The sequence below is a fragment of the Plectropomus leopardus genome, chromosome 5 (assembly GCF_026936395.1).
Source record: "Plectropomus leopardus strain MGB_pleo_1.0 chromosome 5, ASM2693639v1, whole genome shotgun sequence".
NCBI lineage: Eukaryota > Metazoa > Chordata > Actinopteri > Perciformes > Serranidae > Plectropomus > Plectropomus leopardus.
In genome coordinates, this window is record NC_142180.1 from 27,219,218 (window position 1) to 27,429,017 (window position 209,800).

At 40.5% G+C, this 209,800-nt stretch overlaps 3 protein-coding genes across 4 annotated transcripts; all 3 read left to right on the forward strand.

The window, feature by feature from the left end:
* Positions 1-32,576: 32,576 nt before the first annotated feature.
* ssbp4 (single stranded DNA binding protein 4) lies at positions 32,577-144,704 on the forward strand. Of its 2 annotated transcripts, none has more exons than XM_042481907.2 (17): positions 32,577-32,755; positions 43,967-44,039; positions 50,600-50,661; positions 62,004-62,088; positions 113,756-113,845; positions 129,051-129,134; positions 133,166-133,292; positions 133,447-133,514; positions 134,682-134,746; positions 136,081-136,126; positions 136,229-136,264; positions 136,404-136,458; positions 139,304-139,374; positions 139,520-139,598; positions 140,022-140,050; positions 140,136-140,237; positions 141,800-144,704. In XM_042481907.2, exons 1-17 carry the CDS (start codon positions 32,700-32,702, stop codon positions 141,878-141,880), a joined length of 1,209 nt encoding a protein of 402 aa, XP_042337841.1. In that variant the 5' UTR covers positions 32,577-32,699; the 3' UTR covers positions 141,881-144,704. The 2 variants fall into 2 exon arrangements, with proteins under 2 accessions (XP_042337841.1, XP_042337848.1); XM_042481914.2 differs by having other exon boundaries at positions 32,578-32,755; positions 141,607-144,704.
* A 925-nt stretch (positions 144,705-145,629) lies between these two features.
* fkbp8 (FKBP prolyl isomerase 8) lies at positions 145,630-154,600 on the forward strand. Its single transcript, XM_042484084.2, has 9 exons — positions 145,630-145,785; positions 146,316-146,586; positions 147,862-148,031; positions 148,136-148,224; positions 148,495-148,715; positions 149,085-149,257; positions 149,339-149,416; positions 152,644-152,784; positions 153,053-154,600. The coding sequence occupies exons 2-9, from the start codon at positions 146,325-146,327 to the stop codon at positions 153,137-153,139; spliced, it is 1,221 nt and encodes a 406-aa protein (XP_042340018.2). The 5' UTR covers positions 145,630-145,785; positions 146,316-146,324; the 3' UTR covers positions 153,140-154,600.
* Positions 154,601-156,340: 1,740 nt separating this feature from the next.
* On the forward strand, positions 156,341-201,957 carry ell (elongation factor RNA polymerase II). The gene is made up of 12 exons (XM_042481924.2): positions 156,341-156,563; positions 172,557-172,601; positions 181,770-181,891; positions 183,919-184,082; positions 186,450-186,700; positions 186,784-186,908; positions 191,961-192,042; positions 195,573-196,194; positions 196,619-196,685; positions 198,824-198,995; positions 199,100-199,144; positions 199,241-201,957. The coding sequence occupies exons 1-12, from the start codon at positions 156,429-156,431 to the stop codon at positions 199,343-199,345; spliced, it is 1,935 nt and encodes a 644-aa protein (XP_042337858.1). The 5' UTR covers positions 156,341-156,428; the 3' UTR covers positions 199,346-201,957.
* Positions 201,958-209,800: the final 7,843 nt, after the last annotated feature.

A 209,800-nucleotide genomic window follows, 5' to 3' on the forward strand; every position in this document is an offset into this window, starting at 1 on the left:
AGTTTCCCAGTGGTGTTTGAGCCACTGATCGTGGGTTTTTTTACTGACCCTTCATGGCATTTTTCAGCCATGATTGAGCCACAGATCCCAGGTGTTTTTACCAAACCTTCACTGTGTTTCTTGGAAGTGTGAGCCACCAGTTCGGGTGTTTTTACCGACCCTTTACGGCATTTGAGCCACAGATGACGCGTGTTTTCATTGACCCTTAGCAGCATTAGCCAACAGTTTTTGTCAGCCTAACCCAGGTGTTTTCCTTGGTCCTGTCTCTGTTTTTCCAGCGATTTTTGTGCCACTAAATGCAGACAAAAGCAAACATATTTTCCGAACCATGGACAAGTGATATATATTGCCTAAATCCAACCACAAATTCACCATGGCATTGTTGACAAATGTATATGTGGTTCACAGAAACGTACAATACGAACATTTTTTTCTGGAAATTGGGTTGTCTAACCTCAGTGAGAGTGTATTTTTGGAGAAACGGGACTTCAGAGCAATGAGCATTTGTTTTTGGAATAACGGACTGTCAGAAAATTTGACTTTCGGTCCAATGGGACATTATTCTTACTAATGGGGCTTTAGGATTTTGCGTCATTAGAGCAATGGGCAGTCCCGACAAACAGACAGAGTATAAATGCAGCTTTACCTCCAGCCTCTTTGGGATATTTAAAAAAAAATCTATCTCTTGCAAGTCCCCTAACTTTATGTCAATACAACACAATACACTCAGCTGGAGTACTTGTCCACATTAGTTCTCAGAAAACACAGTTCTAAAAGTAGGATCTGAAGTTTTTTTTTTTAAGAAAATTTGTTCTCATATTGTAGCTCTGAACAATGTTTGCAATTACATTTTTGAAAACATTTATGTGCGAATGTTGCTCTTTCCCTTTATCCATTCATTTCTTCACATGATTAAACCTATTCAGAGCTGTAGAGCTCTGAATCCAATCTGCACAAGTGACATCAATCTAACACAAATTAATGAGACTGTGTTAGTTTATTTTCCAACATAACATAAGCACTACAAACTAATCCTAAAAAATGACTCCAATCAGAATACATTTGTAATTCCAGGCTCACATGTTATTCAGAATGATCCTGCTGAGTTTCACTGTGCAAGAAAGAGAGATAAAACCACAGGAATAAAACCATACAGTGCAGCTTAAGCTCAGATAAGACAGGTCAACTAATCTATATCTGGGCCAAAGGACAGCATGTATCCTATCAACACTCCTCAGAGAATATTTGATATCTTCATATTGTCATAATATCCAAATTCTGTATGTTTTTAGCACTAGAATGAGAAATATAGAGAAGTATGTACTCAATATGCAGCGTATATAACATATTATCATGAGCATATGTGGAATTTCACAATTTAGACCATCTGCTCAAAAACATATTGCATCATGCATATTGGCTTCACTGGCATGTAGTTTACTGCTGGGACAAATGTATTTGGGAATTTTGTAAAGCCGAAAGTCTGCTTCAGGAACGGATCTTGAATGATTTATTGGCCATAAAATTCATTGATCGCAGCTTTTCAGAAACACGTAATCTAACTCAGAGTTGCAAACTAACAGGGACGCTGCCGGGCGCGTTTGTGGCCAAATATTCTGTAATCTGTTGTGGTAATTTAATTAGTCAAGAAAGAATGTGATTAATCAAATCAATTAGATTGCACTATGAAACATAAATCATGTTTCCCTCGTCTCATTATCGACCTCGGGGTGGACGTGTGAGTGTGTGTTTGTGTCCATGCAAATAGTTGTGTGTGTCTCAATGTGGCAACGTGTCCAAGTGTGACAGTGAGAAAATGTGGGTCTATCCTTCAGCAGCAACCATTTTATCTACAGAGGGTATCCGCCTGTGTGTGTGTGTGTGTGTGTGTGTGTGTGTGTCTCTGAGTGTGTTGGCGTGTGCAGCTAGTGTACACTAGAGAGTAGCTGGAGAGGAGAAAGAGAGGGATAAGCATTTGCAGGCTGCAATTATGGGTAATTTTCCAACAGCAGCAAAATTAAAGCCCCCCAAAACAAAACAAAGAGGGCAAATTTACTCCCTGGACGAGTCTGTCACTGATACACACAACACAGGGAGAGAGAGAGTGTGTGTGTGTGTGTGTGTGTGTGTGTGTGTGTGTGTGTGTGTTAGAGAGGAGGGACAGACAGAGAAATGACTGTTATACATACAAAGCTTCAGGCAGCATCTATAATACAAATATTGACAAGTGATGTTCGTCATGTTGTTGAGTCAGTGTGGTTGACTCGGGCAGCTTCCTCATCTCTCTCCTTTGGGCCCTGACCAGGAGGAGTCCTACTTGGTTGCTATGGCATCACATTAATCTGACCACACACGTCCTTTTTGTACTCATGGTTGTATGTTGACTGCATTAAACCTGGAGTGTGTTTCTAGCTGTAACAGGGCGAAGCGTAATGTGAACGTTGTGCTGGATGTTTATTTTTTCTCAGTTTTATTAATATTGCCTTTATTCTCCACATGCATTTCTGACAAATCTACCTGAAATGGAAGGACTCTTTTTTTTGCATGTATGTCTGTCTTTCTCAACAACTTGACATCCGATCAACTTCACACTTGTGTTTTGCTGAGGACCTGAGGAAGTGCAGTTCCTAGTGCGAGCTCTTGAGATCTACATATCTCCACCAGGTGTAAGCCTGGAGGGGATTTAGTTGTGTGTGTGCGCCTGTGTTTGTGAGTGTGTGTCTGCAACTAGTTTTGCAAACTACTGGACAAATCAGCCTCATATTTTGTGTACACGTGTACGACTGTATGCTCCAGGACCTCTCGCAGTTGCTGAGATTGACAATGGTCGAAAAAACAGTTTTATTGACTGTACACTGGATTGTAAAACAATCTTTTTTTGTCTGTTTTATTTACGTTTATTGTTATTTTTTGTCTGTAGCTCACAGACAGACTTAATACCATTCAAAGTCCAGTTATTGATGATATGGATCAAAGATTTTTGACTGCGTTTTAGACAATAAAAATATATCTTCATAATTACTTCATATCCATGTATGAAATAATGTGCCTGTTGGCAGGAGAGATTGATCTGCTCCTTGCAATGCGCTGCAGCGTCGTCAAAAACAGATGAGGTGTGTATTTGTAATAGTTTTGTGGGTTCTTCTACAACTGGTTATGGTGTGTCTGCTGGAATCACAAGAGCTGTCTTGAGAGGCCGCGATCCGCTCAGGGGCCGCGGCCACCTGATGAAGATCTTCTGAGTGCACTTTTCTCATTAGTAGTGCATTGTGTTCACTGTTGGAAGGTTTGCCTTCAGGACAGGACAAAAATTGTGGTTTGTGGTTAAAATGAATAGATTTCTGGCAGAGAGTGCAAACGCTTGTATTGAAATTTTCATTTTATTTTATTCCGATGTAATTATATGTTGTTCAGAATATGAATATATTTAATTGATCACGAATGGTTTTAAATTAATATTATTAAATCCACCCCTCATACAAAATTTAGTTGATCAGATCAGAGTTTGTGGGCCGTAAAACCAAAACACATAAAAAGAGTCGGGTGAACATTCTCTGTGGGTTTGTCACCACCAGCAACGCTTTTTACTTTGTCATTTGATCCACTGCTAATATGGATGAGTAATTGGACGCTTATCTGTGTTTTTTTAGGTTGTCAGCAGTATGAGTATTTGTCTAATGAAGACAGTAAAACACAGTCAAATTTGAGTTTTGGGTGCAAACAATACACTTAAGTAAATATTTTGTCTTCCAAATGTAGATTAATTCAGTCTCAAGTTCTCACAAGCCAGCTCTGAGAAAGAGGAGCGGTACAGAGTGAAGTCGGGTAGGTGTGACTCATCCTGTTCGGAGAATCACCAGAGCTGAAATTATAAGCTGGTATGCATATCAATGAGAACTGAGCTACCATGACAACTCCCAATGATCTGAATATTTCTCACAACATGTATACCTTTTTACTCATTTATTTTTTACACTTTGTTTGCGGGAAGCACATCAGCATTTTACACAAGCTGTGGATATGTAGCGGTGTGAAATGTTCGTATTCTCACAGCAGTGGTTTTTGGTGAAACATCCCTTTAATGCTCTGTGTGCCTCCCAGAGAGAGGTGATACCAGAGAGCAGCCACGGTGCAGAATAGGGGTTAATTAACTAAACCTCACAGTGTCACCGCACATCTCCTTCCCTCTCCTCTCCTTTCCTTTCTGTTCTCTCCTCTCCTCTCGTGCCCGGGGCCACTTTTATAGTTGATGTTGTTTCCAATGACACCAGAACGACCATCATTAAAAGCCAGCCAGCATATAGCCCTTAGCACAGTAATCCCATCAAAAGGAAACAGGGTAACAACCTCTGTCTAATCCTTCATTAGCCTAGCTCCTCCCCTCACATCCTAACCCCCCTCGACCAAAGCATCAGTAATTAGCTTAGCACTAACGAGTCGCCAGAGGTAGCAATAGTTCATTTCAGCTGCTACAACTCATGTTAAAGTTCAAAAACATGCATGTCTATTACTCAGTATCACATACACCCCAGCCAGTCCCAGGAATGACAACTGTAACAGATTACCTTTTCAATTTCAGAAATAATTTTAGCACTAAAACATAATTTTTCCTCTGTAATGAATCCATCTAATCAAATCAGGCTGAATTATTATTACTGTTTGTTCCACAGGATCCTGTAGAACCTGTAGGTGGAAAACAATAATATGGTTGCCTGGGTCGAAACATTTGAATCCCCCCAGTCTGCCAAGTTCAACTTGACTGATTCATCTGGCATCGTGACATGACATAGCAGCTTCTTTGTTAACCCTTTGGAACCTGGATTGACATCAGTTTTCTTGTGCTGCTCTCAGATGCCTTTCACATGCTTTCTGACCATCTGAAGACTGAGAAAATTGGTGCGATTTCTCTCGAAAATATGGTCAACAAAAAGGGAATGACCATTGCAAGAAATGTATAATAAAAACATAAAATAAATACAATTACTGGCCAACTTCTGGCAAACATTGGCTGGTTATTAGTAATATGCAAATTTTCAGCTCTATGGGATGGATTGCTTTGAAATTTGGTCCAGACATTCACGGTGACCAGCGGATGAATCCTTGTTACTTTAGTGAACTTTTCCTCTAGTGCCATCCTCGGGCCAAACGAGGTCAATTATCACTCTCACTATGATGAATTTATGATCCATAAAGGTTTTATGTTTGTAAACCTCATGCTGAGAAAGGCGATAGAAAAATCTGTGACATCATCACAAGGTGAAGTTTACAATTACAAAAACTTTATCCTCCACAAATGTGAAAATTTGCCTTCAGTTTCACCATAATATACTAATAGACATGCCCTAAAAACATAAAACATAAGGTAAACATGACAGCAATACAGTCCATGTAAAAAAGTATAGAAATAGGTCTTAGTGATACAGATATAATTTACAATAATTAAATAATGTAGAATTATCCTGCTGTGTTTATATGAGAACTGGCAACTTGGTGTCAGGAATCCAAAACTAACAATTCATGCATATTTCTACCTCACAAACTCTTATTTAAGTCGAACGCCCCACACTGACTCATGCATGTAAAGTTGATCCACAGTGAAGAACAGTCACCTGTTGCATCTTTGCAGATTGATAGGGGAGAATAATTAACGATTCTTTTTTTGGCTATGAGTTAAATTTCTGCGTTCACTTTATTCTGAATAAGAGCTAGTACCTGCAGTAATTAATTCTAGCTATGAGTACAAAATGTCATCATTATTACAGATATCATCAGTTCAGCAAACACGGAAGCCTGATGTGTTGATATAGAAGCCGTGTGCTCACACACTGGGAGAACACACTGTTCAGTTTGTCCCCAGCTACACAGTCCACTGTCTCTCACACACACAGACACACACACACACACCAAAACAAAGACAATGACACACACAGTGGCGCCATGAAGAACAGGTTGGACGTGTGTGCGTCCCGAGTTGTGGCAAATGTATGTTAACTTCAGTGCGCACTTGATGAGAATGACTTCAGTGTTTTTTGTGAAAAACTGACAGGCTTATATTTAAGTGTTAGTCACAAAGTGCTTGTGTGTGTCTGTGTCTGTGTACACTGAGCCAAGAGTGTGCATAAGCAGAAATGCAGGTTTAGTGATGCATCACAATTAACAAACAGTCATAGAAAAATGACTTCAACAAATGAGTTCAAGTAAAGGAGAAACCAGTGGAGCCAACAGTTTTAATGACAGAAGTTCATGACACAGACAAATAATAATGCTCTTTGCATGCACATGTATAGTTATGAGGTTCAGTACAATATTACTGGACCATCTCATTGAAAAACATGACTTGATTTAGTATGTGCATATTCCCCCAAATGTTCCAAAACTACAAATCTATTTATTGCATGAATACTTATTGAATGTTAATGAGTTAAAATGTATCCCCTGAATGATGAAAACTGGGGAATAGTTTCTATAATAATATTAGAACTGATAACAGAAACTACACTTGCTTGTCAAATATTCTTTTAAAGTTTAAAACAGCCGAAAAAGTCTGGCTCCTGAAGTATGACATGTATTTGTTTGTATTTATGATTGAAAGGTCATAAGTGTAAATGTGACGCATGAAAATGTATGTGGGAAAACCTTTGCCAGTATCACTAAATTGAAAGCAATATAGTTGAACTGTAATTTGTGGTAAGTGGTAATTGTGGTGTTTTTTTTAACTGTCCATAGAATGGCTGCTTTGATGTCTGTTCCCTTGTTTTTCTTTTTTTAAATTTAAGTTTGAATCACTGTAACTGGCTCTTTTTCTTCAGCCCTGTTAACCCTGACCTAAAATACATCTTGTGGCCGCAAATAATGAGTGGACAGAACAAAATACAGATTGCATCCAAAAGAAACATAATTTTTTTTTAATGACCACTTTTTTGAAAACAAAGGTGGCGACATAATATCTGTCATAATTACAGATTTTGTCTTTTAAACTGCAAATCACCAAAACGATGCTTAGTGGGTAAAACCAAGGAGGTATCCAAAAAAGCAGTGGTGTCTAGAGTAGCCTGCTGAAAATCTATACTCGAGTAAAAGTACAATTACGCCAAGAAAAAATAACTCAAGTAAAAAACTACCACTTTAATTAAATTACTTAAAGTTGCTTTCTGTGCAGGTAAGTGCAAAATAATGAAAAACTACGCTTAAAAAAAGAGGTATTTGAGATCCCCGTTACCGGCACATATACCATACATAACATGTAACAATAAAAATAACTCATGAAAATAAATGAATTAGAATAATAAAAATAATAATGTTGATACAACATTTTTTTTTCCATGAAGTGGGCCTAGAGGTGGTTGGCTATTCAAACTACTGAGGACAGCCTATTCAACTGAGATAAGAACAATGTCCCACTGTCTCCATCTTTTCCCTCTCTTCCTTATCATAACATCAAAGATTAACATTTACAACAAAAATTAACATAGTTAATGTTAGCTAGCTTACTTTCACGATTATGTATGTGCAATTTACTTTAATGCTCTTGCAAAGTTTAGATGAAAAGTTTTTAAAAGCAGAGCAAGCTGTTTTATAGGAGGAAAAGTATGCACTTAATTATTTAAGTGCTGTCTTTTTTGGATTTTGACATAAAAAATGTGGTCAGGGATTGTTGCTGGAAGCTGCGTCTTGTTCTAGGTTTTGCTCCGTCATCGGCATCAGCAGTAAACGTACCACTGACCCCCCAGTAGAGCAGACTAGTTGTAATCAAGGTATAAATGACAAATTTAATGAGGTAAAAAGTCGATTTTTAACTCAAAAATGTATTCAAGTAAAGTGTAGAAGTACAGTTTAAGAAAAAAGATAATGAAAAGTACTCATGCCCTCAAAAAGAAGAAAAAAAATTACTCATACGCTACTACTACCCATCCCTGCCAAATAGTAATAGTCGTTTGTAGAGACTTGTGTAACAATTTAACGTTCTGTCTTAACACTAAACTTGAAACTGGGCTTGTTAAAAACCTGTCTGATGGGTTGAGTTGGTCATGACTCACAGGCTGTGTTGTAATATTTTTTTGTGTCCTGGCACTATTTTTGCTAGACAAACATATTCTTATTTAATTTCGTGTGAATGCATCCACAGCTGAACTAAAGGACTACATATTCAGCTTGGCAGAACAGTGTGCATATAGATGAAACAAGCCTCAAAACATTTGATTTGCCTATGCATTATTCAGAAAAATATTTTAAAATCAAACTGGAAACACCAAATAGCCACCGCAGTGCTCTTATCTGATGATCTCTGTTTTGCAGCATTCAGTGTCCCCGCAGATAAAATCACATGTGAGCAGGGAGGCAAAATCTCATCAGAATTGGTCACTGGAGACACATTTGAGATGCACTCTGCAGGCCATCTGAAATGGATCTGGACACAATCGAGATACATCTGGATACACGCTATTAGGTCTGAACAGGGTTTTTGTTCAGTCATGGTGGTTATCAATGTTTATGTTAAATTCAGTGTGTCTCTGTTGGTGTTGCCACAAACAAACAGACATACCCCCCTGATTTAGCACGAGAAGCACATATTTTAAAAGCTTTAAACCTGTCTACTGTGTCACATCAACTGCTGGAAGAACATAAAAAAAAACCTTTAAGAAGAAAAGTTGATAAACTATAACACAGTAAAAATGTAGACAGAGAATTTAGGTAGACAAAGTGAGAAACGACAAAAAAATATAGGACCCTGGCCAGATTTAAATAAGGGACGCTGCAGTATATGTGGTGCATATCTCAGCCTCTAGGCCACTGTGACATCTCCAAAACACATTTGAGATAAGATAAATGTATTGGCAGAATTTTTCTTCATGAAAGGTTCCCATCCTTAATTCATTGTTTGCTTTACTTCAATACCAAAGTCTTACAATTCGTTTTCTCAGATGGAAAATTTATGTTATTGTGATGTGATGTTTATTGAATACACAGGACGTATTTTACAATATTGGATAACAGCTGTATTATAACAAACTTCATACAATTACAAATAACTTAATTTGCCTTTTATAAAATAATTTAAAATCCTGCTGTTTTTGAGTCTAGTATTAAAATATGAATAAATTTGTAAAATCTAAAACTAACATGAATTATTTGCACTTGTAGGGGGTTCTCCACAGTCCAGTTCTTTAATTATTGAGGTGCTCTTGGGTTCTTAAAATGCAGGATATGGAGAGATAAATCAGCAGATATTTCAACTTTTGCAGAGAATGTTTTTTTTAAATTGACATGTTGAAATATTATTTTGTCATATGTCTTTTCTTATATTCATTCGTTTTGAAAATAAGTACATTTACAGTTATTTGAAGAGCAGTTTTCTGATGTAGTTTTCAGCCCAGTTAACAGAATTAAATGTTGTGTTGTGCATTTCTGCAAACAATGGATATGTTACATTTGTATATTTCATAAGTTTAGCGTAGTTCAGATTACATGTATGAGATATGTTTCTGGTTAGAGGGAGAAAAGGATGGTGGATAACGTGACATTAACGTGACATTTCCAGTCAGTAGCAACAACAGCAGGGTTTTTTTTTTAATAGAGAGTTCCGGACATCTTCAGATGCATTTGTAGTGACCAAAGCAGATATTTTTTGACAGCTTGGGACATTTCCAGCCATGTTTGTAGCAACAGAAGCAGGTATTTTTTGACAACAGTTTGGGACATTTCCAGCTGCATTGGTTGCGATGGAAGTGGGTATTTTTTTTAATGAGAGTTTGGTATATATCCAGCCAAGGCTGTAGCGATAAAAGCAGGTATTTTTCAATGAGACATTTCCTGCCGTGTTTGTAACAACAAAAGTGACTACTATTTAATAAGAGTCCAGGAGATTTCAAGCCATTTTTGTGGAGACAAACATGGGTATTTAAAGCCAGAACATGATATTTTCTTAATTCTTTGTGACTAAACCTAACCACACAGTAAACCCTGCATTGTCACAGCATATACATGGAAAAAAAAGTTAAATGTAAAAAAAAACGTAGCTTCAACTATCCGCTAAATATGTAATGCATAAATGTAACATATTTGTGTTTTTCAGAAACGTGCATTGAAAACATTCATCTGAAGATTGGGACCTTAAATGTGATTCTTTGTCTTTGCTGAGTTTTGAATTCAAGACACATGTAGGACAATTGGCTAGAAGACACTACAAAGCTCATTTTAGTGTTGGCTTTTGATTGGAAAAAGGTCACGTGTGGAAAATGTCTTTTCTTCATGGATTTCAGCTTTCTGTTTGTAAAGGATTTGGTGCTCTAAACATGATGTCACCTCTAACGGTTTACCGTCACCTTGGCAGCTTGGTTAAACCCAACCTTTTACCCTGCAGGCGTTCACACTATGATTTACTACTTTGGTAGCATACAGTAGGAGGATCACATCCCTATATACTGATAAATCTCTCTATCCTGTCTTACTCTCCCTTTCTGTCTCTTTCACTCCGTCAGGCTGAACCCAGCTGATCTGTTCAATCACCCAGGAGCGCTGAGGCACGACCCTGTAAAAAGGTGATTCACTCCATTTCAGACCTCCATACCCCATTTGTCCTACTCCTCTCATCCCGTCTTCTCTCTGTTTATAGTTCTCCTCGGTCACCCATTGTTGACCTAACACTGCCGTGTGACATCAAAAGAAAAACCTTGAAAACTATTTTTCTATTCTGCATGAATAGTGTAGTTTATATTCTCAAGCTTTCTGCAACATAAGAGAAAAACATGCACAGACACTCCCATATTCATTTTTCCAAGTAAACACTTCTGTTATGCAACTGTCACTTATTAAACTAGTTTATACTGGTTTGGTTTCTGTGAGACTTTTCTGTAACTTTTGTGACATTTTGAATATTTTGACAGTTTGAAAAGCTGTAGAGTGCTAACAGGCTCACTGTGTCTGCTACCAGTGTCTTGTTTGCAACCAGTGACTGACATTACGTTACTGATGTGGACCCAGATCCCGGCACTTTCCAAACTTTTGTACATGTCATTATTGCACATGAAGATTTTGACAGCCACATGTATAAAGTGGCTGATAGGTGAGCCAGAACAAGCCAGGAAAGAAAAGCTGATAAGTGGGACGATATTATCTCCGCCCCTCAGTTGACCAAATTGAGCTCATGATTTGGACAAAAAGAAATTGAAAAACATTGTCTTTGTCCAAAAATATGGTAAACAATCACCCTGTGTTCCCTATTGTTTCAGCCGCTGACCCGTGAAGGCTGAGAAGTGACTGATGTCTGATTGTATTGTGTTGTGGCCCCTCATCTCCATTTAGTGTGGCCAGGAAATGTAGGGGAACTGGGCAATTATTTCTGATTTATCTACTTGGACAAATCCTGGCATATTGGGCAGGGCTCCGGAGTCTAGTTAAGGTTTGTGTCCTCATTATCGATACTCTCCATACTCTTGGATTACTTCGAGCTTTGCCAAGACGTCCAGTTCATTCTTGGGGTCTATAGTGCATGACTGATTTTAAGAAGCATGATTTTCAGTCATGCAAATAAGTTCATGGGTGAGTAAGTCATTAAAGGAGGAGAAGCTGGCCTGATTTTGTCTAAGAATTAAACATAATTGCCCACCGTAGATCTGGAATGATGATGAAATCAATCTGTGGACTCATGTGTTTGTGGGTGTACAGGAGGGCAGAGGAGGCGTAAAAGCCTCAATATTGTCTGAAGTTCTTTAAATGTATGGAAAAATGTTTCATGATGTGCGTTTATTGTTAAAAATGTTTACAATATTGTTTAAAAAAAAGGTATTAGGTGTTAAATTGACTGGTGACGAAAGAAATGATGTAAATGTTATTGGGTCAGGCAGCCAGGTAATAACATTACCTCTGTTATTCAAACAGCTGCTTGAAACCAAGTTACTAAGTCATCTGTGCAAAATAACCCGACATTACAAATCAAGAATACATAAAATCATGGCAAAAAAAACCAAGAAAAACAAACTTACATCCACATTAGCCACTTTGGACTGCAGGTGCATGTTTAACAAGCAGAAACAGCAGGAGAGCTCATTTAGCCTCACTAACTTGAGATTGGGTTGTTGACTTGTTACATGTGAGGCTCCACCAATGCTTTACTGTTGCAAAACTTACTCAGATGCCAAAAGACTTCTTATACAATGTTAAACTACCAGTTTACATGATTCAAAAATCCAGTTCCTTGTGTCTGTTACTGTGCTCTGACATAGCTGAAGCTGTAGCAGTTGGTGCATCTTCAGGCTACTTTTTATCATAGCTTTATATACAATAAATGCACCATATTTGTATACCACTGTACACTGTAATTATGTTGTCAGTGCACTGTTGTAGCTGTCAGTAGGAAAAACTCCCCCAAAAAAACCCTGTAACTGGGGAAAAAAATGCAAGAAACCTCAGGAAGAGTGGCTGAGGAGGGATCCGTTTCAGGACGCACAGACGTGCCATAGATGTCGTAATTAACAATTGAATTACAAATAACAATTAAATTACAATTAAATTTCTACAGACAATTACAAGATTTACAACTACTGACAAACTTCTCTCCCAAGAACTTATTTATTTACTAATGAACACCCGATTTTGTGTTGTTTTTTTTTTTAGTGTCAAACGGTGGTCTGCAGCTTGGCAGCCGTCTTTCCTCAGTATCATGGCATTGACCTTCTCCTCCACTTCCTGATGACAAGGTCAGCTAATATGTATGATATATGATATATCAGAACTACATTGCTTTAAAACTGTTGATGTTATGCATACATTGCCAACATTTTTTTCTGGTGACTGGGCTGCACCTTGGGCGTCCCCTGGGGTTTGGAAGTTCACACATTGACCATACATGTGTCTGTTTTCGTGCTCACTCAATGTATATGTACAGCAGCTCAACAGAGCTTGGTCTTGATACTAAATATCCATCCATCCATCCATCCATCCATCCATCCATCCATTCATTCATTAATTCTTCTGCTTATCTGGGGCAGGGTCGTAGGGGCAGTAGGTGGAGCAGAGCATTCCAGATGATGCTAAATATACAAACTGTATATACATTATACAGTATTTATTTAATGATAGTTTGTTAAGGGACACTAAATAAAAGCACAATTAATGGTGTTAAGTTATGCACATGGGACAATAATCTCCCACCTGAACCCCTTGACTCGTATTAACTATTCCCCATGCTTCACTTTCAATCTATTATAAACCATCAGATCATCTTCCTCCTACTCCATCCTGCTACTCTCCTGCTCAATCCATCCCCCACCCCAACAGTTAATTGACACTGCTCGACACATAGAGCATGTGTCATATTCTTGCACATGGAGTAGCTCATTCAGTTAATTTCCAGGCAGGCAGCTAGTCATCCAGCCAGCCAGTGAGGCGGGTAGCCAGGGAGGAAGCATTCTTCAGGAGCGGGCCATATTGTCTCAGCCAATGACTGGCGTACGTATCTTGTAGCAACGACTGCACCTCCCTCATAGCCAATACTGTGGCTCGGATACGCCTTTTTGTTCCAACCAAATCCTCATTAGTCATGCCAAACTGACACACACATACACAAACACTGATCCAAACCCCTCCAACATCCCACCTCTGGTGATTCAGTCACTATAGAACAATGACATGATTACTATGGGACAAGAAGAAAACCAGGCCCCTATAGAGTTTGTGCTGAGAGGTGTAAGTTAGTGACACCATCAGTCACACCAATGCAGTTTAAGTTTATAATGTCTGATAAAAAAAATTTACATTTTATAAAACTTTTAAACAACAAAATAAAATAGAACATCGTCTACATATAGTGATTTTATTTTATTTTAGTCCATTTTATTTCTTTGGCCATGTTTCACTGTTACAAATTACATGGAGTCACATGTATTGAAATAACCCTGTCACACCCTCCGAGAATTTCTGTGTAGCACTCTGTGTGACCTCTAATCTACTGTTAAAAGTTACTCTTGAATTCATTGTAAAGATGGCAGCTGATGTACAAAATGAACTTTTGTTCTGCTCCTGTGTGACACAGAATAATTCGTCTTTAAAATTCCACCCACCTTTAACCCCCATTTTATTACTCTTTGTTGACACAAATGAGATTTTACCAACTTAATAACTTTTTAACGCGCGTGCCCGTGCCCTCAGGACACCCTTTTAGAATGCTGCGTTTTAATCTTTACCTAAACCTAAGGTAAGTAAGTAAGTATATAACTTTATGTACACAAGTATACAACGTCATTCACGGGTCACTAATTTTTAAGATATTATATGAACTGTTTTAAAAGAATATTGTCCAAGTAGTCTTCCGATAATGGCTTTTTAGGCTCCTGATTGGCTGACGCTTTCTTCTTCTTGCATGTTTGGCCAACATAGCTTTGGGGTTATATCATCGCCTGTTGGTTTTGCGTGCTCTTGTAAAACTTTAGTTGTGTTTTTGCAATTTCATTTGGACAGACATTTCTTTAAAACAATGCTTTTATGGACTGTTTGTTGTATACCTTTGTACCATCAGGACCATACCTGAGTGTCGTCAAGTGTGCATGGATGCCAACATTACTGAAGATTAAATGTTAGAAAAGTACAGAACCTAATATACAAAATAATCACACATAATAACATATATGTTAAAGATTCAGAACCAAAGCAGTAACACAAACATCTCTGTCATACTGATCAGTCCTTTGAACCAGATGGTGGCAGTTATACAAAATGCTGTTTGCCAACCAAAAAATAAAGAAAGAAAAAGAAGAAATTTTACCAATTTCATATTGTTTTGCCATTTTGGACTGCAGAGCGAGCTCTTAAAAAAACCTACTCTTTGGAGTATCTTAGACAAAGATCAGATCCTGTGTGACATGTAAACAGTTTTCAGTTTTGTCATCGTAATGGGATGCGTCAACAGAACTGCTTGTCAGATGGTGTAATATCTCTATATTTATTGTGTCTTCTGCTCTCTGTGACGGCTGGCTTTTCACCCCATCTTTCAGTGTGGCTGTTCACATCAGGCATAAACACTTCTGCCTTTTGACGTGGTTGAGTGACATGTCTTTTTTAACATACATCGACCCTTAATGTGGACATGGTCTTAGCAGCTTCAGTGCACCTAATGGGGCTCCATGTAGATGCTTGCCTTGGTGGCATAATAAGCTGTCACATAAAAGCAAGTCTATAAAAATGGGTTTTTAAGAGGTAATTTAAAAGGTGAGACTGATGTGCTGGCAAGTTCTTCTGGTAGTTCACTCCAAAGTCTCAGGGTACTGTGGTGGCTACCTTTACTTTTTGGAGGGCCCTGCCTGATGATCTTAGGTAACCCTTTCTCCAAGAAATGATGTATGTTGTAAGTATGTATGTTATTGTATGTTGCAAAAAAAATAAATAAATAATTGATTTAAATGATAAAATAATTAAAAATAAGTAAAATGGGACAAATACATAATCTGAAAATTGGCTGGATGGGATTATTAGATATGATCAAAAATGAGGGTAAAATGTCCAGAAAACTATATTTATAATTATCTTATTTATAGATTCAAAATTATGCAACATTTTTTCAATTTTATTTAACTTTTGTAGCACTTTCTTGAGGTCATTTTCTTTTTTCTGTTATTTTCTTTAACTTATTTAATTTTTGGGCCATTTCCTGTTAAGTTCTTCATTGCCCTCTTCCCATGTTTTTGAAAGAAATGAAGCTACGTTGCTCAGGTTTCAAAGGGTTAATGATAATATGAAAGGTAATAAAAACATAATGCTTTAGTCAGGACGGATACTGTATTGAAAGATTGCCTATTTTGGCAGAAAAATGTAAAATGTAAATGCAACTTTTAGGAGGCAGGGCCGTCCGAGGCTGTGCCCAAGCTAAGGTGAATGGTCGCCCCGAGCCACAATTTAAGAACTTGAAATCTTTCAATCTTGTTGACGGTAGAAAGATATGAGATTATCTTAAATTGGTGTAGAAAAGCAATAATTGGTCCTTCGTTTCTGTTGCGTTGTTTTATTTTGAGGGTGTAGTTCGCAGTGAAAGAAAAACTGAAAATCGGTCCGTTGACGTGATACTTCAGACAGTGAATGATTCATATCAATAGGTTCAACCTTGTGGAGCGCACTATTTATAAACAAGTGTTGCAGTCCTCTGACTCACCAATGCCTCTAGTTAAAGTCTTTTTAAGAGATCCTATGCCAACAATGACCACAGAGTCCAGTGTGCTGCTTAATCATCAGTGTTGGAGGAGCTGCAAGGTGCCATGACACACAGTAATACCCAGACACTAGAACACAAGCAGAGGCAAAAACAAAAAATCTGAATCTGTTATATTTAAGTCTGGAATCTGCGTCACGGCGGCGGGGGCTGTTTACAGAGGCCGAAAGTATCTGTTTGTGTGTGCGAATTCGTAAATGTGCAAATATGTGTGTTCTTTTGAGCCACCATTTTTTCCCCATGAAATAAATATGCACAGCACATCTACTGTTTGTACTTAGGCAAAATAGATGGCATTGCTGGTGAGCAAAACATCTATCATTTCTGCCTCTGATTAATAGTTGTCCTGGGGATGGCTGCTCTGCAAAGAGAGAGAGAGAGAGAGAGATGGAGGAAGAGATGAAGTGCAGGATGAGAAGGAGAGGGAGGAGAGAGAGAAAAAGCAGAAAACAGCAGTGGAGAAAGAATGAGAGGAGAGGGGGAGAGACAAACTCCTGCTCAGGGGTCTGAAACAGTTAAACAGAAAACTGAGCTGAGAGATTTCTGAACGTCTCCTGTTGTGTTGCAATTGTGTGTTTAAAAGGGTTTATGAATAAAGCCTGTCAAGAGAGGATGCTGTCATTATGGGTGAATCACAAACCGCAAAGAATTATGTTGTTTGGAGGTTTTCTTTTTCCCCTTCTATTTCTCTTAAAACATCAATATTGTATGTTATTAGTTGAGCCTTGAATCATATCATGTATCATATATTAATCTGTTGCTATAGTTACTAAAGTGTTATGGTGGTGATCATGCTTACTGAGGATTGAGCATCATTATTAAAACAGACATGCAACCCTGAAAACGGAAAGTGTTTGCCACAGGTTTCTCATACAATTATGAGTTTTATAAATGCATTGTTATGCTCTCCAAACTAAACATCAAAATGGTTTGTCATTGCCGTCCAAAACAACAAATATAAGCATGTTGGCAGGACAGCATCGTTTGACCATTACATAAATGATTCATATGGCCGTTGTCCGACCTGCCAAGACCACCTTGGTTAAGGTTTGGTTATGTTTTTCGAACATAAAGTACTCAGTGGAGGTCATTTTTGTCATGTTTAAAACAAGAACTACTTGGCTAAGGTTAGGGAAAGATCACGCTCATGTTAAAAAGTAAACAAGGTTAGCTGTCAGAAGGAGACGAGATAGAGGCAAACTTTTTGTCTTGAGTTAAAATCAGAGGCTTCGCTGACTCATCCAACCACCTCCTGAACAGGTTTTTGCTGTGCTGAAACAATGTCATGCTCTTTTACCTTTTTAGAAACAACAGTCATTGTTTGCATGGCCTTCTAGAAACTTTCAACTGAAAACAAGTTCTGAGAAACAAAATGCATGCCAGTATCTTTTATATTCACATAATGAGGACATGTTCACAAATTCTTTTTCACTCCCAACTCGTTGGTCAGTGGCTCTAAGCTTCAGACTATGACACTCTAGGAATCCCTCTATCCTCAGTTTTTGACGTGTCTGTTTCTGCTTGTTACAGGCAAACGGTGTCTTCAAAATAAACTTCTGGTTAAGTTTAGGTAACAAAACTACTTAATTAGGTTTTAGAGAGATAATGGTTTGGGTTAAAATGCGACCCAGTCTCATTCTCAACTCATCAAAAATGAATGCTTGGTCTGTGGCCCTCGGTATCAGACACTAATGCACCGTGGCAGCCTTCAACATCAGTATGAGAGGCACCAGGCAGTGGGATTTTTCGACACTCCAGCAAATTCTGTAGTATGAAGAGCGAGAAAGTCTGCATAGGGTGGGTGGGAAGAGAGGTTGATGGATCAAACATCTCCGGAGTGTGCTTTTTGTGTCCCATGTGAAAAAGAAGTCAACTAAGTGATTTAAATAACAATGTAATGTGCTAGCGTAGTATACTATGCTTATAACTTAAGCCCCGTGACTTATGTCCAGGATATTACACTATGTTGGTGAAAAATGTACTTATTTTTAGTCAAACCACGATTTATTTATTTATTTATTTTGTCTACGCCTAATCTTATGCTTTTGTTGCCGAAACCCCAAGAGCTAAACCTAAAAACAAAGTGTTTTACCAATATTTAGTTATTTTGAAAGAGACTGTATACATTTAAGAAGCAGGAACTCTACACTTTCTTTTAAACCAGACATTTATCTTGAAAAGGCCCGATCTATGAAACAAGCGTAATACATAGCGCAACACATATTGACATGTAGGGCCACTGATCAAGCATCAGCATTCATCAAAATGGCACTGTGTTGTAAAAAGATGTTGACTTTTGGTTTCAAATGGGACACAAACAGTGGTCTCCTGGGTAAGGGTCCTGTGTTTGTTTGATCCATCTATGCAGTCCAACCTCCTTCATGTGTTGACTTTTGTGCTCTTTATACAACATTATTGTCACAGATTGGTTACTTATGTGTCTCTGCAGCTTCAAACTAAACTCATGTCTGACCAGAACACAGTATCAACGTCGTGAGTAGCAGATCCTAGACTGGGAAAAAAAAGTTGCCATTTTACAAACTCCACTTTAGAAATTACTTTTCCCTTTTATCCATTCTTCTTTTTACATATTTTAACTATATTGGTTTAACCTCAAATTTACCTTTTACTCCCCGTGGTGTCATTTATTTATTAGTTTTGATGGTGTCTGTCATGTATGATCATGTCCACTGGAGTGTGAGCCTCATCATGTAAATTGTTTGTCATGCAATCCTAAAAATGGAAATTGTTGGCTTCAGGGTTGCACACACACATTCAGTGATGTCCATCTACCATGCACGTGTGTGTGTCTGTGTGTGTGTTAGAGTGCCATCTGCTCTGGTGTTGAGACGGTTAAAGGCAAACAAAGGACACAATGCAAATAATGTAAATAGCCTGTCTCGATGACACAAGTCACTGTTATCTGCCGTTTGTGTGCCTGTGTGCGTGCGTGTGTGTGTGTGTGTATTTGAAATATGGGTGTATGCTAATAAGAAGGCACATGGATATGTAGGTCACGTCAACCTATTTTCTGCAAGGCTTACACCCCCTTCCATGTAACCTAAACACAAGTACAGAAGAACACACTCAAGCACACATGCAAAACACACACACACACACACACACACACACACACACACACACACACACACACACACACACAGAAATACAGTCACTGCAAAACTCATAATACCTCTGTACTTCTTAAAACATCCGTTTTTAGTTTGAGCCACTTTGAGTGAAGCTGAGGTAGAAGGAAAAAGGGGGAGGGATGTTACATTCCTCACACACACACACACACACACACACACACACACACACACACACACACACACACACACACACTTAAAACATACACACACTCACCAGGATGCTTTTCTCATATAACCCAAAAAGTCCCGGTGAGCATCTTGCCGAGCCTCCACCCCAGTGTGGAGCCTGCGGTGGCATTCCCCAGGCATCCCATGGTGTTGGCTCGGTTTTGATTTTACTCTTCACAGTTGTGCACACTGAGACAAAAGCTTCAGTGTGCCGTCCCCGCCGCCTTCTTATAGACTTCAAGATTTTTATTTTTTTTTTACAGTGCAATTTAAAGCAGGAGCAGGGTTCATGCAGGAGACAAGCTCCCATGGGTCTATCTTTCGAGATGTTTAAGTGCACAGAAAAGGGAGAAGAGAACCAAACAATACCTCCATCCTACTCTCCTGACAACACAGGCAGCTCTAAATTCATCATCCCACTGTGGCTATTTTGGGAGCTTAAAAAAATTAGGCAAACTTCATACAGAAGTGTCTCCTGATCTTCTTCTCTGTGTTTGTCTCCCTCCCTCCCACCATCTCTATCTGCCAGTCGGCTGGTGTAGGTGTTGAGAACGTTAAGAATGGCTGTTTACTTTCTGTGTGGTATTATTCATATCATTGAGCCCTCTGCCGCCCCCACCCTCCTCTGTACACTGACAGGATCACAATCCAGCCTTCCCGCCCACCCCTACACCCCCAGCACGACACACCTCCAGCTATCATGTCAGCCGCTGTCCCCCCAGTGACCTCGTCTTTGCATCACACGCAGTTTAGCCAAGTTAGTCAAATGTACAAGCATCTGACAAGTCCGCTGGAACAAAACACAGCTGACAACACATTAGTCGCACTCCATTGTCTCCATCAAACCCGTCACTGCTTTTTTTGTAAATACCAATCGTACCACTTGGTGCTCCCGTATTGCTGTAATTGATTTGTGGTGTTTCATTTTCAGAGGTTCAGACTAAAAAGATCACACGTTTGGAAAAAAAACAACCTTGCAAGCAGGAGACAGTGTTGACTCAGGGCGATGACTCTGAGATAAAGTGAAATACTTAATGGCTGTAAAAGTTGCAGGTTTCATTTTCTTTCCTGTGTGATGGGTAGTTTCATCACCGAAGGCTTGTGTTGTGAAGCTCGGGGAGTGAATGATGTTCATAATGGCACCAGTTCTCTCTTGTAAGGCACAGAGGAGCAGACAACCGTCTATCCCTGACTCCCTGGTGTGACAACCCCCATTACCCGTCTGCTTAAACCCCATCCCCCTGCAACACATACACACACACACACACACATACACACATGCACATAGGGCCTCAGGGCAGTGGGAGGTCACAGTGCTCCGTGCCGCCTGGCAGTGGTGTACGGGGGCGCGTGGGAGACATGCAGCAGAGACACACTGTGATGCAGAAATGTATGCACGTGCTAGTGTGGGCACGCATGCTGGCAAGCGTGCTCATGTGCATGTTTTGGAACGGAGAATTAAAAAATGTGACAGAGCGGGAGTGGGGGAGAGAAATGAGGGGTGGTATTGGAGGGAGAGACGTTGCTAAATGGAGAGTGGGGATGGTGGAAGTGGGGGAGGAGGAGTGACTTGGCACTGCATGTTTTTTGCGGGTTCCACCGAGGCGTGTTTTTGGCGTGGTGGCTGCCTTCACGCTGATGATGCAATTTCACCGCCTGCCTGCCAGTCGCAGGCGGCACATGTTCCTCTGCCATTGCCGGGGCCGGTCCTTATCAGAGTGTGACTGCGGTTCGCCATGGCCCTCCGGGTCCAGCTTAGGGGATCGGGGTACCGCAAAGCCTGTTACAAAAACAGCTAGCTGCCACTCTCACTTCTCACCCACTCCGGGCTGACTGTAGCCAGTCGTCTTCCTCAGCACTGTCATGGTAATTTGACTCTACGTCGGAGGAAGGCAAAGCCAATATATTGTGGTGTTTGGGAGGCAGAGGATGGCGGGGTGGGGCATGGTGGATAATGGATAATGGAAGGAGAGAGTGAGCAGGCATAGGATGTAACCACATGTTTCAGTGTCGGGCTGGGCCTAGCTGTTTGTGGTTCCCATCTAAAACTAAGCAGGAAGCCACACTGGAAAAATCCAGAGCAATTCTTCCTCACAGTTATCACCCAGAAATAAAGGGGATCTGCTGGTGGAGACATTACAGCCATGTTTGTCTCTGTATTGTATCAGCTGTGCCAGTCACAAAGGAAATTCCCCTGGAGAAAGCAATACCAATACTTTCTCTGCGGTGGCCCATCTGTGGTCTTTCACTCTCTAACATAAAAAAGTTTTACTCAGACAATCCTCCCATCCTCTCCTCCTTCCTCTCTACGCCATCCCTTCCTCTCCCATGTCTGTTGAGTATGACCGGATCACAGCTGTGCAGTATGGTCATCAACATGACTCTCTCTTCTGTGAGGATAGGGACCCTCACTCACACGTAGAAAAATGTGTTGCCTTCCTGTGTGTGCGTGCGCATACATGGGCAGGCGTGTGTTCATGCATGTGTGTGTTTATGCTGCGGTGGGGCTGTGCCACTTCCCACAGAAAGAAAACACATGAGAACATTACCACCGCCTCTCTCTCTCTTTCTCTCTCTTTCTGCCACCGCACTTCTCCCCATTCTCTCTCGCCCCCTCCCCTCTCCTCTTCTTCTTCTTCTTAAAGGTACAGGGACAAAGTGATCGTGAAGAGAATAAAAGTGGAGGAGGAAGACACAGTTATCAAAACGCATACTGTTCTCTGCACCTCATCAGACCATGTTAAAGTTTTTTTTTAAGCATTTTAACCACCACCAGCATACCACACAGTCATGTTCTGTATGTGGACATAATTTGTTGTATGTCAAGGCCCACACACACACTGTGGGATAACAGTGGTCTTGAAGGTTCATTGCATGTCACACTCTGGGAAATGGGTCTATAAATTGTTGGTCGCAATCTGTGTTGGACTGAATTTTGAGGCGTGTCAGATTTGCAAGTACAGACACGTCATCAACTCATGTAACCATTTTGTACCATTACATTCATGTTTTGGTCCTTATTTCAACTCAAAATTGGTGCCTATACTGTTATGTTGGACAGTGTATTCTGCAATATTTTGTGTCATATTCTTGGTTTGTTGAAGTTTGTTGTAGCAGTTGTCCGTCTGTCAGAATATGGTCATGTCTTGGCCATGTCATCTGTCTTTAAAGTTGGTAGTCAGTGGCCTCTTAGTACGTCTTAGGACCAATATTTTAGAATGAAGACCAAAGATTTTATCGTGTCGCTCATTGTGAACTTTTGTCTGTGACAGCCTAAATTCATACAGTGGATATAGAGCCTTAAAGCTGTTTTCATACAGATATAAAATGTTTGTGATTAAACACAGAAGCTGGTTCATTTTAATGAACTGATACTGCAGGAGTGCCAACACAGATGATTGCAGCAAACAAACAAACAAACAAAAAAACAAAAACAACTCAGGGCACTCTGGCAAAAAGAAGTTGAACCCGAGACTATGTTTTGCAGCTGCCAATCATGTAGTCAAACCCCCTTTTTATAGCATATAGGACACTTGAATAAACATCAGAGTGATAAGTACAACCTAAAATGACAGAAATCATCATGTATTTCACATGCATGCTTTTAGTTTTTTAGTTTTTCCCAGAGCCGAGTTGTCATTTCTTCGAGTCGGCAGCAGGGGTAGTAACAGAGCCAAATCAATATCAGAGTAAAGAATACGAGCTAGCGATTACTGTTCACGCCCCTCTTAGTTCCTTTGCTTTTGGAAAGCTGGCATGATGTCTAAAATCACACACTACAGCTGGCGTTATGTCACCATTTTTTGAATCTGTGAAAAAAAAGCAAAACCGACCTAATTTAGTGTCTTAGTTCCGGCAGTGTTGCAGGATTTCTGTGTAAAAAGGGCTTGTGTGTACGACAAAAACAGAGATTTTGCAACACAATGATGTAAGGCCAACTTTTATGGGTTGAGGGCTCAAAAATAAGAAGACAACTAACTGTTTTCTCTCACTTATTTAAAATGTCGACATGGACGATGGCTGTTTTTGCTGAGCTGTATCTAAGTCGACTCCGTCTTTGTCAGACAACATCACAAATATAAAATGATTTGTTCAGCCAGGCTGTCCATTTTGTTGTTTGATGACAAAAAAAAAGGAGATTTAGCTGTTTTTATGTTTGATTGTGGAGAGAGGTCTCTAAAATGTCACATAAATGTTATGTGTGTTATGGTGTATGAAAAGGCTTTAAACTTATGGAAGTGTGCCTAAAACTGCACTTTGCTGATCATATTTCATCATCTCACTAGTACCTGAAACACCATGACCCCTCAACACAGCCCCTTTTGTTTTTTGATGTAATGTTTTCAATCTGAACACCTGGTTAAGGCCTCATCTCGCTATGATTCAAAGTTGGATTGATGGTAAGACGGCTTTAGCAGCTGGTAATTCTAAAGTAACGGCATACATAAGTTAAAAAGAAAAGAGGGAAAATGTAACACAGATTCCTTTCACCCATTAAGGCCTTTGTATGTCAACTGCAATATGTGGAATAGTGTTTTTAAAGTTTGCAATGACTTTGAACATTTTTACGAGGCAGCCCTGAAAGAAAGATATAGGAGATGGATTTTATTATTATTGCTTTCATGTGTGTCTGCAACCTGTATCTGCAGCGGAGGCGCACAAAAGCAACGAGTGCCAAAGCTTTCTTTCTTTCTTTGTCTCTAATTATGGGAGCGCTGAAGAGCACAGTCTTTCTTCATCACAGCAGAGGCCTGCAGTAGCCGCTGGGTGTCAGATGGATGAAGCGAAGGGTGGGGGGGGTGGGAGGGTCGGGAGGGTGTTTGGGAATGGCACAGACGAACTTGGTGACCAAGTGGAATGACGCAAATCAAAACAGACATACAGACAGGAAGGCAGGCAGACAGACATAACAGCTGGTAGGTAGGCAGACAGACAGAATAGCAGACAGACAGACAGACAGACAGACATAATAACAGGCAGACAGGTTCATATTTGGGATAACAGTGTGCTCAGAGTTATGTAAGCAGGGGCTTACAGCTTCAAATGTATCAGCAGCAGTAGATGTTTATCAAGGCTGTGTTGTGCAGATGGATTTTTTATTTACTGTTGTGTACGATTTCCTACATGCTCAGTGTTTTATTTGGTCTTTGCTGAGATGTGTAGTTTTTGCAATTAAAGAGTAAATACCTTGAGCTGAGCATTATTCAGACCTAGCAACAAAACAAAACCTGTTTGTTTGTGGAAGCATGAGACCCTGGTTTCAATTCAGTGACCGAATGGCAGCCAAGAATATGTTTATGTTTAACAACGGCTGAAAGATCTATTGATTAATGTCGTGCAGCCGTTTCCTGCGTTACATCCACACTTACATGTGAGACAGGATTGGCATCAATGATTTTGTGTGCCATGTTATTGTTCTGATGGCCCAAAACTCTGAAGCTCCATTAGTCTGACAAATGTCCCATTGGACCAAAAGTCCATTGGTGTGACAACCCGTTATCCCCAAAACAAACATCCATTGCTCTTGTTTGCATCCTGTTTCTTTGAAAATACACTGTCCCTGCAGTTAGGTGCAGTTTCCCAGCAGCTTTTGAGCCACTGATCCTAAAGTTTTTACCTTTCATGATGTTTCCTTGCAGGAAGTTCGCAAGCACTGTTCGTACATTTTTCAATGACAAGTAATGCACCAAAATTTGTTCATATCCTATGTAATCATGAGGCAGTAATCTGTAATCCACAGATTTGGAAAGGCTGTGATTTGCGTGACCAGTGCAGTGACAAGGGTAAAGAATACAGAGGGAACTGGCCCTATAAGGTTGAAGGTTGGCATGGGTGGAATTGACCTGTGTTTGAAAGCGTGTAAACTGTGAGTTATTTTAAGGTACGTCATCACCATTTTTCTAACCACAGTAACTTTGCTTTCTTTACATTCGTAACTTTACACTTTTAATGTAATTTGTGGTGCACTAACGTTGTATGGGCTGCTGGAGAAATGGGATTTCCGTCCAATGGGACATTTTTCGGACTAATGGTACTTCGTAATTTTGGCTTTCACAACAGTGGGTAGTCCAACCAGGGGTTGACGATATATCAATCATACTTGATGTATCACTGCTTGTTCCATGTGGTATGTATAAAATGACTTAATCGTGAACACCAAGTATAAATTGACACGTCATTTTTTAAGCCACCAGTATGAGACACGCTCACCATTTTGGCTTCTGGCCTGAGACCAGCCATCTGCTTCAAAATAAAATAAAAGCACCAGTGGTTCTTCTATGATTTAATTGCACCAAGACTTAATTCAAGTTTATTATAACAGTACTTTAGAAATATAAACTTTATAATGACAGTATTTAATGAAACTATACCTTAAGCCAGTATACTTTTGTAAACTTTATTGTAACTGTAGTTTACTTGATAGTTTTCTATTTCCTATGGTAGCTTAGACATTTCAAAATATTGAGAAATTTTTTGCCTAGCCCTATCTGCCACTCTTTGTTACATGTAAAGACATGAACTTTCTCCAGCCTGTTGACCCAATCAGTGACAAAGAGGGTAAGGTAGTATTTAAGTTGAATCCAGTTCTCTGTTATGCACGTAAAAGTACCATTTTTGTTCTATAAGTCAAGATGTCGAGGAGGATGAGAGGAAAAATGGACTGAGAATGAAAGAGAAGAGAGGAGGCGGATCAAGGGGCCACTGCGAGTTGAGGCTGACTCATACGGATTGTAGGGCGGAGGTTTCACTGCTGTCTTGTGTTTGGTTGTTTTGGGGTTGTGTGTTTCTCTTTTTACTGGCCCTGGAGAAACTCCTACACACACACACACACACACACACACACACACACACACACAAACGTAACCTACACACAAATACAGACTCTGGGGATTCCTCCTGAGGCAGGTGCCGAGAATTGGGCTGAGAAAGGCATCCATTCGCTCTGCGCTGAATTATTCAACCTGTGATTAATTATAATTTGGCCTCACAAAGGCAGGGGCTGGGGGAATTCCTCTGTTGGTCTGGACTGCGACTTATTGTGTTTTTCCTTCCCGTGTAGGCCGATGTTGTCGGGGCGGAGCAGAGACCCGGACCTGGATGCCTGCACGTCGAACCTGGACCCTCACTGCTGGAGCTGTTGCATAACATGAAAGTCTTTAATGGGTAAGGACTGCACTCTACAGACTGGAGGAGAGCAGCAAGAGTTTAGCACACATTTCAGGGTAAAGAGATGTGGCCAGAGATGGCTTAGTGGTTCTTGGCTTTGTAGCTACATTGCTTGCATGAGTGAAAGAAAGGCCACCCAAAAGAGAAAAAGACAGAGAGAGAAGCAGGAAAAAAACAGCACTAGCTTACCGCTTGGTTATTCCAAAAAATTGTTATGGGTTGCCAATATGTGGACACATTATATTTTCCCCTATATTTCTCATATTAATTCCCCTGTTACCCTGACCCAGTGTAAATTAATACCAGTGAAATATATGTTTCTGCAAGGCGCGGTCGGTATTACTTGAAATTGTTTTACTGTTATGACTAATATTAACGTCAAACATGCATTACTTAATCAGATGGATAAACCGTTTCTATATCACACCTCAAACATATGGCATAAGCCAGTCTGAAAAAGTATCATCTTTTTAGTCGTTCAAACAATTTATCTATGTTGTTCCCATGTTTTTGAATTATTACATTTGAGCACATTTGGTCTTTGTAAGGCAAGTAAATATGCCCCCCAAAAAGCACCACATGACGTCAAAAGGTTAATGACAATAAAATATTGTGAGCTTTTCAAAAATGTGCAGCCACCTCCTTGACTATGTTTTCTAACTAAACATGAAACGGTATAAAAATGCATCTTTCTAATGTTTTTCACATCATATAGGTTTTTGATCCTGACCACTAAGAAGTCAAAATTAGAAGTTATTATTAGTATTAGAAGTTATTAATTGAACAATTAAACTAAATTAAAAGGACAAATGATTTAACACAGTCCAATGTTATCAAACTACTCATCCGGTTATTAAATGTTTTTCCAAAGTTTATAAAAAATAACCCTAATGATGTCAACAGTAATCTCATCATAAGATAGCTTGAGACTGAGGGTACAACAATGATGTGTTTTGTTTTAAAATGCATAACTACTGGGACATTTACACCTATATTATACCTCTTTACCACCAAAATTAGCGTGTGCATGCAGATTTTCCAAACATGGGTAAACCGGCAAATTTTAGGCAATCGATTGCATTACCACTGCCAGTGAACTCACCGCTGCATCACACGATTCTGCCTTTCTGACAGCTTTTGTGTGTGTGTGTGTGTGTGTGTGTGCGTGTGTGTGTGCGTGCGTGTGCGTGCGTGCCTGTGCGTGTGTGTCTGTGTGTGTTGAAAGCTGGTGTGTCCATGCAACGTCACAAACAGGCTAGAGAGCAGGTAAACAGTAGCATCAGGGACAGAGGTCACTTTTCAGTGTATTTTTCTCTTTCTATTTCTCTTACTTATTCAGTCTCTCTTTCAAATTCGGCACACTCTACTTCAGCATTTTGGAACTTCTAAAATTGAGACCTTTAAAAATGCTGCTGACCCTGTTTTAGCTTGAAAACTCTGGAGTTGCGTTATAGTGTGGAAGCAGAATCGAGACTTTTGGAAACAAAAACGCTCCCTGACTGGGTTTTATCAGTCACAGTTTATCAAATCATAACATTATAGGTAGTTCTACAAACCTTTTGTGATTTTATAATTCCCTTCACCATGGCCTCTACTAATATGTTGCTGTGTTTGCTTTGTAACACCTCGTAATCTGTTTTTTTTCACCACCTTGACCACCTCATTCTCAAGTGTTACTTTCAGTAACAGTTGCACCTCGTCACCAGTCCAAGCAGATAAATATCTGCTCTTACGTTTTGCCATTTCCATAGTGCCTCCTGAAGCTAAGCAACCACCTTGAAAGTAGACAATCTGCTTTCTGTTTATGTCGGCTCATGCATGCCCAGTATATATGAATGGTCATGTAATGTGCGTTTATAGACATTAGCATGGACTGAGATTACTTCTAAATGGTGCTTAAATGATCATCTATTGCAAGATTATTTTCTTTTAAAAACAAAAATTAAATGATACCATGTAGTTGCATTATGCGAAATGTAGGACCAGGTGTTTTTGAAACACTAAAGGACTAAATTAAGACTTTTTTGGCCTCTGCTGCTTTGATTTTCATCATTCTTTTTTAAAATCTGTCTCTTGTGAGCTTCCTTACTTTATGCAAGTGCATTACAACATTTCTGGAGTGCCCCTTTAATTACAAATATAAAACACAAGATAATTGATTGCATAATTATTACCCTCTTTAACCTCCCTGTATTCTTCCTGTCTGGTTCTCGCCTTGTGTCTCTCTCTTGTAGCCAGCACAGTATCATACACTGATCTCTGTGAGCAGTAAACTAGCCTGATAAGGGAGCATGCTATATGATATTAAAAGTTAAAGATCACCATTACGCTCTGCCCTAAGGCCTGGTTGACAAATACTGAACCATAAACGTGCCTCACTTTGAGGATCTAGTAGCTAATCATAGATGCTATTATACAGAGCTGGTCACATTCAGTGATAGGGAGCAACCAGTGTGCCACCTCCCTACAGCTGCTTTGTAATTGGAGTCGGAGGTGTAAGAGTGCCAGGGAAAGTGGGTTGCCCTTGGATCATTGGGGTGTCAGAGTTAGAATGAATAATAATAACCAATCCCCTTTTAGCTAACAATCAGCTAAAGATCTCATCAGGATTGTGGCCCTGTGCGAGACGTGAAATGTACAGTTGAAGCTTTGACTGTGGGGCGATCGCTGTCTGTGCAGGGCGGTGAGTATGACTTGGCACTGGAGACTGCTGCTTAAGCCTCCCTTGTGCTAACCAAGAACGCCCTTGGTTAACTCATCGCTTCTGGATCTGCATCCAAACTGTTCATTTTTTATTTTTAATAATTTCAAAAACAAAAGATCATGTGTCCTTTGCTGCTTAGAAAGCAGATTCAGTGAAGTAAACCTCAGAGCTGTGCGTGTGGTGGGTTGTACTCTGACCAGACTACAATAACGTTTATCCCTCAGTTTGAGTCTAATAATTGTGAATAGAAAGGTGCATAAACAGCGACCTCAGTCAGTTATTATCATCAGGCAAACACCCACCAACGTAAATAAAAATCAATAAGGGTTCCCGACAACCACCTTATTTTTATAAAAGGCCAAATGCTTATACCGGTTTGACAGCACTCGCACAAGTGATGCATATTGTAAACATTTCTCAAGTGCCTGCTCCTTTTACATTGAATGTGGGTCAAGAGTTGGTGAGAAAATGTTTTCCTGTGAACCATGACCTGTACAGATGACCCACATCAAGGTCAGGGTCTGAGCCACGTGTGTAAAATGGGCAGCCTGATGAAGAGGTTTGAAAGGGGCAGTGAGTAGAAAACTACCTGACATTTGTCACACCCCCATCTATCCTGAGGATAGAGCTTGAGGGAGGGATATCACGGGTCATCAGGTTTGTGGTGAAAGGGTCCCAAATAGATTATCCTTGTGTAGGTGAGTGTGTGGTTGTTCTGGTCAGTATACTATATACTACTGAATCCAGTGGTATGAGAAATGTTACTAAGTACTCCTGCATTTTAAAGCGAATAAAGACAAGTGTTTTGATTTAACCTACCATGATGAAGTAAATGTTGATTGCACAATTTAATAGCAATGTAAATTGACACCATCTGTGTTTAGATTGGTTTACTATAAGCCTTGCCTTCAGTGTGCATTTCTGTCTGCCACTGGGTACAATCTCCTGGGAAAATAAAGTCTCAAATTTACGGCACAAAGGAGGTGTGTCAACCACTGTGCAACCCAGTAACTGTTGGTAGCATTGTTAGGCTCGTTATTCAAAAAACTGTAATTTTTTATTCATTACTCTTTTAAAAGTAATATTTTTACTTCACGTTTTACTCACTGTAAAAAGTAATTTGTTATACGCCACATGTCATTATGTTTAGGCAACAGCAGCCCATTGCAACCAACGCTGCAACATCAACAAATGCACTTCCTAGCCTGGATGGTTAGGATTAGAGGAAGGAGCCACATGGGTAAGTGTGGCATTTCGTGCGCACGCTATATGTTCCATCCAGTCATGCCCTTGAATGTACGAATTCAGATGAATAAAAAAAAATAGATAAAAATAGCTAACATAAAGCTAACTCATTGTCAGATGATAGCAGATGTGCTCAGAGATCGCATTTTACCCAATGCGTTCCACCTCTCCACACAGACTGTTAGGCCCATCTGCTGCTCAATCTTGATTGGTTAATACTAACCAGACTACAAACAGAAACCAGAACACTTCCAATACCCATTCTTTTTTTTTTACCTTGACCTACAGACTCTGCATACATATGCAGAAATAGTTTATAGAGATGAGCCTTTCGGCAACTTAAGATTTAGCGGAGCATTAAATTTAAAGTTAACCATTCAGCTGTCAGAAGTTAGCTGATCTGCTGCACTCCGCTAAGCTCACCTGCCCTGAGTATCTAGTATGAAGTTGTGCTGATCATTCACTGACTATCCAAGTAACTTTATACACAGCAGTTGAACCATTTTGGCATCATGTGTCCCTGAGCATCACTCTTCATAGGAGTGAACGGGTCCCAAGTTCAACCATAGACTGTATATAAAGATAGACAACATAACAGTTTCCCCAAAGTGTAACATTTTAATCTTGATCGCCCCCTGGTGTCTGTCTGCAGTATAGGTCATAAAGCCTGCCCCTCCATGTTAGTGTATTGGACATAGGCCAAACTATAAACTCAAAGTACACGCCTAATAAATTTTTCCTGAAGATGTTTTTTGTCACTTAAGGTAGTTAAGACTCCCTGTTGTTTTATTCACGTGTTTGTTTTTATGATTAATTTGGTTTCAATGAGATATTAAATGATACAATCAGGGGACATTCAACCATGATTGACAATGGTGTGCACCAATCCATGCACTCGCATTCAATGGAGCTATTGGCTATTGGTCGGACGGGTGTTTTGGTGGGAACTCCCCCACCGCGGATATCGTTACTGGAGACTCCGGCTCCGAATGACTTAACTAATGCAATATGGCAGCGCCCATACCCCGGATATTTTAGCCTTACTTTAGCAAAGTAGGGTTCAGTGGGGGTAAGTCGTCCATCTTTACATACAGTCTATGCATTCAACATTCAGTTTTCTTATCAATCAATGGTTGTCACTGGATGTAAATTGTGATAAGCACAATCATCCTACCATAACTCTCGGGATACTGAATTGAAAAAAAACCCAGACTGCAAAAATTCTTGTATGGTCAAATTAATGTGAATGTCACAGGGCAAAAATTGCATAATTTCCAGTCTTTAAGACACCACCTGCCACTGAATTGACACTGAATGTTTCCTGTGGACATATTGTACCAAGAAATAATGATTTGCTTATTGACATGGTAACATTTAATGAGCTCATAAGGTGCAGTAATTATTTTTGCAATGATGTCAAAACAATACTTGTTGCAAAAAAAAAAAAAAGAACAAAAAAGGATGGTAAATAATACCTTCCATAGCTGTGTGTGCAAACATGTTAAAAATGAGTCCTCATTGGTGAGAGTCAGAGTCCCAACATCAAATTGGAGTCGAAGTCCTGGAATGTCATTTTTGGGGGAAAAACATAACGACTACTGCCAGCCTCCCAAAATGAGCTGGCTGTAGTCCTTAAGCGCGGAGCCTATACCCGGCATGCCTTTCCCCATCTTCCCCCCTTTCTCTCCTCATGTTTCTGAGGTCAGTAAACAAGAAGTGTGTGTTTCCCTTTAAGGAGCCCCCACCGTTTGCACAGCGGAGGGAGGAGGAGCAGGCCTGCGGAACAGCGGCTGAGGAGGGAAAAAAAAAAATCCAACAGAGGACGGTTTCAAGTCCCCCCAATAGAAACTGTGCCTGATTTGTGGCCAATGTTGGAGATGTAAAAAAAAAAAAAAAAAAGAAGGGAAAGGGGGGGAGGGAGAGGAGAGAGAAGGAGGAGGGAGGCGGAGGGGGAGGAGAAGGGGGGGAGGAAAAACACTAAAGGGGTAGCTATGGAGATGGAGCGTTTTCCTGGCTGCTTTCTTTGACAGGTGTTGAGTGGGGCAAAAGTCTTAAAACAGAATCCAGCATGTACGCCAAAGGTAAAGGAGCTGTCGTCCCTTCCGATAGCCAAGCGAGAGAAAAGTAAGTGAATTATGCGCTATATGTAAGACTTTACCTGCTTATCATGCAGGCGAGGGGGGCAGAGGAGGGGAGTCCAACTTTCTAAACTAGCTACTGTTATTTAAAAGGAGTGTACCGGACTAAAGTGCGCTCCTCTGCGCGCCCCCCCTCCCCTCCGACCACCTTAGAGGTGCGTCTCTTAAACTTTTTAAAAATTATTGTACCTCTTGTTTGCACTTTTTTTGCACGCTATATTAATTAATATTCTCTGTTCGTGCAAAGCTAATTCCTCATGTGCAACCTTTTTTTTTTAATTTTATTTTGGAGAGCAGCAATGTATTTTTATGTTATGATTCATAACGCACGCTTCTGCAAGTACAAGTAGCGCGTTTTCATTCCGGGTGAAACATGTTTCTGTGGGGTGGATGTGCTCGTCCCTGTGCGGACACACCGCTCGGTTCTTGTTAAACTTTCCGAGATGAAGCTGCTGCATGCTCGACTTATTTTAGAAATAGAAACGCGCAGCTTACTGGGGCTGTTAGCTGTGTTTTGTTTTTTTTTATGCGTAAAGCCGGGCGCAAGCAAACCTGGCGATGAAAGGGAAAAGTTTTGTCCCATTCAGCAGTCATACAGCGGTGGTAAACTTTTTAGCATCCGCTCACACGAAGGAGAGTCATGCTGCCACGATCATTTAGCTGTTAATATCAAAGAAGCAGACTTAAATTACAAGAACAGTTGATGAATGTTACACCGCGTGTAATTCTGCAGGGTTTTTGTGGCTGGAAATATTGCAAAAAAAAAAAAAAAAATCACTTTTTCGTGTTAGTAAAACGTGCAATTTCATCATCCGTTCGTTGCATTTTGTGTTAAATGTTCTTTTTTTGTCACATAAAAATCACACGAGTAAAAGTTAATGGATTTGTGCTTTTATATGAACGATAAAAAGCAGATATAACTTTAAAATGTCCCTAGCTCTACTCCTAATGCCTGTTCTTTATTTCGAGAATATTTCTGCATGTAGCCATTCAAAGCTCTCTTTGCATCCCAGCATTGTAAATCGGTGCAGTCTTTTATCAACATTAGCTTTTTTTTAAGCACTAAAAAAGTGTGAGGTTATAGAGGAGTGAGCAGGGATCCCTGCTGAGATGCAATTGTAATCTAAAAACACTGTCAGGTCCTGAGAGGCTGTGCTGTTCCACAGCACCTCATACATCTGTAATAGAAACAAAATTTCTTTAGAGACTCTCTTGCATTTTTTGATGCATTGCCGTGTCACATTCAATTGATTAAGCTTTCTAGAGATGTGGCTCGCTTATGTGCTTAGTGTAAGCTTCCTCGAATACGACTTTGTACCACTTCTGGTGCCACGAGCGTTTAATTTCACTCTGAATTCACATCAGATTATTGGAAAATTGAGCAGCTCCGTGTGTGTTTGTGTCTGCGTTGAGGTGGAGGAGTGAATCCTAAATGAAAACAGTCCCATGTGGTTTGACGAACAGCAGGCAGAGTGACCTTTGAACCAGCATATGATGCTTTAATATTGCATATGAACCATCAGCAGACGTTAGGCTGCTTCCACACCTGTTTGTGTGCCTTGGCTTAGTTACTTTATTTACAATACATCAGAGGCAATTTGTGATTTTAGATGCTGTGTTTTTGAGACAGTTTTTAGTTGCACTTGCTTGTTCAGGGAGTGTGGATTATGTTCCATGTGTTATTGGGAGTGAAATCAGTGCAGAGGCAGCATGTATTTCAAATGATAGTGTAGGAGGAGGATTAATAATTTAACTCATAAGAAATACAAGTCTTTTGGGGGCTTGAAAATGATGAATGCTTCTGTGTTAAGGCTGCTTGTGAACACACTCGAATTTGCCTTTTTTTAGTTTGTTTATTTGCATTTATTTCATTTAACAGAAACCCCACAGTAAATATCGTATCCTTTAATGCTGTGTGTATATTTAGTTTAGCGCCTTTGTGTGTGTGTATGTGTGTGTGTGTATGTGTCCTGCTCGTCACAGGCCTATAGGTATTGTCCAGACATAATGGATGACGCTTGCCCTCTCCCCTCACCTGTCTTGTCACCCTAACCTGCCCCGCAGGGCCAACACATGTTTCCTTGTAAATGTGGAGCTCACAACAGCTGCCTCAATGCATCACTGAATTAGCTCATATTCATATTTACATATTCATATGGCTCTTTGCATATGCAGATACTGAAAAGAGGGCGCCCCGGATGGACTTCCGATTAAAGCAGACTCACTCATACAGTGTGACAGAGTATTACAGCTGCAGTGCCGGCTTACAGGATTGATTATCGAGCCATGTCGTTAAAGAAACTATAAATTGGTGAGGTTGCAATCAGTTTTGGTCAGCTGGTATGTTCAAAATATAAGGGAATATTAAAAATAGTGACATTTCTGTACATCAGCTCTAATTATATTGATTAGTGCTCTTTGTGTTTCACAGAATATTTTTATTCCAGTAATGTGTAAATGTGCGCTGGTTTATGCTGAGTATGGTTTTGATTTAGACTGAGTTGCGCCATATTGCAGTGAGATTAGACACACAAACTTGTTGAAGGAAAAGTAGTGAGTGAGTCGAGACTGGAGAAAAGTGTATTTTGTCTAGAGCAGTGTTGTATATAGTTCAAAGCAATGAGACAATATGAGGTTTTGGGAAGGACAGGTGATTTAGACCATCTGGTGCCACAAGGTAGAAGTTGCAGAGCAGAATATAGCTCCTGTAAAGACTTCACTGCTGCAAGTTATTTGGGGAATGACGTGTCAGTAAATTTACACATGGGTACACAGTATTTCACACAAATTTTATTCCTGTACGCTGTTTGATTTTGTTAGCAACCTGGCGTTATTAAGAGTGATGACCAGCTGCTGAAGCTTTTCGTGGGAATTAACCTCACCCTGGAAGTTTTGGAACAGCCAAAAGTATCTTTACAGTATTTTTGTCACGGTTCTCATGGTCATTAAATTCCTGGCAAAGTTATGAAATTAGACAAACTGTTTTCCAGGCATGGAAATGGTTTGGATTTATCAGAATGTTTAGGGAAAGTTTTGAATGTACTTTGCTTTGGCAATTTTTTAAAAATATTTTGATAAAAATGCCAAAACATGTTACTCAAAATGCATTCCTTGTATGAGGATACTAATTTTCAATCTTTTGCTGCGCTGTATGACCGTTGAAACTAAATAGACCAGACTGTCATTGCATCGCCGCCAAGGCCGCGCCCCCTTTTGTAGTAAAGAAATGCTCTGTCACATAAGGAGAGAAACTTCTCTTACACTGAGATTTTAAGCACACGAGAAGCAGAATATTCACTGTCAGTGTGATAAATCACAGAGTGATGCTGGTGAAAGTAACTGCTTAGAACAGCCAATGTTAGCTTGAGTGGGAAACAAGCATTTGTTGAACAAAAGATTAATGCAAATTTGTGAAAATTATAATCCAAACAGTCCAAATCCCACTGGCATCTGTAGGATCTCGGCTGTATTGCTCATATAGGATTAAGTCGTGGAAATGGGGTAAAGTATTAGGGAAAAGTTATGGGAAAGTTTTGATGATTAATTTGTAAAAATGTGTCTGATTTTTACACCAAAGTGTCTTTTGACTCCAAAAAAAGAGTGAGCCTTTAAAAAAAAGTTAGGGCAGCGATGATAAAGGCCTGTCACTTACTGTATGTGCTGCAATGCTGTCTGTGTTGCAGGTTCTCCAGTGTTTTTATCAGCGTCTGGTGTTGCAATTGTACCTTATTGTCTCTGGTAATGATGATTGGTTGATTTCAGCTCAGAGTTGTTCGCATGTTATGTGCAGTCTGCAACCTTCATAAGATATAAAGATATAAAGTAAATTGTGCTCCAAAGCACAACATATTCTTCTGTGTTTATAGTACTGAATGCTTCAGTTAACAGCCACCTGAACAGCATACAGTAGTTCTCAGGTTTGGTAAACAAAATGTTTCAATATACAAGCTCAAGTGTGCATTTAAGTGTGTTTGCGACACTGCACAAAGCTGTGTGTGTTTCTATTTCCTTCAAAGCCTTGAAACCAAGGCTCGAATCCAACCTGTTTGTTCAAAAAACGCAACATAAAACAGTCACATGTGTCTTTCACACTTATGTGGATTCCTCCACACAACCGGTACCTCGCCATACAAGGTGCCATCCAGCCGCCTGGTTTCGCTGTCTTGAGATCACAGGTAGCAGGCACGAGGGGAAAGTGAAGTGTTTTCTTTGCACATCCTTGAGAAACATTATTGTGATCAGACATTTTGTAAAAAGAGAACATGCAACTAACAATAATAAAGGGAAAGGGAGAACCAGTGCCCTTGTGACCAAAGAAATTAATTACTCTCCACTTGTTTTTTTTTCTCCCTGCGTTTTATTTAATTTAATTTGAACAGGGGTAATACAGCAGCTTCAATATTAATGTCACCTTATTATTTAGTAACTGGAACCCCTTTGAAATATGCACTGATGAATCCGACTTCCTAATTAAAGGTGCCATTCACAAAAATATTTAATAGGTTGATCAAACATCTCTTTTTTTTTTTACTCACATTCTTAGTTCCCAAAATAATTCAGCTCCCCGCGTTTGTTTTCTAATCCTCTGTGTTTGTTTACAGACATTTTTGTGCGATTTTAAGTGTCGCTGGATTTGTTTGGGAAAAGAACTTCAAGAACTTCAAGTTAATCAGTTTGTTTTGAGCGCGGCGTTCTTTACATCCTCCGCTCCTCCTCTGGCTCCTCCCTCGTATTTACATGCAGTTTAATGGGGATCTTCAGGTCTGAATGCATGGTTTTGATTCTACACAGATGGCTCTGCCATCTGCATTTTAGCCTTTTGAAAGAAGCATAAAGAGCTACGCACCAACATAGGCAGAAACATTGCACTAAAAGTAAAGAAACCCTTGATTTACCCTCGGCACCCTTTGGCTGACTGCTTTCATTCAGATATGTCAACAGTCAATTAATGCTGCCTTTCGTCAGCTGCTTTGGGTGCATCCGCACAAATTTGTTAGTTTTCTCACTTGAAATAAAGGAGACAGTATAAATATTGAGGCTACGTGACTGAAGTTGTTAATCAGTCTGGCAACAGAGCGCACAGAAGAGAAGTGTGTATGTCTTTAATCAGCATATAAAGAAAAGCATCTGCCTGACAGACAACAGGTACAAAAGACCTCGCGTGTTCATGAGAATGGAATCTGTTTAATATAGAAAACAAAGGATTGGATTATTGTTTGTTATTGCTGGTAGTTATTATATTATTGTCCTCATTAACTGCAGTGGGAGGAGGCTTTGGTGATGACAGGACTACGTCAGCTGTGCCAATATAATCTTTAATAGCAAATTATTATAAATCTCTCTGACAACTAAAAATGAACAAGTTATCAGTCAATTTAGCTCTGAGGTTAGAGGATATTTACAGGTGAGTCTGTCAGGTAAACGTCACAGAGTCAAGCTCACAGCTGGTAGAAAGTGTGAGGACTAAATGTTTTTGTGTGTGTGTGATGTGTGTGTGTGTGTGTGTGTTTGTGCATGTGTGACAGAGTGTGGATTAACCCATGGCTAAAGCCATGCGTGTTTACACGCGTATTGACACTGATTTGTTTTGACAAAGGAACTGCCATAACAAAGCTAAGCAAATATAAACAGTGTGTGCACTGGGAATAAGCTTTAGTGAAACAGCTTCACAGTATCACAGGTGTCTCAAACAGGCATCCAATCTCTCATTCACCTTCAAGCGAAACACCACGTTCACACCTGTTCACCACCACAGCGTCAGATCTATACCGTTTTTATATGATGTCTATAAATATTTAATATTTAGGAAATAATATTTTGTGTTTTTATGCGGTTACGCTTTTGTGTTACATTCAGTGCGCTACCAAATACATAAATTATGCATGCTATACGTGTTTATTCTTTTGTGATAGATAATATATGAAAGCAGATGCAGTAGCGAGGGCTGCTGAAGGCTCCTCTATCACTTCCTCCGTTCATACCTTACCTCACCCTGCCCCTGCCCTCGCCGCTGAATTATTGAAACGAAGACATGAAAGTTAATTTGCTAACTGTCTGTGCTTTAGCTGGCTAAACTCAGCCGAGACGCCCTTGTCTCTGGAGGCGAGTGAGGGAAAGGGAAGGCTGGATGGGGCAGCCCGGGGCTAAATGTCAGGTGTGTTTCCTGGGGACGAGGCAGTGGCAGAGATCTCCTTGATGTGCGGACGTGGAGCAAAGTAATAGTCAGGAAGCACGAGGTTAGGAAGGAAGATTCACCAAGTTGCTACATGGTAGAAAAACTGTTGCAAACAACATGACTGAAGAGGGTGAGCAACAGATGCACCATTTGGCTTTGTGTCTCTTTTAACGTTTAAGTCACACGGCAGCTTTTTATCTTGAGCCTTGACATTTAGTTAGCAGTCAAAGCACAGGTCAAATATTCTTCCTCCCACTCAGACAGATCTCCTTCTCATCATGTAATTTGCATCAACACTCTTTAACATTAAATTTCATCCGTGGACAATTGAGGAAGAAGGGAGCGAAATGTTTTGCTGAGGAAATTCGAGACATGGAGTGGACTGCATGGTTGTGGTTTTGTCTTGTAAGCATCTCATCTTTTATTCCTGAGTGACATGTGTAACTAGTGCAGGGTTCACAGGGAAGGAATTCAGGTTTACAGTATCCACAGAGGAAGAAAGTTGAAGCCCTGACCTTCAGTTTCCCTCTGACGCAGCGCTCCTGTACTGTAAACCCTCCCATGTCTCCTTTATCTACCTGGCCTTCCTCAGGCTTTGCTCCATCAGCGCGCAAAAAAGTCTCCTCCTCAGCCGAGTTACACTTACTGCTTCTGACAGAGTAACAAAAGGTGTCCCCTGAAGCCTGGATTGAATGAGTATTTTTAAATAATGCATTGCAGCCGGGGCAGGTGCCCATCACTAGGGCAAAGAGCCCCTCAGATCACACTGGGCTCTGCCATGAAAATTTCATTGCATTGCCGCATTGCTCATGGGAATCTGTGTTCGATCCTGTACAGTGCGGACGGTTGTTATAGGAGCTGACGCCTGCCGCTGGGTATTTCACACTGCAAAGAGGGCCTCGTTTTTACATTTCACACCAGCAAACTTCACCCAGAACCTGGGACACTTAAACATCCCCTGAACTGTTTAGACGGATAAAGCAAAAACAAACATGGACAATTATGTCAGAATCACAGTGAATGACCAAAAAAACACAAAACAAAAAAGGCAAACCTGATATTCCAGCACGCTCTCATCCCAAGTAGTTACGTATTGCCTTTTTTTTCAGTAGACTGCTGCGTCTACGTATTACGCTCTAGGTATCCTCCCACTCCTGCTGTTGACATTCTGGGATGCCGCAACCAACAGATGTCAACAAAAGCACTTGGCAACCACCGTCAGGATGTCAACAAAAACACATGCTCAGGATTAGACTACAAAGGCACAAAGGCACAAAGGCTCGATATCTGACATCAAAATCACTGATGAAAAGGCGGTATGTGATACTTTGGAATGAGAGCGGGCTGGATATTCAAGTACTGTTGCAACCATACTCAATAGCGTGATTTTTCAATCACTTTTCAAAATCGGATTTTTGACTACTCCACTTAGTTTCAGTTTGTTTTACTCATTGAAAAAATAACTCAAAACAGTGTCCTCTGACCGCCCAGTTGCAAATCAGCAGATGAGAGAAAGGTGGACCTGTGCACACACATGTGGATTCTTTACCTCTACTCTTTGCCTGGATTTTGTCTCTTTGCCTTACATTATTGCCAGAGGTCTGTGGGAGCATAAACGTAGTATAAAGGAGAACTGGATACCACGTTCAAAGACGGCTGCCCATTCGTTCTTATAAAAGTTATTTACTGGGCGTATATGCCCTAAAAGCTTCCAGGTTTCCTCAAGGTCCTGTGTTTTTGGCCCACAGAACATGCACACTTGAGTCACTACACCAAAATTGATTTACAGGCCAATGCCATGGTTCTCCTGAGAATAAATGATTACAAACTCTCATGTTAAAAAAAGAAACTTTTATTTATAGTTAATATTCTCCCAAAAAGCACACTAAAACATCAGTGCTCTTTATTTTCTAACTTAAAAGTATCGGGTATGTATAAAGAAAACTAAATGTGATATTAAGTAGGGTAACTGTTATTTTCTAGATTAACGTGAGTGTTTAAACTGACAGTGAACTAAATTCACTTTTTTTAATTTTCTTTTCTCATTTTCAGACGACACGTAATTAAACATGATAGACTTGTTCCCAAACACAACACTGATCAGTTTCACTTAACAATACCGGGACAGTCACTCCATTTGAGATCAATATTAAACATTTACAACAAGCAGTTTGCTCCCTCCTGTGACTCACACGTCTCACAGTCCTCCGCACATGTAAACTGTGACCGGGCCTTCAGTTGTGACGCCTCTGACCACCCCTCCATGTCCACCCCTCCATGTCCACCCCCCTCCATGTCCACCCCCCTCCATGTCCACCCTTCCATGTCCACCCAACACATCCGCACTCTAATGAAAACTCTGTCCAGCTATAAATCCAGTGTGTTTACACTACGTTTCTGAACTGGGTGTTGATACAGTTGTATCTGATGTAAGAGTGAGAAATACAAAAGATGATAGCATCTAGAGTCTTGCTAGTTGAAACTGGTTTGGACCAGCTGTAGCAGATAATTTTCTTTAAGCAGATGGTTGTCAAGACATTGCAGTGAAATTCTGTGATATCTTTGAGATGATGAATCAGGTTGCTCAACTCTGGACTGGCTCATTATTGATTCATCCAGTATCACCCAGCATCAACCCAAACATCATAACTCTGTGTCTGCTCCGGACACGATGCATGTGATCAGCATAAAAACAGTCGCGCGGCAGTTCCCCTCGGCTCCATGTCACACCTGGAGACAATTGCTTGCAGATGATTGCAGGTTGTTATGTCGGTTCAGACTTCTCCACTGTCGTGAAAATATTGAGTTGTTTCTTTGTGCTGGTGAGTTGCAAAGGCCTCTTTGTCCTGAAACTGTCAGACTGAGAGGTCCACGTGTGTGTTTTTGCAGGTTCATGTGTAGTCCAATGGGCAAAATACTGGATAGCTGAGATGTTCCCGGTGATTTGTTGCAGAAACAGAAGAAGATTGTTGATATTAAGTAGCTCTTCGGTTGAGTTTTGAGTCTGGTCCAGCTGCTGTCTTCTTCATCCCTTCTGGTCTCTCAGAAGAGCTTTAGCAGAGTAAACAAGGCAAAGTCAGTGACAAGTAACAAGGATGATGAGTCAGCTGAGCAATGATCTGGTCCCCCCCCCCCAAAATCACACTCTGTGATATGGAGACGGTTTGATTTTTGGTGGATCTGATTCAAAACAGGCCACAGAAACTTCATACAGTAACTAGCTGGGCTCTCCATGAGTTATTTTTTTTTCCTGAGCATCAGTTTTGACTTGCGGGATGGATAATTGATCTGAAAATTTGTTCAGAGCTGATCAGATCGATGAATCAGAGGAGCTGCTGCCGCTGCGAGTAAAGGCAGAGTTTTAGACCCAACAGAAAGAACAGTTAAGTTTTTAACGTAGCTGTATGGCACCTGGTGCGGCGGTATGTACCGTCAGCCGATAACACAGCCAGACAAAACCTGTCACCGCCGTATGATGCGCCAGTGGACGGTGTAAGGTTGAAACGCTGCCGCTGAAGACTTAATACAACCTGGAAGGTCCCTGTGGGGCGGGCAGGTTGGGGAGTGGATGGATCCAGTTTACCACAGACTTTCACCTGGGAGCCCGCTGTTTGCTTCCTAGATGAATGTAGAGCCAAACCTTGATTATTTTCCTTAACCTAACCACCTGCTTTTGCCTAATCCTAACAATGTGCTTTTGTTGATGTCCGTAGTTGCAGCATTCTGGAAAGTAAATAGACACAGAAGGACACCTAGAGCAAAACATGTAGATACCAATGTCCACTGACAAAAGCCACAATATGTGACGCCTTGGGATGAGAACGTGTTGGTTTATAATGTATGCCTGCAAAAGAGCTTGTCGCATCTTCCCGCCACCAGCAGCTCTCTTAAAGTCTATTTTTGACTTTAATCTGTCCATTTTTTTCTTTTTTATCTGGAGCATCCACTCCAGAAAGTTCTTGGACGCTTCTTAGGATTTTCCACCATAGCTTTGGTCAAACTTCTAGCTGCTGCTCGGTTGCTGGTCTCCCCTACTTTCCTTTTATTTCATTAAATCTTTATTTGAAACTGTCAACACTGAGAGTTTTAAAAGAAAACATTAAAATCACGCACATCCAGATAAAGCATTGAGAAAACAAAAGAAAAAGCAATGCACAACATAAAATAGACGACGAAAACAACTTAAACGTAAAATAAATACAAAAATCTAACCCTTATTTCACAGCTGGGTAACGTGAAATGCATCACAGGAAAGTTACCACAGAAACCAGACACTAAACTCTGGTGTACTGAGAAATGCAGGGAGTTTTCCCTGGTGGCAGAAGTTTTATCAGCATTGTATGAATTTGTGTGGCATGGGCTTGAATATAACAGGCGTTCATTTAAATATAAAAATTCTGCACTCCAGCTCTAACACATTATATTTTGTTTGTTTAATTCAGACAAAAAATGCGTATCCGATATGCATCAGTTGGGCCTATGTATCTGATGCATAGATTGGCATCGACATGTGTGTGACACCTTAAAATAACAGGAATCCAACAAGCAGCGTGGTGCCATCTGAGCGTCCAACTTCAGCCGCATCTGAGGATATTTTTCGTCTCCTCTGAGCGTGTTTCTCTCAGCGTCTTGTTTCAGCCTCTGTGCCTCAACAGCAGAGTTCCTAAAACCACAGGGATATGGCTGAGTGCCACAGAGGCTCTTTAGCTCGGAGCTGCAGAGCTTTACATCACACATTTACAACCCCTCCACAGTGTATATGATCTCCACGCTGTGAAATCTTGTTTATCCGAGCTCCATCTAAAACGACACAGTGATGATTTTCTGCCAATTGTGCACATTTGTTGGATGTACGTTGATGATGGGCTGCTTGGAATTAAACCAGTGTGACACAGACCAGGATGAAGAGATAGCATGACCTTGTTTTTAAATTTTATGAAGTAATCCTTTGAGCGAGTCCTGTTTTGAGGATGGTAAAAGATCCTGGACACTAATTTCTTTCCCTTTTTCTCTGTTTTCCAGGTTAGCTTTATATGTGTACGAGTATTTGCTGCATGTCGGCGCACAGAAATCAGCACAGACCTTCCTGTCAGAGGTAAGACGTTCTTTCAGTTTCCTGTTTCTAAAGCGTGAGTGTGGTTCCCCCTCTATTGTATACCAGGAAAGGAATTCACATTTAAAGCTTTAAGCAGCTGTTGAGTACTGAAAGCGGCTCTGTGGACACCGAAAACTGTGGCAATAATAATACATTAATGAGCCAAGACTTTTTTTTTTTTTTTACAGCTGCTGAACAACAGCAGTGTTCCTTTGAGTGTTTATTAATTTGGGACAATGTAAACATGGCATTGGTTGGGCTACTTAATATGATTACCCGCCCTTTATTATTAGCTCTAATTTGTAATCATAAACATTGTATAATTAGAGCAGTTTGACACATTGTGGGCATGTGTTTTTGCTCGCTTTTCTGCTATGACATTTAAAAGGATAGATTTTTGGAAGTGGGGTTTTATGAGGTACATATACATAAACAGTATGTGACATACAAAAGATGTCACTCAGCACACCCCTATTTTGGTGAAGCAACAAAACTTTATTTCCCACCAAAAAAAGTCAGAATTATTTTAAAGTGTATGCTTCATTTTGAGTATTTTCACTGCTTTACCGTAATGTCAGACAGTGATTTCCAACATGAAAATGAAGCAGGTATGTGACTCTTTTCAGAGCCAGACTCCAGTCAGAGAAACAGTGGTTTAACTCTTTGAAACATGTGCAAATTATTTTGATTTCTCTCCAAAATATGGGGAAAAGGCAACAAGCAACTTGACAAGACATGGTCCAATAATTAGCAAGGGAAAAAATCCTGAAAATCAGTCAAAAACTAACAAGAAAATATCCTAAACAAAGTGCTGAAAATGAAAGAAAAGATATAAACTACTGTATATATTTTATCATATTTTTTTCTGCAACATGATTTTAAATTTTAAATTATTATAATCGTAAATTTAGTTTTTTTCTGACTATTTTTTCTGACAATTTTCTGATAATCATTCCCACTTTTATAAAACTAATTGTTAGGTCATTTTCCTGTCACCCTAATAATTTCTTGCAATGTGTGGGACATTTCAAGTTGGTCATTGCCTTTTTTTCCCCATGTTTTAAAAAAATTAAAACCAATTTGCTCAGGTTTCAAAGGGTCCGATGGCTTTTGAAAGGCGCCTGTACGCAGCTCAAGAAAACTAATGTTGGTTAAAATTGCTGAACACAGGAGCTGCTGGTCTACTGCTGCCTCAATCTGTAATTTTGTTTGTGTTATTGAGTGACTTTGGTTTTTTAAAGTGTTAGTATGGATTCACCAAAGTCACGTATTATCACAAACAAACAAACTTATCAAGGTAGCGATAGACCAGCAGCTCCTGTTTTCAGCGAGCCAAAACTACTGTTTTTCTCAATGGAGAGTTTACAGCTGAAGCCTTTAAGTGCTTCCTCTTCAAAATGCACTGTCTAACACTAAGATAAAGCAATGAAAATAATCTCAATATAGCATACACTTAAGTTGATATTGATTTCTTTTTTAGATGTTACTTTTTTTTAGGTGGCTAAAATTTATTGTGTTGCTGGCCCCCCCATCTACAGCACTACATTGCTTAGTTTTCATGTCGGACTCAGTCTGCTTTTCCAAACTGAGGACGTGCCAACTGACTTCTTCTGTATGTAATCCACTAACTATTGAAAAGCACCTCATACAACAGGACGTAAATAAAATACAAACTACTACTTTAAGAAGCAAAGCCAGCTCCTGCAAAGTTGAATCGAGTGCACCTTTAATATTTGAAACCATTCCAGACGTAACCGTGTGTCTCAGGTCGACCGGACTTATTAGTCTCATATTAGGCCCCTGAACTGTTGAAGAGGTAAGGTCTCTAATGTGTTGCATCCTCTTCCTTAATGGACATCCTTCCTGCTAATGGTCCCACGTCCAGGCGGTCTCTTGTACAACACCTCTCCTGCCCTGCTGGCTTTATTCAGCTCCACTTAATACACTCCCCAACACTGAGAGGCCTTTACTGGCAAGCAAAGGCAGCTCTATATCATTCAACTTTAATACTGACAGCGTTTATCTGTCATTTCATCAGGTGAGCTCAGTGTAGAGTCACTGTGTAGAGATACTGTTGCACCTGCATAAACTCACACATGCACGCTGCACAACCAGAAGGGAGAGAGGAGCGAGCAACAAGCAGCTCAGCTGCTCATCTGTCAGAGGGATAGCAACAGGCTCTGATGACGTGAGAGAGTTGATTTTTAAGTTGAAATGTGCTTTTATATCAATGTAATGAAAATCAGTGTGTGATGGAAATACACCCCCTGAGGGAACATACTAATTTTAGCTCCTTTACCGGCAAAATTCAATGACGAGGCACTAAAAAATACCGTCCGTCTCCGTGAAAGCTCGAAGCCCAAGCGCTTAGACAATGTTCAGAATTTAGTTGGCACAGTTTTAGAGTAAGATTTTAAAACTCTTTGCTGCTTTTTCTATTTTCTAACTTGTTTTCTGGTGTGTTTGTGGCATTGAATGTAACAAACCAGAAAAAAACAACAGAAAAAGACTCTTGTTTACCTGTAGTCTACTGGCAATGGGAAAACAGTCTATTTCATATTTTAATGGGTTTTCCCACATTAAAAAAACATCACATATACACCTTAATTTTGGTGTCAAGAGGTATTTTCTGAGATGATTGATATAACTCTTATGTCTTTGTTATAAGTATGAAGCTACCACTAGCAGCCATTTAGCTTAGCTTAGCATGAAGACTGGGAACAAGGGAAGACAGCTAGCCTGGCTCCGGAAAAAAAACACATCAAACACATTGTGAAGTGTAAAAACAAAACGTTGTGGTTTTGCAGTGATGATGGTCTTGACTATTTGCGTCTGGCAGCCAGTGCAGAATCCAAAAACCCTTTATTCCTTTAATATGCTAAGCTAAAGATAACTGGCTACTGCAGGCAATGAGCTTTGCCTGGGGGTTGCTTTTGTAGAATGACAGGAGGCCAGGGGCCTGTTAATAAACAAACATTAATAATATGTATTAGATCAAATTAATAAAAGAGGCAACTCCATACACAGCAGTCGTAAACAGGTCAGGTGTACGAAGGGTCTTTTCTAGGTTTTGGGGAACATTGGGGGCTTAGGGATCATCCCCTTGCACTTGGGGGAAAAAAAAGACAGAGAGAGAGAGATGTGTTCTCTGGCACTTTGTTGACATTCAAAGTCGAAAAAGTGAATACATTTATTGTTATTGTAAATGAGATAAAGGTCGGCAGGCCACCAGGTATTGTTGGCCACCCTAAGGTGGTAAGTTGAGTATCACTCCGCTACTAGCTTCATTTTTACTGTGCCGGCATGGCAGCGGCATAAATTTTCTCATCTAACTCTCAGCGAAAAAGCACAAGTGTTTCCTAAAATGTCAAACTATTACTTTAATGGGCTGCACCTTCAGAGTTGATGTTGATCGAGCTTCCTTGAGGTTCGTCTGCGACTGCTTTCAACCACAACCATTTATTTTATGTCTGTAAACTGAAAAGAACTGTCACTACCAATATCAGATGATAATACCCTCATTTATATTCTTAAAAAATGTTATATCTCCTCCAGTTGTCTTGAAATGTTTTTTGAAAAAACAGAGAAAAATATGTCAAGAAGAGCATATCCTGAAGTCACTGACTGGGATGTGGCTGTATCAATCAGCCGCAATCAGACAGAAATGAGTTGCTTTAGCTTATAGTGTGCAGGCTGGCTGGCAGCGGGGCAGCCGGGGCTGCCGGAGGACGGTCCAGCTGCCAACAACCACCATCGGAGGCCTAAAATATGAAGCAGAGTTGGGGGAGAAGCACGGGGAGATCAAGTGGTCGGGCTGCAGAGAGCCTCGCTCATTCCAGAGCCCTTGTGGGTGAATCTTCTTCCAGAGATTGAGTGTTATTGGTTAGCTGCTGGAAAGGGGTGAAGTTCTGGGTCGCAGGCAACCGGAGGCACACACAGACCCACACACACATTTAAACGGCCTCAAACTGGAATTAAAACAACATCGACACAGACACGGATTAAACCAACATACACGCAGGCGCACACAAACAGTCCATGTCCACGAGGCATGCATGCAAAGACTGCTAAGTCAATTTGACGCCAGTTGTCTCGAATGTTGCGCCTGCAACAGTGTATTGCTTAATGATTTTGTTTATTTCAAGCACAGCATTTGTGTTTAGTTGTCTTATATGGTCAGAGACTGTGTATTTGGATTAGACTGACAGTAATGGGTACATTTCCCAGCAAACACAGCGGCTCGACCTCTCACCTCTCCCCCTTCTGGAGCAATAGGCTTTAAGTGTTAAGGGATTTCTCACGAGTATTTGAAGGAGAGCTGCAAACAGACATGATTTGTTTTACTCATCTATATCGCTCAATGTTCAATCACCATGTTAGCACTCAGTTCAGTGTTCTCCAGATGTTTCTTGAAGCACACAGAAAGTCATCCACTCTGCTTGCTTTGATTTTTGCCTGTGATCCTTTCTTTTTGTTGATCATTTGCCTTTTTTCGTCTCTTCCTCTCTGTGATCCTCCTCTTAAACCTCCTCAATATTTAGTGCCTCCTTGTTCTCCCTTATTGCACTGCCACTTAAGAAAATCTCCACTGTTTTGATAACACAAATAAATTGCTGCAAATAAATAAAATACAATTTAATTGAGAGATACGTTCAAGAACACACATAAGGGGTGTAAAAGATGCACTGCAAATAGATGCGTAGACAGATTTATTGCTTAATTAGGGGCCACTTCTAACTGCAAAACTATATCAAAACATCAGTTAACATACGGACAACTTGTGCAGTACAATCCAAGTCTCATTTATCCACTTGAATGTTGAATGTAAAATCAAGAAATTTATGTCTTCAACTATTTCTAAAAACAGATGCATTTTTTGTGTAATCCTTTCTATTTAAATCTGAAGCAAAAGGGAAATTCATCTATGTGCTCTGCAGACTCCAATACTAAGGTTGTATAAAAAAAATGCACGTTTAGGAAGTACTGAAAACACAGCTGGATAAATGAGACTTGGATTATACTGAACGAGTTGTGCAGATATTTTGATTTTTATATTTGATATATTCGCTGTTTTCCATGGAGGAATGCAAGAAAAAAAAGTTCCCTTCTTGAATTCGAGGTAACACAGTATAGATACACAAATGGTTACTTTGTGGGTGAAGTAATTATTTAAGTTGAAAAGTGATGCAAGTGATGATTTGTTTCATCATCAATAGATTTGGCATTTAATCTTGATTGAACAATCTATCAGTTTTGTCTCTAAAATACCAAAAAATAGTAAGTAATTGTATTAGTCTAAAACAAAAAGAGATGCACTTTACCTACACAAATGACAAAGAAAAGCATCAAATTCTCACATTTCAGGAGCAGAAGCTATTTATTTCCAGTTGATCAACTAATAGATTAAATTTAAAGTGCGTTTCTTCTCTTTTTCTTCTGCTTGTTTTGACAAATTGGTGAATGTGTTTATCTGTTTGCTTTTTTTCATTATTTACTGTAACTTTTTTTTCTAAATCCGATGTATGTGTTGTTTAAAGTGTGAAGATGTTTTCTTTCCAATGCCTTGAGATCTCTCGACCTCAACACCTATGTACCCCACTGCCTCTTTTTCACAAGCAAACACACACACACACACACACACGCACACACACACACACACACACACACACACAGACAGAGAAAAACACACAGAATTGTTTCAATAGATAAGGGACTTTTATCCTCTCAGGTATACTGACAACACACACACACACACACACACACACACACACACACACACACACACACACACCTGCTGATCTAATGAGAGCACTATCACCTGGACTCTGCTGCCTCAATTAGCCTCTGTTCCTCTTCAGCGAGGAGTGCACACACATAAACACACACACACACACACACACACACACACACAGACACACACTCTCATATTTATAGTATACACACAATACACTTCTGTCCCCAAGAGGACTTTGCCACTCTATGCTCTCCTGCACAGTGCAGCAATCAGCTCTTTAGCAGCATTAAATCAACAGGCCCAACCCACATATGGCACATCACATCACTATAAACTGCACTGGGGAAATCTATAGAATAGACACTTCAATAGAAATCCAAAGCATGGATCTAATTTTCCATTTGGATATATAGAAAACAAAGACATATCTTGCTGCTGTCTGCTCACACTTGGGTGAATTGTGTATGTATGACTATGTGAACGTGTGTTTGTGTGTGCGGAGTCATGTCAGTGGGAATGTGTGAAGCAGGCAGCGGGTCCGCTATCGCCCACCGGATCTTATCTCGGTGTCCAGATACAGGCAGGAGCTCTGCTGGTTTGTGAGGGCAGTGGAGAGGGCCGCTGCTTCAAGACAGTCACACTTTCTTATCCACAAACGCTGCGCCGCACTGCACTTCACCGCACTGGCCTATTTTTCTGTCCGGCTATCGCTCTGTCTGTCTAAAGTTGGGAGGACAGTTGAGCGAAATGATTACATTATGCATAAAACATGCAGCGATGTCTAATCTTTCATTTCCCTCCTCTGTCTTCTCCCCTCTGTTCTCAGATCCGATGGGAGAAGAACATCACACTTGGGGAACCTCCTGGATTTTTACACTCATGGTGGTGGTATGTATAGGTTGCTCCTCTTGCTTTTTCTGTCTCTTGACCACACGCACACACGTTATTTCAACAGCTCGCATTCATAGAGCAGAAGTACTCTTGATGGTCTGAAAGAATTTGCAGGGGTGGAGAGGGACAGTAATTGCAGGGAATGCTAAGTGCATCATCTCACACATGTTTAAGTGCTGTTATCTTGGCGTCCCTCTGATTGACAAGTGAGCTAACTTGCTTTGCTGTGTTATTTAAGCGGAACTGTTTTGGGGTTTTTTTGTTTTTGTTAAACCTCACATCATTGTGTGCACTGTTCAGTCAATATCAAAACCAGAGACTAAGTCTGACACTTTTGACCCCTCCTCAAACAAAATGCGGACAACTGCAACCCCCCATCGCCCAAAATTTTGTGGGTGAGTATAATGTAGTATAATGCAGCCATGGATAATGCTGCAGTGAATTCAATTTGATACATTTTGAGCCACGATGTCTTTGTCCATATTTGTGGAAAAACTGAAACATTGCATAGATGTAAGTGTGCATAAATCTTTTTTTTTACCGGTTTGTATTTGTCAATGTTTTGACAACTCAGCACCATTAAAAGTATGCTGAGAAGCTATTAGTCGCCCCTGTTTGCATTGTACTAGTGGATGAGTTACTTCGACGCTGAAGCAGACTTAAAAACGTGATGATTCTAAGGCAAGTTCTGGAGTAATAAGGCATGTCTTTCTTCTGTGATCTGTAAGCAGATTTATGAACATTAGATTGCTGTTGACATCAGAGACAATGATGTCTTCAGAAAGTGTAAGTTGCACTGGATCTACAAACATGCAAATCATGTCTGTTGTCAGATTTGACTGAGTTATGAGTGCCATTTTTGAGGAGTTTTGTAATTCAATTTTTAAAGCAATTTCACTGTTGTAGACACATTTGCAATGTTGGAATAAAATTGTGAGAGTTCTAGTGCAACTTGTGCGTGCTCACATAATCTCAATCATGTGATGTAAGGTGGTCATAAAACTCAGTCCGAGTTGTCTCAAGTCGGTCTTTTTCTTGTCTTGGCATTCCGACAAAGTCAGCCATGGTTAACGTTATTTTAAGATTTTAGTCTTTGCTTGTGTGAAGTTCAGTGACGTGAACATTGTCAACAACCTGCACTCTCTCCTCCAGCAACAAACAAGAAGCAGAAAACCAGAGCTGCATTCAGTCCCCATAAAACATAGCCAAACATTGTTTAAACAGAAACGGTGGTGCATTTAACACCCCGTTGTGTTATGCAGACTTACTGCCTTTTAATATGGCAGGCTGATTCTGATTCAGTTCAGAGGGGCTTTATTGGCGTGGGAAACATACATGTACAGTGCCAAAGCAAGTGTGAAATAAAAATAAAAAGTGTATGTATAATTAGTAAGATCTACCAGAATTTGGTTTATATGTAAGCTGCTGCTGATTGGGTTACACCTCTGACACACCCATCAAAGGAGAACCTACCTAGGAACCTAGAAAAACCTACATCAAAACCTGTTGTATATCGTTTCAAAGAAACATGTCGTTCAGCAAAGCGATGCACAGGGTTTGGAGATTGAAGAAACAGAAAATACGAAAGGGGATGCAGAAAGAAGAAGATCGTGTATAAGTCTTGGTTCTGTTGTACTGTGTAAGAGGAGAAACTGGTGGTGTTGTGGAGTGAAAAAGAGTCTGTGGGTAATTTGGTGTGTGTTTTATCCACCAGTTAGCACTTATTTTAGTTGGAAATCTTTGTGAAATGGTTCCTCCTTTGATTCCCACGGTCACCTTCCACTAATGTAGCGCAACTAACCAACAGAGGATGGTATCGAGTTGAGACAGCAAAATTCAAACTTTGTTTATCTTCATAGATTATACCGATGCAAAATTGATAAGAGTCAACCATTTTACAGTCAACATATGATGCCATTTAACCCGTGTTTCTAGAGTTATGTGTTTTTGCGGACATGTAAGTTGTTAAAATGTCATATTTCTTAAAGAGAGTTTGGCTTAATATTTTCCCCCATGAACAGGATCTCAAAAGGAATCTAGTTGTAGTCTTGCAAATAGTGATCTTGCAAGATCCCCAGTCTTTGCAAAATCTCACGGCGTGCGTCTTCAATCTTATATTGTCTTTTGATGTGAGAGGATGTCAGACTTAAGTCTTTAAAAATCCTTTCAAAGTCTTGTAGTGTATGGTCGACAATATTTGCTGCTGCTGCAACTGCTAACCGTCTTGGTGAGCGGGTCAAATCAACAGGCCAATATGATAAGTTCCCTTTCTTTTAGAGCAACAGCATGTTCACCTCCTTTTCACCCCATGCATATCTTTGACTCACATCTGTCCTGTCGCGCTAGTTTGAAAACCTTTTATCCCAATGCTCCATTTAACAGAAGACGGCTCTGACGTGGGTTGTTCGTCTTTCCTCTCTGCGTCTTTAAACAAATCTGTCAGATCCCTTAATGCTAGAAAAAATACAGGACAGTGTTTTCTATCTGGCTGGGAGAACAGGGTCAGTGGGCTTAGGGCCTGACATACACTTTTTTTTCCATGTTTGAATTACAATGAATGGGAACACCCAAACGTAGGATTCCCCCTCTTTCCAAATGACAGTCCCAAGAGCTTGAACTTAAAGGCAAAGAAGAGAGCAAACAGGCAGCGAGGAGGAAGCTGGAAAGGATGCAGACAAAGAATCAAGCAGGCAAACAGGCAGGGAGGTTGAATCCTCGGCAAGGCAGCACGAGAGGCGAGGAGAGCCAGGATAAGAGGTTTGACAGGGCCCGCTTTGTTTGTCATTCATGCTATCCTGCTCATCCCCAAAGCCCCCCGGCCAGCCCTGTGTAATAAACCCGGACATGCGGCTTCATTCATTCATCCTCTCTGGCCCCAGTGTGTGTTGTAATTGTGCAGCCTGTTGACACGGTTCATAATGGTCCTTAAAGAGCCTGGCTTCTCTCAACCTGACAGCTCTCAATTGGACAGCTACCAGTAATACTGACAGAGTGACATACACAAACATACAGCGCAGCGCAAGTTTGCTCTCGCCTCTGCCTGAACCAATAAGAGGGCTCGGGGAGACTGGCCCAGTGTGTGTGTGAGAGTGGGAAACAGAGAGCGCTCGCAGTGTGTGTTCTGACTGTATTGATATATTTCAGCAGCGTGTGGGAGATGACCTAGTGTGTGTGTGTGTGTGTGTGTGTGTGTGTGTGTGTGTGTGTGTGTGTGTGTGTCTGTGTGTGTGTGTGTGTGTGTGCGCGCGCCAGAGCGCAGTTGGAGAGCAGGCTGATGATTAGCCGGGCTGAGCGGGGCAAGGCCCCGGTGTAGTCTGACCTAGCTGAGGGGCGTCTGTCTGGGCAGCACGTGGACACGGAGACTCGCCGGAGTTGGGGTCTGGGGGTCGGCTGCCGGGGGAGGAGGGGAGGCGGAGTCCCCTGTCCACCCCTACGCCACCCAGCAACCCCCCCCCACACCCCTCCAACCTCCAAAACAAAAGCTCCAGATGGTAGGAAAGCCACCAACCTCCCTCATCCCTCACCCTTCGCTCCCCCTCCCTCAACCTTTGTCTGGAGGCCTGTCCCTTTGTTTGCGGAAGAGAGACCCCCGAACGGATTAACTCTTTGCATTCCAGCCTCTTTTGTGTTAAACAGCCAAATCTAAGACCCCGACCCGCCGCCACCCGGCCCCGCCCCGTCGTCCCCTCCTCAGCACCTCGCTGGGGTTTTCTTCCCTCCTGTGTCTGCTTCTGTGGGCTGTTTCCTGTAGGATGGCGTTGGTGGGGAGCTTCAGAATGAGACCAAGTCTGTAAGAGGGGGAGGTGGGGGAGGAGGAGGGAGCCTGGCGGTGGGGGTCACTCATCCACATCTGTTGTTATGGGTGGAAGGATAAAGAAAAGGCTCAGCGAGGGCTGCAGGTGTTGATTGTGTCATTAGCTCCCTCTCTATTGGCTGCCGCTAGTTGTCTCCTCCTTATCCCAAAAATCGATTGCTTTAACCAGTTTTCACTAGATGGCCGCTGAATCCTCCATGCACCCCCCAGCCCCCCACCCCCCTCACACACACACTCACGCACACAAAAAACACGCACATAAAAAAACATGGCACAACAACAGTATGTAGAGATATCCTCTGTGTGATTGCCTCTAGCTGGAATTCTCGTTTGTGAGGGGCAGAAAAAACAGCGAGCGTACAGCCGTCCTCTGCTGCTAAATGTCTGGACTGCGATTTATAAACACACACTCTTCTCCACCTATTTCTCCTCTACTATCCTCTCCATAATGTATCCTCACAGCTTAGCGCTCAGGACGTAAATTGGAGCAGCTGAGTTCGAAAAGCCATCAGCCTTCTAGCAGCAGTTCTGTGCCAGAGATGGACCATCGCTGGCAGTTGCATCTAAATAAAATCCAATAGTAACACCAATACAGTCAATTCAGCTAATTTAAAAGGAGTTGTACGGAGTTTATTGTATCAGGATTCACTTGTTTAACAAACTGCTACGATTATGCAACATAACAAAAGACTAATTCAGGCTGGTGGAGGTAACCAAAGAATAATGCATCAGTGGTTTTAAGTTAGAGTAAGGGGAAGTTTTTCTTTTCTTAATGTTCCTCCAACATTGCAGCATATTCTTTCAATCAAGATATATCATATCCTGAAATAAGAAATATTATGCTAACTTTATCCAGCATTTACAAAACTACTGAAAGAGGTTCCCTTATAGAAAAATTAGATTTGGTCACACCATCCCTAAAATCAGCAGAATATAAGACCAAAAATCAAATAATAATTATAAATGATAATAACACCCACTAAAATCTGACTTTTGTTTTTAGTGGCAAAGGTTACGGCACAATGCTATTGTTTTAAATTAGTCGTCACCAAGTTTGAGAGAGAGACTGAACAAGAAACGGATATAAAAAAGAAGTAACCACAACCACTTTTTCACTGAATTTACTAATTAAATAGTTTACTAACCCTGTTTACTGGTGAGCGTGTGACATCAAACTTGATACATCAGAAAAGTGTACAGAAGGGCATACTTGTCTACTGGCAGTAGAAAAGGTGCCATCTTTTGACAGCCTAAAAATGTCATATTGGTCTGAAAGCCCATTTCTTTGACAGTCTGTTATCCCAAAAACAAACGTTAATTGCTCCAAAGTCCTGTTTCTACCAAAACACACTCCCTGCAGTTTCCCAATGGCATTTTCAGTCACAGATCCCAGGTGTAGTAACATAACAGCATAACCAAGTAGTTTTAGTGCCTAAACCTAACCACACAAGACCGAAGCATTGTAGACAGATGTAGCGTATCTGTGGTTTACAGAAATATACATTACGGGGCTGATCACACTGAGTAGCATTGCACCAGATGCAACTGCGACTCCATGCCTTGAGGGGAAAAGTTGAAAATATTTTAAGTTTAATGCATGCCCAAAAACCACCAGAAAAAACATGTTGCGCAGCAGCAGCAGCAGCAAGAGAGGAGGGCCCGACAGGCGCGCCGTACCATACGGAAACAATAGTTTTGCTGGCGACACTTCTCTAGCGACACATCTCGGTGTGATCACTAAGTGTGTAATTTTTGAGAAACGGGACTTCAGAGAGATGGGCTTTCGGTCCAGTTAAACTTTTTTTGGATGTGTACAGTTTTGGAATTTTTGGCCATCAGAATAATTGGCAGTCTTCATTGGAAAGGAGTCTATCGCCTTTTTTAGTTGGCTTCCCACGCTTAAAAAAAACAGCATATATGTGTTGATTTGGTGGGATTTTGGGTGTATTTGACAAGTGAGTGATTGCAAAGCATGTTGACAGTACTGAATCCATAAGAGAAGAAGCTATAATGGTAATGCATCTCTCCATGGTGTTCTATTTTAATTCAGCTTCCCAAAAGAGATGCTGCAATTTACAATCACTTATGAATTGAAAGGCTTTTCTGTTACCGACTGAGAGTGCACCTGTGTGATCAGACATTGTGTCTTTGGCTTTCTTGAAGTTTTCTTAAGTTTCCACTTTGTACCTGGATGCAGGAATATCTTCCAACTGTATGTGTAACAACACACAACTTAATTTTATAGTTGGTTCCTCTTAAGCTGTCAGTCTGTAGTATTTATTAGCCACACAGTCCAAAGGGAGTGTTCCTGATTTACATGGCCCAGTGATGTTGTTGTTTTCTCCTGCCTGCTGAATGCATTGTTGCTACCTGGAGAATAGCTGGTACTTGAGTCAAGGTAATAAAGACAACTGGAAGGGTTGTGTTTCTCCGCCTCCGCTCTGTGATTGCAGCATTTTGCCCAATTAAGAAGAAGCCTGCTCTGATAAGAGGAGGAGACGGCACGGTCGACTCTCTGTAACTTTGTTTTTTTAACTTTCTGGTTCTTTCACTCGTGCTCTGTCTGCCTCCTTATCTCCATCTGCCTCCATCTCTGTCTTAATTTCTATGTATATTTCCGTCTCCTCTGACTCACTGACTGACTGGCTGAAGACGCACACAGGATTATCATGTAGACCTGCCACCAGCAGCCTGTGTGTCTGTCTTTCTGTGTCTTTGTTTACACTTCTTATTATAATGGAAAAGCACATTGTAACCACTGGCTTTGTCAGACCACAGTTAATTGCAAATAATTATCGTGATGGCATTTAATTTTAGTAATTGTCTTCTTCTGGACGGCTGGTCGCTAATCCCTTCCTCCTCTGTTCTGGATACAAAGTGTATTTGTATGTATGTGTGTGTGTGTGTGTGTGTGTGTGTGTGTGTGTGGTGACAGTACCAGCTTGTGTTTTTTTAGCCTTGTTTCTCATTTGAATGACTAAAAAAAAGAGTTTGCATGACCCCAAGCTGCAATTTAAATCTCTCCTGTGACTCTTCAAAGTAAGAGCAGTTTAAGTTTTCCTTTATACTGAGTTGTGTGGCTCAAATACCATCAGTTACTACCCATAATGCCATAAAGAGCTTCCCATGATGAGATGATTAGATTGAAATGATTAGATAATTGGATAGAAAATTTACTATTACAAGGGTGTGCAGAGTACAAGATTTCTTGCAGATTGCTGGTGCTAATTAGTCGCGAATGTTGACTTCCCAGATAATTTCTAAAGATTAGTGTCTCTGAAAGGGAAGCGACAACAACCATGACACAGACTTTTTTCTCTAAATGTGGGTGGGATTGTCAAATCAGAGCTAACAATGGTCCCATCTAGTCTTTGCCTGGATTCACTCCCAGTGATATATGAGATGGGACAGTTGATGGGAATGGTTTTTTTCCCTCAGTCCACCTTAAAATCTGCCTTTCATCAGTAAAATATTAGAAGAATTCTGCTTGCTTATCTGTCACCCATACTTACTTAAAGGAACAGTGTGTCAGATTTAGGGGGGATGTTGTGGCATCTAATGGTGAGGACTGCAGATTGAAACCAGCCAAAACCTCCCCTGGTGAGAATTGTTCACTGTTCAGGAGGTTTTTACTGGGAGCTGAATTAACTACAGAGGTCGCTTCCTCTTCAAATCAAATGAATTAGGTGATTAAAACCAGTAAAAACACTGAACAAAGCAGTTTCACGCTACAAATCAGTGTTACTGTAAAGCTGCGTGGTACGTTGCAGACGGTCGCCTTATTTCTGATCAAGACGTTCAGGAGGTTTTTACTGTGAGAGTGCCTCAAGAGACGTTTTTCTCAAGGCCAACGTGGAAGTTAACGTCCCCCGATTCCCTCATCAAAAAGCCAATGGGATTTTACCATTTGATTTTGGATTATTGCAGAAAATAAGCTCTGTGGTTTATGAAACGTACACAGTTTGTCCAGTAAGATGCAAGAATCTTCACAAAGATGCAAGAATCTTTACAAATAAACCCAATTTTTATAATTTCTTTTAAAGTCTAAATGCAATCTAAAGAAGTACAAAGTTAAAATTAGGCTATAAATGAGCTACACCATGATCACATGACTTATCATCCCTACCACAATGAGGCTGTAAAGCCTCGTTCGGTATGATAAAATTCTGCAGTCTCATTAAGCCACTTGTTAGCTACTGACTTTTTTAGGAAACATTAAAGCTTCAAAATCAATTGTTTTACTTATTATGTTTTGCAAATGCTATTATGTTGGAGGACAAGACCTGAAAGTCTCCCCAGCTTGTGTTAACCACAGACCTTATTTCAGGCATCTAACCAAAAACCCACTGACTGAACTTTCGTTACTGGAGCACTCTGTTATGCACGGAGGTTTCCTCCTCTCCAAAACAAACAGATCTGGTGATTGAAACCGGTAAAAACACTGGATGAAGCAGTTTCAGATTATAAATCAGTGTTTTTTCAGTGCTGTCGGGCATGTTGGAGATGAGCCACCAGCCCATCAGCTGCTAACGTGTGCTCACCGTTCTCCTCTGATAACTTAACATCCTGACATTCAAAAGGTTTTTACCAGGAGCTGAATTATCCGCAGAGGTCTCTTCCTCTCCAAAACAAAAGTATCGATCTTGTTCTGAGGGCCTGCTAACTAGAGCCAGCATTTAGTTTGTCCATTCTGGGCTTCTGTACAAACATGGTGGTTAAGCATGGCGGACTCCCCGGACAATGACCTGCTCCCTCTGTAGATCTAAGCAGCTTATTTTGAGGTAGCAAAAATACAGGTGTTCAGCTGATTATACATTAAAGAAAGTATACTTATTTTATTATATTCCATTTCTGCCAATATATCCCCCATAAATCCTACACACTGGACCTTTAATGGCTCTGCTGTAACTCTACAGAGGAATCCATCCTGTGTCGAAACACCTAAAATAATATCAGAATAATGAAAGTCTCTGTTCCTACGTTTAGTCTCATCCACCGGCGATCCTGCTTCAGATTATGCAGAGACACAGAGAATGAGATTTCCCAGACAGAAGCAGGTCAGCTGTTCAAATCGCAATATATTTCAGACTTCACAGGCCGCGAGATGTTAGATCACCTTTCCCCCCCTGCCGCTGTACCTGGTTGTGTCTTTTCGGGTAACAAACTGTAACCTTCGTTCCATTTCATTTCCCTGAGAGCTGATTGGATTTGCGATGGTTGAGCCTTTTTCACCGCGGCTGGCGGCGGACGGAGCAGCAATCTCTTTAACACCAGCGGATAGATATGATAATATACACACGCTTTATTGTCGAGTGACAGAAGGGCAACACAACACGCACATGCCATATGTGTTCGCCGCAGTCTTACCACAGTCCCTCTCTGTTCCTTCAGCGCCCTCCTTGTCTAGAGGGGACCCCAGCGCTCACCGAACGCCTCAGGGCGCTGACTCTGCCTTTTAATCTTTAAATACTTTATTAACACATTTCTATTGTAGTTTGTGTGCTTTGAGAGGTTTATATTGTGTGATAAAGGGTTGAAATGTGTCATTTTTTTATTTTTAGGACACCTATTGTTGCACGTTTGTTTTCTTGATGCCCTCAGAAAATCAGAACGTAAGAGTAAGTGTAGCTGAGAGATAACCATACTTAGGAGACAATAACACTAAACCATGAGAATCAAACATCTTGCTCAATAATAAAAACGACCAACATGTGTCGGGGTGCTCGTGAGCGATTCTCTTGACAGTTATGGGCAATCAGCTAATATTTTCTGCTCCATTTCGCAGTCTGTCATATCATGTGTCACGGCTGTCCCTAACATCAGCACAAAGAATGCATCTAACACTTTATTTGCACCTTTAAATGACAGCAAGAATGAGTTCAGCAGTTCTTTTTCTTTATCTTTTCCCTTTTTTTTTTAATACGCTGTCCATGAAATCAATATCTTGAAGAAGGAGAAGTCCTTAATGTGGACTGGCTTAGCAGGTACTTAATTTCAGTGGAGTAATTAAGGGCCCATTTGGAGTGGGACCTGGTGGCCCCTGCTGCCCTGGAGGAGTGGGATTGGTCTAATTAACTAATATGAGTACGGCTGATTGGGCAGTAAGTAACATAATCACAGCTGATTGGTCAATAACTTGCAGGTCGCCAGGGCTGAGAGGAGCATTTGGTGACCTGTCCTTCCCGGATAAAAGCTCTCTGGAGCTGAGCTGCTGTTGTGAAGGCTGCAGAGGGTTCCTGTTTATACGTGGCATTATTATAGGGCTCAGTATTTAGTCTGCAGTGCTGATTATTGAAAACTGTCAAGTGGAGTTAAAATGCCTGGTTGATTAATCAATAAAATGATCTTCAGCAACACAAAGTAATTTTTTGAAGACAAAGTTCACCCCGAAATCAAAAATACATATTTTTTTCCTCTTACCTGTGGTGCTATTTATCAGTATAGATTGTTTTGGTATGAGTTGCTGAGTTTTGGAGATATCGTTACTCAAGATAATCCACAGACCTTTTGAGCAGTTTCATGTAGGAACTACTTTCTTTCTACAGAACTACATTCGCCAACTGTATCACTGCACAGAAGGAAGTGTGTATCGACTCACGGATGAGCGGCTTGTGACAATGTGAGACGTAAACATTAATGGCGTCCTCTTCGGCTGTAACGCTAAATAGTTCTGTGGTGCTCGGTGAGCGAGCGGTTGATGCAAACTTGCTTTTGCACAGTGATGCAGATAGTGGGTGTAGTTTGGTACAGAGGAAATAGTTCCTACATAAAAGTGCTCGCAACAAGGTGTGTGGTTTATCTTGAGTAACCGCGTCCTGATTTCTGGAAAGAGACAATGCTGTTGAGTTTTTCAAATGTATTTTCTAAAAATGTAGCGGTTCCATCTTCATCTCAATCTCAAATGTGAATCTGTGCTGATTTTCTTCTTCCTCTATGATAAAACAAGCATTTTAAATATGTAAACTTGGGTTTTGGAAAATTGTGGACATTTTTTAGCAAACAGGTAATTGAGAAAATGAAAAAAATTCAATTTTCAAGCCCTAAAAGTCATCATCAAATGCTTTGCAGGCCTTGTTTAAATTTTGTGATCAGATATTTCCTGATTAATATTGTGTCATTGCCAATGAAATAGTACTATATTTGGTAAAAAAAAAAAAAAAAATCTGATTCCCACACATTAATCTTATGATATTATCAGTTATTTATTGTATGCATATATCAGACTTACTCTCTGCTCTCAACAGACTGTCTTCCAAACAAAAAAACAAAAGAAAAATGTGTAAATGCCATTTTACAAATAGTATAGATATATACATTTTATTTCATACATGTGTGTTATTCATGCCAGTATTTAAACACTTCAATCCCTAGTTCTACTTTGTGAAGCAGATTTGTTGTCAGTCCACATCAACCGCTTTCACTCAAAACACAAACTTGTCAAACACACAAACCAGGAACAAAATATGTGTCTAGAACCCACTGTGAAGTGTCTAACTGCTGTCGCTCTCTTGTCCTGTGTGCACAGTGTATTCTGGGATCTGTACTGCGCTGCCCCGGACCGGAGGGAGACATGTGAACATTCCAGCGAGGCCAAGGCTTTCCATGACTATGTGAGTGAACTTAACCAACCCTCCAGCTGTGTACGAGGGAGCATAAATATGCATGCGTCCACCCCTTGCTTATGAGCGCATACAATCACATGCAGAGTTTGCATCAGAGAGAAGCGACTCTTCTGTCTGTGATAAAGCTGCTGGTTCTTGTTTTGACATGTCTGGTGTGTCTGCTGCAGCCTCTCCTCTGGATGGGACAGACTCTGAGCCAGACGTCTGAAGTAGCATGCTTTTAAAAAATGCAGCACCTATGAACACCACTTCTATATTTTATGGGAAAGCCCTTAGACTTCCATCTTTGAATTTTTAAAGTCTGAGGGCTTGATGCCGTACTGCCACATTTCACATGGTCAGCCTCTGGTTTGAGATCTGTTTTCTGATGCTGTAGCTCAGCTGCTGGCCGCACTTCCTCAAACGCTGACCCCTGACCCCTCAGGTCTCAGCGAAACTGTTGGCTCGGGGTGAAAGGTCGCGGAGCTGCCTGTCTATTTATTGGTCCACTCAAGGCTGCAGCAAAGGTCAAAGCACATAAAGCAGCTGGCTGATCACACAAACACATTAACGCAGACACTCACAAACAATACATATACACATAGGACACATTTAGAGCTGGACAGGCTTTGCTAGTTGTGGCTGCAGGGGCAATGAAAGGTCAGGGTCCACAGTCCTCTTGACCCTCTCATCTTCTGAAGAGCTGGAGGAGTCGATCAGTAACCTATCGAACACGTGCATGCACACAAGAGCTGGTTGATGTGTGAGCGGATAGACGACAATTGACGGCCTTTGTTGATGCAGCCCTCGTTATTGCAAATGACCATTTTGGGCCTTGAGTGTGTTCCTTTTTGTCCGCACTATATTGAATATTTGGATGATGTTGCCTGAGACGTATTTGAATAAGGATTACACAGGCGTTCAGATGTTGACTGGACAGACTGCTTCAACCACTAGATTATCGTTCCACCTGGGCAGCAGTGAAACCTGAAATGGATTAGCGGTGCTATTCTCACCACACGCATTTCATTCGGGCTGTTTTAGCCCACAGCCAGTCACCCATTCAGCTGAACTCTCTTATGAGGTTTGACAGAAAAAGTGTGAGCGCTTGTCAGCTGAACAGATTACATTTGTTGTGCATGTACTACGCATGTGTGCGCGGGCTCTAGTCTCGGCTCCTGTGTGTGTGTGCATGTGTTGGACCACCATAAGATTAATTACATGGTTAATTAAACCTAGTAGTTAATTAAATCTGACAACTGTGTCTAATTAATCTAAATGCAATATAATTTCCTACACCTTTCTCCGGAGGTAGGCCAGCTGGATACCTGCATGTCAGCTATTTAACGGCTCCGGTTTGACAGGCCGGGTCAATATATGGCTGAACATCAAGCTTCAAATTCTGCTGCCGTGAAAAGGCACATTTTAAAAGTGTTTTTGTCTCTGGCTGCATGAATCAGTCAGCTGGGAGTCAGGATCACTAATGCTGCTGTATATTTGATCGCAGGGGGAGTAAACAAAAGTGAACTGTAGAGTTGGAATTGATCTGTTGGAGTAAAGGTGGATGCTAAGAGCTTGTTTTTCACAGAAAACTTTGTTATAGTTCATGGATTTAGGCAGTGTGGTTTGACCTTTGACCTGCCTCAAGTTCAGGAGGTCAGTGTGTGTAGGCTGTAGGATGTGTTTGTGATAATATCAGATAAAAACATAATCGGTGTAAGAATCAGTTGTTAGCCTTTGACTCTTTAAAGGGATACTTCCCTGATTTTTAGCCAGCTTTTATAGCAATGTGGTGGTAAATGAACCGTGGTAAACTTACCAAAACTTCCCTGCTCATCTCTCAGTGGATTTCCACCGGCTCTCGGGCTGTTACTCAACCTGCAGGTTGTACTTAGGCATTTTCATATCCCGGCCACAACGGACACAAAAAGTGTAGCGGATTGAGGGAGAGCCACCCCTCTTTCTCTTTCCCTCTCTCTCTTTCTTATACTCAGAACAAATTCAAATCTGACTGTAAAACTCACCAGTGCTAAACAAATATAGACCAAGATTCTGGTACTGTTCTTCCTGTTTCTTACCTAAAATGCCTTCAGAAACATGTTTTAGTGCACTGTTTGGCTGAAATACGAGAATCTGTGAACAGAAAGTGGGCACCATACTGTTTCCTGTATTGTAAAAATGGCAGCTGAAAAACCTGAGATCAAAAGAAAAAAAGCAGTGTTTTCAGAATATGAACTAACATTGTTACTGCGTTGCCTATTCGTTGCCTAAAATGCATTCAGTAACGTATTTTAGCGCACTGTTTGGCTGTAATTTAAGATTGTTTGTTACCAGTCGGCCGCCACATTGTTTCCTGTTTCAAAATGGCCAAACTCGTAGTACATCACCAAACAGGAGTGTTTATTAGTTCAGTGCAGCACAGTGAATTCTGGTAGTTATATATTTTCTACTTACTGAGCAAAAGTATATACCACAGCCTCTTTCCTCTGTTTTCTCAGGTCATGTAGCACCGATTTTAAAAGGACAGACCACCTTTCCAGCAGTGAGCTCTGAGATACAGCTGTAGTTATAATCTTCTGAAATATTCTACATGTTGTGTTTTACATCTTTTTTACGCATCACACCAAAATTCGGATTCATGTATTTGCACTCTTTGGAAAATTTGGGCTTTTGAGGGGAATTTAAAACAAAGTTATGCATCTCTTAGCAGTGTTTGGCTGCACAGCATGAGTTGGTAATGACTGACCCAGGGGGGGCCGCTGCTTTGTAGTGATGGTATTTTATAATAAACGAATACTATAATTGTATTTTTTAACTTTAATTTGGTTCATTGTAAATGCAGGAACTTTTTTTTTTTACCCCAAAGTGACAGTGAACATTAAAGTTTATGCTCTGAGGGTGTGGCAAAGGCTCTGACACCAGCAGGTGTGTGTGAGCGCACAGGCTTTTGTGACTGTTACAGAGTGTGTGTGTCTTATTGTGTTTGCGTGACAGAAAGGGAAAGAGAGTGTCAGGGTCGGAGCGTGTGAATCCCCAGGGTGACGAGGGGTCTGTCTGTCTCTGATTAACTCTGGCTCCTTGGTCCCCGCAGACCGACGGCCTGATCAAGTCTCTATCACGGCCCCTTGCTGATAACGGCTCCCTCATTCCCCCTAGTCCCCCCGGATCACAGAGTGAAAAACAACACGGCTCCCAGGAGTCGCACGCGCTCCGCTCCGTGTGTCGTTGAGCAGGAGTAGCGAAAGAGGAATGTGCGCAAGATAAAGCAGGATTGGTTTGTTTTTATTAATGTTTTATTTTATTTTTTATAATTTATGGTCTTCTCTGCTGGCTTGTTGTGGATAACAATGAGAAAATATCAGCGACGAGCTATAAAACTGATATTTAGAAACACACATTGCTTATTTGTTTCCTGGAACTAATGTGGTTGCCAGGCAACATTTAGCCAGTGTACAGTCTTAGTTACAGATTTGGTTTGGCTCAGCTCAGTTTGGCTCAATTTGGCCCCGGTTTGAAGGCACCTCTTACTCAGCCATGTCCTACTGGCCCCTGTTGCGAGCGATGATGTAGACTTTGTGGACTCTCCAGTTTGGGAAAGATAATGGAATATAATGTGCTAATCCTCAGATCTGGGGACTGGTTGACAGCTAATCCAGGGGAATGTGGTGGGATTGGAGCCCTGGCCACACTCCCAGAACTGGAGGCCCTCTGACTGGCTGGATCGCTTGTTGGCTTCACCCCTGGATGGTGAATCTGCTATCATAGCCACTCGAACTCACACGTAAACACTCGCACATGCAGGCACGCTCACATGCAAAAGAATGCACACACTCAAAGTAAGCGAGCTGATAGTGTATCATAAAGGGCCGGAACAGCCTGAAGTCTTGTACCTCTGTAAAGTAATTTAAGTGGTCTCTCTTGTCGTCTTAATTGTCGGAGTTTTGTTTCTGTCTTTCCTCTTCACGTTGCCGTTTAATCATGTTTATTTCCTAAAAGAGATCCGCACATCTATAGTCCTCTTTTCTGCTGGAATTTGGATGTTCCTCAAAAGAGCACTTTGCTGAGGAAACGTGTTTGATTATAAGAACATGGCACGTCTTTAGTAACTCAATATGAATGATTAAAGGACGGCAGCTTTGTGATGAAGAAAGCATACATATTGACGAGCGAGGAGGCACGCTTGTTCACGCACACACATTCTTGCTCACATTAAAGCAGGCAGAAGAATGAGTCTCTGTTTTCCCGCTCACACACACACACACACACACACACACACACACACACACATGCGATCACAGACAAACAGTCTTTCAGGAAGTGATACACTCAGCCTTGTTGTTGCAGACATTTTGCTTCACCCCAGCCAGAGGTTGCAACCCCGAACATCTGCGATTCATGCCAATCCGGGTTCACCGCCTGCGGAGTGTCACAGATTTAGTGCCACAAGTGCGTCATTCACGTCGCAGTGCTTCACTGACTCCACTCAGCTCGCCGCTTGTTGACGAGAACTGTCATGATGGTTGAGATGGAAGAGTCAAACAAGGGCATCTAAACATCTTCTATTAAGCACCAAAAATAGATCGCGTGAGGAAAAGCTTGTGTAAATACATCTGTGAATTTGATCTGGCATGATGTTCTGCAAATTAATCATAATTATTTATTATTCTTTAAACCTATTTTTGTTTTTTTTGACAAGAACAGAACAAGGATGACTGACAGGGTCATCACAGGGTGAAATGCTTGACATCATGTAAAACAGAGAATGAAAGGAGGCAGAGTTACAGTGCAGCATCAGCGTCTGTGGGTCCTTTATGTCCATGATTGTCCTTTAATATCTAAAGGGTCCTAATGATCCATGACTATATATCATGACCATGATTCATGAAAGGAGAGGGGACTTTTAAGGAGAAGGTGGTCTTCCACTTATTTATTAGCCATTAGCCAAGTCCATTCTGTTGGTCACAGTACTGAAGACTTCTCCGAACAAAATAAATACATACAGATCATTTAAGCCTTTGATTCAGGCCAAAATGACAAATATTCAGTGGTTTCAACTTCTGAATGTGAGGATTTAGGGTTCGTTTCTGTCTTTTATCATTAGAATTTGAAAATATCTAGATTTGAGGCTATTTTTTTAGTCAAAATTCTCTTTTCAAATATTTGTAGACTGCATGATTAATCAGTTTAGGACAGCAACTAACAGTTATTTTCATCGTCGATCAATCATTTTGGATGGGGCTGTCCTCTGAAAGTCTAAGATTGAAATCATCAGCGGGAGCCCCCTTAGCCAACTTTGATTTTTTAAGTCACGTAGTTGCATTTTTTGTTGTTGTTTTTCTGTTTTTTTTGGTCAGTCAGTGTGCTTTCTACTTCTCAGTGAGCGTGCGTCACTTGCATGCTGCTTTCTGGTACAGGAAGCTGCAGACACAGACCCAGGGTGAGTCTGAACAGGACAGAGGAGCTGCCTTGTTATGTTTTTTTGGGAAGATCAGTGAATATCAACATTATCTTCTTCCTTCTGCTTAGAAATGGTGGATTAACAGCTCACTGAAACTTAACACAATACAGTCTCAGACTTTTGTCTGTCTACTTTTGAACCCCCTAAACATCCTGTCAAACAGTATCCAAACTCTCAAACTCAAATATTCGTATTGAGCCAAATTTCATTCCACTGTTAAAACTACAAATTGTCGTGATAAAGGTAAACATGCCCATTACAATATTCCCAAACACTGAGGTGACATCTATAAATGTCGTATTTTGGCCAAAGATAGGAGTTTGCTGTCATACAGCTCACAGACGGAGTAAATCCCCAAATCTGAGAATCAGGAAAAAGGAAATGTTTGTCATGTTTGCCTGAAAAATGACTTAAATTATCAAAATATTCTGTCAGTCGACTAATCCATTAAACAACTAATTGTTTCAGCTCTAAGTCAATTAATCTAAATTTAAATACATGATGAAAATAAGTGTAAGTTGAAGCCTTTAATCTGATCCCAGCGTGCAGTGTGCAGACAGTAGATAGACGGAGGTGCACTGTTGGCTGTTGCCTGGGGATTCTTTGAGAGGGTTAAACATTTGTTAGGCTGGACCACAGTAACAGGTGGCACAAGGGGAGGAGCTGCACTCTGTAAACAACCGTTGATGGCCAAGCCTTTGTCTGGACTCTGTGTGTGATTTCGTGTGTGCTTTCCATCTCTTCAACTCCCTGTGTTGCCGTACCAGGTGCTCACTCGCCTAATTTTGACACCACACGTCTGCTGAAGCCTTCCTTCCCTTTCATAGCTGTCTTTGTCTCTGTCCTTTTCTTTTTTCTTTCGAAAGACAGAATTTACTCATCCTGCACCGTTTTTCCTGCTTCAATTCCTCTCAGGTCTTTTTCACTGCCAACACCCCCCCCCCTCTTTACCATCCTCGACCCCCCTGTCGCTCTTTCTTTCCTTTCCTCTCTGTTCCACGCTCTCTTTCTTATCCTCCCCCTCTCTCCTTTTGCCTCCCTCCCTCCCGCCGCCCTCCCCCTCTCTCAGAGGAGATTGATTGGGTAATCTGGCTGGGTGCCAGTAGTGCCCGCTTTCTTGCTCGGGGGAAGGAGAGAAGCGGAGGCGACATGACGACATGCAGGAATAATAATAACATCCATAATATAGGCAGAGTAGGTATGGATGGAGGGATGAGGAAGGGAGAGCAGAGGAATGGAGTCGGCATTGGCACTGCGATGTCTTCTTTATACAAATTCTCCTGGATGTTTTAAATATAGCCTACACACATGCCACAACATTGTGTCTCCATTTCTGTCCGTCTCTATCTGTCTTGCCATCTCTCAGACCCCCCCTCCCTCCTTCCTCCTCACCTCCTCCGTTTGCGCCTGTGTCGTCTTTTAATATCAAACAGTGCGTGGAGTGCAGGCTGCAGGCAGACGGGCGTTGAGCGAGAGGACGCTGTCTTTGTGTGCCGTTGTTTACCGTTGTTACCGTCTAAATGAAAAAGGCCAGTTGGCTCCTCTGTCTGTGTATACCTTTCCCTATCTGAGGGAAGCAACAAAGCCTGAAAGTGCTGCCCTCAAGCTGTGTGTGTGTTCGGCTGGAGGTCTGGAAGTGACAGAAGCACAAGATCAAATATTGTTTATGATTCCCTTCCTCGCAGGTTCATTCTGGGCAAGCTTAAAATGTGCTGCGGTTTAGCATTTGATCTTGACTCCGCAAGCATGAGCTCCTGGATCTGTGTTTGACAGAGACAGACACGGAGACAGGCAGATGGAGACAACAAACCGGGGGGACAGAGAGACAAGCAGCGACAGAGGGGAGGAGAGACGGGGAGCAAGAGGGAGTTGAAGAAGAAGGGAGGGAGATGTATCAGCGTGCAGGAAGAAAGAGGTGTCTGAAGACACTGGGGACTCTTTTTGAAGTCTGCATTTTTTATAGTTTATCTGAGTTTTGGTACAAGCTACGCCGTGCATATTGCCAGCCAGAGCAGCGTAAACGCCATGAATCCGCCCGAGCAAAGTTATTGTAGAAGCCAAACCCTGCAGCGTTTACTTTCCCTCCCTGCATGCAGATTTCCAACCCAGTCCCATTTAATTTCCCTAACCCAGTTACCCATGAATGCCCTCTTAGTTGCAACATCATCATCCATAAAATTTAAACGCATGCTTTAAATGAATACTACATTCTGGGAAATAGTGAAAACTCCTTGGGGCATTTGTTTATCTCTCCCAGTGAAACTCGGGTGAATGCTGCCAATTCTGTTTCAGTTTAGTCATTTTCAGGAAATAGATTATGGTTCAATAATTAAAAAAAGCAACATTCATCACTTGTTTGCCTTGACTGAAACCGGTTTACTGTGGAGAATTGAAGTGAGCAATTTGTCAGGGGGTTGGAAGTTCGAGGGCGACCTTCTTTGCCGGAGGTGTTTCCGTCTGTGGCGTCTTGTCTGCGGTGTTTTCTCCCACCAGGCCTGCGTCTCCTGCTCACACACACTCACTCTCACCATCTTTGAAGTTCACCGACACTAGTGACTCCTAAACCACATCCACTTACAGTATCCATTTATCCATTGTGTAAAGAGACCCTGTCCTGCACAAAATGGCATAAATTACTGCAATTATGAGGCTTCTGCTTAGCTTGAACTTTCCTTTGGCAACCTGCACTGACTGTGTGTGTTTTCATAACTTTGTGTCCGAAGTGTGCAAAGAAAGAGCAGAAAAACATGCGGCAACTTTTGTGAGAATTTTACTGTTTCACTAAGTAAATTTCAAAGACTGTTGGTTTTCAAAGTGATGCAACGCTGCTCGTCGCCAGCCGACTTTTCCAGCTGCGTAGCTCCCTGTTCTCTTCCCAGAGCGAAGCTTGGAGTAGCACTCCATTACTGCCGTTCCTCATTACGTCTAAAACACTGACGATGGTTACGAGGATTGTCAGGCGGGTCCCAGGGAGTGAAACCTATCTTTAAACACACACTCCTGTTGGTTAACTCTGGGAGTTGAGAAGCCATTTTCCACTTTTACGCCAGGTCCCCAAAATTAAATCAACTCACACTGGAGCTGCTGCTGTTGTGGACATAATATGAAAAAAGTTTGATTTTTAAGTCAAGCTTGATTGCTTGCTGTTGAACAGGTCCGGGAGCACACATTAACTGTCCGCTGAGGAATTTGGTGTTTGGCAAACTGTACAAGTGGAGGAAATGAAGAGCTGGGATGTTCTGTAAAAGCGTGTGAGGACACTTTAAAGGCTGAGAGATTATGGATTTAACTGGAGTCACGATGTTTGAGATCACGATTCTCACTCATGATTGTTAGACAGAAAAAATCACTGCATGTATGTATGGATGCAGCACGTTTTATATTTGTATATGTATGTGTGTATAGCAATCCAGAAATGTGAGATAGACACAGTATATTAAAAACGCTTTGTTGAATTATGATTCTTTCAAAAACAGACAACGAGATACGAAAAAAGAAGCGACCCCAAAACTAGCAAGGCATTTGTTAAAAACTACAACAAACTTGCCTGAAAATTATTGGGAAAAAAAGGAAAAAATAGAAAAAACAAGGAAGTTAAGTGAAAAAAGTGCCTAAAATGATTCTTAATGAACTGTAACATTATTTAAAAAATGTATGTTTGATAATTATAAATATTTGTTTTGTTTTATTCCCTGTAATTTTTTCTCAAACTTTGTATTTTTTTTTTTATAGTTTTATAAACATACTAATTTCCTGCAATTTGTGGAACATTTCTCAAAAAGTTACTAATTTCCCCCAGTGTTATCAAAAGAAATATCATCAATTTGCCCAGGGTTTAAAGGTTTAAATACTTGTCTTGTGTCTTAAAGTAGCACAAGAAAAGTCGCTCCAGGTTACAAGGGGTTAAACTGTAAAAGTGTGTGGTCAAGAAAAAGATATTTAAATGTGGGGGGTTGTTGTTGCAGGATAGTTTGTGCTCGAGTCTTTGTAGATGTCAGAGCTTCCTCTCACAGCAGTTTGTGGGGAAACTTTCAGTGGTTGTATAAATTTTAGATGCCGCTGCCGCCACAAAAAAACCCAACAAAACACCAATGTGTGCTTTTGACTGTTGGGGTCGACTAAAAATGACCCCTTTTTGATTCCAACCTTTAGTTTGTTTCCTCATCACCGTCTCTTACATTGGCTTGATGGCCTGTTTCCTCACTGACCAAACATTCATGTCATATGTCAAAGCAAACATCAAGTGAGTTTGCAGCTTTTACTCCCCCTCGCTCCCCTCTGCTTGATTATTCAACATGTTGCATGCTTGTATTCACATGTTACAGCACCACTTGTCCCGTCAGGTTTTTGAACGACTTAAAATGCAAATGCAGTCGATTTAAATTGCTTTGAGAAGTTGATAAATGTTGCATTAATAAGTAACTTCAGCTTCACTTCATCCCTCAAGTCGGAGCCGCTTTTCTGTTCAGCACTCTGGAGTCTGAGTTTCATCCTTTTAAACACTCTGACAATCTTTTTTCTAAAAGTCTGTCACTCCTTTTTCTTTTCTTCCTCACGTCTTTGTCCACTCTGTACAGTCTCTCTCCTTCTCACACACACTCTGTACTGCCCTCTCTCCTTTGCCTCTGCCTCTCTTTGTGGCAGTGGGAAGGCTTGTAGCTGGCAAACGACGCAGCCTGGCACAGTGTGTCCCTGGCACAGCGTGTGTGTGTGCGTGTGTCTGTGTGTGTGTGAGTGTGTGTCTGCTGTCTGCTGCACAGCTCTGCCCGTCCACCAGTCTCAAGTACCAGCTGGGCACCCAAACTCACAACCAAAATAAACTGGCCGCTCTATCAATGAGCCCATGGGTTGAAGCGCGTGTGCAGAAGTGTGTTTGCTTGTGTGTGTGTGTGTGTGTGTGTGTGTGTGTGTGTGTGTGTGTGTGTGTGGTGCTGATCGGACACCCTGCTTATTAAGTCTCATTGAACCGAGTGGTGAAACAAACACAGTCCTTCCTCAGATGAATGCCCGAGATGTTCGCCTGTCTCAACTTTGCATTACACTGAGGCCCTCCCTGCTAGGATTAAAGACTAAAACAATTACAAAGCCTTATTTGCAATTCAAATTCTCCTAAATGCAGACTTAATCCTCATTTTCCAAAGGCAGCAATACTGAGAGGCAGAATAAATGTGTGAGAGAGATCCAGTTCAAGCCTCTGTCGGGGTTTCTGTTGCTAAAATAACACTTATAAGTTATAGGAGGGGAGGGGGGTAATGAATGTGCTTTGAGCTGGTTGAGTTATATTTGGAGAACAGTTTGTTTCTGTTAAAAGCCTGTCTTTGTAATGACGGGATAAATGCACCGAATCAGCAGGGGAGTCGCTGATTTTCTCACCGCTTGTGCACAGAGACGCTCTCACGTCCTGGCAAATATTTGCATTTTGTTTTATTTGCATGCGTGTGTGTTTTTACATATTCACATGCATTGAGGTGTGCAAGATGGCGGGGGCCACGGCGAGCGTGCTTTACTGCTGCCCTGGGTATATTTACAGACAGTGACTTTAATGCAGTGTAATGATTATTTTTATTCCAGGTACTTCGGCAGCCCGTTCACTCTGAGTGGAATGACTCCCTATTGGCCCACTGATTACCTCTGTGGCTGCTGCCACACCTGGCTCCTTCAGCTCTCCTCTCTCTCCACGGTTTCACCCTCAGAACCTTCCCCTTTTTATTACACGACCCTCATCTGTTCCCCGTCTCATCATACCTTTACCCATCGTCTAACTTCAATAGGGAGCTACACCTTCATTGTCTTTTGTCTCTCTCAGCTACAACAACTTTATCACCTCCTTCTTCCCTCGATCATTACACCTTTACTTTTCCACCTCTCTGTCTTCCTGCTAACTGTATCTACTTCTGCACCTTTGTAGCATCTCATTTGCTCTCTTACACCTAAAAGCATGAAAACGTGCTCTTACATGCTGGAGTTGTCTGCATAGATGCCGGCCAATATACTTCCCTGTACTTTAGAGTTCCCTTTCTATTTTTTATTAGATGGTCAAATATCAAACCAAAATGCACGTGAACGTATTAGACTTTAAATCAATAACAAATATTTAACATCAGAGTGTGTTGGCTGGTTGGTTTTATGATGCAGACTGTTTGATAGATCCATATGACTGTATCTGGGGTTCTTGGATTTGACTTGTTCTTTTGCAAACTTCTGCTACACATCCCCTGAGAACCTGTTGGTGGAGTGTCTTTTGCTCATTTTCAGCCCAACTTACCTCTGTCCTACTAAACGCATACTCCTCCTTTCTGCTTTACACCCTCTGTATCTGTAGAGATGGGAAATCGAAAACTGGTTCTAGTAGAGAGCCAGTTTGTGATCCATCAGGATCATATGCCACAAAGATTTTATAAATTATTGTCAATTATTATTGATGAAAGCATGTTTTCAGCTGCACATTGCAAAACAATGAAGCCAAATTCAACCAAGTATTAAAAAAACAATGAATAAAACTAATATTCAGGCTGTAATATTACTCCAAATTAAAACCCAGATTTATATATACGTTTGCACTGCTGGAAACTTGCAACAAGAGGTAGTCAGATGACAACAGTGCTGCTTGTAAAGTTTGTGAAATTATGATTTCAAGTGAGAATAGAAACACCAGCAGTATGCTGACACATCGTTCTTCACAACGTGGGCTTAAATTCCAAGTATGTGGTGTATTTGATATTCTTTGAAAAGGGACCACTGCTTCTCATCTGAGCAGCATGTCTGTTACTGAGGGGTAAATACCTTATGATATAATAACATGAGCACCACGCAGGCATGCTTAATATTTATTCTCTCATTTCATTTATTTAAGAAGATAACATACAGTGGTGCTCAACCTTGCACATTAAGCATCCTGTGCAAGCTTCCCTGACGCCCCCACCCCTGCAAAAACACCCCATATCATTATCATTTTATTCATTCATTTATTTATTTATTTTTGCAAAAAAATGGTTTGATTTCATACAAAAATATAGAAAAAAAGGCAATAAGTAACTTAACAAGAAATGACCCAGAAATTAGCAAGAAATTATTTAAAAAATTACATGGAAATTACCTGGAACAGCCCAAAAAAGAAAAGAACAAAAAAAGAGAAATTACCTGAAAAAAGTGATAGAAAAATTATTATTATTATTAACAATAATAATATGTAACCTAATTCTGAATATTTATTATATTTATAACAATCAAACAATTAAAAATGTAGTTTTCCTGATACAACTACTGACAATTTTCCAATTTTTCGCTCTTTTTTAAATCTAATTTTCTCGCCACTTTTCACAATATTTTTTAGCAATTTGTGGGACATTTCATGCCAAGTTGCTGATTGCTTTTTTTTTTTTGCAATGTTTTCGAAAGAAACCAATTTGCACACATTTCAAAGGTTTTGCTGCGTTTGAAAGGCATCTGAACACAGCACAAGAAAACTTTCGAAGGGTTAACTATCGAACAAGAATAATAAACATCAAAGAATAAAAGAACACAGGATGTGCAAGTTTGCACATTTAAACCTTTTCTTTTTCTTGCTCAGTGTCCTGGGATGCCTTTTGCCGTTTCATTTTCTCTTACTCTAATGCTCTCTATACACACTCTCCACTCCGCCGTACCCATCAGTGCTCGAGTATGTTCTGACTGCGACGATCACTCACTGCTGAACGCATTAAGGTGAACTGATAGTAAGCTCTCAGGTCATACTGTGTTCAGAGTCTGAGATCATAAAACAGTTGCACTGATGCTGTTCAGTCTACGTTTTGTCCACATGTAAAATTGATCAGGAATCAATAAGGGAACTGATAAAGAATCAGACGGATAAGCAGAATCGCTGAAGGCATGAGTATCAATAAGTTCTTATCACTTCCCCTCCCTGTCTGTCCATCATCAGGCTTTTGTCTTCTTTGTTAAAAAAGTGACCATCAGAAACAAAAGTACATTTAAATGGATCCTGATATGTTTTCTTTCTCTTCCTCCTGGTCTGAATATTTTAAGTCAACATTGTTTTTATTTTATTCCAGGAGAGACTCTTCCTCTCCTGCTTTCCATTTGACAAAATCTTTTTCAAGGCTCTCACTTTAAGTGTGGTTGTACTACTGCGTTCTTCACCTCAGTCCCCCTGTTATTAACCCTCACGCTTTTTCCTTTTTATCTTCCACTCATTCTCACTTAAGAGAAAAGCAGCTATAGACAGCTTCTAATTGTTGATAGAAGTCTGTGCTCACTACATTGAGTACAGATTGAAAGTTTGATATTTTTATACTTAATTAAGACTTGTGCGCCTGTCATTTATAGTAACCTTGTGAAGCCATCTCGACCCCGCTGGCTAATGACAACCTTGAAGTTATTTGGAATACATATTGAAACTCTGCAACCAATATTAACAGAGAGTTTGTCATTAAAACAGATTTTGGAAAGAAAATGTGAAGATTTTTGCCTGCCCATGTGCTTTTTAGTAGAGTTTATCTTTTGCACAGTGCAGTAGAGCTATAAATAGGTGTTTATATATTAGTGTTGGTGTGTGTGCGTGTGTATATTTGATGGATGTGTTTCCCCTGAGCGAGCTGCAGCTATTAGCCTGCCTTGAGGTCAGAGGCCGTCCCCGCTGCCGTGAAGGGTTAATTCTTCAGAGAGGGACAGAAAATCCAAAAATCCACATCATGTACTTAGTAACAACTGCAACGTGTGAACTTCCAACCTCGACTCTGCCGTCTGTACGTAAGCCTTCAGATCAGTTATTTATATCTCTCATGATTAAGTTCAGTGGATAAATAGGGCAGCACATCTGCTTCGTTATTGACTGAATGTTTGGCCTTGTTCAGCGTGTTCATGTATGCAGCGAAAAAAAAGAAAAACATAAAATCAAGGACCAAAAGTTGCACATTCTGTACGTGTGTTATTCCTCTTTTGTGTTCTGCCTGTGCCGTCTGATCTGTTTTTTATCACATCAGATCTTTTCTGTAAAAAGTGACATTTGGAATAGAGAGATCCACAACACTGCACCGCACTGCACTGTGCTGCTCTGTGAAAAGGTCAGCTTTCACTGAAGGAGTGTGCGACCAGCCGACGCTCTGCGAGTGTGAAAGAGTGAAAGAGCTCTGCGAGAGAGAGGGGGGGGGGGGTCTTCTGAGCACTTAGATGGTTGGATGGACTATAGATTCCTACTTTGTGTTGACTTTTCTTCCTCTATGTGCTGTTCTGAACTGAGCTGCTCTCTTCTGTGCTCAACTGTTCTGCTGGATGCTGTAATCTCTTCAGTGCATGGCCAGATTACTGTCTGCTCCATATTGTCTGGTGGCGGTCTGCAGGATGGAGAGATGGCAGGAGCAGGGGAGAGAGGGAGGGATGGAGGAGGCTCCGCTCTGATCTGCTGCTACATAAGGAAGATTACCTTTTTATTAATGTATCCATCTGGACGTTTGCTATATTTAGTTGTTTGTCCGGACTGTTTGCAGTTCAGACCATACTGTATAAACCGTACCAGATTTCAATCAAGCCTGAGATTACACATATGTGTTATTTCTCAAGAGCTGTCAACCAAATGACTAAATCACAATGTAGCATAATTATGATTAGATTGTATTAAAATATGTGTGGAATTCCCTTTGTGACTAATACCTGCGCTATTTACCCAGAACATTATTATTTTTTTTAACAGAATAATTTTCAGTAAAGAAAAAAATGAAGAAATTTGAGTATTCATGCCCCCACTCCACCACCACCTCCACCCCCACCCTTCCACGCGTCTTCCTCTCCATCTCTTTCTGTCTCCTGTGCACTCCGTGCAGAAATGATTTCCATTCCTGCTGAATTAATGAGGTTCTGCTGAACTGAGAAAAGGCAAGGGGAGTGTGTGTGTACACACACACACACACACACACACACACACACAGACACACAGGCACGCACACAACCACAGACGCAGGCAGGGAGACACACATACACAGTCACACACACATACACGTTCTCACAGGCACACATCTACTATAGCCATATTTAAGTCCGTGTTCACACTCACACATGCACACAGTGATTCGCTGAAGCATGGCCACTTTCTGCCGTTTCAAAGCACAAACAGTATTTTGTTTTTTAAGTAGAATTTCAGGAAATGTAGACGAAGATAAGGAGTCGGACGGCAACCACAAATGAATCTGAGGCCACACAACATGCAACTAGTATAATTTCTTTCTTCTTTTTTTGTAATTCTGTTTTTATTGGTTTATAATGACAAAATGAACATACATTTTTTTTAAAAAACCTTGCAAACATAAAAATAGATAAATAAATGAAATAAGGATAAAAGATAAGTAAATGAATAGTTACATTCTTCAAATTATTGGCCCTGACACACCAAGCCAACGGTCGGCTGCTGGTTGACGGGTCATTGGTGAGCATCTGTTGCACTTAGTTTTTGTGGCGTGTCCCGCACCAGTTAGCCAGCTTTTTTTCGGCTGATTCAGCATGCTGAATTGCTGTCACAAAGCCAGGAGCCAATTGGGAAATTAAATCACTCTGATAGGGTAAGGGTTCACCTTAGCAGACAAGAAGAAACAGCTAAAGTCAAGCAGGCGTGAGAGTAACACAAACTGCATTAAAATGATGTTTTTAGCCACTGAGCACTTTAATAGAAACAATTTGTAGTTGTTTTTGTTGTTTGTTGGTTCACCGTAAATATAATTTGTTCTTTCAACATCGTGCTGTGTAGTTAATGTGCTAACTGGCTAATTGGCTTCTTGAGTCTGTCCTGTTAATCTTCCCAGTTTTCCTTTTTGAAAGACTTTTGCAGATTATGGCTGTCTGTTGGTATAGAGAGAACATACAGTATGTGCTAGTTAGCCATCGCTGTAACCTTTGTGATGTGTTCAAGTGCAACTTTTTTGATACGGGCGATGTGAGGCAACTGTCATTTGTCCCTGCTAGTTCTTTAATGATGGTTTGGTGTGTCTGGGTGTCAAGATATTGGATCAAAATATTCCTACATCGACAAAAGGGGACTGATATGTGTTTCTAACAAAGTCAGTTCTAACATTTGAGACAAAGACTATCCATTTTGTCCAGTTTTCAATAAATTTATCTTTATCAATCTCTCACTCAATATCTCAAACTCACATATGTCAATTGATTAATAAACATGAAGTATTTCTTTTTTCATCCATTTCTTGGATAGGGTTTTCTTACAGGTAGGGCTGGGCGATATGGCTTCAAAACAATATCACAATGTTTTTAGGCTATATCACGATACACAATATATATTTCGATATTTTGAAAAGAGGTGTAGACTACTGAAATACAAAATTATTATATGAACTAAAGTTTCAATAAAGGTAAACAAGTTTTTTTTAGAATGAGGTTCAGTAAATTACTTTTATTATACATTTATATTAATTATTCTTATAATTAAATAAATCAAAGCAGAACCCAGGCTTTTAATTTGAAGGCCCGGCTGTTTTTGCTGTGATTTTGTCGTTCAACATGCTAGATGTTAGCAGAAATTTAGACTATTACTGTTGCGCCTTTAAACCTGAGGTTTTATTTCACAAAATAAACTCACAGCTCTCCAGTTCATGTATTACAAAGACTTGCAAGTCAGGTGTATCTGTGAGACGTGAAGAGCCATGAGACGGAGGGAGAGAACCAAAACGTTGAAGTCTCATATCGGTTGCTTTAGAAAAATGACATAAGAATCTATAAGTAGTCGTTTTATGTATTTCCATGAAACAAGCTGCAGTACATCCAATATATCCGATATATCATCCGCCCCCTACTTACAGATCACCAACAGCAGTCTGCACAGATATTTGTCGTTCTTTCTCCATTTAGGTTTCTTCAGTCTAATCAAGTACATCAGCTCAAAACTAACAGTGATTTTGATGTAAAGACAGTTTCCAGAATGCCATGAATTTTAGGATCTACAGACAGAGACCCCCCAAGATATATGGAAATAATTTTCGTCTTGTCCCCGCAAGATTGCCAGCAGTCTCAGCTGGTTTATTTTCAAGTGGTGGTTTTTGTGCACGCAACACACACACACGAACATAACACATATACACACACAAACATGCAGCCTCATGAGTAGGGCCCCATAGCAGGGCCCAGTCACCATGGTAACACACTACTGTGTGTATTAAACACTAGAGTGATTTGAGACTGTTGGAGGTTGTTAAACACCCCCAACCCCGTCCTCTCTCACACACATTTACACACACATAAACGTCACTCCACATCTGTCTCCGCTCGGTCTGAAGTCAATCTTTAGAAGAATCCACTTTGCCTCCGATACTCGTCATTAACTAATGATCACAACACACTCAGGTGATCAGTCAAACAGAATCAAAGCTCTCTCGCCAACCAAAGGCCCGACGAGCTGACGGTTGGCCCTAAGTCTGTTTTGTGCATTGTAAACACAAACAGTAGAAACACACGCGAAGGAGCAACGCAGTCAAAAGGATGTAATTGCGGTGCAAGCGGCTGTTGTGATGTGCCAGCTTGTGCACCACTTGAAAGCTCCATCAAGGATTGGCTGAACAAAGAGGAGCAGAAAGTACCGGCTTATTCTGCTGAGGTGCTTCCTCGTTGAGCTGATTTTTTTTTTTTTTCCCCAAAGTGAGTTTTCAGGTGTGCAGGTTTCATGTGGAGAAGCATGAACACAGAGGCACACAGGCCACATCTGGCCACATGTGAAGCTAGAGACAAGAGAGTCTTCGATAACACTGACGGTATGCAAACCGAGCTTTCTTTGCTTTTGTTTTTCCGGTCTTTCTTGCTTGCTTTCTTCATTAAATGCACATGATCATGCACATTCAGGCGCGCACACCAAAAATGCAACCTCTCTCCTTCTCCCCGCTCTCTGCTGTCTCAGTGTTTTTCTTTCCCATTTATCATCACTGAAGCAAAGGAACCGATTCCAATTTCATGTGTTTTCATTCCACTCCTCTATTTGCTTATTTCTTCATCCCCCTGTCTCTATTTTGATCTCAGGCAACCAGTCAGCAGTCAATAATCTGTTAAATAGCATTGATCGCCACCATTTAGTTTCCTGGCCAGCTACTTAGGTTGTAAAGCTGATCAATGGCTTTGAATGGGAACCACCTAGATAGCGGATTGACTGCTGGGACGCGCACTGCAATCATATCATTTGTCTTCATTTGCTGTTCAATTATTTGTTGTAATGGCTGCTGTCAAAAACAGCCCCATGCTGGCTCACAATGGCACACGGAGCCCTAAAACTGTAGAGTGCACATTGTGCCGGCGTGCCCGACTCGCTCTGCACACCTTGACTCTGAGCCCCCCCACGCTGCTTCTCTCTCTGCCACTGCTGCAGAGGAAAGACATTATATAGTAAACAGCACGAGAGCAGCAGTATCACATGTCGAAAGCAGTATAGCAGTGTGTTTCTGTGCGTGTGTGTGTGTGTGCGTGTGCGCGCGCACACGTGTGTGCGTGTTGGCGGGATGATTATGAGTGTGTGTGATTTGTGAGTGCATGCAGATGGTACTCATGCCTGGACGTGTGGATGAAGTCTGACCCAGACTGGACTTCCTCTGCCCGAGAGCCCCTTCCTGAAATCATCAATCACTTCTTGTAGGACGCGGGCATGGCTGCACGCGACCACGTGTGTGTGTGTGTGTGTGTGTGTGTGTGTGTGTGTGTGTGTGTGTGTGTGTGTGTGTGTGTGTGTGTGTGTGTGTGTGTGTGTGTGTGTGTGTGTGTGTGTGTGTGTGTGTGTGTGTGTGTGTACATTTTTGTGTGTTGGACTGTGGGGCTTTTGGCTTGCTTTGAGTTTTAACTAAGGTTGTAGCATCTTCTAAATGTATTAAATATTAAGACTTATTATTTGCTGAAGAAATCTGGGAACGTTTGAGTGTTTATTTTTGTGAGAAAATACAAACATGTTGAAATTGCTGATTGTTGGTCAAACACTGTTTTATTTCAACCATTTCTCTTGTCATTGTGATGAACTTTGGTGCAAATTCAAAGGCATTTATACATATTTCCTCAATCCAGAAGCATTTTTTGTGTGACAGTGCCAAATGTCCACATTTACAGTCAGGGAACTTGCTGTACATGATGTTGATAAGTTTCCGCTTTGATTTAACATTTGCTAAAGGCATTTAAACAAAGTTTTGTGTTAAAGTTTGTTATATTACAAATTTCGACAGATATTTTCATTTTTATTGGAAATCGGTTATCGTTTAATGCCCCCCCCCCTTCCAAGGCTGAAACATAAACTGCTGCTGCCACAAACGATATTCATGATTATCCCGATAATGGAAATTCACCACAATCAATCATGTTTTTTTATTGTAATTTGCAATTAAATCATATATAGTTCCATCTCAACATTAAATTTCAACATTAAAGATGCCCCCCTGCAGATGTTTGTCTGTAGTTATATTACAGGCAGGACCTGGTCAGGCTTTTCTACTTTTGGGGGTTTTATTGTACCGCTACAGTATAGACACCCCACTCTCATTCAGATCTCTCCACTCTTCCTCATCTGGCACCAACTTTCTTTCTTCCTACTGTAACTCCCTCTTTAAATCTCTCCGACTCTTTTCTTCTCCCCCCTCTACCTCCCCTGGTTTTATTGCAGTAGGAGTGTCCCCCTCCCCCTGCTTGTTTGAAGTGGCCTGCTCATATATCACAGCCTTCCCTCGCAGGATATCCTCCCTCTTCCTGCCTCTCCCTCTCCTTCTCTCTTTCTCCCTAATTCCCTCCCTCTCCCATCACCCCTCTCCCTGTCAGCTGGGGAGGTGGAGGAGGGCGATACCTGTTAACTCTATTTCTTTTCCACACTTTAACACTCTTCCCATATACCCAGCGGACATGCTCCCACACACACACACACACACACACACACACACACACACACACACACACACGGATGATAATGTTAGATGTCTGCGTTGTACGAACACAGAGGAGCTCAGCTTCACGATTCAGGGTTCATTTGAAAGTTTCATTACTGGAATAGTTTTTTTAGACAACAGAGGTGATAATGATAGTTGTATGGATTTACATTACCTGAACTCAAGTGTAACATGTATCACTTTTTATAGAAATAGTTTATTTATTTATTTTTAATTTTATTAAAAAAATACTATTTGGTTAATTGGAGCTTGAGGCTTTATTTGGGGTTGAGAAAATTTCAGATTTACTGTTTTTTAAGTTTAAGTTTAATTTCACATGTCCTAAAGGACACACTATAAGATAATATTTCAGTAAGTGATTGATTTGATTATATTTTGTTTAAGATATTACACTGTAAAATCTGACAAGTTGATCTTATTCACATTGAAAACTGATTGCCTTGAAAAAAAAAATCTAATCATAATTTATGTTTACTTATATCTAATTGTTAAGTTTACTCAAAATTTGGCTGCATTTACTTAATTGTGTTGAGTTGTTGCAACTAAATAAATTGCAAGTGAAATTACCTTGTTCTTTCTAAGTGTCAAGTTAGTCTGACTTAACTTGATCAAGATAAAGCAGATTTTGCTTTATTGTTAAAGAAAATACAAATACAATTGTCTGTTATGCAGCCAGCAGAATACACTTAACAAAAAGTTAACAGAAATTTTGGAAAACATTTTAATTACATTTTTCGAGGCAGTCGGTTTCCTAGATTTCTAAAGTAAAATAAACTTGTCAGATTTTAAAGTGGATTAGTTGTGAGTTGTGTTGATTCTTTTGCTGACTGACGCCAGGACTCGACTTTGATTCAATGTGGAATTTTGCATTTATACAGAAGTGAAGATTTGCGAGATTCAGAGCATTTAAATGCACTTTGGCTGTAACCGGAGGGCGGCAATATTCTGATTACTGAAACTGTCATGTACACAAATTGACTTGTTTGTCTTATTTGCATTAAGGTCATGATTGCAGTATAACTTGATTAACAGGACTGAGATGCTCATCATAGGCTCAAATTACTTGTGGTATGTGTCTGTTTGCTTTTGTGACTTTGATTACAGAAACACACCACAATGTTCACAGTTTGAACCACTTCAAAGTGGTCTGGAATAGAGCATTGTGTCTTTTTGTTTTGGAGCGACAGTGAACTGACTTTTATGTGAATAACCATCTCAAATATTAGCAGTTTCATGATAGTAAAAAATATAAACACTTACGTAACTATCCATTTTAAACGTGAGTAAACCTGCTTGATTTCTTTCAAAGACATGAGAAGAAGAAATAAGAAAATTCCCCAAAATTAGTAAAAGTTACAAGAAAATTACTGTGAAATAAGCCAAAAAAGGGAAAGGAAAAAAACAAAAACACACAAAGGAAATTACCTGGAAAAAAGTGCTAAAACTGTAACAATATTATGTATTTTGTAACTTGAATGAATAATTCTAATAATCATAAATATAATTTCTGGACAAAATTTCTCCTTTTTTGTGATAATTTCCTAAAAAAGAAAGAAACAAAAGATGAAGAAATACTAAATGTAACGTCTAATATAGTATTTATAGTATGTTTCTGCTACACCCAAAAAGTTTGTCAAGATGTGTAGGCACCACACTGCAAGTTTGGCATTGCTTGACCATCAATTTGGAAAGAGTCTGTTATTGGTGAGATCAATTTGAACAATATTACAGCGTTATATTTATGCATGAATGAGCCATGCAAGCACCAATCCCGCCTGCTTCATTTGGGAGTCATGAATGACAACACACATCATTTTTTACCAACCCAGAAGCAAAACGACAGTGTTTGCATCAAACATTTCTGCAAACCACAAATACGTTAGATTTGCATGTTTCATAAGTAATATAAGAAATACATTTGTTAACTTTTGTCATGGAAACGGTGGATGGGGTGTCACATAGGCAAGCTTGTGGCCACTGTTTGAAACTAACACCACGGTTGTTTTTTGGCAACCCTGCCTGGGTGTTGTGGCACACTGAAACATTTCATTGTTGGGATTTATGGCACCAAGACTGGGTGATTTTTACCAACACGTTGCGGCATTTCTCCGTGGTATTTGAGCCACTCAACCTGGGTGTTTTAAACAGACCCGTCCCTGCTTTTCCAGCGGCTTTTGTGCCACCAAACATAGATGTTTTAAGACAAAACCTGAACTTTTACAAACCACAACCAAGTGATGTCTGAACTGAGCCACACTTTCACCACAGCAATGCAAAGTTTGGGGCTGCACCTGACTTAATATGAGTATTTGATGATTCATTTGGTTTTCCATACAAAGTTTTTAAACTTTGAACAGGGCTCCGCAGGACATTCAGTGTGACAGCAGCATTAATGTCACATAGTGAACAAGCTAAAGGCGCGAACGACGGATCGCAAACATGCAACAGTTTTTTTTTTGACACTACAAATCAACAAAAACCAGAGGCTGTATCCTATTCACAACTTCTTCACCTTACAGCGCATCTCGCTCTCCCTCTGTGCCGCTGCCTGCGTGTTCGCAGCTTCAAAGAGTAGCTCAAAATCAAGAGCACTCACTCTGCCGCAAAATCTGGTACCAGAACGTCCCCAGAAGTACACTGCACACGAAAAAAACAACTGCTAGCCTCCGACTTTTAAGGAACAGTCGTAGCAAAGTTTCAATATATCAGCTGTAAAATAATGTACAAATGTAATGTATTCATGGTTTACAAAAATACAAATACAGTCTGAACATTTTTTTTCTGGCGTTTCCTTTCACATGCAACAGGAGTGGCTTCATCCACGACATTATCAGCCACATTGGCCACTCATTCAGTCATTTGTCCTTCATGTTTGATCACTCCGACACTGCTGATGAGATTTGAACAAAATGTGAGAGGAAGGCACATTTCACCACAGATCTCCAGCATTTTTGTTACCAAATTAGTTGCCTCAAGGGAGGGGGGGCGCAACAATTCCAGGTCAGAACGAGATGACGGGAAGGATTCAGTGCTGATTGGCCATGGAGGGGGGACTCATTTCCTACAAATTTCATACAAAGCAAATTTCATCATTACATGAATATGAGGGCGTACTTCAACATAGTTTCCTGTTTGGATCGTTTTATTCGCCACAGAAGCTGTGCCACCAGGATTACCCCACTGTCCTTCATCGCTCCCTCTCGTAACACAGTTTATTTGACTCTTATTCGTCCTTAATATCTTTCCTTTATGAGATTCATTATTCACTTCCTCCTTTTCATACTCCTTTAATTCAGCCCTGTGCTGCTTCTCTCTCTCTATGCTTTTCTCCCTTTCTCCGGCTTTTTTTTCTCCTCCACTCCTTGTTTTTCTCTCTCCGTGCCCTTGTTGTCATTTAGCTACTTCCCCCCAGCTCTGCCCTCCCCCCTCCATCCTCCTCTCTTTTCTCTCTCTCCCCTCCCTCTGTCTCTCTTCCTTTTTATATCTTACATTTTCTCTCCCCATCTCGCTCTCTCTCCATCCTCCTGCCCTTTTGCTCCTCCACCCACCCCTCCTCTCTTCCTCTCCATCCCTCCATCCTTCCCTCTCTCTCTCTCTCTTTCTCTCTCTTCGGCTGAGGACAAGGAGGTGAAAGCCAAGCGGATTACAGTGGCAGTTTAATCTGGCTGACCCACCAAGGGATTGCTCTCTACTTTGCTGTGAGGCTGCAGGGCTGGAGGGCAGCGGGACTGGGTGGGTGGGTGGGTGCAGCGAGGGAGGGGAGCAGGGGAGAGAAGGGAGACCAGGTTGTAGGGGGTTGGGGTTCTGTGGGAGCAGAAAAAGGAGGGAAGGGAAGAGGGAGGAGGATGGGAGCGCCTGAATTTAGGAGATTTTTTCCTGTTTGTCTCGGGTCGAGCAGAAACGCTCTCCAGGACAGGACTGTTTGTACACACACACACAGGAACACGTGTGTGTGCGTGTGTGTGTGTGTGTGTGTGTGTGTGTGTGTGTGTATGTGTATGTGTGTGACTGCGTGGTGCCAGAGGTGGGGGGAAGGGCTTTGGTTGTTATTAAGAGATGGAATATTAATGCTACTTTGCCTCTAATTTCTTTCCATCTGTCATCAAGTTGTCCTCTGTGCGTGTGCCTGTCTTAGTCTATGAATAGATACTCTTCAGATATTAACAGACAATTAGTCTGTTCTGTGTTTCAAAGGCAAAATACAAAAATGTCCTTGGTTTGATTTCCCTTTTTCTTTAGTCTGAAAACATCAAAATCTCATTTTACTCCGTCTTGTCAAAGTCATTCAAACTCACGCAGCTTTCATCCGCAGTTAACGCCCCAGACTGAGGCCTCGCCAAATTTATCAGTTCAACGAGCGCCGCACCAGATTCTGTCTTAGTCGGCTGCAGGTCATTTGTGTTTTTTGTTTTTTTATTGCTATTTTTAATCTCTTGAAATTTGAACATGAAGAGCGAGGATAATGTGGCGATTAACAGTAGGGGTGGTTTCAGTTGTGGGGAGGGGTGCATCAAGTCAGAGGTTCTTCTGCTGAAAACAAAAAAAATCTAAAAATATTTGCTGTTTTCTATGTTATTAATTGACAAAGATGTAGCACAAAGCACATCATTAGTGAATTGGTTGTTGAGCTTTTCAAATTAATGGTAGTCAAGTAAAAGAAACAGAAACGTGAATTGCACTTCAAAACATGCTTAGTGTCAAATACAGATCTTAAACCTAATGATAATGTAATATAATAAAGCACTTAATGTTTGACTGATGGTCGATTCTACCAACTTTTTGGAGAATATTAATTTTACATGGGGGGGATAAGTGATTATGACTTATGACTGTCAACAGAGAACCTCTCAGGCTGCAGGAACAACCTCCACCAATCAGGATAGGACAGTTTACCTTCCATGGCCCCTGGATTTTCGTGATATCACAATATCACATGCAAATTCACCTAGTCAGACTTCGGGTAATATGTTTGTGTGGTTTGGACCATCAGCATCCGATGAAGCTACTGCCATTTACTGCCATGGTATCGGCGTTATTGACAACAACAATAGCTGGGTTCCTGTAAACATGTAGGCCAAATTTTAAGATTTTTTCAGAAATCTACAAAATAAAAACCAAATTTATGTGTTTGCCATCCTGTTTGTCCATAATTGTGTTTAAATGGCAATTAAAATTGACTCCAACAAAATAGTTCCTTACATGGAAATCTGCCATCTTGTGATTTAGGTACTGGGAGATGGTTCGTTGAGATAAGCAGTAGGTGGTGCTTATTTTCCAGTCAGGTGCCATTAAACAACTGCAGAAGAAGAGCGCCAGTCAAGCATCAAACAAAGAAAAACAATGGATGCATATGTAAGAGAGTGCGCAATGGACAATAGAAATGAAGAGTTTAAAACTAGTATTAATATTACATTACAGCATTTGCTCTTAGAAGAGTTTGGTGTGCATATAAGTGTCTTAAAAGCCTCTGTAGAGCTTGCAGTGACCTATGCAATGACTTCCTCCTCCAAGAGATTTTTTAAGTATAGGAGCTTCCACTCAGGTTTCATTTATGTATTGCACAACTTGATAATGCATATTAAAAGATCTGGATTGAAACGCACCTACACGTGGCGTATAAAGAGGTTAGCGTAGATTCTGCGATAGTATCAGTTATATCAGAGTGTTTCTCCACTGAATAAAAAGCAAAAAACCGCGCTGGTTTTGGCTTATGTGATTGGTTAAAGTTAGCCTGTAACAGCCAGATGGTTCATTCAATCAGCTGCCAAGTATTTTTTGAAAGTGCTACTTTTTAAAAACAGTTGCCAATGACGTCTTCTCAGATAGTTCTGTGTAACAAACCTGGGAGATCAGGTTATACAGCAGTAGCCTTACAGACAAAACCAGGGGTAAAAAAAAGCCTGCAAATTGCTTGCTTCTGTTCATACACCTTAATTATTGTGAGCCTAAAGATAGAGGTGAGTAAGGTAAGCATATCAACATTTTTCATCGACCTGTCTCTTCTCATCTTAAAAAACAAGAGTTTAAGACGAAAACAGGATTTTGAATCGTGCAAGACATTTATTCCACCAATGGAAATTCATCTCTTGAATCTCGCCAGGTGGACGTGATCACACGCTGCTGAATGAATCCATTTTTGAGGCACTTTGCCAAATTAAAAGTAAATAACCTCTATGCCATTATTTCATTTTGCCATTAACAGGGCAGTTGTGCAAAAAAAAATCTATAATTTCAGATGGCCTCGACACTTTCCTCTCATATAGCTCTTTACTCCAATAGAAGCTAATTTTGTGGCAGTAATTCATTGACTGTGAGCAAAATGTTATGCTCCAGTCAAGAGCTTCGGCCTTGAACAAACAACATGTTAATCGTCGTCAGAACACAGTGTGAACTCAGTTTCGACATAAAGTGCCTTCACCTGTGCATCAAGTGTCAGAGGCGCAGAAATGTCCACTCTTAAAGAAAGTTGGGCGCTGGCCTTGAGTTTGAATAACTGAAGCGAGTCAGGCGATGTTGTGCTTGTTTTAATGTCCTAAATGCCTTGTTGTACAGTGCTGAACGCAGCGCGGGGTGTCTGAGGCAGGCTGTGTCTGCGTCTCTGTTTGCCTCATATCAGCCTTCCTTTCATCAGTCCACCCCCGCTGTGCCGTTTCGACGGAGGGGTCCAGTCGGCGAGTCGGATTAGCTTCCAACTGGTGCTTGTCCAGATTCTGATTCTGAAGGGGGGCTTAACCAACCTCGCCGTGGAAAAAGACGAGACGAAAAGGAACAGGAGGGAGGGAGGAGAGGAGAAGAGGCTCCTGAGGGGTTGACGCTCCTCTTCACTTGTTTACCTTGCAATTAACGTGCTGGATTGTCCTGTGAAAAGGAAGAAAAAGTCAAGTGTGTGGACTGTGGAGCAATAGGCCACCACTGATACAGATACAGGAGCTGACGGGGTTCAATATTCGGCAGGGAGGGCCCGTGGGTGCCGCTCAACACCTGCTCTGCTGGGATAGTTTTGTTTCTACGCGCACACACTGTACAGCATTAAAATGTGTAAAAGCAAAAAAAAACCCCATACTGCGAGAGTCATGGTCAGGGCACAGACGATGGCAACGACCAATCAGCAACAGATGCCCCCTGGAGATAAATGATCTGATCCGTGTGTGTGTGTGTGTGTGTGTGTGTGTGTGTGTGTGTGTGTGTGTGTGTGTGTGTGTGTGGGGCACGGTGGTTAACACAGGCCCCCCCGAGCTGCTGTCATCGTCGCGCCACCCTGCAACATGGCTGCCTGGGGACCTTATTTTAGGCCACACCAGGTGCAAGTGTTTTGGGCTGGTTACATGATCTTGGATGAATGTGTGTGTGTGTGTTTGTGTGTGTGTGTGTGTGTGTGTGTGTTTGTGCTGAGTGTGTGCATATAAAGAGCTGTGATTGTACGCAGGGTCAGGCTTGTGTGTGTGTGTGTCTGCGTGCTGAAGTCCAGGAAAGGTCACAGATTAGGTGGAGGTGCCAGGAATAGGGGTGTGAGATGCCTGGGTGTCTACAGGGCCATGTGAGGCGCGCACACACACACACACACACACACACACACACACACACGCATGCGAGGCCTTCAAACCCAAAGACAGAACAAAAGCTGGTCAAAGTGGGGCAGTTTTCTCTCCCTCCCTCCACAATCTCGTCCTCCTCCTCCTCCTCCTCCTCCTCTCTGTCCCTCACGTCGATCCCCAGCACTGTTCTCCTCCCTCCTCCCCTCCCCCCTCATTTTTGCTCTCCTCTCTTCTCCTCTCCTTTCCTCTCCTCTCTCACGTAAACACGATGCTGCTTTCTGGATCTGGGATGCCTGAGGGACAGAGCACAGACAGGAGCCCCGTCACCATGACAACAGCTTCTCTGAGCTGCCTGACACCCAGACGCCATTGGCTGAGGGCTGCTGGGGGAGGGGGAAGTGGAGAGAGCGAGAGAAAGAAGAGTGAGACAGAGAGAGAGAGAGAAGCGGGAGTAAGTTAAGCAAGGGGTAGAAAGAGAAAAGGGAGTGTAGAGGGGGGTGGTGGTGTAGAAAAGGAGATAACGGAGGCAAACGACCCCATTTCTCCTCATGGGGCTGCGCGGCCTGTTCGTGTGCAGGTTTGACATAAAGAGGGGGAGAAAGCAGAGGAAGAGGTGGGGAGGAGCAGGAGGCCAGTGTGTGTGTGTGTGTGTGTGTGTGTGTGTGTGTGTGTGTGTGTGTGTGTGTGTGTGTGTGTGTGTGTGTGTGTGTGTGTGTGTGTGTGTGTGTGTGTGTGTGTGTGTGTGTGTGAGTGATCTTCTCATGGTCATATAATCAAACCGCTGGTCCAGGTTTGTGTGTAAATGTGTGCAGGAGTGTGCGCCTTGTGTGCATAAATGCTGTGTATGTTTATGAGTCACTAGGCAGGTTTCCATTAAAGATTTGAGCTAAATGAAGCAAATTTTTTCCGAAATTTTGATAAAATACAATTGCGAGATGACAGTGTTTCCACTGAGTGATGTTATGTGACTTCTCCTCTCACGATAACGTTCCAAGAAGCATGGCGATGGATGTTCAAAACATTAGCAGGTTTATTTCTATTGCAGCCACCGCAGTAGCTGTCTTTATTTCCAATCGAAGGCGATGTAGGCGTGTTATGTGAGCGATAATGGAAATGCAAGCCCTTTATAAGTGGTCCACGTATAAGGGATTTCTAAGGGGTGGGGGGGGCAGTCCACGATTTCACAGAGGAATTGTGGATTCAAAACCTCGGATGGTCTGCTCAACTTTGAACACCTCTGGTAGCGCCTGCTGCATCATGCCTGAAGGAGTCAGTTCCTACTGACAAGAGCATCGGCATATCACCATGTGACATACAAAAGCGAAAGAAGTATTTTCATTGCAGTGGAAATGTGGCTTTTTCGAATCGCCTCAAATACCACCTTATGCGAGTGTAAAAACTTTTTTGCGAGAAATAGGACTTTTTTCTAAATTGACGTGTTTCCATTAGGTGTGTGTTACTGTCTAACCTCACAGTTCACATTAGTGTTTTCTGAAGAGCGAGCTCATGTATAAAAATGGCTTGTAAACTGGAGACCGTATCACACAAAACACCTTCCCTCACGATGTTGAACTGTAGCAGAAGTTTGGGTTTTGCAGGTTCTGGGTCACAAAATAAGTGTTGAATGGGGTCTATCATATTAGCATTGAATAGATGGGGAAAAGTTGTTTTTTTGTCATTTTACTCATTCAAAAAGCACATCAAAAGAAGATGAATGCGGCATTCATGTGCTGCTCTGATGGTCCAGTTTTTACAATTTGGGAGGACAGTCTTCAGACGTTTTGTGGTTTGAGGTTTTAAGTTGTAATATGGAAACAATGGATGCTACAAAGATGAATTTTATTTTATTAAACAGGTTGATACAGGCTCTCAGCAGGTCCTTAAAAAGTCTTAAAATCTAGTTTCTAGATAATTGGCTGTGAAAGTCATTATATAGTCTTAAATTAGAATTTTAAGACAGAGGCGTAAATTTTTAAGTGTTTTCATTGATCACTCAGCTCTTGTTTTATGCCAAATATATGTAAAAAAAAAAATCTGTGGCAGAGTATAAAGTCAGTAATTCCTGGCTTTTCTTCTTCTTTAAAACCAGGTTAATCTGTTTCAAATTTTTGATGACTCATCCTGCAATCAGGGACGTTTACAAAAGTTCAATCAATTGAGACTTTAGGCAACTAGCTAGCCACGCCACGATGTGTTTGGATATCAGTGGGTATCCAAACGTTGTTTTCATTCCCAAAACAATGTCTGATTCGTTCATGTCTCCCTCATCATCATCCCCCTGTGACTCTGTGTCCCCCTAAACTCTAAGTCTGCCTATTTTTTAGTGGTCCAATCAAATACCAAGGACTGTACGACCAACTGTATGATTTGTACATTGCTAAAATATACCTTTCCAGCAGGAAATACCTAACAGTGCAGACACTAAAGACGCTCTAACTTCTGTTTTACTGCACGAGACTTTAACTTTCATTGAAGACCTCACATGGCGTCGGCTCACTTACCCAAATAAACCAAATGATAGAAAACAACGATAGAAACACAGAATGAAGATACAATGTTTTTCTTAAGAGGCTCTCAAGCTAACTTAACCATTATTAGACCTTATTAATTAATAATGAAATCTAATCTGCCGCTTAGCTCAAATTTGCATCGATAAGACACACATCAGCCAGCAATGTTTTTTCATTCCTCGCTGGAGCGACTTGATGGTGAAAGCATCAGTTTCAGAAGCCTCGGTTCCGACTGAGAGCGAGCGGGCCGCTGATGTGGCTTAAATATTTTCCAGTGTTTGCATTACTGTACCTGCAGAAAGGCTGCGAAATGCAATGCGCTGTGTTTATGTGTAGCTTGGCAGCCTGCCGGCACTGCTCGGAGGGGAAACGGCAAATGAAAAGTGTGTGTGTGTGTTTTGGAGCACAGAGAGAGGGGATGGTGTGTGTGCAAGCTTGTGTGTGTGTGTGTGTGTGTGTGTGTGTGTGTGTGTGTGTGTGTGTGTGTGTGTGTACTGGGTCTTCCTGCCGTTCTGTGATCACTGGCATATTTAGACTAATCATTGAAGAGGGGGAGCATGTGTCTCCATGAATATGATCTTGGGTGCTGCATGCTGTTTGTGTATGTGTGTGTGACTGTGTGTGTGTGCAACCGCAACTCACACAGGGGGCATAAATGTCTCAGGCTGTGCTCGCACACGTGTTGGTGTATCCATTTGCAGGAGAAAGAGTTTTACTCTCTCACACACACACACACACACACACACACACTCACACGTGCTGAGAGAGGGAGAGGGATGAATTGAAGAGAAAAAGGGGAGAGCGAGAGGAGGTTGTTTCTAAATCAGAACCAGAAGTTGAGACAGAGTGACGGAGCAGAGGCTCAGATAGGGGGGTCGTTGTGTTTGTGTGTATCCGGAGTGTGTATGTGTGTATTATAGCGCCGCACAGCCCGGTCTGGTCTGGTCTGTCTGTCTTTTGGGGATGTGGAGGTGAGGAGGTGGGGAAAGAAGGGAATCTGACTTGGGTGGAGCATTCAGTGTGTGAGAAGAGAGAAAATACCCCTCCTCCTCCTCCTCCTCCTCCTGCAAACAGGAGTGAACAGTAAGCATGTTTTACCTCCGCTATTAATCCTGACTGGAGACCTGGACCAAACAAAAAGAACAGAAGCATCTTTTTACTTGAAATCTCTCCATTTTCTTTGTCTCTTCTTTCTGCTTCTCTTTTATTCGCTCTGTTTCCCTCCTTCTTGTTCGCTTCTCTCTGCTGCTATCTCTCCCAGCCTTTATCTTCATGTCTCAGTGTGTGTGTGTGTGTGTGTGCGTGTGTGCGTGCGCGTGTCGTCCCCTCTCTGGTTCTCTCTCTGTGCGTGCCAGTGCTGTGCTATGCTGGCTGAGACTATGCTGGGGATATTTCTGTCAGCCTCTATTTATTTATTGATGGCGATGCTGGTGAGAGTTCGCCTGCCTACATGCGTGCTTGTGTTAAGAGAAAGTGAGGTGCTCTCTGGAAATCTCTCTCTCTCCCTCTCCTCCTTACCCTGACTCCTCCAGAGTAAATATTTGTCGACCTCCGTCCTAATGACAGTGCGGGGCCGACCCAGGAAGTGTTGGCTCTTTGACCTCCTGATAGCTGGACCGGAACTAGCTGCTCTGCGCTCTCTGTCTTGTCTCGTGCGGAGGATGAAAGGCCGGTGTCACTGAGACAGAAGTTTAAATCATCCCTGAAAGAGCACCTCCCCGACGCCGCTGTCTCTGACAACATGCTACGGCAAGCCGCGAGCCTCGCTGCCTGGCAACCAAAATAGTTCCTGGAAGCAAGAATGCAAATAGAGCACATTAATGTCAGATCTCATTGTACGTCCGGCCCCGCTGAACTCTGGGAGCCTGTCGACTGGTGGTCCAGAGGTCAGAAGGTCCCTCCAAGGCCGTTTATCTCCCAGTGTGTCCTCCAGGGACAGACAGGGTGTGGAGCTAGTGGAGGTGGGATAACAGTTAGGGAGGGAGGAAGCAAGCAGGTATGGTTGTGAAGTTGCCGTCTCACCGATGTTTTCTTATACTAATGCCGTATTTGGGGAATGTCAGCAGAATGGCAAGATCACATTGTTACAACCATGTGTCAAAGTCCCGTTCAAATTGTGTTTTCCATAACGTTACCCTCCGTGGTTAAAGCCCCAGCCACGCTGCATGCGTGAGCAGCGTGTGAGGGCAACCTTGTGGAACAGCCTGCTGCTGTAACTACTGTATTTCTACAAAAAGTTTCACAAAAAAAATGAACTGAAGGAATTCTGTCGACGGAAACGTTATAAGAGAGCTTTTATTTTTAAACGGAAACAGGGAAGGTTAAGTACTTTGTATTTCTTCATGTCTGTGACAGAGAAAGACATCGAAACTGAAGTAAAAGGTGGTATAATGTCAATGTGATTATCAAAAAAACATTTTTACTGTCTTATTTTTGCTGAAAACTACCTGCATCACACTGAAAAAATCTGCAAGACTGTTTCTTTAGATGTTACGCAGTAGAGCAGCAACTGAGTGGCGCTTGAGCTGCGCTGCTCACGCCAGCAATGTGGCTGCTCTAATCTGTTCGCACAGGCGCAGAAATAGAAAAGAACAAGTTCTGCGATGCACAAGTACTGCTAAAGGGAGAGTTTTAGACAGAATGAATACAGGTGTCCAGACACAGACAGTATAAAGAAAAATAAGGAGCTTTTTGAACATAAAAGCATGTAAACATGTTCCATTAGAAACCATAAATACAAGTACGAACATGAAAAAATTGCATAAACGGTCCCCTTTAAGGAGAAACATTATTCTAAGATGGGACACCTATTTTCTAGCAGCACAGTCCCACCAGATGAAGTAAAAAATAACCAAAATTATCTATTTTTGACACAACACATACAGTATTTGCATTGGTTCATGTACAAGTTAAACCAGGTAGCTCAATTCTAATTAGCTGACTCAACTGTATTAGTATTGGATTTTATTTCCAATTACTTTGCCTCTAGTTCGGTAATCTCAGCAAATCTCTTCGCCAAGTGGGAGATATCGCAGCTGTCAGGAAGCCTCCATATCTTCGACTCGTAATTACAGGGAGGCAGGGCAGCTCACCTGAAAAAGCACGGACAGAACAGCCCATACTAGTTATGATACCAGATAAATACACTTTGAAGAAACAAATCATGAACATTTAGGTAGAAAAAAAACACTGGTGCTATTTAAAACAGCAAAGGTTGCTTAGAAATTTGATTAGGAGACGAGATGCATCAGGATCTGGGTGGTTTACCACCTCTCTGAAGTATTTCCTGGGGGAAACCCCTGAACTAGGAGGCTGACGTAAATGTTTTCTTCCCACACGGCTGCTCATATTTACGGTTTGTAAAACGTGACATGAACGCGGCTTAAACTCACACTTGAAACGCGAGTACTGACTGAACTGAAAGTGCTCAAAGGTGAACTAATAGCAGTAATAGTCAGCTCTTTTTCCCCCCTTGTCTCTGTCGCGCTCTCTCTCCTCAGTAACCCCCCTTATCCCATTTTCTCCTTATCAGTTCCCTACGACGGTGCCAGCACTCCCTTTCTCTTTCACCTCCTCCTTATTTGGCCACTCTTTCTTCTCGTTTTCTACTTTCTTTCCTCTTTTCTGACCTCTTTTCTTACATCGTTCTCCTTTTCTTTCTGCCTTTTCCCCCTCTGTGTTTCCCTCTTTCCTCTACGTGCCCCAGGGCCTTCAGAGTTTCAGCAAGTCCCACAGACCGTCCATTGTCTTGGGAATGCAGTTTGCTGTCTCCCCTCACCTCCTTGTCCTCCTCCTCCCTCTGTCTGGCAGGAGACAGAGTTAGGTAGTGTTTGGCTCCTGGGTCCTCAAGGCCACTGGGTTTACTGTCTCATCCTGACTAACCCCAGGACCTGGTCCAGGACAGCTGATCAGGCTGAACTTGGCTTTATTCCTGGTGGAAATCTGAACAGTGTTTAGAGAAGACAGATGATGTTTGACATGTCTGTTTGAGTGTTGTCACAAGTCTGGAGATGCGATTCACGATCGGCTTCATACTCTGGGTTGTTTGATTGAGCCGTTAAAGAGCTGGATTTATAATTAACCCTTTAAGAGGAGACATCAGAGTGTGTTGTTTGCATGATTCTGTTTAAATAGATTTAAAATAAGAACCATTTTGACTAGAGCATTCATCTTTTTTGCATCAGAAAGCAGAGGTTTCAGTCTTCGCAGTCATAACATCATTACCATACGTTATCTTACCTTAAGTACTGGGAAAATGAAGTATTTTGCCAGAATTAAGCTTGAATTTCCTTGTGAATTTCCCTGTAATGGCTGTGGGAGATTGTTGTTTGTATAACCCTGTATATGTCCATTTAAAATAGAAACTATAATAGCAAGAACATTAACTATTTTTTCTGCAGAAGGCTATGGCTTCTTTTTTCCATTTCATCACATTTTACTCTTATAATCATGTCATTACACGATACACTATACTTTGGTGCAAAATGTGCAGTGGTGCCAAAAGAATAAACAATGACTCCAACTCAGTGCCTTTGCACTCTGCTAATAAAAATTAACAAAAAATAAATATACATTTAAAAAAAATAATGCACGTAGTCCAGGTAACTAATGGAGTGTTAAAAATATTTATTTTATGTTTTGATGTTGAAAAAATGTTTTTTTATCAATATATGTTTTGGGTTTTTTTTTTGGACATGTATAACCTTTTAGCTCATATTATACAGATTTTACTGATATGAAGCATTTGAAGATACTAGATAAATAACAATAAGTAGGCACAGACCATTTCTGTTGCAGAGTTCAAAGGGTTCAGTGAATAGAAATGTTTGTTTTGCATTTTTGTAAAACAGTAATTATTTTTGACTCAAAGTTGAGCTTTTTAAAAAGGACATAAAGACCCTCAGACATTTTAAAGGTTAGGGTAGACCATAAAATGAAAAATCAAAAGTTGCACAGATGTGTCACAGCTGCTAAACATTCTCATTGAAGGTTATTAGCTTAACTGACAGCTTGATTCTCCTGAAGTGTGTGTGAGTAATTCTTACAATGGACACGTGATTATGACGGCAGAGATGACGCACAGCGACACACACAAGGTTACCAATCACTGCCGGTGTAAAAGCTTCATGTGGATTTCTATATTTATCAAAATATTTGAATCTGTCGTCTGTGAGGTGGAGGCGGGCTGCATGGTGGATACCAAATGGAAATTTTGTGTGTGTGTGTGCGCTTGTGTGTGTGTGCTTCTGTGTGTGTGTGTGTGTTTGTGTGTCTCATACACCCAACCCCCCAATGTCTGGCACTCCGGAGGACTGCTCCTATGGGAATGCCTCTTCCTGCCTGGTCCAGCACACACACACACACACACACACACACACACACACACACACACACACACACACACACACACAGATGTATACTCTAAAATAGAATTGGGGTGAGTGGACCAGACTGGCGTGAGACGGTTTAAAACGTCTGGTCTGTTTCTGTCGGTTGCTAAACATAAGTGTCGGACACTGAGTTTGAGAGTTGTCCCGAATGTCGAACGTGCAGGCATGTATCTATTGTTACATTAGAGCGGAATAAAATTAAGCTGCAAGTGGACTTTTTTCTGTGTTTACTCAGCTCATTTTTACTATTAGCACATAATGCAGGATAATATATGGTAATTCCTTAACAGTTTTGCGCTTAAACTCTCCAGCTTTGAGGTCCGCTGTGTTGCTTTAGGCACTATGGAATGTGTACAGCCTGACTGTAACTCCCTCGCTGGCTGCGCTCAGTATACGGCACCACTTCCCTCTCCTTTTCATCTCGCACCTTCTCAGCTCTGCAGAAATAAAATCCAGTTGTGTGAGCATAACATGAGAAAGAGAGAGGGAGAGAGAGAAAGAAGAAGTGAGCAGGAGAATATGAAAGAATGCCAAAGAATAAGGAGGAGGTAGATATTGCTAACAAGGTTGCCAGAGACTCTTTTCATTTTTAATAGTCCCGTAGGAGGTCTGGCTGATAAAGTGTTATCTTATATTATTAAATCTTGGCAAAGTTTGAGCTGCAACTGATTCCAACAGTAACAAGTGTGAAAGTGATTCTGTAGGTTAGATAAACTGCAGTGAAATTAGGATATTTAGGCCTGTCAACATACATGTGTGTGTTACAAATTGTTCTATAGAGGACATCTTTTGGGAATACTTTGAAGCTTTTATTTTCAGTGTTAAGTTAAAGGTTTAATATGCAAGAATTGTAGGTTACTGTTTGTAAACAATAGGAAAGTAAACGCCATGCCAGACTCACTCTTGTTCCCTATATTTGCATTTTTTTCTACGCAGCATTCGCAATTTTTGGACTTCCTCTTGGATTTGTGCTGCTTATGGTCTAACACCCAGTCGCTACCTTTTAAAAGGTCCTGACCTCACCTGAGTGCTGTGCTAAAAAACGCCATGAAGACAGCAAAATAGGAAGAAAATAAGAAAATACAGACAGATGATGGAGTCTCTAGAGATAAATACACCACCACACACTTGTAGCTGGTGATAAATGATGACTGTAAACATACATGCGTACTGCAGATTTTTTATAGACTACATCTTTAGGAGTAAGTTACTTTGAAGCTTTAACATTTCAGTAGTAATTTGAAGGTATACTATGCAGTAATTGCAGGTTACTGTAGCTGTTTGTAAACATAAAGGTGAAAGTGAAAGCCAGCCCCTGATTCACTCTCGGTTAGTTTATTTGGTTTTTTTCGGTGCTGTGTCTGCAATTTTCATATCTTCATCTCCTGACACTGACAGTGTGGCACCTGGTGTCGACCTCACCTGCGAGCTGTGCCCAGGAACGTCCCGAACAAAGCAAAATTGGAAAGAAATAAGAAAATAAAGGCAGAAGAAGTAGAGTTTCTGCTGATAAATACACTGCCTCACACTAATACTGCACTGATCAATTATAAAGAGGGATTACTTCTATATGAGTCTATACATTGTTTGTTTATTGTTTGTTTTTTGAGAAAAATCATTCATAGTATACCTTTATTCTATATAAGTATGTAAGAGTTTGTAGGTTTTCATTTTGCAAGTTCAACCTGCAACTCCTGTAAGCTTTTTGCACTTATTCAACAACAATTTTTTTTTTTTTTTAAATTTCAAGGTGCTCTGGAGAAGAATAGTTGATTGAATTGGTACTTGGTTGGTAGTCTGACCGAACCAACCCGAAGCATTGGTATTTGATGAGCTGGCAATGAGACTCAACAGTCATCAGTCATCATCTTTTTCAAGAGTTACATAAAGTACTTTTTACACAAGAGAAAAATACAAAACAAGTTGGAACGATGTACAAAGATGAAGGACTTCAGCAACAATGGTTTAAATGGAGCTACAACATAAACAAATGCAAAAAGAAACAATAGAGGTACCATTATAGTAAAACTCAAAAGAGAAAGGGGATTTTTAAATTAAAAGACAACAAAAACAGAGGAACAATCAGGTAAACAAAGGAGGAGCGCAAAAGAACAAAATGTAAGACATTAAAAGAGCAAGGACTGAGATATAGATATAGATTTAGATATAGACATTTTGTTTTAGCTTTGCTGTTTAATTTTACCAAATTTTTTAGCAACTTGTTGTAGTTGGCAAAGAGCACAGTGTAAGAAGGAGAACATCCTTTCCACTTACACGTATGAGTGTGATATTTACCCCAATATCATGAAAAAAGATTAAGATTATTAACAACTTTTGAGGGTTCCTCTCTTCATACATACGTAAGGCCAAAGATAGATAGAGACATGAGCATGGGACATCACCCTACATGGTCAGCGTCTTAGCGTGGGGTCAGGGCGAAAGCTGCGTCGGTGTTCACATTACAAAAAAATCTACCAGGAAAATGTATACTTGCACATATGTAATTGGCCAAGTCAGCATTTTTCTGATTGACGTAGTGCTGCGGTTGTATCCTACGTTATTGTTGTTTCATGCCCCTTTCTCACAGTTTCTGTCTTCAAGTTTTTAGAGAAATTTCCCCTAATATGTGGAGCTATTGAGACAATAGCAAATATAAAACCACACAGAATATAAAAAGTAGAACACTCATTAATCATCAGCGGTATCTGCAATCCAGTGTAAACAGTCTGTAGGATGTAGAAACATGAATGAAGATGAACCTACAGCGAATTCGTATTTGCACATATATGTGAATGTCATTTGGTATTGCTCGCTAAATGTTATTGTGTGTAGAGCACATCCAGACACACAGCACGTGTGCTTGTGTGAGACTGTGCACATGCACAGTATGTGTTACTTTACTGCTCATATTCATCATCAGTCTGAGATGTTCGTGCATTCCTGGAGTCTTTTTTCAGTGATGAATTGTTTATGATTTACATACCTTTCCTGGTACCAACTTTTCCTCAAGTTATACGCTACAAACCTTAAGACAGTGACAGTTGATTTTCTGCTGTGGTTTTTTTCTTTTTTTCTCACATGTAGGTGGAAAGAGTGGAAAAGTGACAATGAAAGCGGTGACAGAGGTTGAGGTTTTTGTAGCTGAAAATAGTGAGAATCTCGCCTGGTTGGCAACATGCGGTTTGTCTTTTGGCTGCTGGTCTACGGAGGCTGATCAGATGATATCTGTGCTTCTTCTTTTATAATTGATTTCTCTTTGTATGATGTTGGTGTAAAAGGACAGCTGATGAAAGACAGGTACTGACACGAGAATCTGCCACTTGCTGTGGATGTTTTACACCGAGGAATATTAATTTCTATTTGTTACAGAAGAAGAAACAATAAAATAGAGGCAGAGATGCCTCATCCGGTGCAGCTTTGTGTCAAAAGTGTGTTAGCGTTCACCTGTGAAGTGGCCTTTCAGGGGATGATCTACCAGCTCCGTCCTGATCTGCAGCCCTCTCTGACCTGCAGAGCTGAGCGGTAACTGAAGCCCCGCTGGATACACACAACTCGTCTAGACCAGCGTGACACCAGCCTGTTATTTCAGAGGACAGGAGATAGATAAAGCGCGATAAAATCATTTTCCCTAACGCTCTCAGACTACCGCTTACACACCTTTTCATTTTTCTACTGTATTCTTCACATTAGGTTTTCTCTCCAAGCTCCAAGCATTCTATTATTCCCTAATTAGCAGCATTAATAATCTTCAATTAGGCATATAGCTTTGAGTGCATAAAGTCTGCCTCTTTCATGCAAAGCGTGTGTGTTTGTGTGTGTGCGCGTGTGGACGAGCGTCATCGTGACACCCTGTCCTCTGGTTCTCTGGTGGCTTTCCACCCAACACCAACTGCCTAATGAGGGAGTGAAAGGCCACGGGCAGAGGAGGCGGGGGCTCCATATCAGTGTGTGTATGTGCGCTTGTGTGTGTGTGTGTGTGTGTGTGTGTGTGTGTGTGTGTGTGTGTGTGTGTGTGTAATTAAAGAGCAGTGCCAGCAGGGGGGACCTGTGTTAGAAGGGGTCACCAGAGCGAGCAGCAGGCCATCGCCAACCTTTGGTCATTAACTACCGACACCGCCAATAAAGGCTTCTGGGTGTGTGTGTGTGTGCGTGTGCGTGTGCGTGTGCGTGTGTCAGGAGGCCAGCAACTAAATTACTTTACATCAATAAGTGTTTCACTCAGTTTATGCATTTTTGTGTCACTTTTGTTTAGCTAATACTTTAGCTCCAAGTAGGATTGAGTTGAACCTTTCCTGCTGACGCCTCTCTAATTTCAACAGTCTCGTTATTGTAGAAGAGCTGCAGCTAAAGATTACTTTAGTAACTGATACATTTTTAGATTAGATTAAAGGGCTAGGTCCGTAAACTTTCAGAAAATGGTAAGAAGTTTCCTGAAGCAACGTTTTTAAATTGCTTTGTTTTGCACTGTAGTCTGAAAAATTAAAAAAATATATATATTTCATTTAAAATGATGGAAAACAGATTTTAGAAGCTGCAATCAGAGAATGTTAAGCATTTTTTTCTTGACAAATGACTTCAATGATTAATCGATTGACCGCTGCAACTGAAGATTATTTTCATTACCATCATTTTCTTAATTAATCAATTAAATGTTTTCTCAAAAAGTTGTCAGAAAATAGTGAAACAAGCCTAGAATAATTTCCCCAGAGTTCAAGGAAACTTCTTCATATAGTTTATTTTATCCAACCAACAGTCCAAAAACCTAAAGTTGTTCAGTTTATTATCATGTATGGCAAAGAAAAGCGTCAACTTCTCACATGAAACCAAGAAATGTTTGTCTTTTTTTGCTTTAAAAAATGAAAATAGTTGCCAATTAATTATCTGCGATTTAGTAATCGACTGATTGTTGCTGCTCTAAAATGATTATCAGAATAGTTCAAGTAAATAATTGCTTCAGTACTGCACTGAACAAACAGTGATATATCAAAGAGGCATGTGGAAAAACTTCAACCTTGTGTCCGCCAAGCAGTCTGATTCAGTTCAGCCTGTTACGCATTAGAGCGATCATTTTTATGTTCCCATTGTCAGAAGTTGTGGATGGTACTAATAGAACCATCTCATTCCTTCCCGTGTTTCATCAGCCCGCTGTTGAGGTGCCTAGCACACTTATCCGACACAGAAAGGAGCTAGAAACACAGCAGTCCATTGATTTTTCAAGAGATTCAATCGTCACTGTTGCTCATCTCTTTGTTCTGAAAATGTCGGCGTGCAACCCCGTTCTGTGGAAGATCAGCGAGGTGCATATATTTCTCTGCATTGCCTGTGAAGAGGAGATACAACAATGAGGATGATAGTTGAAGAAGAGTTTTGGTTTAGTATAACTTGGTTCTTATTTTGGTAGTATTATCCATCATTTCTTTTGGTCATTATGTTGATGGTTGTAGTTGGTGATCTCTGGAAAAATAGAAACTCTGTTACAGCGGGGCATAAAATGGTTGGTCATGTGATCAGAGAGGTTGTAAACAAGCCAACAGGTCCAAGTACAGTAGGCCAAAGTTGAAACAATGAGTTGTTTTTTTTAAAACTATGAGGTGTGTTTATTAGATTCGTTATATCTTTTCTTTTAGATATTTGTTGGTTTCTTTTAATTATGTGTTATCATCTTACTGCTCATGTTTTTTTGCCTCATGAGGTCTCAGCAGTGTTCAGTGTCATGATTTCAAATGGGAGTGACAACTAAAACTATTACAAGAAGTCATATAATAAAGAAAATCTGGTTTTAATAACCAGAATTTTCCTTTAACCAAAGTGAAACTTGACTTTGAATCATTCTAAAATAATTTTGCTTTGTTTTGGTTTTTCTTCATTTATTTTGGGTTATTTTGTCTGTCATATGGTATGGATCCCTTCCTTCAGTCTGTCAGCTGCCACCCGGCCCGCAGAGAGTCACCACATCAATATCACGTTTACAGGAGGCAGAATTGTCTGTTTCTGCATTTGTTTGTTTCATCACAGAGACGTTTTTTTTTTTTTATTCCAGGTGTCTGTTTGCACGTATGTGTGCACAAACATGTGTGTGTTTATGCTGTTTGCACTCCAGCATGTGTTGTCTTTCCTGTCAGGTAATATGTGTGAATTGCCATAGGTTGATTGGTTAGCCTGAGAGGCAGCAGCGGGAGTTAAGGCAGGTGCTCCAGGGCAGCAGGGGGAGAGCCGAGGCGACGTCCCCCAGCCGCAGCGCCTTCCCTCTGGGCTTCCAGCTCCGAGCGGTGCCTGGGTAGCTGGGAGGCAGCTCCAGGCTCCTGGGGCCCTTATGCTGGGAGGAGAAGCTCGGGAGACAGAGGCGGTGTGAGGAGGAGGAGGAGGATTATGTGTATGTTTGTTTGTGTTTGTGTGTGTTCTGTTGGGGGATCCCAAGCAGATTTGTTTACCGGTAATTAATTCACCTGATTGACATAACAGCTGCCGGAGCTATGGGAAGTCAACGGCATATGTGTGTGTGTGTGTGTGTGTGTGTGTGTGTGTGTGTGTGTGTGTGTGTGTGTGTGTAATATATGCAGTATGCTCCCATGCATATTAGTGGCTATGTGTGTGTGTGTGTGCATATTTGGCTGCATACCTGTTGTGTGTGTGTGTGTGTGTGTGTGTGTGTGCGTGTACGCACGTGTAAGCACACGCGCCTCCTGCAGTGGAGGGCATTTCTACGTTGCAGGGCTGGGAGTCGGGTTCCTGGCAGAGCAGCTCTCCGTCTTCCATCGATTAGACCCGTCTGTCGGCCAGCAGCAGCCCTGCTTACACACTCTTGCCTCCTCGCTAATCTTTATAGAGTTGACTTCAGTGACAGAGTTATTGGAGCACTTGAAGCTGAGGGGAGAGGAGGAGAAGGAGGGCTGTGACAGAAGGACAAATGAGAGAGTTGGGAGGAGTGGGTGATGGTGATGACAGTTAGGAGCGGTGTGGAGAAGGATCCTTGGATTTGGTTCAGGAGATGCATGAGATGAAACCAGCCGTTTGTCTGCAAATCAGTCTGCAAGATGCATGGACACACAATTGAGTGTTTATCGTGAGCATATCTAAACGTACACATCCCTGTTTATGCCTGCAGTTTTAACTGTCTTTTATTTCTGATAATGCCTCTTTCTTTGCATCAAGGACACGTTCTTTACAGAAACAGCTTCAATCTGTCTGCTTTTTAAGCAGCGTAGACTGTAGCAGGTATAAACAGGAGAATGAAAGAGCCCTTATGTGAATAATGTACGCTCATCGAAGAGTTAGACTGGACAGCGTGTGTGTGTGCGGGGGGGTCGCTGAGAACTGGTCAGTCAATCCAGAGCAGGTCGGGCTGAGCACTTGGGATCTGAGGCTTGTTCCGCACACATTCACAGACACACTCACACGCGCACTAACAGGTCGGTATCAGTGTTGTTGTGGCCAGCAGGTAGCAGTGTGTTGGCCCGCTTGTCTGGACCCAGATAACAGCAGATCCATTACCCCCTGGAAGCCGAGGTCTGATCACCGGACAGATAGAGGCGCTCACTCACTGTCTGTGGGCCATCCAGCCAGCCAGCCTCCACTGAGGAGCTAAAGAGGAGCACAACCAGGAGCAAAAGACTCCTTCTGTTAGAGGAAATGATCAAATACAAGCTCAGTGATAACTTTAGAAAACCTTTTGTTTTATTTTTGTTGTTTAATCAGGAGGAAAAAACTCATAGGCGCCTTTTTAATTTCTCTGCCTCCAGTTTGAATATGTGGACGAGTGAGATTAGCTAAGTGACTGAAAGTGGCTCAAATATAAGAAAAAAACAAACTGTGTAGTCTCTATTTTGTCCAGGTCTGAGTCCAGAACAGAAAAATATAAATTTATCCTCTTTCTTGTGGTGCTTTTTTATCATTTTTAATTGTTTGGGTGTGAGTGGCCGAGTAAGTGGCCGAGTGTTGGAGAGATGGCAGACATCTCTGCCATCTCTCCAAAGTAATCGAACAAGATAACACTCTGCTTGTGGTGCCCAAAGTGCCCAAAAAATACATTTGAAAAACTCACATAGCAATGTCTCTTTGCAGAAATCATGAGCTACTTACTGAAGATAATCCACAGAACTTGTTTTGAGTAGTTTCATGCAGGAACTATTTCCTTCTTCTGAACTACACTTGCAAACCAAATCACTGTGCAGAAGGAAGCATGCATCTTCTGCAAGCTCACCTAGCACAGGTGAGTGCGTTATGTTACTCAGTCGAGGAGGACGACTCATCCATGAGTAGATGCACGCTTCCTTCTGCAGGTAGGCTTGGTTGGTGGAAGAAAGAAACTTGTTCCTGAATCAAACAGCTTCCAACAAGGTCCCTGGATTATCTTGAGTAACCGCGTCATGATTTCTGTGAAGAAACATTGCACTTTTTTTTTTGCACTTTGAGCACCACAAGCTGAGTGCCACCTAGTTCAGTTATCTTAGGGAGAAGGCAGATATCTCTTCAGTCAATTTCTCCAACACTCGGCAACTCACACCAAAACAACATAGACTGATAAATCACACTACAGGTAAGAGGAAAAATATGTATCTTTGAATTTGGGGTGAAGAGTCCTTTTGTGTCCAAACTAGTTATTTAGCAGGTGCAGACAGCACAGAAGCAAATTCATGTGTGTCATTTGATTGATTATTCCAGGTGCGGCTGGTGTTAACACTATTTTAAGACACGTTTTGCATCTGGAAGATAAGAAACATTTGAATAAAAAAAGCCATACTCACCACTTAATGTTTGCCTCAAAAACAAACTATTGTTTAAAATATTAACTCAAATAGCCACAAAACAGAGACCACCCCAGGAAGAGAGAATAAATGCCAAAAAACATTGAATACTTAATTGATCTAGAAGCTCTTTTTTTCCAATACGGAGGAGGAGGTATGGATGGCTGCAGAATTAAGACTAAAGATGTTATATAGCGAACAAGCAGGATCATTAGTTAAAATGGGATGCTGAATGAAGATAGCTCGCATGAACGTCGATTTGAAATGAATGGAGATAATGTCATGAAATGCAGCTCAGATTTTAGTGGATGGTTTTTATGGCGGCGCAGAGAGAGAGAGAGAGAGAGAGACAGAGGAGTGTAAGGAGTTAACAGTATGCAGGTATTGTGTATCGGGTTTGTTTGTGTGCAGAGAGAGAGGAAAAGAGGGAGATACAGGGCAGCTATCAAAAGCCACAGGCTGCTTTAAACTCCATCTCTGTTTCTTTTTCTCTCTCTTTCTTTTCTCCTTTCTCTTTCTCTCTCTCTCGCTCTCTCTCTCTCTGTCCCTCTCTCTCTCTCTCTCTCTCTCTCTGCTCCCTGGCCATGCTGATGATTGACGGCCTGAGGGTTTTAATGGGCACTGGAGAGCAGGAGCTGAGGTCGGGGTTGTCATGGCAACTAGGAGAAGGGGCCTTTTGCTGCTGCTTCACCTGAGTACTGTGGAGCCTCGTTGGCTGGTTGAGGCAGGCTGCCACACACACACACACACACTCACACACACTCACACTCGCCACACATACTTACGTGCCAGCACCACTTCCATTCACTCTTCCTCTCCCTGAGATGCCCTGCCGTTCATCCAGCCATCTCTGGCCTTCTCTCTTCCTTTTCTCATTTTCATTTCCATTCTCCTTTTGTCTTTTCTCTCTGCTGATCTCGTGGTAGACATTTCTCTGCGATTCATACTCCACAACTGGTTAACTGAATGTGCGTGTGTCATATATGGCGTTTGGCCTATTGTTGTTGCCGTCCCATTGTTTGATGATGGCTCACAATCACACAATTTATAGGGTCCAGTTGAGGTCAAAAGTATCATGGATCGCTCTGTGGTTTTGTTTGAGATCCTTCAAAGTTGGCTCTATTTATACCTCTTATTTCGCAGACTTAAGCTTTGTTTATAATTGTACAAGGTGCCATGGCATGGGCCTCCAAAGATGGCATTAAATTAGCATTTATGTGTGTTTTTTTGTGTGAAATGAGCCAAAACGCTGAGGGCCGAACAAACAAAATATTCCGTGGATAACTGAGACATCAACAAGTGTTAACAAAAGTTCATTACCGGAAATGTAGGCTGTGGACAAAAGTAATAAAGATAGACGTACCACCAAAGCGCCCGTTGCTCCAAGTTGATATATATATATATATATATATTTTATTTTATTTTATTTTATTTTTTTTTTTTCCTGAGGTCACCACTCTTTCCATGAAATCATTTTCTGGCTTTTTCAAAGTGATCTCATTTTCTTCCATACTGTGCTGCAAAAAGCCTATTCTTTCCACAGTGTGGTGGCTATTTCTTTTCAAGAATTAAAGGCCATTTGATTGTCCCTGTGGTCTCTCAATGAAGGGTTGTAGAGATGTCTGTGCACTCAAACCTTCGTGGCCAGTCTTCCCTGGAAGGCATCGATGTTGAATTGAAAAGCACAGTGTGTGGAGTGTCGACTAGTCACAAAAATTCAGTAAAAACACAACCAAGCGCCCCAACAACTTTCGGAGCCTTCGTACTCATCACTAAAGAATTGATTATGTCATTTTTTTAGCCCATGAAACTTACACCAGGGACCATACAGCAAGCAGAAACCATTACCTTTTTCGTCTGTTCTGTCTGCACTGGACATCGGACCCAAGTTTGGACACAATCTGAGACAGACGCCAGGATAATTAGACTCGTCCCAAAATGTGGTTGACCCCAATACAGAGAGAACACCACCTAACAATCAGCAGCCATTGAAAAGTGGAGCAACACATTGCATTTCTTTTCCTTTTCCTCACAGTTCACATTGTTTATCTTTCTCAAAAACACAAATTTGTATCTTGCAAATTATGATTGTTATCAAAGCCGATGATAATGGGTTTGGTCAGATCCATGCAGACAAGCAACAATTTTAACTGGATCTGACCCCTTCATATAATTTGGTCGAGGCCCGACTCTACGGTCTTAGTGAATATGAATATGAATAACCCAATTTCTCTGTGCTTGTGCAAATCCCGAATATGATCAAATAAGCCTCATAAACAGGTTATTAATTTCCATTTAATCACATTTACTGACTAGGAACCGACTTGTAACAACGTTAACTTGGAAGTCTTTAGATATTTCTTATTTATTAATTCAATTTGTTTGCGGTTAAGATAAGAAACATGTCCTCGGCTGGAATCAGACTGCGATACGAGGCGACAAATTTTACAAAGTGCAATGCAGAAACCAATGCGTAGACCTTGTATCAGTGTGGCGATTGGTTCAAGTTAAAACAAAACCAACATTTATTTAACTTTTTTGTTAACCTGCCTTTATATCGGAAATATTGAATTATCATTATTATATTAACTTTCTGATGCTGGGGGCATTGCAAGTTAGCTTTACTCTTTGGTTTGGTACATACTCTCGACCTCTTCATGCTTGTCTAGTCTTGAGTCTGGGAGGAAGTGATGCAGTTCACACACACCGACCTCGGAGTGCTATAGAAACAACTTTAGCGGACTGTTCTTCACTGTGCGACCTCTCATCACCCTCTGAGAGAGTTCTCTGTCTCGTCTCTCTCTCCATCTCTCTTGTTTGTCAGGTCCATCTGTTTAAATGTCTCTCTCCATCTCTCTGCTTGTGTTTGACTCCTGTGGATATGTCCATGTCCACACTCTGTAAGTCTCTTATGATTTGTTCAGAGTCCCACAGATTCACACCCTCTTACCAGTGCAGTGTGTGTGCATCTGTGTGTGTGTGTGTGTGTGTTTTCTGCCGCATGGCCCCGGGGCCTGTTAGTTAGTGTCTGGGCCGTACGGGTCAGCCGAGGGATGGAGGGATTGTTTGCTCTGGAAGTGAGTGAAGCTCTAGTTACAGTGGGGGAGGGGCAAGAGGAGAGCAGTGTGTGTGTGTGTGTGTATTTGTACATTTTGTGGCTTTGATTGTTCAGTTGCTAACAGATTTTGTAAAATTAGAAAAGGCAGTATCAACATAATGAAAGCTTCTGCAGTTCCTCTATGATTCGATTGTGCAACAAGTCTTCTGACCTTGACTATATACAGTACAGTTTTAGTTTTCTGATCTGCCACCCAGGGTAGATCCTTAAAGGGTCTCAGAGGGCATTGAGTTTTATTAATCTAAAAATAAGGCCTTAATTTGTTTTATTTTGACTTAAATTAATCTCACAAAAGTCTTAAAAATGCTCAGACATTGGAAGTAGGATTTTTTAAATCATTTTTTACTGCTGTTGTATTGTTAAATCTCAAAACAAATTAGTAACATCTATATTTTTTGTTAAATAATCTAATTGATTAGTTTTCGTAAACTCATCATGATGGGAATTCACACAGTGAAATCTCACATGCAAACTGAGACAAACCAAATTTCCCAGAAAACCATCCAGAAATGCCAGATATTTCCTACCTCTGTTGGTAAACCATATAGATACTTAAATGTAATTCTGAATGGCATTAAAAAGTGTTAAAAACTACCTTTCCTTAATCTGCAGGAACCCTGCTGCCACCTCGATGATAGATGAGCATTTGGCTGCCTTTAGGTAACTAAAACTACTTGGATAAGGTTAAGGAAAGACTGTGGTCGGCTCTGACTGTTGTAAGAGACTGGATGCAAACCACAGTCTGTGATGTCAAGCGTTTCTCAATGCCCATCCATCTACCCTGACCTTTTGAGAAGTGTAGCATCGTCAAACTACTTCCACGTTTGCTACTCAGATCATCATTATTTTCCCTATGTGGCTTGTCAGGAATATATAAAGATAGGTTGTGTTAAAACATACATCCAACACTGTTGTTTTTTCATCTAGACAGTGTGTCAGTCACTATGGAAGAAGGGTAATTTGTAGCTTTATAATCTCCCACAGATCCTCCTGTAACACACAAACCGGCTCCACATTCTGACTGAAAATTTGTTCTCCGGATAACTTTTTTGTTTCCTCCTCTCATCGCGCCGGCCATGTGTGAATGTCGAGCTCTGACAAAGCAGTCATGACCAAACACCGCCTGTCAGCCTCGCTGCCTCAGAAGAAAACCAGAGCAGCGAGCGTCACATCTGTCTTCTCCCCGATGTTGAAAATCATTATAATTGAGAGCACAGATGAAAGAAATATTGCCAGAAATATATTTGGAGGCCATATTCAAACTGGGGGTTGCATGCAGGAATACAGTCTGCTGTGTTTAAATCAAGATTATGGTTCTGATTTACATTTTTACATTATTCATCAATGTAAAGTGGGGCCAAAACAGTGATAGGAATTTAACAAATCCACTAAAGCATGAGGGTGGGCTGGATAATGAACCTCAATACTTTTACCCAATGAAATGTATCTGTGAGAAAGTCAGTCCCTCCATGATGTTGGGGTGATGTAGGTGCAACAATGAACACAAATTTGGGGCGCCCGGTGGCTCAGTGGATAGAGTGTCCTTGCTGCAGCGGCCGCGAGTTCGAATCCAGCCTCAGCACTTTGCTGCATGTCTCCCCTCTCTCTCCCCTTTCATGCTCACACTTTCCTGCCAATTAAAGGCAATAAAAGCCCAAAAATAATTTAAAAAAATAATTAAAAATAAAAAAAACAATGAACACAAATTCAGCCAAACCCATTAATTCTCTGTGACCTCGCAATTTTGGCCAATCGCCACAACTTAACCACAAAGTTGATGATTTAAAATTGGTGAAATCTCATTTCATTGTAGAACTGAGTGCAGCGTATTGATTCACTCAGCCCTTCCTCACCCTTCTCTCGTACTCTCTCTAGCCCTTTTCACACAGAGTTGACGCTATAAGGCCACTGCAAGCAACCCTTTTATGTGCCAAATTTGGATTTTTAAACAGAACCAAACAACGGCAGGATCATGTTGCTCCAGTGTGTGATTTTAGACAGCATTTCGGCACTGGGAAACTAAAGAGGTGTGACAGGCGTGATGTTTAACACAACAGCGTCTGCCTCTAGTGTTACATATTTACACGTCTGCAGCGTTTTCTAAACACTAACAATGGCATAACATGGCAATAACAGTCATTTACCAGCACTTTTATGAGGAGGCTGATCTCGTCCTCTGCTTGAAGGGTAAGGAGCTCCAGGACCTCATCGTTTTCCCAATATGTGGACATTTATGGCCATGTTCTTTTTCCTTGAGTTAGCTTCTACTGCTACTTTCTACTTTTTAAATCCTTTGGGTCGCATGCATCACATCATCATCAAAAGTAAAGTGTGTAAGTAGGCTAAGTAAGATTTATTTATACAGGGCTTCTGACAAATTTTGTTCACAAAGTGCTTTGAAGGGGCAATATACAACATACAAGAAAGAAACCTAGAAGATTAGCTGATTATCCGCTCCACGTAGTTAAACATGAAAAATTAATTTGCTTAGTTCATAAAGCAAAACACAACACTAATACACAAAATAAAAAAGATTTAAAAAAAACAGAGTTAGTAAAATGTTACTCCTGTGACGCCAATGATCTGTTTGCCGGCTTTCAGACAATGTTTCAGCGCTGTAACTACCTGCAAAACTCTGTCCACAAATGTACCTTTTACACAGAACAGCAAGGTGACCCAATGGCATGAAATAACCGCCTTGAGGAGGCAATGAAAAACGAGCTAGTGACAGGGCTAACTGTTAGCATCACATCGGATAATGTTATCCAACCGTTATTAACAGGTTTAACGACAACGTTAAGCCATTTGGGCGTTGTTGTGAAATTGTTGGGGCTGTTAAACTGCTCACTGTTGGAAGTTAGCCATTACTGTTGTGTTAGCTCATGCTTACTGAGCAGAGAGAGCAGGAGAGCGGCTCACAGAGACAATCCTTCAGCGCTGCTTCAAACGGCAGCAACAGCTAACAATTATTTTTGCAATTTTCACTTGCCCCCACAATTTCTTTGCAAAAAAAAAATGCCTAAAAACATTGAAAACCACACATTTTTAAAGAAAAGCTGCCATGAACTGAGGCATTTTAGGCTACAACAATCCCAAAAACAGCCCGCAAAATCCTGGAAGGACTGACAAATGTTGAGAGCAGGCAAGGAGAGTTTGAGCTCAGTTTTATTCCTCAATTTATTCTTTTATCAGATATTTCCTGCCCTAAAGATAAATGAAGACAGAAGAAATATTTCAAAAAAATAAACAGCAAGAGTTTTTTCCTCTAATTACTCAGGGACTTGTTCTGAATAAAGTTTCTCCAACCCTACATTGAGGCGCCACTGGCACGCTTTTAATTTGAAGCAGTTGCAGGAAGTGTTGGATTTTTGACATTTAGGAATATTATTGTTCAGTCAGAGTTTGTGTATTTGTTCAAAATGTTGCCCATTTTGCATAGTTTTTGCTGGCCCCAGTTTGGAACACTGCTAGGGGGGAATGGACATATCGAGAAAGAGGAGCAATTGGGAGCAGATCTGAAACCGTTTATCTCCTTTGTGTCTCAGAGAAAGAAAAGAGCTGTGCGTTTGTATGACTCTTCCTGTTCATAACCCAACCCCTCTCTCACATCTTCAAGTCCAGCTAGTTCTGAAATGGTTTCGATTGATTTGGCTGTCTGTTGCGGTCAGATGGTGCATCGCATGAACTGCTTCACTGGAAGCACTCCAAAGCCTTAATGTTCCCCCTAAACTATCTGCATCTTGACAAGATAGTTTTGTGTCCTTCATCAAATAATTTATCTCTGTGAGTAAATAATAATATCTTCATCAGTTATTGGTAATTACCCTGTTTGTGTCCAGAAATTCAGTGAGCGTAATCAGCGTTGGAAGTTTTGTGGGAGATAATTTCTGCACATCATATCTCTCTTTCCATTATTTTCAGGATTATTTTAACACCTTGCTGATTGCTGCTTACAGTCTGTGGCTTCATCAAACGTGAACACTGAGAGTAAACTGATGTTTTTTTTGTGTTTGTTTTCCAGAGTGCGGCCGCTGCTCCCAGTCCAGTGATGGGCAACATGCCACCCAATGATGGCATGCCAGGAGGACCCATGCCCCCGGGCTTCTTTCAAGTAAGAAAAAAGAAACTTTCTCGCTGACTTCATGTCTTTCACCCACCCCCACCTTCACCCGTGTCACATCCCCCGACCGCCCCTCTGCCCCTCCCACAGCCATCACTAAGCCTATCCTTCTGTCTCCTCCTCCTTTTTTAGCCTCTTTAGCTGTCCTAATCCCTGTCCAGATGTGTTCCCTTCTCTGTCTCTCTGCCTCCGTCCCATATGTCCTCGCTCAGGTTGTTAACTCTTGGCGCTCTGTCTGAAGCTGTGGATGACTTCTAAAGAGCTTTTTTTTTTTTTTTTAAATCTAAGTCTCCCCAAATGTGAAATGTTGCTTTTGTGAGCAAGTGAAAATGATTTTTTGGTGGAGGAGAGGAGGCTATTTTCTCTGGTTTGTGTTACCTGTCTTACTAATTCCTCCTGTCATCACTGTTCTCTGAAGGCTGTCTCAGAGGCTGACGAGGTCACGCACACACACGCACACACACTTTCTCTCTCAGTGTTTCTATCACTCTCCTCTCTCTCTCATACGTGAACATGCACACATGCAAGCCTTATTTGACACTTTGACACACATTAAACTAGTTACACTTTCAAAATTGAAAATATCCGCACCCGCACAAATATTTATCGAAATGGCAGAGGTGAAAAGAGAACTTAATTTTAATACTTTAAAGGGACAGTTCACCCCAAAATCGAAAATACATATTTTTCCTCTCACCTGTAATGATGTTTATCAGTGTGGATTGTTTTGGTGTGAGTTTTGGAAATGTCGGCTATAGAGATGTCTGTCTTCTCTCAAGTATAATAGAACTAAATGTCACTCGGCATGTGGTGCTCATATTTGCACAAAAAAAAAAACATTTGAAAAACTCAACAGCAGTGTCTCTTTCCAGAAATCATGACCTAGTTACTCAACATAATCTTTGGACGGAGATGTGAGCAGTTTATGCGCACTATTTTTCTTTCTGCTGAACTACACCCGCCAATATTAGCTGTTTCCATTACAGATTTGTGCAAAACTTTAGCAGTATTTCTGAAATGGCAATAAAACACAATTGCGAGATGACTGCGTTTCCATTGAGTGATGTTATGTGACTTCTGCATGGAGATTGATGTTCAAAACATTAGCAGGTTTATTTCTCTTGCAGCCACCGCACCATGAGCGATAATGGAAAGGCAAGCCCCTTATACATGGGAGCAGCCATGTATGAGGGATTTCTGGGAGGTGATAGTCCATGACCACCTGAATGATTCACTTAACTTTTGAAGGCTAATGTGATGCAATAACTCCTCTTGTAGCGCCTGCTGCTTCATGCCCAAGGGAGTCAGTTTCTACCAACAAGTGAATAGCCATAGCATCATGTGACCTATAAAAGCGAAAAAAACGGTTTCCATTACAGTTTTGCAAAATATGCCTTTTTTGAATCACCTGAAATACCACCTCATGCGAGCATAAAAACTATTTTGCAATAGATGGGATTTTTTTCAAAATTGGCATGTATCTATTAGGCATATTTTAATTTCAATTTGCACAATTTGAGGGTTAATGGAAACCCGCTCTGTGACACTTGTCTGTAAGAGCCACTGAAGAAGTACTTCAACATTTTGGGAAATATTGTTTATTCTTGGACTGGAGCCTAACACTCTTACTGATGCTTGTTCGCTTTGTTGCTGGGAGTTTAATAAGTGATTGATACTCTGTATCAGTAAATATGAAGCTGCAGCCAGCAGCCGGTTAGCTTAGCTTAGCACAAAGACTGGAAGCAGAGGAAAAGCCTGGCTCTGCCTATAGAAAACAAAATCCGCTTACAAGCATCTCTAAATCTCACTAACAAAATTGTCAGCACATTGTGAATTTAACACATTTTTCATTGAAGCTGGACTAATCAATTGCAAGCTGTTGAACCTGTTTCCTGCCTTGTGCTAAGCAACGCTAACCGGCTGCTTGATGTAGCTTCATATTTAACATGTTTAGTTTGCTCAGTTGCGGCTCAAATAACTGTGCTCGTATTTGGTCAAAGTCTGTTTTTGTGATTTGCGACAAAATGTGCAGTATTCCATTATGCTCTGCTTGTTATTTCTGATTAAGCCTGCTTTACAAATGCGCTCCTGTTGGATGTTTAGTATGCCTGATGTGTAAATACATACAGTGTGGAGCCGTATAGCCGTTTGCCTGCATTGTGTTGTGCTGCTTGATTGGCAGCATGTCGTGTGCAGCCTGTGTGTGTGTGTTTGTGTGTGTGTGCGTGCAGGGGTCGTGGAGAATGTTAATGATGTATGAGCAGTGAGCAGGCCGGGGAGAAAGCTATCTGATGGTGTTGCATGAGTGACATTGCTTTCCATAAATAGCCCCTGTGTGCAGGGCAGACAGACAGACAGACAGGATGGGTAGGGGGAAGACAGGGAGAAAGAGAGACAGGATGGATGGTTTCTTTCCAACGCCGCAACATTCACTCTCCTCTCTTTGCTTAGCTCAGCTAATCTGAGCAGCAAAGCAGGCAAATGTAAAGAAAACAACAACAAGAAGTGTGAACAGAGAGGCTGCATCATGCACAGAAACATGGACAAAATGTTCTCTGCACCTCTCCAAACTTTACATCCCAAAATCAAGCAGACGGTGTTGCCGAAACAGCAGCATATTTCAATGTAGCGTGTTCACATGGCATCTTTCAACTTCAGCTCAAGCTGAAACCACACACGCTGCTCCAGTAGCTGACATTCACTCCCTAGTGAACTAATGGTTGCGGTCCTGAAAATGCAGGCTACTGAGTTTTCTGCAGTTCATTTATTCATTCAGGTGAAGGGGAAGCAGGATTTTTTTTATCTTTCCCTCCCACATGTTGTTGAGATTTGACTCATATTCTCATCTCAGTTACACTGGAGGTAAGGTCAGCCGTTTGACAGTGTGAAATGTCCACCTTTGTAGGAGACGCAACAATGTTTATTATGTTTTCGATGCAGAATTGTGAATGGGTGGTATCTAAAACTGAATTTTCTCAGCGCTTTAGTCATTTCTCATCTCTGGGTCTGCTTCCTCCCGCCACCTTCTCCCTCTCCTCTCTCCTTCATACGCCTGGCATCCTTCTCCATGACATTTCCTCACTCTCTCCATTTCCCTTGTCTTTGAAACTATTATTTTCTCGCTCTCTCACACGCACACTGCTTCAGTGACACATGCTTACTCACCAACTCTGTTGTGTGTGAACTGTTCATGTGCTCTGTGTGTGTGTGTTGCAGATTTTTTTCCCAGTTGCACTCGCGCGGTAATTAACATGGGTGACCCCAGTACTGTTATTGGCTACGGTCCTGGGAGAGAGGGATGAGGGGCAAAGGAGGGAGAGTGGAGGAAAATGGAGGTGGAGGGTGCAGGAGGAGGAGGAGTGTGTCCGCTCCCGTGCTCCCCTAATCTGTAGCTCACAGGACGAGCTAGGCGTCAGACTCCTGCAGAGAGAAAAAAAAGATAGATGAAGAGAAACATGCTTTAGGTAGGAAGGAGAAAAAGTGGGAGAAAAATGCTTTGTTTTATGTGAGCATCTCTATACATTTGGTGTATAATCCTCCCCTCCTCTCAGTGAAAGTCCATCGCTGCTGCATCATGGCCCTCTGGGGAGGACAAGCAAAGGGGGGAGATGACGGGGGGAGTAGAAAGCGAGAGAGGAGAGGCTGCGAGGAGAGATAGAGTTAATGACAGGGAGGAGGAGGAAGAGAAAGCAGCACAGAGTGGCAGAGAAGAGAGGACACTGAGACGTCAGGAAAGTCTTTCAAAAATGTTTTTATTGGCCTTCAGAGATGTGTGATCGCAAAAATGACAGCTGACGACAATAGTGGACAGTTGAAGGATTCATCTCCCATCTGCTGCTCCATAGATAGAAATGAAATATATCAGGGAAATGTTTAACTGTATGCTTTTAATAATGCATCCAGCACATGTAAATGCAAAAAATATTGAGAAGAGACACAATCTAAAAGAAACCAGCATCAGTAAGAGTGTTAGGCTTCAGTCCAGGAAAAAACAAATGAGATAAAATGTGCTCTTTAGAGATTTATATGGTCCACCTGTCAAATAATGCCCCAAGAAATCTTCCTTTGTTGACCTTATTCTCTGATCCACACGTCAAGTACTTGAAAACTTAATGCGCTCCATTAAGTCTGTTAACCAGTTAGGGTGGGGCAGCCTCTTTCTACTAAACTGGCGCGGCTCCTCTTGCCAAAAACGGGATCCAAAGTCAAGGGCAGTGTGTTTTACTGCAGGTAATTGCGGCTCTTCAGGGAGAACACCAAAAAGCACAACAAGAGGATTAGGTTTGATTACACATTTAACAACAAGCAAACCCAGGTATCAAAGACGAATTTAAGAACCCGCTCAAAGCTGAGACATGGCAGGCACATGGCAAATTAGGGGGACATCTGCTCTCAGTAATTTATTTATCAAAGGTAAGATTGATCTCATCCTGATCCTGGTCACTTGTTTTACAGAGATACAGATAAATAAGGTGAAGTGCTTTTGAAGCGTGAATGGGAGACTGAAAACCATGCAGGGATGGTTGAAGAATGGTGGCTCTATAGTGGTGCCCCACTGACCACCCCATTGCCAAAGATATTTGGAGGCTGATATTACTGTATTTAAGAGGCCCTGGCATTCTTATTTTTTAGGCTACAGGGAACGTAGTAGTGTCATATGAAACTAGAAAGCCTAAGGTAACCATTGGTAACAACCATGTCGGCCTAACTTGTTGGGAAGGGGACTGCAAATTTAGGTTTAATTTTGCCGATGGAACAATTTGCATAGCCATTCTCAAAGGGGTAACTTGAACTCTCACTATAAAAAACCTGAATGAAAATCAATTTTTAAAAATGTAAAAGGTAGTATGCAATGTAGTATTCAATTCAAGAAGGACAAAATGCTCACATTTTACTCATTTATTTAGCTCACATCACTATAATAGTTATATCTTTATAGTGATGTGAAATGTGAGTATTTTGTCTTCATTGACTTGAAGACTTGAGATATGCTTTCTTTTCAGTTTTTTGGGAATAAACTCACTGGATTTTGGGTTTAGCACTCCACTGAGAATCCCATTGTTGAAGCGCAGCCTCTTTTTCTCAACACAGTGAAAATGAGAAAACGTGTACCCAAAAGTCCCCCCTAAACTGGGAAGGCTTGTTCCCAGTAAATGTTTTGTTTCTTACACTTTCAAATGAAAGCTGTATATTTTTCTCTTGAAGAAAATGGACAGCCAGCCTATTAAATAACAATGAAACACCTAATGTGTTTAGATACACATCATAATAGGATTGTTGTGGAACTCAAAATAATGACTGCACTAGCATTAGTCTCTATAAAAATAAGAAACTAACGTATGTCAGGATTTGATTCCTTATTTCTCCATCTTTTTATTTGTTTGTTTTTTGCAATAAAATTGCAGGGCAAGTAAAAATATCATAAATAGTTGTGATGCTGTCATAGATTTAGAGCTTTATATCATGAATATTTAGCGTGGGGGCAACAACAGCTGATTGCTGCCGTTCAGCACAGCACTCAAGGATGTCTCCATGAGCCGCTCTCCTACTGGTCTCCCTGCTCAGTTAGCAGGAGCTAACACAGCACAACATAATGTCATCGCTCCTCGTCATATTTTGCCACTTAGGCCGAGCCGTTAATATCATAAAACTCCCCCCCTTTCCACGCTTAAGCTATCCTTTCCTAATAAAAGACAAAAAGTTGGGCAATATCAGCAGTGTGATGCTAGCAGCCCTTTTTGTGTGTGTGTGTGTGTGTGTGTGTGTGTGTGTGTGTGTGTGTGTGTGTGTGTGTGAGACTCTGTCCCAGACACAGAGCTCCAGTCCCGCAGCAGTAGTCCCATGATAAACAGGGGGGCTGAGCGTATCAATACGCTGCATGTGACTCTACCAACTGAACTACTGGGAGTTTCAATGAAATTAGATTTTACCTATTTTAAATAGTCAAGTTTCCGGTAAAGTTGCATCGACTGGATAAAATTGCAAGATCGGGCAGACTTCTCAGGGACTGACTGAATTTATGTTAACTGTCAAAATCGTAACATCTTGGAGGGACTTTCAAAGGATTTTTCTCAAATTCAGTTATGGCCTTTGGTTTTGGTGTGCCACCTCTAGGTGCTACCATTGGGCCACCCCTATGAAAAATTTCTGGACACGCCACTGCTCAGTTATTATTTTATCTTAAAGGGTCAAATGTCACATCTCAGTGTTTGGTCAGGGCTGGTGTTGGTCCCTCAGTGGATGATGTCGACAGTCGGTGTAGATCCTGAGCAACTGGAAGATAATTGCAAGGTTGTCTTTTCTTGGTCACAAAATAAGCGCACATACTGCCTAAACTATTTGAAGCTTCTTTGACCACATGACAAAAGACGCTAACAGATTGTATGTAAAAAGCTCTCTGAAACATTTTAATGTCTTTTTCTAACATATCTGAAATAGCGCTGTGAATAGAGGATTCAAAAAGACAGATGCTAAAGGACCCAGATGAGAGTGTGCAGGCAAAAGTTTTCACTTCAGCCTGAACTAGACCCATTGAAGAGAAAAAACATCTCTGACTCTTATCGTCTCTGCTTATCCTTGAGAGGACAGCGGCAAAAATGATACCTAACAATTCTGCTTGAATGACAGACACTTAAAAATGAGAGGCAGTCCTTGGCAAACGTTTCCTCTGTCCATTGTCTGCCTGTAGCTACTGTTAGACTTAGTTCAAACCCGTTGATAACAGTCGCTGCAGTTAAACAGGGATTTCAATGTAGCCTTTGTCTCCTACTGTGCATGCTTCATCCCTATCAGCAGCACGTTGCCGATACGGTATGTTTTATCTGTTTGGAGACAGACATGAGAACTGCCTCTAAACACACACACATTTCACCGTGTGTTGGTGAAACTTCCGCCGTGAGCTCTGAACGTTGCTCTCAGCTAAGGAGGGGGATCGCAGATATATATAAATCATTTGGTGCCATTCTAACATGTTTAAATGGCTGTCAGTGTTTCACGGCCCTCCTCGGGGAGAAAACACCCCTGATAGCGAGTTCCCGTCTCTGAGCTGACGTGTTGCCATGCTATATACAATGAGCTAGCAGGAGACCTACTGCTGCCACTGCTGCTCTCTCAGGAATGTTAGCAAGGAATGACAATGAGTGTGCACTCGGTGTGTGTGTGTGTGTGTGTGTGTGTGTGTGTGTGGTGCTGTTCCTCCTGGCTTTGTTTGTTGTGTTCAGTGATGCAGGCTGCTTTGTGTTCTCGCTCCCTATTTGTGTGTGTGTGTGTGTGTGTGTGTGTGTGTGTGTGTGTGTGTGTGTGTGTCCAGTAGTTTGTTGGCAGTTACACACTGCCCTCTAGTGTTAGCAGCTGTAAACAAGAGAAGAAAACTCAGATGACTGGTACTCTTCCATCTCTTTCTCTCTCTTTCTCTCTCTCTCTCTGTGTTAGTGGTCCATCAGGGGCAGCGGTGTGGGTCTTCCTTAAACTGAAATGAGTGGTGGGGAGGCGAGGGGGTTGTGTTGATGGGTTTGTGGTACTGTGCCAAGCTGTTATCTCCTTAGCCGGGTAGAAAATGATTTTATTAATTGCTTCATTTAACGCTCCCCGTGTCCCCCTCCTTCTTCCCCTCTCCTTCACATATAACACAAACAACAACACACAAACACACACACTCGCAGACGAGCTACTTTCAAACTCGCTCAGCGCACACCTCTGTGACAGTTGAAACGTTTTCTCTCTCTCCCGCTCTCTGCAGGGACCTGTAGAGAGAACAGTACGGCCATAAAGGCCATATGCTGGCCCATTCAGATGTAATAGCAGGAAGGCCCAGGGAGGCCCAGCCAGAGGAGCTATGCTCCATTATGGCACATTATAGAGAGGAACAAGAGAGGAGCACTCTGTGTGTGTGTGTGTGTGTGTGTGTGTGTGTGTGTGTGTGTGTGTGTGTGTGTGTGTGTGTGTGTGTGTGTGCGTTTGATGAGATTGTGTACTACCTACAATGCAGGGACAAAAAAGCGTTCACACAACCACCTTATGGGGACTCAGATCCCGTTTGGGGACAAACGCTGGTTCCACAAGATGAGCTATTTAATTTTAGGGTTAAGTCTGAGTTTCTGGTTAAAGTAGGTTTAAGATTTCAGTGAAGGGCACAGTGAGAGTTTGAGTTAAGCCATGTTTCTCCCAAGTGTTTTGGGTCCATTTCCCCTAAAACCATTTGTAACCTACAGACATGGACCTGAACCGTTGATCTATTTTGCGTTTCCATGGCAGACAGTATTCTTTAATTTAGGCGGAGTTGTTACCAGATGATAATCGCCACGTTGCTGCTCCATCCAGTTCTCGCTGTATTTCCTCTTTACCAGTGATACAAAAGAATGTCTGCACCTTGCTGATCGCTCAGAGGGGCTTTATGTGACGTTTCGAGAGCTCAGTGTGGGTGTGGGGGTGTGTGTGTGTGTGTGTGCGTTTGGGTGTTTGATGCGATTGGGTTTTACCTACAATGCAGCGACAAAAATGCATTCACAAAACCACCTTACAGGGACACAAATCCTGTTTGGGGATAAAAGATGGTCTCCACAACATATCAAATATTTAATCTTAGGGTGAAGTCTGAGTTTCTGGTTAAAGAAGGTTTAGGATTTGGTTGAGAGTTGGAATTGAGCCACATTGCTACCAAACACTTTTGGCATATTTCCCCTAGAAACCTTTGCAACCTGTGGACACGTACGTGAACCATAGATCTGTTTTACGTTTCCTTCACAGACAGTGCTGTTGTTGCTCTGTGTGTGTGTGTGTGTGTGTGTGTGTGTGTGTGTGTGAAATGAGATTGTGGTTTACCTACAAGAAGGGGACAAAAATGTCTTCACACAATAACCTTGTTTGGACTCAACTCCCATTTGGGGACAAAAGCTGGTGATCAGAAGAGCAACTATTGGATTTTAGGGTTAAGTTTTGATTACTGGTTAAAATAGGTCTAAGATTTGGTTAAGTTTACAGAAGCCCATTTTTAACCCAGAGATTGTGCTACAGGGCTGCTGTGAAGTCTCTTTTTTATACCTTCTTTCCATTTTTAAATAAAACCAAACAACAACTGCATCATTTTGCTCCAGAGTGTGATTGTAAATAGCATCTGGCATTGCAAAATCAAAAGATGCATGACATTTAACACAACAGTGCGGGCCTCTCATGTGACGTACAACATCCGTGTTGACAACATTTTCTAAACAACGGCATAACATCGCAATCACAATCATCTCATCTCGGAGGGTGAGGAGGTCATGAATGTCATTGTTTTCCCAATTTGTGGGCATTTACAGCTGCTGTTACTCTAACTGCTAACGCTGCTTTTCGAAACTCCCGTGGTGGGTCGCACACGAAACGTGCTGTCAAAATGTCACACCCATCCTGTCCATGATCCCATCCTGCTAGCTGTCCTGTTTATACTGATACTGTTTCAGTGCTGTTTCTACCTCCTGTGGAAGCTGTGACAGCGAGGCAGAATAATGATGCAATATTCCCACCCTGAGCACTCCTTGCAAAAGTGTCCTGTAAGAGTTGGCGTTAAGCTGCGAGAGTTAGAGTTAAGCTCACAATTGACAATTGAGTATTGTTTCTTTATTATCTAATCAGTGGATGACAGTGTTTCTAACTTCTCCTGTTAGTATCGGATCAGGTACCTCAACAGATTTGAAATTTAAAAAACGGGATAGAATAAAAAGGTTCTGTTGTTACCATCCACAACTTTTGACAGTGGAACTGCAAAAATAACCACTCTATCGTTTAACAAACTGAACTGAAACTGGTGAAAACGAGGCTTCAGGCAAGTAGTGGCAATAGTTACGGTTAGGATAAGGCTCCAGGAAATGACTGTAAGTCAATGCAGTGTCCTCCTAAGTGACTAAAACTAGCTTTTGTGTGTGTTTGAAGAGGAGAAGCAGTCTGCTACAGCTGGATCAGTGCAGCCAAACCCCGCAGGGGTGTCTTGTTAGACATACACACACACACCCACACACACTCACTCAGACGGGCACATCAACAACAATAACCTCTGAGGTCAGACAGAGCTAGCGCTGCATTAGCCCCAGTGTGAACCTGCTGAGAGACGGAGCGAGCCAGTACAGCTGGTGTTAACCACCCAAAACATACACACACTGAGTGGCAGAACAACCACAGTGGCACCGGTACAAACGTCATAACTGTGCCAGCACATCCAGAGTACACTGTATGTACAACTAAATAAACATTTCCAGATTGCTGAATAGATTATTGACCGGGTGCATGTTGTGTAGCTGGTTAATGAGTGGCTCTATTGAAGACTTGACTGCTTTTCAGATGAGCCGGTCTCACGACAACGAGATGAATAGAATCAATGCAGCAAGAAAAGTAAACTGCCACGTCTCAAAAGAGAAGGAAGCACCTGTCTCGAGAGCCCTGCCGCTGCTGCTGAGCTCAACATTTGTGCCTTTTTAGAAAGGGTTGTGAGTCCACGAATAAGGGCTTCTGCTCATGAGTAGTATTGTTTTCACGTGAATGTACAAGCTCATCTCTCCTGCCAATATCTGAGCTCTTATACCGTGTACCTGGCAGCGCAGCGGCACTGTATCTGCGCCTGTGGGAATGCACTTGTTTCAAGCTGTCAGTCAGGCATGTTTATTTTCCCACTGTAGCAGCGCCCACAGGTTCCTGGTGCTCGGCTCAGTCGGCACTCCACCGTGCCAGCCATGCCAACAGAGCACTCACACAGGGAGGGCGGCGCAGTGGGCAGGGTGGGAAAGTGAGGGAGCGACAGAGGGGGGAGGAAAGATTTAAAGGGAGTGTGTGCACAAGTGTTTGTGAGGCTGGAGGGATGCAGGTATTCGTGCAGCTGCTTCCTTTCAAAAAAATGCTGCACAAAGGTGAAGAGATGCACGAGTCTGGAAAGTTAGCTGTGCCAGTAAAAGTGTGCTTGTGATAAAATTATTAGTTGATTAATCAAAATTGGTAGACAGAAATTATGCCAACAAATACACTTATTTTTTGGCCTAACATTAGTATTGGACAATATGTAGCATGTTGACTGCTGTCAGCTTATTAGGCAAACAAGATAACAGATAGCAGTGGACTATAAAGCAGGGCTCAGGAGTTACAGTATACCATCGTCAACAGAAAATGTATTTGGGAAGGACAGATATCTTACACGGGCTGCCTTCAGGACGCAATAATGCAGTAAACTTACTACTGACACGTCAGGGGGCGCACCCTGTTTTTTCCCTCATAAGGCGACATTATGAATAACAAATTCAAGTTGAAATCGTTAACCTGAGCTCTTAGCAGCCGGTGACCTGAGCTAACACCTAACAGAGGTTGCATCTTGATGCATTCAAGCTTTTTTCAGTAAAAATGAGAATTAGGGGAAGGTAGATTATAATTGTCATGTCATGTTCAAGTGTAATCTCATAAAATGTAGTTTTTGGTGTAAAAAATAGATAAATTCCAGTGTTTAAAGGTTTTTTTTTTAATGTTTTACAGCCATATAAAATAGTTATCAAAGAGGGAACTATAATGTCATTTATAGTAAAAAGGCTTTTAAAGCAGTTATTTTTGAAAGACTCATGGGAAGGTTATATTAAAGGTTGTTTCATAAACGTGTACGATTGATCTTGTGCTCATTCATAAGTAGTGTATGAAAGGACTGAATGACTTTGAAATAGTTTAGTTTTTATAAGTTTTTTTTTGTTTCTCTGGCACAAAGTGCGTAGTAAATCACAACAAAACAAAACATAATTTTTAAAGATGTTATAGTTACGTAATTATGATATGGGTTTGGTGATTTATAAGGACAGAATAATAGGTATTTACAGGTTTCAGCTTGTCAAATGTGAGGTGTTTTGTTTGTATGTTTATTTATTTATTTCTATTTAAAACCATTGTGAAGTTAATATATTTGATTTGGGGTCTGTTCATGTTCAGTTAGCAATTTGAAAGCTGTGAATGCATTTATTATTATTAATATTATTATCATTATCATTATCATTATCATTATTATCATTATCATTATCATTATCATTATTATTATTATTATTTCATTGGTGAACAATGACTCAGAAAATAATCACTGGATTAATCAAGTCTAGTCAATTTATTTATAAAGAAATAAAAATAGAAATGTTTAATCAGTGTAGGAACAAATAAATAAATTTCAGCCTCGATGTGAACATGCATCTATTTCTGCTTATTAATACAAAGAAGAGAGTTTAAAGTTATGTAAATATGTCTGTTTGTGTGTGCGCATGTGTCTGTCTCAGGTTATATTGCACACGGGTAATCCCCTAATCCTTTATCTTTCCACTGTGATGTTAGACACACACCTGTTGAAGTAACACCCCTCAGCAGCCCCCTTCAATACACATACTGTACACACATATTTGAGCCGGCACACACTCCGCACCTGAGAGAAGAAGATCCTGCTTTCACCTGTGAAAAAAAAGAAAAAGGGTGATCTCATATTCGCACTCATCACCGCTCAGTTTCGCCGCTCACACACACATACACACACACACACACACCTGTAATGTTACCTGATAGCAGAGTGCTTGACGGAGGCTCTGGCAGACTCGTAGATAAGCCAGGTCTGGCAGTGGGTGGTCCTCCTTCTCTGTATTGATGTTCAGGTAGTAACAGCTCTCTGTTGGAGGAGCTGCTGCTGGAGTCAAATGAGGTAACTGTAGGACGATACAACAAGGTGAAAGTTCACTCAGTCCTCCAATAGTGTATTCACTTTGATGTGTTTAACTCCGTGTTTATCGGTGAGAGATTAACTGGAGAAACAGTTCATTCCCTCTCTGAATACAAACTGAAACTGCAGTTCACATACCAGTAATTGAGCATTCAATCCAGTGTGGATTTAAGAGACCGAATCATTTCAGTTATTTTCAACCTGGGACTCATTTTTCTATGGTTCGCCATAATGATGTTTGATTGGGTTCAAATATTTGGCACTTCTCTCGAGAGTGAAAGTGAGCACCAAAATTAAGCTTGCTTTGGCCCTTGACTGTGCATTGGACAGCAGCGACTCTGTCAAACTGGATCAAGCATTATCGTAGCAAAAAACTGGAAAAATAAGACCGTGTTTGAAAATACCCTGAATTATCCTTTGGCAAAACAAGATGATTGTAATTGTCCACCTCATGAATTGATCTGACCTCGCACGGGCAATTAAGAATTCCTATGCACAAAAATCAATGGGCCCTCTCTAAATGTCAGTGACAAATCTGATTACATGCATTCCTCGTTGATGTAACATATCATAGCCGTGCTGTTATGATACATACTTAAATTAGACATGTTGTAATTACTCTCTGGTTGTCATGGCAATTAAAGCCGCTCTAAGTGATCTTGACCACAAGAGTTTGGTCTCCAGCCGTCTGATTAAGTCAGATATTAACAGGCTTTTTAGTTTTAGTTTGGTTTACCAACTCCACCATCATGCCTGGCAGGTTTCATACAACGGCTGGGCCAATGGATGATGACTTTTCTTTCATTCACTAACAACATTATATACACGAGGGGTCGACAGATTATCGGCCTGGCCAATTATCAGGGCCGATATTTGGCATTTTGCCATTAACCTGTATCTGCATTTTTTTTTTTTAGTGATCGCCGATAAAATTAAATAATTAGAAAGTGGAAAGTGTAAGCATGGGGAGAACTTTTACTTTACTAGGGAGATACTTTTATTTATTCTTTTTTATTTTTAATTGAATTTCACCTGACTTCATGAAAAAAGTTGCTGGGAACTTGTTGAAAGTTTTTGATTACAGTAACATTTAATATTTACATTCTAAATATTGACAGAAAGATTTTCATGTTTTATTGTTAATTCATATCAGTTCCAAATATTGGTTATAAGTTTCAGTAACTACTAAGAATCGCTATCTATCGGCCATGAAAAACCAATATCGGTTGACCCCTAAGCTGCATTTTTGGAAATTTATTAATACTTTGGCCTACAGAAACATTACCTTTACACCTTATCTGTCTCTGTCTTTCAGACACACAGGAGAGTATGACAGCACTCAGGCCTAATTGTCTTTGTCCTTGTTTCAGTCCTTACTAGTAGGTTTAATTGTGCTACTATAATGCATAAAATTGGCAGTTTTTGGGTTCGGTCATATGCCAATTCGGCAGACAATGCCCAACCTATTTCATACCATAACTACCTTGTCTGGGCTCAAGTGCTTGTAGCGTGTTTCATTGTTTCATATGTCGGGCTTGATGAACATTGTCAAGTTTCAATTGCTCAGACCAGAAAGAAAACCAAAACAGAGCAGTAAGAGCCCTTCGTGTGGTGTTGATTCTCAGTGGGATTTGTAGCACAATTTCAGCAACCATCTCAACCACCTCACATGACATTCAAGTCATTTGATTCAGTTACATTGTCAGGAACATTTCAGGTTTAAAATGTTGAACATGTGTGAATGTACATTATAATCAGTATATTAGGATTTCTCATGCCTGTAACAAGTGAATGTCCCCAGTGTGGGATTAATAAAGTTTGTCTCATCATAATCAGCTGTGGAAAAATGTTACTGGAACATACACAATATTCAAACTCTATTTATTTTTAGTTGTTGTTGGGGTTTTTTTTTCAGTTTACATGAGATATGAAAATAGGGTGAATTGAACATTTAATTTTAACTTTTTTCAAATGGTCTGATCACACCCCTTAAAAAAACTAATAATTAATATAAAAATTCTCATATCTGTACCACTTGTTCTACTTTTTTGCTGGAAAAAAATAGCTGCTATGAAAACTGGTGACAGGGTACTTGGTATGAACTTTGAGTATGTATGTTTGTTTCTTGTTTGTGTTTTGCTTGAGCATCACAAACAAATTTCAAAATTGCTTTTACTTCTATTGGTTTATTGCTTTCGAAGCAAAAATCTCATTTTGAATGGATATCTTTAACCTTTAAGCAAATTAACCTCAGATTTTAAGATACTCACCTGCATGGCTCAATAAAACCAGAGAAAAGTGAGAAAATATGTTTATTTGGAATTTGGGTGAAGCGACCCTTTAAATGTTATATTACATCACCATTTCTTCAATAATATCAGTGTTCACTGATACAATACAGAATGCCAATTTGTTAAAAATCTTCTTTTTCCTCCTCAAACAGGTTTGAATATATAATTGTAGCATTTTATTAAAATCTTGTTGATTTTTCTTCCTCAGGGTCCTCCAGGATCTCAGCCTTCCCCTCACACGCAGCCTCCCCCACACAACCCCAGTAATCCCATGATGGGACCTCACGGACAGGTAAGACGGAAACATTTACACCTCTCCCTTAGTTGCTGTGTTGTAAGCCTACTCTCACTCATTTGTTCACTTGTTCACTCTCTCACTTGTTCACTTGCTCACACAACCACAGTGTACAAACAGCACAGAGGTCCCTTGTTGTGCTAGCAGACAGGACAGGCAGCATCCACGATGGTGGGTTGGATGAATAATTTAGCTGTGTTGGCCCAGCTGTAAGGAGCGGAGGTGCATCTGGAGGGCCTTCTCTCTCCCTCAGCCCAGCACTCACCATCCCATAGTCCATCAATAGACCATTAATATTGCAGCACAGCCTGACACGGTGCAGCTCTTCGTGCACAAACCCATCACAACATGGTCAAGGGAGGAGAAGAGAGGAGGAAGGAGGGAGGAGGGTTAAAAAGAAAACAGTAGTAAGTCAGTCCTCGCCTCAAGGGCTAACTGGGATTATATAATTTGTCCTCCACTTGCTCCAAACACACACACATACACCAACACACAAAACATACAGTACATAATTACCATTGAAAGCCAGTCTCCTGTTGTATTTGTGTTGTCTGTGCTTATCTCTGAGCAAAAGCGATGATATGAATATTATTTTGCTGCTCATGCTCCGTGACCAAAACACACAAGTCTCACCCAATCGGCATTCAAATCAGCATGTTTCCCCTTGATACTAAAATAGTTGGATTAATTCTTATCATCTGAAATATGGCTCACTGGATGTGGGTATTTGTAGTTGCAGCAGCAGCAGCAGCAGCAGCGTTTTCTCATAGGTGATTCTGAGAACCATCTGTCTGGGGTGCTTTACATTATTCACCACGCTGGCTCTGTGTATGTGTGTGTTTCGGCCAGCCAGCTCTTGTCCCCTCTCTGCTGAAACATCTGTGTGGATGGTGTCTTCACTTTCTGTTATGAATCACACTATCCAAGATGCGTTTTGTAGCGTTGGTGTTTGGTGATACAGACGCGATGAGAACAAAGTCCAGCACACGTGCAGCTGCGCAGAACAGGCGAATGTTAAGATGTAGTACACCTCTTCCGCTCGTACGGCTTCATCCCGCCATCATGTTCCTGTTGTTTTCTGCTCCAACTCCTTCTCTCTCTCATATTGTCCTTCCAGTCTAAGTTCCTATCCTGCATGTTTTCTGCCTCTCTCTTATCTGTCCTCCTTTACCTTTATCCTAATGGATTTTACCACCTGAGGTCTTACTTTACAAAACTTAACGACAAGCCCCTCCTTTTTGGTAAATGTAACAAAACTACTACACAACATTATTCCTCAACACAATAGCTCCCCCTGCTGACCTGCAGTGAAAACACCTTGAAATTGTGAAGGTTGGATGCAGTCAGACTTACTGATTTACGCATGTGCCCTGTTTGTTACCTACAAGTTTGTTTGTAATCTGAGGTGTCTAATCTGTTTAGTGTGGAAACATTTCTTCTTCTGAAGAGCAGATTTTTTGCAGATATATTAAGGGAGGTGACGTTTAATTTAGGGGATTGTAATGATATTATCATTATATCAGGGTTATTAGAATTCTGTAGAGATCTGAGCTTAATTAGTTCAACAACATCTCTTAAAGGTCCAGTGTGTAACATTTAGTGGCATCTGGGGGTGAGATTGCAAAACAGAAACCACTCCTGTTTGCCAAGTGTTGGAGAACAGGAGGCGGGTTTCCATTACAGATTTGCGCATAATTGAAGCGATATTTTTTAAATTCCAATGAAAGACAATTGCCCGATGGCAGCGTTTCAGTTGAGTGATGTTGTGCGACATCTCCTGTCACGGTAATATTCCAAGAAGCATGGCGATGGATGTTGAAAACATTAGCAGGTTTATTTCTATTGCAGCCACCGCACTAGCCGTCATTATTATTTCCAATTGAAGGCGATATAGGCATGTTATGCGAACAATAATGGAAAGGCAAATCCCTTATACGTGGGAGCAGCCACATGTGAGAGATTTCTGGGAGGTGATAGAGGAATTGTGGATTCAAAGCTTCAAAGAGTTATGCGATACAATAACACCTCTTGTAGCGCCTGCTGCATCATGCCCGAGAGAGCCAGTTTCAACTGACAAGTGCATAGCCATCACATTGTGTGACCTATAAAAGCAAAAAAAAGTGTCTCCATTGGTGCCTCCATTGCAGTTTTGCGAAATATGGCAAGCGTAAAAACTTTTTTATGATAAATGGGATTTCTTTTTTAAATTGACATGTTTCCTTTATGTGTATTTTATATGTGCAGTTTGAGGTTCACTGGAAAACCCGCCTTATGAAAACCCAAATGATCCTATCCAGAGCCAGTGTTTAGTTTGTCTGTTCTGAGCTACCGTAGAGACAACATGGAGGAGTCAGTGAAAGAGGACTCACCACATATGTAGATATAAATGGTTTATTCCAAAGGAACAGAAACACAGTGATTCTTATTTTCAGGTGAACATTAACTAATGAAAACGGTTATGAAATGATATACCATTTCTGCCAATAGACGCACCTAATTCCTACACACCGGACCTTTAAAAGATGAGAAAAGTAAAGACAAAATGAACAAAAAAATGAACACAATAGATTTATGGGTGTGCAGGTGTTGAGCTTGAATTTGATTTGACATTCACTGAGCTGATAACGACTATGGCACACATGGACATGTACAGTGTGGTTGTATGTGTTGTTTATAATCTATACATTGCTTCATCTTGATTCATGTCTTTTGAATTCTGTTAGATTACCTCTGCTGAATTCATTTTTCAAACCTTTCTACAAATACATATACTCAATATAATGTTGGAAGCATCTGACTCTAATTTTTTTCTTTTTTTTTTCACTTGAGATTAGCTAATTTTGTGGAGTACAGCATCCTGATGAATTCTCCATAATATCCCTCTTTTGAGAAAATCCTAACATTATCAATTTGCTTATTGAAGTCATAGATTTTGAGATGCTGTCTCTATAAATTACTAGACCCTATATTTCAGGATAGGCCAATAAAAGGCACACTCTATTAGAGATGCAACTATTATGGCCTGTGCCTACATAGCATTTCCTTTGGCAGAATAGCAGTGTCCGGGTGCTGGGGAGCGCTTCATTTAAAAAATAAGAAATAAAAAAAAGCTTCTTGTGTTTTTTTTAATGACGCACTACGCGTGGATTTTGCTTCTGTGACAACAGTATATTGACATGAATGTTAATGAGGTAGCTAAAGTAAAGCTGCATTAACAGAAGACTGACTACACAGTAAACAAGCTTACAACGGGAACACTCAGCAGCACTCAGCGTCCAGCTAATCTGCTCCCACAGCTGGGCTTTCTGTCTTTTACTGACTGATGTATCATACAGTCAGGAATAGACAGTAGCTACAAGAGTGACAATACCAGCACCTTTTAAAAAGTTCTGAGATTTTCTAGTTTTTGCTCAAAAAAGCCAGAGTGATCTAAAAACATAAGACACTGGGTGTGATGCTTTTTCTCTAAGCAGCCCCATGTGGCCACATACACTCTTTTCATGTTGGAATAAAAAAAGACCCTGGCGTTCAGAAAAGAGAATTTGTCGATTAATCAATTAATGGATTGTCAGAAAATGAATTGGTAATAATTTTAGGACATTTTTAAGCCAAAAAGCCAAACATTGACTGGTTTCATGCTTTTTACATGTGAGAATTTGATGCTTTTATTTGTCATACATGACGATGAAGTAAACAGCTTTTGATTTTTGGACTGTTGGTCAGAAAAAATAAACCCCTTGAAGACATCACCTTGAGCTCTATGAAATTACACAGACCATTTTTCACTATTTTCTGACATTTTATTGACAATTCAGCAAATAATGGGCAGATTAATCTGTAAAAATAATCATTAGTCACAGCCCTACACTCTATCTTGGAGTGTTAAATTTGGGCTTGAGTAAAATGAGGTCATGGTCAAACTTATTTGTGATATTTCAAGGCCCATCTATCAAGAATTTTAACAAGCATTCTGGTCCTGATCATCCTGAAATAACATAATTATTGTCCTTCTCATGTCCTTCCTGCAGCCGTTCATGTCTCCACGGTACCCAGGTGGCCCAAGGCCCGCCCTCCGTATGCCAAATCAGCCTCCTGGGAGCATCCCCGGGTCACAGCCTCTCCTACCAAACAGCCTGGACCCCACCAGACCACAAGGTATCGACAAACATGTGGCGTTATTTCACTTTCACACTTTGCGGAGTCATATTGGCTCCTGACCTAGAACAATTTTCTCCTCATTTATGGAATTATCATTGATCCAAACTGCGCTGCCACTCTAACAAGCTGCATTCTCTGCGTCTCACCACAGGACATCCAAACATGGGAGGTCCAATGAGAATGAATCCCCCTCGAGGCATGGGAGGCATGGGCCCACAGGTAGTGATATTACTCATACTAAACACAAAGGATCGTGTTGATGAAATCATGAATGTGGATGGTATCCTTCAGCACTAGCTGCCCACTGCACTCCCACTCTGCAGCTGCCACACAGCCAGATTTGGTGCTTGGATCCTCAGTTTATGAACCAATGTTTGGATGCCCTTCATTAAAGGCTACGATAAAAACGGCCATAATGTCAAACTGGCCGCCTATAAACTGCATGCAGATAAAACTTTGCTGAAGAGAAATGTTAGTTCTGCCAGCCTCTTAACTTTGCCTTTAAATGTCAGGAGCGCTCCGATGATTAGCTTGGCTCTAACCAGAGCTCACCCACTGCCAACTCCAGTTCTACATGTTAAATCCTACTTGTCGACTCCCACCTAGGGAGACAAACAGAGGCGGAATACTCAGACTGCCCCGAGCGAGTCGCCACCAACACATTTTGACCAAAAATGGTGCCAGTTTTTGGCACTGTCGGTTTTTCTTTTATCGCTTTAATTTCGGTCAGTGTAATACATAAGATGCTTAAACAACAGTGTCCTTTTGAATTACCGTTACCAGACAGCTGCTTCATTCTGCACCCAACTACCTCCCGATCCAACATCACCTCACACAAAGACACACACACACACACACACACACACACACACACACACACACACACACTCTCTCTCTCCCTGTGCCCCTCGGCCCCTCTCTGTGCCACCCTGGCTCGGTGACTTTGGCAGTGAGCGTACCAGCAGCTGGTGTGGCATCTGCTCGACAAGTGTAATCGTCTGCTGAACAAAACTCTTCCTCTGAGTGGAGCTGCTCTCTGGCCTGCCCCCCTACTCTCTCGCTCTCTCTATGTCTGTCTCACACACACACATAAATACACAAGTATGCACGTGTAGCGCCAGCCAAACCCGCCTGCTGGGCAGCCATGAAAACATACACGCAAACACACAGAGGGGAGCGTGGACACATACACGGAGACACACAACATACAGACGTACACAAACGCACTCACACACACACAGCTGTCCGCTTTCACACTCAGCCCATACATCACATAATTAAACACTAGTTAGGGGGAGACATGATGGTCGCTGACCTTCATTAAGATTCAAACCTTTAGACGGAGCAGGTGTGAGACACTGACTGTGTGCTCCTCTCTTTGTGCAGAACTACGGCGGAGGGATGAGGCCTCCTCCAAACTCGATGGGGCCAGGGATGCCAGGAATGAACATGTTAGTAGATTTGAAAAGAAGTTTTTTTAATGTTTGTGAATTTTGAATTTATTTTTGTTGTTTTTACCGCTGTTGCTAGCAGTTATTAGAACCGTTTTCTCAGTCAGTTGCTAAGATGTGGGGACATGGCAAAAATCCCTCACTGCATTAAAAAAAAAATGTGTGTACGCAGAACTACAGCGATATGTCAAACATGATCCGTAAACTTGCTGCAGTGTTTCTTTTTGTTCTGCCCTCCAAAAACTTCTTGTTTCTGCTCTTTTTGAACTAATTTGTCCCCAGATCTCAGCATAATGTAGGTAAGAAAAGAGAGAAACTATCACCAACGGGTTGTGAAAATCAATAATATTCTATAATCTACAAAAATATCAGTATGCTGAAATGACTGATTCTATTACAGTTTACTGTTATTACTCCTGGTTTACTTACAATCATCTTTAAACATAAAAACAGCCCCAAAATAGACTCCATGTGAATATATGGTAATTTTAGTGTGTATTGAGCCAGCATATTTTCACAACTAACTGGGTGAATTAACCAAACTAGTGGCGATTCTTGCAACAGTGGGAAGATGAACCAAGACAGTTTTAAATTGTTTTTGTCGACTTTGAATTAAGTGTTTTCTAACGATAAAATTACGTCAGGTTGAAAAATACCAAAGTTACCCTTGTAAGGGGAACACACAAGCTGCTCTCTCTCAAAACCCCAAACTTGTGATGTCATTGGATGTCAAGTCTGGAGCTTTTCAATAGATGATGACTAGGAGCCTGATTTTGTGGTTCCATCGATTTTTACTTTTTCATTTTTCAAATGAGCTCTATTCTTTTGTATTTTTCTAAGATGTGAAACTGTACCAATATACCCAGATCACTCCCCTGGATGCTCTCTGTGTCATCTATAACATCTTTCACCATGCATTGTCTGTGGAGCAGCTCTACATTTTATACCCTATAACATCACAGATTTGAGTTTTAGCACTGTAGTTTTTAGATTTGAAAAAAGTTACTAATGTTTACTAATATTTTTTGGACTGTCTTAGACCATAGCAAAAACATGTATGAATTTTGAAAATAGGCGTAGTTCCCCTTTAAAGTGATATGTTACTGCTCTTACATAATACATTTTGTCATGTAAATTCACCCGTGTTGCTAAGAATTATATGTGCAAATCAGCTAATAGCCTGTATATATGCAGTAAAGAAATCAATAAGTACAAATCATTACACCTGACATGTTGTGACAAGCATCCCCTGTGGCACATGCGACTTTATTGTTTACCACAAATGTATTTCTTCTAATAAATGTCTTCATCTTCCCCTCTGTTTTCCTCTCCAGGGGTCCTGGTGGAAGAGGTCCATGGCCGAACCCCAACACCAACTCAGTGAGTCACACTCTCTTACATCTTCATCTTCTACATGACTGAGTGTGTTTACAATAGCTGTGCCTCATGTTTTGTTTCACCCCGGGTCTATTCTCTCCACAGATAGCTTATTCATCTTCATCTCCAGGCAACTATGTGGTAAGTGTCCCGTCATGGACTCGTGTTCGACCACGGGCCATAAATTACCTGTCGTGCAGTGATATCCAACAGGCACGCTGCCATCCAAATGCACTCAGCGCTCATTTCTCTTTTTCCTCTCGCTTCTTTTGCCCCTCAGGGCCCTCCAGGGGGAGGCGGCCCGCCAGGAACTCCCATCATGCCTAGCCCCGGAGGTGAGTTATACACTTCAGTTTCCCTTCTGATTTCTACTTTCATCCTGCGTTCACTGAACAAGGGCTCTGTCTAAGAAACATCAAACCTGTTCTCTGTCAGATACACATCTCTCTTAGGGAGAGACAGGCAGTGATAGCACTCTAAATACTTAAGGAATTGAGCTTTTAGGAGTAATTTTACAACATTGAAAAATGGAAAAAATACTCCACTCAGCCCAATTTGAATGTAATGTGACACATGTATGCAGGGGCGTTGCAGCCAATTCTTGGTCTAGTGCATAAGCGGTCTGTGTGGCCCCCCCACCCCCACCCTCTATCTCTTGATCCAGCCTCTTTCACATACGTTTTGAATTGGTTATTTTTTTCGTTATGAAATCCAAACCAGGGGTTTACTGACAGACATCTACAGCAGTGATCCTTATTTTACAGCCCGTGGGCCAAATTTGGCCCCCAATAGGGTGCAGGTTGGCCGCCTTACCGTTTTCTAAAAAATAAAGTGATTCACACTGGGAATTGTTTTTGTACTTTTAGACTCATAAGGGGCCAGTGTGCAGAAAACAGCACCAAAGATAGCTTGTTTATCAAAAAAAGTGCCAGCGGAGGATCCTTCACATCCTCCGACAGAGGTCCGAGCTAAGCCCCTAATGTCCTAAAATCCTAGGAATGTCTTCAAATCCTAGAAACATGTGCCTGGCTGCTGCCACTGGCCCCTTGCCTCCTGTGATTTTGCAAAAGTGGGTAACAAGCAAAGTAAGCTAAGTATCCCTGTCATACTGTATGTAATACACTGACTATGGATAAGTGCCCCATACAACCCCACTTTAATTCCAAACTGTCCCTTTAAGGGGTGAAAGGAGCCTCAGAGCATTTCCACTATTTTTATATTATTCATTCATTTATTTATGAGATTATTTGTTTGTTTTTATACAAATTTCAATCTTTCAACTGATTTATTCAGCCAGTTTAATTTAGTTATGGCACAACTTACTAATTTAATAAAATAAAATACAAACAAAACCAAACTTTTCATTCCAAACTTTTCAAGGGACCCTTTTGATTGGGATTTGGGGGTAATCCCATTTTTTTCCCCTGCATGCACGATAGAGATTTAGGTTGGATATCACATTTGTTGCCAGTCTGGGCACACTCTGGAAAATATTCAAGTGCTGTTAGCTGTTTTTTCTCATCGTGGAGACAGTTTTATAAAAAGGAAACACAGGCCTGTCAGTCTGCAATCAAACAAGTGATCCATCTCAGCTTTGACCCATCAATCTAGTGTCTCTGTGGAGGATTAGCTGAGAACAAAACACTGTGGGCTGATATCCTGTGGATGTTCTGTTTCTGTTGGCCTGCGGAGAGCTTCTTTTTGTGTCCACTATTTATTATTTATATACATACCTCTATTGTGATACGTTGCCGGGGCAACCTTTTGCACAAAATGCTCCTGCTCACACGTACACCGGGAGGGGAAACATATTTCCACTGCAGTCGCCAAGTCTGTGCGCACACACTCTTCCACACAAACCTCCCACAAAAATGCACACCTCCCACTCAGCGTTGCCCCCCTCCTCCAGTCACGACAGCTCGATTCAGGGACACTAACAGGCAAGATCTCTCCACCACTTTGCACATACTGTATCCATCTCCTCCCCTGTCTTTTAATCCGTTATTCTTATTTTCCTGCTTTTCACAGTCTTCCACTCACAACTTTCTGCCTGCAATGTCAGATCAAGGTCACCTCATCCTTCTCAATCTTTTCAGGACACACAGACACACGAGGAGCCACACAGCATGTACTGGTTGTTGCTAAGTTGCCATGTATCCGTATAATAACTAATCTCCTGATTGCAGGAATAAGGAATGATGGGTTTCTTTTATAGTACATGGCTGGCAGCAGTGTGTGGATTGGTTGACAGACAGATTCACTGACATTATGTACTGGCACTTAAAGTAACATACTGGTGGTCTTTGTCCTGTGCAGCAGAAATAAGAACATGTCTCGGTTGTAGCTGAATGTATCGCACAAATGGCAGAATTAAACTGAAAAAATGTCAAGTACAGTGAGAGACAGTGCCACTCCAGTTGCTTCTGTGCATCGTTATCTTCCATTTGTAACCCCATTCCATACCCCGGACCCTCCTTGTTTTTTGACATTTTTTGGAAAAAATAGATATTAAAACAGACAACAGTGCTGGGGCTTAACTGCAAGTATTTCTGTGAGTCTGGGACAGTGGACGGCAGCCTTCAGCTCCTTTAGCCCCTCTCCAGTGGCTCTCTGTGGTTTTGACAGAAAAAGAGTTGATGGATATGATTTTAAAAAAAAAACATTTTAATTTGAATTTATCATTGGTGTAGGCCTAAAGTGATTCTTAACACTCTCCAATTATAAAAACCAGGGGCTATATAAAGACGAATGATGTGTCTCCTCGTCCTTCCACTCTGCAAAACAGAGGTCAAAATATCCCGGATATGGCTGCTGCCATTTTGCACTGCTGACGTCATTTGGAGCAAGAGTCGGTGCCGTAGTGATCTCTGCAGAATCAAGTTCTCGCCTTTAACAATCAATGTTTTTTTTACAAACTTGACATGTTTACAAGTCACAAGTCCATGGTCCATCAAGAATGGACCCATTTTAGACTGCAACCCACCAGTTTTGACCACTAATTTAGACTACAAAGGGTATTACCGTCATTGGCATGCTCAAATATACTTTGTGGCTCCAGACAGATTTTTACTTCATTATTTTTGGTCAAAATTGCTCTTTTTATAGTATTTTTTTCCGAGACATAAACAAACTGCTTTACCATTTTCTGATTTGAAATATCTGTTTGCTCTTTATTCATAGACTCAACAAACTCAAGTGAAAACATCTACACAATGATGAACCCTATCGGCCCGGGAGGAAACAGACCTAATGTAAGAAATGTTGTTTTGTCTTATTCAGAATCACAATTTGTAAAATAAAATAAAATTTAAAAAATCTGTCTAATCTACTCCTCTGCCTTGCTACCCAGGCGCATGGAAAGAGCAAGATAAATGACCTTTGTAAATGTGTTTTTAGTTCCCAATGGGACCGGGTCCTGACGGGCCCATGGGTGGAATGGGTGCTATGGAGCAGCATCATATGAACGGATCACTAGGTGAGTATTTAGAGATGGCGTACAGTGAATGCAGCATGTATACGTTTCTCCTGAGTGTATTCAGTGAAACCTGTTACTCTCCATGGACAATGGTCTTCAGTAGTGAGATTGTGCCCCCTCATGGCCGGTAGAGGAAGTGTTCTCCCTCCTCCTGTTATTGATCAAAGCTAAAACAGATTAGCGGGGCAGTGAGTAGGCCAATTGATCCTGTAGATGGGTGAGACGTGATCAGTGGAGCCAGTGAGTTGGTGCTCATCTGTATCTGAAACAAATAGCTTAATTAAAGGCCATTACCTGTGAGAGGGCAGGTTGTTCCTATTTGCACTGGATATCCTGAACTCATGTTGAATTAGTAGCAGGGACGCTGAGGATCAGTTAACAGTTACCTCATGGTGATTCTCCTTTTTCCATTTCTGATCACAGGCTCTGGTGACATGGATGGGTTGCCAAAGGTAAGACTGGATGACTGTCTGTCTATCTGTTTGTCTGTTTGTTTGCTTTTATTCTTACTAATTTTTCTTTTAATCCATGTTATAGAATTCTCCCAACAACATGGCAGGCATGAACAATCCTCCCGGCACTCCGCGGGACGACGGCGAGATGGCAGGCAACTTTTTAAACCCATTCCAAAGTGAAAGTGTGAGTACAAAAGAAAACATCATAACCCCTTACAGGTATAGTTCAGCCCCAAAATAAAAAAAAATACATGTTTTTGCTCTTACCTGTAGTGCTGTTTATCAGTCTAGGTTGTTTTGGTGAGTTGCAGAGTAGTGGAGATATCTGTCTTTCTTCTCTCCAGTAAAATTTAACTAGATGTCACTCAGCTTGTGGTGCTCAAATCACCAAAACAATACATTTGAAAAACTCAACAGCAATGTCTCTCTCCAGAAACCATAACCCAGATACTCAAGATAATCCACAGACCCCGTTGTGAGCAGTTTCATGAAGGAACTATTTTCTTTCTACCGAACTACACCCACCAACTGATCACTGAGCTAGCTAATGTTACAGCTCAGCTGAGGAGCACGGCATCGTTAATGAGTAGATGCACGCTTCCTTCTGCGTGGTGATGAGGTTGACAGGTGTAGTTTGGCAGAGAGAAATAGTTCCCACATGAAACTGCTCACAAAAAGGTCTGCGGATTATCATTAGTAACCGGGTCATGCTTTCTGGAAAGAGATATTGCTGTTGAGTCTTTCAGTTTATTTTACTTTTTGGCACTTTGAGCACCACAAGTTCCATTGTATGTGAGAGAAAGCAGACATCTCTACGACCAATATCACTCAGCACACCAAAACACTCCAGACAACAGGTAAGAGGAAAAATATGAATTTTGGGGATGAGCTGTCCATTAAAGCTGGGAGCAAACAAAGAAGATTATTTAAAATCCTATTCAACTATGAAATGGCATCGAAACACTTTGAATCACTTCAGGTTACAGTCACATCTGCAGAAATCTCCTCTGCTATCAAACAGTAGGATCCCATTTTTGTGGCCTGTTATAAAACATACATTTGATGCGATACTGATAGCTCAATCTGGTTTGAGACTTAAAATTTTCACCTTGAAACCAGTCCTCATGGTCAAATCAAGCCCGTAATCAGACTTTTATGTTGTGCTCAGTTTTCCCGGCTTGCCCAAAACACTGCATGCACAAACACCAGCATGGAAAGCAAACACATCATATGCAGTCTCTGATGCATGGAGAGATTGTCATATAGTGATTTAACTACATTTTGCTGCAGTATCTTCACTGTGTTCTGAAATTCCCTAACATTTTCTCCTTGGGCTGGACTCTGCTTGCTTGCTGCTGGTTTACTGACATAGAAAGTAAATTAGAAAGGGTTAATGGTTATGTGTAACATCTGCTACAAGAGGCTGGTGTACTGGACATGGCATTCAGTTTAGGTAGTTGTATTGCTTTAAACTTGAATTGGGTAGAATAATAAGTTTAATATAGTTTTTGGCTTATCTTTTCTCCCCTCCCTCTTTTTTTCTCTCTTTACAGTATTCACCCAACATGACGATGAGTGTGTGATTTTTTTTTATTTTATTTTATCTTTTATTTTATTTTATTTCTTTTTTCATCTCCCCTTATCCCGATCTCCCTCTCCCATCCACCCTGGTGCGTCTTGCATTACCCTCCTCCCTCCCTTCCTACCTCCTCCTCCTCCTCGTGGACGGTGTGCTGTGCCTCACAGCCCCTGGGGATGCACCTTGAAAGCAGGACTCCCCTCAAGGCCCCCCATCCCAACGCCTGTAAAATGGGTTTAAGAACATGAAAAGGCCTCCAAGCAACAGGAAGGGTCTCTTCTCTGCTTCTCCTCGACCTGCCGGGCCTCGACGCGGGCCCTCGGACAGTAAGAGCCCGAAAACTGCTCCAAGCCTGTCTCTCCCAAATCCAAAACCTGAAGCCCGAACAAGATGCTCCGCTGCATCTACCACCACTCCATTATCTCACGCTGATTATAACTTATGAGGGCACGCAGTTGTTGACTGACAGGAGCCGAAAACCCTCATTCAAAAACTCCTGTGTCAGGAATGATTAAAAAAAAAAAAGAAGAAGAAAAAAAAAGATGGACTTATAATGTTATTTTAGGGCAAGAATTGTTTTCGTTAAATGTATTTTTGTTGTTGATGGTAATGTTATTGTTATAATTTTCATAATTGATATTATTCTACTAATGTAGTTATGATTTCCTGTAAAGGGCACATTTTATCTCAGCAGCAGCATCAGCAATGACAGAATAAGCACACACATTTTGAAAAAAAATGCACAATGATTTTCTGTTTACATGATTTTAGGTTATTTGATGTTTTGTCTCGTTTTGTTTTTTTGTCACAGTCACTTCACATACCTCTCCTTAAATCTGAACTTGTAGCTTTGCCATCTAAATGTTTGTAGCGCCGTTTGCATAAAGTCTTCACCTAGTTTGTGCCGAGGTGTTGGCATCTCGGCTAAAATGATCCATACAGTTTAAACAGAGGCTTTCTCACAGCTGTTTCCTGGTACAAAGTGTCTGCTGGTGCACCTCAATGATCATCTGTCTCGCTATTTTTGTCTTAATAAGCACCCCTTCTCACAGTTTTCTATACTGCATGGAAACGGCACTGATGAAATCCTGAAATGATTGTCAGGACAGGTGCCGGTTCTTATTCAGTAACAGACAGAGCGAGAGAGCATCTCTGCTATGGATTTGTCTGTAAATACGACATATTTAGCTTGCATTGTGGTTGTTTTTATTATTTGTTATTTACAAGTTGTCTGTGAATCCTAAAACATGGTTCTTTCCCCTCCATCACTTGGTTTGACTTCGACCTCACTGTGGACTCCAAGTGGCACTGTTTTCCTCCCAGGATTCATTCTGGTCTCGCAGCAATGCCTTTTGGACTGGGATATTGTGGGATACACTCGTGAAGCTTGCGCTCTTGCTTGGAGTTTTGGGTGAACTCACAGATTGAGTTTCTTAACCCAGACAAGATGGGCTAAATAACTGTCTCCTTGGAGCTCCCATCAGCCACTTCCCTCAGCGACGTCCCATAATGGATCGGGAGTATTGTGAGGCTGATGATGGGAGCAGAGTGACGCACCTTGGGGTTAACAGACCGTGCAGCCACATCGGTCTAAAGAAGAGGAACAATAACGGGATGCTTTTGTAATGGATATATTTCCATTAGTTTTTTTTTGTGGATTGTTTTCAGCAGATTGTTTTTATTTTAAATGTATTCAACTGAGAAAATGAAAGCCCATAGAATCTGCACACAAAGAAAAGCATAGTTACATATTACGCTATTTAATTTCTTTCTGTATGTTATGGCCTGATCGATTCTCTGTCACTGTTTCCAAGAGATAAATGATCTCTCACGGCATCACACTGCAGCACTTAACGTCACGGCTGTGTTTCAAACCGACAATAACTAAACAACCATTGTAGCCTCTGTGGGTGATGGTGGCGTACTTATCAATTTTCTGATATCAATGTGAACAGATTGTACCCAGAGTTCATCGGGACATCTCCAGGATTTGGCTATCGGCGGCCTGGGAAACTCTCCAGTGTTCCTTCGATGTAGTGACACACACCTCCCTTCTTTCCTCACCCCCCTCCTTCCTTTCTCTTTAATTTTCTTTTTATGTAAATACTGTATAATGCATTTTGATATCATTGACATGTTTTGATATGTCAGTCACTACCAATGAATACAGCTGAAAGTAAATTATAAATAAATCTGTCCATGTTTTTCATAGAGAACGGATGCGCTGACGATTTGGCTCGTGTGGCTAAATTTTCCATAAAAATGTATAGAATACAGTAACACAATAAATGCAGACTGTATGCTCGTATGGTGGGGGAGGATAGGACAGAGAGAGGACAGGACAGAGAGAAGCAAACAAGCTGTGGCGTCCTCACTCTGCCCTCGTCTCCTTATGTTTCAGTTCAATGTGACTATTGGATTTGAATAATCGTTTGAATCACTCTTCCAAAGGGCATCTTCTCACACAAAAAAACATGTGACCTCTTATTGCAGTTTTTAATATGAAGGATTTTTATCAATTTAAGAAAACTTTTAAAAAGGTAAAAATACTTAAAGAGAACCTCATTTTAAATTAAGAATAGATCAAAAAGTAACTGTGTCCTTTGCTATTCGCTCCTGTTCTAGCGTTGTATAGATCGAAGCTCTCTCACTGATCCTCTCTCAGTCCTCTGTGTATATCGATCGTTGGCCATCTCTGTACTTCTATTGTGATGTATAATACTGTACCATTAGGAAGATTTGCTGGTCGGGTGGGGTGGTTACGTTGAGTCGGGGAGGGGTCGGGGATTCAAGGGAAGGGGATATTAATGATTCTCCTGTACCATTCATGGTCCTTTCTAATGACACGGCAGTATTCAATATGAAGCAGTCTGTCTCTTGGGTTTGCTTTGTATTTTCATGGTAGGATAGTTCAGAATCTTGTCTTAGGGACTTAGGTGTCTTGTGTAGGTAATAAAGATGTTCTTTGTATGTTTCTTTATATTGTAAAGTTTCTTTAGACTGAAAGAAAAACAGATAATTTGCTTATCAAAAAAGAAACAATGCATCAATAATAAATGTCATTTGATTTTTCCTTGTTGTTTGAATCTCTTCCTCTGGGCTTTCATTTAGCTTTCAGCGGTCATATTATGCAGCACACATGCTGAAGTTATATTCACTTTAATAGAAGATCACTTAAGCCTCATCTTACACTCTTTAACTGCTATTGAAAAACAACAACATTTAAACATTGTAGCAAAATGTTACCATATATCAAAACATTATACATTGTGTAATGAATGTTATCTAAAGAAAATTTAACATGTTAGTTATGGAAAATTTGCACATTGTGTAAAATATATACTTTTCTTCAATACAAATTGCATCTATTATCCCAAGTACAATCCACATTAGTACTTAAAATCTTATTTATCATCTATTGATTCTGTTATCATTCAGTTTCAGTAAATTCGAGTGAATACCGTTTATGTGGCAAAACCAACCATGGACATTTTTATTCTCGTAAAAAAGCAATTAAATAAACACAGTCATTCAAACTTCTTTGTCCTTCAATAGAAAAAGAAAGACCTAGGTCTCAGTATATCCACCTAATGAGATAAGGGTTGAATAAAAATGGCCTACTTCACATTTGGATTTCTCAGTTTGACATATTGTAAAATGAATGGTGTTTCCATAAAAGAATTGAAAAGACAGAATAAAGCACGAGATAAATACAAAAATATACCTCTGGGGGGCTGCAGTAAGTAGGTTAAGGGTCAAGTCTTTTTTTGTTGTTGTAAATGTTAGTCTATGAAAGACATTCAAAATAAGACATAGGGAGGGAAATAAAAGGACTTACTGCAACTTCATGGTTGCAAAAATTGGTTGTCGGATTCGTCTATAAACTGCAACTGCAGTCCTCTGGATGCCTAAGAGGTCAAGTATTAATATGCATGAAAAGCTCCAATAGAAAAAGAGGAGCTCAAGGTTAACAGGAAGCAGCTTGCTGGGATGAGCTAAAGACCGCTACGAAGTCAGTTTGACGTTGTATAAACAGCAACACATACGGGTCCCACAGGTTTGTCGTTCTCCAACGTCAAACAGACTTCATGTCTTTAAACTGGAGGGGAGATTGTCCGGGACCAAAACAACCCTCTGCAGATAGTGTTTGAAGGTAATGTGCTGTTTATTTTGATAAACGGGCTTATCACAAATGACGCTGTGACTCCCTCGCTTTATACGAAGTCGACGTAAGCAGCGGTTCATCGTAAAACAAGATAAAAACAGCCCGGCCGATATTACAGCTAATGCTAGTTTGCAACTTACTCGGCTAACGTCTGATAGCAGTTAGCCTGCTAGCAGCTTGAGGAGATATTAGCGGTGGGATAACTTGTCAGAAACTTCTGGAAACGTGTGGCTAGCTTTGCTCCTGTTACTCGAAATATAACGTTACGGTTGTAGCAAACAGTAAACTGGTGAGTTTTAATTTTGACCGTAATGTACATTTGTTACTTGAAAATAATGAGCCTGTTAGTCCTGGGTTGTTTTGGATGACAGTTACTTTACTGTAGATGTGTTAGCACAGTCACATGCTCGCCGATGTGTTGGGTTTTAATTGATAACTTTAACGTTACTCCGATTTTGGACACTTGAGAAGTTAATGTAGTTGCTTGTTTTTAAAGTTGTTATCCTTCTTTCTTATAGTATTCTGCTATGGCTGAAAAAGAGGAGACTATAGACGCATCTGATAGCCATGACAGTGCGCCAACAGCAAAGAAGAATGGACGGACCTCGTTGCTGGACAGCGGGGAGGACTTCGAAGTTTTAGATGAAGAAGAAATTGATGATGATGACCCTCCTCCTCTGGAAGATGCCGGTGGAGGGAAGCGAAAAAACACAGATGAGTCTGAAAAGAAAAATGCAGACACAGATTCAGACCCTCTTGGTCCAGTGGAGGAATGGCTGGATGTATTAGGTATGTGGCAAAAGCCCCATATGAAGGCACTTTAGTAGTTTAATTTTATTAGCACCCAAGATTAACTAAAAGCAAGTATAATAACAAACATAACTAGAATTGTGCAGGAGAGGTTAAGAAACCAGAAAAGGCTTTTATGAATGGGTGCCAGATTGTGAAAATTCCTGGGGGACGGCTGCTTCTCACATCACAGAGGTTATTTACCCAGCAAAAAAAAAAAAAAAAATCACATACAAATGACACAAAGACTGTTTTTAACTTGGAGTAAAAAAATACTCAACTCTCCACCACTCCTGAAAGCGGTGAGCCTCACTGAGGACTTTATGCTTCTTTGCATTGGGCTTCTTGGTGTTAGGCATCGTGAGTTTGTTCATTTATAATCTGTTAATGAAAACACATGAATTTTGCCCATGTAGTTCCTACTTGGTGCGTGTCTGCAACAGGGCTGTGCATTTTCACTTTTCTCATGATTCAGTTATGATTATCATGTCAACAATTCAATTCCACAGTGCATCACGGTGCATCAAGAGACATTATATCCTTAATTTTCTATATTAATGCACATAACTACTTTTTCCATTAATAAATACAAGCCCGCAGATAAATATGAACTCCCCTTTTTATTATTTAAAGATTTTGTTACAAATCAAATTGAAATGTTCCAATTCCAAAACCCAAACTAATGCATCTGCAGTCTAGCTGCTGCCTCTAGCAACTATCTTCTGCTCCAAGAAAAGAAACTGAATGTCCTGAATGTGGCAAATATCACAAACATGACTTGAGTCTACACACAGCAGACAACAGGAGTATTTACAACAGTAAAAACTAAGATTGCATCAAACTTTGAAGTACTTTATATAGTGCAGTGTACTTATTCATAAAAGAAATGGTTGAACATTAAATTAATGGTTTCTACCAAGAAGTTATTTTGAACTGTAGAACTTAATTGTCCAGCCACCACTCGAAAATGAACAAGCAATGTTAATTGGCTATAATCGATGATGTGCTGTCACTGCATCGATGCAGAATCGTCCATGTCCGCATCAGTTCATTTCAACACCCCTAGCCTACAAACTGTATGATTGTCATGCCGTTGTGCATGAATAAAAATAAATGCAAGTGATCTCAATTGATTGACAGACGAGACGAGGGCCTTTTAAAATTGGCCTTAGGGCAAAAAATTGAGCCCCGGGCCGGACTTTGGACATGACCGCTCTACAGACACTGATCAGTGCTGTGACTCACTGAAAATGATATGATGGTGTTTGTTTCCAGGTAATGACCAGTTAAAGAAAAAAGTACTGGAAGCAGGGGAAGGGAGAGATAGTCGGCCACAGAAAGGACAGAATGTGAAGATTAATCTTAAAACATCCCTGAAGGACGGGACACTTGTGGAGGAGCAGACTGACCTCTCGTTCACTCTTGGAGATGGAGATGTCATCCAGGTAAAAAAGGACAATTTGGGATACTTTATAAATGAGACTGTTATCCTACTCATTGTTGTTAGTATTATGCTGTAGTATCTGTAATAATATTTTTCTCTTTTCAGGCGCTGGATCTTACAGTGCAGCTCATGGAAATGGGAGAGAAGGCCCTCATCCAGGCTGATGCAAAATACGCATATGGTGCCCGGGGGAGGTAGGAACATGCTTTGATCTAGCTGCTAAAGGCTGTGTAAACTGCAGTTTTAATGTTAAGAAAAAAAGTACACAATAGATGTAAAATGTCTTTCTTCTGTTTAAACAAAACAACACAGCTTTACTTGCTTTACAGGCTTGACAAGCTCTGTGATGCACACTATCATCGGGACATGTGACAGTTGAAATTCCTTGTGTGCAATTTAGTGATTTATTTATTTGTCTTATTTCCTTAACTCCTGAACTTGACTGGGTTTCTTCATCCTTCCAGTCTTGAGCCTGAGGTCCCCCCGAACGCTGAGGTGTCCCTAGAAGTGGAACTGTTGGAAGCTACTGATGCCCCAGACCTGGAGCTTCTGCCTCCTGCAGAAAAGATTGCCCTGGCCAGCCATAAGAGAGAGCGAGGCAATGTTCATTATCAGCGAGGCGACTACGCTTTTGCCGTCAACTCGTACAGCATTGCCCTGCAGATAACAGAGTCTAGCTCTAAAGGTGAGGCGCTGACTAAGGAGTCGTGACTAAAGGAAAAGGCTTTCTATAACGTAGCATGACCCAAGGCTTAGAGGGTATCAACTAGGTAGGGCAGCATGGTGCTCAAAGAGTTGATGCTTACTTTTATATGCATTTTTGGAAGTTTTAGATTCATCCCAAAAACCGGGGACCTGTACCACAGCACATCCTACCCCGCCTTAGATTGTGATGTGCAGGGAATAGATTTTTTCATGTTGAACTTAACTAATGTCTTTATAACAACGCACTGATGGACATTATTATTATAAAATTAAGTTGTAAGATTCTGTTTTATGACTTTTTAAACAGGTTTTTGACTCTTTGTTTATGTTGTGCTTTCTTTTGCTGCAGTCGACATCACTCCTGAGGAGGAGAACGAGCTGATGGATGTAAGAGTGAAGTGTTTAAACAACATGGCTGCTTCTCAGCTGAAACTGGACCACTATGAAGCAGCACTTAAATCTTGTGTCTCGGCACTGGAACACCAGCCAGAAAACATTAAAGCACTTTTCCGCATGGGCAAGGTACATGCTGCTCTTCTTCTTTGACTTTCTCTATTAGACTGTGAAAGACTATTTTATCAAAATGATGTGTTTTCTCTGTAGGTGCTGGCCTTGCAAGGTGAATACACAGAAGCCATTCAAAGTCTGAGGAAGGCGCTGAAGTTGGAGCCGAGCAACAAGGTACTTTTGGCCTCTTCACATAAATGTTTTGCAAAACACAGCTTTTATGTGGAGAAATATCAGTTCCTTTATATGCCCAGTAGGTGGCACCATTTGGTAAAATATCAAATCAGTTTGTAATGCAAGGTCAGGTGGACTGCTGATTCATCATTTCAGAGGATCTGTTTTCATGTTGTTGCTGTAAATAGGTTTGCCCTGCACCCCAGCCATATCTAATACCTAGCCACTGTTCCTGTTCTCGGCTTATACAGTCGGGTATATGTGGTTCTCTGGCTACACGAGGCCATTTGACAGAACTCCGCTCAGTGCGTGGGCTCCTTGGATTCACTGTGAGCTGCAGCAGCATGGTACTCATGCCCAGAATCCCCCACTTGAGTCCTACACCAATCTGTCAAACAGCACATGGCCTGGCCACCACTTAAGCTTTTCATCCAGCACACAGTGTAAATGTAATGCACTGTTAGATTATACAATCGTGCATGTGAGGTGTATTTTGTTGTTTAATAAGCTTGCATGTAGTTAGCAGTGTAGGGGTTAGGGCCGGGCAATATATCAATATTATATCAACATTGTGATAGACTAGACATCTTAGGTTTTGAAGAACATTGTATTTTAAGTGTAAAAGGATCAGATACAAAAGGTAAAATTAATTACCAAATGATTTAAAACATTTAAAATAAAAATCAGCATTACAGTAAAGTGATGTTCTTCTCTGAACTTACCAGGCTGCTCTAGTTGATCTGTTATTTGCTTTTACCCACTTAGTCAGTATGTCCGCATTACTACTGGTGTTAATATTTCGGAAAGCGCCAATAGTCAACTCTACAATATCTTTGCAAAATCATTATCAAGGTAAGGTCAAACCTATTGTGGTATTTGATTTTTTTCCACATGATCCAGCCCTCGTTGGGGGTAACACAGTACCGTACTCACATTACATTTGTCTGTAACTCAGTAATATACAGTAACATTTGACTGTTCCTCAGGGTTGGAAGTCAGAACCAGCCACCAGCCAAATGCTGGTAAAATATGCAAGTGGCTGCTAGATTTGCTTCTCTTACCAGCCAAAATTTTGGTTTCCACCTGCCACAGAGAAAGGTTTATTTCCAGCCCTGCTGTTCATAAATTAAGTAATCACATTACAGATACTTATAGTTACCTAGATTGTCACATAAGTTCTTTAGTAATCTGCAGAAGGGGTAAACCGTCAAATGTGCTGACAACGCTTTCGTGCGCCCGTGGAGAGGCTCTTCAGTCTGGGCACTCTTGTGTTGACTTCAAGGAGGAACAGGTTGTCTGACAAATGACTTGAGAGCGCCCCTCTTCATGAAGTGAAACCACCGCTTTAGTAATAAGCACATAACATTAGCTTGACTAGTCTCCTATAAAGCCACGTTTTGGTGAACATGTGACTTGAGCGAGTTTCTTTGGCCCATTAATTGCAGTTCATCTGTTCATATGCCATTTTGATTTTTTTAAAACTCCTAAATCTATTATCATCTAATGTTTTTAGGAAGGTCAGTCCCTTAAAGTATTTTATTTAGGACTAGTACTATATTATTTTGAGGCAGTTAATATTTGTCAGGATGGCCAACGTCCTATATATTGTTTAATTAACTGACGTATTTTATTTTGAGGCAGTTACAGCCTACGGCAGTATCGTCTTGATTCTTCTTCTTTTGAGCCTTGTTTTGGGCTGATATGTGGGCATAGATACGGTTTAATGTAATATTGTTAACTGTCAATAACGTGACACTAAAGTCAAGTTGACAAGTAATATAAATAATTTCTTTCTACAGGGAGTAAATAAGTAAATAATGCCTGATTTTCTACTAAAAGTAACGAGAAATGAATTTTACTTTATTTGAGTCCGACACTGGTAGTTAGGGATATTTACATATCTTAAATATAAAGATGCTTGTTGTAGATTGTTTGCACTTTCAGGCACTTTTGCATAAGTGTCAATACATATCTGTCAGTCTTGTGTATGTTTGCAATGTCTCAACACACATTTTGAAACTGGTGCGAGAATAGCTGTTTTTCGTGTTAAAATAGACTCGCCTCTTAATGCTGTAACAATGGAAAAAAAGTCCCTAAATAACCTCATGTTCTAACAGCAAGAACAGTGGGTGTGCTTCAGTGACAATGCCAGAACACTCCCATTATAATCAATGAGGCGGTCTTGAATAGAAGCAGGCATCACCGAGTGACAGGATGTCGCTCTGTCTCCTTCTTCTCCAGGCTTTGACCGACATGCTGTCTGCATTTTTTACACTGGTGTCAGCTGTCCACGCCCTCCATCTTCAACCCAAATTGATGAGAGGAGATTTATTTGTCTGTGGTTTGTTTACTTTTTGACACGACACGCGGGCGTGACAGTTCCAGTTCAGACGGCCTCTGATGCTTTTAGGACAAGATGGTTCATGTTTGTTTAGCCTGTGTAATTCTTGCTTTGGGGACAAGTCAGTGTTGTGTCTTTTTTTGTAATTTTGGTGGGTAGCTGATTGCACAATTGTGGTGCCAACTGTTCAAACACTTGGCTGTAAATGTATTTGCTTACTCTTAGCAGTAGATAGGAACAGACATATCCTCTTGCGCAGACTCACACTGACTCTCCACAAATTTATTTAAGGTAGAGGAAACTCAGATATTACTATGGCTGAACATGGCTATAAACTCTATTTAATGATACTCCTTCAGTGTTTCTGAGGCACATTTACAAAGCAAAAAAAAATTTGTTGTCTCTGAAAGCATTGGTTTGCTTAGTCACTCACCAGCTTTAAGAGCAGTGAAGTGACTCAGATCTGAGACAATGTTGGAGCAATAATTTAACCCATATCCTGGAATTGTGTTTGTGTGTGCATGTTGTCTAAATGATGTTATGTTTGTGATGCCAGTCTGTGATTTCTTGTAAAACAACAAAGACTGGCATAAATATTTTAATTGACACTTCATCCATCAGTCATGATAATAGGAAAATGTTTTTGAAAAGCCTGACATCATTTTTCATGCTTTCCAGACTACTTGGTTGCTACTTGTGCGTGTTGATGTAATGGTATTGTCATCCTGACGCAATCCCCATCCACAAGGGAATCAGTCTGAGGTTGTTATACAGTAGCAGGACTTTGTTTCCTCCATGTTAGGATAGCTGGGTTGACTGCGTAAAGGGGGGTTCAGATGCTGAGCTGGAGCCTCTAACATCTATTTGTCTTGTCTGTTTTGTATAGACTATCCACGCGGAGCTCTCCAAGCTGGTGAAAAAGCACTCGGAGCAGAGAGGAGCAGAGCAGGCCATGTATAAGAAGATGCTGGGTAACCCCGCCAACAGCAGCGGCAGCACACAGAAACACCGAGCCAAGTCTTCGTGGGTGAGAGTCATTCCCTGAAAAAAAACAAATGAGTTTATGTGCAAAACATTTTTGGATTATACGCTGCTGGAATCTATCATCCGTCATCACATGATGCTCATGCTCTCTTATTAGTTCTTCTGAGGTGATATGTATATAATCATCAAGGGAGGCTTTGTGCAGTAATAAACAAGGCGTCAGTTATGTATGAGTATATTAAGTCAGATGTTTGAACTTTTGACTGTGTCATGATCTCTTCTCTACTCTCTTATTTCTTTTATTTCCTCAGGGTCTCAGCTGGAAATGGCTATTTGGTGCCACCGCAGTAGCCATTGGCGGTGTAGCATTATCCGTTGTCATAGCTGCTAGAAACTGAACCAAACCTGACCGAGCCCCTGCAATGTGAGCCGAAACACTGAAGCACACGTGACAGCGCCTTCTTAACGTTGGTCAGAGGGGGCTGGAAATGTCAGTTGGTCAGTCGCCTCTTCACTGTCACTCTCCTTTCTCTGCTATGTTTGAGAATTATATGTGACAAACAATAAAACATCGATATGGGAGCTGAATTCCAACCATATAAATGCGTAGGTTTATGCATATCTGTCACATTGCCAGACACTGTTTTAATTTGCTGCCGTGTTTTTTGTCTTTGGTAGTTGAATATTTGAGCATTGAAATGTAAGAAAAAAAATATACCATAGATTCACATAGAAGCTATTTAAGAATATTTTTCCCATTAAGATTAGCTATTGTGATTATGGTCCTACGTTAAACTATAGTTTTAAAGCGTCAGGTTGCGCATTTAAAATAATATTTCCTATCCAAGAGAGAATGTGATTTCACTTTGTTTTAATGATATTACAATGTTTCAGGTCGGCTGGTGTGATGCTCTATTATTGGGCGAGGTAACTGGCTTGTGTGCTAGCTCTCACACCCTTTCTATAAACGCCACTCATACATTAAGTGACCACAAAAATAGAAACACCTGCACATTTTTTGTTCAAGCTGTTATTTCAGATGTTTGAGTGTTCAGTCGGTTCGACTGTGTATATTGAGGCCGCAGTTTGTTGGGATGTTTTTCTGAAATTCCTAAAATTGTATCCACCTCATTAACATATATAAGAAACACCTCCAGCACGTAACGCAGTTAAAGAAAATATAACAGACTACAGCCTCACCTGCCTCAAGTACCATGGAATTGAATCAATGCCTTTCTGACAGTGTCGACAGCAAAAAACAAATAACATTTCACAAAGGGGGTTTATACATAAACATGCGTGTGTTTTTTTTGCAATTTGATGTTGGCGTGTTTCTATATTCTTGGTCACTTAATGCAGCCGCTACAGTAGAAATACTTGTCAACATTTGTTAAATTAGTAATTTCTTGTTGAGAGAGGTGTGGTTATGACTTTTAAATAAGGACAGCAAATGGTACATATAGTTTGTCAGTGACGTGGTTATGAATAATGCTGAAGTAGGGTTTATTTTTATGATTCACTTTCAGTGAGTTATACCTCAATTTTTGATGATTATGACCAAATGTTGAAGGGTGACCCTTTAAGTACAATGTTGGGTGTTTTTTTTTCTCCCCTACATTTTTTTTGCCTGTGAAGTTTTTAATTTATGTTGCTTATGTTATCCTTTTCTTACATAGTTAATGTGACACAAATCAATCTGTGGCTTCTTCTGAGTAGATGGTACTGTAAGCCTGCAGAGCCAAAAGTTGCATAAACTCTAAACAGTTGGTGACAAATGAGGAGGTTGTGAAAGTTCCCAGCATTCCCTGTATTTGTTAATTTTATAGTCATCACAATAAAATGTGTCTGTTGTCAAACTACAGTTTTGTTTTTGTATCTTATCACAATTTCTCCAAGTGTACGCATTAATGACAAGGTATCCAATGATCCTTTTTTTATTCAAACTATTTCCAGGTCTGGACTGAATTCATTTATTGTGTTCTTGGGTGATTGCAGGATGCTCTGTGGCATTTATGCCTTATAAAACCAACCTTGGAAACTTAGAAATATCAGTGCTGATTGGTAATAATTGCTGTTGTTGTGCATCTTTCCCTCTCTCTCTGTTTCTGTACATTATTTTGTCATGTGGTTTAGTGTAATTTTATTTTGTAATACTTTTCAGGATATATTTTTTGTGTGTGTGAATTTTACTTATATCTTGCTTTTGGGGGGTCATTTTTTGTATTGTTGCTCATTGCTTTCTTCCTATGTTCTTGAAAGGAATCAGGCCAATTTTGTTCAAAGGTGTCAAAGGGTTAAACTACCAACTTGTTTTTAAGATGAGATAACCCAAATATTCAGTATGCACACTGTACTGTGCAAAAGTAAAAAAAAAAAAAAAGCCACCATAAACTTTATTTGAGCAAGGTTATAATGATCATACATATTTATTTTTCAGTTGTCTCTTCACTAAAATACAATCAGAACATACAGGAAATATGTATACAGTATTAAATACACAACTGTTTCAGAACAAAATTGCTCCAACAGGCACAATTTGCAAGTTTTTCACTTAGCATGTCTTGAACTCTTGGGCAGACAGTATGAGATTTACAATATTAATCTTCTGTTGTATTTACACCAGGTTGCATCCTAGACATATCCAAAGCTCAATGTTGATTGTTTGAACTGTCTTTTGTTATGGTTGCACGATTCCAAGTTTCACACTAAATATTGATTCTGTATTCTTTGTGTCTTAATAAAAAGGCAGAGAAATATATATACAGTATATGTACACATACATACATTTACACACACACACACACACACACATATATATATGTGTGTGTGTGTGTGTACAGAACAATTAAAAGTAATTGCACCAGAGTTAGCTAGCAGCTAAGCTGTTGCCCCTGGACAGGTAAACAAAACACAACAAAAATGCAATACATCAATACATAAAAGTCCATAAATATCCATAAAGTCCATAAATATAAACATTTAAATACAATACAGTCTATCCATATTTCTCTCTCTCTCACACACACACACACACACACATATATATATATATACATATATATATATATATATATATATATATATATATATATATATAAAAGTTGTAATAAGGAGGATATATATAAAAATAAGCACAGTTCTGTATTCATGTCTCCTGTTTTATTTGTTTACAGTCGGATATTCCCAAGTTTTTGGATATTCCCAAACTGTTTTTTTCCCTGTTTTTTCCCCAGACATTGACGTTTCGCTGACGCAACCAGATGACCTATCATTTCCCACTTCCTACGCATTACTGATGTGCAATGCCCATTCTTAAATGCTGTGAAGAATGTATTATCTTCGTCACCCATTAATAACATAACATGATTATAAGACACTAAACTACAATAAATATAAATTAGTCACGTGTTGTCTCCGAATTAGTTATAAATAAAAAAAAAAATCAATATATGTCTATAATTAATAGTGCTGACTTCTCAACAATAGTTTTAAGTTTATAATATCGCAATATTATATGTATTCTGTAGTGTAAAATTATAGTACACATGTGACTATATAGGGCTTCGTGTGTGCTCGGTGACTTCATCACCGGTGACCGGTCATTGAATATTCATTGAAAAGCAACGGGAGTTCTCGGTTTACGACAGAGTGCGTCCGTGCGCGCGTGGTAGTGGGAACGGTAGCAAGATGGCGGCGCTGAAGGAGGAGCAGTGCTACGGACTGTCCTGTGGAAGAGTGAGCAATGGTAGCAATGTCTCCGTCTTTCACGTTAAACTCACTGACAGCGCCCTAAGAGCGTTTGAAGGCTACCAGAGCGGCAAGGTGAGTGTGTGGCTCTTTTCGGTACCGTGACATTTTGGTTTGAAGTGTGTCCGGGCGGCTGTGACAGACAGAGTGAGGTCAGTGCTCACTGTCTGCTGCTGCCTTCATGCTGCGATACTCAGCCACAGCAGGCTGGCTGAAGCTGGCTAGTTTGGCTTGTTAAGTGGCTAGTTAAGCGAGTAATATCTGTCGGCTATGTTGGCTGTTAGGTGGCGGTTAGTAGCTACACCCAGACCGACTGTTGAACACCGTACTCGGTCATTTATCAACCTCACTGCTCGACTGGAGCGGTTGTAGTTATTTCTCTGGGTGTTTGTTGTAGTTAGCGCAACAGTTTTCTTAACTTGCTAACTTGCCTCACCAAAATGTCTAAAATCAACTGAAAACACGGAGCAACTTCTCCTGCGTGTACAGATATTTCCAGAAAGTTTGCTGTCAGAAAAAAAAAAAAAATCTGGCAAACCTTCCTCGCTAAACTAGCCAGCAGCTGCCCACACATAATGTTAACAGCCGTTGGACACATAATCACTTTTTTCTCGGTTGTTAATTTAAAAGAAAGCGTCGTCTTGGTTCGGGTATGTAATGACAACACGGTGAGTAATTTGGAAAAGTACCCAGTATTTCACGCGAAAGATGGCCATCTCATTTCCCAACCCCCTCACTGCCATTAAAGGCTCACTTGACAGCTTCAGAAGTGCGTCAAAGTTATTTAACAGGAGATTTAACACATTTTCTTATTTGTTTTTAAACGATTGGTAGGTTGGATTCAAGGTTTTAGTCTCTGAAATGTGTCTGCTGCTTGCTGGTCTTCTTGCGTAGAGAGTCTGATGGCCATATAACGTTTCAGCTTCTATAAATATTTGACAGGGAAAACCTGGCAGGCCATGAGGAAAGGGCCTTATCTCCTGCTCCAGTGGCTGTGTACAGCAGGACTGCAGCTGATAAGTCAGAACAATAAAACTGTGACAAGTTATTGGGGGACTACTGGTTGTAGGAAGAGTGTTGATTAAACTAATGTGTGACAGAAAGGATGAGGCAATCCCTCAACAGTTTAAGATATTACCTGTAGCTACAGCATGCTAGCAAAGATTTTAATGTCTGTTTTTTAGGACCTTTGCTCTGTAGAGAGTCCATTCTGACATTTGGGTGATTGTTATTGTAACAGTGAAAAGTAGGGGTCGACTGATTATCGACCTGGCAGATTATTGGAGCCGATATTTGGCATTTTGCCAATTTCTGTATCTGCGTTTTATTTTAATGATTGCCGATCAAATTAATTAATTAAAGAAATGCAAAGAAAGTCTCAGCATGGGAGGACCTTTTACTTTGTAAAACTTCTAGGAGCTATTTGTGTTTATTAATTTTTTTATTTAAATTTTCACTCGACTTTATAAAAAAATAGTTCACTTTTTATTAAACATTTTCTTAAGGCATTAAAAAAGTTACATGTTTGAGTTTTTTATATTCCAAATTCTAAATATTGACAGAAAGGTTTTTATTTTTATTGTAAATGCATATTGGTTCCAAATATTGGTTATCAGTCATATTTTCTACTAATATTTGGTGTCAGTATTGGCCCTATTAAAAAGCTTTTTTTTAAGTTAGGAATGCATGATATTGTATTTTTTTTGCCAATATCCGATATGCCAATACATTTTTGGCCGATAACAATATCAATAGTTGCACTTTTTTCCCCACTTGGTTCTAGTGATCATCAACTCTCTTCTGTAGTGCAATAAACATCCTATTATGCATACTCTTATTATGATGGCCCACCAGCAGATGGGGATATAAAAGACAGTGCTTTTCAGTTAATGTAATAATCATTCCATACTTTAACTAAGGGTTGATGTTTTTTCAATGTGCACTTAAAAAAAAAAAGCTATCCGTCTGTCATATTGGCAGAAATCAGCATCTAGGTCGATTCTGATTTTTCATTTTAAAGCCAATTTTAGCCAATATTGATAATGTGCCAATATTATCGCCCATCCCTAGTTTAAGTTTAAATTTTTTAAATGTTTTGTGCTCTAGAAATATCAGAGTATATAGGCAATCAATTGCCAGAAACATGAAGCGTGTAACTGAAGATTATGATACTGCCGTGTCCATCTTGCATTGCTGAAGATTCAGGATAGCCTTCGGTATTTCTTATATGAAGTGGACAAGGGCAAATGTCTAGTAAAATTGCAGGGTTCAGTGTTATTCATTTTTGTAAATTTGCCCAATTGGGCAAGAGTGTCAGAAAGATACTTAGCTGTAGTCAGTTTTAACTTGTCACTATACAAATTTCATTTATTAGCAGTTATCAAATTACAACAAAGACTAAAGTAATTGTCATTGAAAATAACCCTATTTAATCCACCTCGCTCTAAAACTTGCGAAAACTACATAACACATAGCTTGAGTGTCATCCACATCCTCTAAATATTTTCATATTCTCAGCGTGCCCAATACGAACTGTGCATGTGCAACTCGCAACAGAGGTGAGAAGGAAGCACTACTTCCATCATCAACTACTTAAAAAACAGTCCATTCAGTCCTTTTGTTTGTTTGTTTGTTTTTCTGGTTGTGTGTTTGTTGGTTGTTGCCATTGTTTTTACCACTTGTCTGATAGGGAAAAGGAGTTGCTAGATTTACCAGCCCAACATGGTATTTTAATTGCCCCGGTCAATCAATCTATTGTCAAGCCCCAAATTAGATTGTTATTTTGACTAAGTAATGGACAAACATACTCCTGCCTCTTATTTATAGAGCTTGTGATTCATATTAAGTTGTAATTTTTTTCATTGAGACATGAGTTTACTTTTCTCAAAAATCTTTGGCTCTACGGAGTTAAAATTTGCTGGGCTGTCCTTGAGGAGTAGAACGCCACCACAGTTTTTAGCTCAGTGCATGTCAAATGCACAATTTAATATTCAAAGTGTTTTAGCATCACATGTTTTAAGAATTGATAAACACATCCCAAACAGGAATTCTATCGGCTGGGCTTTTTATTTGCGCAATTGGCTTATAAATGGATGATGGAAGAGGCAAGTTGGACTTGCATGTTACACTGAAGATGAACCTTTATTGACAGTTGGCTCTTGTACAGACTTGCAGATGTGCAAACCACTAAAACTGTATCGCTCACTGTTTGCTTATGCTGTATCACCTTTTCCCTTGTCATTTGAGTTAAAACCCTTACTCATAGTTTGACCAGTTGTATTGAGTAATCAACTGTCTACATGAAACAGCTGTGGGTGTTTGGTTTGTGGTGACAGATGAGAGCAATAGGGTACTAAAATCATCATTTTGGGGAAGAAGATGTCCCTGTGGTCAACACTTTGGGAGATAGGATCTCAAATTTGGCACTATGGATAGGGTGTATTGCGCTGACACAGACACATTAGTGATATATGACAATGCAGTGTACTTTCTCCTTTATCAGACATAGATTGGGACCACACAGGCATGTCAGCATGTTCAGCGTGACTGTTGACAGTGTCATGTTATCTTCACACAGTCACAGATGATGAGCATACATCAAACCTCCCACCTGACAGCAATGACGTACAGGCGTGCAGGTGCATATGTGTATACGTTACGTTATGTTACCATACAAACAGGATTCTCCTCAGTCAGCTACAGAGATGACTATTCAGAGCATAGTATATTTCAAAGCAGCAAACTAAAATTCAAACACAGTCCGACCACAGAGCAGAGCAAATATATTAAGCCTCGCAGACCACATGTGCACAAACTCTGATAGAGAAAAGATATCTTCTTATGCCTGCAAAGAAAACATGTGGTCAGATGTGTATCAGGTTTGATACAGGATTTACAAAACAAGCTTTTGGCTTCTTATTTGCATGTGTTAATGTTTTCTGTGTTTCCACATTATCTCAGGAAATATTTGCCCTAAGCGTAACGAAAAAAAAAACCAAACCGGCTCAGTGGGAGAACGTTTGTTTCTAAGTTGAGACAAACTCTGATAAGCAACTATTGTGCTTTGGTGGAGAGCTGGCTTCTTGCTCTCATGTTAACCCTTTAAAACCTGGAATGACATCAGTTTTCTTTTGCTGCGCTCAGATGAGCAAATTGGTTTGATTTCTTGTGAAAACATGGGGGGGAAAAGGCAATGAGCAACTTGGAAAGAAATGTCCCACAAATTGCAAAGAATTTGTGAAAGGTGACCAGAAAATAACCAGAAAATTGTTGTTTTCTTTTTAAAACTGTATTCGAAAACTATATTTATTGTTATTATAATTATATATTTTTAAAAAATGGTACAGGAAAAAAATCTGCATATTTTCTCTAAATTTTCAGCAGCATTTTCTTGTTTATTTTTATTTTTTTTACTTCTCCTTTCTGCATATTTTCAGGGAATTTTTATTACTTTTTTTTTATTTTATTTTAAATTTCTTGTTAATTTTTGGGCCATGACTTGTTAAGTTGCTTATCGCCTTCGCACCCTGTCTTTGAAAGAAAACAAACCACTTTACCTAGGTTTCAAAGTGTTAACCACTGCAGGGGTTGTCATTTATTAATTAAATTAAGGGCTAATTATTATTACAAACCACTCCCAGACCTGACCCTGTATTGCTTCCAGTGTGCCTCTGATATCTTGTAGGGGAGCTGAGCCCCTCTGGCTTCCTCATAATTCAAACATTACTGGCAGCAGCAGGGGTGAGCTGGACACGCGGTAAAGGAAGAGGAAGAGACCTAGAGAATGGCACACATCTTTCAATTTAAAAGTTGTGGCGTGGCCAAGGATGTGATAAGAGAGAGCTAGAAATGTTTATGGCACCAATTTTGCTATTGTCTGACTGGAAATGATTGAACTCTGGCAGGCTCTGGCTTTTGTGAGGAAGTTAAAATCCAGGCTGTTCCAGGCATAATCGCTTCAATATATCATAGACCCTGGATAGCAACATGCATACAGCTAGACAATTGAACTCTTAATTGTGTCATTGAAAAGTCACCACATTCCTCAATATTCAGCATTCCCACAGTCATGAAATTCCTGGAAAAATTCTAAAATTAGAAAAATATTTTTAGAGGCCTGTGGCCAATGCTTTGGAATCAACATACTGTTTTGGAACAGTTTTGAATATATATTTTTGGGGGGCTTTTGTTTAAAATATGGTCTTAAAAATCTTAAAACATGTCTAAAGTTACGCAACATATGTTCCTTGTTTTCCTAGTTTAAAATCTGATGCTGCACAACCATTGAAATGTCACTAGTATCACATGCTACAAATAGACCAGACTGGCATTGCATCAAGGCATTTTAGGGGAAAGAATTTGTGTTGTCATATAAGGAGAGGAACAGGAAAATGGTCCAAAAAGCTGTTGTATAGAAGGTTAACCAAGGCTTTCACACTGAGATTTGAGGTCAGTTGGATGCTAAACTTGCACTGTCAGTTGGTATATCACTAAAGATCACAAAGTAAGTATTAGACATGTCTAATAAAACAAATGTTTTGTTTATTAACAAATAAATGCATAAAAATTTGTAAAAATTATAGTAAAATTGTATTGACAAGGGGTGCGTTCTTGACATTTTGTGAAGTAACCATATGTGTTAGTCTCATGTATTGGCATATGCACTTAGTTGACGGGGTAATGTCGAATGAGCGACTAAAGTTAGGAAGTGCTAATAGTTTGCTTATCTGTAACTGCTTGGTATATTGGCATTTTAAACTATTTAAAGTCAGGAAAATGGGATTAAGTGTTATGGAAAAGTTATGCAAATTCATTGGTTAAAATGTGAATCCTATATATGGGAGGTGAACAAGACGCTAACCAAATTTTAAACGTTGGTCCAGATGCAGATCTAATTCTGCTAGGCTCTCCGATTGTGTAGTGTACCAAGAATCTACTGAAAACATGTATCGCATTGTGTTTCTATAAGTACAACAGCAGTCATCAAGAAGCAATTCAGTGTATTTACTGTTTCCTGTATGAGACGTGACTGTCAGCTGGTTCCTCTGCTGGTGCGTCTGAGGACAGACAGTAAACTGGAACTCCTGCTACTAGACTGGCAGCTCATAGACTCGCTTTTTTTTAAATTTATTTTACTGGCAGTGACATAAGCAGGGAAGTGAGTAAGGCTACTTGGGCGTCATCAAGCTGAAGGTTATGGACAGTACAGATAAAAGTTTATCATTATGTCTCTGGATGATTACTGTTCCAGCATAGTATTGAAAAACACAGTGTTTGACTTAAAAGAACTCGGATTTTCATTTCCTTTTATTGTTAAAGATGCAGCTATTTCAAAATTCTCAAAATAGGAGGCCCACAAAAATAAAGGCTTCAGCATCTAATTGCTTGTATTAAACGTTTCAAATATGAAGTGAACAGGCAGTCCAGGAAAGCTTGCACATGAAGAAATAATAAGTCTTGTGTGCTGGCATTGCAGTATTACTGGTAACAGGTGACTCATTTGAATGTTGAAACCTTTTGTTGGCCAAAGTCAAGTCTTTTGTCTTGTGGTGAGCTATTGGATTGCTTGTTATAAACTGAGAGCATGAGCAGTACATACTTAAGTACATACATCACAGACGTTTCACCCATCTTGTTCCCGGCAATTTTGTTCTATGTTCGATTATATTTTAAGCCCCGGAATTAATATAACGTTGCATTTCATGATGCGAAATGACGATGTGTGATGATGATCTGTTGATCAATGTCAGGACTAAGGAGCCACAAGAATATTGTTAAGTCGTTAAGTTAATGATGCAACTTTAATTTGCTGGTTTTGACATGTCAGGATTTTCTCAGGGAAGCATCATACAAGCCTGTTAAAGTGGGATGAATATTACAGTTTTATTTAAAATTTCTTACATAAAATATGGCATGTTCTACATGTAACATGGGTCAAAGTAGTTTTCTTGGTTTGCCTAGCAAGTGTGTACATTTTGTGAATATTGTATTTTATATCTGTATCTCCCAGTCACTCTCATGATAAGAGAAGGCATAATATGTTAATTCCACTACAGGAGAGACTTGATGATCTCTGCAGTTGAATGGAAAAACATTGTTAGCACTTGTGGGCCATCATCAATTTTTGTTTTTTTGCCAAATCAGCATGCATATCATAATTGTTTGTGTTAATGTTGGTGAGTGAATGGCAAATATCATTTGTTCTTTCAAGATTTAAGTTGAGCTATTTAAGCGCCTACTGGCCAACTAGCGTCTTGAATCTGTTCTGTCGGCCTCCAGGTTACACCACTTTATGGTGTGGAGAGTAGGAAGTAGGGAGATCTTAGATTTTTGCATGATATCCGATATGCCAATATTACCTAACTCATTTTGGCCTGTTGCCGATACCATTATATGCACATGTGTTTTTCAATCCAATTGCAGAGAACATCAGGTCTCTCATATTACATATTGCGTCTTCTCTTACCGTGATGGTCAACCGGCAGATGATGACATAAAACACAGTGCTTTTCAAAATTCACATGTACAGTGGGCAAAACAAGAAAACTGGTTCAACTTGGGTTACATGCATATTTACTTTTATGCAACAACTTTTAAACAATACTGTAAAATTTATCCCACTTTAACAGGCTTGGATGATGAGATCCAATCCTGCCAATAGCCACAACCAGTGCAAATATGACATATTTAAACAAATTGAAGCTGCATAATTAAAGCATCATCTTATTGGTCTGTCATATTGGCAGATGCGTTAATTTCAGGCCGATGCAGATATTTCATTTTTAAACCCTTATCTATGATGTGCCGATATTATCACACATCCCTAATGGAGACGCCTCTCATGCAGGTGCAGAACGTATGTGCTAGTTGGCTGTAGTCTTAGTGAGTGACTTTTTGGCTGAGACACAGGCAACATGAGGCGGCACAGCAGTTGGCCTTTGTCGTCACTAGTTCTTTGATGTCAGTTTGGTGTTTCTGGGCCTTAAGCTGTCAAGATAAAACCCAGTGGTTTGGCAACTGGCGAGATATTGGTGGTGGTAGGTAGACAAGTTTAACAAGGCAACAATAAACATCACGATTGTCAAATTATGACATGACAACCCCAGAATGGAGAATTTGGATTGCTCAAGTGTTTTCAGGAAACTCCTTTGTGTTTATGTGAATGAGATGTGATTAGGTCGTTTGGCTTTGAGTCTCGACGTGGGGGATATCCTCAGTATTGACGGGTGAGCTTTTCACATTGTCATCACAGAAAGGGGGACTGATTGCATTATGATAAGTGGATTCCCTGCTTTAGTCAGTTTGCACTTTGGTTTCTTCATTAGGTAATCACCTTTGATTACTGGTATTTGTCTGATTTCATGGATGAAACAATGACACCCTCTTCATAATCAGTAACCTGAAAGCCCTCCAGATTTTAGATTACATCTTATTTTTCAAAAAGATAGTCGGATGCAAGAGGTTTTTGTGCAGATAAAGATCAATCCTCAATTAAATACTCATGTTGACAGGCTATAGGCTTCACTATAGAGGTCAGTTTACACCAAGTCAGTTTTGTTCTTGTGCTTGGCTGCAGTCTGCCTCCGGTCTCGACCCCTATGGGAATGGTATGGGAAGTAATGGAGACTGGGTGGGGATTTTGTTGCTTGACGCTGGTCAGCCTGTGCCAGTGCTACGGTTATTTAAGGAATGCTGACTCCCCAGTTTCAGCAGATCACGGGACACTGCAAGAGGTGACCATAACCACTAAGGCCAAATATGACTCTAAATGTCATGGTGTTCGTCTGTCCCGAGGCCGGCTTGCCACAAGTGACCGTGTCAACCTGGTGTCACTGCACGCAATGCAGACTTCCTGACCTGCTAAGTCTTTTTCAGTCGATCTGTCAGTGCAGTGTTTAGTCTTTGGTACACACACATGCTTTGTACTTGTGGGTTTTGGCCAATATTGGAGTGCTGTGATGCTTAAAAACGGACATCAGTTGTCAAATTTTGACTTGAGCCAGCAGAATAACTTTATGCATCTAGCCTTCATCACTTAAAAGATGTTATATCACTCAGTAGAGGAGTAACAGTAATGAATCAAGGCCCAGACTTCATGTCTGAAAGGTTGCTGCATTTATTCAGAAAACCTGAATTAGGCCAAACCTTGAAGGAATCTCTGCCAAGTCAATACAGGCATCTCCATATTTGAAAAGACTGATTATGAAAGGAGATTCCTCTTTTTTTTTCTAATAAAAGTCTCTCCTTATGTGCCTCTCTCTTTGAGTCCAAGTGTAATCTTTGTCAGTGTTGTCAGGCGCTTGACTTTACATGGTAGTCGCAATCAGAAAACAAGATTTCCCCAGTCCTGACTACAAGACAACATAACATACACCTGTAAATGATAGTTGTATAGAGCTTTCTGTAGTTACATAATTTAGTAGGAAAGCTTGATAGAAGCAGGGTAAGCTGCAAAAAATGGCAAAATCCTGCAGCAATAAAATATTCAGGTAGCAGCACTAAGATAATGAGCCAGAGATACCATTGACTCACTGTGGGAGTCTCCCTAATTGCTCATCTTCACCTGAAGCCAGTGCTAACATCAGTAATGAAAATGCTTGGCTTTTATGCAACTCTTTGCCATGGAAATCGATGTACTTGAAGCAAATTTTATATAAGCCTAGAAGCAAGGTATTTTTAATCAACACTGGCCTATTGAAGAGATGATTCTCAGTTGATAGATATTCATTTTGTAATACCAGGAAATTAGACTCCAAAAAAAAAACATGTTTTCACAGCCTTTAAAAGGTTGAGCAGGCTTTTTAATGTAGTTTTTGTTTGTTACACGTTACTATTGATTTTTGTCAAAACATTCACTTCTTCACTGGAGGAGGTACTGAAAGGCATAAAATGGCTTTTTTTTGGGCACGCATCATATTCCATTAAAACAGAATTTATACTCCAATCATGTTGTTTTCTGTTTGAGATTTCTCTTTGGTCTTTTTAGTCGCTGATTATGAATCAAGATGTATATCAAAGGAGAGATACACATTGCCTTCTTCCAGTTAGTTGGTGGTCAGTCTGTTGTTTCCATAAGCCAAGTTGTCACAACTGCAATAGTGTTGATAATGAAAGTTTAAATTCAGGTGTGAAATAATATAATAGAGGCCTGCCTTAATGTTGGATATCTTCATCTTAACTAAAATATAGATTTTTGGAATGTTAAATATAATAGAAAAACTGTTTTACAATTAGTTAAACTTTTAGCTCCATTAGATTACATCTAGCATAATACACTACCCAAGTGAGTTTAAGTCAAGTTCAAGGGTTAAAGATTTTAAGAGTTTTATAACAAATTTAAGATTCTGTTAAGATTACGTGACATTCAGAGCATTAATATAGCATCAAAGCAGTATTTGCAATGTAAAGATATAGTGAAGTATTGGCGCCCTGAGCAGTGAAGGAAGTCATGCTACCTCTGTGTGTTGCAATCTGAGCCTCTCTGTGGTTTGTTGTGATAGGTGCATACATCATAGGGCCTGTTTGTATTCCACTGGCTAGCTACTTGTCGCTGCTTTGCACTGCACTCATGGTGATTACTGCTGATTATCGGGACAGCAAAAGTGTAAAAGTGTAGCCCCCACCCTCTGGTTCCCCTCATGTAAAACTACTAGCTCTGTCAGCACTGTTGTTGTTGTTTAGCACTGTTAGTTGAGTTACCACTGTTAGCTGCTAGCTTCCAGCTAACCTTATACTCACTGAATTTCACATTGAGCCCTTTTAAGATTAGTAAAAATTGTTGTTTTCCTCCCTTTTTATTTTAGACTTTTAGATTGTCTTCAAGTCTGCTACAGATATTCACTGAGTCATCACTTTCACATCACTTTTGTCTGGGCCCCACATTTCTCGAAGAGGACAGCAGTTTGAAGAACTTTAAACAAGATCTTAAAAGAGTTTGGTTTTCTAAGTTGATGGCAAATGGTGATGCCGACTTCAGTTTTCTGTGAATGTCTCTTTTTGTGATGAGGCAGTTACATTGTTATCACATTGACGCATACCCAACTTTTGTTATTGTGTTGGAGCTAGTGGTAAAGAGAAGTTCAACAATGGTCTCATGTTGCAGTTTGGACAAAGCTGTTACAAAGAATAATACGAGCCTTTAAAGACATCCTCAGGTGTTGTGTTGCACAAATGTGAACAAGCAGAAGTTTTCCGACACCTCCCAGTGTGGTCACTCATTTATAATACAAATACAAAGCATCACGACAACATATATGTATGTTTATGTTGTGAGACCACAATGCAAGCTTAAAATACTGTCTTTAAATTATTGGCTTCAGTGCAACAGGAATTTTTCATTAAATTATTTTATCAGCCTTTCATAATGAACGGAAAATAAAAAAAACCTGAAAGCATTTTTAAATGTTAAGTTCAGATTGTGTAGTGTGTGTGTATAGTGAGTTTGCCAGACTACATGTACTTATCCTGTCCCAACAACAAAGAAATGGTGCACACCATATGAAATTTGTGCTCTTATTTCAAGCACCAGATCAAAGGTAGCTCAGCATTCATGAGTTGGAGAACACTAAAAGCTTCAAAGGGATTTTTTTCTTGCAGTGAAGAGCCAGTTACAGTAAATACACCAACAAGTGGGTCCAATTAAGCTAGTATATTATTACAAACACTCAACTGACACTCCTCTGTCAAACACATTTTAAAGGAGTAGACTATTACACCACGTTTTTTGCAGGACATACTCGACAGTCTTGTATGCTCACTAGTGTGTTTTGCGAGTTGGGACACCCCGTTCCATTTCAGCCTCGTACAGTGCATGGCACAAGGTGCTTTTTCCACCTCTGAAATCCTAGACAGGTGGAACATCTCATTGGTGTGACAGTGATGCAACTAAACACCTGACAATTTGGGTGCCACAGCCGTACCCATGGGGATTTAGATGTGGCTATTCCTGTGTGCATCTACTACAAAACAAAGAAATCCTTTGGCAGTGCAACCTGAGAGACAGAGTATTTGTGTGTAGTTGTGTGTGTGTGTGTGTGTGTGTGTGTGTGTGTGTGTGTGTGTGTGTGTGTGTGTGTGTGTGTGTGTGTGTGTGTGTGTGTGTGTGTGAGAATATAATTTGTGTTAACGTGGTCTATATAGGACTGCATTAAGAGGCTTGTAGTTTTCCATGAATTACTCCCAGTTTCATGTAACAAAGTCCTGGCTTGTATATTTTGCATTTTGAAAAGTGAATTACACCCTGCTAACACACATACCCCTGTTGTCTTGTATGTTAATGGGCCAGTTGAGAGCCTCGGACTTGTTTTCAGCAGTTTTGGGGAGATTATGGCATAGCTGGCAAATCGTATCCAATAAAACTTGATATACTTAATAAATTGAGCAGGTTTTGACAGTTAAATACCGACATCTGTTGGCCAAGGAGGTTTACAAGCTCATTCCAGTCTTAACTTACCTATTCTGAAGTCTCTTGGAAATGTTATTGCAAAACAATCTGTGCATGTCAAAGACTTTTTGTCCAAAAAGAAAAAAAAAAGATTAAACTTCTTCTGCTGAGGAAGATTGTGTATTGCAATCAAAAGCTCCAGAGCTGCTAGTAAATGGACCTTGTGGTGAGATTGTTTTGCCAATTACTGTTTCCAAGGTCAAGAGTGAACATAATATCTTAAGTTTAAAAAACTGATTTAAAACCCATTCCCACACATTCATTTTATTTTTGATTAAAACATCTGCAAAAAAGCTGGACTGTTCATTAGGAGCACAGTTTAATTTATCATTCAGTTATTCATTGCACCACACTCTCAGAGCGTAGAGTGTACTTCGGGCACAGATGGAGCAGCTGAGTGAAGTGCATTGACAGTGAAACTTAACCATTCATTCTTCTTCAGCTCTGCCTGTGCTGCCTTCACAGACCCACAAAAACCTCCAAATTTAGAGACTAAAGACACTAAAGCTATTTTTTTTCCCATAAGCGAAGGAGCTGTGAATTCCCAAACCCTGACTGCATTAAGATTGATATGTTATATTCTTTTTACGTCCAAGTTGCTGTAATTTGTATCAACATTGTATCAACATTTGTTAACTCTGCAAGAGGATGTTGTAGTCAGAAACAGACTTGTACAACACTGTCATCGGCTCAGTTTTATCACAGGCTGCTTGACTGCAAGTCCATGCCATGTCCAGCTGATCTCCATTCTGTTGCTGGTTGGCAGTGTGTGGGAACATCCACAGCCTTGTCATCGGACCATGGTCAGGACCCGTACTCTGTCCCTAAGGTTAGCTCTGTGGAACATTCTGGGCTCGGGTCCCAGAGAATAGTGACATGTCAGCAGCCCATTCAAATGAACAGGCTGAGGGTAGCACTATGTTAGCTGTGCTGGGGTGGGGGAGGGGGAGGGCGGAGGGTGGGAGTGCTAAAACTGGTGCTGTGTTAAACATTGCAGGGGTAGACCCTGGGAGTGTGGCTCCATGAAAGGTCTGGTGCTCCTGGATAGGCTCTGTGTTCAAACCTCAGGACACGAGAAATAAATTTATACTGTAGGTTAGATAAATGAGACACAGACTTTCTGCTTTTGTCTGAGTTAAAGTTTATTTTAGGCCAAGAAGGGTAATCTTAGGTGAATTGCTATTCCATAGTTCAGTGTCTTTAATCTCGGATATCATGCCCAACATCTTAGTCAGTGATGTGTTCATGTAACAGGACTGACAGGTAGCCACACTTGCAGCTCTGTGAGTCTATACTTCGGTGCATTGGTGCCTTTAGCTAAAGGCTGCCTTAAAAAGCATAGCAACATGCTCATAATGACAATGCTAACATGCAGGTATAAAGTCTACTATGTTTACCTTTATTTAGTGTGTTAGTATGCTAACATTTGCTAATTAGTGCTAGAAACAAAATACAGCGGAAGCTGATGGGAATGGCATTGGTTTTGCATGAATATAGTCAAAGTGCACTGACAAATATATTTTGATCTGATTATTGTGCACGGAGTAAAGTTAAAGGATAATTAAAGATATTACAGTTAGTTCTGAAGGACACCTGAATGTCTGAAACTATTGTCTTGTTAATTCATAGACCAAATCACTGTGGCATTGTGCTCTTTTGGGTAGACAATAGGTAATTGATTTGAATTGTGGAAAAACGTGAAAGTTGTTTATTTCTGTTGCCATTTTCAGCAGTAACTGTAATGTTTAAATAGTTTAACACGGTGGTCTGATCTTTTAATGTTTCGGCTATGCTTATTTTATGTACTGTGATGCTTTGCTATCATCTTTGATGAACCAAATCTACCAACATGAAAGCTAAGCAGTGCACTGCTGTGCACTGGGGCTGCACAGAAAATCTTTCGGTCTAAATGTGTGCTATATTTGAAATATCTTTGAAGCTTTACCTCACACACTCGCTGATAGAGGCAGCGGTATACCAGCAACTCCCCTATGCTAAAATCGCTGTTTTTGTCAATGGAGTTTGGTGAGAAAACGGCTTCAGTTCCCCGTTGGAGAGGGCTGCCTGTAGGAAGGTGAAGTGGTGTACATATACTAAGCATACTTAAACTGATAGGATTTTTTTTAGGTGGTTAAAAAAAAACTAACCAGTCGAAGCAGAGTTTGCTCACTGTTGTTTAATTTTATGTGTGTGACACAAGGTTTTCCACCCGGAGGTCATTGCCAACAAACATTTTGATTTGGTATACAGTAGTTAAGATATTTCGCCAACCTCATAGTGGTGCAACAGGAGAAGTCAGGAGATCCTCAAAGTTGGTAGGCTTCATCCTCTGAAAACTATGAATGTATCTTTAAAATGTCATAGCAATGATACACAGATTTGGATTTTGAAGGTTAAAAAGTGAAAGCTTTGATGTAAGTGACTCAGCACAGAGGACAGACGCTCACCACTAGCCTTTGTGTGTGTGCTACGTATCTGTGGGTCAGGATCAGGCAGGAATACAAGGCACATTGTGTCTTTAACAGGCTTGGCCCCTTTTGAACTTTTTGCTCTCTGACTTGATCACATTTGATCCACTAAAGCAGCAGCAGCAAGGAAGAAGAGTTGAAGCAACTTCCTCTTTTTGATGTTCATGTTTACTCCCTACAGCCCTCTCATACTTCACAGTTTGTCCTTGTTTGCAGGATTTTCTAATAATATGTTTCTGAAAACAGATTATATTCAGCACCAAGAGTCTGACAGCAAGTGATACACTCACTCTTGGATATACATTTTAGGTTGACTTTGCAAAGAGAGATTGTTTTGGCTTGATGCTTTCTGTGTGTGCAAACAGGGTTGTTCTAACTAGTCTTAACTTAGTATCAGTACATTAGCAGAGCAACAACTAACTGTAAAAAACCCTGCTGTATCATTGGTATTTGTCTCTGTCTCAGGGGAACGAAAGTGCTTCCGTCTTTCATTTTCTTCATTTGAAACTGAGATACTGAAACTAAATGTGGAGTTGTAAAAAAACAAATCATAAACCAATAGCAAAGGGTAACCACCTGCAGGACAGTGGATCTTATACTGAAACAGTTAAATGACAGCAATGTGGAGACTCTGTTCAGTACTTCCTCTTTCAGTTTCTCCAAAACTGACATAACTTACAGGAGGGCATTGGCAGGAGTTTTTCTAATTTATTATATAAAACAGGCAATCTTACCTTGCAAATTCAGTATAGCAACTTTTTATCATGTGTTTGTCGTTTTATAACTTTCACTTTCTACATAACAAGTCCATTTAATGGGTAGAGCAATGGCAATATTCAAAATTTTAACTCAGTAAAGAAAACCAAATACAGTTCTTAATTTAAAGATTTCTTAAGAAATTTGCATCAGTTACAAATACTGTATGCTGTAATAGGAAGTATCCTCTGACCAAACAGGATTACAATAAATGAATTGATATTGCTGCACTTGGTTTTGTTGTTCATTATATCGCATAAAATATTCACATTTACATACACATGTAAGCAGTTCATTATGGGAGCCTAATAGGATCTTGTCTGGAAATTTGCCAGAATTAAAATTTTTTTTGTGTTATATTGTAAAAACTTATTTAACAATGCTGTTCTTTGTCTTTTACAGGTCCTGTCATCACGACCATTGATCAGATTTAATGGAAACCAAGGGGTAAGAGCATATTTTTCTATCTCCGTCACTGTCTGCTCCAATGCAATGCATACACAGTTTTGTTTTTTTAATAGAAATAATGAAAATAATTGTAAGTGATTTTTTTTCATAAGCCATTATTACAGATGGCCTGATGAATCACCACCGTTGGATGCTACTAAGTATTTTAAAATCTAACATCAGAGCCAGAAAATAATTTACATTCATCATGACCTGCACAGAAATTCAAACTTTCAAGAGAGCAGTCTGAAGCTCAAAGAGTAACGACACACACTTTTTCAAACAAGACATGTGATTATGCCAACACAGGTGTCAGCTGCAAGCTAGCTATTTCATTCCCCCAACATGACACTTCAGTGCCATGTCTTAAAGTGTCGGCCTGAGAGAGCAGCAAGAAAGATGCTGGCGAAGCTGCTTCAAATTTAATGATGTACTTTTTGCCATATGTGTCATGTGCTGTGTCAACATTGCTTGATCTTAATTCACCACTGTCACTGAGACCTGATCAGGCAAATGTTTGCTCTTCCTTCTGGCCGCAAGATGTGGTTTATTTATTTATTTATTTATTTTTTGGTTCCTTAATGTGTGAAAACATCAACTGGGTTCCTTAACATCTCTTTCATGGCAGGAAAAATACTTCCAAACCTCTTTTTAAAATGTCACTTTCGCTGTCTTGTTCTTCATAACTCGCCTATTTTTAGCATGTTTTTGTACGTTTAAAAAAGCTTGCATATACTCACTAACTCTGGTAGAAAAGGGGTGTTGTTCTGTCAGTATTTCTTTTGTTTTCAACCATGATGTGTGGGCCTCAGATGTTGTATAGAAAGAAAAAAAGGAGGGATCCTGTTTGTGTTGTTTTGTAAGTTTTGGGATTTTTCAGTAGATGGTAGACTCATGTTTTTGTCTTAGAAGGAACTTTGGCTGATGATGAAACTTGAAACTTGATCGTCATGTGTTAGTCTCTCTGAGACCTTTCTAAGATCCCGTAGAGTGATTTGAGGGACTTATGCTTTTCAAATTATCTCTTGGAAATTGGATCGGACCAAAGGCTGCTCTCTTGTTGCTGATAAGTTGTTGGTGCCCCACTGTCTAGTGTCAACTCAACTGTTTTTACTATCACCAATATTAACAGCACTAGTAATAAAGCTGCTTGAGACAGAGCAGACCAAAAGCTGTTTGTAGCTGCTAATATGCACCACCGCAGCAAAGCTAAAGTTACCTCTGCCTGCCTTGCCTCTTTGCTGCAATATGGGGAAGTCAATAAATGCACAAGGTACGCCAAGTGAAGGAACAAAACAAGAAGCAGTGTGATAGATTGTGGATTGTTTTTATGGCTTATTATGCAAGAAACTGTGCCTTCTTTCTGCAGCTGGTACCTGTTTGTTTATGATAATGACAAAACTCACACTAGGGTGCCAGTACTCTGTATATGAGCAATTACCTGTACCCAAGAAGACAATAAACATCCTCGTGCTTACAAGCTTTCTCTGCAGGCAGAGTTTGCATGTGTAAGCCTGCCCTGTCTGGCATGCGTAGACAGTCTATGTGCACTTCTGTGCTGGCACGGATCAGCTCAGTTTGACATCCAAAGGGCTGGTTCATTTAGTGATTTGTCTTGTGTCCAAAGATTTTATTGGCTATCCATCTTTGTCCAAAATGTTGTCCTAATAGGCTGTTTATGGGCATTACTGTCAATATGGTCACAATAGCTCCAATAGCAGGATTCTAGCATCTCTATCATATGTCCTAACGTCTATCTTAATCATCCAGTCCTACAGATTCACTTTCAGCCCAACCCCCTTATCTGCACCCCATGCTCTTGTCTCCTGTAAAGGGTTTGATAAAGGTTATCATAGGTTATTAATGTGATCTGAAATGGTTGGCTCCATATTGAGAAATGCAGGTGGAATGTGGGTCCTTGTCGTAGACGTGTGATCAATTATTAACCAACTGCTGCATGCTACACTAGTGAGCATCTATACTTCTGCAAATGTATGCATTTGCTGAGGAGGATCATTGTGTTGTTTACCCTGAGATGTTTTCTAGTGAAGCTTTAGCGTTGCCACAGGTCTCAGCGATGTCACTGGATAAAATGTTATTACTCACAGCCAGTAACATGATGGCCAAAGCAAATACATGAAACTTATACAAAAACATACATTTTCTTAAAAGAATGGCTGAACATGGATGTTTTGGTTTTTTTTTTAAATAATACTTATGGAGTTGAGTCCATTTTATTGGCTCCCCCTCATTCAACGTTGAATGCAGTGTGCAAATTTCCCGCTCACTGAGAAGGGTAAAAGTTGGGAGTAGTGGCTTGTTTACATTGACCAACAGGAACATAAGCAATTTACCCTTTTGCTGCTTTCATATGGAATTGGGCAGACAGTCAACAGCAGACAGAAAACACTTTCCGGACACCACAGGAAAAACAAGCAAACTGTCCAACAAAATGGCAGGATGGTAAAACGAAACATGTATGACAATATGTTGCGATAGTAATACCGCTTTGCCAGGTTCTATATGAATACTTTGAAGTTGACACTCTCATGTCTGAGGCACAAACAAGCAAAATCTGCCTACGGACAGCTGCACATTATAGCACACCTGCCAACACCTCATACTGTCCACGCTGAAGTGTAATACTCACACAGCTTGGAGTGCATTGTTAAGGCTAAACACGTTCATCCACTGAATGCTTTCCAAACTCTCGTCAGTAGACCTCAGGCAGCAAATTTGTATAACAGTCATTGTTCAGTTTGCATGTTGTCTTAAAAATTTGGCTGTAAGATAGTAGATATGATTGTTGCTGCAGCTCAGGTTTGTATATTTTTCATTACAGCTGGTGATTTCTACACATCCAACATAAAGAAGTTATTTAAGCATCATTTAGGAGCTAGAAGATATTGTTTGCCGTCAATTTCTTTGTGTAAAATTTGGGAACAGTGCAGTGCAGAACACTGCAATCCTGCTCAGAGCCAGACTCCATCTTTCACACTCTTTCCAATAATGATGCTCAATCACCAAGTAAAATCATTTTTTAGTTATCGGTTTAGAAATCTCCTTTTCATCAGACATTAAAATGTTAAGTGCAGATGCATATTTATACATGCAGTACAGATATATGCATCATGTTTGTCAATGGCACAAATCAGATGGTAGACCTGATGTTGATTATTCTGATGTTTTTAGGCTTAAAAATAAATGAAAAGTACAGGCATGCATTTTACCGATGCAGCAGGATCACCGTGGTGGCAAATCTGTTGCTGTTGAGATCAGAATGCTAGTCAGAAGTGTGAAAGTGGCTAAATTACAGAGCAGATGGCCCGGCTGTCACGACGAGATCCCATATTCATTCACTCATATTCATTCATCTGGTACAGCTCTCTCTGAGCTCTGACAAAGTGCACACACACATAACAAGTTTCTTTCATCCTTTAGAGAGGAATGCATTTAAAAACTAAAAACAGACAAAAGATGTGAGGTGTTTTTACTCAGCGGTTTGGGTTCAGGTTTTTACTGGCCAAAGGGGATGTATATGTGGGCTGCATGAAAAGCCTTAACATGGTAGTTGAAGTCTGTCTGATGTTGTTTCTCCTGTACATTTCACTGTTGAAGTGACTTTTAGTTTTCTGTCTTCATGTGCAGTTTGCAGATTTCTGAGTGTGGGCCATCGTTGAATGTATGTGGCTAAATATCCATCATAGACTTTGCAATGTATCCGGAACCATTAACACTAGTGGACTCTTATGCACAGCTGTTTGGCCATTTTGTATGATTAATTGCCGGCAGAGACTGTCAGAAAGAAAGAGAGCTGTCTTTTCAGTCTAGCAAATCAGCAGTGTTTGCCATTTAGTTGGTGGTTTTCATAATACTATACAGTACATTATCTTTTTCTGAAACTAAAGAGTGAAAAAGCCTGCTCAATATTTTCAGAATACAGCGATCTAAAGCATGCCCAAAGTAAACTGAAAGCTTGCACGAAGGGGTTAAACTGATAGTACGCTACTTTTGTTTTTCTTTTCGCTCTTAATTTAAGATTGCAAATACAGACTGATGACTAGATCTGATCTTGTGCAAGATCAGATCTGACGTACATGTTGACCGTCAGCTGGCCTATGTTTGTTGCACTTAACAGTGTGTTCTGCTTTTATCAGAAAAAAAAATAAGTGAAATGAGGTGACTGGAAGCAAAGCTCTTGAGCAGTCAACACTTTTCATCATCTGATGTCTTCTTTGTGTGTCAGGCCTCTGTCTGATTTGCTTTTGCTGTCACTGCTTCCTCTCTCTCCCCTGTTCTTGGTGACTAGACTAGACGAAGTGCGTGGGGGTCTGCCCTCTCCAGCGACCCCAAACTTAAAAGAGGCTTTGTTTGCTAGATGCTGTACAGAATGGGAAGATGAGGCAAGCTGCAGGCAGAACAAGGAGGGGGCGGTTGGACAATCTGTTTAAAAAATCCACTTCCAACCTCAGAAAAGGCTGTATAAAAGGGATTATTACTTGGAGAGATGGTGTATTTCATTGTCAGTCCCTGCCCTTCATCCGGTGTTTGAAGTAATCTCTCTATGCTCTTTTAAGTGTGCTCTCCTGCTTTTTCTGTTGCTCTGTTTTGTCTAGGTTTTGTGGCAACAGCAGACTAAAGCTCATGAAGCTTTGATAAACACTTTAACGAATGCTGCTGCATGCAAGGTTTTTAATTTGCATGTTAAAGTGATTTTAACGTTGTTTTTTTTCCTTCCGTTTTTCCCAAGAGGAGAAAACAGATTTTAGAATAACGTAAACTTGAAGGGACAGGATCGAAAGTTAAATTATCCCAGTTTCAGCTCAAATCCCATGAGATGCACCAACTTGTCCTCAGAATGAAAACTTGAACACAAAACAGAATATTTCAAGCATCAACACTGAATCTGCATCAGACATACTTTAACTTTGCAATTAAATAGTTTGTCAGCAGACAGTTTCAAAGTGCACAAAGAGACTGTTGTGTAGTCTTGATGCACAGTGAAGACAAACTAGAGAAAAGGCCCAGTCACTAACAACAAGCAAGGGAGTGTCAGCTTTCACCTTATGACCCGCTTTCTTCAGAATCTGTACTCATTTCATGGATGAGCAAGGTCATGTAGGTACATACTGGTTTCAACACTCGCACGTTTCAGATTGAGCCATTTGGTGTGGAGGAGCCACTTCTCTCTCTTTCATCCTCTACAGTGTGAGTCAACTGAGTCACTCCCCTGTGTTTTGCCTTCCTGACGGTTTCTCTGCCTCTTAATCATCCCTGGATTCATGACCTCAACCAATCTCCTCTGTGCTTCTGTGAGAAAGTGGTTATGTGCGGGTGTTTCCCAACACCATGGCATAGTGCAGTTTAGCATTCATTTCATGTCCTCAAAGTGCCACATATTGTTTAATGTTCCTGTAATGTGGGTTTCACCATTGAAACTGAGTATAGCCTCTTAACATCCTCATACAAGATACACTACATTGCAAGATGTTTATAGATTTGGAAATACGCATCTTTAAAAAAGTCTACGTACTTAGTGTACATTCAGGGTTCCCACAGTCGTAGAAAATCTAGAAAAGTCCCAAAAGTCATGGAATTGATTAAAAAAAATCAGTAAAAATTTTAGAAAAATAATTGAATTTTATTTAAAATGAAATGGATTGTTACCACGATCTTCTGTGGATAACCTTCCATGTAAAAACTTATTTGTATATGGTTTTTCTACAGGTACTATGTATCTGTGCTCTGCTCGTTAAGTCATCAGTTGTTTTTACAAGCAATATTAAAGTCACAATATTTATTAAAACATTAAATATCAATTGTAACATCTGACCCCATATGCAGAAGTAATTGTGACAGCATATGGGGAATGAAAAGCATTTTTTTAACATAATTCGAGATCTTCAGTAGTCCAAATATTTGTCTACAGCCCTTTTGTGTCAGCGGACGCACTAAATATCTTCCAGTAATGCAAAATTAAACACTTAAGCACCACTGCTGGAAAAAATCCCAGAGGAAACCGCGGTGTGTTTGTGACAGGACTTGCTTTTCTGTTTGCTGTAATTCACATTTTAAAGCAGAGATTCAGGTCAGTAATGGTGGGTAATAGAGTCATAATGGGCTATCAGGAACTATTTCTCCTTTGGTAGCAGTGGAAACACTGTCTGGTCGATGTCGGTAGGTTACATGTAGCTTCAAACATAATGCAGGACTTGGTAAGAATGCTCTTTAAGTGTCGTAGTGCCTGTTGGCACAGACAGGGTCGGCAGCAAAAACATTCAGGACTTGGAAGGTTAATTTATCTTGTTACACTGAAGCAAGTCAGCTGATCATAAGGGTTTCACACCGTCCTTTGTGTTGAGACACGTTTAAAGGTGCAGTATGCAGTTCTGGAGAAAGATAGTTGTTGAGTGGCATTCACAGGTTGTCAAATGCCAACACTTGGGATGTGCACTGTTCAGCCTGACGACCAGCCCAAGTTGGTATTGACGAGCTGGGAAACAACCATTTCCAGAGTTTCATACTGAACCTTTTACTGCTTTTTTTTTTTTTTTTACCTCAGCTGCCAAAAATGTCTCCACCTCCACTTCCCACCATGGTAAACATACACTTACCTTTAACATCTTTTTGGAGTAGAATTGTTGAGTGTGTTTACATGGACATGAATAACCCATTTATGATCAGGATTTTTTGAGTAAACTGTTTTTTAACATGTAAAAACCTTATTCAGTAACTGGGAAACCTGAATGACAGCTGTAGAAATCTTGAGCGACATCACTTTTTTTTGTGCTGCTTGCAGACACTTTTCACAACTATTTAAACCTTAGGATTATGAGCACATTTGTGCAATTTCTTTTTAAAAACATGGGTAATAAGGCAATGAGCAACTTGGTAAGAAATGGTCCAAAAATCACAATAAAATTAGTAGATTTAGAAAATTGTTTTTTAAAAAAAGTAAGGATGGAAAAAAACAAGGAAAACAATGTTCATCAGTATCACAATTACATGTCTAAAATTATTTGTAAATTAAATATTTTAAAATACTTTTTTCAGGTTATTTCCATGTTTGTTTGTTTTTTGCTCTCTTTTACTTTTTTATTTTTGTTTCTTTTTTTGACTAAATTTTAGGTAAATTTCGTACACTTTTTACTAATTTCTTGCTAATTTTTGGGTCATTTCTTCTCTCATTGTTCACTGCCTTCTTCCCCTGTTTTTTATGGGAATGAGACCAATCTGCTCAGGTTTCAGAAAGGGTTAAGAAACTGTGATACATACGAGGAACATGAATAACCCAATTTCTCTGTGCTCATGTTATCACCATATCCTGATTATGATCATAACCAAGATAAGCCTCATAAGCTTGTTATTCATGTGTTTTTAATCACACTCAATTATGATAATAAAAAGTAAAAATTGTGCTATAAAAGTTGTATTTTAAAATGAGTTAATCAGTTCAGTTTCCCTGATGTAGACTGAAGCAGAGGCAGTGTATGTGTTATGTCATACACAAGTGGAGTAGTATGGAAAACTAAGAGCACAGGTCTTCCAGGAGGACACAATAAAGGACACTGCATTTATTTATAGTCCGCCACCTGCAGCCTTCACACGTGTTGAGACCTTTGGTAAACAGAGCTGAGCTGCCTACAGTCTGACCGCGTGTGAGTCCCGAGCACTGGTGAAGAAGCCAGTGAGTCACAGGCTGGGCCTCTGATCCAGGTTAAGTCAGTGGCAATGAGCTGCCACCAGTTAAAACCATCTAATTCAGCTATCTTTTGTTAGCGTGGCTCAGTGTGATGCACGGTCCTTGGCTCGCACACTGCTTGAATATGTGCTCATGAGCAGGGGGGTCAGCCTGCCTCCTGGAAACACAACCCTCTGCCTTGCTTTACAGCTAGTCTGAAACTTCTTTATCTGGTGTTTTTCTTTTCAGAACTTGTGAATTTAATTCACTCATGAATACACATCCTAATTATAGGGTGTTAATACAATTTTGAGGTGGAATCAGGTAGACTCAAGGGGCAAGAAGAGGTTTCAGTGTCCCTCCTGTGCTTTCTCTGCTCTCTCACATTTCTCTAAGAAGATTACCGACATACCTCTCTGCACGGCATTAAAATGTCCCCCAAATGCCTTACTCTAAAAGTGCAAGATATCATTTTCAAGCAAATATGCAGCACGTGCATCCCAGTTGTTACTTGCTAAATGATTTTCCTCAGTTTAAACAAATTGTTCACCAGCTGTCTAATTAGAGGTTATTTGACGGCAGTAAACTCCACTTCTTTTACAGTCTTCTAAACGAAACACCTGTAGTGTGGGTTATTTCTGGGGGTGGAATAAGATGTGCATAACTGTCGAGACTGCAGAAAAACCAATCACAGTTCTTCTGTTTAAGTATTTTACCTGCGGTTCCTCCAATCACAAGTTGGGAACACAATTTTTTGTTCTTTGGTTTTCAGTGTTTAAAAGCAGCAAGAAAATGCCCGGGGCTTGCTTATAACTTTGCCTAGTCAGGGCCACGTTTTCAATGAATAAAGGACTGGCATTTGTTTAAAGTGCTGAATAGATCAAAAAGAAAAATGAGTGTTAAAGTCTACAAATAGGTTGTAGAGTGCAGTTAGTCATCCTCTCTTAGTGCTTGTCTGAAAAGTCTTAATAATATACAGCTCCAAAAAAGAAAGGAGAACACACATGTATGAGAGCAAGGATAAAAATGCAATCTTTATTGAACTGAACTGAAGTTTTTTTCTGGAAAATGTCTTTTTTGTTGTTGTTTTTTTAATTAAGAGTAAGTTGGAACTTTGAGGCCTTGTCCTGACACCAAATAATTAAGCAAAGTAAGACTCAAACTCAGAGAACAAAAAACATTCAGACTGAAGTCTGTAAAGACAGCAAAAAAAGTGCATATGTGCATAGAGTCCAAAAATGACAAACATTTAAGTCCAAGTTGGACTATTTTTGGACTTTTGTGTGTGCGTGTCTTCCTTTGCTACATTGTGGCATTTTTTCAGCACCAAAAAAGAAGACAAACATAGGACTGTTCTTAGGATGGGCTGCACCTTAAAAACTGAGTTGTCTTGTATTTATTTATTGTGTAAGGTAAGATAATCCTTATTTGTCCAGCAATGGGGATATTTGCCAAATTTTCATGTTTTTCTTCTTTGTCTTTTACAGAAAATTTCAATACCACGGTCAGAAAATTCCAGTGAACTGCAAACATTTACTTTCTACCTGTCAAATGTGGGCAGAGATAACCCCCAGGGCAGCTTCGACTGCATCCAGCAGTACATCACCAGGTGAAAGCAAACACAAAAACTCACTCACTTTCATTTGTCTCCCTTTTATCAAATGTGCAACTAGTTCTTCTTTTTCTTAAGCACAGATTCACTAACTGCAATGTTATTTATTTTAATTTGGGGTTATGCCTTTTTAGCTCTGTGTAAATAATCAACAGTCTTTCGATAGAGTTACCCAATGAGTCTTTCCAGGCAGACAGTCTGTTTAGTTGGGGCCTGAGGTGAATCAACTGGCCTCTCAGTGATGCTTAACAGACATCTCTGATGAACATAATCCGGACTTTGGCTCCAAGTAGCAGTTACAAAATGGAAAGACATAACCCCGAGGTTTATTGGCATTACACTGGTAAATCATGTTCTTGCCCTGTTTATTTACAATTAAACAAATGTGAAAAAGATAGGTAATAATGGCAATTAAAGTCCTAGAGATGCCAAACTGACATCAAATGATTAATGGTGATGAAGATAGACTGTTTTGTAGCCTCTAATAGCTTATGTCTTGGTCCAAAAGTTGCACTTGAACACATCATGAAGACTATAGTAGATAGCAAACTAGCATCTAGTTCTGTGCCTGCCTGAGAGAAACCAACTTTCCATACCAGCAGCCGGCAGTACACAGTGTTTGACAGTTGGCACATTAACAACAAAATCTGTTGTTGAAAGATCAAAGCATATTTACCGTGGACTAACGAACAATGGCACTCCTGCTAAAGACGGTGTTTGCTTGTTTGTTTTGATCTCATACCCTCTTTGCTGTAGCCATTTGTTTGCTTTCCCCACCTTCGTTCTCTTCTCGTGGACTGAGCTGAACGGCCAGTTAGTGATTTAATTAACAGACAGGCTACAATGTCTCAGTTGCCGATTCAATATGCTGAATCGGTAAAAAAAATAATACAGGCCAACTGGTGCAAAAGGTTTGAGATGCTGCAGAAACTACAGCAGCAGAGGCTCACAGACAGCTGACATTGACTAAGAGCTGACCATTGGATTGGTGTGTCAGGGTCCAAACACTGACCTTTAATACATATTTTTCTTAAGTTAATGATAAAACAAAATACATTTTTGCAAATTGTGCATAGTTGCTAAAGAAGAACTAAGTTGTTCAAAACAGAAACTGTGCTGATATCTTTGTTTTTGATACATTTGCAGTTTAAAATGCGTGATCAAATATATTTTTAATTAATATTTGTAGCACTTGCTCTTGCTGCAAGTGTTGTCTCTTTGTGCCGCAACAGTTGCAATGACACAAGACCTGCTTATGATGCAGGTCCATCCCCTCCCATGCATCAAACTCGTTCTGCACCTTTTCAGGCCTACTATATGCAAAAATGTTGCTGACTCAATCAAACAAGTAGGACCAGATGTTTGTGCTGAAGGGGAAGGAAGTAGAAGGACAGATTGGGTAACGACAAGAATCTTCTGCCTCCCTGACTGTCAAGCTTCTGACCCCATTCTTCTGAAAATATTTTTAACAAGTGGGTCAGGTGAAGTTCATCCACATCTCAGACTGGATCCTAATCAACCTTTAGTTCCAATCTAAAGCCCAAATGACAGAGCTCAGCTTCCACAGGCTGCGCCAGCAGCACCATCTCATTTTCTGCCAAATCCTCACCGAAGTGGAGGGGAATCAAAGAGAGCCGGAGAGTCAGGAAAGAATGGGATTTGATGCGGCAGTGAGTCGTACTGTGGGAACCCACAGTTGGATGGAAATTGAAAAAATAATAGTTGTGCCCCTCAGGGTGTTTAATGGATCTCATCTGGGCAGGAATGCACAGTGCAGGGGTGGCTTATTGCAAATATAGAGAGATTTAAGGTTATTACTGAGAATTGACTTGTAGCAGTGGATTTCTGCCCCAAAATATGATACAATTTTGGTTTACTTCCATACTATTTCTGTCAAACTAATCATGTAGAATCTTTAAGATAAGCAGCATTTCCTCCTGATGCTTTCTTTTCTTTTTCCACTGAAGCTTCTGGTCACTCTCTCTTCGTCTTTCTTTCTCACCATCTCGTCTTTGTCTTGGCAGTGAAGGGAGCATTCAGCTGGATTGTTTGGGTGGGATCCAGGACAAGATTACAGTGTGTGCCACAGACGACTCCTACCAGAAGGCCAGGGAAAACATGGCCCAGGTCGAGGAGGAGACTCGCAGTAGGAGTGCCATCGTCATCAAGCCTGGGGGAAGATACGTAGGTGAGGAGACATGGCACACACACATGCAGACCACAAAATACCAGACATTTTCTCAGTCACAGACCTGCAACGACCAGAATCAACTCATCTTCATGTTGATGATAAGAAGGTATTTCCATTTAAACACCATAAAGGTGTTAGGAGTTAACAGGCATGAAGAGACTGGAAGAATGTCTGTACCATGCAAACAGTCAAATGGCCCGTGTGTTTGTGTAGCCTCTCTCTGCTGGTGAATGGGTTCACATTGCACCAGACTGGCTGTTTGGGTCTGGGGCTGAATGGCAGAGGGCCAGCACACTGCCAGTATGCCTCATCTGTAACCAGGACTTTATTGAATTTGATGGTGGTTGCTTCCTCAATGGTCAAACACCTATTGTGCACTCTTTCTCCCCAACCCTCCTGAATGTAATTTAAACACACAGAGGCAGAAATGTCCCCAGGCTTAACACATCAACTTTCTGACTTGTTTTGTTCTCGGATCTGAGCTATAAAACACGTCGTGCTACAGCTGCAGCCGAAAAGCAAAGCAGCCCTGCCTCATTGCCTGAAAAGAAAGAAATCCACTGTAAGCCTATTCACTGTTCAGTGGTGAGTCAAAAATTACGTCTAGTCCTTGTGTGCTGTGGAGGCAAACAGTGTTTCAGTCTCAGTAGGAGGCAACACAAGATTCAGTCTGATTCACCTGAAAAGGTCTCAGTGGGAGAAGGTGATAATAGCTTATGTTTGTAATGCAAGGTGAGTCCGAGTGGACGTGGCGGCAGTAAAGATCAGCACATGATACATCTTATGTGAGTCATCTGCAAGTCCTCTCAACCATTATCAGTCACCGAGATAAAAGATGTTGACAGAAACAAATATATTTCAGGCTTAGATTATAGTTATTTTCTGTTGTCAAGAAAACAAGCAAGCGCTGGCTGCCAGCCAGAAAGTCACTTGAGTCCTTTTCTACCAGCACTTTTGTTAGATTGTTGTACTGAAAAATTCATCCTGTGATTTAAATTGTCAGCAAACTGTACAAACTATTTTTTCCTCTAGAATGAAAAGCCTGAAAATAGTTGATATGGTTTCTGTGGTAAAAGAAAAAAGCTAATACTCTGTGTCTGAGGCTTTGGTTATCTGCCAGGGATTGCTTCCTCTGGATTGGGAGAGAATTGCTGCCCCAAGCGAAGGACTTCAAGTATTTCAAGTAGAGTCTGACCGATACTGGATTTCTGGGGCCGATGCTAATGCTGATATAGGGGAGTGAAAATTCAGAAATTGATATGTTAGCCAACATTACATATTTATGCAATTATGCAATGCAATTATTCCTCAGATAAGGTTATCAGATTCTTGTGATAAAGATAGGTTATGGAAGCAGCATATTTTAGTTTAACAATAACCTTTTATTGTCAAAAATGACATTGCGACATGTACAGTTTCTGTTGTTATTAGTTACACAAAAAATATGTGGTAAATAGCCAACGTTAGGAGTTACTTAACAGTCTAAAAGAAATGTTGGGAGTTCAGTAACAAACTGCATCTGGGTACTCTCCAAGAGCTGTCTCCAGCCACACCAATATTTTATCTACTTTTGCTTCTTCTTTCATGGCTTCTTTTCTTTGCCGCAGAACATTGCTTCTTTCCGGGAGCTGATGGGGGTAACAGTCGTTTTCCTGGAGATCTGCCATCACTGTGTTTCTTACACATTAACTAACTAATTCACTGACACTGTAACTTCTACACTGTATCCATTGACTCAACTTCTTCATCCTCTCCTGCGGTACGCTAGAGTCTACAGAGTATCACTATCGCCTCTCAGGCCCAGATGCATTATTACAGAAGGGACGGCCTGTCCCTGGCTGTTTAGCAGTGGATATTGCTGCAACACAGTACATAGGCATTTTGGACAAAATGTCAAAAGTCTTACCTCTTCACACTCTACTGATGATCTACTGATTTTTGAATGGTTGTAACTAAAATTATGTCCAGATCTTACATAATGCACCTTTAAGGTGACATTGTTCACCCATTTGCAATTTTTTTTCAATATCTTAGATAAGCAAATGTATATGGTATGATAACTGTCATATCATGGTATACCTTGAAAACATTATATCGCTACAACCCTAATCTCATTCGGCCTTGCAACACCTCAAGATCCCCCAGAGGAGCCGAAAAACTCACTTGGGAGAGAGACATCCTCTAGTGTACCTTGCTTAGCCCGCTGCCCCCTGCAACCCGGCTCTGGATAAGCAGATGAAAATGGATGCATGGAAGAAAATACTGTGATGACACTGAAAACTGGATTATTCAGAAATCCTGACCTCATTTAACCTCTCTAATGTCAAACTCTTCCTTCTCTTCTGTAATTCCTCCACACCTCAGGTAAGAAGGTTCAGATCCGGAAACCGGCACCTGGCCTTTCTGATGTCGCCCCATCGCGGAGGACATCTCGACCTGTCATCATCTCTAGCGGCACGTTAAAGAAGAGCACAGCTCAGCACAGGCCGCTCCGAGAGCGCCTCACACACCTCCTGGCCCTCAAGCCTTACAAGAAGCCTGAGCTGATCCTGAGGTTGCAGAAAGACGGCCTGCTCCCATTAGACAAGGACTCCCTGGACAGCCACCTGCAACAGGTGATGTACATTTATTGCCTCATTTGCCTCTCCGGTACTGCAGAGGCACGTAGTCCCACTCATGCCTCTTTCTCATTTTCTAGGTGGCGAACCTGAATGGGAGAGACAACACCTTCACATTGAAGGACTTTTTGTATAAGGAGATCCAGAAGGATTGGCCGGGCTACACAGAAGGAGACCAGCAGCTTCTCAAGAGAATCCTGTTCAAGTATGTCAGAGATGTGTGGATCACTCACACTTTAAACTCACACATCACCTTATTCTAATGATAGAATTTGTCACACAGCAGGAAGTCGGTCGTCCTTATATCAGTGTACCATGCTCTAAATGGTCAGTTAACTTTTCCCTTTAACTCTGATGATGTTATAAGCCGGTGTTTAGAGAGTTTTGCAATGTTTTGTGGCGGAGCATACCGGCAGCCTGAGGTTCTTGAGCTTCTTAGCAACAGCAGCTGATACTGTAGGAATGCATTTCTATTTTAACACTTTTTTGTGTCTAACTTTGGTATATTTGATTTGTTTTCTCTATATTTGCTGGAACTGGATAGACTACTCTCAAGTTTGAGATTTTGAGACACCGCAGAGCACCTTGTTTTGTTGTTTGTGTCAAGTCTGTGGCGAGGGTGGGGCTACAGGGTGATGGCTTTGGTACGTAAAACTCATGGAGCTGCGAAGCTTTGTAGAGAGATGACCTTTGTGAAGGAATGACAAGTATGCACGCAAAATCTTTTCCTTTTAATATCTTTCTACATAATAAATTAAGATGATGGTGTTTAAGATATGATTAGGGTATAGAATAGCAGGTGTGTCCCCAGGAAGTTTTCTGTGTGCTCCACTGAATTTCATCTTTGTGTTTTATTTGTTGACAGTACGAGCCGCTGGCCTTCTTCCCAGTGGAAAAAATCTGTTTTTTCAGGATCTGGGACACGGAGAAAAAAGCAAGCTCCCAGCTAGCTAAATTTAGACCAGGCAGCAGTGCTCTGGTGTTCAGTTTGTGTTTACGTAGTGGACTCAAGAATAGCTCCTATTCTCCATGATAAGCTTAGTTTTACCTGTGGTGCAACTCTGAAAGCTGCTAAAGGTGACCAGTAGAAAAGAAACACTCATATGGTGTGATGCAATGCATTAACCCTGCAACATATACTATCTTTTATTCTTAGCTGAAATGTCCAACTTCTGTTGAGATTGTTTCTGGCACAGTTTTATTGCTTGTTTTGTGTGATATGTGGCTTTCGAAATTTGTTTTTTGGTATTTTATTTACCTCATCTACATATACAAATATCTGAAATGCCTCAAAATAATATTATTATAACAACACAAATTGCAGCCTTTCTGGTTTAGTGGTATAAAAAGGTTAGAAAAAAAACAGTTTCACAAAGTTAGTGTTTATTAAGGGCCATACACACCAAACTGACATCATGAACTAGTTGAACTAGGTTGACTGTTGTTTCGCCTCATGTCACCTGTGTCTCAGCCAGAAAGTTGCACTTGAGCACACCACAAAGACTACACTCAACAACCAACTAGCACATAGCACCTGCGTCAGAGGAAATGACTCTTCATACCAGGCGGCGATCGTCATTCAAAAGTGGAAATTAGACCAACAGGGAAGATTCAAGATGTTAGTTAGCCAGCAAGCACATAAACAACACAAAGAAATGTTGAAAGAACAAATGATATTTACCATGCACTAATGAACAATAACACAAGCAATGAAGAACCATTTCTACTATAGAGCTCAATGGCTAAAATAATGATCTTATCTAGTATAACAAGTTTGTTTCAATTTCGTATCCTCTTGACTTAAGTTGTTGGTTTGCTTTCCTCACATTCATTTCTTTTCTTGAGCACTGACCTGACCTGCCAATCAGAGCGATTTCAGACGATTCAACATGCTGAATCAGCCAATAATAAGCCGATGATGGCAGACTAGTGCCAACAATGGGGGGACACGCCGCAAAAATTAGGGCCCAAATTGTTTACTGACAGCCTGACAATGAAGGATGGCCGATCATCAGCTTGGTGTGTCAGGGCCTTTACAGTCCTGTTGTACTGCATTACAATGTGATACAGTTTGATTTCAATTTTTCTGTCCACTCTTTATAATTTTTGTGTGTGTGCATGCCAGGATTTAGTTTGTAAAGGCATGTATATTCACTCCAATCCAAGTTTGTTTTTATAGCACATTTCAGACACAAAGGTAATTTACAGTGCTTTGCATAACAGGGTTCTCGCAGATCCTTAAAAAGTCTTACAAGACAGTAAATTAATACATCTAAAAATAACGCCATAATTGATTTTAAAATGTCTTAAATTAATTTTTCAAAAGTCTTAAAAATCCTGAGACACAGAAAACAGGATATTATAAATCATTCTTTCATATAAAAAAGCTAATATCTATTTTTACAAATATTTTTGTATTAAATGCAGAATGCAGACGTCATGCAGATGGGGATATAATAAGATTTTTTTTTTTTTTTCCCCAGTATTTGAAGTAGATTGTCAGCCTTTTAACTTGACCAAAATGATCATGCTTAAGGATAAAACTTTGGGTAAAATTGTCTCCTTCAATTTTGGTTATCGATAAATTGGTCTTAAATTTAATTTTGAGCGTCATTAAAAATGTCTTTAAAAGACTTAAATCTAACCTGCCTTAAGCTGTAGGAATACATACAAAACAAACAATAAATAAGATCATTCATAAAAACAAGATTAAAAAACAAAACAACAAAAGGGCAGATTTAAAAGATTTAAGCGGAGTAGAAGTATAAAAGTTCACACATATATGGACCTTATTTGTGCATCTCCTTTTAAGCGATAATTTAAGCTCTATTTGTCAGTTTGTCAGCTGACAACCATAGCCTCCCACTTAATACCACCCCCCTCTCCCCAGATCCTCCAGATTTTTGAGCTGATGCAGTCAGTCACGCAGGAGTAGCACACCAACACGATTTGAACGCACATGATGCAACAGTGTTCCAGCACATGCTGATCCATGTGTGAGGTGGCACCCGTCCAAGGTTCAGCCATATCGGTCGGCCTGCTACTGTCCCCACCACAGACACACACACATAAAAACACACACACACACACACCCTGATTGAACTAGGGTGGGGCATTGAGGAGACTCTGTGTCCGAATTGCCCTTTTCTGATATTGTCCTCAGATGTGACAGCAACATCTCTACATGTGCAAAGGGCTTTTAAACATGTCAAATTCTAAGGTCATGTTTGTAGATCGTGTCAGTTAACACATGAGCCAGAACTGTTTGTACAGGCAAGCTTCAGCTTTAATGATTAATTCCTAAAGTTAAGAGTCTGCAATTCTGTAGAAAGATTGTTGACATTTGAACTCGGCACCCAAACAAATACAGCACTTCTTTCATTTAAGCCTACGACATTTACCGTCCCTCCTGCTCTCTCTGTTTTTCCTCTGTCCTGTGCACAAGCACAAACGCGCCCTGTTGCTGTTTGGCTGGAATAGTGTTGTGTTGCTCGGTCTGATCCACTTAGTTTTACAATTAACAGAGCCAGGGCTTTGTATGGACAGTGGATATTTTTCAGCACTCACACAGAACGAACAGCTAGCGGACTGTGAGGGGATATTTGCTGGATTAAACAAAGTGTATTGGATTAGAATGGCAGACTGCACCTTTAACTGCTTGTGAATAAATGTTTTAAAACAAGACTGGATCAGCGGGTTGGTTGTCATGCTGGGAATTAATTTTGTCTTGGCAGAGTTGGTTGGGCACTGTTTATCGAGGTTGGGTGGTTGTTATTTGGCACAGCTCTTTTGCTTTGACACTTCTGCTGTGTGACAGATTAATCTGGTACAAAATGAGGTCAGAGTTTAGTGCATCATAATCAATCTGAGTGCGGGCTCACACCTGGCACTAAGAAGGTTATTGGCTCTAAATACATGTGTAAAAAGAGCTACTCTTGTGAAGAGGGTCAGAGATCAAGTGGTGTGAAAAAAAGCTGTGCATTTCATCCCTGATCCTGTTAAATGACCCTTTAGTTTACTTTGTAGTATGCATAAACCTCCCAAACAGAATCCATAGCCAAAGTGAGCTGCAGCACCATATTCTGTCTCTCTCGCGCTCTCTGTCACTGTAGTGTCATGCCACTTTCTCAGGCGTCTTGAACTGGCTGCCAAAATCGTTTCAACCATCAAATAAACACGCAGCGCTGTCTGAGAGATTACACCCATTCTTCTGTAGAGAAGAAAAGAGCAGAATTGGACTATTAAACTGGTTGGAAACTTGTAAACAGATTTAATGATTAAAGTTCTGCAATGTCCATTTTTCGACATGAAGTGTGTGGTTATGATAAAAGTGCTGCTTTTGTCAAGTAGGTCCTAATTTGCTCTGTTGTCATAGCTACCCACTCAGCTTCACAAAGCAACTGTTGCAACTTGTTTTTGTTCTTCTCAAACGTCTGATGAATTAGCTTGTCACTGGAGAAATGGCAGCGACGCGGTTTGTGTTTTTGCTCGAGTATTTTCAAGCTCAAAGGGCACATATCACCATGATGGATTTAGCCTTTGACGTGTTGGTCAGTTAGCCCTTTGAAACCTTAACAAATTGAATTGATTTCTTTCAGTAACAGAAGGCAATGTAGCAACGAAAGACGAAATTACCCAAAAATTAGCACAAAAAAATAAATAGTGAAAAGTACAAGAAACTTACCTGAAAATTAATAGAAATAAACAAATAATAAGAAACTTCAAAAAATGGAAATGGCCTGGACAAAGTGCTTGGAAAGTTATACAATAATGTAACATATTTTCAAATATGTAGTTTTGTTATTTGTATATATATATTATTAGTTTTTCTCAAGTGTCTTTTCCAGACATTTTTTCCTAGCTTTTTAAAAGTAATTTCCTAAATCTACTAATTTCTTGCAATTTCTAAAACATCCGTTAACAAGTTGCTCATTGCCTTTTCCACATTTTTTGGAGAAAAGTCTCACAAGGTTTAAATTCTTGTTAAAGGCATCTGAAAGCAGCACAAGGAAAGTGACGTCGCTCCAAGTTTTAAAGGGCTAACAACACTTGCACTTGGAGAACAATTTGGATCTAGTTGAAGCCTCTAATGTTGCTGACATAATGCAGATGGAAAAGCTGTGTCTCCTCAACAGGTAGTTGGATATATAAAGTAGTGCTGCTGCAGTGCTGATATGCAATTTACAGTTTAGATTGTGCAGAAATGATATCATGATATCAATTCCTTGCGTGTGCATCTGTGTGTTTACTCTCTTAGGAAACAGAGCCAGGCCCAGAACAGCTCCGCCCCTCCACTGGAGAGCCCGCCCAAAGAGCTGGCCGGCAGCTCGCCATCTCAGGTAAGGTTCCTGTTTTCCTCTTCTACCTCTCTCTCACTTCCTTCCCACGTACACATGTTAACATCTGGCTTTTTAATGTAATGGGAAAGGTTATTATCAGCATTCACATCCAGGCCAAATGACTCTGCAGTAGTCATGGACATTTGTCGCCTCTGGCTCTAATCAGCATTGATGAAAGAACACATGGGCAAATGCGTTTAATTTAGCTCCCTTACCAGCGAAATGCAATGATGTGCCAACACAAAATACCATCCATCTCCGTTCAAGCAGCACGCAGACGTCTGTACAAATTATTCTGCACCGAGTTTTAAAGAGAGACTAAATAGAGATATATTAAAAGCAATAACCAACCTAAAGGCATCCATGCTGTGCTTTCTGTTGTTTACTAACATGTTTTCCGGCCTGTTAGTGACGTGAGATATGACACACGGGAAAAAAAAAAACACTGTGTACGCAGCTCTGGTCTGCTGGCAATGGGAAAGGACATATTTTGTGGGTTAATTTGCATTTAAAAAAACCCAAGTAAACATGCAAATTTGTGGTGAAAATGTGGTATAACAGAGAGCATTAATAAATCAAGACAGCTCACTGCCCCTTTAGGTGACTAGCAGCAGTCCTGAGTCTCTTTATTTCATTTGAAAAAGTGAACCTGAGTGCAGATTATGACCTGTTCTTTTGTCCCATGGTCACTGAAGTAAATATGGGACCCACTTTTCACAAGCCCTGAACCTTTTATACATTGTGACAAAAGGCATTTTCAAGTCAAAAGAAAATAAGTATTGTTCGAGACATGTCTCTGTTTTAACAGCACACTCTCCTGAGATTTGGCAAAAACTGGCTTGATCTTGTAGGGGGTTATATAAGATATTAACAATTTTTTGAAAAGCTTCAAATTAAGGATCAAATAATAACTTTGTACTTTTCATAGTGTTGTATTGTTTTAAATCAGCTTTTACACATCCACACAATGTTCACTACACTTCAAAATGAAGTTTGAAATGGGACTAATTCAGTTGGAATGCCTGCTTTTTGTCTAACAGCGCATTTATTGCATAATTTTATGAATTTCTTGTCAGTTATTATACTGACATTTGAGACTCTCATTGCTTTATGTTAATTCAGTACAGTGTAAATATGCATAGCTAATCTTTAACCAGAGCTTGTTTGCCATCAGCTTTTCCAGCTGATCCAGTAGACATGGGGGGGAATCAAGGATAAAATTGTGTACTGGATATTTGTTTCTAGATTTCAACCCGTTTACCGACAGTCTGCTATCTGGGTTGTCCCCACAGTCTGGTTATTTCCCAGCGAGGGTTTTTCAAAATCCTCTGGCCCCCTCCAAACAGATTTGTGTTTCTTTTTCAGGTTTTCGTGAATTTCCTTTGCAGCATGTTTCTTCGAGAGCATTTAAACAAATAAACATTGTTTGCAGAAGTACTTAAGCTGTGTTGTTAAACCAAACGGCCCCTATGGTACACTTTTTTCCCTCCTCATTTCATAATTTGTTTCTTCATATTTTGTGTCCTGCTGCACTCTTCTTAGGTCAGTCCAGATATCCAAGTTTACTCATTGTTTACACTTCCATTAGGTTGAGGAGGGAGGAGCTGCTCTGTGTGTATATATAGCTCCTTCCTCTTAGGTTCTTCTCACCTCAGACACCTACTGTATGCTCCCTCCTTTCCGCTCCCTCCTTTAGCAAACACAGTACACAAACACACAAGCAAACAGTACCCCGGGCTCCAGTTTAGATGCATTGGTATAAAAAGAGAGCACCACAGCAGGTAAAGCCGTGTGTGAACCTCAGATAGGTGAGGGACGGAGCAGGGAGGGCTGCAGTGCAAACCGTGTGAGACCACACAAAGATGGATAAATATAAATCCAACTGTCGTCCCCGTTTAGCATTTCATTGCCAGAGGTTTTCAAAAGTTTTCCATTCACACTGGAATACAGAATTGGTCACCTCATGCACTGCATGATCACAGAAATTTGGCCTCCTGATAGGACTGCCATACACCATGGAAACATGTACATCCTCATTTTCCCTGTTCACACTGCAACATTAGAGCGTTTCTTCATCCACTCTGCAGTGCATTTTCCTCATATAGTGTGCATTCACACCTGGATCATTTGGAGCAGTTGTTCTGAAACAGGGAGCATTTCCCCTCGGTGAGGTTCGTTTGGGCATATGTGAACACAGCAGTCGCTGTGATGTCTCTGGAGCGGTTTGTTTGTAGTGTGAAAGAAAACAAACCAACCACAGAATTTTATGACAGGAGACTTTCGATTTTAGCATAATTTCAACAGCTAAAACAATAATAATTCTATCGACTGATTGTAAAATCTTTTCACTGATCCTGATAAAGGCCAGCGACACTACTATTGGCACACACATTAGTGCAGCACCAGGGGCACACTTTTACGTTATTAGTTATTAATACAGTCAGATGCCTCTGCTGGGCGAAAGAAAAAACGCAGAAACTGTCTAATCAGGAAGTTACCTGTCAGATGGTAGACTCTCATGTTTGCTCCTCTTGGTTTGTTTGTAAAAAGTCTGTGTGAACACAAATGAAACCAGAACTAAAATGCAAGGTCTTATTTTTTTTCCCCTTGGTCCCGGCCAAATGAACCAAACTACAGGTGTAAAAGCAACCATAGACTGTATATAACAATGGACATAGCAATCACGTTTGTGGACTGCTGCTAAGTCTTGAGTTTGGCATATCGGCCATTGCCATCTTAGTTTTATTGAGCCAGAAGTGACAATATTTGGACAAAAGGGTATAGTTGTGGAGGAGTGAGGGGTGGATCTGACTCATAAGCTCCTTTTACACTGCCTGTTCTAGACGGGAAAATCAAGGAGTTGTCTCACTGTTCAGTCGGCACAGAAGAGGCAGACGCTATTAAATGCCACACCCGTCACCCCTTTTTTGTTTCCACAATGCTGGCATGCTATCTAAAATCACACTGGAGTGGCATGATGGCGCCATTGTGTGATTCTGTGTAAAAATGCAAAGGCGCCACAAAGAAGGGAATTAGAAGTGGCCTTATAGTGTGATCTCTGTGTAAAAGGGGGTGTAGACTGTCGCCAATACCTTGCAGACATCCTGTCACTCAAGTAGCGCCACCATTAATAAGGTAAAACTTTAATCCTTAATAATATGCAAACGGATCAGTTATATAAAAATTCAACCCCTGTGCAGTTGTCATGCATGTTAAAATTGGCTATAGAGGCCAAAACTTTTTATTGTACAAGGCTGTAACACAACACAGTCATCACCAGAGCTACTGAGAATACAGCTCCTCTACAGCTTTCTTTGAGCTCTTCCCTCTGCCTTAGTGTTGCTTTCTGTGTCTGTCTGCTTGTACTACATCCTCTCCTCTGTACATTCCCTTGTCCTCCATGGCTCAGACCTTTGTTTTTTTTGCTCTGACCTGGATCGCACTATTTCTCTCGCTCACTCTGAGGAGAATTGAATTCATATTAAACCCTGTTTTAGGTTCTACTTCTAAAACTGCTATCTTTCTGCCAGAAACGGCCCGCTGCTGACTTCATCGACCCTCTTGCAAACAAAAAACCCAGGATATCACACCTTGCCAGCAAGGCTGCAACAGCCCCAGTAAACGGCAAGCTCAGCTCCTCCAACGGGAGAGGGGAGGCAGGTGGAGCGCAGGGAGGAGTTGCGATTTCTATGTCAGACGGCGGCATGACATCCAGCTCCCAGCCGCTCCCAGTGCTGGACATCCCACGTCCTTTCGAAGCACTGTCGGATGTCAGCAATGACTCCAGCCACAATGGGAGAGACTGTGACTCTCAGGAAACAGCCGTGTCCGAGAGACTCAGCCAACCTCCTTCGTTGTTCGCGGGCTCTACGATGCTCACCGCGCCCAGCATCGGCACATCATCTCCTAGACACACAGGCCCGGAGGTCCCTCGAGACAAGAGTCCATCAGCCTTCAACAGCAAGTCCAGGAAGAAATCAAAAAAGCATAAAGACAAGGAGAAGAGCAAAGACAAGGAGAGGGTGAGGGAAAGGGCACAAGAGAAGGAGGAGAAGAAGAAAAGTCGTGGGGAGCGCGTGCCAGAGCCTAAACGAGCGTGCGAGATGAGCCCAGGAAACCTCAAAAGCAACAGTATTCCACAGAAAAGCACAGGTGAGAGCAACGAGCACACACACACACACACACACACACACACCTTTTTCTCTTGCACAATATGATTTATTTACAAAGTTCAGTTTCACAGCTCTTGCATCATAAAATAGATTTCTGAACAAAAGTAGAACTTTCTATGTGGATGGACACCAGTTAGTCATTACTGTGAGTTGGTGATGTGTCATGTGACCGGTGTGTGACTCACTGATTAAACGGAGACCCCTGCTGTTCAGCTTTATGCTTTCAATAACCTCGAATACATGCCTGTGAATCAGACTGGCGGAAAGCATCTTTAAAGGATACATGTTTAAGAGATGAATGATTGAAACAATAAGTAATTATGAATAAAGATCTTTTTGTGGTGTCGCCTTTTCTGTTGCACCACGGATTAATGCCATTTTCTTACTTTGTCACTTTGTTTTAGATCTGAACGGGATGTGCAACAGTACCAGTATTCCTTCATCATCACCTGAGGTGGCAGACTATTTATTGTGAGTAATTGCTACTGGATTTTTTGTCTGAGGGGGTCCATTGTTTTTAGAATTTTAAAATGCAGAGGAAAAAACAGTATAATTGGTTTGTGTTGGTACCTCTCATAGAGCCTGTTTACACTTGCTATTAACATGCGTCTTTGGTGGTTGATTACAAGTGGACAGTTCTAAGTCTGTCGGTTCACAGCTGGCATTATAATGTGTATACATGCAAATTCAGTGACCGCTTGTGACTGGATCTCACTACCATGCTCCGAATGCAAATACATGCGTAACCCACATCATTTCATTCACTTACGTTAGGAGACTTTTGCTGCAGGGTTGTAGCTTCATACTGGGGACATTTGGTGAGAGTCCATCCATGCACACATGGTGACAGGGCTATCTGTTAGCTCCACACTGCCAAAATTTACCCGTTAGAAACAGGTTCACGCCCCAGAGTGCATAATAAAAAGTTAAAGATAGTATACGAAAAAAACAGTGAGCAATTTATTGAGAAGTTACAATAGATGTGAAACATTTTTACAACAATCATAATCAGATGAACACAGTGTGGTCAATGAAAAAAGGACTTTAATAACCCACCTTTCTCCCCCAGAGTGCTGCAAAGCCCTGAAAACAAAGGAAACCACCAAAAAGACAATGCTAACCTAAATAAAAACGGGAGAAAACAGTGCTCAAAAATAAATAGCTGTCCATCCCTACAGCCTTGTGAAAAAAGGAATACTCAGTGCTGAGTATTTACAGCAGGTACGATGGTGGTAGCACAAGTCTATGGTGGCGGTACATATACACATACACAGATGAATCAAACAAGCACCAAGATAATTAGCACACATCTAATCAAATAGCAAGAAAAAACAAACAACAACTCAGCTCATGGCTAAACAAAATCACACAGTTTGCGCAGAATCACAGTCAGAGGGCGAGGGGGAAAATGCTGAGCTGTCAGCCACAATCATCAGCTTCACTGCAGCCGACTCGGACGTTAAGTAGGCCAAGCCCAGGGCCAGCCAGCAGATCAACGAATTCGAAACAGCAGCTTCCGACGGGGGACATCCAATAGGTGCTGGGCAGCAGTACCTGGAGGCAAACAAAGATCCTCAAAACACAACAAGCTCTCACTCTCATTAAAACAGGAATGAACAACATAAACAACACAAATGCGGCAACATATATAACACAGATACGGCTGGCTGTAACAACAACAGAGTCGAGCGATTTCGATGTTGGCGTGAGTTGTGTTAGCTTATGCTAACAGAGCAGAGGTTGAACTGACTGTTCACCGGGACGAGAGCAGCTCTGGAGGTCATTCTTCAGCACTGCAGCAACATAAAGTTTACTTACTTATTTATCAGGGAATCGGACAAGCAAAGACGTCATCTGAGTAAACTGTCCTTCACTGTGGTCCAGGACACATTAAACTTACACACTGCTGAAAGAATTTGGCCATATGCAGGCGAAACCACCTCCAAATGTCGGCTGAGCGATCAGATCTCAAGACGCATTAAGAATGCACTGGATGCATTCACACCTGCACTTATGGTACTTTCCTTTTGCACTGGGATGTCAGAATTTTCAATTTCCTGTTGGAAATTTCTCTAGGAATCCCCCTGAAGTCAGATTTCCAACTGGGAAAGTCGGAGGAATCTCACCAACCTCCAAATCCAATATGGCTGCTCCACACATCAACAGTAGATGTTAAAACAGTCATTCACAAAATCCTGCCCAACTTCTATCCGCGGACATGTTCCTTCAGTGTTTGAATGTGCAAAATATGGCGTAATGTGTTCTTATCAACTGGTATCACTAACAGTGGCTAAGTTGGCTTGAACTGGTATTATTAACATCTTTGTTTCTCTGACTGCTGGAACAAGATCAACTTGAGTGTGGCTTAATTCCCAGCTCCGACCTCTGAGTTCTGAGGTCAGTGAAAAGCAATATTAGAGCTGTCCACTTGTGATAAAATCGCGCTAAGACAGATGTTAATACCAGTTGTAAACAGGGTCGTAAAGTCTTTTTAATAACCATTATTCCTCTCAATTGAGCTAAATGCATAAAGGAGGCTTTAAAAAACACATTGTAACTTTCTCCCAAAATCTCTTTTCACTAACATTTTCTCTTCTCCTTACCTTCAGGAAGTACACAGTGATCGAGTCTCCGGAGCAGCGTCAGAGGTATAAAAACGATTTCAACGCCGAGTACAGTGAGTACCGGGGTCTGCATGCTCGGATAGAGGGCATCACCCGGCAGTTCACTGTGCTGGACAATGAGCTCAAACAGCTCCATCAAGGCACAGACAAGTACAAGGTAGATTTCCTAAAGGATACACAATTTGGCTATTTTTGTTGAAAATATTTTGAGTAAAAAGATGCTGAATCAGTTCTATCCTTTTTTGTGTGTTCTCTCTACAGACAATCCACAATCAGATACTTGAAGAGTATCATAAAATAAAAAAGGTAAGTTTGAGTTTCGCTATAAGAGATATTGATGACATAAAGTATGAGTGACCTATCGGATTATCAGATTGTGACTCATGTTCGTATCCCTTGCAGACTAATCCAAACTATAGCCAAGAGAAGAACCGCTGTGAATATCTACACAACAAACTGGCACATATAAAGAGACTTATTGCCGAGTACGATCAACAGCAACTTTAAAAGTAGTTATTAGACATTGTTTCCCTGTTATCTCTGGAAACCACGCAGATAAAGGAAAACTCTGGATTGCACCTGTGCTTAAAAAAAACAACAAAAAAAAAACCTGTTCTCATGAAAGATGCCATTAAAGGAGTATTCCCCTCATTAGGGCCAAAAGCTCCAATGAGGATTAAGCAGGACACATCTTTTTCTCTCTTTTTTCTTTTTTTTTTTTTTTTGTTGATTTTTGGAAGATGGGGTCGTGCCTCGTGTGGCCGGGTCCATCTGTGTAGTTACAATGAATGCATCCAGAAAAAAAAAAGGTTCTGTGTGGCTTTTTTTTTTCTCGGCAGCCCACCCTGCTTCTAGCGCACAGAGGTCTGAAAGAGTCAAACATGGAAATTTTCCCACTTTCTTGGGAGATTATCCAAATAATCTTTTTCCTGCTTTTGAAACTGGAGGGAACACTGAGATGAAAACTGCAGATTGTACGCCAAAATGCAACTAATTTGTTTTTGAGTAATGAGATGAAACATCAGTCCCCCCCCCCTCACGTATACAAAATTGTATGGTTATGAATTTATTTCTCTGTTTTTATTTATTTTTGACACTTAAATTAGGGGGGGGGGGTGAGTCTGTTTTACACTCCTCAATATCAGTACTTAAAAGCTGTCTTCTTTTCTGTCCTCACATCTTGAATGTCAGCCAGTATTTTATTCAGAAGCTGCCTTGCCCATCTAGTTGTCAATCTGTCAGCGTTAATTTTCTCTTGTAAAGAGATGCAGATATCACTATTGATTAAATCAAGATGATGCATCTAAATGCACACAGTCAGATGCAGGTCGGCTTTTCTTCTCTAAAATCATGTGCAGATGTCTTAACGGAGGGGACATGTGAAAGTTTTCAGTCACTCTTGAGTTTTGAACACAGTCCCCGTCAATCAGTGGTGACGAACTGCAGTGCTTATTACAGCAGTGGTTCTTAGTTATGGTTCATCATATTTTATCAATGAAAAATTAAGCTCTTAATTGGTTGTCTATCCAGTTTAGGTCATGATGGCTTTTGTAGCAATAGAATTATTCAAAGTTATCTGAAGAGTTTCTGCTTCAGAAGATCCTCTAATTGTAAGATGGTGCAGAGGGGATGCAGATCTGCAGGCTTTTTCTTTTCATCTTCAAATTGTTGATAAAAAATTTACATTCAGATATGAAATATTCTAAGTTACCATCATTGTCACCTTTAGTTATGTTAAAATAGCGTTTACAGTGTCTTTAAGAAGATCGAATTTGTTTTGTCTGCCCATCGACCCATGTGGTAGTCCATCGAGACGACTGTTAAGATGAAGCCATCCTTGATCATCTTCCGGGCGGAGGCCTCTCGGAGGAGGGAGGCGCTCCACCTGCGACCAGTTTTTGCCTTTTCAAATGTGATGTCAGATATTCGCGGAGGTTGACCCGAGATCCCGGATCAGCTCTCCTCTCTGAGGAGACGGATCCAATCAACGTATCCGACGACAAATTAGAACTGCTGTATATCAGAACTGACCCTGATGAGCGAGCGGGTCGAGTTGAGTCGGCGAATGCATTTCTTATATCGACCTTTTTATGTGAATATGAAAAATCAGCACTTTTTCTCCTGATCTCGCTGTTACCTGAGGGTTTTGTCCAAATGACACTTTTCTCTTTGTCCATCAGAGTGCATGCTTTATGAATGTGTTACAATGAACAGTCTTTGTATCTTTACTTGAAAAAATAACTGCCCAAGGATACCGAAAGCCAAGCAAAGGCCTAGTCCAACCGAATTTAGTTTGTAATCAATCCGACGTGGCTCTGACCAGCATGTATACCAAAGTGCTTACCTGAGTGGGATGAAACGAAAACGCTCTACCAAATGTTGGCAAGGGAACATGTCACAGTATTCTCGACTTCCTGTTATTTCTTTCGTCCTAATTTATCACCCAGTGGAAACATGTCAGTGTTTTCTTGTGTGATGTCAGAGGAGGCTCCTTTGCATGACTGGGCTCAAGTGTTTCAGTGTGACGCCATGTTTCAGATGATATCACTCGCCTAATGCAAACACTACATTACGGCCAATGCTCAAAGACTCGTCACAACGATGCTGCTGGGTCGAGGCTGAGGTCAGATCTGGGACTTGATGTCTGGGCGAGGGGAGTAAAGTTTGTCAAGGTGAATGTTTTGTCACAAGAGTCAGCATCGCCCAGTACTGCAACCTTTAACAAGAAAGACACTTCTCTTACTGTATCTTGTTTTCCAGAAACCTTCATGATTACTGTATTACACCTTTATTATGGTCAAAATCCATTGTGAATGAGTTCATCGGTGAGCACGTTTCGCTCCGATGGGGAGCAAACTGTTTGAGAGTAACGATATGCCAGCACAGGAGTACCGTTGTATGAGTTGATTGTGCCAAAATGACCTGTTGTATAGGTTTTTTTCTTTTCTTTTCTGAGTATATACATGCTGCTGTAAAAGCAAAGAGGGCTTTGGAGAAGAGTCATGAAATGTTGGCGCTAAAACCCAAAGCACGCTTTTTGAAAACCATAAGGGACTGGGACTGAAATTGATCTTTGTTTCAATAAAAATCTTTAAAATCCTTATTTGTGAAATTCTGAACCAGTTGTTGCCGTCCATTATTATAATGTACTTTACTTTTAGCATTAGTTGTTGCTTAGAAGACTGAGGTGTTTATTTTGAAGTTTGAGCTTTTATTGTAGTTTTATGGGAAATAATGATTGTGTTAAAGGATACAAATTTTTCCTCTTACCTTTTGTGCTATTTGTCAATCTTGGTGTGTTGGAGATGTCGGCTGTAAAGATTTATGTTTTCTCTTGAATATAATAGAACTAGATGCCACTCAGCTTGTGGTGCTCAAAGCGCAAAAAAATGCATTTCAGAAACTCAACAGCAATGTCTCTGTCCTCAAATCATGACCTGGTTACTCAAGATAATCCAAAACCATGTTGTGAGCAGTGTCGTTTAGGAAGTATTTTCTTTCTACCACACCCTCCAACCGTATCACCGTGAAGAAGGTAGTTTGCATCTACTGCCAGTTCTCTTGTACCACTGAGCTAACTGAAATTACAGCTCAGCCCAGGAGGACGCCATTAAAGGACTACTTCACCCACAAAATCACCATTTAAGTGTTACCTTGAATTTGTGAAGAAAACTTAGTTCTTGCATGCCTTTGTGGAAAATTGCAAATATATTTATTTATTGAGTAGTATAATCCAAGTCTCATGTTTTCAGTCCTATGCTCAGTACTTCCCAAATACATACATTTTTACTAGAAAACAAACAAACAAAAAACTTAGTTTTGGAATCTAGCTTAGATAAGTTTCACTTTCAGTTCAGTTTTAAATATTACTGTTTTAGCTAAAATGCATGGGGTTCCCAACAAATCAGTATGTTAGCCGTTTTACTCGGTGGAATCTAAGAAAAACCTCTTTTTCACAAATTCAAGATAACGTGGTACGACTAAGTGATTTACAAATGGTCATTTTGTAGGTGAAGTGTTCCTTTAAAGTTTACATCTGGCGCTGTCACAAACACAAGCCTCTCATCCATCAGTAGAAATGGATGGAGTAAAACTTATAAAAAAACAAACTGATGTATTTGTTAAACCTTCTTTCTCTGTTCTACATTTGTTTACAATCACTGAGTCTTGCAGTGAGGAAGGTGTCCTGTAGATGGCGGCAGTTTCACACTGTTGCTTTCCAAAGCCTCCACACAGCAGCTGGCACACCTTGTTTTTGTTCAAAAAAAGCAACAAATTCAACAGAAACATTTGGATGCCTCTGCTCACCCCAGTTTGCATTGTTTCTCCTGAGAGGAAAACCGTTGCATACAGTCAGTGACACCCTCATTGCAAGGGAATGAGGAAATATCCAGGGTGTTTATGCAGTCTATAGTATTCTGTATGTGTTGCCTGTGTCTAATGATCATCCTCTTATAACCCACATATGATTGTCTGCCAAGTCTGCGCTTTTCACTGAAATGTGGATTCCAAAAAAATAAGGCCCCTGGTGCGGCAGCGTGAGCAGAAGATGCTCCAGCAAGGCGACAGAGAGGACAGGGCTCGCTGTAATCTGACACACTGTGAAAGATCCCAGAAATCTAAATAGCGACTGTGTTCCACTTGGCCGGGCTGAGCTGTGCCTGAGCCTCGCTATGCTGCTACTGGCTCGCATCCCAAAGTTGGCCTCAGCGCTGCTCAGGGAGCTGGAGGGGGGCCCGGTCAGAGAGTTCACTGTGGCAAGCTGCCATCTCTCCCTCTCTCTCTCTTTTTCCTCAACATACAGCAGAGTATACATGTTTACACACACTGCAGAAAGACTGTGAGCTCTCCTCCCCCCTCTCTCTGTGTTTCTAGGGTTTTGCTTGTCAGACAGGATTTAATTTGTCTGGGACTGAAATTCAGAGACTTTCTATTTAGATGCTCTGCTAACAGAGTGGTTCTGAGCTTTAATGGGAAAATGTAGGCCACGGTTGAAATAAAGGTCACTCAATTATTCGAGGTAATTGGTATGTGTATGAGACATGAGGGCATTTCATAATAGATTCAGCTAAAATGGTTCAATTTTCTGTGTAACCTGCTCGTCACTACATCCAAACGCAGAACTAATACTGGCCTCATACATGTAGGTCGATGTGCTGAGAGGAAGACGGAAAGCCAAACAGCTCAAAATCACATGAATTTTAACATGTAAACAACAACTATGCATTCATTACGTGTGAAATTTTAACATGTCAACATCACCGCAAACAATTTGTTAAATACGCATCAAATTAGCATGATTCTGAGGCTTAAGGTCAGTTGTTCCTAATGTATGATTGGTTGCTGAGTGCAAGGGTCAAACCATTTCCCGTAAGTCCTGGGGATACCCTATCACTCATGGTATATCAAGCTATGGATCCAGTGACTTTGCCCCTTTCATCCTTTTATTGTGACCTGAAAATAATATATTTGAATAGCAGTTTAATGACTTAAATCATTTTTAAGATGAAATTGTCCCCTTTTCTTTAATACAGCCTTTTGCGGTACATAAATTATTCAACATTCTAGCTTTAACACCATTCAGCTGTCTGAATCCAGAACTAAAATTGAACAAGTGCCACTAGTAACTGCACATTTATTTTGTAATGATAGAAAAATACATTGTGTTTACTTGTGGTTTACATGTTCAAATTTGCATGATTTTGAGGTGTTTGGCCTTCCATAGAGCAAAACATTTGACTCCTGGAACTTGATTGGGCAGCTTGGCAACCTGTGAGATGCACATAAAAACCAGACTTTTTATAGTCACAATTAAGAAAGAAATACAAAAGTGAATTGCATGTGAATGTGATTTCTCCACCATAAAACATAATCAATGTGAAAATGAATACAGTATGCTAGAAATGAATCATGTTGCCTGTGTGTAGACAGTGTTGTGCAACAATATAGGACTCACAGTTGTCTTTCTGCTATCTTTAGCGTTCTTGAGTTTTATTAATTTTGTACTCATGTTGCAGAGAACTGAACATACAATGGCAGTCGAGCACATTTGTTTCCACAGATCTCTATGGAGATGAAAGCACAGAGCAATAACCAGGTCTGATGATTTACAGCCAAAGAGCTGTAGTCACTGCACTGTGAGATACTGAGATTTTGGTTTATTTTGTCTTTTTAGGTACCTGGAAGGAAAATCACGATACGTCTTAATTTTCTCCATCATTCTTTATCTTATAACTGCTGTCCCGTCTCTGCAATCCTCCCACAAACTTGGAAAGACTGACTGAAAATGCTCTTTCATGTCGTTCCTTCTGCAGTGTCTCTTACTGGCTTGTCGGCTGTGCAGGACTGTTGGCGATTCTTCAATGACAGTGAGGGATTCAGATTCTTATGAATGTCCTGACCGTCAGCGTCATTTGTAACAGGACATTGATTGTTTCCCTCTGACCTGCTGATCACATTGTCGACACCACATCCTCCTCTGGTTATAATGTCTATAGAGACAAAAATGTAATTTAAAAGGCATTTTCTTCCAGTTTTTTGTATCTACAATAGTTGAGCATATTAGCTGTTTTTTAACCAGCCGGGTGTTTGTGCTGGTCTTACTAAGTATGAATTTTATATACATCGCCTTTCAAAAGCTTTATTACAGTCACATCGTTGATACTTTATGAGTGATTTTTATGCTTTGAGTTCAGTGTAATTTTGTATGAAGGGTTTGTTTTATACATTGAAAAAAAAAGTCAACCACACTGACAAGTGAATGGACAGAAAGAGACAAAGAAATTTGTAAAAGACGCTGGAAACTTCGCATCAAAATGTGTGCAAATTGAAAGACGAACAGTTTCCTGTTTCTGTGTCAGATGTGCAATAATTTCAAAATAACAATTTGAAAATAACAGACATGTTGCTTTAACTTCAAATGGATTCTTTTTTTTGTTGTTTTGTTTTGTTTCCTCTCTTCAGAAAAATATACAATGGGTGTCGATGTTGCCTGTATGAATGATTTTAACAATGATTGTGACATATGCTGCTAACTCATTTTTTATTTCTCACTTTGGTGTTAAAAACCGGAAAGGGAAAAAAATGAAGATATGCTGTGCTGTATGATGTGCACCAATTTTGATCATTCCAATTTTTACTGACAAACTAACAAAAATGGAAAAAGAGGGTTTGTATCGGGTGGATCAGGGAACATTAGCTAAACTAAGGACTGACAAATCACAGTTTTGACCTGTTCAATCTAACCGCTGAGGAGACTGCAGAGTTCCCATAGAAAAACAGGCTCCCAAAATATTTCAAGCCCAATTTGCACTGCTGTGGTTCACTAATGATCAAGGGTCACCCATGCTTTTTTTGGACTGAAAAACAAATTAAAAACCTAATGGTATTTTGGGGAAATGGTTACAACAATATTCTCCCCTGTCATGCACTGTGGAGACATTGTATAAATGGAATTTTAATCATTTAATTCTTTTGTTTTTATCCATGTTAAAATAGTCATTTTTGAAGGAAAGAAGCAGAATTTCAGGTGGTTCCCAACTGGTTCTGTCCAAATCTGCAAACTTGTCTGTAAATGAGGACATGTCCTTTTTCTACTCCAAATGAGCTGTAAAGACACCATTCTGTGGTTATCCACTCAGCTTAACATTTAAATTCTTGTTCTTTTAATAAGATGCAATAATTTTACCAATACAGTATTAAAAACAGGGCATATTGGATACTACTTGTCTTTTGGTGTATACAAAGTTGCCCAAGATTAGACAGAATCTCAATATGACAGCGCCTTTAAGCATATTTGTTCATTTATTTACTTTCCTGGATAGACTTGATGATCAGGCGAAAGACATGGAAGTGTGCGTACAACCAAAATCTAAATCAGGAAATGATTACTGCAAGTTTGATTTGATTTTGTTTTGGTTGCTTGAAGCAGTACTTTGCAGTACCTTGACGTGACCAGAACCTAACTGATTCTAAAATTGTATTTCAATTTGTCAAGAAATAACAAAACTGTCTTGATTTGTAGTGAGTGAATGTTTTGGACTGATCCACAAGACTCTTTTAAACTTTGTCATGGAAAACAATCTCGAAAATTATGTTTCAATGCTACATAATTCTGTTACTTGATAATACTTTACTCAGATATTTATGTTATTTTTTAGCACATATTATGAACATTTATAGTTTTTTATTTTGTAGAGCGGCTTTTGCCATTTAAAACCATATTAGAATTGAGGCAAAAATTGTATAACTTTTGAACAACAACGTTCCTCTGTAAATACTGAGACAGCTGTCCTTATTTAGGACTTTAAACAGTCCAGGTCCATTGATTCTGATTCAGATCCAGCATCATTTATCTCTCTCTGTTTGTGAGTGTGTGTGTGTATGTGTGTGTGTGTATCAAAGGTCAGCTACTGTCTGTGATAAAAGGTTAATTACTTTCTAAATGCTGATTCAGCAGCATTTATTATGTCGAAATATTCAGTTCTCTTTCAAATCCACTTCTTCTACTTCTCATACTTGTTAAAATATTTTTCCCCAGCTTTTTTTGTATAGTGGATGTGAATGGGAGACATCTTTAAATCCTCTATAATCCTGCTCCACTTTAAAGTTCTACTTCAGGATACTTTCGACTGCAGACTTTATTTAACTTTTTAACAGATGAAAAGACTTTGAACTAAACTTTCAATCACTTTTGCAGGTTTTGAATGATCACTTTGAGTTTTCTGTTTTTTTCTTTAATTCATCACACACTTTATCTACATGAACATGCTCATTATCAGTGCATTTAATCTTTTAGCTTTTCCAGTGCAATAACATTCAGCCCTCTTATTTTCATGCAATAATTCAGCTCTCAGCTCATAGGATGATGCAATTTATAGTTGATAGCATTTAGCAACTCACTTTATCTGTCTGATATAAATGAAAAAAGATCTTCAATTAATTTCAACTTACAGCTATAGCAATATTTCAATGAACCTACACCAGCTTTTCCAGCTATTCATTTAGCTTTTTCATGTGATGTTCAGCTCTTCCAGTTTTATACTTTTCATTATAGCCTCCAGGCTTTTTCAGTAATGCAGTGCAATGCATTTGAGCCTTCGGTTTTTCAGGCAGTAAATTTTTTATTTTATTTTTATTTATTTTTTTATCATTTTCAGCAATGCTTTGCAATATATTTTAGTTGTCAGCATTCACATGCACTTTCTACAGGAAATGTATATTCTATTTTAAGCAAAAGTGCTTCTATTTGATTTCAGTATTTTGGCTAACTAGCAAATGAAAGCAAAACAAACACCAAGTTCAAAATTATTGTAAAGAATGTTATATAAGTGATGATTGATATCTGAAACAAGAACACCAAGAGTAAACTCTCACTGGAGTAGCTTCATCTGTCTTGCTCCTGGGCGTCACTTTGCAGCCCGTGTACAGCTGATATTACACTTATCACATACAAGTGTAATCTACATTAATAAACATGTGCATTTCATACAGACGTGCCAGTTCTAGGACCAAGGTGCTGAGCTTACTGGCACACACAGCTGCCTGCTACGTGACCAAGAGTCTGCAAAGAGAGGGGATGGGGTTTGGGGAAATCATTGAACATGCCTCTCTGCCTTTCTGCCCGAAGGTATAGACAAACCAGGTTTACAGATTATCAAGTTTTCTGATTATGTGTGTTGATTATTTGTGACTTTTTACTCGGGCTGGGCAATACATTGATATTATATCAACACTGTGATATGAGGCAAGATATCGTCTTAGAATTTGGATATCCTAAGTGTTGAATTTTAAAGGTTGCATTACAGTAAAGTGATTTAATTTTGTGTTCTGTTACTTGCCTTTTCACGTGTAGTCATTAGTCTATATCTACATTACTAAAGATTATTTATGAAAAGTGTTATTGTGTAAATATTCTGTAAAAGCACCAATAGCCAAACATGCAGTACTGATGCAATATTGATATTGAGGTAGGCTATTTAGTGAAAAATATTTTGATATTTGATTTTCTCCTTATTACCTAGTCCTACTTTGCAATATACTACCATGCAGCTTTTGGCCAGAAAATGATGATTTTGACCATTAATATAGAATATTAAGAACCAGCGTCAGAAATGTTACTTTTGAAATGCAATAGCTTACAGATTACCAGTTCCTTGTTTAAGAAAAATGTAATAAGTTAAATAACTATATCAATTATGTAATCAAAGTGATGTAACTTATTACATATAATTACTTTTTAACAGATATATTAAACAGGGCAATAAAGCTGAAAAGACCTAAAAACTCAAGTGCATATGTCATGCTTTGCTGACTGGCATTTCCGAAAAGTATTCAAAAAGAAGGCATTCATGCATGGCAAAAAGATGTAAAGCAAACGGAATGAATATTTTACTAATACAGTCTTCACCTTTTATGTCTTTGAATTTAAATCTGTATACTTTTGATGACCATTTTGTTGTTTAACATTTGATATATTTGTCAAATATTAGCTTCATTGTTTCTAGGTAAGGGCAGCTTGTGTCATGGGTGGTACGGCTGGGGGCAATCAATATAGAGTATTTTTTTCCCAATAATTTAAGAAAAGTTTTGTGTTCAGTTTAAATGTCTATGTATACTATATTTTGTGGTATAGTCCAGTTAGTTTCTATTAATTAAATGCTGACAGTAATTGTTTGAATTAGGAAAATTAGTCATTTAATCATGGCTTAAATAATAATTTTAACCAGTGTTATCGTCTAACTCTACATAATTATTTCTTTATTAGGTGGAAAAAGTCGTGATGTTGATATGCTCTCATGGTCAAAATATATTAATATCAACATAGATTATCAATGTAGATTTTTTTCCTAGTAATTTAAGAAAAGTGTTTTGTCTTTAATTTAAATATCTATGTATACTCTACTTACAATATATTTTGTGGTACAGTCCAGTTAATTCCTATCAATCAAAGTAATTGTTTAA

What these genes read in the sequence shown, in the direction of transcription:
- ssbp4 (XM_042481907.2), top strand. Translation starts at nt 32,700, where the DNA reads ATGTACGCCAAAGGTAAAGGAGCTGTCGTCCCTTCCGATAGCCAAGCG. An exon ending in CATCATGCCTAGCCCCGGAG is followed by an intron (nt 136,459 to 139,303) that starts GTGAGTTATACA and finishes CTTTATTCATAG; the next exon opens with ACTCAACAAACTCAAGTGAA. An exon ending in ACCCATTCCAAAGTGAAAGT is followed by an intron (nt 140,238 to 141,799) that starts GTGAGTACAAAA and finishes TGTGCCTCACAG; the next exon opens with CCCCTGGGGATGCACCTTGA.
- fkbp8 (XM_042484084.2), top strand. Translation starts at nt 146,325, where the DNA reads ATGGCTGAAAAAGAGGAGACTATAGACGCATCTGATAGCCATGACAGT. An exon ending in GGAATGGCTGGATGTATTAG is followed by an intron (nt 146,587 to 147,861) that starts GTATGTGGCAAA and finishes GTTTGTTTCCAG; the next exon opens with GTAATGACCAGTTAAAGAAA. An exon ending in AGTTGGAGCCGAGCAACAAG is followed by an intron (nt 149,417 to 152,643) that starts GTACTTTTGGCC and finishes TGTTTTGTATAG; the next exon opens with ACTATCCACGCGGAGCTCTC.
- ell (XM_042481924.2), top strand. Translation starts at nt 156,429, where the DNA reads ATGGCGGCGCTGAAGGAGGAGCAGTGCTACGGACTGTCCTGTGGAAGA. An exon ending in CTCAAGAGAATCCTGTTCAA is followed by an intron (nt 186,909 to 191,960) that starts GTATGTCAGAGA and finishes TTACTCTCTTAG; the next exon opens with GAAACAGAGCCAGGCCCAGA. An exon ending in CCGGCAGCTCGCCATCTCAG is followed by an intron (nt 192,043 to 195,572) that starts GTAAGGTTCCTG and finishes TCTTTCTGCCAG; the next exon opens with AAACGGCCCGCTGCTGACTT.